This window comes from Serpula lacrymans, assembly GCF_000218685.1.
Source record: "Serpula lacrymans var. lacrymans S7.9 unplaced genomic scaffold SERLAscaffold_1, whole genome shotgun sequence".
Classification (NCBI taxonomy): domain Eukaryota; kingdom Fungi; phylum Basidiomycota; class Agaricomycetes; order Boletales; family Serpulaceae; genus Serpula; species Serpula lacrymans.
In genome coordinates, this window is record NW_006763290.1 from 1988871 (window position 1) to 2250572 (window position 261702).

The following is a 261702-nucleotide window of genomic DNA, read 5'->3' on the forward strand; positions in this document are numbered from 1 at the left end:
GTAACTAGATTATTAGAGAGTATGATAGGTATACAGGACCTTGAGTCCAATATGAGTAACTGGAGAATAGGAAGCATTGGACTCTGCAGTACTGTCAAAAGTTCTGTAAATAAAGGTAAACAAAGGAACCACAGAGGCAAAATAATAGAGAACACAATCAGTATTAAATGGTATAGGAATAAGGAAAGGAATGAAAATAGGTAGAAATATGAATGGCACTATTAGTGTAACAACCAAGAGTTTGTATACTCTGGGACACAACTCAGACAAGCAAGAGTGAGGGAAAGTAGGAGTGGATAAACCCCTTAGGTTAAGACCAAGTTAGTTGTGGGTAAACAACAGGAGAACTTGCTGGGGTTTTTATACTACTACAGGTTGGTTTGTATATATTGTACTATACAGTTGATAAGGCAGTGGCTGATGATGTCAAAGGGTGCAGCCCGTGTAACCAGCTCCACTGCATGAGAGATTTGTATCTAAGAATAAGGGAAGGCAGTGCAGCGCAAGAAAGTGGAGTTTGAACAAAAGGAAAGTACCGCATGGCACAATTGTGTGAAAACTAAAAAAGCCAGTTGTTAATAAAACTAAGTGAAACTCAGCCGCTGCCCAAGAGGCTATAGAAATAACTGAGGTATTCCTATACTAAACCCTCTACTACTTATATCCAGAGGTGCTACTTGCTACAGTATAATGACTCCTAGGAGAACGATGATGACTCCATGGCTATACTCCATGGAGAACAATGGCTGCTTTAGCAGAGACTGGGTTTATCCGGTTTTGTCACTCCCACTTGAGTGCAACCGTAGTCCCATAGCTTTAGAGAATTTCCAGTGTTTTTTGTGAGTGAGGGGTTTGGTGAGAATGTCGGCAACCATATCTCCTGTAGGAATATATCTGATTACTGTCTCTCCCTTTAATACTAAGTCATCTCGGATAAAATGATATTTCCGTTGAATGTGTTTTGTGCGAGCACAGAACTGTGGATCTCGTGTAAGAATGATAGCTGCTTGATTGTCACAGTGCAGTGTTGTAGGTCCATTTTGAGCATGTCCAATTTCTTCAAAAAATGTCTGAAGCCATGCAAGGTGTTGTCCAGCATTGCTCAATCCAATGTAGTCTGACTCCGTGGAGGATAAAGCTACCATGTTTTGTCTGTTGCTTGTCAAGGAGATTGCTCCTTGGATGGTGATAAAAACAAAGCCTGATGTTGATAGAGACGTGTCTGGGTCTCCAGACCAATCTGCATCCGAATATCCATAGAAATCCATGTCCATGGAGACATCTGTGCCGTCATATTGTAGTTCCATGTCCCTGGTTGCTTTCAGATATTGGAGGACACATTTTGCAGCTTCCCAGTGATGGCTCTTTGGAGCTGAGCTATGTCTGCTTAGTATTCCAACAATGTAGGCAATGTCTGGGCGGGTTCTGAGCATGGCATACATGAGGGAGCCTACAATTGAGAGGTATGACACTTGATGCCCTTCAATATGCATCTCGTATTGCACAATATCTTCCCCTGGAGTGTTTGTGAGGAGTTTTGATCCATGGGCCATTGGTGTCCATACTGGTTTGCAGTTTTTCATTCCAGTACGCTCCAGGACTGTGTCAATGTGTTGGTGTTGCAATAGAGATATTGTTTTGTTTGAACAATCACATTGGATTTCTATTCCGAGGATGTATTTTGCTTTTCCAAGGTCCCGCATTTTGAATATGGATTCGAGTTTGGCTTTTGTGATATCCATGAAATTTTGGGATGAAGCTCCTAGGAGGAGGTCATCTACATAGACAACAACAAAGTATATTTGTTTGTTGTCCCGGAATACATAGAGACATGTTTCTGCATTTAGTCTTGTGAAACTGAGCTCCTGGAGCTTGCGATCAAAAGTTTTGTTCCATGTACAACCAGCTTGTTTTAACCCGTAGATGGATTTCTTCATTCTCCAGCAGTATCCAGGTTGGATAGGAACACCCCCTGGAGGAAGCATGTACAGTTCTTCTTCAAGTTTTCCATTGAGATAAGCTGTGGATATGTCCATTTGATCAAGTTCTAGATCGTACTTTGCTGCCAGGGCTAGAATAATTCAGATTGACTCTAAGTTTGCAACCGGAGCAAAAACCTCCTGGTAATCAATCCCCTCCCTTTGAGTAAAACCTCATGCAACAATCCGGAGTTTGTATCTCTCAATATTTCCGTTTTGATCAAACTTGATCCGGAACACAGGTTTTGATGTGATGGGTTTTACTCCCTTTGGAAGTGGAACAGTGTCATATACTGTATTAGTATTGAGACTTAGGAGTTCCTCCTCCAAGGCAGACTTCCATAATTCTCCATCTGGACGTGATAAGGCTTCCTTTAGTGTCCTTGGAAGGTCTGTGTTAGATAGACCGGTACTTGCTATTCCAGCAAAGAATGTCTCCTCTGTATCAGATGTTTCTTCATGAACCTCAGGAGTGTTAGGTTTCTCCATGGAGTTGTCATGCTGCTCTTTTTGAGACTGTTCCTTATCTAGAGTCCTTTGATAAACTCGGTTTTTGTCTGCATGACGGGTCTGGCAACTGCTTCTGCATACTCCTAGGACTTCAGCAGGCATGACTGCTCTTTTAGGAACTTGTGCAGGTACTCCAGGGAGTAGACACATTTGTGTATTTGTTGCCCCACTCACTCCTGAAGGTGTTGAATCACTCCTTGGAGGCATTGGATAACTCCTCAGAGGTGTTGGATGACTCCTTGGAGGTGTTGTATGCCTTCCAGAAGCTGATCCAATGGACAGGCTGTCTAGCTGTATTCGGACTTTTTCCACATCAGCTGGCTGTATGTTGAGGGGCTGTCCTCCCACTGACTGTAACTCTACTTTGGCTTTCCGTTCTGAAGATGGCCAGTGTTCAGGTCTTGGTTGTAGAGACTGTTGTGGAGGGTGTCTTAGCTGATCAGGTGCTCCCACTGCTCTCGGAACATCTTCATGCTGATATGGTTCCATTGCTTGTGGAATATCTCCTTGGAGATGTGGTTCCATTTGCAATTCATTTGGATCTTGGATCCGAGGGTCAGGATCATCCTCCTCCAATGTATTTTGGTCTGGATAGTGAGCATTCTCTGGAATGAGTCCCTCCCACTGATTTGTGCTAGTGTCTGTGTTCCAGGGAGCAGTGTCGTCCTTTTGTACCTTTCCGGATTCACTGAATATGACATGCCAACTGGAAAACACAGTTTGTTTTTCAGTGTCTAGGAGTTTGTAGGCTTGCTTTCCATGTGTGTAGCCAATCATTATAGCTTTGCGCCTCTTGGAGTAAAACTTCCCTTGCCTTTTGTCTTTCGGAATCAAGGCATATGCTTGGCATCCGAAAGGGCGAAACAAAGTTGGATCAACTCTCCTTTTAAACAGTATTTCATATGGGGTCTTTCCATGGAGTCCTGATGCTGGGCTGCGTGCTGTGATATATGCAGCTGTTTGCATGGCATCTACCCAAAATGACTTTGGGAGCTTGGAATCATGGAGCATAGTGGTTGCTAATGTAGCCAATGTCTGATTCATGCGTTCTGCAATGCGATTTTGTTCCGGAGTATCTGCAGCTGTAGTTTCTTGGATGACACCATCTCCTCGGAGTTGATTTTTGAATGTATTTCCAGTATATTCTCCTCCCCCATTGCTCCGGAGGAATTCTGTGTAAAAGGTTAAAGAGGAGAATGAAAATTAAAGGTCCGAAAATGTGTTACCGTAACACTACCCCCCTCTAAGGCTCGACTTCCAGGCCCGACCAAGTACCGGAGGTAGCAGTTAGACTTTTGGGCATAGGTTGAAAAAGGGAATTGAAAAGTTTAGAATCCATGCCTCTAAGATTCCTAGGAGCTGAGGGATTTTTAGTTCTGTCCTCGTCTCCATAGCCCTTCCATAGGACTAGGAACTCTAATTTTCCACGCTTTAAGCATGCATCCACCACTTGTTTGACTTTGAACTCTTCCTCACCTTCCTGGGTGACTACAACCGGTCCGGGCCAGTCTACGCGCTGTCCCGGCAGCGGCCCTTTATAGGTTTTCACACGGCTAATATTAAGCGTGGGTACTAACCTCATTCATTTTGGGAGTTCCAGCTCCACTGCGTTGGGTTTGACTTCCTTAATCCGGTAAGGTCCAATCCACTTTTTGGTCAGTTTTCTAGACTGCCAATCTTTTAACTTTAAGTGGTCAGTGTCTAACCAGACCAGGTCGCTGACCTTGTAGTCAGGGGCCTTAGAGCATCTATGCTCTGCCCTGTCTTTCATTTGCTCTGCAGTTTTGAATGGTGCCTTGCGTGTTTTGTCTAAAACGGACTTCATATCCTTGACCATGTTCCCAGCAGCCTCGTTTTTGCTTTTGCCAGGTTCTACACCCATGATCTCATAACCCCAAATGGTGTCTTTCCTGTAGCCAACAACTGTTTAATATTATATAAGAACTGGGCTATCTTTAGCCACTTGGCCCAATTCGTCTGTCTATTGTTAATAAATATCCGGAGGTATTGCTTCAATTCCTGATTGAGCCTCTCCGTTTGTCCATCAGTCTGCGGATGGAAAGCCCTTGATACTTTAGGTTTGATGCCCAGCATCCGGCATAATTCTTTCATAAATTCACTAGCAAATTGCGGTCCTCTATCGGAGATAACCATTTCTGGTAACCCATGGAAAGACCATATAAAATCTTTGAATAAATCTGCCGTGCCAGCGGCGGTAATAGTTTTATTGGTGGGAATAAATACTACTTCTTTGGAGAAGCAATCTACTACCACCATTACTGAATCGTACCCGTTTGACTAAGGCAGATCCGTCGTGAAGTTGACCGATATATCTTGCCAGGGACCAGCTGGTATTGGATTTGGCATAAGCTTACCGGCCGGCGGTTGATGAGAGTTCTTTGCCATGGCACATCTCAGACAGGATTTTACATACTCCTGTACATCTTTGACCATGCCAGGCCACATGTAGTTTCTGGAGATGAACTCCATCATTCATTGCCACCCAGGGTGCCCAGCCACTGGAGTGTTGTGATGTCTATCTATTGGCTTGATCCTTGCAGACTCAGGCACATATATTTTGTCTTTAAAGTGGAAGAGCCCATCTTTCCATCAATAGTTTTTATTGCCGTCAAGGTGCGCCTTCTCTTCTGAGGAGATGTCTTTCTTGAAGACTTCCAGAAGATTGGAATCCTGCCCAATTCTAACATTGGCAACCCTTGATTGGTCTATCAGGGTGACACCTTTGTTGTCATCTTCGATGCCGTTGGCATGATCCTCTCTTCTGGACAAAGTGTCCACTTTCCCCATCAAAGTTCCAGGCTTATGAATTAATTTGTAATTAAACCTAGACAGGTACACCGCGTAGCAAGCCTGTCTTTGGTTCAAGCCTTGGGCCGTCATAAAATACTCCAGATTCTTATGATCAGTCCAAATTTCAAATTGGTGCCTGGCACCTTCTAAGTAGTGCCGCCAGTGCTCTAAAGCTCGAATGATGGCCAGCATCTCCTTATCGTAAATTTGATAGTTGCGCTCTGTAGGCGACAAACTATGTGATAAATAGGCATAAGGCCTCCAAAGATTGTCAAGGCATTTAATTGACAGAACAGCCCCAGTAGCAAAATCAGAAGAGTCGGTTTCTAGCCGGAACTCTTTGTCTAACTCAGGAAATGCTAATATGGGCACTGTTGTAAATGCCTGTTTAAGCTTATCAAAAGCTTCTTGTCCTTTGGCACCCCAATTCCAGACAATGTCCTTTTTAGTAAGATCGTTCAACAGTCTCATTATCTTTGCAAATTTTTCCACAAACCTTTGGTAGAAATTGCCTAAGCCAAGAAAGGCCCTAACTCCTTTGACGCAAGTAGGTCCTGGCCAATCCGATATAGCTTGAACTTTCTCAGGATCCATTCTGGTTCCATTTTGGCCAATTATCATACCAAGGAAGTCTACTTCCTTCACTTTAAAATTACATTTTTCGGGTTTGCTCAGCCTCATTGTCTGACTTCGTAAATATTAATAAATCGTCGATGTAAATGACGATACAGTTTTCCATATCCGCAAAGATCTCGTTCATCATGCTCTGGAAGGTTGCTGGTGAATTGGTCAACCCAAAGAACACGACAAGGGGCTCAAAGGATCCTCGGTGGCACGTGAACATGGCCTTCCAAGCATCTTCTTCCTTGATGCATACATTATTGTACCCCCATCTAAGATCCATCTTTGTTAAGATCTTGGTGCCAGCCAATTTGTCTACTAGCTGACTGATCAAAGGCAGCGGATATGCGTTTTTAACCATATACTCATTCAAATAATGATAGTCCATAATCATGCGCTTCTTTCCATCCTTTTTAGGAATGAAGAACACCGGGGATGTCATAGGGCGCTTGGAAGGTCTGATGTAACCTATCCTAAGCTATTCGTCTATGAAACCAAAAACCTCATCTCTTTCTGGAGCAGAGAGGGGAGTTATATGTCCCTTTCTAGGTTTGAATGTGTCCTTCAAATCTATAGCATGGTCCCAGGGCTTAGCTTCTGGAAAGCGCTCTGATTTATGTTTGGAAAAGACTTTCCAGAAGTCATGGTACTTGGGAGGTACCAGCCTCTTAATCTCTTCCTCAGGTTTCACCTCGTCATTGTCATCATTGATCTTTTCTAAAGATCTGAGCTCATAAACGTGACCAGCATTCCTCTTTTCTATACACTCATTTTGACAGACATGTTTTGGTTTACCCAAGTTTATACACTCCTGAGGGCAACATGACAATGTGACAACCCCTGTCTGCCAGTCGATCTCAGGATTGTGTTTAAATAGTGAGGTCCAGCCCAAGATTAAATTAATCTTCCCTATTTTGGTAGCTTCAGCGGTGACTCGTTCTCTGTGTCCTTGGTACTTGACAACAAAAGAACATTTGTTTGTGATACAGCCACCCGCGTTAAGTGTACTGTCAACGTTATAGACGGGAATAGATACATCTAATTCTACAAGAGGCAGTCCAACTTGCTCCGCCCAGACCTGATCTATGAAGATGCTGTTTGCGCCTGAATCAAGCAGTGCACTAGTTGGGTGTACTATGCCTCGGGCAAGGTTTTCCACGCCAATGTCTAAACAGATCTTCTTTTGGAATAAATATGTGCGCATCAACACACACCTTGGGATTTTGGGAAAGGGTGGCTCCAAAGAAGAAAAAGTATCAAAAGAAACATGTTTTTCTATTTTATTTTTACCATAATTAAGCACCCTATTGTTTGTCTCTCCGGGGCCACCCTCCAGGGGAGACACTGGTACAGTGGTGGTTTTGTAAGTATTTTTAGCATTAACTCCTTCATCATCTTGAACCTCTGAATCAGTGCTCAAAGCAGCCATATTGTCAGGTGGGTCCAAGATGAATCCACAGTCACAGCTTTGTATACAAGTACATACTTCAGATAACAAATTTAGTCATTTATTTACAAATTGGGGAGCCATCCCCTTCTTCCCATTATTGCTCGTACAACACCCCGGAGCAGGGGCCACCTTATTGTGGTTTACTTCATTGTTTTGAGGAGTGAAGGTACCCAAGTGACCTAAGCTCCGAACTCTTTTCCCTGAGCCTTCATTTTGTTGACCTGCTGGTCATAAAAGAAGGCCCGGATTTCATCATAGGACCGGCCGGCCAGAGTGTAAAGCTGATTGTCTGGTTTTTCGGTTTCTAATTGGCGCGCCTGGCGCCCTTGGTTATTTTTTTGGTGAGTGGCCCGCACTCTGTTTGTACAATCTCGGGCCATGTGCCCCTCCTGTCCACAGCTGAAGCAGGTGAATCTGCGTTTTTGTCCACCCTGGACCACGCCAATATCTATAGGAGCACCCCGTCCTGGTTGCAACCCGTGAGAGTGATTTGATTGGGAGAGGTTGTCACTCCTCATATCCTGCAGATAAAGCTGTTCTGTAATGTGGGGGTTCACATTGCGTTCCAGCAGTTCTACTGCATGCTCATTACCTAAACCCCCTTGGATGGAGAGGGCCAGGAACCAGGTTACGAAATGGTCTGTCCTCATGTTGCCTTGCTTGAAGGAACGGATTTGCTGACGTGCCCAGTCACGCTCAGCTTGCGGTTTGAAATATTTTTTGTTCTCGACTTTGAGATCGTCCCAGACAAGCCACACTCCCGCAGTGTAGCACTCCTGCATTCTAACTTGGGTGTATCAACCTGCCACAGGTCCTTTTAGCCGAGATAGCACCGCAGTAGCTACCTCAAAATTGTCGGCAAACGCATCCCAGTTTGCCTTGACCCAAATCTGGAGTTTGATCCACCACTCGGTGAATTGCTCTCTGTCTCCTTCAAAGGCGCCAGGGTCAGCGACAACTTTGACTTTCTTGTGAAACTTTTTCTCAACCGAGGGGGTTGCTGCGGCGGGGTTCACCTGCAGCTCAGCGAGTTGTGTAGTCAACGCCAAAATCTGTGCATGCATGTTGTGCAACAGAGTGTTGACGTCAGGTTGGCTTTGCAACAACATGTCGACTTGTTCTCTTTGGTAATGTAAAAAAAGGTAACTGGGGTTCCCCACTTGCTATCTGCTGATCTACCTTTTCCCAGTTGAGTATTGGATCTCAATCTCCGACCACCCACACTATAGTATTTTAAAATGTATGTAAAAATTATGTTAATTAAACCCTGGTCCAAATGGTTGTCAGGGGGTGGTCCGCTTGTTTAGCTGTCAACCCTTCTCCAGACTGGCGGAGGCAAATGCCCAGCCTGGTCAGAGGTATTTGAAGAAGAAGTTTTGTATGTAGATTCTAATCAACAATAGTTCCACACTATTGCTGAGCTAAAGTACTCCTCTTAACACTGGGGGCCGTGTATCAAAAAAAATGTGATAGTCCTTTCTCCCAGAGCACTACAGAGCCGTCGCGAAGAGCGCACCCTTTTGCTATATGGGATATCCCTAAACAATAACACTATCCCCTTAACCCTGGGGTCCGGATTTGCACAACGTGCGAGAGAGTAAAAAGAGCAAGTCCTAATGTAACAACCAAGAGTTTGTTACTCCAGCGCACAACTCAGACAAGCCAAAAGATAACAAAGAGGGAGTGGTTACCCTTTAGGCTTCAACAAGTTAGTTGTGAGGATACAACAGGAGGACTCGCTGAGGAGTCTCCTTGATCTATTGGGGTATATATACTATTACAGGTTTGTTTGTACATATGTACTATACAGTTGATAAAGGCAGTGGCTGATGATGTCAGAGGGTGCAGCCCGTGTGACCAGCTCCACTGCATGAGAGACTTGTATCTAAAATAGAAAGAAAGGTAGTGCAGCGTGAGAAAGTGGAGTTTGAACAAAAGGGAAAGTGCCACATGGCACGGAGTGTGAAAACTATAGTAAAAGGTTAAAGAGGAGAATGAAAATTAAAGGTCCGAAAATGGGTTATCGTAACACTTGAAGCACCATCCCAGCACCCGGCACAGGGTGATCCTATTGCATCATCTGTCAATTCACAACATCAGAGATGTTATTACTGGAAGCTGAACACAGCCTAAAGGAGTGCCTTGGTGAAAGTTATTGAGAAGCTGATTGGGCTGCTCCCCTCAAAGCTGTGATGGATGCAGAAGGGGACAATGACAGGATAACCCAAGCTGTTGAGAAATTTGCAATCAAAATTCCAGCAAAATCACAAAGTTCACTGTTGCAATTAACAAATCTTGAAACTCAGCTCACCAAGCCTGTCAAACTTCTTCGAGACAGAAACCATGTCTTTGGAAAGATACTGTTAGAATATACTCTGACATACCAATACTCCATAGGATAATACCTCTGATTTGTAAGCCAGCCCAGTATGCAGCAGCTATTCTGTGTAAGACGTCCATGGTTGCATGTCATGTTTAAGATCCTACATTGTATAACCTTGGCCATATAGCTCAATTGGTAGAGCAGCTGGCATGTATCCAGAAGGTTCCAGGTTCAATCCCTGGTCTGGTCAATATCCAATTTTATCAGGTTATGAGCCCTGTGCTCTAGCCATCTTCCAGACCTCATATCTCACCATCCAAGTGTCCTACTGCTTATCCATCGTAACCATCGTCTTCTGGGACTCCATGTACCAGATCTTCGAAATAATCTCCTCTCAGTCTTGTATTTAACTCGTCAAAGTGGTTTCAATGTCACTATTTCATCTCATTCCATGTCCTTTATGCGTGACAACACTCTTTTGTTCACTGCAACTATCAATGACAACAATGCAGCATTCCTTGATGGATCTACTGCTGCTTGTGTTGAATTGGGACATTTTACTGCGACTATACCACTTGATTTGATGCTCTGGCATCGCAGATTGGCTCACCACCATCATGCTGATGTCAAGAGACTGATACAGAGAGATCTGGTCACTGGGCTTACACTGGAATCCAAGGCTGCTCCTGATCCTGTCTGTGAACCGTGCTTGTCTGGCAAGATGCATGCCAATCCATTCCCCTCATCTGATACTCGCTCTGCTCATCCTTTGGACCTCATCCATTCTGATGTACACCAAGTCTCTTCCCCCACATTCTCTGGTTATCGCTACTGGGTCACCTTCATTGACGATCACAGTCAATTCCGTGTTGTTGTGCCTCTCAAGGCCAAGTCAGATGTCTTTGATGCTTTCAAGAGATTCAAGGCTTATGCTGAGACTCAATTGGAGCGTAAAATCAAGGCTCTGCGCAATGACAAAGGGGGAGAGTACATGTCCAAGGAATTTGAGCAATTCACAGATGACCATGGGATTGTCAGACAGCATACCACCAGGAATCGTCCTCAGCAGAATGGTGTGGCAGAGCGAGCAAACAGACTTCTGACTGAGCGTATCACTGCCATGTTATCAGAGTCTGCATTGCCTAACAGCTTTTGGGGTGAATGTCTGTCCGCTTTGGTGCATGTCTGGAACAGGTGTCCCACTGATGCAGTGGCCCATGCCACTCCATTTGAGTTGTGGTATGGACACAAGCCTGACATGTCTCACCTTCGCGTTTGGGGCTGCACTGCCTATGTGCATGTGCAAAAGGACAAAAGAGGCGTCTTTGGCTCTCATATGGAGAAATGTGTGTTTATTGGTTACCCTGAGGGGTACAAGGGATGGAAATTCTACAATCCTACCACCAAGCGCACTGTTATCTCTGAGAGAGCTGATTTTGATGAGTGCTACTTCCCTGGCTTGAAGAGGTCTTCTGACAATGTCCCACCTCCACCTCCCACTCCACCTTCACTATCCATGCCATTGGGCCTGATTGAGGATGTCCCTGCACCAGGTCCAGGGGGAGATATGGGCCCACCAGCTGCGCTTCAGCAGCCTCAGCCATTGCCTGACAATGGGCCTCATTTGGACCTTGATGCAAAACCACCTGTGAATCAACCTCCTGCTGAGCCTAGGTCATTTGCAGATGCAATGAAGTGTCCTGATGCAGATAAATGGAGAGAGGCAGCCATGGAAGAGCTTCAAGCTCATGAGCGCAATGGTACTTGGTCACTAGTGGAACTACCTCCTGGAGTCAAGGCTATTGGTGGCAAGTGGGTCTTCAAGATCAAGCGCAACTCAGATGGCACTGTTGAGCGCTACAAGGCCAGATATGTGGCCAAAGGTTATAACCAGCGCCCTGGCTTTGATTTCCTCGAAATATTTGCACCTACTGTCCGCATATCATCCATCAGAGTTGTCCTTGCCATTGTAGCCATCCACAACCTCCATTTGCGCTCCATTGACATTTCCCATGTATTCCTGAATGGAGTCATGGATGTCAAGGTCTACATGCATCAGCCAGAGGGATTCCATCAGGGTCCTTGCAATCTTGTTTGCCAGTTGGACAAAGCCATCTATGGGACAAAGCAGGGAGGCAGAATGTGGAACCAGAAGATGCACACTGTGCTTGAAAAACTCGGATTTAAGTGTACTTATTCAGACTCTGCCATCTATGTCTTTAACAGAGCTGATGTGCGCATTATCCTGCCTGTCTTTGTTGATGACATGACACTGGCATCCACTTCTACTTCTGCACTTGACCAAGCTGTCAAGGACCTCTCCCTGCACTTTAAGCTTCGTGATCTTGGCCCTACTTCTTACCTACTTGGCATTTCCATCACTAGAGACCTAAGTAATCGCACCATCTCCCTCTCCCAACATCAGTACACTCTGGACATTCTGGAGCGCTTTGGCATGAAGGACTGCAAGCCTGTGTCCACTCCCATGGATCCTGGTTTGCGCCTCACCAAGGACATGTCTCCCAAAACATCCAGTGATGCTGCTTTGATGAAGGACATTCCCTACCTTGCTGCTGTTGGTGCTCTGATGTATCTGGCCACTACCACTCGTCCTGACATTGCCTACATTGTTGGAGTCCTTGCCAGATATAACTCTAATCCTGGTCTTACTCACTGGAGCGCTGTCAAGCACTTGTTCCGCTACTTGCAAGGCACCCTTGATCATTCCCTTGTCCTTGGTCCTGATCCTAATTCCACTGAACTCTTCACCACTTTCTCTGATGCTGATCATGGTGGTGACAAGGACTCTGGTCGTTCTACTGGTGCCTATATTGTCAAGATGGGATCTGGTGCTATCTCCTGGAGCTCCAAGCTTCAGAACATTGTTGCTCTGTCCACCACTGAAGCAGAATACATTGCTGCTGTTGAGGCTGGCAAAGAGATTTGCTGGATGCGAAATTTGTTGAAGGAAATGGGATATCCTATCACCTCTCCTTCCACCCTTCATATTGACAACCAATCTGCCATCTCTGTATCCAAGAACCCTGAGCACCATGGTTGGATGAAACACCTTGATCTGCGATGGCATTGGTTGAGAGATGTTGTTGACTCTGGGCAGATTGCTCCTACCTTTGTTCCCACTGCTGAAATGCCTGCAGACTTGTTGACCAAGGCTCTTGCCAAGCCTAAAGTGGAAGTGTTCAGGAAGATGATGGGACTTATTAGATCAGGGGGGAGCTGATGCTTGGGAGGTGCAGCATCAGGGGGGAGTGTTAGTTTTGGTGATTCTGCACCTTTGTGCTACCTATATTTTTTCATTCCTTTCTCTATCTATTCTTCTATCATTCACTATTGATTGTGTTTTCTATTATTTCGCCTTTGTGGCTGCTTTGTTTACCTTTGTTTACAAAACTTTGGACAGTACTGCAGAGTCCAATGCTTCCTATTCTTAAGTTACTCACATTGGACTCTAGTTCCAGTCCCTGATTGCTCTCAGCAAGTGGCTAGACACTTCCTTCAAGCTTTGTTCTTAATAGATACTTTCTTTGGATAAAATCCTAGATCCTGTAGAAGATAGGAAAGTTGGTGAGAATAAGTTTGATTTTGAAGGACATGACAAAAAAATAGCTGCAAATGCTCATCATCAAGTGGACACAGAGAATGGTGAGGCTATAGAAATTGATTCAGAAGAGGAAGATGAGACTATGCTGGTGCCAAGTCGGATTGATACCATCTAGATATGCAAGAAACTGGAAGCGGCATGTATTGCATATGGTGAAGCTGATGGATGTTCACTTGAGCTGATTTGAAAGCTTCATCATTTTTGTGGTACCATGCGGCACGATGAGTTAAAGAATGCAAAGCAGGCATCATTGATGGATTTTTGGCACAAGTAGCTGTGTTTTATGGTGGTAGCATTGACATTGATAGAAGTGGAATGGTAGCCGCACCACAATAGTCACACATGTGCATAATTTGGTCACAAATTGTGACATTTGTTGTGTTGCATATATCTCATAATGTATAGGCATATGCTGGGAACAGTTATATGCATTATGAGAATGTCAACTGTAACTGAGGAATTTGTCACACCAGTGTTGGACGGATTTGTAGTCAAAGATGTTAGAGGAATTGAACCACTAGGAAGGGATGGTGCTGCATTGTTGTTATTGCCAGGAGGTGGAACAGTGGAATAAGTCATTGTGAAAATAGAAAAAATTATTGGAGAGAAGTCGAAGACAAGAATTTTCTAATGTGAATCTGAGAGGAAGAGGGAATGAGGATAAGATGATTGGTGTTTGATCTTTTATGAGGATTTGCACTGGATAACTGTACAGCTGCAAACTAAGAGCAAGAACTGTCAGCTTGTCATGTGTCACTTACAAAGCCCTAACTCCAGTCTCCTACCCACCCTCTATTTTGAGAGAGGAGGGATTTGTCCTAGTGCTTTGATGTTGAGATGATATACAAAAATAAAAATTAAATTAATTTAAATACATCACATGACTCAAAAATTTGAACGTCCCTCGCTTTTTCTCCATAATGGCTGGAACATAACATCAGTAAACAATGGTTTGCCACAGTGACGGTGATGGGGATGATGACAGCGGACTCTCAATAAAATACCTTTTCTTAAGTAACACAGATCAATATTCTAATATCATGTTTATTCTATTTCAGGCAATTAGGTTGAGCGGCTCAATGAACAATCTTGATTGAGGAGTTCTGCGTTCGGGACATGGCGTCCAAATTTCAAGACCTCGCAACAAGGTTATGGTCTCAAGTTGGTGACTTGCTCAGTTCGAATCCAAGATGTAGCTCAAGGGGGACTGAGGGTGTTACAATGGCTGAATGTAGAAGCTGATAATATAATCACTTTTTTTATATTCATATTTTATTGGGAGTCCGCTGTCAACATCCTCATCACCATCACTGTGGCAAAGCATTGTTTACTGATGTTACAGCTGATTTTATAACGATAGAACTATCCAATGAGTTAGTGTGCAGGCAGACTTCAGCGGAGTGTATATTTTCGGGAAGAACCAGAAGTGATCTGGGAGAGACTAATCAACCCTCAACCAGCATGCGGCACCATATTCCCAAGGAGCAGAAGATACTAGCGTACAAATTGTCTTGCATCCATGGCCTCTCAAACAGACATGTTAGCCGTTACCTAGGAATCAGTCAACGGACCATCAGGCGCATCCGGAAGACCTTTCGGGACACTGGTGAAGTGGGACACCAACCAGCTTGTCAAGGACAACCTTGTGCCTTTGATGGCTTAGAAGCGAGTGTAAGTTTTTTCTTTTAATCTTCTGATGTGCTGATAAAACAAGTTTTTGATTAGTTCCTTGAAGGCTGCATTGAAAAACAGCCTGATATGATCCTCTCAGAGTTACAGGAGCAACTTAAGGAGGTATGCGGCATTAAGGTATCAGCTGTGACAATTCTCAGGACCTTGAAGAGACAAGAATTCACCATGAAGAAAGTAAGTGATCTGTTCATATATTGTGCGCTTTCTGACAGATTTCTATTGTAGGTCACTCGCCCTGCCCGTGAACAAGATGAGGATGACCGTGCTTTATTCAAGATGCTTATTGGGGAGTACTACCTCCCAGAACAACTGGTTTTTGCAGACGAGACACATTTCAACCAGCTTACACTGCACCGTCAATATGCCTGGGCCCCATGTGGAGAACATGCAAGGCGTAGGGATTTTTTTGTCCGTGGTCGTCCTTACTCTATATTACCTGCCATATCATTAGATGGAGTCTTGCATTTAGAGGTACTAGACCGTCCTTTTACAGAGAAGGACTTTGCCGAGTTTGTGGAGGGAGTCCTCAATCAGATACAGCCTTGGCCTCTGCCAAATTCTGTGCTTGTAATCGACAACGCTACACTGCATAAAGTTCCTGGCATCCGCGAGCTTGTTGAGGACAGGTGAGTACATAGTTTCCTATCAGTCTACTCTATTAATGTAGCTGTCAAAGCTTGGCTTAGGAACAATTGTGATTATGTCCTTGGTGAGACAGAAGGGCCTGGTTGTGATCCATACACATTGATTTGGGAGGCAGTATATTCGGTAATCACATCTGAGAAAGCCAGAGGGTGGTTTAGAGATAGTGAGTATATCATATAAAATATTTATACTAAATTTACTGATGTTCAAGCCCTATTACTTTCTAGCTGAAAATGGTTTCGAAAAAATGAAAAGGTCAGTTCAATTATATGTTGCTGATGACGAGTCCTGGTCATCCTCACCCTCATCTTCCTCATCCACATCAATCACCTCCTTGCAGCCTAGATCAATTATCTCAATATCATCATCATCCTCATGCTTTGAATGTTTGTGGTAGCGTTGCAGAGTAGCTGCAATGTCTATCGCTGTTTCCTTACCCTTTCCTTTTAACCCAAAGACTGACAGGATGCAACATTTTGCATAGGATTGTATGATCCTAGCCCTTTCATCACCCATTTTTCCTACAGGGCTCAGCTTTTTGACGGGCATAACAACAACTTGTTCAGATGTTCGGACACCAGCTGTAAATAATGCATTTAACACCTGGTTGACTTTTAAGGTGGTGGAATTCGACATCAATCAACTTGACCAAGTCCCCAATAGGCGGATATTTGACAATAGGGCCATCTTCAGGTGTCAACTCGTGTTTGGGGGACAGCGGCAGCAAAGATAACTTCTCAAGACTAGGATGCTTTCGTCGTGGCTGTGTACTTGGAGGGGGGGTCAGTGTAGATCTATTGCTAAAGTCGGAAAAAGAGGAGCCCGAAGCACTTGGTGTAATGTTCTTGATTGTAACATGCACATTGGGTGAGTTTCCTTGCAATAGACAAGCTTTTTTTGGGGGAATGCGATCAAAGTTCAAACAATGGGGTGCGCTATAGACTGTCGCTTGCCCCAGTGACTATACTGAGTGTCAGCACCCTAGAAATAAATTACCGGACCCAAGAACTCACAATTTTCTTGGCCCACAAGGTCATTTTATCATGGCTGAGACAGCGGTGGACATCACATCCACTTGGCCTGTCAATGAAGCAGTGACCTTGGTGCAGCTTGCACCGAGTAGCCTTCTCCAGCTGCTTGAATGCCTTCAACTGTGATGACATTTTGTCACTCAAGGGTGGTGGTATATCCTCTGTCCTACTTTGTTTCTTTCCTTTTGAAACCGGTGCTGTTGGCTTAGTCTGGCACAACAACAAATTTGGTGAGTTTATCACATATGATATAAGAAACAGCTTACTATGTTCTTGATTTTCAGCATTACCACTCGTGTTCGAGCAACTCGTGCTTTGTTTACATGTCGGTCTATTGCAGCTGTAAAGTCATGGTGGTTGTTCATATGTGATGGCTTGCCTGTGTCACCCGACAACTTATATGCCAGCTGAATGTCTTGCTCAGGCCCATCAAGCAGGTTGAAGACTTGGCGCCGAAACTGAACCCAGTTCATGTCGGTAGTGGCCTCAAAGTCCCTCTTGCTATCATCATTCACAACCTCAGTTGTGAATGTATACACTATCAAGGTGAGTAAGTCCACATTTCATGTCAATAAAATAGACATGACTGACCACCTGTACGGACCTCCACATTAGGCCGAACTCATTGTGTACTGGGGGGAAGCTGATCATTTGCGGGTGGCTGGGAGGGCAGCTGCACAGCATGCGACGGTGCAGGCTGCACATAATGTTGCACAGGCAGTGGCACAGACAGTTGTAGGGGCACCCCAGGTTGTCCATACTGATGCATATTGTGCGCTGGTTGCATCAAGTGTGGGGGATAGTGCATGGCAAAATGATGAGGTTGATATTACGATAACACAATTTTCAGACCTTTCCTTCTTCTTTGTTCTCCGCCTTAACCTTGTACACTTTAGCTTTCACACATGGTGTTACGCATGAAGTGCTTAACAAAGTCTGAGGGTTCGTCGAGGTTTTATAAAGAGACTTATCCGAAGACAAGTTTGAGAACGTAGTTCTGAGTGGAGGTCTTCCAACGAGAGTTGGTCTTCTTCTGAGTAGAAGTCTGATCTTAGGAGTCTAGCTTTGTAAGCATAAACTGCGTAGAATTGTATTGGAGAATACTACTGCTATTACATGGTATTTATAATGGAAATGAATCGGTGATAGGAGTTAGGTCCTACCTAGGGCAGGTCCATCTGTTGAAGACTAAGTACTATGATAGGTACTGTGAATGTGAGAGGAACGGAAGTGTACGTGAAGGAAATGAGTCATCGGTCCGATGGTATACCCGATGAGTAAAAAGAAATGAGTAGTCCTTGAATGTCCAATAGAGATCGTAACACATGGTGCCATGCGGCACTTCCCCTTTTGTTCAAACTCCTCTTTCTCACGCCACATTGCCTTTCTTCTTATTTTAGATACAACTCTCTCACACAGTGGAGCTGGTCATGCGGGCTAGGCCCCATGACATCATCAGCCACTAAACTTTATCAACTGTACAGTACATAAGTACAAACACTCTGTATTAGTATATATACCCCAATAGATCAAGGAGACTCCTCAGCGAGTCCTCCTGTTGTAAACCAACAAACTCTCTGCAGCTTAAGGGGTAACCACTCCCTCATCATCTTCATTATAGTGTGTTTCTGTGTGCGCCAGGGTAACTAACTCTTGGTTGTTACAGTTGATATCTGATTGTCAATGCACTTGCCTGACTGTTGTACCCAGTGTAGTCTGCTGGGGAGCTTGTTGATAAGCCCTTTGGAACATGGGTGCACCATGCATTTCGTCAAGGGAAAAATGATGAGAGCTTTGTTGAGAAGACATAGGAGGTATATATTTTTTTTTTGTGTCTTCCTGACTCTTATACTAACAGCCTCTCGGCCTTAGGCAATACCTATTATCAAACGATCCTCATTTCTACCCAATTTCATTTTTTTTCTTTGGCAAGCACTCCACCAAATAGTCTACACCAATTTTTTTCAAAGACTTGGGCTATCACACTTATCGCACCAGCCACACTCGATACTGAGCCAAATATTCTAGTCTCCCTAAATTTTAGATTTACTACATTTTAAGCTCAGTTGTAGTTCCGCTCTGTACGCTAACTCATTGGATAGGTCTATCGTTATGAAATCAGTTGTATGTTCCAGCCGTTATGGAGAGAGAGCGAGGGATGTTCATGTGATGTGTTTTATTTTAATTTTATTTTTGTATATCATCAAAGCATCAAAGCACTAGGATAAATCCCTCCTCTCTCGGAATAGAGGGTGGGTAGGAGACTGCCCTAACTCAATCTTCGCAGCGATCGCAAGCTCACGTGCTTATTTTTGAGTCGCCATCACTGTGGGACCAGGAATACAGAACCACTTTTCACTGGGGTGTAGTGCTTGAAGCGGAGACTGAACGCGCATACTTTGACAAATTACTTCAAGTTTTCATAGCCACTCAGTCATTCAAGATGGATCACCACAGTCATTCTAACAGTTCATCAAGGTCATTTTCCATATACCATCAGTCCGCGACTTCTATAGAAGGCATCAAGGCCTCCTACGACGATCTTTTAGAAGAATATGCCGCGCCCCATCCTGTGAATTTACAACGTGGAGCATTCACTACTCCAGCACAAATAATAGGTTGTTTTGGGTTTACTTACAACGTCATGGGTGAGATTTGACTTATCCAATATAGGTGCTGATACGTCGCTGCACCACCAAGAGTATCCTCCTAGAGCACTGGAAAATAAAAGTGGTACCAGATTGTTGTGGGCCAAGGCTAGCTTTCCTATCCTATTAGTTTTTACGTTCTGCATATTTACCTGCTCACTTTAGATTCTACCAGATTCAGTAGCATGTCGACTATACGTTACTACAGTATTGATCCAAACAACGGTTGACCTCGCGATTGAAGGTGATCTCCTTGTTCGATTGAATGGGAGCGAGCAAAGTCCCGGATCGGCTAGAGAAAAAATGCCTGTTTACTTGAGTATCTTCGCACTTGCTCAGTGAGTATTGTTTTCTATTTCCTTATAATATTTTGATTCCAGAGGTTCAGTGTCTTTCAATTTGCAATGGCCATAGACGCCGTCTATGCACGCAACACTTTGCAGTTCATTGCTCTTACGTAAGTGGTTTGAAGCACATCCTGGATTCACGTCTATAAAATGTGTGAATAGCGTGTTCAACATATTGTTCCTCGTTTATGCCATCATACAAATCGGAGAGATTCAGGCCTCTTCCACATCGGCATCGGGTATTATCCATATTCCTGTGAATGTGCTCGCCAATATCATCCCTGTCGTTATTTCTGTTGCTGAGCTAGCATATATTGGTCTTGGCTGGAAAATCTACGACGAATTTGGCTGGAAAGTCTATAAATTTCTTGGTGCCGACAGGAGAATCAAAAGAATGTATGCCAGCTATCAAATATTCGAGTGTCTTGTCAAATTCGATGTTTTCTTTTGGGTGGGCTTTTCTGTACAGTTCATCTGGCTCGTGCTACAGCATGATGACTGGGAATACTATGTGACCTGTGCTGCTCTTCCGTTGTCGATCGTACTTCTTGTGGAAGGTCATCTAGCAGCTCGCCATGAAAACAAGTGGATGATGTTCACTTTTATGGTCGGGTGTGCGGGCGCACTGGTATATTTCATATTCAAGGTTAGGCCTGATGTAGCTTTACTATCATGATGTTGACACTGTGTCTAGCTCTTCAAAGTTCTCAAATATCGGGGCACATCTGAATACAGTGATGTGTGGAAATCGCTAACGACTTTCTGTGCGTTGTTCTATGTACTCGGGAAGACACATTACGCTGATATGCTGATATGTAGCCACTATTGCTATTTTATTGTTGCTCTTAACTTTTGTGTTTGCAGTTATCGTTTTGCGCAATTTTGGGCACGGGTTGAAAACATGTAGTATGTAGTAAATCGTTTTACCCAATCGTTTTCTCATCCCTCACGACAGTGACCAAGAGCCAGTTCCGCGGACGGCGCAGTTCCCAATATCAACCGCGCGGCCAAATGTCAATTAACCCTCATAGGATGAGTATAGAGTGAGTTGACAGTAAAGTACTATTGCGGTTATTCACTATTACCATTACTCTTACTCTATCATCTTCTGGGTCTTTCAGTTGACACAGATGTATATTAAAAACAAAAATCAGCTATCGTGTCGAAATAATCTCCAATATCACCTGAAAATAATTGGACAAATCTATGTTTGATTACAAATCAGTCTGTAAGCTGGGTTCTTCTATGGGACAAGCACACACTTTATCTAGAAGAGAATCACCTGTTGTTCCCACAGAATGCCTCTTATTAGACGTGTTATTTCCCCACTGATGCACCTTTAATAAGAGGCAATAGAGGTGTTTCCGCACCTCTTGTATTATACCTTGATTAATTTGAGGCCTTAGGAAACTGCAACAAGCTCACCCCAGTAGCATCAGTGACCAATGACTACATTCTTACATCATCACTGTCGTGTCGTCCTTGCACAATCCACTCATAATCCATCTTTATCTTGCGCTTAAGAACACTGCCTGGATGTGGGGTAGATATAGAATATAAACATATTGTAGGGATTGATTCTACTTACAAAGGCTGCTTTTACAAAATCTAGTACATTGCCGACGACTATTTGCTAGATTATCCCACTCATGCACACCTGGGAAAGTAGCAGTAGAACAGGTAGTAATAGGATAAGTGTAATCAATGAATTGATATTTACTTTGATTCTGCAAACAGGCCCACTGGAATTGCTATCTTGTCAGGGTCCCTCCCAATTATGTCTTCCCAGAAATCCATAGCATTCTCACTCCCAAACCAAGTTGCTGCCCCTGTATTGTAGACATGACCCCTTGTTAGGAAAAAAAAACTTCCATAACGACCAGTGTTACAATTGATGTACCAGTACCTACTTACACTTCACTTTTCGCACTTTTACTTTTATTTTTCCAAGTCACATGACCAGTCATGTGACCATTTACTTTACTTTACATTTTTGAACTTTTCATAGTCACATGACCAGTCATGTGACACAACACCTGACCAATGTCTAGACTCATCATGTGACCGGTCACATACTAGACATTGGGCTTTAAACTTTATTTACAACTGTACAGTACCTCATGTATTTAGTATATATACAGGAGCAATACATGGGGAAGGACTCAGCAAGTCCTCCTGTTGTCTAGCACAACTAACTTGTTGAGACCTAAGGGGTGATCCCTTCCTTCTCTCTTCTCTCTATTGCTTGTCTGAGTTGTGCGCCAGAGTAACAAACTCTTGGTCATTACAACCAGTGCGTAAAGCTAAACTGTTTAGCTATTCAAATGATTAGTCTTTCTGGTAGGATAAGCCTAGTCAATGTATTTCTTTGTTCCTTAGCTTTTTATTAGTTGAAATACCCATTTAACTCCACATTAAAAACCTCTGAGTCTTTCATCCTTGACTTACAACATTCCCTTGTATCTATTGACATCAAGAACTCATTGACCTCCTCCTCTCAACGCTTGTTGAGAGATAGGTTTTGTTTTTTGTTTTAGTTTAGCGTTACCTCACACAGAAGAGGGACATGAACTCACAGAGGTGGTGGTGGTGGTGGTGGTGGTGCCCGTTTGTGATGCTTGCTGGTTGCAACTCATGAGGGCCTGTGACAGTTGAAGTTGATACTTGCAGGGTGAGAATCTATAATGTACATCAGCAGATAATCAGTGGTAAGGCTTAGCTATATTCACCAGCTATCATGATGACTTACCTAAGAAAATCCGAGGCTCTTGCTCAGCATCATCATATGGTTAACCATTGCTGTAGGTAAGTTTCTCCTGCCAATATTCTGTCACATAGGATGGTCAGCTCCAGTAAAACACGGCCAAGAAATTGTACTGAACTGTCCACAGGAAGGGTCCAGTGCGTTGGCTCCTCTCACAAAGCAGAGCCTAGAAAGTTGCAAATGGTTACTGAAGCAAATGACAGGCGCAAAATTCACATGCAAGGTGAGTTTGTGTTAGTCAGGTGAAATGGGAGATGGTGAATGCAGAGATGACTGCTGATGAGCAACAAGCTCTCGAGGCACTGAAGAGTCTTCCTCTTAACAATGCTCATGACAACTTTGATAATGGATACAAGGGTAGTGTTAATATTGCCAATATACTTGATGGATCCAAGGGGCTGGACATAAGCCATGCAGGAGGAGAGTTTGAGGAATTGACGTGTGACTTGAATAGAGAAGTATGGAAGAAGTCAGATTATCAGCGTAGTATTGATATTCATTCAACTCACTGCATGTTTCCAGCCATTATAGATGCACAAAAAAGGCTCAATGCAACCACCTCTTGCAACATGATTGAATCCAATGCAGACATCAAGCATTTCAGAAACATCTTCCACCACTCACCAATGCATACATGGACTTGTGTTATACACATGAGACAATCACCAGTCATGGTTTTCTGGCAGGATATATGAGAAATCAAGAGAGAGAAATGTTGGAAGGGATAGGTTATGTTCAAGTGAAGGTGGTGGATCTCTACTGTGAGCATTTCAATTGTTAGCAGAGAAGGAGTACAACAGTGACAGCATTTCTGGGGAGCTTCACACAGGCGCCCAATCTTCATCAGGAAACCATGATTTTACTATGATTGGATATAGTTTGGTATGATTGGGTAATAGACCAAATATAGCATTTGTGGCAAATAGTGCACTATAGATTGATATAGATGCCACTACTGCTACATATAGAGTACTTTTATTGCAATTAAAGCCAATCAGATCAGTTCAAAGTTGTCAATAATAAAATAATAGACTTTAAGTTACTATACTCCAACAAATGAATTCTATACTACCATATTGTTTGGTATGCAAATTCGCTAGCCCAATTATTAAGTAAAAATGATCCACAAACATCCAGTACATTATCTGTCCTCCAAGTAGACGGCCAAACAATCCCAGGTCCAGTAAGAGGAACCAAATGACAAGTTTGATGTATGTTCCCCAGTAGAATAATAGCACCAGGTGCAACACCATTTGCCTGAGGGACTTACTTGGTAACAACGCACATGTGATGAAATTGCCCAGGATTTCTAGATATTTTGTACCACTCCACGTAAGCCAAAGGGCCTAAGGGCCATGAATGAGGTGCAATATTGTAAGAATAAAGGATATCTGGGAGTGAGAATATGACCCTCAATCTCCCAACCTTCATCCCTATAGTGACATAGTAAGCAAAAAAGCAGTAGAGGGACAATACAGTTTGACGTACCTTGCAGGCCTATTGCCTCTGCTTCATCACTATGTGCTACAATAACAGCATCAAATCTGCCCTCCTCTCCTCTTTTTTCAGGATTGGCCTTTATACCTTCCACATGTTGGATGCTATCTATATCATTACCCTGACTATCCACACAAATTTGAATGAGTGCCAAATATTTAGTCAATCAAATGGAAGCTGGGCCAAGGCCACTTGATTTCTAGGGATTGTGTTCCCTCTGTCCATGAATTTGTTAAGGAAAGTATGTAGGTGATATGAGAAAGATGGACATTGATGACTTGTTTGAATGCTTTTCAGTGTCTGGCCAGGGGAATGTGGTCATTTAGCCAGGAAAATAGATAGGGGTTTGGATGAAGGCAATAAACTAGCCTGTATACCTCCTTCCAACTCTACCTGCTTCTCTTCTTCTCTCTTGTAGTTGTTCAGGTAACTTTCTAACATAGCTACTTTCTCCTGCCTACTAAGCCACTGAGTCATCTGAGGAACTTTGTCATGGAAATTTGATGCCCTCCAGCCTTCCTTGGCAAAATCTATGTGGAACCTTTTGAACATTTCTGTGTTGTAATTGTCAGTGGTGCCACAATTTCTAATACACTCAGCATAGTGTAGCATGGAGTGAAACTTGGGAACATTGAGATGCTCTTGTACCCCAAGATGGACAAAAATGTGCTTGTTGGCACAATATTCCAGATATTGAATGGTGGTATTGTCATGGCTTGTATATTGTGTCATGTAGATAAAGCCCAGAAGTGCCTATAACAAGTTACGGCCTGAGAGGGGACCTTCCCTACAATGCACCCCAGTAAAATCCTCACCATATTTTTCTCTCCGTCCCAGATATCTGGGATAGCTGTGACCAACCATGCTTGAAATGCCATACACCAAAGCAAGGGGGGAGTCTACGAATGCAATTATCCAGCTCTTTGTTGGTCATCAAGCTAGAGCACCAGTGAATCAGATGTTTTACGACATCTTGATAGAGTTGATGGAGTATATCAGGGGCTATCGCAATGAGGAAACCCCTCCAAGAAAGGATGACGGACACCCCCAGACACATTTTGAGCTTTGCATCTCTCCTGGAAATTGCTGATAGAGGTTGCGTCAACTTTGGCTGTTGATATAACCTCAGCAGTCTTCTTCTGTGTCCTCCATCTCCCTGGACATCTTTCTCCCATGGTATCTTCAGAGGCATCACATTCAGGACAGGTCCCATATTTTGCACAGGTGATGAGATATTGTTCTGGATAATCAGCTATATAGCAGGCTAGGATGGGATGGATCCTCCTAACCCTTCCATCTCCCCCTGTGACTTCCATTCCATGCTTTCCAGGCTCTATCAGAGGCTCCAAGACTATGCGCATTGAGTCATGAAAGAGTTGTTGAATATGTGCTGACTTTTGCTTTTTGGATAGATTGTCTCCTACATTTTTGCTGACATAGAGATAGGCAATAAGAATATAGGCGTGTTTGGAAGGTTTACGGCGCATAAATCTGGGCAAATTTCCCTGAGTTAGATACACTAGATAAACAGACTTGTTGCCAGAGAACTGGGTGAGTTGCCCTTTTTCTGTGGCTATGATAACAGGGACTACACAGGCACCTTCAGGTAAGCGATTCTAGATGGGAATATTATCATCAAATATCTGAAATGACACATTTGGATTTATGCCACCTACCTGTACTGTGTTCCACCAATCTCCGGTCCACATCTCATTGTAAATCCTGTGAGATTTTGAAGCATTGGTGAAGATACGCTTGGGCTTGTAGACAATGTCCTTGGCATGAGCTGGATTTCCTAGCAAGGACTTGATAGCTTTGATAGGATCACAATTATAAACCATATGCTTATGCTTGGGACTATTTCTGAACCACAATTCTCTAGTTTTCCAAGTAGCACATTCTGGAACACAATCAACCAGCTTATGGAGCCCATATATATTATGGTAGGATACACCTTATTTATCCGCCACCTTGGTTGAAATAGATAAATCAGTATATGTGCTTGAAAGAGAGAAGAGGCAACATACCCCTGGTATTGCCATTAATCTATCAAATAATTTATGGCCTATTCCATCCTGTACAGCCCAGCAAGCAACCCTCCAGTCCAGCTCTGATGCAAAGGGTGCAAAAATGTTCCCTGATCCATCTGACTTATCTGAGTCCATATCCATATCACCATCCATATTCTCAGCTCCAAATTCTCTTTTCCATCTCTCATATACCGTTTTATCCATCCTAATTACCTTGCCTGCAGTAGGGTGGGGTACCTCAATACGCTCCTTATCATCTTCATCAGGAAGCTTTGAGGGTCCAGCCATATTCTCCTCAGATTCTGTGGGAGTAAAGTCATAGAGACAATTATATTAGTCATCCACCACGTCTTCTGGGTCTTCATCCATAGGTCTAAGTTTATCAGGTAACATATCAGGTACTTCCCTTATCTCCAAATCATTGCCCCTATCAAGTTCTCCTGGAATCGTCAAACTTTGTAGCTTCCATTTGTTATATTGCTTGCAGCTTTTTGTTGACGACAGATAGGATATCAGGCCCTGGGGAGTTTTAAGCTTCTTGTGATAAGCAGGACAGATTGTAAGATCCTCATCTGTAGACTGGGCAGATGTGAGCTCAACTTGAACATTTAAAGCCGGAAGTACTGATCGTAGGACAACCATAATGAGATGCTAGACATAGAGAGGGATATAAAAGCAGTAGAGGCACCTGCTGGATCAGATGGATGGGCGTTTACGTGACAAGCACAATGATGGCAAAGGTCAGTAAGGCAAAAATACAACAGTCTGAATACATATCATTGAACCTAAAGATTATATGTAAAGCTACAGACTACACTGTGACTGATAGCAATACATTCTATAGGCACAGTTCAGGATTTGTTCATAATCGTAAAATAAAAGACAAAAAAAGTACTTCCTTTTACTTTTTTTGCCTGCTACGGGTGCGTGTTGATCTCAGGCACTTGCTGACAGGCTCCTCCCCTTTATTTCCATCTGAAGTGTGTTTATTTCCACTTGAAGGCTTGCTGGGCCAAGATATGAGTGGGTCTGGGGGATTGTAATGGTCGACAGGCAAAGACAAGAGAGATGGTTTCTTCACGTCTTGGAGCTGCAGCTGGTACCTCTCTCTTCCAGCATTGATAACCTCCACAGATGCTCCCACCCTATCAGACTGAGGCTCAATACTGTTCCTCATATCTTTCACAATATCCACCATCTCCTGATATGAAATATATTTGGGGGAAGGACTATAAAGCATGTTCCCATCACCACTAAATGTTTCACTCCACATGAATGCACTAAAAAGCTTGACCATCCCTGCCCTGACAGACATATGCCTGCAGAAATAATAATCGATGCATGCCATAAAGTGTACGCATGAGAGCATAACTTTTTCCATTGCTACTGTGTTGGCATCAAGTGTGTAACACCCCCATTTGACCCAGGCAGGAATATTGTCCTGTTTGCTGTGAGAAGAGAGTTGCGACTGATGAGATGGGATATTCAGGATGCCTCCCTTAGTACTATTCCTAGGGAGATCCTCTTTGTAGACAGGGGTAATGTGACTGCGTAATGAGACATCACTGTGCTGATGAGGTGGTGATTCCAGAGGCTTCTGTTTCTGAGGGGCTAAGCGCTTTGATGACACAGGTTTCTTTCCGGCTGCAGATTGCTTCTGTTTCTGAGAGGTTGAGTGCTTTGTCAACACAGGTTTTTTGCAAGCTGTAGTTTGCTTTGCTTTCTCATCCCAGCTGATTTGCTGACAGTAGGGGCCTTTGGAGTTGACCATGATCAACTATAGCATCCAGAAAATGGACTCCATGTCATGGATGTAGTCATGTGGCACGTCAGGTTGTAGAACTCTCCCTATAGCTTGGTAAGGATATGTCCCCTAATATTCCAAAGATATAAGAAATCATCCTATTGTAATGGAGTAAAAAAACTCATGGTCAGATATTTTGTGGTCCTCTCAGTGTCACCATTTTGAACATCTTCAGCCATTGCCCAATCTCCTAAAACTCCGGGATGCTGTGGATACCAGTCATTACTGATGTTAACAGGCCAATCTGGGACAGCAAAATGGGGCAAGGCAGCTTTGACTCAAAGCCATGAATTGCCATCACTAATGTCACAATGAATGAGACCATGTCCCAAGTAACCATTCTGAAGGCCTGTGTAGCCAGATATTAGCAAGTGATGAGATGGACATAAATAATTCTTGGTTTACCAAGTAAAACACCAATAATCCCATCCAGCATTTTATGTACACAGGAAAACCACACAAGTTCTACCCCAACTGTTTTCACGGCCATGCAATGATGTGTACGGTCCTCCAAGGCAGCCAACTCTGAAACTCCTGCTCATGATAATCTTGGTTGTGTCCTGGACAAGCGTCCCAGGATGCGCAAAAATGTTGCAAATGCCAACTCCCCAGTGCAAATCCAGTGCCCGGGAACCAACCCCAGGTATGTCCCATCATCTCAAATATTACTCCACCACCATCTTGAAATACTTTTTCTTCTGATTTACCCATATGACCTAACAACCATGAATCATAAGTTCATACATTTAATTGTACTTAAAAGGTCTGATATACATTTCATCAGCAATTTCAAGTGAGTCAACTGGCTTATCAAACAATTTGCCATCCCCAAAAGGGTCCAACTCTGTCTCCCTAGTGGGCAGTTCTTGCAAGTGGGGTCATCCGCTACCCCAATATGGAAGAGGTGATTCTTTAGAGGTATGTAACCTATTTGGAGTTGGATCAGTATACTGGCTTGACAGCGGGGGAGGTCAGCAATTGGTTTAATGAAAGTCTTAGCTGGGAGACTGTTGTCGAGGCATGCTAAACGCTCAGCACGGGGCAATTGTGCCCATAATATTTTCCAGGTGAGTCTGGTGGTAGCAATGTGTTGTTGTTTAATGGTGAAGGAGCTGGCTGGTAGGGTTTTGCATAGACAGAGTGGGAGTTTTTCTCTTGGTGAAGTTTTTGAGGTTCCCTCGCTGGCTGCTTTGGCTTGTTTGTCTGCCTCTTCGTTGCCCAGTGTTCCATGACGGGTGGCTATTGAGTGAACAGTGAGGTCATGGTTGGATTTCCAATGTTTCTTGAGTGTGCACAGTTGACAGTTGAATTGGTCCAGTAGCATGTGGCCTGGTTGGCCAGACCAACTACTTTGTACCTACATGTCTCTTCCCTTCCCAGTGCAATATGGTCCGAGTCTGAGTCAAGGCGCAGCAAGTTCTTACCACAGTTTTAGTTTGTCCATGCCCCAATGTTCCAGGGAATCCCGCCCTGGCACTACTAGTTGTTACAACCAGCATTTTGTATACTCTGGCACACAACTTAGACAAAGCTTATAAGGAAATGAGGGGAGTGGCTACCCTTTAGATAGGACCAAGTTTGTTGTGGGTAAATAATAGGAGGACTCGCTGAGGAGTCTTTTGGATCTTACTGGGTATTTATACTACTACAGGTTGTTTGTACATGTGTACTATACAGTTGATGGAAACAGTGGCTGATAATGTCATAGAGCACAGCTATGTGACCAGCTCCACTGTGTGAGATACTTGTAGCTAAAAATAAAAAAAGGCCGCGCAGTGCGAGAAAGGGGAGTTTGAACAAAATGAAAAGTGCCACATGGCACAGTGTGTGAAAACTACAAACTACAGAAGAAGTTAAAGAGGAGAATCAAATTTAAAGATCCAAAAATTGTGTATTGTAACACTAGTCGCAATTGATCTGCCCAACCCCCACAAGTAACAAGTGAAAGCAAAGCTGGAACTACTGGGTGACCTGCACAGTGCCCCATGCTGTTCCTGTGGACTTTATTTGGTGTGGGAGTCATACTGCAGGTGTTGTTGGGCTGCCTCACCAGTATCAGTCACCAGCGCCTGACTGTAGCTCTTCAAGCTCAAGACACTAGTGCTGCAGAAGCACATAGTAGTCAGTGTTCGGATAGGAGTTTGGTGAATTATGAGGCATCAAGTGAGTGATAACTTGATATATCTGAGATAATCTCACTGTTAGTACAAACAGCCTCTCACACTTCATTTGTAAACTATGTTGTGGACAGTTACAGCAACACAGCGTCTACTGATCTGGAAGGTTTGTTCAGGTGTTGTTGATATATGCTCAGATCTTATTTTTTTTTCGATTTTCACAGATGCAAATGCAAGATTCCTCAATTGGCTAAAGGACATTGCACCTGTCTGGGATGCAGTCCAGCTCTCAGCAAGTATATGGAGACTTGTCTCACTTTAATCACAATGTATCCTGGCACTCAAGAGTCTTTGCAACTTGCTCCCAAGTCTCTCAACACAAGCATTTCTATTGTTTGCAGCGAACCAAATGAGTTAGCTATCAAGAGTAGTAAGTTTGACTTTATTTACTCCTTATGCCTCCCATGTTTGATTATTATGATGTAGGTGTCATGGCAAAGGCAACTGTTGCTGATCTTGCGGCATTGGTACATCAATAACTGAAATCAAGCAAGAGACTGCATGCATGACTAGTATAATAATATTAGATCTACCCTTTCATTGGCAACTGGAGGTCCGGAGTGTCCAATCCGTCTCTTGTGGATCTGACGCACACTATCACTCTGCGTGACATAAAGAAGACAAGGGATGGAATACTAGAAGCGTTGAATAAGATACTGCTTGAGAGTTATTTAAGAAAGTATCACAATGCATTGACGGAGCAGCCTGAATCCCCTATTGCAGCTGCTCTCTTGTCTGTCATACAAAGAAGGGCACCTACTGTCCACAAATTGATGTAATCTTTAATGATGTTTCTCTGGTAGAATCAACTTGAAATTAGAATGATGCTTGCCTTCATAGAACTCGCTCCAGACAGCATCTATTCAAGGACTCAGACTACTTTGCATATCACAATGCTACAAAGTCATTGATCTCTCGATGGCTTTGTCAACTTGAATCCTCAATCCTCAAAACTCTCATCCTCATAGCTAGGCAAGTCACACTTGGGTGTACCAAAACCTTCCAAAACCGCCAATTGGTATGATAAGCATGCGGCCCTTTCACGCACATCCTCTAACTCTTCCAATTTATCAGCAAGAACATTCTGAAGCTCCAAGATGCTGGAGATGACTCCATCTTAGCACTTTGTGCCCAGACTAGCATTTAAACTGAAATCCTCATCGCTCTCATGATCAGGATCATGATGTTCTGCAAGTTATCCTGATATTGGGGAAGTACTTTGACATCCAAGTAAGCCTTGAGGACTCAAACACTCACTATCGCCATGGTCAAGGGCCCTAGGAAAAGATAGTAAGTTTCCCAGCGCTGTTGAAGGACATGTGGTCACTAATTTTTCTTAACTACATCACAGCACTGCACAGAATCCCCTTGTCCATCACAGTTGCCACTTTGGAAGGGCTATACATGTGTTTTGTAATGTTCAAGGTCTTATTGAGAATGGAATCAGGCGTATGGTCTCTGACAAGCCTGAGGAAGAACTTACTGCTGTATATATTCTATGTTTTCTGTTTTCATTGCTAGGACACTGTTTTTAATTATTGATCACTGTATAGGGAATGCAGGGAATAGTTTGTATTCCTGGATTTGCTCAAACTATTGCCTGGGCTCAAGAAACATTTGATGAGAGAAGATCCTTCCGGGGAGGACATAATCCACATCACAGATTTGGTATACATATCCTTGTTTCATGTTAAGCTAACTATATTCACACCTTACACAGATTCAGAAAAGAGTCAATGGAGCCAGATCAGATGACACCAAGGGTAAGGGTATCAGGAGTGCTGTCATCGATTGGATCATGCCCAAGGAGCAGACATTTGCGCCTCATATTCCCCGCAATGTGAAGGCTGGATGCAGCTTCAACCACAAACACACAGGCACTCTCCTATGCCCTTCCGTGTTAGACTGGTCAAATACTGAGTAAGTTTCCCTTGGAATTAACTGAAGACCTGTCCCGCAATCCATAAAATTAACTAACCTTTTCAGAATCAAAAATAAGCTTGTAAATGGTCAAACTCAAGATTCCGGTGACCAGTGGCCAATAATGTTGTATGCCAACTACAAATACAATGCAGAGGATCCCTGGAACGGCCTATTAAGAAGTGGTTAATGTGTGTGGGTCAGTCTACACAGCCTTGATTCCCTTAGGCTGATCTTTTTCTATAGGCTTTTGATCACATTTTCACTTCACCCAGCTTTGTTGACCAAGAATCTAAGGCCACACGCTCTGGTAATGCCAGGATACATAGCATGCAAGTCGTGACGAAAGCTTCTGTTGCATACGTGGCCACACAAGTAAGTGAAGTTTTATAAAAGTCTGTAATACAGTGCCCTGGCGAAGATTCATGAAAAGCGGGCTGCTATGAAAAACCAGGGTTCTAATATATATTTTTATATGAATTAGTAGATTTAGGTGTTTTTCGCAGGCTTATTCAACTCAAAATCTTGTTGCATATACAATGTTGCTCTGATAATTGTCTACCAGTAGTTCTACTTACTACTAGGTACTAATATACAGATTTTACCAAACAAAATGAATCCAGAACAATGCTAGATACCGCTATCTCGAATGCATCAGAGACTCAGATGAAAGTCACAGCAAGCTGCTAGATGGAGGTCATAATAGAGCTAGCATAAGCTATATGGCAAAGATAGTCAGGATGGTGAAACAGACCGAAGAAAATACACATGCTCTTGTTTTACCAGTCACCAGACTGAAGAGCTCTATGAGATATAGCATTGCTGGCGTAAGCTATCACATACCAACATATTGATAGAACTGACCAGGTAATGTATACCGACTACAACTTTACCAGGGCTAGAAGATGTATCAGCTGCTACTTTACCAGAGTCAGAAGACTGATGGACCTTTCTGTAGAAATTATATTACATAAGCAAACTTCGGAGCTTTGCCCGAAGATTTACTCTGTGATTATAACCGGCTTTTTGTGGCCACCATTGTTTTTTCACATGATATTGGCTAGTGTGTGAGAACCATGAAAGAAAGTTAAGGTGGAGAATGAAATTTAAAGGTCCAAAAATTGTGTAATGTAATAATTGCATAGAGGTCCATAGGATGCTAGCAGAGTGCAGAGAGGGGCCAGGTTGATACTGGCCTCAATAGAGGTCAAGATTAGGCATTTGGTTGTTGAAGAAGTATTTGGGGTTGGGTTGGGAGGCCATTGTCAATGCTGAGTACCTTCCTTAGCAATGTCTCATATTTATATTCTATCTTACAGCCAATCTGCCACATCTGTGTGCTACATGCCTTGCCAATAATTATGCTTTGGCACCATCGTTCAACACAAAATATCTGTCCTCCTTACTTGTAATAGTTAGCTCGAGCGGCATCGACCAGGTTTAGGATACAGTCTCTGTATTTTTTTGGAATTCATATTTTTTGAGTCCGCCTGTATGTGATTTTTACACTGACATGTCTAATGATCTGCAATTAGCTGTAAAGTCCAGCCGCTGTGGAGAGGTTCAGAATCAAAGTTCAGCTGACTTTCAAAATTTTCTCATCACGTGCTTTCTTGCGATATCAGGATGATCAATTGTCTTTATTCTCTAAGATACACGGCCCTATGGGCATCCCTGGTACCGGGAGTTGAAGCTCAGTAAATAGTTATGTGATCACTGGTGACATTCAGTATAATGATGTGGAGAAGAATAGATGTATTGGAATTTTTGCGTTTATTGAAGACAATTTTGAATAATGGGGAAGGGAGTGTTATACCACAACAATGTCTGAAAAGTGAGTAGCTAGCGTCCTTAACAGTAGAGAGCTTAAATTTTGTAGAGAACAAGGGTTGTACTCTATTGATGGAGTGTCTCATGAGGTCTTTTGGGGACCAGGACTGTTGACACCAATGGAAATCCCAGCTGTCCTTTGTGAGTCCAGCACAGGAAAGCTGCTCACTGTGTGGCTTGAAAGACTAATTGAGGGGATTGAATTTCACAATGGCAAGTTGTTTTTGACAGTGAAACTGAGGGGACACTCCATTGCTGAAGGAGTGCATACATGACTTAGAAGGCTCTCCCATCCAAATTATGTAGATTCCAGTGGTGTAGTTGTTGCAAGAGGTGGCATGCCGACCCAAGGAGTTGAAATGGATTCAAGCTACCAAAGCATAATTTACCAGGAACAAGTGGTTGATTTTGGAAGTTTGGAAGTGGGAAATATCATGGAAGTAATAAGATTCATTCAGCGAAGGCATATGCGAGGGGATGTCTCACATCCGGAGTAGACATGGCCAACAGGGTGGCTTGCATGGCAAGCTTATTTTAATATTCAGAGTTTTTACATTTTAGAGAAGACTGCTGTGTCAAAGTAGGGCAAAAGAACCTTTTGGCTTTACAACCAGTCTGGATTGTATTCTTTACAATTGAACATTCCAAGTGGACCACATAGTAGCTTGTCTGGAATGACTGGTGTTTGACTTTGCGGCCACATTCTGCAAGGCAGACACTTTGGGTTTGTAGTGCTTGATGTGAACTTCTGTCAACACAATATTGCCTTCTTTCAGACAACAAGCAGGGTAAATATCCATCTCAGATTTGTCCTTGAAAGCAACACATACATTGTATACATTGGTGAAAGGATAAAGCTTGATGGATATTGGTGATTTGATCAAAAACAAAGAAATATGTTGTTACTTCTCTCTTAGGGTCATTGAAGTTGGTTTGAAAGTGAATGGCTTGTAAATCTCTCCAAGAAAATTGAAGTTGTGATTGGGGAGGAGGTTGGAATTGAAAATAAAGGGAAGGGATGCAAGAACCAACCAAGGGGTGGATTGTGCAAAGCACTTATCTGCGCGTGAGCATTAGCACATGTATCTTGCCCAAACAGAACCAACAAGATTCTGGCTTGCAGAAGAGGAGGACCAAGAGGGCCTGTGGCATATAAGTTAATATTGGACATTGTTCCTGCGACCCAAACTGTGAATGGATTATTGGTGCTTTTTTGCAAAGGTAATAAGTCCAATCTTTGTTACATCTTTTGGGACCCCAGGTGTCAATGTTTGGCAAAGTGTCAATGTTGTAAGTACAGATTTCTTTGTTGGCATAATTGAGGAAAAATTGAATGTGGCTGTAAGAAATTTTTAAAAAGCAGTTTGCGTTGGAAAGTGAAAAATAGAGTATACTGAATGAGAGTGACCTCAAGAGTTGTGCCCACGTCCAGATCAATAGCAACATTCACTGTCAATTCCTCTGTTGCATTGCGTGGTTTGGCATCCTCAGTGCTGAGAAAATATCAGTAAGAACTCTCCAAGTAGAGGGTGAGACATACATTAAATGGGTGTCAACCTTTTTAGAGGGAATGTTTTTACTCTCAACAAGCTCCTTATCACCCACAGATGCAACAGTAGGTGTAAGTTCCTTAGTTTTAGTCTCTAGGCTGAAGAAGGAATAAGTTGTTGTGTTCAAAGAGTGTTGTGAAGTGCTTACAACAAGCAAGTATTGGTTTCTGGTGCAACATCGTCCTTGTTGGAGTGATCACACACTTTAGAATGTAAGACGTCTAAATTGGAAACATGTTTAGAAAGTTCTGACACTTCTGACAAGGTGTTGCTGCTAAAAGGTATAATTAGAGATCATGGTGGGTAAAAATGCCTTACCTTCTTTCCTTAGGATCTTTTGTCAGTCTCGCCTTCTTTACATTAATTTTTGGAGGAGGAGTAGCGGTACATTTAGAGGCAGGCATGGTACTTTGAAAAATGGGAAGATATTGGTTGAGGAAGAAGAAGAAGAGTTAATTCCAGGTCAATTATGGCAGCCAAACTAAAAGAGTGGAAGGATTGCCGTGTTGCCATCTTATCATGAAAAAAAAACAGAGGGAAGTCCGAAAGAGTGATTAGAAAAGGCCCATGACAGGGATATCATGGAGCATCAGTATTGAAATAAGTAAATTAGAAAGCACAGCAGGCAGGATGGACTTATCAGTGACACAAGTAAGAAAAGACCCTTGTATTGCTCAAATAATTGTTCTATTTGTTAACAGTGATTGGTGAAGAAATTGAAAACATTGTAGAAAGTTTACAAATTTCATATAAAAATGTTGTGTTGTATAGTAAGATGAAACATCAGTCATGGACAACAGACTCAGTCCCTTCTCTGCATGCTTTTGCAGTCAAGGGAGGAGCCGGATTAGCAAAAATGAGACCCATCTTTGCAATGGCAGGTGAAGGTTGAGTGGGTGATTCAGGGATGACTGTGCAGTTTGTAGGGGTTATAACACCAATCTGGAGCAGGATTGAGTTTTCCACAAAAAAATTGTATGGGGACAATGACTCACTTCACAAGCTTCAGTGGCAGACATTAGCTGCCAGATATGTTTAATGTTGAGATGCGCACAGACCTTCCTTTCACCTGTGCAAAAAGTCTTGACACTAATGTTGACAACATTGCCATGAGAGAACACTGTTTGGGAACATGGTTGAACATCTCTATTTTGCCATGTTCTTCCCATCTGAAGTTTCTAAGTTATGCACTAAGCGCTATTGACAGCACAAGCCCAATTGAAAGGGTTGTCAGAAGGATGTAAAACACTTTGGACATGTACATTTAATGGTAACACCTAAAAAAAGAACATCATATTTTGCTATGAATAAGGAAGGGGTTAATGGATGCCTATGTCAAAACACAACTTTGCATGACAAGCTCCCCCTCCAGGTCAATATGATGCGTATGAATCGCCGTACATTACTAATTGTTTGTAGGGTATGTTCCCATAAGCCACTGTGGCCTCCAGACGTGAGACATAAAGTTTGTACAGCACCTGCAGCATGGGTACATGCACTATGAGACGGAAACACTGAAATTAAGTACGGAAATGATATCATGCTGAAGACTTACCTGTTCCACATTCCTAGAGAAGACAGTTGATGTCTGCCTAAGAATCCTTGCAGAGGAACTGTGACAGGATATAATGTCGTAGGATCAACGTAATGGCCTTGTACAAAATAATGTGACTGTGGGCTTGGTCTGATGAACAAGGGTTTCATTGGACACAGGCCCATTCACTGATGTCCTTGAGTGTGGCTGGTACAGTTTACCAGGAGCTTAAGGAAAGATTGATGGTGTGAGTAATGTCTTTAGCAATATTGTGAGGTCATTGTTGTATATGAAAAATCCAGTGTCATTTGTAGGAAAGACGAGCAGTGCGTAGGCCAAAGAAAAGTATATTACCTTGTAAATAGGACATGGTGAAAAGATGCATTTTTTGGGATGATGAAAAGACCAAGAAAGATTTTAAGTGGAGTGTGGCAAAACATTGAGAGGGGGGACAAAAGAAAATGGCAGCTGGTAAGGTGTTGCAAAGGTACAAGTGAATTTGCAATAATATAGGCTGATTCTTAAAAGCGGCAAAAAACACATGATAGAACATAAAGGAGACAAAACCATCATCTGGAAAATTGAAACATCTCCTGCAATGCCTTTGTTTGTTGACAAATACCCCTTTGGTTTTTTTATGTCTCAGTACTCTGTCAAAATTGTGGGTTTGGTGTTCAATAGAATGTCAGTCCCCAAGTTCATTTTCTTTGGAACAACCAGTCACAAGAACTACATGGCCGTCCAATATTATCTGATCCACCAACTCCATGACACTGTCCGTCTGTTCATCATTCATATACCTGAATTCCTTTGCATGTTGCGCCAATTCCGTAATGTGGTTTCAGGATCTGTTGTGTTGCATTATTTTGAACCAGGTGGGTGGAAGTGGGGAGATATGGATATATATGTGCCACTGAAGTGCAAAAAATAAGGTATTGAGGCATCTAGACTAGAAAGAGGGATATGTGGTTATGGTAGAGAAAAAAATGTATGCTGAAGAAAAGAGAAAGGAAATGGGGATTGCTGAGGTGTTTATTGTCTGCAATGGAGACAGGTGCATCAATGTTGTGGTTGCCAGTAGATCGGCCAGCGTTGCACCCATCTTTCACTTCCATCTGATAGTGGTGATGAACTATATATCAGGTGATGGCTTCTTTTCTGCATATCCAACTAGCACCAGCCAGCACCAAGCCATTGTGAATGTGAATTATATGGACAAATACTTTTCTGATCCTTTGGAAAATCCAAGCTTAGCAAAGTATGTCTCTTGTGGATTCAATATCCAGCAAAACACATTGGGATGGGACAGTGAATACAAAACACACTGGTGTCAGGTTGATTATGTCTGCCCACATACTATTTGCCACACATTTGACCATGGTTGTTTGTTTGCCAAATTCCAACAGGACGTATCACTAACACAGGAGGTAGTAAGGAGGTGCTATGATCAGAGCTTGGCTGTTATTTGGTATACAGGAGGCACAAAGTGCAAAGAAGGATATGAGGTCTTAAAACCTTTTGTTACCATGAAAGGAGCAGTGTCCATGTCTCAGTAGATTGTGAAAGAGTAGTGGCTTCAAATTATAAGATGTAGAGTGATCACAGTTTGATAAGATGTCAAGTGATCAATACTGTGTGGGTTAATGACAACATTCAAAGCCTATTAGAGTTTTTGCATCAAGATCAGATAACTGCTGAAATTCGGACCAGAAGTTGTGAGCAAGTTGTCCAGTCACCTTAGACTTGGGAAATACCCACAGAATCATTATTCCGGCCAATTCCTTTGCACAGGGCAACATAATATAGGTGCTTTGAAGGCTGAAACATCCTAAAAGGTCCACAATAACCTCACGCAAGGTTCTGCCTTGTAATCTGTAAAAGCATATGCGGGTAAAAGAGGTAACTGTTCTTGTACTATTGGAAACTTGATCCCAATGTCATTTACATAGGTGAACCTTGTCTTTGTTGGCAATATGGGTACCGTTTCAAATGGTAGCAAATCTTCGACCTCTTTCATCCTCTGAGTATTTTATGTTGCTCGCCATCCTTTCTGCGCCATTAACCAATTTACATTGTGTTGCAACATTTTCAGTTATTATCACAGGCATACCAACAACCATGGGACATATACCCAAGCTTTTTTTTGATACATCAAAAGGTATAGTCTTTCAAGCTATTATGTTGAGCAGTAGAAGCAGTGTAAGTTTTACATTTTGCATAATTGATTACATCTTTGACAATCTTTTTGGCAACAAGAACGGGCGCATGCCTAAATTGTTTAACTTCCTCGGGTTTGTGAGCCGCAAGTTAAGGCATGATCCTTTGTTCAAGTACTGCAAAGTCTGATATGGAGTAGTTTACACTATTTTCAGTTTGTTCAATTGTCATAGGTTGCAAATCCTCCCAAGTACGTCCTTTCCAAATCCTCTGTAACAGGTTCACAAATGCAGGGTCTGATTTTGCCTGTAAATTTTTCTTAAGTTCAACAATGTCCATCACTTGTCTCCATAAGGAAGCACCATGAAGAGTATTTTGACCAAGTTCATGCTGTGTTGTGTTCGGTGACAGGTTATGCAGCATCCTGTGGCTGAATAAAGCACTATCTTTCACAGGCTTCAACTGACCAGGGTCCCCCATGAGGGTCACATTGATCCTGCCAGGGGGTTTATCACAATTGGGACTGTCATGACTTTTTACTAACAACATGCAGTGAGAGATATTGCTCAGAAGTCGGGCAGATACCATCAAAATTTCATCTATTACAAGGTAATTCACATTTCTCCAAATATTTTCCAGCTCACTTTGGTTCAGTTTGTTTTTTTGACTAAGATAAAATTGTCAAAGCATGAATGGTGTATCTACCAATTAACACAGCAGCACAGCCTGTAGGCACACTTAATAAGATTTCATTTGACAATTTGCAACGGTTGAATAGTTCAACAATGGACTTAATAATGTGACTCTTGCCAATTACCCTTATCCCTGCAATGTAGAGCAACAATTGATCAGGTTTCCTATGTAAAATATGTTCACCAACTATGTGGAATGCACATTCCTGATCTTTGTTGCCATTCAAGCCCATATTAGTTACAACAGAATTAAGTAAATTATCTGGATATTGTATAACATCACTTTCAGGCATAGTTGAAATGGGGAGAATCATTGTCAGCCAATTCCACCACTAGCGTGGAAGGATTAAGCTGTTGTCATTTGTGTCAATGCTGTAAGGTGGGTTCTACCAAATATACATCTAGATGTACAATGGGAATATAATCTTGTACACATCAAAGATCATGGTGAACATAAAGCTGCCTTTAGGAATAATTATGGTTTGTTCAAACCACTTGTCATGTTCTTCAGACTCACCAATACACACACCACATTCCAAACAATGATAGATTACCTACTTTGAGAATTAATCACAGATAGAAAGGTCATTATATACCTGGACAATATCACAATATTCACAGAGACTCTTGAAGAATATCATCAAATTGCTACCAAAGTTTTACACATACACAGTCTACAACAGGCCCAGTTGTACCTTGAACCAGAGAAATGTGAATTTGAGAAGAAAGAGGTTAAGTACCTAGGCATGATTATCTCAAAAGATATGCATGGATCCATTAAAGGTAGCAGCAGTAGCAGAATGGCCTACATTGAAGAATAAGAGAGAACTCCAGTTATTTTTAGGATTTTCCTATGTCTACCGAAGATTCATCATCTATGGGAAGATTGCAAAACCACTCACCATGCTCACCAGAAAAGTTAATTGGAGTTGGAAGGATGAACAAGTAACGTCTTTTGAAACTTTGAAAAAAGTACTCACCACCACCCCTACCTTCACTATTCCAAACAATGATGATCCATTTAAACTAAAAGTAGATGCCTCTGACTCCACTGTAGGAGCCATCCTATCCCAAAAACAGAATGATACATTCAGACCCATTACATTCCTCTCAAAAGCCCTCACTCCCGCTAAATAAAACTATAAAATCTATGGCAAAAAAATGCTCACTGTCATGACTGCACTAGGTGAATGGCAACATCACCATGTAGAATCCAAACACCCATTCACCATTCTCTCAGACCACCAGAGCCTCCTCTATTTCCGCCAACTCCAGAAATATAATTGTTGTCAAGCAGATTACAACTTTAAAATGGACCGCGTCAAAGAAGAGCAGAACACCAAAGCGGACCTGTTAAGCAGACAGGCAGATAACCCTAAAGGCACCAATGACAACAGAAATTAGATGCTTCTCCCAGACATATATTTCAAAGTATTCACTGCCAACAAAGGATATATACTAGATATATGAAAGAGCTTCAAAAGTCAAGACAAAGTAGTGAAGAAAAACTTGAAAGAAAAGGCAGATACTTGGAAAGTAGTATTGTCTGGATCAAAAGCAAGTTGGAGACAATCAAACCAGTCACACATTCTGAAGGATCATCACAACAAAGTCCTTGCTAGACGTCCAGGAGAAAGGAGGATGTTTGACTTGATAAATTGCAAACTCTGGTGGTTGAGTCTCCATACAGATATCTGAACCCGATACCTGATTGGCCTTGGCAAATTATGTAGACCGATTTAGCAAAATGGCACATTTTGTCCCCACATTTTGTCACTCTTGACTCTACTGGTTACACTCCTCAGCTCAGGGATAATGTGATCCGAGTCAATGGGATTCCCAAAAAAATCATTTTGGACAAAGGCCCCCAGTTTATATCACAATTTACCAAAGACTTTTATGAGTTAATGGGGATAGAACCAGGCCTCTCTATGGGGTATCACCCCCAGACAGATGGACAGTCAGGATGGATCAATCAAGACCTCGTACATTATTTTTGAGTCTTCATAAATCACCGACAAGATGACTGGGTAGACTGGCTTTCTATTGTTGAATTACTATACAACAATCATCTCCACACCACGACAAATCCAAATCAGACACCCTTCTTTTTGAACTATGGACTACATCCACAAACACACACCACTATTTCCTCATCCCCAAGATCTGTGTCAGCTGCTGAGTTTGGCAAACAGATGAAACCAACTTCATTATTAGATTTAGCCATGTGACCTCACATAGCCACCTGACCACAGGATGTGTATAAAAGCAAAGTGGACCAGCTGGGGATTAAACCCAGGACCTCTGCCTACATATATATGGCAATGTTCTAACCAACTGAGCTACCAGCCCTTGTACTAATATCAACTCATGTTGTATGTTGTCTAACAAAGCTAACAGGCTTTGACCTTGACTATTCCAACATTCATGACCTTACTAAGTCCTCCCTACTGCTTGCAAACAACAATCTCAAATGCTATTATGATCCAAAAAAGTCCCCAAAACAAGAGTATCAAAAGAGAAACAAAGTCTGATGGATTGACTAATGAAAAGTCAGACAATGAATGTTTTGGTCCCTTCAAATTTGTCCAGAAGGTAGGACCTTCAGCCTACCAACTTGACATTCCAAAAAGTTGGAAGTCCATTCATCCTGTATTCAATGAAGTCATTCTATTGCTATATCACATTTCTGAATTCCCTAATTGATCTGTATCCTCAAGGCCACCACTAGAAAGTATAGAATGAGTCAATGAATATGAAGTTGAGAATATCATTGCTTCCAGACCAACCAAATTACGAGGTTCTAAATTTAACTACCTTGTCCATTGGCATGTTTATCCAGTATTAGAACAAACATGGGAATCAGATACAAATCTGACACATGTTTTTGATTTACTCACAAAGTTTTAACTTACACCCTGTCGTCCCTTGTATTATCACTACTGTGCTTGCATTCCGCCCTTATAAGAATTATATGACCACTTCTAAACCACCAATACTTTTCAACTGGATTTTTAATAAGTTTCAGAGTGACGCTTCCAGACTCATGAGGACATGAGTCTTATAAAAGGGGGGCTAATATGAGGAATTGATTTTTCTAATTGCATTCCCATCATGTCTTGGTTCTCTCAATCACTTCAACTCACTCCCCTAGCCATTGGACTAGAAGTCACTGCCAGGATCCTTTTACTTATGTACTTTTTTCTTTTATTATCCTTTCACACTCACATTCTATCATACTTACAGCATAGAGGGCTTTTTTCTCATTCATGAGAAGATATCCCAATGACATAGCTCTGATTAAGAGCTATGTGTGGGAATACTTCAGATCTTTCCCACACAATTAGTAATTATGATAGATTGTACCACTTCTTTCTCTTTTCTTATTGGTTAGTTGTCTGGTCAGGTCACTTTCTTATTCTTTTCCCTTTTCTGGTCTGGCCTTCAATATTCACTATATACTGTAAGGAGTAGATACCCAATGGATTATCTCCTTAGTTCAATATTAGTTTGGACTCATGCTTATACTGATACTCTTCAGAAACTCCACTCAGCTCCACCATCTTGTATCAAGGACTTGGCTTGGCCTGATACTAGTTATTGTTATATAGCTTTGTATTTGTTGCCTAACAAAATGCTGAAATTGATCTTCACACCTCTCAGCTCATTTGATAGGCTGCATCACAGAAGAAATTATTTATTACACCAATTTGTCATATTTCTCTCCATGAAAAAGCAGTGTATGGCTATCCCTGTGCAATGAGAATAACTATTGAGGTTTTTTTTCTTTCAACAACTGTAACTCAATTACATGACTTGTGGCAATCTCTCAGGTTTGCTGATAGTGCCACTCCAATCACTGTGGGGATCGGCTTATATGAGCTCAGCTTATATGCTGAAGATATTGGATATCTGTGTCCTGATTGGCTGAAAAAAGCTAAAATTGAATATTTTCAGCATATAAGCTGGGCTTATATAAGTTGATCCCCACAGTGAATGTGGGGAGACTAGGATTGGTTTCAGGCAAATCACCTGGCTGTGCAACATGTAATGCTGGGTCAGGAGGCTGATTCATCATGAGGAGGGGAGGGATACTACTAACACCAGAGAGAGCACTAGATGTGTCAGAGCTTGAAGAAACATTGGAAGAGCCAGAAAAAATGGTAGCAGGGCCAGAAACTGTTCCAACCAAAGTTTTTATACTCTGGTGCACAGTGAGGACAAGCAGAGAAGAGTGAGTGAAGGAGTGGATACTTCCTTAAGGTAGGACCAAGTTTGTTGTGGGTAAACAATAGGAGGACTCGCTGAGGAGTCTCCTTGATCTATTGGGGTATGTATACTGGTACAAGGTTTTTGTACATGGTGCAACCCTTGTGACCAGCTCCACCACATGAGAGAGTTGTAATTGAAAATAAGAAAAAGCTGTGCAGCACGAGAAAGTAAAGATACAAGTCAATTTTTTAAAAATAAAAGGAAAGTGCCATTTGGCACAAGTGTCCAAAAGACAAAGAAGGTTGAAGAGAGTGAAAGTTAAAAGTCCAAAAATTGTGTATTGTAACAGAAACATAACTGGAAGAGTTGGAAAGAGCATTGGAGGATCCTGTCAGAACCATGGCCTCTTCGGAGTAGCAGAGCTGTGGAGTGTGGTGTAGGAGTAACAAAGTACGGAGGGCAAGATGGGGAATTGGCTTAGCTCGTGCGCTAGGCCCTTCCACAGACCTTGGTCCCTAACTCAACGGAAAATGGACAGAGGAGAGTAGAGGATAAAAGGGGAGTAGAGTAAAGATCCTTCAGAGAAGGATTAGAAAGGACTTAGAAAAGGACTGGTAAAAAGGCAAGGGAATCTATTTGATATTTGAACTGCAGGAACAGAGTACAGGAGTTACAGCTTATATACTGTTGGGGGAGCAGGAGCTCGTAAGGAGTAAGGAGTAATGTAGGTATGGAGTTCCATGCGGACAATTATTTAGCAAGAGGAGAATGTATGTGCAAAGAGTGTATCATAAGGTCTAAACTACAAAGTCCATGAGGAATACTAGAATGTGCAAAGGGAAATGTATGGCGGACTAGAAGTCCGGTGCAGGAGTATCGGGGCAGACAACCAGAGTATCATGTGGAACTGGGGCGTAGAGTTATGCTGACCGGCAGACCACAAGGAACGTAATCTTGGGTATGCTGATGGTTCGGGAGCTTTGGACTTGGAGAGTATCTCCTTTGGAGACACCGGAGTTCTGTCTTCCGGTATGGATATGACAGATCCAGAAAGAATGGTGGAAGAACTGATAAGAGTAGCAAATCCAGGAGTAGTGGCATAACAGGAGCTAGATAATGACAGATCAGAACGTTCAGCAACACAATACTCTCTAGTAGGAGAGGGTATTGTGCTAGTTCAATATGCCAGGTCAGGTATAGTCAAGAAATAATTGAGGTGAAGAAGTGGTTAGCCAGGTATGCTGCAATAGATATATATTGTGAATATAATATAGCTACTTGTATTGTCAGAGCCATCCAGAGCCAGACACTAAACTATTCTAATAATCATTTTTTTATCAAGTTAAATTCAACAGTGGAATACCTAGATATATCAAGCATTTAGAGGGTAAAAATCACTTGATTACATCAAGTGTATATCACCATGAATGACACTCAGTAAAAAGCATGAGTCAGGAATAGTTGCCTGTAGTCATATATAGTCCGGGATTAGTCCAATCTACAAGAATTGTGTATTTTGAGGACTAAAAAATGTCAGAATCGTCCAACCTAGTCCTAATCGTACACATGCATCCCTGTGCAACAATTGATGATGATATTCATTAGGTTCTTGTGGCCTTGCAAGGGACCTTCTTCAATTTTTGCTGGAGTGAAAGTCATTAGTATACTTATTTGAAAAGTAGGACAAAAGCTTACATTAGTCATAAGTAATGCAACCTCAGTCTTTGAAGGTTGTTTTTCAGGCAGCAAGGCCAGAATCACAGTGACAAGATCTGTAGAGGTACATCATATTAATAAATAATATAAACATGTCATGCTGCTTGCCTTTTTTTGTTTGCTGCTTGAGGCTTGGAAGAGGAACCTTATGATTTTTCATCCATTCAATAAAATCATCTTTTTTGAATATCTGTGTCACAATAGAAAATGTGAGTAACTTGTAGTAATTAACCCCCCAGCGGCTCTCCAGACTTCCCAAAGATGTTCAATGGCATTCTGTAGGTAGGTGTCTGCAAGGAAAGTGGAAGAAGGAATTTTATCTTGAAAGCAGACGTGTAGTGCAACCATACATGTTTTGATTGCAGCTGCAATAAAGTGGCTTGCTACCTTACAGGCACCTATGGTTTCCCAAGATATTAGTACTGGTGAGCATGTCATAGACCCCAATGTAAATTGGTGGTGCCCCCGGCACAGACCATGGTTATCTTCATCAAATTTGGGGGAGTTTGGGTCCGCCTGCTTAATCCGCTCAATAAAACTGAACACTTGAGGGGAAGTAGGGCCTGGAGAGAAATTGGGGTCGTGCTCTATGGCGTCAAGGAGGTGGAGACCAACACTGGCAAATGGGAAATCCTTATATAAAATAGCTAGAAATATGTTAGTAGGAGACAGTGTGAGACTCTGAAAGGGAAAAAAAAACCTTTCAGGTTTTCTAAGGATGCATCAACTTGTATGAAATCGGTGTTGTGCTTCTTGTTCCTGGGCTTGGGGATGGCAATAAGAAACCATGGCGGTGGAGGAGACTTTTTTGTGGGTACTAGAAATGCTGTATTAGATAGATATTAATGAGTCAAATGAAAACTTACCACTGGATGGAGGAGGTATCAGCATTTTTGTAGCTGTAATGTTGTTGTCAATGTCCATACCCATTTCTGTTGCCTCCTTGGAGGCCTCCTTTTGTGGCCAGTGTTTCTTGGCAGCTTCTGAGACGTTGGACCTTGTGCGACATTATTTTGGCAACTCGGTCCCTGTTCCTGTCCCTGATAAAACTGCTCCGGTGAGTGTTGCTTCTTTATCAACATTGGTCTCAGCTTGTGAGTCATTGGTTGTCCCTCCGGTTGACCTCAGCAATTGGCCAAGCATGTGCTCAGCCTTCCAGTGGTTGGAGCACAGAGCTAGTAGTGGCTGCTGCTGCTCCATCTCCAATAAGGCAGCCTCCCACTGTACCGGATAGGATGACTGGGTGAAGTTCCTTGACCGCTTTTTGGCCGCCAATTGGTAAATGGAAGTAATAAATCTAAGTGAAACTCAGCCGCTGCTTAAGAGGCTATAGAAACAATTGAGGTATTCCTATACTAAACCCCCTACTACTTATAGTTGGAGGTGCTACTCGCTACAGTATAATAACTCCTAGGAGAACAATGATGACTCCATGGAGTGGTGGCTATGCTCCATGGAGAACAATGGCTGCTTTAGCAGAGACCGGGTTTATCCGGTTTTGTCAGGAAGCTGCTCCAGCTTATGCCGGGAGATACGGGCAGTTGATTTGATAGCAGCCCACTCTTGGGGAGAAATCATTGTGCCATCTTTGTGTCAGATGGCTCAGTCCATTGCTGGTCGGGATGGGTTTGTGGCAGTCAGGCCTACATCCTTGTCGGTCTTACATCCTCAAAGTCCCAGAGGACCTCAACAGGATATTCTGGCAGTCAGGCTAGGCTGGCAGTCGGGATGGGTTTAGTAATAAGAGCAGAGTGGGATGCTGAGTTGCTAGGATAGATTGTAGACACACCACGTAATAAACCTAAGTGAAACTACAATAAATGTTAGTTTAAGGTGATCTCTAATAAATGTAATGTAACATACCTCAGCCGCTGCCCGAGAGGCTATAGAAACAACTGAGGTATTCCTATACTAAACCCTCTACTACTTATAGTCGGAGGTGCTACTCGCTACAGTATAATGACTCCTAGGAGAACAATGGTTACTCCATGGAGTGGTGGCTATGCTCCATGGAGAACAATGGCTGCTTCGGCAGAGACCGGGTTTATCCGGTTTTGTCACTCCCACTTGAGTGCAACCGTAGTCCCATAGCTTTAGAGAATTTCCAGTGTTTTTCATGAGTGAGGGGTTTAGTGAGAATGTCTGTAACCATATCTCCTGTAGGAACGTATCTGATTACTGCCTCTCCCTTTGATACTAAGTCATCTCAGATAAAATGATATTTCCGTTGAATGTGTTTTGTGCGAGCACAGAACTGTGGATCTCGTGTAAGAATGATAGCTGCTTGATTGTCACGGTGCAGTGTTGTAGGTCCATTTTGAGCATGTCCAATTTCTTCAAAAAATGTCTGAAGCCATGCAAGGTGTTGTCCAGCATTGCTCAATCCAATGTAGTCTGACTCCGTGGAGGATAAAGCTACCATGCTTTGTCTTTTGCTTGTCCAGGAGATTGCTCCTCAGATGGTGATAAAGACAAACCCTGATGTTGATTGAGACGTGTCTGGGTCTCCAGACCAATCTGCATCTGAATATCCATAGAAATCCATGTCCATGGAGACATCTGTGCCATCATATCGTAGTTCTATGTCCCTGGTTGCTTCCAGATATCGGAGGACACATTTTGCAGCTTCCCAGTGATGGCTCCTTGGAGCTGAGCTATGCCTGCTTAGTATTCCAACAATGTAGGCAATGTCTGGGCAGGTTCCAAGCATGGTATACATGAGGGAGCCTACAATTGAGAGGTATGACACTTGATGCCCTTCAATATTCATCTCGTGTTGCACAATATCTTCCCCTGGAGCATTTGCAAGGAGTTTTGATCCATAGGCCATTGGTGTCCATACTGGTTTGCAGTTCTTCATTCCAGTACGCTCCAGGACTGTGTCAATGTATTGGCGTTGCAATAGGGATATTGTTTTGTTTGAACAATCACGTTGAATTTCTATTCTGAGGATGTATTTTGCTTCTCCAAGGTCCCACATCTTGAATATGGATTCGAGTTTGGCTTTTGTGATATCCATGAATTTTTGGGATGAAGCTCCTAGGAGGAGGTCATCTACATAGACAACAACAAAGTATATTTGTTTGTTGTCCCGGAATACATAGAGACATGTTTCTGCATTTAGTCTTGTGAAACTGAGCTCCTGGAGCTTGCGATCAAAAGTTTTGTTCCATGTACAACCAGCTTGTTTTAACCCGTAGATGGATTTCTTCATTCTCCAGCAGTATCCAGGTTGGATAGGAACACCCCCTGGAGGAAGCATGTACAGTTCTTCTTCAAGTTCTCCATTGAGATAAGCTGTGGATACGTCCATTTGATCAAGTTCTAGGTCGTACTTTGCTGCCAGGGCTAGAATAATTTGGATTGACTCTAAGTTTGCAACCGAAGCAAAAACCTCCTGGTAATCAATCCCCTCCCTTTGAGTAAAACCTCATGCAACAATCCAGAGTTTGTATCTCTCAATGTTTCCGTTTGTATCTCTCAATGTTTCCGTTTTGATCAAACTTGATCCGGAACACAGGTTTTGATGTGATGGGTTTCACTCCCTTCAGAAGTGGAACAGTGTCATATACTGCATTAGTATTGATACTTAGGAATTCCTCCTCCAAGGCAGACTTCCATAATTCTCCATCTGGACGTGATAAGGCTTCCTTTAGTGTCCTTAGAAGGTCTGTGTTAGATAGACCGCTACTTGCTATTCGAGCAAAGAATGTCTCCTCTGTATCAGATGTTTCTTCATGAACCTCAGAAGTGTTAGGTTTCTCCATGGAGTTGTCATGCTACTCTTGTTGAGACTGTTCCTCATCTAGAGTCCTTTGATAATCTCGGATTTTGTCTGCAGGACAGGTCTGGCGACTGCTTCTGCATACTCCTAGGACTTCAGCAGGCATGGCTGCTCTTTTAGGAACTTGTGCAGGTACTCCAGGGAGTAGATGCATTTGTGTATTTGTTGCCCCACTCACTCCTGAAGGTGTTGAATCACTCCTCAGAGGTGTTGGATGCCTTCCAGAAGCTGATCCAATGGACAGGCTGTTTAGCTGTATCCAGACTTTTTCCACATCAGCTGGCTGTATGTTGAGGGGCTGTCCTCCCACTGACTGTGACTCTACTTTGGCTTTCTGTTCTGAAGATGGCCAGTGTTCAGGTCTTGGTTGTAGAGACCGTTGTGGAGGGTGTCTTAGCTGATCAGGTGCTCCCACTGCTCTTGGAACGTCTCCACGGAGGTATTGCCCCACTGTTCTCGGAACATCTTCATGCTGATATGGTTCCATTTTCAATTCATTTGGATCTCGGATCCGAGGGTTAGGATCATCCTCCTCCAATGTATTTTGGTCTGGATAGTGAGCATTCTCTGGAATGAGTCCCTCCCACTGATATGTGCTAGGGTCTGTGTTCCAGGGAGCAGTGTCGTCCTTTTGTACCTTTCCGGATTCATTGAACATGACATGCCGACTGGAAAACACAGTTTGTTTTTCAGTGTCTAGGAGTTTGTAGGCTTGCTTTCCATATGTGTAGCCAATCATTATGGCTTAGTGCCCCTTGGAGTAAAACTTCCCTTGCCTTTTGTCTTTCAGAATCAAGGCATATGCTTGGCATCTAAAAGGGCGAAATAAAGTTGGATCAACTCTTCTTTTAAACAGTATTTCATATAGGGTCTTTCCATGGAGTCCTGATGCTGGGCTGCGTGCTGTGATATATGCAGCTGTTTGCATGGCATCTACCCAAAATGACTTTGGGAGCTTGGAATCATGGAGCATAGTGGTTGCTAATGTAGCCAATGTCTGATTCATGCGTTCTGCAATGCAATTTTGTTCCGGAGTATCTGCAGCTGTAGTTTCTTGGATGACACCATCTCCTCGGAGTTGATTTTTGAATGCATTGCCAGTATATTCTCCTCCCCCATCGCTCCGGAGGAATTCTGTGTATAGTGGAGTGAAGTTTTCTTCTCCCAAATGAGTTCGGAAGAATGTTTGGACATCTTCTTTCCATTGCTTGTATCATTCCAGTGCTTCACTTTTATGTTTTAGGAAATATATCCATGGAAATTTGGAGAAATCATCTACAATGATAATCCAGTACCGAAAACCCTCCCTGGAAGTTGGTTTGATTGGTCCTCCAACATCTGTGTGCACAATTTGTATGGGGCGCTTGGCTCGGTTTCCTCCAGTGGACTTGAAAAGTAATTTCTTCATCTTTCCTAAAGCACAAGGTTCACAAAACTCCGGGGTTCCAGTAAGGGTGTCTATGTCCTGGAGCTGTCTTTTTGTAACCATTCGTTGCAAGCGGTCCATTCTCCTGTGCAATAAATTTACATCTACTGCTGCAAAAGCTGACTCCGGGTTGATTTTGGGTTTTGCTTGGATGTGATAAAGTCCTTGCTTGTGTAAGGCAGTGAGGATAAGTTCCTCCTTTTTCCGAACTTCACAAGCATTTGACCCTGCTGGAAAAAGTGTTGATAACCCCGTTTTGGACAGTTTGTGGACAGAGACGAGTGCTAACGTGAAGTTTGGCACAAGTAAGACATTTGACAGTGCAATATTGTAGTCCTTTTTGCCAACAGTTGCTTGTAGGATTACTGTTCCAATGCCAATGGCATTTACAGAGGATTTGTCCCCAAAACTGATTGTCCTTGGAGGATGCAGAACATGGTATGTTCCTGGCTCAAACCAGGAGCGGTGAGGGACCATGTGGGATGTTGCTCCGGAGTCAATGATAATTGTTGTTTTGGTCTTATCGGGTTCCAACACAAGGTAAGCTTGAATGTGTTTAGCAAGGGGCTTGGAAATATGTACATGTTCTAATGCAATATGACTTTGTTCCTCCTTGGAGTCAGATCCAGATGATTGCTCTGCTGTATTTGCCTTTTCCTTCTCTTTTCCTTTATCCTTGTGTCTTTCCTTTCCCTTCTTCCTTTGACCTTTTTCAGCTGACTGAAGTGTTCGACACTCCGAGGTATTGTGTGATTTGGCTTTGTGGAAGTTACACCATTTCTCCTCGGATTTGAGTGCTGATCCGGAACCTCCAGGGGCCTTCCTTGACTGTCGTGCAACTTCTGCAGTGATCCAAATCTCAACTGTATCAAAGGTAAGTTTATTTTCTTCAATTGTGTTGATTACTGATGACTGAAATATTTGCCATTCAGGAGTGCATGGGAGAGATTGGAGAAGAGCGAAAGCCATGAGTTTGGTATCAACTCCTAGTTTCATTCCGGAGAGGTGTGAATCAATTGTCCGGATTTTTGCAATGTGGTCCTGGATAGGTGATGTCCCATCCCAGGACAATTTGGTGAGTTGCTGGAATGAATAGAAGGCCGAGGCAATGTTGGACATTTGATGGAGTAAGACAAGTTTATCAAACAACTCCTTGGAGCTGGTGAGGTCTCCAGTCCTCATTAGGAGGGCATCAGAGATGTGGTCCTAGATGATTCCATGTGCCTTTTCATCCTTAAGTATCCAGGTGATCTCAGGATCCTCCGAGGAGGTAGGTTTTCCTGGTGAGGGCTTAAGCTCCTCTCCAGTAACAACCCGGAGAACTTTTTCCCGACATAGCTTTGAGATGATCCGGAGTTTCCATATCTGAAAATTGTTGGGTCCAGTGAGAACTGGACATGCGGATGTATCGCGTGCTGTGGTCATGGTTCCGAGGTTTCCATTTCAAATAAGAATTATTTCCTGCGTAGCTTTTGCACACCAGGGCTCATAACCTAATAAAACTAAGTAAAACTCAGCCGCTGCCCAAGAGGCTATAGAAACGACTGAGGTATTCCTATACTAAACCCCCTACTACTTATAGTCAGATGTGCTACTCGCTACAGTATAATGATTCCTAGGAGTACAATTGTGCTCCTAGGAGAACAATGGTTACTCCATGGAGTGGTGGCTATGCTCCATGGAGAACAATGGCTGCTTCGGCAGAGACCGGGTTTATCCGGTTTTGTCACCACCTCTAAATAAGATGTATTATAGTATTTCTGAAGGAATAAAATGGAAAACTTACGCAGAACATGACTGCTTATTGAGAGCAGTTTGCAACTTTGAGACTTCTTGATGCAGGGTATGGTTCTCTTGCTGTAGTGCTTGCTTTTTACTCATTGCTCGTTGGAGCTTGTCTTCTGCTTTCCGTATCTTGTCTACTAGGAGACTTTCTTTTCCAAGGAGCCCTTCAATCCGAGCAACTAACCTGTTGTGTTGAGACTGTGCTTCCATGAATTATACGGCAGCTGACTGGTATTTTTGAACAGTTTCACTGAAATATTCATTTTTTAACAACTGATTAAATGTTGGTGATTTGATCATGAGTTGATCAAGGGGGATCGAGGAGATCAGGGGCATGGCCTGTGGGACACCAGCATTGATTGACGAGTCCTCGGCCTGAGCAACATTAAAGGGAGGTCCTATAGTAAATAATATAGTCAGCCTTTTAGGACGTGAATAACCAGTCTTATACTCACCATAGTACAGGTTGTCCTGCATGTCCTGATTAATGAATGGGTCCCAACTGACTTTGAAAGGATTTATATTGGAATAAATCCAGAGAAAGTTTCAAGGTTTTGATTGTGCATCTTCCAGTTGATTCATGTTCCTGTTCATCACAAATAGTATGGGTCCCTCCGCCCTGGCTCTCAAGCTACAGTAGAAAGGACTATTGGAGAAGTTGGGCATAAAATCCACTCAAAAAAAGCACCCTTTTCTAACTTGGCTAATATTATAAATGAGCAAGAAGTTACAAAAGCACTACTCTTCCACTACCCTAAGCTGCAGTTTGAGCCACAACCTAAAAAAATTAATCAACTATTTGCAAAAGTTCAAGTGAAACAGCAAGAACGTGAACCTCACCAAAACTTTGCCATGCAGATTGAGGCTATTTCCTTTTGGAAGCAAGCTTCCCTTGACCTGAACATTTCGGTTACAAGATGGGGGAAAATGCATGTAAACAAGAAACATGTTTTGAATACTCAACTGAGTGAAAACAAAGGAAATTCAGATCACATCATTATTTTGAAGGGAATAATGGGAATATAATTCCAATTATTGGTGAAGCAATTGCATTTTATGAAATTGAAGGGCCTGAAGGAAATACACAAAAATTTGTTGTATATCATCCCCTTATAGATATTCAGTGCACTCTGAATATATGGAGGGAAAATGGTCTGATGATATCAAAGCCCTATTTCTTATATAGTTGATATCATTGGGATTTAGTCTTACAGTGGCAGAGTATATGTGCTCCAGAAGCATCCAGGTCTTGAGTGGCTAACTGAGGAAGAACTTAAACTTGAAATGCAGCAGAAAGAGGCAGATTATATGCATTAGTAGAGGTACACCTTGTAAATGCTAAATGATTAGCTGTCAACTATACAACTAGTTGACTAGCCCTTTCCTTGTTATCTCTGATTGTCTTCAACAGGCAACTATATAAACCCATGTACTAGTACTAGTATTTCTTCAATATGATTGTATGCAGTTAACTTGTCTTCCATATAAGGTCAAACAGAAGGTAATCCCTGGAATAGAATTGAGAATCATCTGGTAGACTGTAGTAATCTGTCTTATACCTATAAAACTTGTTCTTGACTATATGTTTATTCCATTCAAGCTCTTCTACCTCCTTTGAGAGGCTTTCAGCTTCAGATATGTGTGTTGTTGTAAGCAAGCAATAGAAGTCTGTATAGGCACCAACATATGAGAATGTTAGTAAAGTCAACTTGTAAGTTGGACCAGTGCAAACTCAACAGTGCAAGTACAGTCCAGGTTCAACCTGGTTCAACCCCTTCAGATGAAGGTTCAGTTTGGGGTTCAAACAAAAATGTCCAAGGACTAAATCAAACCGAACTTAACCATCCCTAACCGGTGTAAATTCAAACTTGCAAAAACACTACAGATCATTTTATAGGTATTTATTTATCTTTGCTCCAACAAAACCTAGGTAGGTGATGCCATTGTTTTGAGCCTGTGGAGGGCAAAGATCAACATATGCCCTATTATTAACAGCTGTCCAGCCAAATAATGCGGACTTGGTAAAAATTAGATAAGAAATCAACACAGTATGACTATACTTGACTGGACATGACCTTGCTTGACTGAGCTTTTTTACTGAGAATGACACGTCAAAATCACTGCAAAATCGAGTGAAATAAACCTGTATATGTTACAAAAGGGACCGGGTGAATTTGGCCATAAAACAGCATAAAACAGTGTATTATCACCCAATTTCAGCCCCAGAAAACCAGTTGAATAACAATCTGTGAATCTCCACAAAATCGGGTGATTTTCAACGAGAAGTCGGTGTTACGTTCGAATGATTTTCACTCGATGCAAGATGCGCCGTGTCAAGTACGACCGGAAGTTCCTGTGAAGGTCCCAGAATAGCCCTGGGGACCTTCCTGGGTAGTTTTGGCGGCCCGCCGTTTTTCAGCCATCCAAGTCAAGGGAGCGCTCGATGACTTCAAATGATTCATTCAATGATACAAGCGTAGGAATTTAGAGATAGAACTCAAATTCTGTGGTTTTGATGTTACGATTTAGAGAAAAAAGACGAACTTAAATCATTGCTCACATCTCCAGGCAAGTATTGAAGACCGATTTTTGCCCCCGAATGCTTGCGGAAAGTCATCCACTGAATTGTCGCACATATAGCAACTGACAAACTAATTAGCTAGCTGGCACGTGAGGTTGAAGTGAACTGTAGATAGATTGAAAAATTTCCGACCTTTCACGGTAAACGACTAACTGTGAAGTCGCAGTGGGCACCGTAACACTGATTTCTCCAAGATGTCTTGCAGCTTAATTACGGTCAACAATCGGAACCTTCTGCACCTTCACAGTGAAAAATATTTTCATACAGACGTGGAGGATAGCCAGATAACTATAAAGACCAATGTCTATTTACATCCAGCTTGACATAGCGATGAAAACCGCAAGATAATTTTAACGAAGACGACTGTGCGACATACTGAGACTGAGACTTCTTGTTGTATTTCAAGCACGACTTACCGTGCTTCACGTTCACTTTCTAAAAGTGCCAAAATATCCTCCTCTCTCACAGGACCTTTCACGTTACGTATTATTGTCCTTGTAGTATCATCCATGAACTCCACCCGAACTTGGGTGACACCTCCACGGGAACCAGTTCGGCCAAGCACCTAATTCAAAATGCTGCTCAAGTATGACTGAATGCTAGTAATCCATTTGGTATATACCTTAATAACCTTTGCGAGTTTCACAGGAGCCTTAGAAGAATCCTTGAGAAATGTTAGCCTTCTCCTTAATCACGTTTCCGATGAGACTCACCATTGTAGCGGTTAGCAAATTTGTGTATTGGTTAGAAGAAGGTTTCGCTTGGAGAAAATGGGAGTGAACAATTATAACTCCGTCTGTGCTGCGATATGTGTTTTCCCACGACTCAGCTACAAGCGCATAACTTAAAGCGTCAAGCCAACCGTTTCTAGTACTGTTGCCGCGTGTGTGGCGCCTTGCAAATGAGCACAGCCATAACGACTTTAACAGGTCCTAGAACGTCTGGTGCAAAATGATTTGTAGAGCAAGCGGTAGATCAAGTCATGTGACCTAGTATGTGCATAGAACTTTGCACACCCCAGTGTTCCATGTCCCCTTTGATCTTGCACAGCAAATTTTTCAATGACATGATGTGCACCTACTGCTCAACTGTCCTCATTTTGATTGCAGGGTGGTTTGTACCAGCAGGAAAGGACTGTAGGAAGTTGTACACTAAGTATGAGTAATGTGCTCATGCATAGTATATTTGTGGGTCAGAACAACAGCAAGGTCCATCTCCCCAACTCAGTACATCCAGGAAGAGATAGAAGTTCATGTCTTCTGAGTGGATGGCGTCAGATAAGTCATCTTTAAAATCAGTTGGGTGACAGCATGTAACAGTTGTGACCCAACCATCATATGTAGTGCATCACATTGTCGCTTACTCACACCAGTTTCTATTATTCACTCACATCACATTCCTTATTCTCTCAAGATGAGTCATACACACATAGTCACTACTTTACATTCATTTATTGCCTTCCTGTTTAGACTTAGTTCACTCTTGTTTTCATATATAAAGGACTTGTATATTGTAGACATTGTGAAAAGGTGAGAAAAACACTAGACAAAGAAGTAAGTCTAGGAATAATCAGTATTGTATCTATAGTAGAGTAATAAGTATCTCACCTTTTGTCAGGGTATCTGCCACTTGTTGATCTGTCGGTACATAGTTGACTTTTATTTCACTGAAGAGTCTTTGGAGCCAAACAGCCCCTTTGGTTGCTTTGCAGCAGCCATGTACTCTGCTTCAGTACTGGACAATGCAGTTGATTGCTGCTTTCTTGACTACCAACTAATTGCTGCACCAGAACAGAGGTAGACATATCCAGTGGTTGAGCGACAATCATTGATATCAGATGCCCAGTCTGCATCTATGTAGCAGGTGGGCCCTTTTTCATTTTCAGCTCATTGATAACGTACATCAGGAAAAACTCTTTTGCTATGTAGTGCTATATAGCCACCACATGTATATATAGATGCTTTCATAGCAACCATAGCCCTATAAATGCAATTATAGCCTTTATGGGACAATATTTAGCTAAAAACAAAAAAAAACTAATTTGAACTTGAATTTATCATAATGTCTGATAAGCATATTTACTACTAAAATTGTTGAGATAAAATTTTGTACAAACATCCAAAACATTACTGTGAGTCCAATTAAGTGGACAAGTATCTCTATTTCCCCCAAAGACTGGAATCAAATGACAAACCTGTCTAATTGCAGAAAGGGGCATAATATCACTAGGTAGGTAGCCAGAAGCATTAGGCCCAGGTTTGGTGACAAAAGGTGTCTGGGAGAGAATTGAGTATAGTCCTGATGTTCAATCACCTATGCGTCATCAGGAAAAACCCTTTTGCTATATAGCGCTATATAGCCACCACCTATATATAAACACATTCATAGAAACTATAGTACTATCAGTGCAATCATAGCTCTTATAGCTCTTATAGCACAGTAGTAGGCAAAATTCTAACGAAGGGGAGAAGTATCTATAACTCCCTCAAACTCTGGATTAATCTAATAAACTTGTTCAATAATAGAAAGAGGCCAGAAGTGTTTGGAGTCAAGTATATTATTATAGGCAAGGTACTATAAGTGCTCTTATAGCCTATAGCAGCCTACATAGCTCCTATAGCTGTAAAGGTCATAGTTATAATATAATTCAAGGTGCTTAAAAGGGCTAATAAATCATCCGGTATTAATTAATTATGTAGCCTGTATTAGTTAAATAGTAGTTTGTATCCCTGATACTCACAAAATAAGAATAATGATTTATCCAAATATAAGTAGTGATAATGAGTAAAAAAAAAATCTAAGTCCATGGAAGGTCAATATATAACATGTGTATAATACATTTTATAAGCTCTCATGGTGTAGTGGATAAATGTGATGTGTGGCTATAGGTTGCTTAGTCACCCAAGAGCTGACTAGCTGATGATGTCACGGGGCACAGCCCGTGTGACCAGCTCCACTGTGTGAGAGAGTTGTATCTAAAAATAAGGAAAGGCAGTGTAGCGCGAGAAAGAGGAGTTTGAACAAAAGGGAAAGTGCCGCACGGCACATTGTGTGAAAACTACAGAAAAAGGTTAAAGAGGAGAATAAAAATTGAAGGTCCAAAAATTGTGTTATTGTAACACATGGGTGTAGTGGATAAGTGCTCTGGTATGTATATGCTTAGTAAGCTCAAAAAATTAGTTAACATGTGGTTGTGGGTTCAATTCCCACAGCACATTTTGTGCTGTCAGCCACAGTCTTGCTATATGAACTGTAGGAGCTATATGAACTATAGGCAGCTATCAGAGCTGGTATAATAGGGACTTGTCTACACCAACCATACCAGCTATACCAGTCATCAAAGCCCTTGTAGATCTATAAGGGCTATAATAGCTATCTGGGGTTTTCCTGATGTCAAGCATTGGCCAATGCTATTGTGCATGGGTACCGAACCCAGCCTACAGTGGAGACAACCATATGTTACCAAAAATATAAATGTTGTGGGTACAATATTCAGCTGCATTTGGAGAAGTGGGAGGAGGAGGATGGAAGAAAGGCTCATCAATGCCGTATGGATTGAAACTGTCCTCGCGTCCTATACAGCTTATTAGATGAAGGGTGCATGTTCGTGAAATTCAGACCTCACCTGAAGGACACCACTCCATTAGAGTTGGGTGTGGTGTGGTACCCCGGAGGGGAGCATTGAAAGGGAGAATACAAGATGTTGAAGCCATTCATAACATTCTGTGGAGGAAGATCTCTCTATAATAACTGATCTGTTTCATAAGATATAGTTTTATAGATTGTATGAGTATTTGTACCGAGATAGAGGATAAGTAAAGATCAGTTTGGAGAATTGTACATTTGTTGTGTTCAAGTGTCAATCTCAGCTATATTGCAAATTTGGATCTAAATTGTTCGCTGAGATGACTATCAATTTTGTTGGCAGAGAAGGATTGAAGGATGGTTGCTCCAGAAAAAGAGCAAGCACGGGATAACATGACATAGGCGCTTTGTAGCGATGCACAGATCGACAACAACTTTAGACAATGAGTGCCCTTGGACATTATAACCAGTAAAAACATAAGCTGGTCATAAAGGCAATTGAGAGCAACAAATGTTAAATTTTTTTGCCGCTGTCTATAGAATCTTTGAACTGAAAGCTAGATGTTGTGGGAAAAATGGGAACAATGTCAAGATGCCAGCCAGGTGATTGATAGTGTTACACTTGATAGCAACATTTTTGGTTACAACCACACACATTTTCAATGACAGAGGAAGACACCCTAAACTGTCATTGGACACACTGGAAGGTATCAAGCAAATTCTCTCAAGTCGAGGGGTAAGTTAACTTTGTCTTTTTTATCATGCAAGTAGTAGATGTGCCATTTGTTCTTGGTAGCATCTGCAATATATGTTTGTTATATAAGAAGCATGTGTTTACGTTATTACAGCATTCGTTTGCCAAAGGAATCCTTCTCCCGCGCCTGTTCCCGTGCCCTGAGGGACCGATTGCTACATTGCTAGCATAGGCTGTCATATACTAAACAGAATGCCAGAATTGATGATATAAAGCAAAGCTGTTGTGCTGCTATCTGAGTCGATCAGAGCCAACAAACTGAATTAGATGTTGTATATCATAAATTCACACAGAGAATATAAACCTTTGTTTTACGGTCAATCAGGATGATGCTTCATGTAGATATTTCAGGGTAGATAGTGTAGAAATTATATTATGTAAGCGAACTTCGGAGCTTTCGCCTGAAGTTTTACTCTGTGATTACAACCGGCCTTTTGTGGCTATCATTGTCTTTCACATGATATTTACATATGTTTGTTATATAAGAAGCATGTATTTACGTTGCTACGGCATTCGTTTGCCAAAGGAATCCTTCTCCTGCGCCTATTCCCGCGCCCCGAGGGACTGTATATCCCACAGATAGTGCTATGTAAGAGCATATTTAGGCTTATCGTACCTTCACCATTTTCATGATGTATGTTTGACAATGTCTGATATGGACTAACTAGATTGTTTTGCATCATATATTGAGGTCAATTGTCTGACAGTCTTATTGGGCCCAATGGGGGCAAATATGCAAGACTCGATTTTTCCGACACTTATAAAACCTTACCATAAAGTTCAGATTTCATTAATGATTACACCGGGGGGAAACTTCAGCCATTCCAGCCTGAGGTGCCTTTCAAATGACTTTTGCAAGGCTTAGTCGCTAACGAAGGATGTAAAAACAAGGCAAACTCCTCGCTCAACGAAAACACTGAACCTCACCTCAAATTTCGTCGTGCGACGTTTCGCATGGCTGACCTGGCCTGCTTGTGATTAGTGAAATGAGAAATTATTTGTAGTAAACCTCCAAGTGTTCATTGCGACAATAAAAAAAGAATAACTCCATTTAAAACGTAGTGTCAGAGAAAATAGTAGATCATGGGGTCGAAGAGATCATGAAGATATATTGCAGATGATACTACGAAATTAAGGCGGGAGGGGAAATGGGCGACGAAGAGATAGCGAGATAATATACTGGAGATATAACTGAATTGGTGGTAGTATGGATCGTACATCCATCAACGGTACGGCATACAGTAACACGACGTCTGTGGACACAGGACTGACTTTACAACGAGTGGATGATGTCAGAGAGGACCGTCGATGCTAGCTTAATAACTGCAAGATGGCAGTGTAAGTCATGCAACCAAGGTTCGTTGTAAGAGCCTGAATTGTGGCACAAACCGAGGTTGTATGTGAGAAATGGCGGGCGTGTCTACGGCACGATAAATGATAAGAGAGTTGGTTTGACGGGGCTCAAGAATTGAGTGAGGACGAGCTGAGGGCCTTTTTCTTTTGTTCCTCTTCTCTTTTTGCAGCTTTTGCCCTCGCCTTCTCTTCTGCAACTCTACGAGACTCTGTCCAAAGCCTGAGAGTATAATCATGTAAGGATTGGGAATATAATACGAAAGGGTCGGGTTCGTGGTCAGAAGAATAGGCAGAAGCAGACACGGAAGGAGCACTAGAAAGCATTGAAAGATTGAACAGAAAGGTGGATAGATAGATTTAGTCACTGACGAAGAAATAGACCATGGACAAAAAGAGAAGCGGGAAAGTTTATAAGTCTATGGGGAGGTCATTTGGGGGTCCGGATCAGTGGACCGCCGTGGTGGCTTTGCCAACTTTGCTTGACTTGGCGTAGAAACATCCTCCGGCAGCTTCACCTGGTTACCAAGCCGTGCCGCTTGTTTCATCCGTATGTTTAACATGTTGCGACTTGAAGGCCTATTCTCTATGGCACAGCCCAGCACACTGGCAGGGAAAAACATATTACAACGCACCCGCTGTTCCAGACAGTGTCCCACATACAGCATCACCAATTTCTGTCAATTCCAACTCTGATTCTGACTGTGGATATGAGGGTGGTGTCAATTGCATCTGGTATGATTCAGGTAGTGACTATGAACCTTCCGATGATGAAGGACTGTCGGTTGATGCACAGCTGCAAGTGAAGAAATTCGGCTCAACACAATACAAATCACACAGACACATTGTTAGTATTATGCATTCACATCTCTTATATCTTTCTTTCTACCTATGTTTGCAGACTTCATTCTATCTTGTCCGCTTTTCTAGCATTACCTAATACATAATTTCCCACGGTTACACCAAAAACTCGTAGATTTCCATTCTAGAGCCTCAGTCTTTTACACACAGACTGAGGTATGTTATTTCATTATAGTCACAACAACATTTACTTACATCTACCATAGCATTTAACATTATCCTTACAGGTAGATATCAATACAGTCCTTTACACACAGACTGAGCATTTAACATTATCCTTACAGAGTTTATATCAGCTATCACACATCCCAGAGACAGTCACACAGGCTTTTGACCAGCAGTATACCTGTTATGTACCAGAGCGCCAATTTGGGGGTTAGCAAATCATTATCTCCCTCAATTTAGACCTAATTAGAAAATCCTTTTGAGGTTTTGTTCCCCTCATCAAAAGGAGCATTTTCCCGAAAGGAATAAGAAAATGGGAAAAAGTTGAAGGTAGCAAAATTTGCGGCCTCTAAGTGAACCACACCATAGACGCGTTATTTCCCCACTGATGCACCTCTAATAAGAGGTGTTTCCGCGCCTCTTTTATTATACCTTGATTAATTTGAGGCCTTAGAAAACTGTGATAAGTGGGATAACAGACACACACAAAGCCAAATAGACATATACAGGTCAGACTATATGAGAAATCCAAATATAGTTTCCACAAACATGTGAGACCAAGTACTCGTGAAAATCAGCAATAGACGTAGGGATATGTGGGTTTCACCACGAAATCTGGTGGTTGTCAGGTAGGTGGTGATTGCTAGGTAATTTTCAGTCACCATCTAAATGCGTGATACTCAGCCATTTAGTCCGATTATTCCTGCCAAACCTTTGGTACACATAGCAAAAACAGGCAGTGTGTATCTACACTGGAATGGGTAACAATCACCACTTGTATCAACAATATTATACTGCGGAGAGGATCATTGAATATACACAGTATTTATTATGCTTATCACCACTTGATTGTATTTCTAGTCAATTATGACTATGAATACATCAAAAAGCCTACTCAACCCAATTATATTAGTGTGATCAACATAGCTAGTTGACAGAATTAAAGCTGTACACAGCATGAGCTAGACTTCCACTCCTGTCAATTATTGCCCACCTATTGCCCACTTGCACTCTCCCCACAGCGCATTGCAGGCATGATATTGATAAAATTGGATAATGGCCAGACCAGGGATTGAACCTGGAATCTTCTGGATACATGCCAGCTGCTCTACCAATTGAGCTATATGGCCAAGGTCATACAATACAGGATCTTAAACATGACATGCAACCACGGACGTCTTACACAGTATAGCTGCTGCATACTGGATTGGCTTACAAATCAGAGGTATTATCCTATGGGGTATTGGTATGTCAGAGTATATTCTAACAGATATATCTACCACCTCCTATGGGCCCAACTTTGAGTAGTATGGTACTTCTCTTGAATCCATTGCATGAATTATACAGCTTTTCATGACAGCCAGAATTATCTTAGTAGGATTGTTTACACCCGGGGAACAATACCACAACAATATATTGTAGTTGGCCGGAAAAAGGATTTTTTTCAAATTCTGATAAGTGGTCAGGCAAATTTTGATACTAGTATCTTAAATATCAATGTTGTGAGCTTTTTGCTCTGGATCCGCTAAATACTAAGTAGCTGATTCAAAACACTTACTGTTTGTATTTCACTACCCAGTCTGAAAAATCATACAGATAGATTTGAGGTCTTGTGTGGATAATTTAAATTGAAGACATAGATGCAACATTAGTATTGATATTTCTGGGATATTTCCTGACACCAGAATCAAAAATGCATACAGGATGAAGACTGCAGTCAGAAAAATATCATAAGCATGCACCCCAACAACCAATACAAGCATCTATATTCTTCTAAGAATTGTATCTCCGGAGGTAGATTGAAATTGTAGACTATAATTGGCCATGTAGTAGATTTCCTTTGATGAAATGGTGCAAATCCGTCTGTTGAAAGTCCCAGTGCAATATTCTGCAAGTCTGAGAAATACTCGTGTGATAGCTGTTACAACCAAGAGTTTGTATACTCTGGTGCACAACTCAGACAATCTTTGAGTGAAGTGAGTGGCCTTTCAGATAGGACTGAGTTTGTTGTGGGTAAACAACTGTAACAACCAAGAGTTAGTTACTCTGGCGCACACAGGAACACACTATAAAGGTAGTGGAAGATGGGGAGTGGGTACCCCTTGGGCTGCAGTGAGTTAGTTGGTATACAACAGGAGGACTCGCTGAGGAGTCTCCTGGATCTATTGGGGTTTATATACTACTACAGGTTGTTTGTACATGTGTACTATACAGTTGATGAAGGCAGTGGCTGATGATGTCATAGGGCCTAGCCCGTATGGCCAGCTCCACTGCGTGAGAGAGTTAAGTCTAAAAGTAAAAGAAAGGCAACGCGGCGTGAGAAAGGGAAATGCCGCGTGGCAATTTAAAGTATAAAATTAAAACGGAGAATAAAAGGAAAGGAGATGTCCGGAAATTGTGTTATCATAACAACAACAGGAGGACTCACTGAGGAGTCTCCTGGATCCATTGGGGTATTTATACTACTACAAACTATTTGTACATGTGTACTATACAGTTGATGAAGGCAGTGGCTGATGATGTCATGGGGCGCAGCCCGTGTGACCAGCTTCACTGTGTGAGAGACTTGTAGCTAAGAATAAAGGAAAGCAGTGCAGCATGAGAAAGTGGAGTTTGAACAAAATAAAAAGTGCCACATGGCACAGTATGTCAAAACTACGCAAGAAAGTTAAAGTGGAGAATAAAACTTAAAGGTCCAAAAATTGTGTATTGTAACAAGCAGTATTTATTTCCACTATCCTATCCCTTGATAGGTGCATTCTGCAGTTCCATCTGAGTGGAATAAAATTGTGGTGTGGGGGTGTGGGTGCATGTGTTCATGGAGTGTTGCAGTTGTATATAAAGTTCAATTTTGAATATAAATAGATTAATGCATGTGCATGTGCATGATTTTATGAATTTCAATATATTGTATAATGTGTAAAGTTGAGTTTTGAAGTTGGGGAAAAAGTTGTATGTCAGCACATCAGGAAAACAATGATAGTCCTATAAACGTATCTTTAGCATTCTAGCTCTTTATAAAATGTGTAAGACAGTAAAATACATATCAGTCTGACAGTACAATTGATCCACCTAGTTCTGACACGAAATCCATTGTATGCTCTATTAAGGCCTGTCTATTTTGGATTCCTCGGCAGCATTCTTCTCAGCAGGTTATTCGGACCAGAGAATGTCAGGTCTTGCCACTTTCAGCCACAGTTACAAGTCTTCCTCCAGTCAAATCATGATGATAAGCTTCTGTCATCTTAGCTCCCTAGCTATCAAGGCTTTGTGAGTGACCATCCTCGATAAAATTGCAACGCAGACATCTTGCTATATAATGCACAGTGTACATTGTTAATTTTGTAAGTGCACTAGCATCTTGCCATCTCTCTGATGACCCTCATAATACTGACGTGTATACACAGTTGAATATCTGCAACCTTGTAGTACAGCGCACCTTTGGTAAGCAATGTCAGGGTTCGTCTCCATTCTACTTTCTGACAGTATATAGCACCTGGTAGAACCCTGTCGTCAGTATGAACATTGATGATAAGACATACCCAGAACTTTGGGCCCAACATTGTCACAACAATTCATGTATTTGCTGTAATAGGACCGTAATATAAGGAATGATTGTGAGTACTGATGAAATTCTTTCCTTATTGTACGCTTGATAATGTGTTGTCTCCAACTGTAGTTCTCCTGCGCCTTCTCTGTTGTTGTAATATATGGCTGTCCCTGCAAACATCTATAGTCTGATGGCGACTGGCGAGTAATGATCACGCACTCCTTCATTAAATCCATTAACAAAATTTATCTGCAGTATGATTCTCAGATGTATCTTGCAAGGCAGAGCTCATGACAGTGACATGTTTCTGATGTCTTAGAACGATACTTGATGCACTGACATTATAACAGAAAGGCAGTATGGTAAGTAATAGTTTTGCTACACCTACACCACCTATACCACAATGAACACTGGTGGCGCTTGTAGCTTGGTAGCAGCGTAAAATAATATACCGTAAGATTATAGCTGTTACGATAACACAATTTTTGGACCTTTCCTTCTTTTTCATTCTCCGCTTTAACCTTGTACACTTTAGCTTTCACACAGGGTGCCACGCGGCACTTCCCCTTTTGTTCAAACTCCTCTTTCTCACGCCGCATTGCCTTCTTCTTATTTTAGATACAACTCTCTCACACAGTGGAGCTGGTCATGCGGGCTAGGCCCCATAACATCATCAGCCACTGACTTTATCAACTGTACAATACATAAGTACAAACACTCTGTATTAGTATATATACCCCAATAAATCCAGGAGACTTCTTAGCGAGTCCTCCTGTTGTATACCAATGAACACTCTGCAGCTTAAGGGGTAACCACTCCCTCAACATCTTCTTTATAAGTGTGTTCTTGTGTGCGCCAGAGTAACTAACTCTTGGTTGTCACAATAGCACAGGATAGTACATCAGGAAAAACTGTTTTGCTATATAGCTGGGTATGTTTCTATAGCTGCTATGATAGCTATTAAATTCCTATTATAGCCAGTAAATTTCTATGTGAAGCCTTATAGTTACTATGTCAGCTATACCAGCTATACCAGCTCATTTATGTCTATGAGAACCTTTTTCTGATAGCTGGATATGTTTCTATAGCTGCTATGATAGCTACTAAATTCCTATTATAGCCAATACATTTCTATGTGAAGCCTTATAGTTACTATGTCAGCTATACCAGCTATACCAGCTCATTTATGTCTATGAGAGCCTTTTTCTGATACTAATAATGATATTATTAATATTCACCAAATAGTTTGGTAAGCATACAAACTAGCCCAATTATTTAATAGAAATCTATCACAAACATCCAAAGCATTTGCTGCACCCCAGTGAGCAGGCACTTGACCTTTTCCAAACAAAGGCAACAAATGGCAGCCTTGTTGTATACTGCTTAATGATACTATGGAAGCTGGTGGAGTACCATCAGCTCCAAGTGCAGGTTTTGTAACCACATACATCATATGTGCTGGATCTGCACTATCTTTCAACTTGGTGTACCATCCACTGTACGCCAATGGAATTTTGGGCCAATGTTTTGGTATACCAACAGAACCACCATGAAAAATAGCAGGGAGCTTGAATATTACTTTAACTCTTCCAACACGAGTACCTATGTCATGAAATATTAATTCACAACTTGAAACTGATCATGAAATTAGAGGAAAATATTACCAGTAACACCTGTTGACTCTGCTTCTAATGAGTCTAATACAACAACATTATCAAACTGTGGAGCAATTCCTTTGGACCTAGGTCTTGCTTTGATGACTTTGTACTTTACACTTGCACTAGCATCATCTCCAAGGTGAATTGGAGTGAGTTTGAAACTAGTGAATATGTCAAGTGAATCAAATGGGAGATTTGCAATATTGACTTGATTTCTGGATATATAACCTGGCTGACCGTGCATTAGGTGATTCAGAAACTCCTTGATATCACGTATGAAGCCATGACATTGGTGGTTTTGTTGAATTGATTGAAGGGGTTGTTGTGGAAGAGGAAATACTTTGGCTATGTTAATATCTAATCCAGATGAATTCTGGAGAATATCTTGCTGACGTAGAACTGGTCTATTTTGTAAAGACAATTGATAGCATTCAAACCACACAGTTTTTTCTTGCCTTGTTAGCCAGGTGGTCATTTGTGGATGCTCATTCCTATGATTTGATGCTCTCCATGCATCCTTGGCCATGTCTATGTGGAAATGTTCAAACATTTCTGTGTTGTAGTTATTTGTAGCCCCAAACCAGCAAATAGAGTCGACATAGTGTAGTAGAGAGTGAAATTTAGGAATATTAAAATTTTCTCTAACACCCAGAGTGACAAAAATTGCTTTGTTTTGATGAAATGTTTTGAGAGCATCTGATAGATATCCAAGGGTTGTATCGCTGTGTGTGGGGTACTGAGCAATGTAAATGAAGTCCAAGAGTGATCTAATTGCGATGATTGCCTGCTTGGGGAGTTTTCCTACAAGGCATCCTAAAAGTACCTTGGCCATATTTTTTCTTTCACCTCCAGATATCTGAGAAAGAGGCGATAAACCATTTTTGAAATGCTTTGATCCATATGCAGGAGGTAAAGTGCGTATTCTTGCATCCATCAGTCCACATCTCATTAAATATATGATCATCCCTGTGGCTGTTTGTGAATATTCTTGAGGGTTTATAGACTATGTCTGTCGCATGTGCTGGATTGTCCAACAAAGAAGCAATGGCTTGTAAGGGGTCTCTATATTGTATAAGGTGTTTTTCTTCTGGACGATCATCAAAGTGTAGATATTTTGGGTGCCATTTGGCCCTTTCAGGAATTTCGGAGTTGATAATTTTTAGAAGGCTTCTGCTATTTTGATAAGAAAGGCCCAGTCTCTGGGAAACCTGGCGTAAAGGTTGGAGGTCAGTTAACATAAAACATGAATCAAAGTGTGGAGGTGTCACTCACTTCAGGAATTGCCAGTGATCTGTCAAGAGATTTCTGGCCAACCCCCTCCTGTAATGCCCAATGTGCAAATTTCCAGTCTAATTCTGTGGAAAATAGAGCCCATCTATTATATGGAAGATCAATGTCCATCTCATCATCATCTTGACAGAACTGGTGAAAACTCTCCCTCCATGGATCATGAGCATCCAGATCCACCCTTATAACCTTGCCAGCATTCTCATTTTGTTCCACTACTCTTTCATCATCATCATCCAGATTAAAGTGCAGGGAGTGGGGGTGATGTGAACTGCCAGCCTGCATCTCTGGGCCAGGGTTCAAGTTATCCTGGGTGTTGCCTTGCATTGCAGGATCATTCAGGAAATTGTTAAATGGTTTTTGTAAGCTGTTGAGGAATATATCTTCTGACCCATCTGAGTCATAGTTTTCTTGGTCGTAAACATTTTCATCCAAGTTGACTTCATCAAATACTACTTGTTCAGGGCCTAGGTTGTCTGCCTCAAGTTCTCTTCTCTTTCCTTTCTTATACCAAGCACACATTGCTGACATTAATAGATGAGCCATGACACCCTGTGGTGTTTTCAAAAGTTTTCCACATGCAGGACATGTGCAATCAACCATACTTGGTACGTGTGCCATTTTCTCCTTGAACCTATATTACACCATACACTTCCAGTCAGTTTATGAAATAATAACACCAGTTAATATAATGTTGATACCTTTGATTATCTAGGATCTGTTTGTAAATATGCTGTCAAGATGCAACACCTTAATTTCCACTGGCAATATCCCAAATTGGAAATACGTAGTGGTAAAACATAGAATTTGCTTGTTCTAATACAAATAGAAGTCATACATGTCTAAGTACAATATCATTTACAAGCGCAGAGTACAAGAACAAGAGAAGTAATACATATAATATTGTCCGTGTCCGTTTTTCACTTCCTCCTTGTGACATTGTTGCTGGAGCTACCTATACCCAATTTCTGTTGAACAAGCCAACCCACTTCTTCTTCAGAGTGAAAAGGACTCCTTCTTCTAGCTGCCTTAGCATGACTTCGGGGGGCATTATAATGATCCTGAAAACATCTATGTGCCAGATCAGCTACAGATCCTTGAAAAGCCTGAAGAAAATTGTCAAAATCCAGCTGGATATTGAAGACTGAGAGATCAATAGGAGATATCTCTTTAGGCAATACTTGGGGGTGCAAATGGGGAGTAGGTAGAGTAGTAGTGGGTGTGCGCGAATGGGTACCAGTCTGAAGAGGACAACCAGTGCAGTTTGCTATCAAATCCTGGGTAGCAACCTCTAGCGCTGCTATCTGAGCAGCTGCACTTTCAGCTTCTAGGTTAGTGACAGTCTGGAGTGCACTCCTCATAATCTTCTCCATCTCCAAAATTGACCTGGTAATCACACGATTGAAAACTTTGTTGAATTCATCTTTCTGGGCTTGAGTGGGATAGAGTTGGCCCACATCTATATTAGGTACCACCCTCTGTACATATATTATATTAGTCAAAGAAGGTTGTGATCAAGAGGGGATGCACCAGTACTACGAACGTAGGAAGATCCCGTGCATAGCCCTCCTTCCCTACAACCTTTGGGTCCTTTTCATACAGGTTCATATCCACCACAAATCTACCCGCCCATGTTATGCTGTCAGCTGTCCTCAGAGGGCCATATTTGATATTGTCGTCCTTTTGTAAGTTGTACCAATACTGCATGTTGACGGGTTCAGCGTACCCATATTGGGGCTTTGCATATTTGTGGGACTTGTAGAATTTGACCACTAGAATGCCAACAAGGTGGGGGAGCTCCTCCCAGTACTTTTTCACCTTCTGGGTGACGTCCCCAAGTGATTGGGAGTGGGAGACCTCAACAATAAACAAGTCCTGCCACTTAGTGCTAGGGTTGAGGCTTTGGAACTTGAGGGCTAAGTCGGGTACAGTGGTGATTTGACCTTGCCAGAGGAACTTGGATGTATTAGAACTCAACCTGAACTTCCTATCTGACCGTCTCATAAGACATGACAGTTCCCCCTGTAAAAGTTCACTGAGGTGCTCGATAAAAACTTCATGTACAGGAGTAGGCATATTCAGTTGCAAGATGCCTTTCACATGGTCATACATATATCTGGAAGTAAGGATATAAGTACAGTATATTCACTCATGAAAAGCATACCTTAGAGTGCTGTAGTTAGTTTCTCTGAGCTTGTCCACAAACTCGGGGAAACTTGATGGTTTAATATAGAATTGTTAGGGGGAAAAATCAGATCAGGAACGTAGCCAGACAATGATTGCTCACCTGGACATATATGTCCTGAGAATTATACTTCAAGTTCCTAACAATTTGCTCAATGATAGGTTGGACTTGATCCTCAGATGTAGCAATTGGTGCAGTATGGGTGGACGTTGAAAGAGTGGATGTTGATAGATTACTCGGGGGAGTGGCAAAAGATTGTTATTGAGTAGCTATGCATTGCCATCAGGTAATTTTTTGAAATTAAATAACTGACTTACCCTCTGGTCCAGGAGAGGACTTTGACCGAGTAATAGAGGGGATATACCAGTAGGTAGCACCATTTCCAGTGGAAGTGGAGGATATTGCGTATAGGGGGGACAGGTGCGTTTTTGCAGACTGAGAATGGGATGTTCTGCTGAAATATGTCTCAGTACTCAGCCAACCAAGTAAATAGTTTAAAAAAACCCAGTAAACTCAATTCATATCTAAATATTTGCACCAATATGTAGGTGTAAGCAGGCAGGCAAGGAAGAGAATGATTCAAAAGATGATAAGCGGAGAGCTGCCCACATCCACAGTTGGATGTGTGCAGTCGCAAAGTTCCATGCAGTGTGAGAAAGGGGACAACAGCTGATCTCTTTTCTCACACTGCATGGAATCAACAGGTTGCTATTGCGAAAAGCTGATAATCACTATGAGAAAAATAGTAAGTCTCTGTTCATTCCACCTCAGTATCAGCACTCACCACATATGATTGCAATAATGAATACCCAATGAGCCATGATCTAATCTTATCTTTGCTGGAACAACAATATTGGACCATGCAAGAATGGACAGTCTGACCGTCTATTCTTGCACGGCTCATCTAATCTTATCTTTGCTGGTACAATACTGGACCGTGTGAGAATGGACAGTCTGACTGTCCATTCTTGCATGGTCCAGCAGATTGCTGATTTGACGTTATCAGCATTGCAACACCTTATCACATCGTTGTGTAACCAAGGTCAGGCTGCCATACATTTTCCCACGTCTTTGTAGTATACCAAAGATGTACAGATTTACTATTTTGGCACTACAGGTCAAGATCCTCGCTCGGATACTGGGTCAGCAACCACTGCCAACAGAGCTGATGGATTTTCATGCCCAACTGGTGGGTATCCTAAGCACGCTCACTCCTGCTGACCTCTCTGCACTGCTAGACAAAGTGGCTCCATCCTCAATGGTTCCATTGTCACTCTCTGACAGCCCACCTTCTGTCACCATGCATCAAGGCCTAACAACATCATCACCAGCCCGATTTGGTGAAGAGGTATGTTGGCTCTCCCCTCCTAATGCCAATGTTACTAACTATTTTTTCTCCACAGCAAACCCAAGCTGACGAGTCCCAATTGCAGACCAATCAATCTCTGCAACAATCTCTGGCGGTGATACGCTCACAAAGACGCCAACCACGCCAACACCCATATGCTGCTACAGCTCCTGCTCCTACTCTTGCACGTTGATCTTGTTGATCTCCATCTCCTGCATGTTGACAACCTGCTCCTGCCCCTGCTCCAGCTTTTGCACGTTGATGGCCTTGTCCAAGGGGTAGAGTTGCTGTCCAGCAATCTCTGTGACAAGCAGTCAATGACCCTACTATTAGGATCAACTCGGCTGTCGACACTTTCATAACACAACTTGTGGCTGCACATGAAGACTCCTCAATGTTCAACTCAGGAGAGTGGGCGCACTCTGTCAACTCCCTGTTGACCTCTGTTACGTCCACCAATGACTACTTGGACGAGTCTTTGGCTTCTGTTGTGGTGCGCTGTTGGCGCATGACCAGTAAAGACATAGGTGTCAACTTTTTGCTGATGATCAGCTACATCCAGCTCGTTGCCAAGTCTCAAAGGTAAGTGAAAATTGTTACAAATAATTATCATTTCTTTCTGATGTTTATGCTTGTATGCTAGTCTTTGCTCTCAGCAAGGTATCTCCCTGGCAAACCTTTGGAGGGATCTCACTCAGCCTAAGCCATCTAAGAAACAGTTTGAGCAATGGTATGCTATGGGCTGCAAGTTTGCAGCCATAGTAGCCGGTGGTAAGATTACCTTTGTTGGCATTAAACCATACTTACAAATCTATGTAGGATCTATCTATGCCCTTGTTTTGGTTGCAGGCTTGAACTTACGGGTTCAACTTGGTGAAATGGATGGAACAACACCATGGGAGATAGCCAATATCTTTAGGTGGCCAGTTGAATGTAAGTGTACTACTTCTTACTGTGTGTATGCTAACTAAACAATGTTATGCAGCTACTGTGAGTGGACAGCTGGTAATTAGTAGAATCATCCCAACTCTTTCTAGCTGCCGCCAAAACTTGCCACTGAACATGAACTGCATGTTCACACCTGGCGTGCTCAGTTATTATGGCCTTCCTGCCAATATTGATTGCACAAATTTTGAGGCTTCTGATCAGTTTTTTAAGGCTATCTGATTCAAGTACATTACAATCATTTGATTCTAACAGTTTCTGATTTTTTTTGGTTTTTTGTAGTACTTTCCAACTCTTGGATCGTCATCTAGATTGTTGGGGAGTCTGTATGCACACTATAGGCATAGCTCATGTACCTATACATTGTCATGGTCAGGCTATCTTAGATGTAGGTACAACATCTTCAGTACGCTTCCTGACTCCCTTATCCGATCTTGATGACGTCCTGCCTTGTTCTCAACCACAATCACCATCATTACCACCAGTTGTCCTCCCTGAAATGTATGTGGTTAGCACGACATTCCAGAATATGGCTGAAGGCAATCGCCAATACTCTGCACCGTGAGATGCTGGCAATAACTACAAGTGGACCAAATCAGAAAGAGAAAGGGCAAGTAGAGCCATCAAGGTCACAGATGTGGAGGACCTGACAGCCAAGGTATGTCATTATCATGTATGTAGTGTACGCAATATCAATGCTAAATACTTGTTCTTAGATACAGAAACATTATAATGGGGGTTCGTACAAACCCCTCAGCATACTTGTATATACCATCCTCAATAGTTCCCTCCATCCCTCTTCTCTTGAAAAACAGCGATGATTTGCTCATGTTATTTTTAAACAGCTCTATGCCAGAATCAATTCACATCACTCTCCTGCCTAACTTCCAGCCCTGCCTAGGCTCCACCACATCTCTACATCATGTAGACTCAGCTGTTGAAGGTGAAGGCTTCACATTTGAAGCTCTACATTTCTCTTGGTACAACCGCCATTGTACAAAAGTGAGTTCTTTTTTTTTTCCATTTACAAACTATGCTGAATCAATGAAGGGAAATAATGCACCCAATAATATTCCCCCTTTGATGATGAAGAGAAAGTATGCCTTGAGAACAAATCATATGAGCTTATCCCCTATACGTCCAAGGAGATTCAAGACCACACTGACATTTACCAAAGACTTAAAACAGTATTTGCTGATCTCTTTGAATGGATAAATGAAATGGTGAGTGATATTGTTTCTGCTTAATTTACAGGATAATCTGCTGATACCATTGATGTAGCTTGCTATTTATCTACCTGCTGAATATTCGGTACTCAGACAACATGCTGAGTTACTCCCTGGTAACAATGCCTCTGCTGTCTGCCCATTCTTAGGTTTTATGGTCAATATCAATGTTTCAACCAAGGCTCACAGGAATGCCAAGGACAAACTCTTTTGTCTAGTCATACCACTGGGTCAGCATGAAGGGGGAGAGCTTTGCCTCGTTGAGCCTGGCCTGGTGTTGCAGATGAGAGAGGGAGATATTGTGCTCTTTTGCTGATGTGATATAACTCATTTTAACTTGCATTCCAGAGGGCAGAGGGGCTCAATTGTCTTGCAAACTGATAAGGAGATGGATAATTGGAGGAATGGGCAAAATGTATAGGCTGGTCATTCTTCTTTAGTACACTTCCCAGATATTCGTCAGGAAGCAGCTCACATGGTGGAGGCTGAGGATGATGAGGAAGAAGAAGACTTGGATAGGCCTGATGTTGATAGTGAAGATGAAGCTCTTCATAAGAGGGCCAGGAATAGCATGGAAGAGGAATTAGAAGATGAAGATGAAGATGCTCTGATGCAGACCTTTAAACGCTTGACAGGCAAGTAACTCAACATTAGCTATAAGCTTTACTAATGCAGCATCATCAGAAGAAAGCTCACAGAAAGTTACTCCCTCACCTTCATTGACCCAGGAGCTGGACAATCCTTGCTACGAACAAATAGTGTTATCATTGCATACTAATGTGAGTTTTACCTTTTTTTTTTCTAGTTCACTGATCCACATATACCGATACAGATTACTGCATCACCGGCTGAAAGTGTCCGGTTGGTTAACGATAAGCGTAAAAGGAATAGCAATAGTTCTCCTTCATTAACACCTTCCAGAGATTCCAAGGTAAGTGTGCAATATGTTTAAAAATTATAAGGCTTATATTCTACACAGGCCGTTATCACTAGCTTTAGCTCTACCAGCTCCAGGCTGGCTAAAGCAGGACATTCTCAAATGCATGTCATTCTTTCTACTGTGAAAGGCTTCCCAGGTACTAATGAACGAGATAAACTTGTTTGGAATGCGATCATCAAAGTTGCAAGTTCTTCTTCACTATTCAAGACTACCGTAGTAGATTTGGACAATGCAAGGAACAAGCAGAAAAAAAGTAGAATCATTGATTATGTGAGTGAGAACAATGCTTCTAATATTACTAATATCAAAATTTTAAACAGGTGTGGACGGCTGCAGCTCAGCTTAGAGGTGAAGTCAAACAAAAGGCTAGGATACTCATTCTCTCAGAATACGCCCTCAAAGACAAGCTGCCAAAGGAAGTACGTACTATAGTGGAGTGGTTGTTGAGTAATGGAAAAGGTGTCTTTATATTTGGTGGTTTGGATATTTCTGTAAGTGTTCATATATACTCTTCTTAAACATTTTATGACTATGTATTTCAGACTTATTCATATGATAAGCAAAAACCTTTTGGATATTGCATCATCAAGCTACTAGTTCAGGTTCAGTGGTTCCATAAAAAGGGGGAGGGCGTCCTCTATCCAAGTGATTTCAAAGACTCACCTTTGCCATTAATTGCCTTGGCTGTTACAGCTGTGAGTTTGTAATGTAATATACATGATTTTTCCTCAATCTATATTTCACAGGTTGAAAACTGTCTTCATGAACTTGCAAAAGGTGTTTGCACCACCTTGAATTTCTCTGAACAGGTCTACAGGCCCAGGTGAATTCAATATCCACTCTACGTCAACCTTTACTCACAAGTGTTTATCAGATATTTATATTATCTGTCCAGGTTAGAAGAGCTACAAAGGAAGGCTCCTAGGTGGTTTTTGCAGTTTCATAAAAACACTTACAACGATATTCTGTGAGTAGCCTACCAAATTATTTTAGAACAACACTCATAAGCATTACATTACACACAGTCAACAGTGTGACTTACAGTACTTGAATGCACAAGAGGACAACTGGGAGGATGAGGTTGATTATGCAGCGCTTGAAGATTCAGCATCCTTATAATTGTTGATACATGCATGTCATTATAAGGTATCAGAAATATACTATAATAGATTCTCTGCATATGATCTCTGGCTAGGATGCTATAATAATAGTGAATGAAACTGAGAGAGTATGGAAACTATAATAATAGTGAACAAAACTGAGAGAATTTGAAAACTATGATAAGCTTGTGGAACATATATAATATGACCATTCTGAAATAACCATTGATGGTTGTTATATCTATTATATTCTATAAGAGCAGCTATAGTAGAGATGGATTGTATATATCACTTTTGTGATACTATAGCTGGTATACCAAACATCTCAAAATAGCCCTGCTATATAGAGCTATATAATAGGGACTTGTCTAGGCGTACTATAGCTACTATGTTACAGCACTATAGACAACAATGTCATTCATAGATTCTCTTGCCGCCGTTTTAACGCTGCCCTCCTTTCTTTAATCTTGGCCAAAGCACTATCTTCTCGATGGCAAATGTTGTGCAGAGGAGTGATTCGGGAATATCTGGCTGTAAACTGAGTGTATCAGTGACCAATGCATGATAGCAAAAGACTAGCATACCAATTCCACCACACCAGTAAATTATTCACTTCCTCTCGTTCTTCTGGGTCATCCAGCAGGTTCAACACTGTGGTGTAAAATCTCTCCAAATTGGTAACAGTATCTGTTCGAGAAAATATCGGGGATGAGCGAAGCGAACCTGGTGTTGGGGGCTACTTAATAATGTGTGTTCTATGACATAGGACAATAAACCATACCTGAGTTGAGACATACACAATCAATGCGGATATAACTCTTGTCATACCGTGAATGTGTGCGTTTCCGGACCGTGTAGCTTTCAGTTCTTGCACCTCTAACAATTATTTAATTCCCTAGATTCAGAGAGGCGCATCCAGCGCCAGGTCAGATGACACGAAAAGTCTGAAAGGTGTTGTCTTAGACTGGATAACTCCAAGAGGTGAATTGCTTCATCCTTGTCTTTCTTGGAACATTAAGACTGATCATGGCTTCAATTATGAGCGGACGGGCAAATTGCTTTGTCCCGCTGGCTTGAACTGGTCAAATTCCGAGTATGCCCCTTTTCCTGGTGAAGTTTGTGGCCTTTATACTGAATGCAACCCATCAGAATCAAACACAAGTTAAGAAATGGTGAGATGCTAGTCTCAGGAGATCAGTGGCCGGTCTTTCTGTATCATGGTTATATATACAATGCAGAAGATCCTTGGCAAGAATTATTTTGGAGTTTTATACTTGTGTCGGTAATGACCCCCAACTCCTCTTGCCTTTTATATGGTTTTTTCATCGTTTATACATTTTATTGACAGGCTTACAAGCATATATTCACCTCTCCAAGCTCTGTTGAACAAGGAATCCAAGTTTGGAGGATAAAAGCAACAATAACCATTTCCGCAATAGCTACCATCTCATCTGCATCACCCTCTAATAAGCAATCCTCCAAGCCAGGAATCATACGAAGAAGAGATCAAAATACATGGAATTCCTGTTGCTCTCTAGTAAAGAACATGTGAATGATCCATGTTTTCCAATGAGGGGAAGAAACCACCAACTCAAATTTAAGGTCTTTTTCGTTTTGGTGAGTGAGTTCCCTAAGCCAAACAATCCTGTTCATAAGTAATGTTTGCACGTTACAAAGGGCGTGTATTGTTTGTCCGAAGTGCTGTCCATGGTGAACTAACGGGTTTGCATGACAACTGCAAAGGGTGTTTGTCATGTTGATAAATTGGCTTTAATGGCTGAATTCCAGTGATGTGAGAACCTACAGTTTCTTCCCAGGACCAAGAATTAGAGCACTTTCTCGCAGGCATTTCCCAGTGGTTGTAGAGCCTATTTGTGGAGTTTTAGTTGTGTTATGAAGCTCAGAAAAATCACCGTTTTTGCCTGGTGACATGGCAGTAACTTGAAGTGGATACATAGATGTGTGTAGTAGTAGTAAGGAACAAAATGTAGGATATATAGCTTCAATTTCAGAGTTGGATCTGAGAAAATAGTTATAAGCAATGCCAAGGGCATCATACTAATACCTAGAAAAACATAAAAGGGTTAATTTCATAGTGTGCTCAATATGGCTTGGATTGAATATTTCATGAAGCATATGTTAGTGGATTGTTACGGACTCGGAGGTTATATTCAATTCAGGCCAAGTCATGATGCAGTGCCTGACAATGGAGGACTTCAAGTTAAACATGGAGCTTCAAACAGCTGTAAAAACCGCAAATTACTTGTATGGTAGCTAGTGCTAGCAGCAGAGCGAACCTACTGAATTTTTGCCCCAGTTGACATGGACAGATCAATACTAAATAGGTCTTCCGGAGTGGTACATTTGGAGTAATAATGTGCTGAGGTTCAATCCCTTTGATAGTGGTGTCGGTGCTTGTACGGAGTTGGGGTGGTTTGACATTGTGAGAATATGTGACTGTAATAGTTCTAGCGTAGACTTATAACAATAAAAGATATAAAGTAGGAAAAGGCTTTACCTCATAAGACTATACAGGGGGGGGCGCTGAAATTGGCAGGAAACAAAGAAATAGGGCAAATTTTGGATTTCCTAGTATTTGCAGACTTATGTGACAGCCTTCCAATTTTGTCAGGGAGATATCTAATACGTTGGAGCAATGGAGCGATCAAATTTAACAGGAATGGAAATGCCGTTAAACAGTACTACGGGTCCTGTTTGCCTTTCGGGGGCAAGCCTGATAATAAACTGTGACATATACATATAATGGTATAAAGCTCACAAGCATTGAAATACAACTGACCAGTAGAAGTGGAACAACACTCACTATTGGAAAGATTCGAATCCTAATAGCTTCGCTCTACTTCTTCCACTCCTGCCCCATCACCATCTGTTTAACTGTCAAGCGCACCATGCCTACCATGCCTACCAATGCACCTAGAGCTCGTTCTAACACCAGAAGGCCTCGCAGTGTGGCGGCAACTAGTTCCGTGAATGTCGTGCCTAGTACCTATACTAGCAGTGAGTAGTCCGTGTATTGCTTACCAGGATTTGGATAAATGCTGGATAGAACGGTCCTGGGATCATGATAATGAATCGGGAGACGGGATTGGGCCATCTAAGACATCTAGAAGGCCTGAGCCGAGTGACAGGAAGAAAAGAAAGCATTCACACCCTCTAGCTGAAAAGAAAAATCACGATGAGTACTTCAACACAAGCTCAATGGTTGTAAATCAAATCTCATCTAATATTTCTAACAGCTCGTGAATGTATGGACCTCCCTGTCATTCCCACTCAGAGACCTCCCACAGCTCCACCCACTGAGCTCGACCTTCTACTGTAGCTGGACTTGTGGACAAGACCCGGTATTAGTGTGACTGAGTTTAAGAAGTTGTTATTAAGAACAAAGCTTGAAGGAAGTGTCTAGCCACTTGCTGAGAGCAATCAGGGACTGGAACTAGAGTCTAATGTGAGTAACTATATTATTAGAGAGTATGACAGGTATACAGTACCTAGAGTCCAATGTGAGTAACTAGAGAATAGGAAGCATTGGACTCTGCAGTACTGTCCGAAGTTTTGTAAACAAAGGTAAACAAAGCAGCCATAAAGGCAAAATAATAGAGAACACAATCAATAGTGAATGATAGAAGAATAGATAGAGAAAGGAATGAAAATATATAGGTAGCACAAAGGTGCAGAATCACCAAAACTAACAGTTGTTTGCGAGCTGTACATGTGGACTTGTTATGACACGAAAGGTTTTTCCATCACACAAATGCGCCAAAACAGTCACAGTGAGGGATAAGGAGAACATCTTCATTGATTTAACAGATTTAGCGGATAGTAGTACCGGGTTAGAAACTGTGTAAGGGGAATAAAAGCAATGCCAAAGTGTCATAGCTATTGTGTTAATAGTGTAACATTATCAATACGCTGAAACACTTGAATTACAAATAATGTTCTTACCTGTGAGAGGATAATAGCCTAAACCTCAGGCTCGAACACCAAGTCCATCCCGGGCTAGTATACATATACTAGTAACACCTATGATTAATATTTCTGTAAATGATGAACATGTCAGATGATCCTACTACAATGTATTGAGAGAAAAAGAATGAAAAAAGAGATACTAGGTATATGATTTTCTACCAATAAAAGTCCCTGTTCTTGAGCTGTAATGCATACAACCCGTACATATCATCCAACGCCAGCACTAAGTTGACATTGTCTTCAGCACCTTCAATGTTGTCAAGTTCTTTGCTAGTGTCTGACCCAGTGTTTGAAGTATTGCTTTCATTGTCTCATATTTCCTTGTCTTTGTATTGACTAGGGATCTATGCAAGTGTGAGCGCGGCAGAATGATTACTAACAAAAGTGAGCTCACCTCCAAGCGAACACTGCCAGCAGTTGAGTCCAGATCATCATCAGAGTTATTGCCAAAAGAGCGACCTCTTTCAAGCTTCAAACAATTAGTAGTGCCATAGCAATAAGTATGGCCAACGCCCATCCCCCAATAATAACGCATAACCATATCATGGTTGACAAACCTATAAAATTATTTTATTAGTAGATTGAAAGCTTCTCCTATCTAAATACCATACCAGTTCACATAATAACAATGCCAATTGGTAGAATCTGGAATACAGCTTGACAGACCTATACCATTTTCGTTGTGAATTTTGCCATCAGCGAACAATGGAATAATATGGCAGCTTCGTCAAACATCGTTTGGGTCCACAAAGCCGAAGGCTTCTTCATGGTGAATGGGGAGAAACAAGATGCAATCTAATGTGTGAGGACCCCAACTGGCTGCATCGGTATCAACTATTCTATACCATCTCACCCACAACACCTCTATCCATCAAGTGTTATAATCCACCATGTTTGATCCAACGTAGACCACATTGGCATGAAAAATACCAAGAACTTGTGCGTACCAGTAATGGTGTTGTTGACCTCCAGAGGTATAGTCATCAGGGGGAGTAGAGAGTACCATTATATTTCAGTGAGCAGTACCAGGATTCATAACATCTTGAGTTCATTGCACATTGTACGTGGTATAGTTGATGCGTAAGATCTTGTGTCTATATAGGCAATTGTTTTTGATGAGAACACATGAGCTTTTGTCTATGTCTGGGTTGTTTTCTTGAGCAAGCTCTCTACTGGTATTGATGTGTGCTGATATTTATATTCGAAGTTTTTCCTTGACGCGAGGGAGTAGATGCTGTTTAAGTTTTAGTACAACACTCTGAAAGGTTGTTCATTTCAAAATGAGGCAGGTATTATTGTTGGGATAGAATTTACCTTTATGGCGGGGTCACCTGAAAATCTTTCAAGGAATACAGGAATGTTGCAGGGATCATTCTGATTTTGACTGATATGGTGGTGTGTCTCTAGGATGTGTGCATCCGAATCCTCTCATGTTCGGTGCTTGCCTCTGCCTAACCGCTCTCAGATACGTCAAATACAATGTTCACGCTGCTCTATTTGCGTGATCTGTGGGACATACTTCTTCCTGCTTGTGCGATGATACCAAGTCTTGGGCGTGCAATGTTTGAGCTCTCCCTGGTCTGAGTCAGTACTAAATTTGATTGAGGATGAAAATGTGTACTAGTTTTGTTGTGTTCAAATCTGTTGTGCCATATCTTCTAATACACTCAACATAATCACCAAGAGCATGTATTTTGTAAGTATTCAGCAAAAATTTCCTCAATCGTCATCCTGTGTTGCTTTTGTGATGTGAGGAGACACTGGCTTTCAGTGCAGTGAATTTGAATATGGTACTTACAAATTTGACACAGCTTTGTGTTTGTCGCCTTCTGGGGCCTAATAATTTGTGATCAGCTCAACACTGGGTCAGATCAAACACAGTAAATACCTCTGTGTTGATCCAGCTAGGAGCACTTTGTGCTGCACGACGTATGCGAGCATCTGCTTCACATTTGAGCTCTCGTGTTTCAAATGCACTACACGTCTTCTCTTTGAAATTATGTAGAGCTTTCCTTAAAGAAAAAAGAAGGCCATCAAGAATATCTAAAGTTGCATCTGTATGCAAACGAAGTTTTGCGAGGGCATGCCAATTGTGAGGATAAACAACAGCTGCAAGACACATTTATCATGGGGTTTGGGAAGTAAGCCAGCAAATGCAGGAATAGCACACTGTTTGTATCATATAGTATGAGAGACTTTCTGTGCAGAGTCACAAAACCAAATACCTGTAGGAGATCCTCGAAATTATGAGCAGTCATCTACCTCATTTCTGAGCTACTGCTCGGAAAACGTCTGATTGTACTACTACAAAATGTCGGTGTCTGCCTGTATCTTTTTGGATATTATATGTTAATCCACTGTGGTAAAAAGAAGGCTCAATACCTATAATCTAAAACAGTCACTAAGTCTTGGCCACAGGCATCTAGGATTCGAATGAGGTGAGTAAATAAACTTTTCCGGACACCAAGTTTTATTTTGTACATAAGGTCGACAACAAATATATTGTACATCTTGAAGCCAAGCGGAGTTAGCTTCTCCAAGAAAGCATTCTGCAGGCCAAAATTAGGATATTAGACTGATAACAATGACATTACTTACCGCAGTTGGCACCAATGACTCTCCCTTCAAGAGATTCTCTACAGCAGCACTATTTACCATAAAATCCTTCTTGTAAATTTGTCAACGAGCGCTAGATACTTTGTTTTAATGCTGGGCATTGTCTTTACAAGCAAAAGTCATCCTTTGCGCCTTATCACAAAGTGTTCTAACCTTGTGTGCACAAAACAGTGGTAGCAAGCATCAAGGACAAGGGCAACTTCCGAGGTTTTGGATGCTGGTGAGTAGAATTCTAGATAGAGTATAATCAGTATGGTAATCAACATAAAAATAATCAGAGAGATGTTAGACCCAACTCACTTTTCAGGATAGTCGGCGTAATATGTAAAAATTCTGGGATAAAATCTACGCTGTACTCCATTGCAACAAGTTAGAACAATGCCGTGCTTATAAGCCTGGAGAAATTCTTCATCCAACAGTGTCTTCCACTGTGCGTGGAAAAATTCACGATAACAATGAGCACCAAATGCGGAGGAGTGTACCTCATTGTTGACAGATTCAGAAATGAATTCCTTGAAAGAACCAGATAGCGGAAAATGGTGAGACATCAATAATGAACTTTGAAGCAAAATTAAGTCTCTTACAGTCTGGAAATACGCAATGTGATAACAGAGATGACAGGACGGCTTACACCGCCTATATGACTCATTTCCAAACCACAGGTACAAAGGCCAGAGCTTGGCTTCTCCGAAGGATGTAAGTTGTGTAGCATCCGACCAGAACTGAAGCGCAACAATAATACATTCTAGATCACTTCCAGGCTCCCTCGGCAATTCTTGGAGTTCACGGTGAGCATCAAGGTAAAAAGACAATGTATAAAGCTCGCCATAGGTCCGGATAGGACTGTTGTCATTGCCCGGCTGCCAAAAAAGTTGATAGGGCTCATAATAAAAATATGCGTTGTTGTGGACATTAGATAACTTTTCTCAAATGATGGAGACCAGATTTTGGTGATAGAAATCAGCATGCACAAACTGCTTTGAACCAGGGTTGCTTGTTTTCTTGTGGAACGGAACAGATATTCTGACGGTTGTTTTGGTCCATCCAGCATCATCATCAAGCCATTCCTCTACATCATCACCAGCCAGACGTCGATCAACAAGATTCCAGTTGACTTCACAAATCTTCTCTGAACAAAAGTTAGGGTCGCCTACTATGTCTAAAAGCTCTTTAAACGATTCCTTCAACTTTTGCGCTCCATCCCAATACCACTCTCCAAGACGGAATGCGTTATAGTTTGGATAAGGCATAAAAAAGTCTGAGTTGGAAGATTGAGTAGGTGTGTCATTACTGAGGCAATGCAAAGTGTCATTGGAGTCTGGAGAATTGTCTGGTGTTGGATCCTCTTTGGGGTTGTGGGTGGGAAACTTGTTGCCGTGATATTGTCGGAATAGGCCAAAAATGTTATGTGACGTGCGTAAAAGGAAGCGGAGACATTTTACTATGAAATAGGCTGGTCTATCCTCGGGAGAGACTTGGGCATGAGAAGACAAACTTAAAGCGGGTGCATGAGGACTCTCAAGACCATATGTTGCATCAATTGTAGAAGGTGGGACTGCTGGTAATGGCTGGGGAAGATCATCTCTGAATCACTTTGGTAGTTGCCGGTTGAGTCTGCGGGTTTGACATTCAGCAATGGAGACAGTAGAATCATATACCACTTCAGGCATTCTGAGTTGCTCTTCTACATCTGGGTCATCATTGCAAGATGTTTCAGCTGGCGCAGTAGACTGAGTCACCATTTAGCATTGCACACATAGTATGTGATAATAAAATAAGTGGCTACCAACCTGAGAACAGCTGGCTCCAGTTTGCTGTTGCTTCCTCCGTATCCATAACTCTTTGGCTTTCTCCAATGCATCACCCAGACATTTTCTTGTCTTTGGACAATTACGTTTGTGATTGCTAAGAGCGTTGGGTTGAGAGAACAACCTGCCACATGAGCAAGACAGGGATGATGATCCACCAATGTTTGGGATCATGTCTGAATTGATTCCAGTGGGTATTAGGGTATATACAGCCTGAGCCTGACTCGGAGTGAGTGGTTGCAAGTCATATGTACGAGTCATGGCCGGCGGTGCCTACTGCCCTCAGGCTAAGGCCCAAGTACCAGCTCCCCCCGGGCCAACAACTCAGAGTCACATTGGAGCCATGATGGCAATTGTGACTAATGATCATCATGATAACACAATAGATAATGTTAAGATACCACAATACACTAAAAGCAGACCGTATAGCAACCATAATTTCCCAAGGACACTTGTTGAACCTAACCTTCCTATGTGAACCTTGATTTCCAGTGGTGATTTTCCAGTGTTTACAGTATAGATATTGTAGTGGCATGAGGCGCCAATCCCCGACTCCGGTTTTGATTACCAAGTAAAAACAGGGTGTTTCAATTCAGCAGCAGTAGTTACATCATTTCTAGCAAGTAATGATCCCAAGATAATTAAAGTGGTTACAAAAGCATCAAGAAATGGAAAGAACCCAAGGGCGACCTTATTCTACCATGTAAAAAGAATATTTGTTGGACAAACAGAAACAATATTTGTCAAATGGGATGGTGAAGGGGATTTGGAAAGAGCACATAATTGAGGAACAGACTGCGATGATAGCAAAGCACGTTGGGACAAGAGCCAAAATGGCCGCCACTTTGATAAGAAGGATATCTCCAAAGGACTATAATGTTATAGATAGATAAGATTCAATTGGTCTATATACAGTATTTACGTGACCTTGGTGGTATTTGCAGAGCAATAGACAAAGAGGCTGATTTTTGCGTCCAACAGAACCCTCCTCAACTAATGTTTGAGTCAGGGAACAAATGCAAAAGGGCAAGTATTACATATTTATATTCAAGACAGCATCAACATGATATCTGTAGTAGTACATTTGTAGCTGATAAGGGCAGAGAATATATGGGTAGCATGGAAAAAACGACGGTACTACTGTGAGATAAATTGAAAAACTTAAGAACTCAGGACCAACTGTTTTAGCACCGCACCAATGTCTAGTGGGAAGTGGGTGTTGTCTTGCCAGACCTGCTGATGGGTTTATACTGACAAATGGCGCTCATCTCTGTGTTGTCACCAACTTGGGATTGAACAGGACTTGGACTCGACCCTGTGCCAGTGAGAATGTGGTGGCGCTCATAATTTGGTGTCACACTACTGCCACTAGCCTTGGCCTGTGTCTCCACACCGTAACCAACTGCTGCTAACAAGTGGCTTGCAACTCCAGAAGAATCACCTGTACGGGGGCGGTGACTCAGTTGACCTGAACTGGTGGAGAGGGACAAACTGGTGTGTCCAGCTCCATCACCACGGCATCTAGTACTACCATGTACATGACTCGGGTCTCCGGATACACCAGTGGGAGCAGGATTGAGCTGCATGGAAATGGTGTCCATATCAAATTCTTCAATGGATCAAAAGCCAGGAGGGTAGTTGTTGTTGGAGCTGAACAAAGATCACACAGGTGCTGTAGGAACGTTGGCAAGACTAGTTCTGAAGTCAATCCTGAGTAAGTTTAGCAATAGCATATTCTTCTCACCAGTAGCACGGTCAAAAGAATCTCAAGTTGCCTTCATAAAAATAATTTGTATTGCTGGTCAGTGACCTACTGCAGCGAATTCAAAAACAAAACAACTCACTGTTTACCACGCCAACATTTGTGTTGAGCTTCATCACAAACATTTCTATTGCATGCATTTTATTCATTGTGGTGAGTTCATTGGTAATACTCCTCAACTGGAGGTGATGGACTCCATTGATGGAATCTTTGATTTTGTTCAGTGTTGCCTTCATACTACAAAATTATATTGTCATGCTCTGACATTCTTGTCTAAGCTGGTGACATTGTCCCTGACAAGACGGACCGTCTCCTTTGTAGTTGCAATCTCCTCCCTGTGTGACCAGTTAAGTCAATTACATTCGTCCACCTTACGAGTTAAACCGTGAAGTTGGTTGTTAACCGAACCAAACTGATTTGTAACTGCATTGAATTGAGCATCTAGATATTCCTCGATACCATCAAGCCTGATGACAAAAGTGAGACCCTTATATATCATTAAATAATGGTTGAAACTCTCACTTTAATTTTACATCAGTGTGGTCAAGGTGCACATTTGCAAGCATGTTGGCAACACCATTAACATCGTCATTTTTGTCAGAGGCGACCCCGATTCAGTTGAGGAGTTTGGTGGTGGAGGTTTGTGCAGACATAATGGGTACAATGTGTACAGAATAATTCAATATTTTGGTGGTGGGTAAAAATACAAGGCTCACTGGTTTTGTAGCCTAGTTTGAGGATAATAGACAGCAGCTTGCCATAAAGTCTCGGGTTTAAATGCAAGGGAGTCCAACTTTGTACCAAAGACAGTCGTGAGTAAATATGACCATATTGGAGTGAGGAATATTATTCTCAAGCACTGGCGGAGACTTCAATGCTACATCAAGTTGACGGGGAATATGTGTGGTGATACCTTCGTAGATTCAGACCAGACTGGTGTTATTTCCTGGATTAGTGCTTTTCTTGAATTATATGTACTTTTTGGACTTTTGAGTCTTATATGGGATCAAATCAGTCAAATCTCAATAATGGTGGGGCCTAACTCTAGCCAGTCATGTTTTGTGCTTATACTGGCAACTTCAAGTTGCAATCTCACAAGTTAGAGTAGCAGCCATCCGTGCGTGCTGTTGTAACTGATAAAACGACCAGCTGATTTCATGTAATCATACAAATCCATGGTAGAGTTATAGCAACATCTATTATCAATTTTGTCATTTACTGTAATGATAATCATCCATGGACAGGAAACACAAATTACACAATATATACATCTGTATTTTTTTACCACCTAGCTGGTATCTTTGATTGTTAATGGCTTTACACTGCTACTAGCTTATTTCATACATAATATTTATAATATCTAGGCAACCACTTGAAGGACCATTACCAACGTTTACTAGTACTTATTCTACTTACAAATTATATTATTTATTTAGTAAGAGAAAACATGCATTGGCCAGGGCTTGAACTGGGACTCCAGTATTTATGGTCTGGTTCTTTACAAACTGAACTACCAAGGTGTATTTGAAAACATACAAATTGGCTGTGTGCTCTAAAGGTCTGAATCACTACACATAGGTGTAGGTCTCTTTGTATATTGAGACATCCTACTATTATTACTACCAAGAGAATATTTATGTTTGGAAATTTCCAAGTCATGTCCTAACAAGGAAAACAGCAGGGTTATCAGACAATTATTTACCCTTGTAAAACAATTCTCTTAAGAAAGTATTGTATAACTGCATCAAAAGTCACTTCATGCTCTATTAGCTTTAAAATATGCAAAAACTTATTTTATTGTGTGTTTTGTTATGCTGTACCACTGCATAGTTCCCATTTTGGCTAGATATATATTTCCATCATTTTCCACACTCAAATCTCTCCTGCATTACTTATTATTATCTAATTCACTTCAGTCTATATAGTCTAGTATTTAGTCTGCACCATCTGCTTTCGGTCCGCCAGTCCACATAGTGCACGCCTGTGGGAATTATTATGCAACCTGCAAATTAAATAGTTGGCATTTGTGGTCTTGTCCCATTAAACCCCTAGCACCAGGTGAAATATGATATTTGAAGGGATTGTCCCATATCAAATAGGTCTAGTCCCTAATGGCTATAGGTAGACCATGAAAAGGGGGATCTTAGCCCCAACCTTTTGGTGAGGATGATCAAGTTAAGAGCCCCAATTTTTTGGCTGCCTAAAGTGCTAACACATGATATGGAGGGCTTATGGCCATTGGTTACTTATTCTTATTCTTCTAACCCTCTACCCATTCTCACTCAATACAATAGGCTAGCTACTATTAGTCTTTTTCCTATTTAGGTAGCATAGCCACACTTTAGCGCTATATAAACCCCATGTAGTAAAATACTATTCTCTAATCATCTAATCAGAAGCTACCTTCACATCACTTTAACTTCTCCAATAAGCTGTTAGCAAGCATGAGACTTAGCTATCAGTTAGTTGGCTGGCAGAATGCCTTTAAAACTCAACTCAAGGGAAAGATTGATGACCATGGAAGAGGTTATAACAACAAAGGTTTGATTTACGTACAGAGACTAAAATTGTATGTGACACTAATACATTGACTATCATGTGCCCCTGCTCATTACAGCTAAGCCCCAGCGGCCTATCTAAATTTGGCAGGTAGTCCATCTCAATGATGTTGATTTTCAATCATCCTTCATTAAATCAGTGGTTGCTCATCTTGCCTGGTTAAAATGAGGCTGGGGAGTTTTTGAACTGGAGAAAGTACATCCCTTTGTGTTACCTATGTTCTTTACTGTCTTATTCATTTGGGTACACTTATCTTTTATCCATCATTTTTTCTACAGCTACAGTTACCACACATTGCCTGGGACTCGTTTGTTTCAAATTGGAACTACTTCCCTTCCTCCCTTATTTAGAAAGGTGGTCCACCATAACCAGAGCCTTGGAAAGGCCATAGAACTGTCAGATTTGGACTAGGTGGTGGACTGGTGGCTCCAGTTCCTTTCTCTTAGTGGGACATTTATTTGCAGTGTAATTATCTTGATTTTTGAATCAATCTTATGGACACATATTTTTTTAGAATGCCTGACTGATGACAAGGGAGCTGTGTTAATACTGATGTTGTTCTTGCCTTGCCCTCTTTTGCAGTTTATTGCCATGACCATGCAATTTTTCCCTTGCTTTCTTTCTGCTATTGGACTATCTTTTTGGCTGTACAATCTGTAATACTTTAGATGTTTTATTTCTTGTTCTTAGTTTGTTAACAACGGTGCAGGATACATTATAAATTACTATACTCCAACTTCTACCTTTTTGACTAATCTTCGTCCATACTATTATAGTCTTTATCATACTCATTGTTTGACATGTTATTGTCAACCTTATGTATGGCCATAGTAAAATCCTCTTCATCAATGGAGAACCTTTCTTGAAGTCCAAAAAAGGGCTGGGTGGAGGGTCTCCTGTCCCTAACTGACTGAGACCACTAGTTATTGGCCCCCTATTATCACATCTGTTTCTTGAAGAGCCTGGAGCTGAGTGTGCTGGCCTTGGCAATTGATTTAATGCCTTATCACGGTTAGCCAACAAAAGCAACTTGATTTCTTTTATTGAACACTCATAATTGTAAGGAGTGTCGTTGCAATTTATGGCATTTTTCTCCCATGATATTAAGCTTGTAAGTCACTGTTTGTTGTAGCAGTTGAGTGGAAGGTTGGTGGGAGCACAGGCTTTTTTATTGACCAGATTTGTGTAAGATCTGTGATGAGCATCCTGGCCACAATGGGACCATTCCTCTATCCTTGGCTCACAACAACAGGCAATGACATTGTCCAGCTCTCATACAAGATTTTTGTTTTATCATTACTGTCAGAACTGTGGCCTCTTTAGAGTAACGGAGCTGCGGAGTACAAGGGTGGAGTAGTGGAGTACGGAGAATAAGATGGGGAATCAGCTTAGCTCGTGTGCTAGACCCTTCCATGGACCTTGGTCCCTAGCTCATTAAAAGTGGACAGAGGAGAAGTAGAGGATGAAAAGGAGCAGAGTAAAGGTCCTTTGGAGAAGGATTGGAAAGGACTTAGAAAAGGACTGGTAAAAAAGCAAGGGAATCTAGTTGATATTTGAACTGCAGGAACGGAGTACAGGAGTTATAGCTTATATACTGCGGAGTTCCATGCGGACAATTATCTAGCAAGAGGAGAACATATGTGCAAGGAGTGTATCATAAGGTCTAACTACAGAGTCCACGAGGAATACTAGAACATGCAAGGAGAATGTATGGCGGACTAGAAGTCTGGTGCAGGAGTATCAGAGTGGACAACTGGAGTACCATGTGACTGAAACCATTGGTATACTCGGGATTATATTCCTCGTGGTCTGCCGGTCAGCATAAATCTACGCTCCATTTTGGGCTTGGAGATGCTGGAGTTCTGTCTTCCGGTATGGATATGACAATTGCTCACACCTGCAGAGCCAAGTTCCTTGAGCAGTCCTTGATGATGATTGAGTTCAGGAACTCCTAGAACAATGTCAAGGTGAGCTTTATACAACTATAGAGTTTTTTTTTCAACAGATATTAAAGGAAAGGAAAAAGATGACATGCACCCGTTCTCTTCTCGCTCTCTAGCTTGCTAGCCTGAGATTATCTTGATGCTTTGCAGGAGTAAGTCCTGCAAAAGTCCTATAGCCGTCCTTCACATGTTTAAGATGAAGACTTACACTAAATTAGACATACCCTCTGGTAAGCTATTTTGTAGGTATAGGTTCCAGCTGCCTTTACCACTTCAACTTCTCAATGCAATTGATGAAGTTTTCTGCCAAGATGCTAATAGCTGCACAATTTAACATGGAGCCACAAGATTGATTTAAATCTAGACAAAAGTTATCTGCCGTGATAACTATATAACCTGGCTCTTGTTGCAGGAACTTTTGGATTTCCTCCTCAGTTAATGGGGGGGAAGGCGCTGAATATTTTCAGCATTGCAAGTAGATATTTCTTGATTTTTCTCTGAAACCACCAGACTTGAATTAGCAAAAGATCCTTAGGGGAAAGCAGAAGGGGGAGGAGATTAGACTTACTTGGAAGTCATTATGATCCGGCTCTCCACAGTATATGTTTTTTTCAATATGCTTGGTCTTCTTTGAAGGGAATTTTGTGGCCGCGTGAGTCTGTGCATTTCCAGGATGAGGAGGTCCCTTGAATTCTAATGTTGTTCATCAGCTGTTTAAGATCTGCTTGGTTCTGAGCCAGATTTTCCTGGAGCATGTTTGTCATGTGGCTAAAAAATTTTGACATGAGAGTAAGAAGTGTTCCTGCGATATAATCATCTTGACCAGATGGAGAGCTCAAATAATGACCAGTGGATGGGGGGCCTTTCAGCATTTGAGTTTGGTTGGGGGGGTCATTTAGCGCGGCTGTGATGCTTCCTGGTCCCTGCCTTTGGTCAGAAGAATCATTGCGAGTAGATGAGGGATTTTTTGGTTCTTGAGTTTGATTGGGAGAATTGATATGATGTGACATTTTGTGGCCCTTGAGTTTGGTTGGTGTCATTTCAAGTGGATGCAGTGTCTTCTGGTTGTTGAGTGCAATTGGAAGGATCATTTTGAGGTGGTGTGTGTGGCTCTTGATCCAGGTCAGGTGTACTGTTTGTGTCAAGATCCATTCTCGTCAAGTTACCATTCTTGTTTGCTCTTAAAAATGGGTCCCTGGACACAACTCTAGGCATTGGTGCTTTGTTAGAAGCCCGGGTAGCAGCACAAGAGACTTCTTGCAATGACCTTTGAGTAGATAACCTGTGCCGAGAAGATACGGCTCCAGATGGCTTCCACTTTGGAAGGACAAAACTAGTTAAAGGTTGGATCAATGGAGCTACCCCTTGCATAGGAGTTGGCAATAACAAAGTGTTCTGGGAAACAGCAGTTGATAAAGCGCATCACAGCTGCAAATCTTTCCCGGGTAAATTGCCCTTCCTTGCGTGGATTGGCAAACTCCCTGTCAATTGATTGGATATGCATACACTGTGGTGAATAATGTCAATTGAAATAGAACACACCATGCAGATGCCAAAATCTGGCTCAAAACACCAGCTGTCAGAAAATGCACCAAAAACAAATCAGCTCCAATATATCCTTTTCCTCCTGTGTCCAAGATATCAAAATTGTGATCTGAGCTACTCACCTGAGCAATAACTTCTTCTGAGTTTACATTTCCAGATAATAACAAATGTGTGTTTCTTAGTACTACCAAGCTACTTCTTGATAAAGCTGGGAGTGCGGAAGCTGGATTTAATTGGGTAGGGCATGAGATATCTTGGCTCATTCAACACTGGGGGGGCTGCATTGAAAAGTCCCTATTTCCAGATGCCACATTTGTATTATCTAACAGCACAGTTATCTCTTGATAGGGCTGAGATATCTTGACTCCCTTGGAGATATCTTGACTCCCTTGAAAATGAATGGACTGTGTGGATTGAGTAGCAGTGGCTTGAACTGTTCTGATACTTAAAGCCACAGATTGTAATCCAGGGTTGCTTGATGAGGCTTCACTCGTTGGGTTCAATCCCTAAGACAGGATTGAGCTTATAGATCAGCAACAATAGATTGTGCGTATTATTTGCTGAAGTATGTACCATATTGGGTTGGTCCTCGCACATTGACTGAGTACTGGTGCCAGGATCTTTACGTGCCAACGGCAGTGTCAAATTGGCTGCTGAGTCCCTTGATTTATTCTGAGTATTTCAAACATCTTCACCCTTTTTTATTATGCTGTTAAGAGTAAATGATTCACTATTACGGGGGCATGAAAGTATTTTCTGAGCCATGTCTTTATCACTTCCATCTGAATCCTCGCTAGCTACTTCCCAAGCAGCATTTTCCATGGCATACTATTTGCTTTGTCAAAAAGGTAAAGAGTATTAAGATATATTTTACTTACAATGGCTTCCATTGCTTCACTGGCACCATTCTGACCTGCAACTGCACCGCGTTCGTTTGAGCCATCATTGACAACTTCCTGGATACTTCTCTGGCCCTAGCAGGTGTTTTATCAAAAGGTAGAGAGATCAGATATATTTAACTCACAATGGACCCCACTGCTTCACCGGCATTATCCTGACCCACAACTGCGCCACTTCCATTTCAGCTATTGTTGGCAATTTCCAGGTTCTAGTAGGCTTTTTGTCAGAATATAGAGAGATTAGGTACGCTATACTCACACTGATTCCCGTTTCTCCGCTAGCATCATTCTGCCTCATATATGTGTTTGCAAACCTTCTATCCGGGCTCATATTGACAACTTCCAGGTCCTAGCAAACTGTTTGTCAAAAGGTAGAGAGAGAGAAAATATGTTAGACTTACATTGGTTCCTGTTGGTCCACCGATATCACTCTGACATGTACTTGTGTCCCCAGGCCTTTCATCTGGGCTCTCATTAGTAGCTGCTTCCTGAATACTTCCTAGGGCTCTCTGACCTAGCAAGCACTTTGTCAAATTTCATTAAAACACAAAATGTGATTGACTTACACTAATTACCCTTACACTGCTGGCATCATTTTGACTTGTACTTGCAACCCTGGGGTTTCCATCTAGGTCTTTGTTAACAACTTCCGGGATACTTTCCAATTTCTGTGATGCTGTTGGTCATATGGTAAATAGGAACACAATGTCTGCTTACACTGACTGCATTTCCCTCACTGGCATCACTGACCCCACGTCTCATTATACTCTACAGTCTGTGGGCTCCAGAAATTAACAGTCCCCTTGATTCAACTTGGTCAGCAACCTTTGGGCTGGCATTTTTGGTATTGGAGTCCTCTGATCCTACTTTATCAACAACATTTTGAGGAGGATTCTCAATCCCAGAGTAGGAATTGTTTTTGGGTATCTGACAATCTAAGTAAGGGCTACAACGGTGAAGAGAAAATAACTTACAGCTTCTACTTGAAGCTTAGAAGTCAACAAATATCTAGCGGACTTCACTGTATGATAGCTTGTTGGGCTGGCATCAAATAGGCTTACTTTTCTTCCAATAATGTATGGCTGACCTGCACCTGAGTTATCCATGAGCACAAAAGTAAATGAGAAGGATGAAATTGACACTACTGTCCTTGTGCTTATATGCAGAAAAAGTCATGACATTAAATGCTGTGATTGTCATGGTGAACAAAGAATATATGGCTGACTGCTAACAAAGACCCTAGGTTAAGGAAAATAAACAACGGGGCGCCGCCTCCATCAACAACAATTATCATGATGGAGATGAATGATTGAGCCACCATACCAAGGACTTCTGTGGCACAGATTTTAATATATTTTTTGTTGCTGAAGAGCTGAGCCATTACAACAGAGACTGAGCAACTTCTGCGGATTCATATTCTTATACTACTGTATCCATATCTACATGCAACTCTGTGAATCAACAAAGACAAAACTATTGTAACACTAACAGGCAAGCTTCAAATCTCTAAGCAATAATGCAATGGACCTCCCTTTTTTTAGACACTTCCTCAAATTTATGCCCTTGTGTTAAAGAAACAATGCTGCAAATTTCTGAATGTGTGTGATAAAGTAGCTGAGTGGTCAAATTGGTATTGACTTGACAAAGATTGAGCAATATGAGATTTGGACATTGAGAAACACCGGAGATCAAGTAAAGGAATTGTGTGATGACCAGGGAATAAAAATAAGGATTCGTAGGAAAGGTGAAGAGGATAGGGCTTCCAAAACCAGGAGTAATAATGGCACTAACAGCCTGAAAAACTTGAGATGTTCAGTATTGTATCATAACAGCATCAAGAGAGCTAGATACGCTGACCAGAAAACTGGAGCGCTTTGTAAACAGTACGGCTGAAATGTAGCTGCTTATGTGCCCATTGTGTTGAATAATGGCCACCCCCACAGACAACACTGGTATGGGGATGAAGCTTGAAGTGACAATGTCAGTTACGACTTGAAGTACCAGCAAACAAACCTGCTTGACCTGTCAGCAACTGTGATTCAAAGTGCCAGCTTCATACTGTCGAAGGCTGCAAAGGTGACCGCCATCCAAAGAATGCAGTGGTTCAGAGGCGCTAGTGCTATGGTCTTGATCCTGATTCAAAGAAAGCAGCCGTTCTTTGGCACTGTTGGAATTGGTCTGCAAAATCAAAGGACCAGCCCCTCAATAGCAGGTGCCGCTATTAACCTTGTATTTGAAGTGCCAATCAAAAGACAGTGCGAGAACCAGTCCAGTGTATACTCTAAATAGCAGATGCTCAATGGGCAACTCTGCTTCAAAGCTAATCTTTTGAGTTTCTAGCCGTGTTCCGCCAGTGTTGGCAGTATTGCATGTATTAGTAACAACGGCTCCTGTAACAGCCCTGCCAAAACGCTCTCATGCCCATAGTGCTAACAAATGTCTAGACCCAGCATGTGACTTCTCATATGATATAACATCAGACACTTCACTTACTCAGCAGTGATATCATATAGAATGCGGTGAAACACTATGGAATATGTACCTCTATTTATATGAACTGTACAGTACCAGATGTATTTTAGTATATATACCCTTGCAATAGATGGAGACTCCTCAGCAAGTTCTCCCATTGAACACCATCTCCCCTTCTATCATCACAACTTCCTCTCGAGTTCCTTGTTGTGTGCACCAGAGTATAACAACTTTTGGGTATTGTGACATGTATGTTTTCCTGAAGAGAATAACAACATTGGCTCTCAAATGGACTTTAGCAGACAGTCCTCCAACTAAAGCAGCTAGGCTTGAAGCCAATAATTGCTGGGACATCATAGCTGGGGCAATGTGGGGTGACTATCAGGCAGAGCTTGCATGCAGGGGTTTGAATTGAATTAAATAAGTAGTACTAAATCATACGTGTTTTTTTCTCCTGTATATCTGTCACATTATATATAAACAGTGTGGATTATACCATTTTCAAAGTACAAAATATTACAGTGAAAATAAATACAAGGTACATAAAAACAGAATATAACCTATACTTTGTTAATGAATGACTTCAACTATGGCCAACACAGTTCATCCCACTACAACATTACAAGGTAAGGTTCCACTATTGTTGAGTCAGATCTGAAAAGCTCAACCATGTGTAGAAGAACTGGCAGTGGTAAGTGATGATCATCTTTATGCCGGTGTAGAAGTGCAAGGTGTAGACATGCAGTAGATAGATCTGTAGCATCCACAATGGTATGAGTGGGAGTAGCAGGGGAAGAAATGGAGCTAGTGCCAGGGACAGATGTAGAGCAATTAATAGAGGGGATGGGGGCAGTTGAGATGTCAGCAGGCACTGAGACAGGGACAGCAGTACCCTGAGTCTCCTGAGCATGGCCATGCACCTGCTGCTCCTTCTGTACAGTGTTCTATATATCCAGGATAGTGGGGACAATGTTTGTGAGGTGACTATCTAATACCCCAGGGAGTTTATTAATGGCAAGGATGCCAGGGTTTTTAGATGTGTGACTTAAAACTGACATGGCACCAGAGGTGCCCACACCGGTACCTATACCTGTAGGACCAGAGCTTATGCTAATTGAAATGGTGTCCGGCTGATGCTCTTTGTGCTTTCACTTGCTACTTTTTGAAGAATCTGACACTCCAGAATGTGCAAATGAGGAGAAAGGGGTAAAATGGAGGAGGGTAAAGGAATATTACAAAGCCAGCCTCCAATAGCTGTGGGGAAATCAGATAGTGCATGTATAAACCCTACATTACTACTGAAAGTACTTTGTGGTATTCCAGATCCAGATACCATATGCCTGACAAAACTTGAGTTAGCAGACTTTTATGATGCATGCTGTGATATATACAGCTGTTTGCATGGCATCTACCCAGAATGACTTGGGAGCTTGGAATCATGGAGCATAGTGGTTGCTAATGTAGCCAATGTCTGATACATGCTTTCTGCAATGCCATTTTGTTCCGGAGTATCTGCAGTTGTAGTTTCTTGGAGGACACCATCTCCTTGGAGTTGATATTTGAATGCATTGCCAGTATATTCTCCTCCCACATCGCTCTGGAGGAATTCTGTGTATAATGGAGTGAAGTTCTCTTCTCCCAAATGAATTCGGAAAAATGTTTAACATATTTTTTCCATTGCTTGTATCATTCCAGTGCCTCACTTTTATGTTTTAGGAAATATATCCATGGAAATTTGGAAAAATCATCTACAATGATAATCCAGTACCAAAAACCCTCCCTGGAGGTTGGTTTGATTGGTCCTCCAACATCTGTGTGCACAATTTGTATGGGGTGCTTGGCTCGGTTTCCTCCAGTGGACTTGAAAGGTAATTTCTTCATCTTTCCTAAAGCACAAGGTTCACAGAACTCTGGGGTCCTGGTAAGGGTGTCTGTGTCCTGGAGCTGTCCTTTTGTAACCATTCATTGCAAGCGGTGCATTCCAATGTGTCCCATTCTCCTATGCAATAAATTTACATCTACTGCTGCAAAAGCTGACTCCGGGTTGATTACGGGTTTTGCTTGGATGTGATAAAGCCCTCGCTTGTGTAAGGCAGTGAGGATAATTTCTTTCTTTTTCCGAACTTCACAAGCATTTGACCCTGCTGGAAAAAGTGTTGATAACCCTGTTTTGGACAATTTGTGGACAGAGACGAGTGCTAAAGTAAAGTTTGGCACAAGTAAGACATTTGACAGTGCAATATTGTAGTCCTTTTTGCCAACAGTTGCTTGTAGGATTACTGTTCCAATGCCAATAGCATTTACAGAGGATTCATCCCCAAAAACTGATTGTCCTCAGAGGATGCAGAACATGGTATGTTCTTGGCTCAAACCAGGAGCGGTGAGGGACCATGTGGGATGTTGCTCCGGAGTCAATGATGATTGTTGTTTTGGTCTTATTGGGTTCCAACACAAGGTAAGCTTGAATGTGTTTAGCAAGGGGCTTGGAAATATGTACATGTTCCAATGCAATATGACTCTATTTCTCCTTAGAGTCAGATCCAGATGATTGCTCCGCCATATTTGCCTTTTCCTTTGCTTTTCCTTTATCCTTGTGTTTTTTTTCCTTTTCCTTCTTCTCTTGACCTTTTCCAGCTGACTGAAGTGTTCAACACTCCGAGGTGTTGTGTGATTTGACTTTGTGGAAGTCACACCACTTCTCCTCGGACTTGAGTGCTGATTTGGAACCTCCAGGGGCCTTTCCTGACTATTGTGCAACTTCTGCAGTGATCCGGATCTCAACTGTATCAAAGGTAAGTTTATTTTCTTCAATCGTGTTGATTACCAATGACTGAAATATTTGCCATTCAGGAGTGCATGGGAGAGATTGGAGAAGAGCAAAGGCCATGAGTTTGGCATCAACTCGTAGTTTCATTCTGGAGAGGTGTGAATCAATTGTCCGCATTTTCAAAATGTGGTCCTGGATAGGTGATGTCCCATCCCAGGATAATTTGGTGAGTTGCTGGAATGAATAGAAGGCCAAGGCAATGTTGGACGTCTGTCTGATGGAGTGAGTCAAGTTTATCAAATAACTCCTTGGAGCTGGTGAGGTCTCCAGTCCTCATGAGGAGGGCATCAGAGATATGATCCTGGATGATTCCATGTGCCTTTTCATCCTTAAGTATCCAGGTGATTTCAGGATCCTCCAAGGAGGTAGGCTTTCCTGGTGAGGGCTTAAGCTCCTCTCCAGTAACAACTTGGAGAACCTTTTCCCGACGTAGCTTTGAGATGATCCGGAGTTTCCATATCTGGAAATTGTTGGGTCCAGTGAGAACTGGTCATGCGGATGTATTATGTGCTGTGGTCATGGTTCCGAGGTTGCCGTTTCAAATAAGAATTATTTCCTGCGTAGCTTTCGCGCCACCAGGGCCCATAACCTAGTAAATCTAAGTGAAACTCAGCCGCTGCTTAAGAGGCTATAGAAACAACTTTATTATATACCTAAGTGAAACTACAATAAATGTTAGTTTAAGGCGATCTCTAATAAATGTAATGTAACATACCTCCGCCACTGCCTAAGAGGCTAAAGAAACGACTGAGGTATTCCTATACTAAACCCCCTACTACTTATAGTCGGAGGTGCTACTTGCTACAGTATAATGACTCCTAGGACTACAATGGTGACTCCATGGAGTGGTGGCTATTCTCCATGGAGAACAATGGCTGCTTTAGCAGAGACCGAGTTTATCCGGTTTTGTCACTATTCTCGTGGTGTGGATTCGGCAGCCGCACTCAAAAGGACCAACAACCCGGAATGCCACGTGTCTGAGTCTAGAGTCATTGCTGTACATGTCAGCACCTCCTGGCATTGCAGGAATATCACGCCCATTACGCAACACTGTGACGTTCGAAAGATTTGAGCTCGTTGTCTGACACAGCGAGCTTGAGAATGTCCTTCTTAGCATAGATTTTATATTGTTCTTGTACACTTTGCACCTTTATCCAATGAACATGGAGACAAAGACCAACTTTGAGTGATTGGAGAGAATATAGTAACATGTTCCTTGAGCCACTGAGTACTGTACTATCTACTCATACTGCCCATCCCCAAAGCTCTCAACAATCTCTCGGCTCATTGCACTTTGACCCCGCACCCCCCCATGGCCTCTTTGTGCTGGGGCAGTTCCTCTTCCACCCTGTGAGGCACCTCCTTGCTTGCACTTGGTACCAGCGTTTGAGAGCTGTTTTTGTGGTTTCCCAACAATTTCTCCAGCCTCTTGACATCTCTCTAGGTTGAGTTTATGGGCCATTTGTTGGAGTCTTGTGAGCTTCTCCCAATGGCACTCGCCAGTTCTTAGGGGGAAAAAGTAAAAGTAAAAGTACAAAAAGTGAAGCGTAAGTAGGTACTGGTACGTCAATTGTAACACTTGATACTTCATCTCTTTCTGGAGCAGAGAGTGGTATTATGTGTCCTTTCCTCGGTTTGAAGGTGTCCTATAAATCTATAGCATGGTCCCAAGGCTTAGCCTCTGGGAAGCGCTCTGATTTATGTTTGGAAAAGACTTTCCAGAAGTCATGGTACTTGGGAGGTACCAGCCTCTTAATCTCTTCCTCGGGTTTTACCTTGTCATCGTCATCGTCAATCTTTTCTAAAGATCTAAGCTTAGCATAAACGTGACCAGCATTTATCCTTTCATCAAGCTCAGTTTGACGGACATGACTCGGCTTACCCAAGTCATCACACTTTTGTGGTCAACATGACAATGTGACAACCCCTGTCTGCCAGTCAATCTCAGGATTGTGTTTAAATAGCCAGGTCCAGCCTAAGATTATATTAATCTTCCCTAGTTGGGTAGCTTCAGCGGTGACTTGTTCTCTGTGTCCTTGGTACTCGACAACAAAAGAACATTTATGTGTAATGCAGCCACCTGCGTTAAGCGTACTGTCAACGTTATAGAGGGAAGTAGATATATCTGATTTTTCAAGGGGGAGTCTAATTTGCTTCGCCCAGACCTGATTTATGAAGATGCTGTTAGCACCTGAATCAAGCAGTGCGCTAGTTGGGTGTACTATGCCCAGGGCAAGGTTTTCCACACCAACATCTAAGTGGATCTCCTTTTGGAATAAATATGTGTGCATCAACACACACTTTGGGATTTCTGTGGAAAGTGGCTCCGAAGAAGAAGAGGAAGAAGTATCAAAAGAAACATGTTTTTCTATTTTAGGATTTTCTATATTTTTATTTTTATTTTTACCAGAATCAAGCACCCTAGTGTTTGTCTCGCCGGGGCCACACTCCAAGGGAGACGCTGGTGCAGCGGTAGTATCATAAATATTACATTTGCAATGCTTCATACAAGTACATACTTCTGACAACAAATTCAAAAATCTATTTACAAATTGGGGAGCCACCCCCATCTTTCCTTTATTGCTTGTGCAACACCCCGGAGCAGGGGCCACCTTGTTGTGGTTTACTTCATTGTTCATAGGAGCGAAGGCACCCAAGTGACCTAAGCTCAAAACTCTTTTCCCTGAGCCTTCATCTCAGCAACCTGCTGGTCGTAAAAGAAGGCCCAGATTTCATCATATGAACAACCGGCCAGAGTATTGAGCTGATTGTCTGGCTTTTCAGCTTCTAATTGGCGCGGCTGGCGCCCTTGGTTATTTTTTTGTTGGGGGGCCTGCACTCTATTTGGACACTGTTGGGCCATGTGCCCCTCCTGCCCACAGTTGTCGCAGGTGAATCTGCGGGTCTGTCCGCCCTGGACCGTGCCAATATCCATTGGGGCTCCCCGCCCTAGTTGCAACCCAAATGGTTGGAACCCGTGAGAGTGATTTTTCTTTTGGTTTGATGACCCAGGGCTCCTCTGGGAATGGTTATTTTTGTTGGTGGACCCGCCACCTTGGTGCATAGCATAGAGCTCCATGGCTCTACCGACTCATTGTACTTCCTCAGCCGCCAGGGCCAGGTTGTCGCTTCTTGTATCCTGCAAGTAGATCTGTTCTGCAATGTGGGGGTTCACATTGCACTCCAGCAGTTCTACTGCATGTTCATTGCCAAGCCCTCCTTGGATGGAGAGGGCCAGGAACCGGGTAATGTAATCATCTGTCCTCATGTTTCGTTGTTTGAAGGAACAGATTTGTTGGCAAGCCCAGTCATGCTCAGCCTGTGGTTTGATATATTTTTCAATCTTAACCTTGGGATTGTCCCAGGTAGGCCACACACCCGCGGTGTAGCACTCCTGGAGTCTTACTTGGGCGTATCGACCCACCACAAGTCCCTTTAGTTGAGATAGCACCGCAGTTGCTAAATGCATCCCAGTTTGCCTTGACCCAAATTTGGAGTTTGATCCACCATTTGGCAAATTGCGCTCTGTCTCCTTCAAAGGCGCCGGGGTCAGCAACGACTTCAACTTTCTTGCTAGATTTCTTTTCAACCGAGGGGGCTGCTGCAATGGGGTTTGCCTGTAGCTCGGCGAGTTGCCTAGTTAACGCCGAAATCTGTGCACGCATGTTGTGCAACAGAGTGTTGACATTGGGTTGGTCTTGCAATGACATGTCAACTTGTTCTCTTTGTAAATGTAAAAAAATGTAACTGGGGGTCCCCGCTTGCTATTTGCAGATCTACCTCTTCCCAGCTGAGTATTGGATCTCAATCTCCGACTACCCACACTATAGTATTTGAAATATATATAAAAGTAATGTAATAAACCCTGGTCCAAACGGTTGTCAGGGGGTGGTCCGCTTGTTAAGCTGTCAACCTTTCTCCGACTGGCGGAGGCAAGTGCCCGGCCTGGTTAGGGGAAAACGAAGAAAAAGTTGTATATAATTTCTAATCAACAGTGATTCCACACCAACTGCTGAGCTAAAGTACTCCCCTTAACACTGGGGGCTGTGTGACATTTGGTTTGATTCTGTCTATTACCCCGGCCTGAGGAGCTTGCCTGCAGGATTGGGGCACGCACTTGGTTTCCGCTGGCTAGCAAATGCTCAACACCAGACTGCACCCAAAATATGGTACTTGCCCCAAATACAAACAATCTCCAGAAGAGCTTTCAGCCTCTACTGCAGGAGAGCCACATACTGATCAATGGACAGATTCAGTAATTAACTAGGCTAAGGAAGATACACATTCATTCCATCAGTTTCAAGAGAGGTGCAAGGAGCAACTAGTATCTGGATCCATCTACAAGCCTTTTTGGACTGGGTTTCCTCACTGTAGCATCTATATCTCAATCACTCCTAATATCCTCCACCAGTTATACCAGGGCATTTTTAAGCACATGATGACCTGGTGCCAGTGACTACTAGATCCTGAGGAACTTGATGCACACATTAGAGCACTTTTTCCCTGCTTTGGTGTTTGTTATTACAAAAATGGCTTTTCTGCTCTTGGTAAAATAGGGGGGGAAGGAACAGAAAGATATGGCAAAGATACTATTGGGTTGTCTTATTGGCAAACTTCTATGTCATGCTATTATCACCTATCAACCACTTTTAGATTTTATTTAGATAGCCCAATACCCAATGCATGATGATATCACCTTGGGCTACCTTGCCAAATCTCTCAATTTTTTCACCAACACAAAGATATCCTTATTTGTCTGGGAGTTAGGGACCATTTCAACATACCTAAGTTTCATTCCCTCTTACATTACCAGGCATTTATCACACAGTTTGGCACCACCAACAGCTACAATATGGAGATGTTTGAAAGATTTTATATAGACTTTGCTAAAGATGGATAGAGGGCCTCCAATAAAAGGAATGAAGCTCCTTAAATGATCACCTGGCTGTTGCGTAAGGAAAAAATATTTGCATTTGAGAGTTATCTTAAAATGACATGGAAAAGGACAATAAAGATGTTTTCTTTTGTGACAAGTCTCAGGGTCATTATATCATTATCAAAAAAAATCCAAGCAAATCCCAACAATCACTTATATCTATTATAGAGAAGCACTTCTGCCCAGGCTTTGAGGACATACTCAAACCCTGTTATAATTCAAGGTTATAGCAGCCCCATTCCAGAGCACAAACAAGGTCTTATCCTCTGCCATTTCAAAATCTTAATGTTTTCCACTCATTCAAATTCTCCCTTGAGACTCTTGGAAACAATGTGGACTTGTTTGATAACCAGATAGATGCTGTAAAAGCAAAACCCTCAAATGTTGGTGGACAACCTCCTAGGTTTGATACTATTATAGTAATGAACTCCAATGACTGTGAATCAACAGGTTTAACAGGTAAGTAATAAAACTAAGTGAAACAGCCGCTGCCCGAGAGGCTATAGAAACAACTTTATTATTTACCTAAGTGAAACTACAATAGATGTTAGTTTAAGGTGATCTCTAATAAATGTAATGTAACATACCTCAGCCGCTGCCCGAGAGGCTATAGAAACAACTGAGGTATTCCTATACTAAACCCCCTACTACTTATAGTCGAAGGTGCTACTCGCTACAGTATAATGACTCCTAGGCAGAGACCGGGTTTATCCGGTTTTGTCAGTAAGTTCTATAATATAAAGCTCTATCTACTATCTGTTTAAAATTTGTACCAGGCACAAGAATTCAACGTCCCAGAGTGATCTTCAAGTTATCTACAACTTTATGTGGCACTGGGGGGGGCCCGTGTAGGCCTCTACTACAGCCAATACTATTAAGAACAAAGCTTGAAGGAAGTGTCTAGCCACTTGCTGAGAGCAATCAGGGACTGGAACTAGAGTCCAATGTGAGTAACTAGAGAATAGGAAGCATTGGACTCTGTAGTACTGTCCGAAGTTTTGTAAACAAAGGTAAACAAAGCAGCCACAAAGGCGAAATAATAGAGAACACAATCAATAGTGAATGATAGAAGAATAGATAGAGAAAGGAATGAAAATATATAGGTAGCACAAAGGTGCAGGATCACCAAAACTAACAAATACTTGAGTATTTGCCCACACCATCCATCCCATCCATTGGACCCATGTCCCTATGGCAATAAGCCTTGCCAAAAGGTCAGGACAGCATACCAGAGTCCTGGTACACCACTGGGTTCTGCCTATAAGCATCTCCCTGAGGAAACAGAACACTGGTGCTACATCTGTCCCATGGAAAGAGGGGTAGCCACCTGTGACTACTTGGCCATAGCCATGGCCAAATACTACAAATTGAGGGGGCTCTGCATATGCGAGCAGACAAATCCAGTGACCCTGAGTAGCAGACTGTAGCTGCCTGTCTCGGAGCAAGCTGACATGAAGGTAGTTCATGCATGCGCCATCTTGAACTTGGTGAATCTCACTGTGCTCCATATAGCCATCATTATGTATGGCAGGCACAGGGAATGGATTTTCTGATGCTCGCAAAGGTGGCGGTGGGGCATTGGCGTGAACATGAGGTGAGGACATTGCATCTCTTGATGATGAACTGACTTGTTTTCCAGAAGGAGATGCTTGTCCTAAAGAGTGATTGCCTGGCATGCAATTGGGTGTTGAAAGCAATTCTCCTAAGACTTGCAAAGGGGGTGTTGGTGAGACATCAATGTGCAAGTAAATAGAAGGCATGTCATCCCTTGGTGATAAACTTGCTCACATTCTAAAAGTATGCACTTGCTCTGTTTCTGCTATGGAAAACACCTGGGATGATGGTGATATGCCAATGTGGGAGTGGGTGGAAGACAGTGTGTCCCTTGGCAATGAACTGGCTTGCTTCTCAGAAGAGTGCACTTGCCCTGCTGCTGCACAAAAGGGCACCAGAGATGATTTTGATGAGGCATTAGAAGAGAACAGCGGTGTGACATTGTTGTGGCAATCATCGGGAAGACCATAAGAGGACAGCTGTGCTATTTTGGGAGACCTTGCACGGCCCTTTGCCTTTGATACTGATTTTCCCGCCATGCGTGTCACCTTATCCTGCTGAGGACCCAACAACGGGGACGCTTCCTGGCTGCATGCCTAGATATCAAACCTTCGGCCTTATGCTTGTTGTAGAGACCCTCATTCTAATAGCTGGTGTTGGAACCTTCTGACCTATAATCCCTACATTTGTCCTCTATCTCTAGGTCATTCTTGGGTTTGCATTGGCCTTCTTGGCTTCTGAAGGGTGACATTCAATGGCTACTTTGAGTGGATCTGTTCAAGGAAGGACAATTGCACTCACCACACTTTCCAACCTCAAGCGGCTCATCACTGTCAATAGACACAGCACTTGGTTGAGGACACAGTCTACATTTCTTAGTTGCAGGTTAATCTACTTGGCTAGGTAAGCCTTCATTATTGGTATTTTGATTTGCAAACTTCCTCTGTCTAAAAGGGTGTCGGGAATCTGACAGCGGCCCAACACCTATAATAACGGGCTCTATGGATTTGAGTAGTTGAGCTGTAGAAATTATTGAATAAATAAAGGCCAGTACAACAATAGTAATATGTACCTTGCATGTGAGGCCTAGACTTGAAATATAAATGTTGAGGTCCTTCATCTTGAAGTCCTAACAAGTTTTCTCTGTTCTGATATTGTGAGGTCATCATTAATCATGCCTGTGCTACCCTTGTGAGCCTCCTAGAGACCTTGGCGGATTGAGTCTTTGTCTGGCACAGCACTGTTTGTTGGTAGTGAATCTGTTGGAGGAAGTATCAGCCATACTGTGAAAGGTTTGGGAGTGTAGTTTTGGCTGGTCGCAGTGATGGGATTGCGAGGAACTTTCTTGACTAGTTTTGTTTGCCGGCTTCTGGATTTTTGTACAACTCCTGAATCCCGCAGTGTAGCTTTGATGCTGGTTCTTAGCTGGGTGGAGGTGAGAGGTAAGTCAAGGAAACCACCACCGACTTGCTCCTGGATGTAATCTCCTTTGGACAGATTTTCATCTAGAAAGGGTGATGAGAGTGGCAACAACATTTCATGTATTAATGACCGTTATTTCAATCAATCTGATCATTTTGTAATGGCTCACCATTTTGTACCAGGTAGCAAAATAGAAGTGCAAGTTCTGGGATACAGTGATAAGTGCTAGATAGGATTAGAATCTAACTCTCATCTTACCAGTTAAGTGGCCTGGCACCTCCTCTGCTGCTACATGCACTACTTTAACATGCAGCTTCTTTTTGCTCCTTGACGCCCATTAGAGTCAGAAGTAGTAGAGATGCTGAGGAATGGTAGGCTGGCCATAGCAAGTGGGAAAAGCAGTTAGTAGGGGTAGAGGATGGGGGGGGGGAAATTGGAGTATATTGCAGTTGCAGAAACGACCTGAAATACAACTGAAGCGGACATCTTGGATGGATCCACCTGTCTGCCTTTGTGCAAGAAAGCGTAGGTGTAAAGCCATATAAAGTCAAGATACCGGTCAGCAGGGTGCCTGCATAGGAATGTCTAATAAATAAAATAATGCTCACCATACTCCTACAATCGAGCTGAGATCTAGAGGTGACCTTCAGCAAATCACCATCCTCATAGCCATCCTGCTGACAATAAAACATAGCGGAGTGAATTACATACCTGATCAAAACTGACAAGGAGTGAATAATAGCTAGCTCACTGTAGGAGGCTTGTGACTAGCAACAAATTGTTTGCAGAAGCATGTCTGCAGTATGTTCAAATTTGGTAAGTGTCACCTCTAGCCAATAGTGGCTCAAATAATAATCCTACTGATATCAAAACATACCTCAAGAGCACAGATCAGATTTCACACCAGCATCCCTAAAATAGGACCAGAGAACTCACAGCAATAGCCCCATAATTTTGATACCAAAAAGTATATGATAAATTTTACATGCTCAACTATCTAGACAAGAAGTAGTGGCAAGGTAGGAATCCTTCTCCATCTACAGAAACTCTTCCATCATTATGGGTTGTAAGGCCAAGTATTTCACCTTAGCCAACAAAAAAGCTGCCGGTGTCATACATGAAAAATGTTTCATGTATGGACATGGCATTCCACAACATATTGTACCCCGCAAAAAGTACCTCATCTTGAAGTACACATTCCAAAGTACTATGTCACAAAGTTTTATATTTTGATGACCGCTAGTTTTGGAGGTATGAGCCAAACAAGAATGCTTGTATCATGCTTACTGTCAGCCACTGGCAGCCACCCTGAAATCTGACCACATGGCTTGGTCAGTTTCTGAAAAGGGAAAGTGAATTTCCCATGACATAATCTGCCTTTTTCTCAACAACCACTTCACCAATCACTCCGGTTTTTGGGAAGTAGGTAATACTTTCATGCCCCTATTAGTCTGGATACTTTTGGAGGGCTTCCAAATAAGGAAATTCTCCAAAATTCTTGTTTTACTGTGGAGAAGGCTGAATTGGCATTTGTTTCTTATAAATAGAACACTGTGCCTGACTGAGTTATATTTTGCTCCACATTTTCAAATTACTTTTCTATTCTTAGTCTCAAAAAGATCACTCTAGAATCATCTAGGTCCCCAATAGATGATTCTGGCCTTTTGAATTTCCATTAGATATCTCGGTACTACCATTTGTAATTACCAACTAGGAAGGAGCCTCTATAGCCAAAAGGTATATAAGGAGGCCAACTTTCCACCTAATAAAAAAAAGCTTTTACTTACAAGCAGTCCCCACATAAGTGGACAACCACTCAGGAGTCAACTAGCTTTTGCCTAGGCAGCATACAAGAGGTATTGCCCACCCTAGGAAGCTTAGTTGTCAAGTCACGTCTGTCACAGATAACAGTAGTCCAAGTGTGATTACAGTCTGTGATTATTTATTATTTGCCACAAGTAGCTTTAGTATTCTATAGTCCATCTCAAACTTATATCAGTCATCTATTGATCTGGTGTAAGCTCATCTGCAGTCAGTCACTGAAGCATAGTCAAGTATTACTTCACCCTTCTATCGACCATCAGTGTACCATAGCTTGTCCTTTATCAAGTGTAAGACACTATTATCTTTATTCTATTAGTCTCTCAACAAGTGAGGACTATCATTGTCACACCTAGTGTTGGCTATATCTTAAAGCTAGTCACGCAACACTTCAAACTCACACATACCCTCACACTTCTATTCACATACTACCACTTGTCCTTTATATCACCAAGGACATATCTACCATTGTCATATTAGTCTTCCAGAGCACGAGGACTATTGACATACTCACAACAAAAGGGATAATTAACTTCCACCCCACGAACAAACTAGGTTATTACCCATTATTCAGCTTAGGTTGTAAACTTCCGGTAACCCTAGGATAAAGAAGCTTTGGTAGCTATCCCATATCAAACACTTTATCAATAAGACATCGGTCATAATTATAAGCATACATATAGCCTCTCACCAAGGTGCCCACTTGTTTTACCAGTTCAATTTCTCCACTGATATATACATAGAGGTTAGATTACACAAAAGCAACAAAACACTCGAGCCTATGCTAAAACTCATGGGCGACAAACTTCAACTATGCCTCAAGATCAGTTGTTGCTATCAAACATTACCCACCCTCCTCTACCTCCAGCACTCATTATTCTTGCTGCAAAGTCTCTCCCCGACTTTATAACCACCTTGCATCCCAAGTTGTCTCTGGGTCAGAACCCCTCAGATTTCCCAGAATTTTTGCCATGGGATATGGACCCTCCTTATGATTTACCAGATACACATACTCCAGAAGAGGTTCAAATCACTCTTTCCATTAGGGATATGCATGAGAGGCAATTGTACCGCGAGAGGGAGAAACGGGAGGCTTATATGAGCATTTACAATAGTCGAAGGTGCCTTGGCTATTGTACATTCCTAGTTGGAGATATTAGCATGCTGTTGGCGTGGTGAATGCTGTTACAAGAGGCATTAGAGGGAATGGAGAGTGGTGGAAGACACAAGGTGATGGCTGAGATCCTCTCTCACTGGAGGGCCCAAGGCATTTGTATGAGGAGAGATGAGTATGATTCATTTATTGTAGGTAAAAATCCCTACACCCAATTTCTGTCGAACAAGCCAACCCACTTCTTCTTCAGAGTGAAAAGGACTCCTTCTCCTAGCTGCTTTAGCACGACTTTGGGGGGCATTATAATAATCTTGAAAACATCCATGTGCCAGATCAGCTACAGATCCTTGAAAAGCCTGAAGAAAATCGTCAAAATCTAGCTGGATATTGAAGACTGAGAGATTGATGGAAGATATCTCTTTAGGCAATACTTGGGGGTGCAAATGGGGAGTAGATAGAGTAGTGGTGGGCGTGCATGAATGGGTACCACTTTGAAGAGGACGACCAGTGCGGTTTGTTATCAAATCCTGGGTAGCAACCTCATCAGGAAAAACCCTTTTGCTATATAGTGCTATATAGCCACTACCTATATATATAAACACATTCATAGAAACTATAGTACTATCAGTGCAATCATAGCTCTTATAGCTCTTATAGCACAGTAGCAGGCAAAAATTTAACCAAGGGGAGAAGTATCTATAATTCCCTCAAACTCTGGATTAATCCAACAAACTTGTTCAATAATAGAAAGAGGCCACAAGTGTTTGGATTCAAGTATATTATTATAGGCAAGGTACTATAAGTGCTCTTATAGCCTATAGCAGCCTACATAGCTCTTATAGCTGTGAAGGTCATAGTTATAATATAGTTCAAGGTGCTTAAAAGGGCTAATAAATCATACAGTATTAATTAATTATGTAGCCTGTATTAGTGAAATAGTAGTTTGTATCCCTGATACTCACAAAATAAAAATAATGATTTATCCAAATATAAGTAGTGGCAACGAGTAAAAAATTAGTCTAAGTCCATAAAAGGTCAATATATAACACCTGTATAATATGTTTTATAAGCCCTCATGGTGTAGTGGATAAATGTGATGTGTGGCTATAGGCTGCTTAGTCACCCAAGAGCTGACTAGCAGGTTGAAAGTTCAAATCCTGTCTGTGTTAATTTTTTTTTATCAGCCACACAACAATTTCCAACATCTATAAGAGCATTTATAGAGCTATATGAGGCTCTATAGATGGCAGAGGTTCTATAACAGGTTTGACCACTATAACAGCTTTATGAGTACTTATAGTGCTATAGAGCTCTATATAGCTACCCCCATTTTTCCTGATGCTCTATCGCTGCTATTCGAGCAGCTGCACTTTCAGCTTCTGGGTTAGCGACAGTCTGGGGCGCACTCCTCATAATTTTCTCCATCTCCAAAATTGACCTGGTGATAACACAATTGAAAATTTCGTTGAATTTGTCTTCCTGGGTTTGAGTGGGATAGAGTTGGCCCACATCTATGTTAGGTACTACCCTTTGTATGTATGCTATATTAGACAAAGAAAGTTAAGATCAAGAAGGGACACACCAGTACTACGGGCGGAGGAAGATGCTGTGCATAGCTTTCCTTTCCTACAACCTTTGGGTCCTTTTCATACAGGTACATATCCACCACAAATCTACCCACCCATGTTACACCATCAGCTGTCCTCAGAGGGCCATATTTGATATTGTCATCCTTTTGTAAGTTGTACCAATACTGCATGTTGACGGGTTCAGCGTACCCATATTGAGGCTTTGCGTATTTGTGGGACTCGTAGAATTTGACCACAAGAATGCCAACAAGGTGGGGGAGCTCCTCCCAGTACTTTTTCACCTTCTGGGTGATGTCCCAAAGTAACTGGGAGTGGCAGACCTGGGAAATGAACAAGTCCTGCCACTCAGTGCTAGGGTTAAGGCTTTGGAACTTGAGGGCTAAGTGGGGTACAGTGGTGATTTGACCTCGCTGGAGAAACTTGGATGTATTAGAACTCAACCTGAACTTCCCATCTGACCGTCTGATAAGGCATGACAGTTCCCCCTGTAAAAGTTTACTGAGGCGCTCAATGAAAACTTCATATACAGGAGTAGGCATGCTCAGTTGCAAGATGCCTTTCACATGGTCATACATATATCTGGAAGTAAGGACATAAGTACAGTATATTCACTCATGAAAAGCATACCTTAGAGTGCTGTAGTTAGTTTCTCTGAGCTTGTCCACAAACTTGGGGAAACTTGATGGTTCAATATAGAATTGCTAGGGGGAAAAATCAGATCAGGAATGTAGCCAGACAATGATTTCTCACCTGGACATATACGTCCTGAGAATTACACTTCAAATTCCTAACGATTTGCTCAATGATGGGCTGGACTTGATCTTCAGATGTAGCAATTGGTGCAGTGTGGATGGAGGTTGAAAGAGTGGATGTTGATAGATTACTCGGGAGAGTGGCAAAATATTGTTGTTGAGTAGCTGTGCATTGCCATCAGGTAATTTTGAAATTAAATAACTGATTTACTTTCTGGTCCAGGAGAGGACTTTGACCAAGTAATAGGGGGGGTGTACCAGTAGGTAGCACCGTTTCCAGTGGAAGTGGAGGATATTGTGTACATGTAGGACAGGTGCATTTTTGCAGACTAAGAATGGGATGTTCTGCTGAAATATGTCTCAGTACTCAGCCAACCAAGTAAGTAGTTTAAAAAAACCCAGGAAACTCACCTCATATCTAAATATTTGCACCAATACATAGGTGTTAGCGGGCGGGCAAGGAAGAGAATGATTCAAAAGATGATAAGCGAAGAGCTGCCCACATCCACAGTTGGATGTGTGCAGTTGCATTGTTCCATGCAGTGTGAGAAAGGGGAAAACAGCTGATCTCTTTTTTCACACTGCATGGAATCGACAGGTTGCTATTGTGAAAAGCTGATAATCACTATGAGAAAAATAGTAAGTCTCTGTTCATTCCATCTCAGTATCAGCACCCACTGCATATGATTGCAATAATGAATACCCAATGAGCCATGAGAGAATGGACAGCCTGACCATCCATTCTCTCATGGCTCATTGGGTGATCTCATCTTATCTTTGCTGGAACAACAATACTGGACCATGTGAAAATGGACAGTCTGACCGTCCATTCTTGCACGGTCCAGCAGATTGCTGATTTAACGTTATCAGCATTGCAACACCTTATTATATTGTTGTGTAACCAAGGTTAGGCTGCCATACATTTTCCCACAGTCTTTGTAGTATACTGAAAATGTACAGATTTACTGATTTGGCACTACAGGTCAAGATCCTTGCTCGGATACTGGGTCAGCAACCACTGCCAACAGAGCTAATGGATTTTCACGCCCAACTGGTGGGTATCCTAAGCACGCTCACTCCTGCTGACCTCTCTTGCACTGCTAGACAAAGTGGCTTCATCCTCAATAGTTCCATCATCACTCTCTGACAGCCCACCTTCTGTCACCATGCACCAAGACCTAACAACATCATCCCCAGCCCACTCTGGTGAAGAGGTATGTTGGCTCTCCCCTCTTAATGCCAATGCAATCTCTGACGGTGATACACTCACAAAGACGCCAACCACATCAACACCCATATGCTGCTGCAGCTCCTACTCCTACTCTTGCACATTGATCTTGTCGATCTCCATCTCCTGCATGTCGATAACCTGCTCCTGCCCCTCCTCCAGCTCTTGCACGTTGACGGCCTTGTCCAAGGGGTAGAGTTGCTGTCCAGCAATCTCTGTGGCAAGCAGTCAACGACCCTGCTATTAGGATCAACTCGGCCGTCGACGCTTTCATAGCACGACTTGCGGCTGCACATGAAGACTCCTCAATTTTCAACTCAGGAGAGTGGGCACACTCTGTCAACTCCCTGTTGACCTCTGTTACGTCCACCAATAACTACCTGGACAAGTCTGTGGCTTCTGTTGTGGTGCGCTGTTGGCGCATGACCAGTAAAGACATAGGTGTCAACTTTTTGCTGATAATCAGCTACATCCAGCTTGTTGCCGAGTCCCAAAGGTAAGTGAAAATTGTTACAAATAATTATCATTTCATTCTAATGTTTGTATGCTAGTCTTCGCTCTCAGCAAGGTATCTCCCTCAGCCCAAGCCATCTAAGAAATGGTTTAAGCAATGGCATGCTATGTGGTGCAAGTTTGCAGCCATAGCAGCCCGTGGTAAGATTACCTTTGTCTGTATTAAACCATACTTACAGATCTATGTAGGATCTATCTATGCCCTTGTTTTGGTTGCAGGCTTGAACTTACGGGTTTAACTTGGTGAAATAGATGGAACAACGCCATGGGAGATAGCCAATGTCTTTAGGTGGCCAGTTGAATGTAAGTGTACTACTTCTTACTGCGTGTATGCTAACTAAACAATGTCATGCAGCTACTGTTAGTGGACAGCTGGTGATTAGTAGAATCATCCCAACTATTTCTAGCTTACACCAAAACCTACCACTGAACGTGAACTGCATGTTTGCACCTGGTGTGCTCAGTTATTATGGCCTTCCTGCCCATATTGATTGCAGATGAGAGAGGGAGATATTGTGCTCTTTTGCTGATGTGATATAACTCATTTTAACTTGCATTCCAGAGGGCAGAGGGGCTCAATTGTCTTGCAAACTGACAAGGAGATGGATAATTGGAGTAATAGGCAAAATGGATGGGCTGGTCATTCTTATTTACATTGATAACTATGGACTTTGTACTGCATTTTGTCTTTTTGACCTTGATACTCTTAGATGTTTACCAATTGTTTCATCCAGAGTTTGTCACTAATTGTACTAGTGTATATTTGTTTGTTGTTTCACTTTTGAGAAGAAAGTTGAAAGGTGTGAGGGATGAAACATTCCACTGTTTGCTAATTCCTCATTTTCTATATCTTTTACCTCTGTCTCTGTCTACTACTTTGGTGAGGGCTGCTAGCACAAGATCTGGACAGAACAAAACTCAGGGGATTAAGTCCAAGAAGCCTTTAACTAGACATTCCAGGGCTCAAAGGACATCAAACTCTTCTGATGGGCTTACACGAGATGAAGAAATCTTATATAGCCAACTGATGAAGAAGTTGCAAGCATCTGGAAAGGATGCAAATACTGACAGGCTAGCAGGTGAGTCATTTAATATGTGTTATGTATCATGTCTATTACATAGTACACTTCCCAGAAATTTGTCAGAAAGCAGCTCACATGGTGGAGGCTGAGGATGATGAGGAAGAAGGAGACTTGGATAGGCCTGATGTTGATAGTGAAGATGAAGCTCTTCATAAGAGAGCCAGAAATAGCATGGAAGAGGAACTAGAAGATGAAGATGAAGATGCTCTGATGCAGACCTTTAAACGCTTGACAGGCAAGCCTGGTAATAAGAGGGGTTTCTGGTAATGGAGCAGTTTCTGATAAACTCGTAGGTAATGGGTTTGAGACGTATTCTGATGAAGAGGATTTTACTGATGAATACCAAGTTGCACTGTTGAAGTGTACAATTGTATTGGAGATGTTTACTACAATACAGGCATCTATATATACTGTCCTACTTTAGGGTAGGTGTTTGTGTTGAACAAATGATGACGGGTGAGAAACCGTAACAGGTAACTAGTGTGGGAATAAGAATGAGTAGTGGTACATAGCTACTCAGAGAGGAAAATAAAGTCCATAAGAGACATAGTTTGTAACATTATGTTCAGACTGCTCCAAAGTCTCCTAACTCTCCGTCTACGTTGTATTGTGCATTTTTGTCTAAGTCGTTATGCATATCATCTAATCCCCAACTATCTGGGGTGAAGGGGTATTTCCGTTGTTGGTTACATTCATTAGTGCAGTGTCCGGGGGCATCTAGTCTGCACATGGAACAAGTATGGTAACAACAATAGATGGCACAATGGCCATAAATTTGACAGGCATAACAGTGTCAAATATGAGGGCAATGTCGTCATTTGGAAGAGGATTGTGAATGAGTGGAATTGGAATAGTCCGAGATAGGCAAGGGCCTTTTGCTTCTATTGCCCAAAGATGGGGTGTCACCTTCATTGTCCCCTTAACAGCCTTCCATCTGGAGACGAGCCGTTGCTCGACATGGGGGTCTGTCTCTGATTCATGTGCTGTACGTGGGGAGTGCAACCTGAAGGGATAAGGAGTACCGGTTCTGGGCGCTGGCGGCGTAGTTGGCAGTTGTGACGAGGTTGAGGGAGTTGGGGAGGGGTGTCACTGGCTGTGTAGGAATTGATATGTCCTGTGATTGTTCGGCTGTGTTGGCTACGGGGACTGTTGGGCTGATTGTGAAGGAACGTGATGGGGATAGTGGAGCAGGCACGGGTAGAACAAGATCTGGCAGTGATGGGCGAGATGTTGGTGGAGGTGGCGGCGGCGGTGAGTGTGGAGAGTGGTGCCCTGGAAATGCATGTCCCATCATGGCTGGTAGGGACAACAAATCTGGGGGAGGGGAGGTGAGATACCCTCATTAGGCGAGGGTATTCCTTGTGTTGTCACATACTGTCTGACCTCCTAAACATAGGAAGGCTTCGACCGCTTCTCTCTCTCCATTCTTGCAGTTCTTCCTCAAGCGTTGTTCCAGGGATTCTATCTGCAAGTGTTCAATGAGCAAAGTAACTGCGTGTAGTTTGTCAGGAACAAGGAGCAATTGTTGCCAGCAATGGAAGGTATCCAAGGGGTATGTGGCATTAGGGCAAGTGATGTTAGACTGGTGGAATAGATAAAAGTAAGCGCGCCTATCTGACATCAATTCAGTGGCATCTTCAATGTCGGTTTGTTCGCGAGTGAGGGCGGGGCGGTGTGCCCATTGTGCTTCCGTGATCACCAGTGGTTCGCCAAGGTATGAGGAAATGTTACAATTAATGTACCAGTACCTACTCACACTTTACTTTTCATACTTTTACTTTTACTTTTTCCAAGTCACATGACCAGTCATGTGACCATTTACCTTACTTTTCATTTTTGGACCTTTCCTTTAATTTTCATTCTCCGCTTTAACCTTGTACTGTAGTTTTCACACTGTGCCATGTGGCACTTCCCCTTTTAGTTCAAAACTCCACCTTTCTCGCGCAGTGCTGCCCTATTCTTATTTTAGCTACAAGTATCCCATGCAGTGGAGCTGGTCACACGGGCTAGGCCCCATGACATCAGCAGCCACTGCCTCTAGCAACTGTACAGTACATATGTACAAACAAACCTGTATTAGTATATAAACCCCAATAGATCTTGGGGAAGGACTCAGCGAGTCCTCCTGTTGTCTAGCACAACAAACCCGTTGAAACCTTAGGGGGTGATCCCTTCTTCTCTTCTCTCTTATGCTTGTCTGAGTTGTGTGCCAGAGTAAGAAACTCTTGGTTGTTACAGGGAAACTGAGGGGGAAAGGTTTGTGGGTCAGTGTAGTGGGTCTGATACATAGTCGTTCTGGTGGAAGTGCATATGAGGGGAATTTGTTGCATCTGTTACAGTTTGTGTCTTTCTTTATATTCATTCAGGGTTTCCAAAGCATTCTGTAGGTTTGCTTCTTCTTCCCAGGAGTTTTTGGCCGATGGGTAGTCCTTCCATTTGATTAAATATAGGTATCCTTTTCTGTTCTTTTTGCGGCGTAGAATGGCTTCTACTTTGTATTCTTCTTGATCATTGATTATCTCCGCCAGTGGTTTTATATAGTTTTCTCTGTGGACTTTGGTTTGTTTGTATGGGGTTAGAACAGTGGCGTGGAATACGGGATGGATTTTCCATGTGTTTGGGAGTTTTAGTCGGCAGTTAACCGGCAATACTTTTTCAAGGATGATAAAGGGTCCTTCTTGTTTCCGATTGAACTTTCTGTAGGGTGTTCCTTTCTTCTTTAGGTTGGTTGCTTCTAGCCAAACATTTTGTCCAATTGTAAGCATGGGTAACGGATGTTGTGAGTATTTTTGCATGTGTGCTCTTGCTAGTTCATAGGCTTGTAAGGCTATGGTTCTTGCTTCCAGTAATCTGGATAGTCTTTTGCTTACAGCCAATATGTTGGTCATTATTGGTGTTGTGGGGAGATCCCTAGGATGGTATCCTATTATGAGGTAGAATGGTGATTCATTCTGTGCCGGATGTGGTCTATGATTGTGGCAGAATTCTGCCGTCGTGAGATATTCTGTCCAAGAGTGTGGTAAATTGTTGCAGAAAATCCGCAAATATGTTTCTATCTCTATCTCCTGGTTTACCCTTTTGGTTTCTCCATCAGATTGAAGGTGATAGGCCGTTGATAGATTAACATTAACTCTGGTTTTGAGTAATCTGGCCAGTTCCTTGGTAACTTCTGATGCAAACTGTGGTCCTCTATCGGATATGAGTTTGTCGTGTAGTCCAAATCTTTCAAACACGTGTTGGTGAAATAATTTAGCCGTTCCTAATGCGTTAATAGTTTTCCTGCAGGGTGATAGTATTACCCCCTTTGTAAGGCCATGGTCCACCATGACCATGAGACTGTCATATCCATTGCTTTTTGGTAGATCTGTGATGAAGTCAACGGAAAGGTTTTTGAATGGTTCTGTTGTTTTCAGCCCTAAATTGGTTGGATGGGTATTTTGATCAGGTTGGTAATTGCCTTGCTTTGTTGGCATGTGGCACACCCTGTGACATAATCTTTGATCATTTGTGTCATACCTGGCCAATAGTAGTATCTTGTTACTAATTGGGTTGTTTTCAGTTGTCCAGGGTGTCCGGCTGTTATCAAATTGTGCTGTTGTTGAATACATGCCCTTCTCTCAATTCCTGTGGGAAGATAACGGCGACCTTTGTAAAACACGTCATCATCTTTGATGGTCCAATCCTTGGGATCCGAATGCATTTATAATTTGTTCCCTTCACATGAACTTTGTTGTATACAGGTGAAAAATGGATCAGTGGTTGCTACTGCGGCAAAAATGGTTTTTGGGAGTAGTGGTGTGTCCTGTTCTTCATCTTTGGTGTATAGATCCGGTCTTCTGGACAGATTGTCCGGAATTGTCATTTGTGTTCCTGGTACGTGTTTCAGGGTATAATTGTACTGTGAGAGTAAAAGTTGCCAGTGTCTTTGCCGTAGTGTCAACTTTCTGGCTTCCTGCCAGTACGTGAGATTTTTGTGGTCCATTAGTATCTCCACCATGTGGGCACTGCCTAGGATATAATGTTTCCATTCTTCTAATCCTCTGATGACTGCAAGCAGTTCCTTGTTGTATATTTGGCAGTTCTTTTTGGCTGGGGATAACATTTTGGAGAAGAAAGCGCATGGATGCCATACTCCATTGTCATTTGGTTGGTTTAACACTGCTCCGGTTGCATGTTTGAATGCATCTGCCGCGATTTGTGATGGTTTGTTCAGATCAGGTATCTGAGTGACCGGCAACTTGCTAAAACAGTGTTTTAGCAGCGCAAATGTGTCTTCTTCGGCCTTTGTCCAGTTCCAAGTTTTTCCTTTTTCCAGTAGGGCATTGAGCGGTTTTGCAAGTTCAGAGTGCAGGCCAATTTTGGATTCCTGCCAGCTTTACTGAGTCCATTTGCACCTGGTTGTGACGGACAATCATGCCGAGATATTCTATTTCGGCTACATCAAACGTGCATTTTTCTAGTTTTAGGTATAGGTTGTTTTTGTGTAGGCGTTGCAATACCCGTTTTGTTCGTAGGATGTGTTCTTCTGGTTCCTTGCTGAATATGAGCATACTGTCCATGTATATGATAAACCATCCTTCGTCTATCATATCCACAAAGAGGTCATTCATCATGTGTTGGAAGGTGGCCAGGGAGCTGCACATGCCGAAGAACATGACTGTGGGTTCAAAGAGTCCTTTGCGGGTTTTGAACACCGCTTTCCATCTGTCTCCTTCCTTGATCCTGACATTGTTATATCCCCACCGTAGATCTAATTATGTGAAATTTGACGTCCCACAAAGTTTGTCTATGAGGTCAGGGACCATAAGGTAGTGGGTAGGGATCTCAGATTGTTTGTTTATTAAGCTGTTGATAGTCCTGGCATGGTCGTAAAGATCTGTCCTTTTTATCTATGTAAAAAAAGGGGGAAGCTATCGGAGATTTGCTTGGTCTGATATATCTTTTTCAAAGGTTGTTGTTAAGGAATTCCTCGAGTGCTGTGTTTTCCTTTGGCAATAAGGGGTAGATTTTACAATCTTTTGGTCTAAACTCATGTGATTTACAGTACTTGAATGTACAAGAGGATAACTGGGAGGATGAGGTTGATTTTGCAGCGCTTGAAGATTCAGCATCCTTATAATTGTTGATATATGCATGTCATTGTATGGTATCAGGAATATACTATAATAGATTCTCTGCATATGATCTCTGGCTAGGATGCTATAATAATAGTGAACAAACTGAGAGAATTTGAAAACCATGGTAAGCTTGTGGAACATATATAATATGACCATTCTGAAATAACCATTGATGGTTGTTATATCTGTTATATTCTATGAGAGCAGCCATAGTAGAGATGAATTTTATATATCACAGAAGTGATACTATAGCTGGTATAGCAAACATCTCAAAATAGCCCTGCTATATAGAGCTATATAATAGGGACTTGTCTAGACGTACTATAGCTACTATTTTCCCTATATAGCATTATGACAGCTATGATAGTTATAAAAGGAAACTAGGTTTTTCCTGATGTATCCCCTGTTTGAGACATTGCTTGAGCCAATCCCCCAGGTCATTTCACATATCCCATCTGACAGATGCTGCTTGACGATTGATTAGCCAGATATGGTGTTGCCGCTAGTTGTACATCAGTGTTTTACATAGAGCTTAGATAAAATATGAACTGAAGTTTCACGCTGAATTCCTATGAGTTTTATGAAGCAAGACCAAAGCCTTTTGGTACCGTCTCCATCGGACAGGCCCAGGCCAGAGCAAATACATGGGTTGTATACCAATTGACATGCCCATTTTTGGCTGTACACATGCATGGTGGTTGTAGAAAAATGAAGCCAGACAACAATGCTATCAGGGAGGATATTGTACTGATTTTTACATATTTGTAATTTAGGGCCACATGAGAACTGAAAAACCACTTACTTGAGCCAAGGAGCAGGCTAAAATACAACCCACATCATAGAGTGTTATAACAGTTGCATGAGCTGGTAGCAAGGAAAACAGGTATTCTAGAAGTGCTACAGCATACTTTTGTTGCTCTCCTGGGATGTCAATGTTAGCAAAAAATAATGGGATGCCATGAGACTGGTGTCATCAAAGCTTTCCATTGCCACCTTTTGCTTCTTGCCATCAGCAGTGTCATAGGACTTTTCACATTGGTCAATTGCTTGGTGAGGTACAGAAGACTTATGCACCTTTGAGGGCCTTTTACGTTGCTTCTTGATTTGGCATCTGATGGCATTGACCTGAGATTTGGGAAGAAAGTAAAGAGGGTCATAAAAGGTGGGACAGTCACCTGCAGATCTTTGGTGGCGATGATGAAAATTTCATAGCTATGTGTATATCCCCACCAATGTTTAAGGGCCTACCAAAGCAGTCACCTCTGAAACATGCAGGGCAGCATTGTACAAGAACCGCTGCACAAGAGCCGCACACAAGCTTCTCTGGTAGTATAAGGGGCACTTTGTCTTGAGGCGGATCTTGGGAGGCTGCAACGGCATCACAACACTTTTGCAGTGCTTCTTCACCTTCATCAGGAAAAACACTTTGGCTATATAGACTCTAATAGTACTATAGTTGCAAATATAGTTGCCATAGTGATGATGGCTGCAATAGAAACCCCAACATATATTCAGGAACAATGTGCTCTCATAGTACTCTTATGGATGGCTATAGCCTTTTATAGCACTTACAGCATATGGCTGACTATATGAGCTATGAGAGAGCTTGTGGCTGATTTTAAAAAACAATCACACACACAAGGTTTGAACTCTCAACCTGTTGGTCTGCTTTTTGGATGACCAATCAATCTACAGCCACATATCACACATTTATCCACTACACCATAAAGACTTACAAAATATACTATACATGTGTAATATATTGGCCTTTCATGGACTTGTCATTTTCTTACACATTGTCACAACTTATACTTGGATAAAGCATTGCTATAAATATGTACTACGGCCCCAACAGGCTATTAGAGCTATAAGAGCCATTATAATGCCTTGGCTAGCTATATAATATTATACATGTGTGCCCTAACTTATAGTACTATGAGAGCTATAATAGCATTTATAGTAATGCCTCTGCTATATTGCCAAACTGTTTTTTCTGATGCTATAGTACTATAAGAGCTATAGTAGCATCTATAGTAATGCCTCTGCTATATAACCAAAGTATTTTTTCCTGATGTTGATGCTCTATTTAAACCTGCAGAATATTATACCACTGCACAGTGTATCCAAGGCTTTGACAAAAAGGCTCATTGACAGCTTCTCCCTAGAAAGAGATCACATGTTACATACAGAAGTTTAGATACATCTTAACTTACATGTGCATTAAACATCCTGAAGCCTCTTGGAACATAGTGTGTTTGAAGGGCCGCAGCTAGCACATGGATAGCATCACATGATCTCTCAAAAAGAGTGTAGTAAAAGGAGAGAAGCTCAATTGAAATAGCCATATGAGGGCTGGAATGGTGCTGTGGGAAATAAGCCGTGATGTACTAGGACCTTTAAGAGAGAAGAGCAACTAAAGCTCAGAACATTGATATGAGCAAAGCCTGGAAATGTATGAGTGAGAAACAATGTATCACCAAAAGAAAACAGTAGACATACGGTCAAAAAAAAGGCAGATAAGTGATGATTGCTTCTGCACACAATCATGGTTTGCACAAACTGAAATTGTCTTGTTTGTAGCTGGCAGAGGTTTTCCCAGTGTCTCCGCAAAGTAGTGAAGTTGTAGGGAGATGAGTGTTGGAATGAGTGCCTTCCAATTGTTGTATAAATGGTGTGCTGAGACATCAGAAATGATTTAATGTTTTGCATGACAGTAATAAACCCTGGTCCAAACCATTGTCAGGGAGTGGTCCGCTTGTTAAGCTGTCAACCCTTCTCCAACTGGCAGAGGCAAGTGCCCAGCCTGGTCAAAGGAACACAAAGAAAAAGTGTTGTTTGTAGAGCTAATCAACAATAGTTCCACACTACTGCTAAGCTATAGCACTCCCCTTGACACTGGGGGCCATGTAATATTTAATTTGACCTTTTTAGTACCTTGTCCTGAGGAGCTTGCCTGCAGGATTGGGGCACACACCTTGTTTCTGCAGCTAGCAAAAGCTCAACACTGTCTGGCACCAAGTCTTACTATTCAAAAGATTCCACTTAACCCTGTGGTCCAGGTTTGCACAACATGTGTGAGAGTAAAAGAGCGGGTCCTAATGTAACAACCGAAGTTTGTATATTTTTGGCGCACAGTGAAAACAGGCAAAGAGGGCAGCAGCAATGACTGCTAAAAGATAGATGATGTTGATAGCAAAATATTGTGATATTAAAGAACAGCTTTATATAAGATGAAAGATAAACCAGATGTTAAAATGCACAAATAAGTAGTGTAAAATAAGCATGCTACTGCAAGCAATATATGGGTTCACTCTATAGCAGCTGTGACTCTCTACCTAATCTGATTACCCTATACAGACACTAGCCCCTTTTCTGCAAGTAAACAGTATACAGCTGCTAGTTTATCACATTTACTGGCCCTTCAAACAAAAAAGGGAATAGAGGGGGGCTCCTGTATACTAGGGCCTTGTATATAGTATTCATGCAGCACATGTTGTTATATTGTTTCATATAATACCTATCAAAATATTATGTTTTTGTTTAACAATTTGGCCCCTCACAAAATGGAAATTGCTTAGCCAGTTTTGCTTTATTATTTGTAGCTTAAAAGTGCCAAAATGTTGCCTCAACTTTAAGTTTTATACCCAATTTGCAATATTATTTTGGGAGATTAGCAGTTTTCCTCACAGTGAAATGTAGGGCATAGTTCAAAAGACACAAAGGCCATTGAGAGACTGAAAATCAATTAACTAAATAATCTGAAAACTTCAAATTGTTGAAGTAAAAGAAGAAAGCACCAAAGTAAAATGATGACACAGAATAATAACTCAAGACCATACATTCAAAAATATTTTGATATCAATTAGGATTATGCAGCTACCTGTGAAGATGGTTTTGCATATGTATGGGCAGACATAATAATAAACTCTATAAGTTGCAGTACTAGTGACACTTCAGGCAGCCAAAAAATTGGGGCTCTTAGCTTGATCATCCTTGCCAAAAGGTTGTGGCTAAGGTCCCCCTTTTCATGGTCTACCTATGGCCATTAGGGACCAGACCTATTTGACATGGGACAGTCCCACCTATTATCATAGGTCCCATCCCTATACACATAGAGATGGTCCCTTCAAATATCACATTTCACTTGGTGCCAGAGATCTAATGGGATAAAACCACAAATGCCAGCTATTTAATTTGCAGGTTACATAATAATTCCCACAGGTGTGCACTATGTGGATTGGGTGGACTGAAAGTAGATGGTGCAGGCTAAATACAGATTATATGGACTATATGGACAAATAATTGAGAAGTGAATTGGATAATAATAAGTAATACAGGAGAGATTTGAGTGTGGAAAATGATGGAAATATGTATCTAGCCAAAATAGGAACTATACAGTGGTACAGCATAGCAAAACACAGAATAAAATAAGCATTTGCATATTTTAAAGCTAATAGAGCAATAAATAACTTTTGATGCAATTATAGAATACTTTCTAGAGAGAATTGTTTTAACCTAGGTGCATATGGGACAGGACCTAATCAGATATGGGATGAGACCTAGGTGTATATGGGACAAGACCTAATGTGGGATGAGACCTATGCACATATGGGACAAAACCTAGGCATTACTTGGGAACTTGATATTTCATTCCAAGGCCTGTCAGTGATAAGGGCAGCAGTAATAGTGGATAACCTTTGAGTGTGGCACTAAAAATGATGTAACATTGTACAGATGTGGGTTCTGGCATTGTTGAAGGTCTACAGAATTATTACAGGGACTATGTTGTCTGTTTCAGTTCTTGCAAATTGTAACAATTGTTGCCAATGTTATTTCAGAAGAAGGCAATAAACAGCTTCTGGCATAACAGGGACTTAAGTCTTGATTCCTTCAATATCAATTCTCAGCATTTTTAAACATCCAACCATAAGTTCAGAAGGTCTGCTGGCATCTGTGTTCTCATACTTATTTGTTGGTTACTGGGTGCAATCATTTTATTCTGGAGATCCCCATATATGATGAAAATTTCTGATTGTTTGTCCAAGAAGTGGAGTTCCTGATGAATTACATTGAGGTTGACTTATGACTTCTATAAAGATGTAGTGTGCTCCACTTTTAGTGGGAGTAGAGAAGCCTTTTAGCATAATAGCATTGACTTATGCTCTAGTTGTTGATAAGAGATTTTGTTGGGTATTGTAGTTGTCAACCAATTCCTTCTACAAGTTGAAGCTAATACAAAATGGTGACACTATAGACCACTACGTTCAGTAATTTTGTTTTTTATACATCTGGCCTCGCTATCTTGAATTCATATATAAACATCAGTGTGAGTTTATTGTGACTGAGAATATCTGTGGAGATGAAATCAAGGGTGCTGATTTTAGTAGCATATAGGTCTTTTCTAGTTAGGCTGTCGTTTAGTCTTTTGTCATTTCTTTCTTAGACTGGGTGCATTTGCATTTAATTTTATTGTAGCTAGTGTAGTTGCACTCTGATCTTTATCTAGCTTATCTTGTACAGTGACCATAGTAGCTTATTGTCAACAATATTGAAAAATAAATATTAATGTTGTCAGATTTGGGCAGACCTAGCATTTTAAGGAGTTGTTGGCTTAGCTGCAGATACATTGTTGAGTGGTCCTCTGAATTGTTTATCAAATGAGGTTTCAGGTCCTCTAGAATTCAAAGGAATAGCTATTCTATTAGTTATTTGAAGATATTGCCTTTCTCAGATGATTATATATATATAAATACATTCCCAGATTACACTATAGTCCCAAATGTAATAGCTAGAAGAATTTTAGAAGTGGCAGTTAGGTAAGTTTGACTGGGTTTGACTGGGTTTTGTAAGGATATTCCTGGGTTGTCAGTGGAAAATTTTGTTTGAAAATATTGTTACAGTGATGTTGAGATAAAAGTAGGAGCTACACTTATATAGTTATAAGTACAAAGCATATAACACAAATATAACACACTGAATGGATAGGGTCACCAACATTTAGCAAATGTATTTTGGTAGTAAGATCCTCAACTTCTGTAATTGTGGACTTGTTCTTTGAGGATCCAAATGCTATGGTTTTGGTGTATATTTCTTGGTATTTATACATTTAAAATGATAGTTTTCTTAAAATGGTGAATTTTGTACTGTTGTTGGCTCCAGGGTATTGTTTATAGTGTTGCCACAGTTTGGTTATAGATGGGTTTTATTTAGTTATTATTAGTTAAGCCCTAATCTGGTTTATAAAATTTATAGAAACCACAGTTTCAGTTTAATATTACAGCTGATTCGCAAAACATTGGCTGCACCAACTTTTTCTCTCGTGTCTGTTTTAGTTTAGTTATATGATCTGAATTCCAAAAATGGAAATAATGTGGAATCCCAGCAGCTGCAAACATGTAACCCATCAATAACACTTTGCTATTGACTACCATGCCCTACAGACAGATCAGCAAGGATATCAAGGAGCGCGCTCTTTGGTTAATAGAGCATAACTACATCCCATCTGACATCTGCAACATTTTTGGCATCTTTGAGTGTTCCCTTTGCCACTGGCAGGCCAATCAAGAAGCATTTGGCTCTGTAGCACCTCCTATGTACCCCACTCAAGGCCGCCCATATATCCTTGATGCAAACCAAGCCAAGAGGATATATTCGCTGCTTGAAGACACCCCAGAGATGTACCTGGACAAAATTCAAGACTGGTTAGCCCTTGCACATGATGTGCACATATTGAAGACCGCTTTTTTCAAACATATTAGAGATGCAGGGCTAACTTATAAGGTTCTACAAAAAGCAGCAGCAGAAAGGGATAACAATTTGAGGGAGAAGTGGTTGAAGGACATCAATACACACTTTACAGCCAGCAGTTTGCCATGATTGACAAAACCAGCAAGGATGACCGGACAATTTATCAACACTACAAACGGGTGCCCAAAGGTCGTGCTGCGGTTCAGGCTAATTTTGCTTGGGGAGAACACTACAGTTTAGTAGCAGCACTCACACTCAACAGATATCTGGCCATGAATGTAGTCCACAGTTCTGTCAATGGTGAGGATTTTTTCGATTTTATTGTAAATGATGTGGTACATTTTTTTTGTTTATATTTATGCTCATCATTCTAACAAAATGAATGCTGTTTGTGAAGTTGTAGAAAGTGTAGGGTGTGTGTTGATCTTTTTGCTGCCATACTCCCCAGACTTGAATTCAGTTGAAGAGAGTTTTAGTTGTGGTACAATTTTCTCTTTTTAGCTTACGTTTTAGGCTAACACTTGGTTTTTTTAGTCAAAAGCTGGATCCACTGTAACTATGTTTGCATTCAAGAACATGAATATCCAAAAGTCGCTTTGCTTGAGGCTGTACATACTGTGACAGCTGACAAGGCTCAAGAGTGGTTTACACACTCCAGATATAATGTAGAAACTGTATTTTAGTGTATGTTGGCCATTTTCTGTGTAAAAATGCACAAAACAATATTGTATTGTCCGATTACGGGTGTAAATGAGTGTATGTAAGACTAAATATGGTGATCTTTCTTATATCTATGGTAGGCCTTCAAAACACGAGCCCATGCAAGAGGCTTGGATCCTGCTTCCCTATACTGTTGTTCTGTAACAGCCTCCAGATTGTCCCACCATGAAACCCAACCAATCCAAGCTACTTTTGACATCTTCACCAAGCTTTTACAGCTCACAAAACAACAAGAGGCTGCAAGATTCAATTAGCAGGGATGACAAATGGTTTGTTCCTTCAATTTCTTCTTTTTGTGGGCTGGATCTGACAAAATGCGACTCTAAACCATGCATACCCATGCCCATACTCATTCCTAGACTAACGCACATTCCCGCACTCATTCCCACACTCATTCCCACATATATTCTGACAAAACCGGATAAACCCGGTCTCTGCCGAAGCAGCCATTGTTCTCCATGGAGCATAGCCACCACTCTATGGAGTAACCATTGTTCTCCTAGGAGTCATTATACTGTAGTGAGTAGCACCTCTGACTATAAGTAGTAGGGGGTTTAGTATAAAAATACCTCAGTCGTTTCTATAGCCTCTTGGGCAGCGGCTGAAGTATGTTACATTACATTTATTAGAGATCACCTTAAACTAACATCAATTGTAGTTTCACTTAGGTAAATAATAAAGTTGTTTCTATAGCCTCTCGGGCAGCGGCTGAGTTTCACTTAGGTTTATTATATTCCACCCATTGGCATACCAAATCCCATTGGAAAAGCGGTTAAAGGGTTGTAACCAACAAATGGAGAGAATGCAAGAGGATTAGCAGATAGATTGAAGTAGGGAAAATGCATTGAGGATGGGAGTGGTGCGGTGGTGGTTTTTGCAGCAGGAGATCTGGGGGGCCTCTTTTCTGTCAAGGTATGTACCTTCAACGCTTGTTTTACTTTGAACAACAGTGATCCAGTAGGGATTTTTTCAAGTGTAGTATCACCTTTCAATATAGCAGTGGCCCAAACCATACAGTGGGGGTGTGTCAGTTCAAAATGTAGGTCACCAGCCCAATGGTGGAAGCATGCAATGCTCTTATGCATAATGCACAAGCCAGGCTTTTATTTGTTCAGTATCTTACTAGCTAAATCCTCTATTTCGACGTCTAGCTTCTGCTCAAACATTGTGATGCGTATGCTAAACTAGTACACCAGACTATAATCACTTTTTCCGTAGTCAGTCCACCCTCAACTTCCTAATCATACTTGTTCTCACCTTCAATCTGAGTGGCCTGTGCAACAGACAGGGGCTGAAGCAGGAGCAGGGGGTAGAGGGATGAGAATGGCCAGTTTGATTGGCAGAACAGCGGGTTTAATTGGTGGCCTATGCACCAGTGGATATGGTGGGTAGATGGCTTGAATATCGGCCTCATCCAGGCTATCCTCACTGTTGGGCATATCTTGGAGGATAGAGATGGGAGGGATGGTGTTAGGATCACTATTACTAGCTTGTAAGTCAATGATTCACAAAATGAGAAGGGTAAAACGGCACTTACAACCTTGGAGCAAGATCATGACATGGCGGCAGCAGGGAGCTTTATTCTTGAGTGTAAGGAATCATTTCTAAAGAGTGGCAGTGGCAGCACCTAACAATGTGACGAAATTCTCATTAGCAAACAGTAGGGACTTTATACTACAAGGAACATGATAGACTGCAGCTGCTAACAATGTGACAAGATTCTCATTAGTAAAGAGTAGAGACTTTATACTACAAGGAACATGCTAGACTGCAGGCTGCAGCACACTATAGTACATACTAGAGATTCCACCTTATTTCCTTTTTTGGAATTCAGATCATATTACTAAGCTAGAACAGACGCAAGAGACAAAGTTGGTGCAGCCAACATTTTCCAAATCAGCTGTAACTTATCACTGATTTCAAACTAGGACAGCACTTTTTTTGCTTATGCTACTTCTCTTACCAGTCAGGTTGATGAAACTATTAGTCATCTGCAAAATGTTCTCACTCAGATAAGTTCTTTCTATTTGTTCTCCACCAGTGTCTTTGTCATTGCTAAAATCCTCATTCTTCACTCACTATTAGTGCCTATTAGCTCCCAAGTGCTAAGCCATTGGACTTTACTAGATGATCAAAGCTGACAAGTAAAGGTTGGGATATTAGAATAGTCAAGGTCAAATCCTATTAGCCTTGTTAGACAACATACATCCTGAGTTGGTATTGGACAAAGGCTAGTAGCTCAGTTGGTAGAGCACCACTATATATAGGTAGAGGTCCTGGGCTCAATCCCCAGCTGGTCCACTTTGCTTTTATGCACTCCCTGTGGTCAGGTGACACTTAGAGGTTACATGCTAAAATCTAATATGGGACAGGCCATTTCAAGTTAGGCTTATTAAAGTTATCCCAAGTGGATTTAGCTGTGTGTATGGGGTAGTTATGTAGGTCACATCCCAGATATTAGTATATATTAGACTAGTTTGATACTAAGACACTAATATATACAATAAGTAACTCTCTTATTTGTCACTTATATGTGTATGGTTGTATAACTTTTGCTGAGCATATTCAGATCTTCAAAAGCCACATAGGATTTTTCTATGGTTCTCCCCAATTGAAAATATGATATTCTAACTACACAATGGTGCCCTCCATAGTCCTCAATAACAATATGAACTCTGCCTAGGTAACATGGTCTCATAATTAGTACCTCAAACATATCACCTCATAAGGCTTTATTCTAGGCCTAAATATATATAAGATGGGACTTAAGTACATACACTGTGGGGATTGACTTATATGAGCTCAGCTTATATGCTGAAGATATTGGATATCTGTGTTTTGATTGGCTGAAAAAAGCTAAAATTGAATATTTTCAGCATATAAGCTGGGCTTATATAAGTCGATCCCCACAGTGATATGGGATAAGACATTACTCTATACATGTGGGATAATGTCCAAGTGCATATAGAATGAGACCTTTATACATGTGGGAGAATATATATTTTAATACATGGTATGGCATAGGCTCTTTCTTCACTTGGGATAAAATTTAAAATAGTGTTGGATTTTAACTGATGAATTAACAAGTAGAGAGAAACAAACAAGACAATATAGGTGAACTACGTGACAAAACCAGATAAACCCGGTCTCTGCCAAAGCAGCCATTGTTCTCCATGAGCATAGCCACCACTCCATGAAGTCACCATTGTTCTCCTAGGAGCACAATTGTACTCCTAGGAGTCATTATACTATAGCAAGTAGCACCTCCAACTATAAATAGTAGGGGGTTTAGTATAAAAATACCTCAGTCGTTTCTATAGCCTCTTGGGCAGCGGCTGAGGTATGTTACATTACATTTATTGGAGATTACCTTAAACTAACATCAATTGTAGTTTCACATAGGTAAATAATACAGTTGTTTCTATAGCCTTTCGGGCAGCGGCTGAGTTTCACATAGTTTTATTACTTATTACATTGCTACTACTCAACTAGGTGTTTTATCAACTTGTATTCTCAAACTGCTCTAAATAAATATATTTGGCATCCTACAAATTTAACCTGGGCTTTGGCTTACATTGGTATGGATGTAAAATGATGGTACAATCAGTCCTGAATCGAACCACTGAGCAGTAATAATATTGCAGGCGTACTGCATGTAAAGATAGGTCTGGAACAAAAAGTGTGTGCCATGCAATCATATGGTGAGTCAGATCTAATACTCCAAGTCCTCAGAGTGCTAGTGTATACCGCACATCTTTGAAGGTGAACTAGTTGTCGAAGACCCTGGATATCTTCCTCGGCTTGATGGCATCCTTGAACGGCAGCTATGAGATCTGCTTTGTACATCTGCAGCTGCATCATATATTGCCAATATTGCTGCTCAGCAGCTACCTTTTCAGCAAAGTGTTCATCCCGAGAGGTGTAAACAAGAGCCAGCAAGCGGGTGATGTCTGTGGGTGGTTTCAGAAATTCTTCCCTCAGTGGACTACAATGAAACTGAAGTACAACATTAGCTCACAAGATTGTGGATATCAACAGTGAATATACCTGGGAAGCTGACGGTTCAGTTGTAGGTGCAGCTGGAGTCGGTGAACGAGTTGTTGATTGAAATGGACCTTTAGTAAATTATATCAGTGGATGGATCTCCTAGCACCAGCTCGTAACATTGTGATCGTAGCCTGGCCTGAATGTATTCTTGAAAATCAAGTGACTGAAATTGAGATTGGTATCTGATTATCTGATTAGGTCAGAACGGCCCCAGTTGGCCCATTGGAACAGTGCTCTTAGAGCTTGACATATTTGAAGCTTGAATGCTCCACCACTGTGACAGCTGGGGCAGTACTCGGATTTTGAATGTATTCTCTGAGATACTCCAATTCGCTCTATTTTCTGAATAAAGGGAATTATAGCAGTGATAGCCAAGCAAATTATGGAGACTTATCTATAGACTGAGCTTCACTGTCTACTTACGGTATCACCTGGCTCCCCTGTCTGAAGCTGGACAACTTTGAGAAGTTGATAATAGCAAAATTCACCACTGACACTGTATGGCTTTTTACTGGTCAAGTCAAGCTACAACTATATGACCACGCTTCAGATGCATTGGAAACAATAATATGAATTATACAATGCAAGGGACTTCTCAAAAGGCACAACATAGACGCTACTGTACACACCGTGAATGATCCACAACCAGGTCCTTCAAGTATAGGTGATGGGGTGTAAAAATGGACATAATAAAGATTCTGAGCAGAGAAAAAGTAAAATCATCAACCGCGCCTTTGATTAGTAGTACCTTGTGCTCTTGCATGCTCCATATTTTGCCTCCTAGCACTCCTTTTAATACCAACATCATTTGTCCAGCCCCTATTAATAGGAGTAGGACTGCGCCCCCTCGTCGAGTTTGAACGCCTTCCTGACGGGTTTGCACGGCCTCTGGGAGTTGAATTAGGAATAGCTCTCTCTGTCACATTCCTGCTTCTGCCAGAGTGCACACTAACAGATCTAAAACTGGTGGGGGACGGGCATCGGGGATCATAATCACTCTCACTACTATGATACCAGGAGTTGTACCTGAGAAGAGCGGTGTCTGTGATGCCGTTGGAAAGGTAAAGAAGTAGCTCTTTCCATATCCCATTCCAATCTTGGCATCATCCGTTCTGTATGAGAGAAGTTGAGTGAAAGGAAGTCAGAGGGGGAGAAGCCAAAGGGGATAAAGAAGTTAAAGGAGACAAAGTAATTGAAAGCGGAGAATTGGGGAAAGACAGGATAAGTTCTTCTTGAGGTGACTCCGGAAGACCAAACATCAGTTTATTACTGACATCCATGAACACTTCTTTGACTTTTGGGAGAAGATCGCGATCAATATCTATTTGATAATGTCGAGGGATAGATGGATCATCTAATGCAGACATAATATTGTTGATAGCACCGGTGATCTGATCAAATGCATCTTCCAAGCGTCAAATGGCAGGTCCGTTTTCCTCTGCACAAGGATATACAAGCTATGCAAAAAAAGAAGAAAAAATGAATTAGTAAACTCTCACAATGAACGAAAGTCAGCAAGCACACCGCATGAGTAGAATGATTCAGATCCACGTTGCGCGGGTAAATCACGTGAATATTGACGTCAAACTGGCCAGTAAACATCATGCTGTCATGAAACACCACACAGGGACTAAGCAGGCTAGTCTCCATGAGACCACCCATTACACTCCCGTGCAATATCTCATCATCCATCTTCGGTGGGCAACTTGGAGGCTGGTATGAATGTTCCACAAGGTTGATAATAACCCCAGCTAGTAGGTGAGGATTCCTGTGTAGCATTTTGGCAACCTTGCGCTTGATGTCTGGCAACGACTGCGAGAAGGCGACCTCAAGGCAGAGCAAGTTGAGATGAAGCAACCCTGCAACTCCGTCACGGGAACGTATATTCAGCGTTACAATACCATCCAGTACTAAGCCCTATTTTGGATCAAACTTCATCGGCCCCAGCCCGGGCCCATCTATCCTTGTTGTGCCCCAATCAATACACCCGTATACATTACATGGGAGAACAAGAGCAAAATATTGCTGAATCCAATTGATCATTGCATTGTGAACCGGGTAAGGTGCGGTCATTCCTAAGATCTTGGTGTCGTAGTCATAAGTCCATCTAATGTAGCATGAGCTCCAAGCCAGGTAAGGAAAGCCTTGTGGCTGGTGAGAGTAATTACCTGAGCATTCGGTACTCTGTGCGACCTTTGGTGAGATATTTTTGTAATCAATGGTACTATGCCCCATCTATTACAAACGACTTGATAATGAACAGAGAAAGTGACGGTCATTCAGGAGAGAACAAGTAAAAGAATACTATACTTTACTTTATAAACAGGCCTTTTGAATAGTGGAATGTTTGACCAGTCAAAAATGTCTGGTGGAATCTTGACTGATTCCCCTTCTTTCTGTGGTTGAGTCCTTGGCCTTGCCAGTGACTCCTTGTTGTCATCCGCAATATTTCTTTTGACTTGGGAGTACTTGGTATAGTCCCCGTGTTGTTTTATTCTGGATGTGCCATAACAGAAGCATATTTTGCTGACAGGCAACAGGGGTGAGGTAAGTTTCAAGTTGTTAGGACTGGGGAATGTAGGGCTAGCAGCTCTTTTCAACCCGAAAGGTTGTAATTGAGCTGTAGGTGTAGGTAAGGAAGTGTGCTGAAGTAAGCTATTAGATGAGGTGGAGAGAGAGAGAGTAGTTTTTTGCATGTTGTTGACAGTGCCACTAGTACTGACTGGCCTGGGTATAAGTGGAGGCGTAAATTTGAAAGAGGGGCCTCTCAGTCTGAACCCTTGTATGGAATGAATTTATTCCGTCCTCGCATCTTATACTGCACTTAGGCCCGGCCAGTGACACCACAGACAACATATTTTGGGTATATTTATTCGCATTTGTAAATGGGAAATGGATTCCATATATATCTGAATAGCCCCCTAGCATGCAATTTGAAATTGATTAGTACCTGAATCAAACCCAGTCACTGGGCCATACCAGCACGAGCTTTTAGACTCAAACTTGGGACTGGAACTTGAACGTACACCAAGCAACATTTATCATATAATAATATCCAGTAATTCATTCTGACAAGGGAAAGCCTGAAAGGGACCTCAGACTATACCTTGCACAAGAGTAAAGTCCGAACGGTAAAGGAATAGGAAAGAGGTGAGAGGAGGGACTGATAGATCATAGGCGTAGGCTGCTGTTTACACAAACAGGACTAAACATGTGGGCATATCAGCAAGCTGAGTACATTGTAAACTATGATGAAGCCAGGAAGTTATCCATGAACTTGTAGTGAAATTGAGCGTCTTTTAGCTTTTCTTGCAGTCTCCGTGTCAACGTGGTAATATTGACTTGGATTTCATGATCAATATCCTCATCTGTATGGTCACAAATATCAGAAAGCCCGGTGTTGAATCTGCACTGTAGTATAACCTTCGCCTAGAACAAAATCAGTAATGTGCAATGTAGGTCATACTGTTAAATACATACAATTGCAGCAATAGAAATGATGACACTAGGGTTTAGAACATTGCTTATAAAGGGATTGTAAGGATTAGCACAGTCCCTCAATGTTGTACGAGGATGGCCCCTTCCGGTATATTTCGTCAGCTTTGCTAGGATGAGTACCAAGTCTGGTGACTGAAGATAGTTATCCTAGAAGGAATATAATCATATAATTGAGGGTCATTAACAGAACATCAGATAACTGATAATGTACTCCAGTACCAAGGTAGCTGTTATCTTTGAGTTTGGCTTGAACCCGTTTTCTTATCTCTTCAGGAAGGGGGGCGCAATCATCACTGAAAGACAGATACCTGAAGGGCCTCTTCCCATCAGATTTGGTGAGATGAGCCCCATTGTTTGGTTCCATTACTTTTTCTACTTTTCTTCGCACAGTATTGCAAGATAAAAATAAAGAAGCCTCTTGATAAAGCTAGCACAATCACTATTAGTTTTGATTTATCAGTAGTATTACCTGGGAGGATTCTACAAACATTGGTCAAATGTATCTTGTTCATGCAATAATCTGACGTCAACTAGTCAGCAAATTGTGAGGATCATGTTCAGTACATACACTTTCCAAATTCAAGACCTGCTCAATCAGTATCAGAAGGTGCTTAGGTGCTTTAGGGAACTGGCAATTACCACTACCAACAAGTGTTTGAACTGCAAGATGAAATGCATGATAGGCAATGGTCACAGCAGAACTTCCGGAAGCCAGGAAGTCTTCATATGAAAGAATCAAGGGATGGTATTGGCAAGCATGCTCAAGCACTATACGGGTTATACCATGTGGCACATCCGTAAGGAGCTCTCCGGCATTGCCCTCCATGCAGTATGTACCTAAAGTGTGAGTTGAGGGAGTTAAATTCTGCCCCGGGTAAGTGATAGAACTGTAGTTGGATGTTGCTGGCATATATATTTCATCATGATCTAGTATTCCTAAGTCCTTGTTTGTGGTATGGGTGATGTGCTGCTGGTATTGAGGCAAAGTACTGTCAGAGACTGAAAAACCTGAAGTTATTTTTTGGTGTATTTTGAGATCAATGATGCAACATACTGATGGAAGAACAACATTCTTTGAAATGTGAATCTGAGGGTATGTCTGCCCACATTGCAGGAGTTAAATTATCGCATTCTGGTAGGGAGGACGGCCAGCTTTCATTGGGAGCGCCATGAGACTCACAAGAAAATGACGGAAGTGTCCCACACTCAGAGTGTGGCAGTTGTGCTACGTTAAACGGAACTTGGTTATGAGGAAGATTCAAAGATGAAGGAATGCGCAAATTGCCTGAGGCTGAATTAGAGTCAGACGAGTTAGTTAGTTGGGGAGAACTACATACAATCTCTGGGTAATAAATGATAATACATCTCTGTTCTTCAAACAAGTTAGAGGTAGCACTGCTGCTGCTTTTAGCATAAGACTTAAAAAAGTCAATTGTCATATTGTCTACTCCACGGTTTTTAGGCATGAGAAAAGAGGGTGGAGTGTGCTTAGACTCATGTTCGCATATTTGAGGAAGGGTAGTGTTGCCGCATGAATCCTGGGATCCAAATAACTGCAACTTAGTACCTTGACCTTGAAGTGTGAACAATGATGATGGTAAGTTGTCCTCCAGAGAACAATGCCTCTCTGGGATGGCCTGGGATAACCCATGATACTCGAAACCGCAATCATAATAGCCTGGTTGATATTAAGAAAGCTGTGGCTGTGAATAAGATGGGCCAGATTTCTTCTGGAGGATACTGTTGGTTATCAGAGGAGTGTGATAACAAGATGATCAACAATGAGAAGGCGGTTGTGAGCATGCATCATGCAATGGTAGGCCACTCGACACTCCTTGGGAGATGGTGTCAGTTGCATGAGCATTAATACTATGGTTGGGATAACAGTAACCCTGTTCATATAATTGAATGTGGTCCGGATCAAGAGAGGTTGGCATCAATGGTGTCTGTGGTGATTGGTAGTGATCGGGGTAATATGAGTCTAAATCTGGCATCAGCACTGGCCAGGGGTCATTGCATGAAAACTCCGGTAGCCAACTCAAAGACACAGCCTGTATCTGGGGTTCGGGATTGTTTACACAGAATCCATGATTTTCAAGAGATTGTTCAGGTCTTTGGGAGATGACATGGGGATCCAACCTGAATACATCATCAAGATTAACTTGACCTTCTCCCTCCAGTGGGTCTGTGGAAGTAGCTACCCCAACTTGCGGATGAGTGGGCCATGCAGTGCGAGGAAGGTGAAAACCAGGGTTGATACTAGTTCCACCACAGAATCATATAGTGTCGGGGAGTTTTGAATGGGAGATACTACAAGTTAGGTTTAAATTACCTAGAACACTGAGTCAATCAACTACCAGTAAACTTGATTACTATACAACCTTGCTGAAATGACTTGGATGCATTGGAACAGCCAGCTGTGGTATTTGTGTACTGCTGCGTATGGAGGGTGGACCGTTCTGCATTATAATTGCTGGAGGTAGTAATACTATCACGACCATCACAGTGAGTGCCAGTGCCACTGGACACTAAGTAGTCTGACTCAAATGATGTTGCTGGCATTGGCAACTCTGACTTGGAGTCGCCGGATGGTCTGGCATAGTAAAGGGCACGGTGGTGACACTCAGACTTGGAGTCATCACCGCGCTGCAGTGCTGAAGGTGACAAACTGCTGTGATGATAACCACTCGTAGCTGAGTCGTCTGACCCGGAGTTGGAAGGCTCAGAGACAAACGGAAACTCTGGCAACAAATGCCAGCAGCTGTTGTGCCTGTTGTGCATGATAAGGCTGATAGACGTTGGAGGGACGGTTTGAGTTTTGGGAAATATTTGACTCAAGTGCCGCCACGTCACTGATAAGCAACAATTTAAAGCTTCAAGGGATTGCATAACTGGAGAACTTGAAATGATCACGATGCAGGTGAGGTAAACACAATGTGAGCTCCTTTTCTTTTAAATTAGCTCCAACGGTGTTTCTCTTCCTGGTCCTAAAAAGCAGGGTTAGAGCCTGATAGGGTATAACAAGAAATAGAAGCCTTTAAGTGCCTGCATTACATGGAAGGACAACACTATTACAGGTGGAATAGTGATGACACATATGGGTGGTACGTACTCTCCTGAGGCTATGCCATGCACTTGCTCCAATATCATCTGAGTTAATTTGAATGCAAGGATAATTGATAACTAGGAAGTCAGGGCCGGATTTATACGCTACGGTCAGGGATTGCAATTGAGTGCACCATACATCATGATTTGGTTCAACTCAGAATTGCCTGCTTCTAGCAAGCCTCCGAGTCGGCGGTCAGTAAGTTGGATTCAAAAGTCCATCAACATCAAGTGGGATAAGACAAACTATGAACCCAGATCATACCCTGAGCTATGGTAGTAAGCCATCAACTTGATCCAGGAGATAGTATGGCTTCAAGTTCCGAATCCGAGTCATTGTGATAGCAACTTTTTGAGTTGTGTTTTTGTCGCCGCAATCCGCTTCGCAATGTTGAAAATTTTTGTTGGGGTAGGGCTGAGTACTACCACATTATTACTATATGGATAACTTGGATCAAATCCTTGGTGACTAGTACTGTATGCACAATTATCCTGGCGGCTTGGAACTCCATGAGAACATGAACAGCTTCTGACAATCTGTTAGCATAGTACTAATATGGGCAAATGACCGCGTCAGACGGGATATAATTTGGGCTGCTGTGCCACTACTATAGCTACCAGCCTGCCAGTGAGTGACCCGGAATTGTCATATTCAAATCAAGGAGTGGAGCTCTAGTAGTACCAGCTAATTCAATTCCTATCACCAGCTTCAGTTGTGATGAAATGACATTACTAGAAATCAATTGAAGAAACACTTTCCTAGTATACTAGTACAGAGACTCGACTGCCTGTCCCTGAAGAGCACCTAGTAGTAAGATTACTTTCCTTCTTGCTGTTCTCAGAGCCAATAACCTGAATTGAAAGACCACATACTTTGTACCACTTGACGTGTTTGATTCCAAGCAACTACCACAAACCTGTGCATGGAATTCTGGTGAACAATAATACCAACTTGAATGTCACCAAATGGTAAGACAAACTTTGATCTATGGAAATTCTCTATCTGATTCACCAAGCCAACATTACTCTAATGCTGCCTGTGCTATTCAGGTGGTTATTATAGTCATGATCACTACAGACAGAGCCGCAGCATAATAGTACTAATGCTAGCAGTGTGAGGAAAAGCGGATGAGGGCATCCAAGCCAGTGCTGTGGTGATTCACTATGGTTTGCAAGTGACACAGATAATGGTCTTAATAGCAGCTAGCTCTAAGTAACTATTTGGTCAATGACTCAGATATTCAACTTGAACTTCAGGGACTGTTCAAGTTCCGAGTCCGAGTTGACAAATTATGACATTTGTTTATAGTATGAGAAAACATGCATTGGCCAGGGCTTGAACCTGGGACTCCAGCTTTCATGGTCTGGTGCTTTACGAACTAAGCTACCAAGGCGTACTTGGAAAGCATACTGATTGGTTGCATGCCCAGAAGGTCCAGAATCACTGTACACGGGTGCGGATTCCATTGTGTTGTGATAGCCTCCCTCACCCGTGATAGAGTGATGATGGGTTACATAATGGTAATGGCACTAACATAGATTACATCTCATAACTATTCTCGGGCTGACAAACAGACTGTGTTTTCTAGTTGGCATGTCATATTCAATGAATCCGGAAAGGTACAAAAGGATGACACTGCTCCCTGGAACACAGACACTAGCACAGATCAGTGGGAGGGACTCATTCCAGAGAATGCTCACTATCCAGACCAAAAAACATTGGAGGAGGATGATCCTGACCCTCGGATCCGAGATCCAAATGAATTGCAAATGGAACCACATCTCCAAGAGATGTTCCACAAGCAATGGAACCATATCAGCATGAAGATGTTCCAAGAGCAGTGTGGCAATACCTCCGTGGAGACGTTCTGAGAGCAGTGGGAGCACCTGATCAGCTAAGACACCCTCCACAACAGTCTCTACAACCAAGACCTGAACACTGGCCATCTTCAGAATGGAAAGCCAAAGTAGAGTTACAGTCAGTGGGAGGACAGCCCCTCAACATACAGCCAGCTGATGTGGAAAAAGTCCGAATACAGCTAGACAGCCTGTCCATTGGATCAGCTTCTGGAAGGCATACAACACCTCCAAGGAGTCATCCAACACCTCCGAGGAGTGATTCAACACCTTCAGGAGTGAGTGGGGCAACAAATACACAAATGCATCTACTCCCTGGAGTACCTGCACAAGTTCCTAAAAGAGCAGTCATGCCTGCTGAAGTCCTAGGAGTACGCAGAAGCAGTCGCCAGACCCGTCCTGCAGACAAAAACCGAGATTATCAAAGGACTCTAGATGAGGAACAGTCTCAAAAAGAGCAGCAATGAAAACTCCATGGAGAAACCTAACACTCCTGAGGTTCATGAAGAAACATCTGATACAGAGGAGACATTCTTTGCTGGAATAGCAAGTACTGGTCCATCTAACACAGACCTTCCAAGGACACTAAAGGAAGCCTTATCACGTCCGGATGGAGAATTATGGAAGTCTGCCTTGGAGGAGGAACTCCTAAGTCTCAATACTAATGCAGTATATGACACTGTTCCACTTCCGAAGGGAGGGAAACCCATCACATCAAAACCTGTGTTCCGGATCAAGTTTGATCAAAACGGAAACATTGAGAAATACAAACTCCGGATTGTTGCACGAGGTTTTACTCAAAGGGAGGGGATAGACATCGACAGTCTGGCATGCCGCTATACATGAGGCGTCTTTTTGACTTGTCATGATTAACCTTGATAATCACTGTTAAGCTACGCTAAACTGCAGCCACTTGGATGTCCACGTGTCAACTCCGCCTGGTAATGCAAGGGTCTCCCTGTTATCCTGATGCATGTTATGTGATTTGAGGAAGGAAAGGGGACGTGCCTGTTTGATGCCTTTCATATATGCTTTGGTCAGGTATTTTTGTTCAGTTGACACTAATAATGTTTCATTAATATTTGCAACTTCAACTGATTGTACCATTCTCTTTCAACTTGTGCTTGGTATGCTAAGACTTCATCTCCATGTGGTGTTTGATGTAGCATGTGGTGTTCGAGGTATGTGAAGAATCTCATGAGGGATTTGAAGTGTTGCTGTGGGCAAGCAAATTTCTCGGCATGATTGAGGAGAGATGTGCAAACTATGGATAGGTTGTAATGCATGGACAGCATCAATGGTGGTTAAACTGAAGGAGTCTGCATTGGGGCAGGATAATGCTGTTGTGTCAGAGCATCGAGCTGGTGTGAAGTACCATAACTCTATATATTCTATATCCTCATCCTCTAATTTTTGTAAAGCATAGGTTGAAGGGCAATCAAGGATGTAGGATGGGATTGCACCATTATCATCAAAGACTTTGACTTTAATTTTCCCTTTGTTGGGAACGGGAGCTGGTTTTGGCGGTTGAGGACTTGGAGAATGATTTTGAGAGCTGGGATTTGGATTATCTAATGGTCTGGAGGCAGGTTTTTTGCTCTCCATGTAGCTGCCAGATTTTCTGTTGCTTTGTCAAATGTGAGTTGTAAGATCTGCATGAGTGAATTTCTTGCTTTATTGTATTCGGGTAATGTAAAATCTAATTGGTTCTGTAAATAGTGTGGCATAGTGTATTTGTTGTAAGGGAATGCACTTTAGACAACCACTTTGACAGGTCTCTTAGCCCTAACATATTCTACTAAGGTATGGGGCTAAATACTCAAATTCCCATGATCTATGATGGTCTATTATAGTGTTTGGAGGGAGTTTCCCGTCTCCTACTATACTGATACTTGGGATTAGACCTTGAGATATACAATGGGATATTCCCTGGTACTAGTACAAGTGGGAATATCCCACTAATTATTATATATCATAGGGTTTCAGGGGTCTTCTTTTGGTGGCCTGTTCCCTTAGTGGCTTTTTTTATCAAGGGATCTTCCCTTGGTGGTATTTTTCCAAAGTGGACTTTTCCCTTGGTTGTGTTTTCCCTCAGTGGCCTTTTACCTTGAAGGATTTCCCCTTAATTGCATTTTCCTTCAAGAAATATAGCTCAAGAAAAATAATATAGGTTTATCAGCCATTGTTTATCCTGTTTTAACACAGTAGGAAAAGTAATATATATTTATATTTATTTGCATGATATCCAACAGCTACTTTTCAGAGTTTCATTTGTATTAAAGTTGCAAAAACTAGTAGGGAAAACCTTTTCCTATAATTTAAGTGCAACTTGGGAAATTTCCTAATGTTGCAAAATTTAGTAGAGAAATTCCTAACAGTGATTATCTCTTCCTCTAATGTAAGAGCTTTTAGCCTCAATGCTATAGCAGTAATAATCAAGCTAGTAGTCCCCTAAATATGAATGACTTAAGTCAGAGCCATGTCTCCCAGTTATGTAATTGCACAAAGTCACATTAAAGGCTGTTTTGTTCAAAAGTTAAAAGGCCAACTAATATATAGCTTGGTATAATTTAGTGAAGTCACAGGAGGAGTGTTTTTTGTATTTTTATTTTCTTAGGCAAAATATCTTTGATCCATAGTCAGCCAAGCTCCAGTGCAAATTAAAGCAAAGTCTAGAAAATCAAAAGAACTTATTATTCTGCTTTGTTTGCAATAAAAATATACACTTTTCAAAAATCTTAGCTATTGTAGTAATGAATAAGGATAGAGGATGGAATAAAATATACACAATTTATTATTGGCAGCATTGATCCTGTAATAAAGATGGGAACAGCCCATTTAAAATGGCCCATTAGTATTGCATTATTTTCTCTTTCTAATAATGATTAGCCTATCACCTATTTGGAGTATTTTCTTGCTGGCATAAATTATCTTTCACTAATATGGGATGTTTCATTGAAAGTTATCTTATTCCCCTAATAAAACATGAGAATAGCCCCTGCTAATGTTCTGTTAATAGTGGTTCATTGACATGGGAACAATTTGTTGCCTATCATGCTTTGCACTCTCTTGCTAGAGGCATGTCTCACAAATTATCACAGTAGTATCTGTCATCTTTAATATCATCATATATCAGGAAAATAATTTTTGAGTATGTATTTCCCTGCCTATATTGGGGCACTCCAATCCTGGATATAATAAACAATGAAGAAACAAGAATCAACTATTACTTATATGGACTATTAATTGAGATTATCCCATGATCAAAATAAAAAACCCCACATCTAGACAGCACATAGCTCATTTCTTCTCAGGGGCACTCCTAGTAAATTGTGGAATATGTTCTTGCTTGTGTGAATTATTCCATAATTTGGGCAGAAATAGTCCACTACTTTTTTTAAAAATCTCTTTATATATTGTGATTCATTTGGGAGATTCTCAAGAAGAAATTACTAAGGGAGTATCCCTTGATAAAAAAAGCCACTAAGGGAACAGGCCACCAAAGAAGGACCCTGACACCCTGTAACATATGACAATTAGTGGGATATTCCCACTTGTACTAGTACCAGGGAATATCCCATTGTATATTTCAAGGTCTAATCCCAAGTATCAGTATAATAGGAGATGGGAATCTCCTACTTAATATGGGAAACTTGTTAGGGCTAAGAGACCTGTCAAATTGGTTGCCTGAAGCAAGGGAATGCATAATTTGTAAAAATGAAAAAGGAGTGAAAAAAAATGAAAGAATATAGCTAGTATCTTGTTATTTGTTGTAACCAGTTATTGAGGTTGCAGAAAAAGAGGTGACAACACGACCCTTATGCTGGACTAAAGGCTATATTCTATTAGTGCCACCCGTGCTGGATGATTCTCTAGAATTTCAACATAATGATGCTGACAAAGCTCTATCTTTATTTTATTATCGTTGTACTCATTTCCTTGCTGGTGAATATCTTTTTTCCTTTATAATTGTAGTTACCACATTCACAGTGATGTAACCTCATATGGGATTAGTATGTTTTTGTATGTAAGGATGAAACTGAAAGATCTAAGGTTTTTTGAGAATCAACCCAACATACACACCATATTATTAAGGGAAAACAAGATAGAATTAGGATGTTGATTATGATGTTAACTAAGTTTCTATCCTGTCTATGTCAGTATCTTCATGGTCCAATATCCTAGAGTCCAAGTCTACACCTCCATCTTCTTCAGCTTCTACATTATCTATATGGTGAAACACCTTGAACGTCTACTGCTTGATTGAACATTCCTCCTTTTTCTAGATTCCTTCTTGCATTGATTGCTCAAATACTGCTTGGCAAGCTTGATAGTGGTGCAATCATTTTGGAAGTGTGCTAACAAAGGGTGCCAATGGCAAGCCTAGGATAGTTGTAAAACAGCAACAATACATTATATAATAATTAACTCACTATTCTGAATAGATTTTCAATATCTTTTGGGGTTTGGTTATAATATTCAGCTTGAAGGTTGAGGCAAACATGGTGAACAAGATCCCAAACAGAGGACTGAATTTTGAGGTACGCAGCCTTATTGTCAATTAACCCCATGGCTCTATGTAACCTGTCCGTCCCTTCATTTATGGCTAGACCCTTTGGTTTTGAAAAAGTGTGTATTCTTGGCTTCAAAGCATATATTAGTTGCTTTTATCACCTTATCTGTATATAGAATATAAGCCAGTGAAGCCATGCAACAGTTATCAATAAATGCACCTCTCATCTTTTGTAATTTTTCTTCCAGTTTGCTGTTCTTATCTTGTAGAACTTATTTTGTTACCAGTCTTGTAGTGGTAGTAGTTTTCATACTCTTGCTCATTCCCGCTTGCTGAGAGGTTGGAACAAGTGCAGTTGTAAGGGTGGAGGCCACGTTCAACAAGGACCCTGAAAGAGAACAAGTGATTAGGAAAATTTGAACCTGGAGCAAGCATTTATATAGCCATGCATGGGTCAACACCATCTTGTTAAACTTCAATGTTAACTTGGTGACATGGTAGACTTGGTGAGTCCATTATGTCCTGAAAAGGATATGACTGAGGAAAGTCATGATGATTGATGGCCAAACACAGCCCAGAATTGACAACAGCTGAGTGATATCATGGGATATTGTCAATTTTTTGTAGGATTGGCCATGGTAATGACATTTAAAGCAAGCACTTACCAACTACATTTCCAAATCCAAATCCAAATACTGGTCCTATCCTTCTCATGCCCAAGCAAAAACCTACTGGATTACCAAGACTTTGTATGCACTGTGGGCAAGTTGTTAGTGCAAGGACAGAATTGAGGCACAGGAGATTACAAGCCCCCCATTGTATTATAGCTTCTTTTCCATACCTGCAGAAGTTAATCAATAAGGATAATGGATTACAAAAGTAATCTACACTTCAGATACAACCTGAACCTTGAATGCCAACAGAGGGCCCAGTGATGGAAGAGGAGCCAATGAATATTGCTGACAAGCTTCATAACAACGTTGAAGAGTTTAATGGGAATGGAGATGTTAAAATAGGAGGGGCAGGTAGGGAAGTAGATGTCGGATTAGACAGAGTAAGGCAACAAATAGTAAGTTATGTGATGCACAGTATTGGTCAAAACTGGAGCTACAAAGTGTGGGTGGACAACAACAATGGAGATAAGATGGAGGATGAAGAAACTTGTGAATACAAGACAGATGCTGATGCCAATAGTACAAACAGCAACTTTGAGATGACTGAAAATAGGGAGGGGGAGAATGGGGATACATGTTCTGAATCACTGGTATGGATCAAACTGGCAGAGTCAATAGAGCAGCATTTATTAGTACTTGGCAAGTAGTGCTAAAGTTGGGTTATCATGGCACTTTAAGGACTTAGATTGGTGTCAATTTTCCAAGCGACAACTTGAGCAAAAGTAACAAACTCATCCTATGTGCTTGAGCAATGAAATATGGTTGCACTTGACTGAGAATGTTTTCAAAAGTCTGCCATATGTTTTCAAGACAGAGCCTTTGCCAAGCTGGAAGACAGTGAAGTCCCGTGTTGCCTTTCTTGCAGGCCTGGATCTAGTGTTGTACGACTATTGTTCACAGTTTTGCTGCTGCTTTGTGGGTCCAAATGTGTCTCTGCAAAGATATCTATACTGCAAAACTTTGTGATATAATGGTAATGGACAACCTAAACAAAAATACATCTACATATTATTAATTCCCTGGCCGGCTGGTGGGTCTGTACAGAGATAAGGACCTAGCTCAGATGCAGTCACATATATTATGGACAAGACTGTATATTGGTGGCTTCTGGGCAAATCTGTTGTGGTACATGGTAAGTAGCTATCGTTACAATACACAATTTTTGGACCTTTAAATTTCATTCTCCACTTTAACTTTCTTTCGTAACATTCACACACTGTGCCATGCAGCACTTTCCATTTTGTTCAAACTCCACTTTCTCACACTGCACTGCTTTCCTTTATTCTTAGCTATAAGTCTTTCATGCAGTGGTGCTGGTCACACGGGCTGTGCCCTATGACATCATCAGCCACTGCCTTCATTAACTGTATAGTACACATGTACAAATAGTCTGTAGTAGTATAAATACCCCAATAGATCCAGACAACAAACTTGGTCCTACCATAAGGGAGATTATCCTCTCCTCCACTCACCACTCTCTGCCTGTCTTGTTGTGCGCCAGAGTATACAAACTTTGGTTATCACATTAGGACTTGCTCTTATAACTCTCTTGCACTTTGTGCAAACCTGGACCACAGGGTTAAGTGGAAGTCTTTCAGTTCCTCAGTGAGTCCTCCCATTGAATACCATCAACCAACTCCCTCCTATCTTTGAGTCTACTAACCTACTACTTCATCTTTACTTCTTCTTGAGTATCTGGCTGTGTGCACGGTGCACCAGAGTCTATCAACTTTGGGGTATTGTCACACCAGCCAGGTCAGTAAAGACGCAAATACTGCAGTCACCAAAGACAAAAGTTTGTCCTGGAAGCAGTTCCACAAAGCCACTCTTAGGATGGTTGCTTCTATGCAATAGCACAGGTGGCCACACAACCACAATGATATGCATGTCAGATTCTGGTCAGGTCTCTTTTGATACACTAGCACAAAAAGTGCTACTTATATACTAATTGCAGCAATGCAGTAGATGATACTGTCATATTTGTGCCATAGGCCAGGAAATTGAAACCTCCAAACAGTCAGAAACTCCCACATCTGAACTCCCAAATCTTTAATCTTCCTGGAATTATGCTCCTCATATTCTGCAAAATTCAGAATGAAGGGCATATATTTACAGTACAGATGGCTGATCATGAAATTACATAGATGAGAAGAAAAATGAGCATATGTGTATGATGAGTGATATACAAAACCATGGCCATAGTAAGATGAATTTAGACAGTCACATGTACAGCATCAGAATGAATAATGATAACAACAATGTTCCAGATGCCTGGAGGAAGCAAGGAAACCATCCAAGCCAAGCCAACCACCATTAGAGACAGCCACTGTTTGTAACGACTTTTCCTCATTGTATCTGGGCTGTATAGCTGCCAAAACAGACACTGGTTGAGGCTTAATCACTGTGGCTGATTGGGATACATCAGCATCAACATCAGCATCACTGGGGTGTGTGGTACTATTGATCAACTGGGGTATATTGGTGGTTTGTGTTTGGGTGGGCATGTTTGGGGTTTGCGGATGTAAGTACTGGTGAGAACCTGGTAAAGGGACTTAAGAAGGGTATTCTTGGTCATCCAAACTATGAACAACATCAATTATCTACCCATTCATATTCAGAGACACTCATCTTGTTTTGTTGCAGATTTTCCATTCAGAGGTCAGTGCAAGGATTGTTAAATGTAGGATTGTTGGCAGCAATTTCTTTGACAAACTGTAAGGCACAATGGAAAAAAACTTAGAGGGTACCGTGTTCCGGAGGCACAACAGTCAAAGGCATGGCAGAGCTGTAACAAACACAGTCAGCATGTAAAAAATGAGAGTCATTTGGAATGCACTTACAATAGTGAGAATGTATGCATACACAGCTAGCAGAATACATCTGGCAGACCTCAAATCCAGTAGACTAAATACTTAATCTGCTCATCCATTAACAAGGATTATCCAAATGGCCTCCTCAAAAGTCGGATGCTGCAGTAAAGCAACTATATTGCCCTAAAAGTAGTAATGAGTCGATGAACTACGGAGATTTTCAAGGAGACATACCTCCTCATCTAATACGTGAGCAAAGCTGAAACCTTGTAAGCCAGTGCAAAGATGCCAAACCATTGCCATGATCTCCAATACACCACGACACCTGGAGTTTTCAGACTAGAAGAGGTCATACAAAGCCTGACCAACATGTACATTGTTGTTTGCCCTTTTTTTCCCTTTGTCTTTTGTATGTGCAACCTCTTCCACAATAGGGGCCAGGCGTGTTTGGTCACCTGTTCTCAGGCTTTGAGGTTTGCCCTTGAAGATAGTATGCATATGACATGGCATCTGATCTTTCCAATCAACGTCCTGCATTCTCCGATGCTCTACTGAAATCCCTACATCCAATTTCTCTGCGTATTTATTGCTCGTTTGCTGCGGAAGTTGCTGAAATCAGAGAACGCATATGCGGGAACCAAAGGAAGCTGCAAGCGGTTCACTTATAGCTGGTTCCCTATATCTTGAGTTTGGTATAGCAAATGTGAAGTTGACGGTAATATAAGCTTGGTGAGTATTTCAGCAATTGTAATGTTCCTTGAGAGCTGTTGACAATGTTTGCACCTATAGCAACATTTTCCAAAGTGTCATTTGATTGTGACGATGAGATCTTCCACATGAGTCTGGTAGATTGCCTTTTTAATGATGGAATCAAGGGGAGAGACGCTTGTTGCACTAAGATGTGTAAGTCTAAGTTGCTTTCCAATTAGCCAAAATGCATGACTTATATTGTACTCCAGATGAGTGATTTCATCCAAGTGGTTAATATGTGAGTACTCATTTCAAAACTCCCCTGAGAGTCATTTGTTCACTTTATCGGGATTGAACCAGCGTATGATGGCCACACTTGCAAGTGATTTGGCCCTTGACAACATTACATACACGCTCAGAAGAGTTCTGCAGGTAGCGAGGTCAACAATAACTTTGGTGAGTGATCGACCCTGTACTTTGTAATCGGTAAAAGTGTATGCAGGCAGAAGGGGCAATTGGGCGCGAGAGACATTGAGTTGTACATCAAATTTCTCGTTGTGCTAGCTGAAACGAGAAGTAGATGGGAGCACAGGAACAAGGTCAGGTGGTAGGGAAGGAGCATGGAGGTTGGAACCCGGTACGTGAATGTATGCGCATTCTGCAATTCTGTAGCCTTCATCAGATGTTGAAAATTTGACGGAGTGCAGAATGCCTTCAGCTCCATTGACTACATGAGCATCTATCGCAATGTTTTCCATGATGGTGACTTTCATGCCTGGCACAAGTGGTAGAAGACCAAGACAATCCTTGGTTGTATTTAAAGGTACTCGCCATGTCTCACGTTGAAGACGTCGAGGTAGAGGCAAGCGGCCTACTCAATCTTTGGAGTGTTACAACATGAACGGTTGGCCAGAATCACTTGCAAATCTTTGTGCAAGTTTGTAATTGAAGGCATCCCTTGTTTTTTTTTCAGATACTACTATAGGCGCATCCTTGAAATCAGCTAAAGATTGAACATCCATATCACGAATCAAACGCAATAGAAGGGCGTTGTAGTCAGATTGATCGTAATTACCACCTGTGCCATACTGTTGAGCACTCATTGGGTCATTCCCATTCCAAGCCAGACCACTCCGTATTCTTGCTAAAAGGTTCACAAATTCAGGGTCGGTTGCCGCTCTCCAGTTTTTGCGGAGAATGACGACTTGTTTGACTTGCCTCCATAACAACGCCCCATGCAGGGCACTCTGACCGTCGATGGTTTGTGCAGTATTGGGAGTTATCTGGTTGACAAGGCTGTGACAAAACAAGGATTTCTCTTTGACAGGTCACAGTTGTCCAAAGTCGCCAGTGAATATCATGTTAACGCCTCCAAAAGGTTTACAAGCATTCAGGTGGTCCCATGCCTTTGCTTGGCTCATCCGGTGAGATATTTGGCTCAAAAGTTTGGCGGATATCATTGAAATCTCATCAATGACTAGGTATTTAATGTTCCTCCAGATGTCCTCAAAGACTTGTCTCTTTGATTGCCACTTGGTCTGGGGCAGAAATGTCAAGGCATGAATTGTATACCCTTCAATGAGAACCGCCGTGCATCCTGTGGGGGCACTGAGCAGCAAGCTCTCTCATCATGGCCTGTACGGCGGAAAAACTCCACAATTGCTTTGATAATATGGCTTTTCCCAGCACCGCCCACACCCGCAATGTAGAGTAGTAATTGTTTGGGAGACTCTGATATGCTGTGCTGGCATACAATGGACAATGCACGCTCTTGTTCTTCATTGCCTGTGATCCCCATATCATTCATAACGTTGTTCAGGTGTGTAGAGCCTGATATATGTGGGTCTCTATCAAAATTGTTGACATATTCAATGTTCACTTGCTCGCCAAGTGTGTCAAAGGACACATGAGGAGGCAGGTCAACACGTTGTCTGCGAAAGGGACATTGAACATTATCAGGTTCCAAGCGATTGCAGGTGGGACACTTCCGTTTGCGGTGCACAGTCATTAAATCACCATGCATCCAGATTTCTGCAAAGTCTGCGCCAGCAACCTGGGAGCTCTTGCCATGTGGAGGTGCAAGAAATCCCGGTATGTTGTCAAGTAAGCCTACTCTCTGTGCAGCTAAAATTGCATCATTCACGTTTGCGTTTACGATGTCAGGTTCAAAAAGATCATCCTCTGCTTGTGCTTTGTCATCAGAGCTATCTGGTCCGTCAACGTCATCTGACATTCCAATGGCAAGTGCCTGAAGATCAGTTGATGTGTGCCCGGAGACATCACCATGTAACAATGAATTAGTTGGTTTTGCACATTTTTCCAACTCAAAATGATCACGAGCATCTCTGCATTCATTTTCAATGTCCATGTTGCGGATAAGCAGTCTGTCTTCTGCCCCAAAAGGATACACTTTGTATGCTTCACACCATGTTTGATTCTCATTTTTAAGATCTGTGGCCAGCCTCCAAGGTTTAAACAAACAGAGCATAACCTGGTAATATACAGTATTACTTTCTTCATCACTAACTGAATAGCGGGGAAGTCTGGGACCAAGTAGCAAGGGCACCAAAGGTACGTCGCAAACCCTTAACATATGAGTTGTCAGTTGTGGATGTGATGGATGCCAAGCACCTCTGTCATTTGCAGGGCGACCTCATCGCACTCGTTCACTGTTTTCAGCACCATCTTGTCCATCATCCGCGTCAAGCCCTATTCTGCAATTTTCACTGTTGATTGTAACTTTGCTTGTAATCTCAGTAAAGTGCTACAGTGACATAGACGCAAAAGGTTTGTCAATAGGCCACAAAGTATAATCCAAAAAATCACTGGCAATTGAAGGAAGACCATCTACAAAAGTTAATTGCAGGTTATCATTGCTTTCGTACGTATTTGCATGGAAATCTGTTTCAGGAAGTTAGTCAACATTGTTATCAACATCCAGCTCATTTTCAGGTTCAGTCAGATTGCCATCATCTTCAAGTTGGACGGAATGAGAGCTGATATCATCCTGCACCGAAGCATTAAAGTGATTCACTATATATTTATCGGATTGTTGCCATTTGATCATTTTGAATTTATGACTCGTGTAGTGGTCACTGCCGCCCACCAAGTAACCCATCACTTGTTGGTGGGACAATTCCTGTCTAGCCATAATGGTGTTAACTGTTTTGGTAAACAAACTCTTGTTGACTGTGCTAGCAGCGGGCTGTAGACCCTGAAATTTTTTATTGTTTTGTTGAATGGCATACAACACAGCCGCCAAACCAACGTGAGTGGCCAAAGAGCTTTTCATTATGTAGTCAGTCACATAATAGACGAGAGCTTTAGCAGCTTCTCTAGAGCCAATGAACTTAATGTCCATATTGCAACAAAACAAGAATAACATAAGATCAGTGAAATTGTTGATACGGGGATGCAAGCATCTAAGCAAAATGGACTGAGTTTCTTCGTCTAAGTCAGTTAGAGCTCGCGTACTGCCATCAATCCACATACGGCAATGTTGATCATCACGAGGTTCACCAGGTTTCAAGTGTTTCCAACATGTATCAGTATGTTCATGCCAATTGCACTCAATTGCTAGATCTCGGACGGTTTGGCGGAAAGCAAGTGCAAAGTCCTCATTTGTCATGTTTACAGATTTCGGTTCGTCATTCAGGCAAGGGTCTGCAACGTGAGCATCACGAGGAGGTCTATGCAGAGCCTCACCTGGGGTCTCGGTATGAAGAACCTCCTCTCCAGGGAGATGACTATGGATGATAGATTCCAACCAGGTAAACATCAAAGTCTTGAACCCATCACCTGCTGACATATGGTCACGCAAGTCTTGGGGAGCTGGATTTCCTTTCAACCACAGCAACATGTGGCAATGAAGGGAACCACGGCCTTGCGCCTCAACCACCCCATAGTGAGCGAGACATGTACCAAAAAGGCCAGCACCACGACCATATCTTATGACAATGGACAAGAACACTTTAATGAGTGTGTCAAAAAAGATCGCAGCAGGGCCGGGGTTATTGGCCACAAAAATTCCACGCTCAAAAGCAGTCATGTCTGCCCATTGTTCAGGAGTCAGGCCAGCTACAACACCAAGCAAAGGATTAAAGATATCAGCCGGGTTTGACATCAGAAACAAGGCTGGGGTGCAAAAATGCTTTATCAATGAATGTATTTCATTACGACGACACAATTTGTACCCAAAACTACCCTTCAGGTCTTTAGCTGCATGTTTCAAACACTGGAGCAACTTCAAGGCTTGTTTCTGTTGCCAGTTAGAGGGCTGTGTGTTTGGATTACGCTCCCAGGCAGCAATCATGTTAGTGAGCAGTGGCCCGACAGATTGCATTTTGTCCAAGATGGAATTGCGCTCACGTTGGGTGATAGTGAATGAAGTGTTCTTGTTCACTTCAGCCTTTTGTATAATGTTCCAGCAAACATATGCAAAATGTGGATCTTTTTGGAAAGGAGATTCATGCTGTCTCAACAAATTTCTCACTTGCCTCTCGAAAGATATCCGTTGGTTAGGTCTGCGGTTTGGCTCATTGAAACCACCAATGCCCCATGGGTCCAAATTTGAAAACAAGTAAGTGAGCAGCCCAGGATCTTGGTTGTTTATGAAGTGGGAACCACTTTGCATTTTCAGAAACTGCCCACCATCAATAACACGGGCCAAAGCTTTGGCTTTCATAACTTTCAAATTACGAGGGGTGTAGTCACCAGATGTATAACCAATAGCGTCCATCACGAGAGGATCCATGGCAGGATTTGTAGTCAAGGTAAGTTCAGTCCCATCCATGATGTCAGGGTGCATGTCTCGTTGAGCAGTATAATTGGCTGTCGTGGCATCTGCACCTTGGTCAGAATCCAACTGACAGATCTCCACAGCAATGGGAACAGCTTCTACAACACTGTTCTCGACTTCAGGGTACAGATCGTCAAGGTTACCTTCACTAAAAGACACGCCTGCAATTTTATACCAAACATTGTTTGCCACTAAAAACTCAATCAAACGATGAACCCGCCTTTTTGAAACAAAAACAGGCCAAAGAACAGCAACATTTTCACGAGTTGGTTTAACATTCCATCCTACAAACAAAGCGCACATTGTGTTGGCAATCTCTGCACCATCAGGGGGTAAAACAGTTCGCAAATGAACAGAGTCTTGAGGCATTACAGCAACATTGCCTCGGATATATTTTTGCGACAAACACATATTCGAGCCATACAGGGGGCTATCTTTCTTGTGGGCAAAAAGGTGTGACAACTTGGTGGCGGAAGCACGAGAGACCAATGAAGTATCATAAAGAGTCGCATTATCCCAATCTGCCGATACAAGCAGCGGTAACTCAGGAATAGCATAATACTGGAAATTCGCAATGGCATCCAAAGGCTGCTTCTGATAATTCACCAGGGAATGATGACATGAATGACAAAGTTCGAGATGACCAAGATGTGTAACATCTTTGAGGGCTCTGATATCAAGAAAGGCACGGTGATACAATTGAAAGTCATAAGTGGTGGGATGTGTTGCACGTGGCAGACAAGGATTTTGTAGCAACTCGAGATATATAGAGGAGGCATGTACCCTCAAGAGAGAAGCTCGTACATTGCTGTGCGAACATACTGCACAAGGAAAATGTTCCTGCTGCTCGAATCCCATCTGATCTTGCCACTCTTCGATAATAAGCTTACGCAAATCATCGGAAGCGAGCTGTGGAAAAGAGTCGTCTTCAGCTGTTTGAGGTATGTGGCGCTGGTGACGTCTGGATTCTCGCAAGGAACAAAGTTGTGAGGCACGCTCATTTGCAGGATCAACAGGATCCGCAGGTAGTTCATGTTAAATGGACGGTGGATATAGAGTTCGATCTCTCCGTAACGCTTCAAAAAGAAATTGCCAAGGTAAACACTGCAAATGGCAAACATGATTTTGTAAATCCCAAAATATCCATTGTTTCTTGTCACTGGACCGGAAAGTAATGCCATGTGTTGCAGCAATAGTACGAAGGTCTGCAACCCTTAAAAATTCATGGAATGATTCATAAAATGTATTCCAATCAGGGAAAATGACAGCAACTAATCGGCCATCGGGCCAAAGGTCACGAGAGTGAATGATTTGTTGTGCAAGAAGCACATCATGGAACTTGAACATTTGTCTCAATCAATAGGCACTCATATAGGAGCAGCCATCATCCGTGAAGGACACAGGATCATCACTTACCAACACAGGAAGGACAACCGTTGGGGCAGGTTGGGAAACCAAGGGGGGAGACATCAGTGATAAGAACGAGAGCTGGAAACAAATATATACTGGCAGGTGGTGCTGGTTCATCACCTATTACAGACTGAGTTGCTCCCATTGCAGAGGGTGGAAGAAAAGCGAGAGGGAAAAGATAAAAGATGAGAGCGACAAGATGGAAGATCAAATTAGCAATGCTACAAGGAATGATACGGATTAGTAATGATGTCGCAGTCAGACCGACATCCGCCCAAAACGCTCGCGACAATTGAATTCTGGAAACCTGGATCCTACGGGTCCAGGAAAAAGGGCTAATAAATCATTCAGTATTAATTAATTATGTAGCCTGTATTAGTAAAATAGTAGTCTGTGTCCCTGATACTCACAAAATAAGAATAATGATTTATGTAGTGGATAAATGTGATGTGTGGCTATAGGTTGCTTAGTCACCCAAGAGCTGACTAGCAGGTTGAGAGTTCAAATCCTGTCTGTGTTGATTTTTTTTAATCAGCCACACAATTTCCAACATCTATAAGAGCATTTACAGAGCTATATGAGGCTCTATAGATGACAGAGGTTTCATAACAGGTTTGACCACTATAACAGCTTTATGAGTACTTATAGTGCTATAGAGCTCTATATAGCTACCCCCATTTTTCCTGATGGATACGATATCAAAGCCATTGGAAAGGACAACGTAACACTAGAACTCCAAATGATAAAATGTTCACAAAAGTCACTCTAAAGAACGCATTATATGTACCCAAAATGACTCAAACCCTTGTTGCCGCTGGACAAATTGACAAGTCAGGAATGTTAATCCTGCTGGATGATGGTGTCTGCACCATCACAGAACACAACAAAAGGACAATAGTGAAAATTCCCATTCTCAGAGGCTTCATCAGGAAAAATGGGGGTAGCTATATAGAACTCTATAGCACTATAAGTACTCATAAAGCTGTTATAGTGGTCAAACCTGTTATAGAACCTCTGCCATCTATAGAGCCTCATATAGCTCTATAAATGCTCTTATAGATGTTGGAAATTGTTGTGTGGCTGATAAAAAAAATTAACACAGACAGGATTTAAACTCTCAACCTGCAAGGCAAGCTAGTTGCAAATGGAAGTTAGAAAGGCTTTTTGTGTTAGTAAGAACATGGTGCTTTTTGAGCCTTTTGTTTGCCTGTATGCAATAATGTGGTGGTCGGAGGATGGGTTGTTGATTATTATGTGATTGGTCCAGGTGAACTGGGGTTCTTCACTAGGTCCATTGATGATACATCTTCTCCTTCTGGCGCTGATTTGGTTCTGGGTAGTTTGAAGATGGTTAATGTAAGTCCGTTATGGTCTGTCTCACTGCAAACAAGTGCTATGGATGGGTGAGTAGTAGGGCTGTAAGACAATAGTGATGTGGTTGTGAATTTGCCCTGACGGGAGGCTGCATAAAAGGTGGTGGTTAAGCATGCAAAAACAGCAGCTGAGAGTGGGTTGGAGAGGTCAAGGCATTCACGTATCAATACTATCATGTAGATGGTTAATGGTAGACAGGGTGGTTTTTTCAAACATGCCGGGGTTAGATTTGTTGCTGTTGCCATCAGTGCTGTAAGTCTATCCTCATTGATACTCCAAGGTAGGTTATTGAGTAGGTGCCAGGCTCAAATGCCATCTATATAATTGTTTATTGTTTTGTAGGAGTGGGTTCCAGCCATGTTTGCAATGAATATATTTCAAGGAGATTAACACTGGCAGGTGCTCTGTCAGTTTTGGATATTGAATGTAAGTTACAGAAGGTGTGGAATATCAGAAGGCCTGATCCATAGACCTCCTATGTTAATGGTGCCCATGCATTTATCATGACTTGATGAGTTCATCCAAGATCATTGGCGGGTAAGTTGAGGGTATTGATTATTGGTTCTGTCAATGTTGATGGTTTCCACAAGAAGAAACATTTCTTGGCTTGACATCGGGGATGTAGTGAGGAGGGGGGGGTTGATGAGGTTTGAGAACAAATGTGTGTGGAAATGGTGACAGGGGATATTTGTTGTATGAAGGTAGGGTCTTTGCAAGTAGGGGAAGCTGAGGAAGTTGATGGATTGGAATTATGGCGTATAGATGGGTGAGAAGTTGACTTGCTGTTGAACATATTTTTGATTTGGTGAGGGAATATGAGTGGGCTGTTGAGTTGGGGTAGTTATGAATGAGTCTTTGTATTTCGATTGGGATTTTAACATTGGGAAGTAGTGTTTTATGAATGCCAGGAATTTTCCTCAGCTTGGTGTGTCTGCTGGATTGCAATCAGTTGGGCCATATTTGATGTGGATTGTACATCTTGTCTCCAATGTGATAGGGATAATGCAGTGGAAATTTTCATTGACCTTTGAATTTCTGCTGCATCCTTTGGGTCAGGCTTTAAATACTCCTAGGTTGTCTCCATGAATCCATATGTTAGTTCTGTAACAACCAAGAATTTGTATACTCTGGTGCACAACTAAGACAGGCTACAATTGAAGTGATTGGCAGTGATTACCTCTTATGATAGGACTAAGTTAGTTGTGGATAACCAACAGGAGGACTCACTGAGGAGTCTCCTTGATCTATTGGGGTTTATATACATCTACAGACTATTTGTACATGTGTACTATACTGAGCAACAATGGTAAGTCAGTTCTTGTACATGATTTTAGTGACTACATTACCTTGGCAATTGCGGTACTTCCAAAGACATTTTTCATGTCCATTACACCGTCAGGAAACAGAACAGGTGGGAACATATCATACTTTATTTGCTCTCCGACCAGTTTGGCTCCTTGTAATATTTTCAGCTCCAGAACTGAGGTCCTGTCAAACAGGACTTCAAAATAATGCTGTGGGAGACCAAATATTTTGCTGGCTTTGCCACGAATTTTGAAAATGACATCTGAACAGCCACTGCATAGCCTTTTTTGAAACTTAGATTATAAAAAAACAATTTATTACTTTTACATATGAAATGAATGGTGTAAAACAGACATACCAGGTTGCCGAGATGCTGGCTATCCTTTGTTAAACAATGGAAGTGGATGGGAATGAATTCATGCAGTTCTCTAATTTGCGTCTGCTCTTCCGCAAGTGCTGATGCATAGCATTTTGGAGAGTCCACTATCGGCACATCGGATCCAGCTGGCCATTCTGCTCAAAACCACAGTAAATTTACCGACATATCAACCATAATCCCATATTTCTTTGCAAGCTTCCCAATCTCCTCATCGTGAGCAATGACCTCCTTTGGGATAGCTGATGCCCAAGCTTGTGTAGGCTGCTTTGCCTTAAGCAATGCATTGTCCCTTTTCAGCCGCCTGTTGTCATTGCGGATCTCATATAAGTGCAGTTGCGTAGCCTGAAGTGCCTGTAATGATGTTTGATTTTTATGATCCGCAGAAGGCAACACATTTACTTACTTTTCTGAGCTCTGCAATGGATGCACCATCTCCCGGCATTGCAAGTGCCACGAGATCCCCATGAGATCCTGTATATGGCTGTTATTAGATGACTGGCCCTCAGATGTGTGCTTCTTGTGGCCAGGTTCGTCACAGCTCTCCTCCAAATCATTGCAGTCATCAGTTGTTTCTGAAAAAAAGACACAATTAAAGTTCTCTTGTTTTTCTGAGTCTGAATTGCCGTCATGTCATCTTGCACCATGTTGAGGCATCTGGCTGAGGAATGTTGGGTCATATCAATGCTGGGAGGGCAAACATAAATAGCAAGATTTTAAAGCAGTTGCAGCCGACTTACATAAAATGAAACACGAGGATGCTGCATTTCTATTATGTATACGTTGTAACATGAGGATGCAGCAAGCCTTTGGTGTGTTGGCTGTATGACATTCATATTACATCAAACACCTTTTTTCCTGTTGTTTCCACTACCGATGATGTTACCATTACAGATAATCTTTTTCAATTTTGCGGTAGGAATGATGATACTCTCGGCGTAGGACGAGTAATGAGCAAAATTCGGAGTCTAATATAGATTTAATAATCAAACAAATGCGGATAATCATCCTGTCAGTCTACTCACCTACTTATCCTGACCCAAAATCAGCCTGGCAGGCCAAATAGCAGCAGCAGCTATCAATGATGGAGGTGCAGCCAACAATCTCCACTCTAGGCATTGAATCTCAAGGAAGTACTTGGCAATTGTGCAAGCCTTCACGTCATATTTGTGTGCCTTGCTAATCCGCCTCAAGAAGTGCATTGGGCTGGGATAACTCAAATTCTAGTTGATCGTCTTCAAGACATAGCGCTCTGCTTGGAGGATCTCAGTTTTGAGTGAGATAGGTCCAAGAGTATTCACTTCCCTGAGAGATATAAGATAATCCCAGAAAGCAAGCAGAGCTGGGTGTGTCCAAGTGATCTGAGAATTGTTCGCTACCCCTGATACTGGGCCACTGGGAAGCAGAATGTCCTCTCCCGGTAGTGGATCCCAATATGACTGCAACGGTCGCGTCATCCCAGGGTGGTATTCCACGTACAGGAATAAGAAAAGCTCCCCTAGCATAAGGAGTATCCAGATATTCCAGGACTGATTTGGAATCATATGGTGAAAATGGTACTTTGTCTGTTGTGGCATAGGGCTTAATGTTCAACGCAGTTTTAGGCAGGCAATCTGTAAAACGGGCAGAGTAAAAGTGGGGCTATTGTGTGATCCATTTGGGACAATTAATGTTGAAAGTTGCTCTAAGCCAAAAGACCACAAACCTGAGGTATCACTGTGAAAAGTGGAGAGATGTCATAACGGGTCCTTTTAGATGGCCTTACCAAATCATTTGGAGACGGTTCTTGTGAGAGAGATCGAGCTCTACGTTGAGAAGTCCTAGCCTTGTCTGTGAGCGGTTCAGGATCTTGTATTCCGGACTTGTGTCTGTTTATTTTCCCCTGGCGTTTTTGGTCATAACTATGAAAATAAACAGACAAATATTCAAAGTCTGTGCTTTCAAAGCTAGATAAATCATCTAGCGTGAAGTAGTCCCAGTCTGTAACGCCCGGGCTTGCCCCTAGTCCTTGAGATCCTGGGCCCACGAGCCAAGCCTTCCTTGTTCCTCTGACGCTAAAGTAGGAGGATCTAAAGCAAACTTGAATAGTTTCCTATCAGAAAGGTCTAAGAATGAATTCGGTTTATTGACAATACCCAAACAAGGACAGATAGTGCGCACCAAAGTCGTATTCGCCAAAACTCGCACTGGTGTTCATCCAACTATTTGAATAACATGCAGCATTTACGAGAGCCCTCCTGTGTTCAACAAGAGACGTTGGCAAAGATAAGTGTACAATGAATTGGCACAGTACAAGAAGTGCACAACAGATAGAGCCACAATTTCTTCAACCTTTTCCGCGACAAAAAGGCAAGTGATACCGACTAGTTGCAACTTTGCAAGGGAGACAACATGTGCAGAAAGGAATTGATTGATAAGGCTAACGCACAAGAACAGTGTTTCTGGCAAAAGACGAAAACGGATGTGGACTTGGACCAGCCAGTCAGTGAAGATTCCACACATCTTCCACGCGAGCTCTTTCTGGCTTTCCATGTAGTTCGGGTTGGGCATAGTGGTAAGCTGCACATTATGAATCATCAGTGATATAGTTGATGAGTATGTCAAAACAATACGCACCTCAATCTCTTTTATGTAGTTAAAGATCTCGATCACATACTCGCTAACCATCAAAGGGTTGTGTATCCTCGGTGTCGAGGTTATCCCATTGGTCACCGTATAGATCTGCCTCTGGTTCACTATCTGCATAAGCTTCAAGAGCAGCAGCAACTTCTTTGGCTTCCTGTTGTAACTGTTCTTGTTCGAAGAATTTCCCTTTGTCAGGGATGTCTGAGGACGTGCGCCGCCTCTTGAAGACACAATTGTCCTCAACATCATCCTCGTGCTTTGCGGGGGGCCGAGTTGGCAGGCGAGTTGGAACCTCTGATGGACAAGTCCCATCTACAATGGTTTGCAAAGCTAAACCCAAATATCTCGTCGAGACCCGGTGTGGCTGAGGTTCTGCTGAGGGAGCTGCATTGGTAGCTGGATGGTCATTGATTGCCATGGCATCTTCATCTGCAACCTTTCTGGACTCCTCCTTCACCTTGTCCAGATTCTGCCCTTGAGGTGCCACAACTGTACTTCTTGTGGCACAATGTGTTGTAGAACCTGAGACAGTGTGCAACGGTTGCCTTGTTGCAGCAACCAGGGATGGTTTTGACTTAATCACAATGCCATCAAATTTCTCCTTAACCTCCTTGACGGGAGCAGCTTCTTTCCCCTTCCCTTTGACTTCCTTAGCTGGAACGTTAGTGGTTTTGTTCTTGTTCATGAATTTTGTGACTTCTCCCAGAGCCTCACGCTTTCCCTTCCCTTGAGCGGCAAGATCAACCTTGTTCTCATCATTACCGTTCACTTTTGCTCGAGATGCAGCGGTTGCAGCAGTAGCTCAGGTCAGACCACCAGTTGTAGCAGTGCCAGAGCCATTCAATAATGGGGGTTTCACTCGAGCAGTAAGAGGTGATGGACGAGCATCGGCATTCTTGTTATCTTTCAGAGTTGTTGTACAAGTCGTCTGCATTACACACCGTGTCTATTAAATGAGCATGCAATGAGCAATGAAGTCACAGCAATGAGGGAGTAAAAGATAGAGAAAGCTCACAGGAATATTTGAAACCATGAACAAGAAATGTCCGTTGAACAATAACTAGGATATGATAGACATCAGAAATGAAAAATGAAAGGTAAGCACGTTGCAGACTGAAGCTGAAGGTGGAGAACGACGGAATATCCATACTAGGGACTGTTTGTCTGTTCCCAGTTGTCCTTAGGTATGCTTCGCTGGCAATTTGGACCACATCTTCTTTGTGCGCAAGAACCAATCAGAATCAACCGTGTCAATGAGAAAGAAGTTGCCAGAAACTTTGTAGTCTGGGGCCATAGCTGCACCACAAACTATTGAACGAAGAGGGACAAACTCAGCATCTGAGCATGACTTTGCCCAAATTCGCCAGAGACCAAGGTCCTTGTCTTTGTGTTGCCGCCGACCTACTGGAGCATCATATGGTTGAACCAGCGCAAACAGATAATCAACCTGATCAATGGTACAAATAAATAGCATGATAAGGCGAGCAAAAATCCTGGAGTCCACTGTTTGCAGTAGGACACAATCATATCATGGATGATTGTGAAACCGAGGGTTAGATTGAAGGTAATTGGTATATTGTCACCAACCGACTATAGATTCATAGTCAACTTTCATGAAACAACATTCTGTAATCTTGTCTTCAGCCCCCAATTTGATGTGTTTCCCACCAGGGAATGCTATATTTATTTGCACTGAAAAATATGTTAAGGTAATTTGAGAGCCTTATACGAAAGCTTGTGAATGCTGCATTATCCTTGCGTGATTCTTCCAGGCCTTGAAATGATGTTGCAGGACACTTTAAGCCTAGCAACACATGACTCATTTTGGTGATCTTCAAGTCAACTTCATCCCCTTTGAGATCACCCATTAACTGGCTATCAAAAGCTGCTATATCCTGGCGGATAAAGCATGACACCAGACACCAATGGTCAGCCTGAAGGATCTAAATGATAATATCAGATACAGGTTGTCCTTATAAATTAGACAGACAAACCTGTTCAGCAACGTGTTTGAAGTTTGTCCGGAATCGATAAGAATCCTTGAGTGGGCCATGTAACTGCTCGTTTGGTTTTGTTGTAGTTCCAGGTTATGCCTTTTGCTTTGATGTCTTCAAATGCATCTTTATTCATGTGTATCTCCGGAAAGTTCCAACTTTTGTCTCTAAGTACATCTGCCGCCTTTAAATATTCATGCACAAGTCTTTAATAATTAATAAAAAATAATGATGGCGACCTACATCCATATCTTGTGAAAATAGCTTCAAAGCTTGTCTACCAGCTGCAATAGTCTCTGTCGTGTGAACTGTTAGTCCTGTATACATATCAACATCAAGGAAGAGGTGAATGCTCTTCAAAAGAAGATGTGCTGGCTTGTGTAATTGAACATCAAATACATTGTGCAAAGCAAAGATAACCATCTAAAATAAATATCTAAAAAACAACAAAGGACGAACCATACTGATTATACCTTGGATATACCTTCATGCTTTGTTGCATCCAAAATTTCTATGCTAGCCACTCTGCCAAAATGGTTCAGATTGTACTGATCATCAAGCTGATGGGATGCTGCTTGGCCCTCTGCTTCTATCCAGAATAGAAACTCCTTCCAGAGATGATGGCCTCATAGGCCACTATTATGTGCATGTAGCCAGTCCCAAGATAATGCTTGATGCACATCAGAGTAATGGAACCTCCAAAAGACATTCTTATCCCATATGAGCATAATATAGCAGTATTAAAGATATTTCACCTTAACAGGACAAAGTCCACAGTTTTTGAGGACAATTTCCTTGTTTGCTGCTGTTTGCTGCTGCTTTGCTTCTAGTAATATAGATTCTGAATGAGCACTGGTCCGACGAGTAAATGTCTGTGTTGTATCTGAAAGTTTGTCCCTCGGTACAAGGCATATTGGGCATGGAAAATTACAATTTGTCCCATGTGATGAAGGCATTGCACATCTATGAAGGATAAATAACTAGTTGATGGATACAAGGAATTTACTTACTGTTCCTCGTAGTCAGCAGAAAGTATCAAAATAATAGGGAAAAGATAAAGAACATCACCCTCAGTGCGCTGATAATAATAGCCAGTCTTGGCGTGAAGTTCTAAAGATTCAACAACTTTTAAAAATAATTCATGCCATACAACATTCTTGAAGTTAGCAAAACTCTTTTTACCCTTATGTTCCTCATCTTCCGGCACCTGTAATGAATAACCATTATGCTCTGTATAATAGTGTGGATTGAATAATATATACCACCGGAAGCCACCCTACAACTCTTCCACCTCCAATACCTGTACCATTTTGGATATCAGTGGGCAACTTTGCACATCGTGTAATTATGGGATAGCCCTTTACAGTCCCAAAAGAAGACAATTGTTTTATCAGCATATAAAATAAAATATAGAGGCTTTCCGCCATCTGGAAGCCTTGACTGCAACATGTACATTCATTGTATACAATAGCAAATAAGTTCAATATCACGTACTTGAATATCCCAGAAATCCCCAGCTGTCCATGGTTTATCAATGAATTGTACAAAATTGTCACCATTACATTTGAAAAGCCGTTTGGCATCAAATACAAAGTGCTCTGAGAGGTGCGGGTCCGTAATAAGTCCAATGCCCAATCCCACAGCGAACAAAAATGAACATCAAAAGAATGGTCTTTGCCTTGATATGGTACATTGATTATAGTCTTTTCAAACTGGACTTATTTGGTGTCAGTTCTCATACACAATAAATGTGTACAATATCACAAACCGGAGTTAGGGCATGAGAAGCAATCTTCCATATCTTGTAAAGGTCAGATTGATCTTTCAGAGTGAATGAGCCAGGTTCTCGTATACTCTGGTGAATGACCTTGACTAATCTATTTATCTGGTCTTTATTTGATGCTGCTTCAAGAGCGACCTCCGCAAATTCAAAGTCAACCCGGGATTTGAATAGCTGCCACAGACATGAGTTTTTGATGCGTGCTTTGCCAGAAAATCCACATTTGAAATCAGAGAAATGGTCCACTTTTGCAGTGCGGCCACGTGTAGGGTGGTACTCAGTTTTGATATCATCTATTTGAAGACTTTCCCCCATGAAGTTCAGCCCGACAGAGGGTGCGTCATGAAAACAAGATGATCCTGTAAAGATAAAATAGTAACAACCGACAAGCACCAGACTGATATATACCTACCATAGTTATCTTCTACATCAACATTGGTGTTGGTGTTTTCCCATACATGTTTTGACAAAGATCCCACTGCAAATTGCTTCTCTAGTTTTTTCGCTAAGCAGAAATGTTAATGAGTGCTCAGTTTCCATGTCAGACTGATTTGCCTACCTTCTTTTTTTTCTTTCCAAAGCTGCTTGTCTAATTGAAGGTCTTGCGCCAAATCTGCCATCCGCTTTATACATGTTGCTTTGTGTCTGGGGAGGCCCATAGGCTTGAAATGTCCCCCGCAGGAAGGGCAAGCTTTGAGGCCATCATCTTGATTGTCGAGAGCAATAGATTCTGTGTGGAGATACACATTGGGAACCTTTTGCTTGTCCTTTGGCATTTTTATCAAGGAGTTGTTGATACAGAGTTGTTGAGGATAGAGCTTGAAGCCAGTACAGATATACAGTTATGGGCAAAGCTGACTATGTACAGACAGATTGAAGGACATCATCATTGGTGAGAGCAAATTGATGCGGACACAATGCGGTTGCCATCTGGTTGCAACCAAACCGGCTGACTGTTAGTAAGCTACACTGCTTGCACGCTGCTCATCACACCAACCCAATCACGTGCTCTTGCAACCAGTATAGGAAATCTCCGGCAGCTATAGCTGTCATAGAAGACATAGAAATGTGCTTGGCTATATAGCAAATGGGTTTTCCTTGATTCTAATCCATCAACATTCAGAAAACCACCTATTTAAAGAAGCATAATCTTTTCATGAACTAGTGCTACATTACAAGCCCATACTTTCATGAAATTCCTGATGTGAGGTAGCATGCTCACATGTCAACAAATTATGCATTACAAATATCTCTGTAGACCTCTGATAGAGGTGGCGCATTTTCTCCCTTCCGCAGAGGTTGAGCCAGTTTAGCTGTGTAGACTACTAAACTACTAATTAGACGCGTTGCGCGGGAGCCACAGGTGTGCGAAACGAACTACGCGACGCGTCTGATCACGTGTGTAGGCTTTAAGAGTTTTCCGGCCGAAAAGCCTGAGCAACGGTTGACAGGATGTAGCCTATGATATGACCGATACGAGCCATAATTCCATATGTGACCCTATACCGCTCATATCTCACATCGTCCTTGAGGATCATCGTATGCGGTTGGCAGATTTTTCATCTTAATGATCTACCTTTTGATTGACACGTCTTTTAGCATATATTTCTATAGATCACATTTCCTTGAGACCGTCCACACTCTTCCACAGCATCTCAAAATTAATTTTTTCCTCGTCAGCACAGTTCAAGGCCATGACCTTTTCGAAATTTGGTCGACGGTAATGCGTTGTTATTGTTCCGATCAAGGTTTCACTCACATTGCCGCCTTTACGCTCTTTATCGTGCTGCCGAAGTACTAGCCTTGATGGATGTCAACCGTTCCCAAATTGACCTTCTTACGTGGGCAGTTTCTCTGCAAGCTTTACGTTGACATGTCCAGACCAGCATATCAGTTCCTTTCCGTCCATCCCCCATGAGCATTCGAGACTTATGCATTAACTGCTAGGTTTCCGCCATGCACACTTGGGCTAGAGCTTTTTTACTCATCTTCCTGTCAAGCCGCTCACCACATTTCCACTATTTAATCCGCAATCCTTTTAAGCTACTCTCTCATTAGATCACGCCTTAATCAGTATCTCAGTTTTGTAAATGACTGCGAAGTATCCCATCCCTCATAGTGACCAGTTCCTTGCCCTCTCCTGCACAAATGTTGGAGTTGGTCCCGGTGGCACCACTGCAATGTTAGCGTCAGTAACATCAATCCACTCTCCTTTTGTGCCCTCTCATTTTAAGCCAAGCCGGCTCATGTACTCTTTTTTCAGGCGCGTGTCTATAGTCAACTACAAAGGTGATGTTGAACTCGACGTATATGTTATCCCGACGATGCCAGTCAGCGATTATCGTACCTCGACGACTGGTATTGAATCTGTACATCTTCTTCCTCGTATGTCATAAAGCTATATATATTCTTTGCCAACGACACTCAACATGGATCAAATTGCTGTATCTTGGGTCTACCAGCATGTGCGAGTAGATTTGATATTGTTCAGCAGCATGTTGCGAACCTCATCAAAGGCAAAGTGCTGGTTGGTCATAGCCTTTGGAACGACCTTGCTGGTACAGGACTATTGTTCCTAAGAGTACCACGATCTAATTTTTTTTGCCGTAGTTCTCGGTATTCCTCACCCTGCTGTAACAACACGTGATGTTGCTCTTTATCAGCCTTTTCGCAGCGCTCTTCGTTCTCCCAACCAGATAATAGGCCTGCAAACTCTTATGTGGCACCTCATGTGCCGTCGTTGCCAGGATGGGCAACTACATCCTGTGAGTAATCTTGACCATTCTGTCTTCTTCATTGCTTCAGAGAATGGCTAATCAACGTATCGCGCGGATGCCTTTGCGCCATGGGTTCGTCTTGCTAAATAATCAAAACTTATCACCTATTTCGCTTTAAGGTGGAGAATGCACGTGCTTCACTCGACTTGTACCGTTCTGTCGCAACGGATTGGGAAGGTGCGATTTCCAAAGGGAACTGGCCTTCTATGCTTCCTCCTAGCACATTTTCGAGGTGCTATCTATAGCCTGAACATAGTTATGTCACTGTCGCTGCACTTGAAAGCGTGACGATCTTTCACTTATTATGTGTATATCACTTCGGTTTGTTTTTAATTTACATATCCTTTACTTCGAAGCTTCCCGGTCTATCTTTGCTCTCCAACCCCAACATTCTAGTACCTACATCATTGGTGGACTCCAGCTCTATCCACCACCATGATGACTGTGTTTCCTTCATGGTCAGATAATTTTATGTCATATAATATATCCCTGGAAAGTCCAATTTCTTCACATTCTGTACGAACTAGGAATAATCAGGCCTACATTATGAAAATTTTAGTTTAAACAATAACAGGAGGAAAGAATAAGTAAAATGTACCCTCAGTCATATACACCAACTGAGGGAATTGAATGAACAAGAATAGAAGCTATATATGAGAAGGAATAAATCATGTGTGGTTGGAATGTCTTCTGTATCGCAAACCTAAAATGTACACTCCAACAAACTCCTCCTGGACACAGAGATCATTTCAGTCCCATGTGATTTTATAAGGATGCAAAGGTTTTTGCTGGTAAGGCTTTTGTGAAAGCATCTGTTAAACTATGCTTTGTATTTATATACTGGATGGTGACTTGTTTTGAATGCTGTTTGTGGATATAATGGAAATAAATATCTATTTGTTTGGTTTGTGTGTGGAATGAGGGTCATTGCTAAGAACACATCAGGAAAAAAATGACATCACTATGTACCACTCTGTAGTCCATGTAGCCAAGGTAACACAGTTCTCTTTGTAATAATCCACAGTGGACTCAGAGAGTACAGAAAAGCAAATTGGACCAGCCAGGGATTGAACCCAGGACCTCCTGCCTATGTATGGCGGTGCTCTAACCAACTGAGCTACCAGCCCTTGGATATCACCACTCAGTTGCACAATGTTGTCTAACAAGGCCCAGGCTTTGACATTGACAATTCCAACACTTCCCCCCCCCCTTTTGTAGCACAATGTAATACCTACCCAAAAGAGTACCACTACAAATCACTACAGTGCTCAATGTAATCCCACTGAAATACATAGAGCTACCAGTCTGTAGCGCAGTAGCATTACATGTTTCTATATATTGGTTGTACCACCAGCCCTCAGAGCCAACCTAATACACAGTAACCGGGTATTTGGAATTGTACAAATGCGGGGTCATAAATATATTCAAGCAACCACAAAAGAACACAGCATGTTATCTACTCCAGAACCTGATCATCCTCCCTGCTGACAGTGAAGCCCTCTTCATCATCCACATCACCCTCTTCCCCCTCCTCCTCTATAGCACTATTGGCCAGATACTCTTGTAATGCCGCTTTGAAATGACATGCCTGCAAGGCCAGGCCCTTGTGATGTCCAATGGATTTGGCACCTGCATGAAAGCTGAAGTGAACAAAGTTAGTGCAACCAATGACTGTCGCAAAAAGAAGGAAGTGTTACTGTGCGGCATCATGCCAGCTTTGGTGCATCCTCCCAAGCATATTATACTCAGCTGTTTGTTTACTGAACTCTTTCAAACAGACCAAATGACTATAATAAAATTTGCCATAAGCAGCGGCAGTGAAAGTAACTTCTTCCCAAATTCCTGTTGCCCACTCATCTATAGCACATTCAAATCTGTAAGGTCATGAAGAAAACAGTAGTTATACATTAGGATATACTGCAACATTATGATAAGCACTCACCGTGGTAAGAATCAAAGCCACTATCTCCAATGAGACAGGGTTGGAATACTTGTGGTAGGCCACACCCTTGTCATTGCAGTTGGCGAACCACATGTCATCTAATATAATTTGAATTATTCCAGCCTTATACAGGCCCTTTTGGGCCTTCAGATCCTGCTCAATAGTCAGTAAAATGTTGAACCATAGGTAGATAAACTCACTTTGTAAACAAACAATACATTTTCCTTCATGTCCATCGCCAGTTGGCAATTCTGTGCGATAACCTTTGGAGATGAGCTTGCACGGAATCCATAATAAGTGCCAGCTCGACCATGGACTTTTGTCTTGAGTTCCATCTGGACATGTGATGTCCTCTTTATGATCTGAGTATTGATGGAGCAATGTCAGCAATCCAACAACACATGAATAATTCACATACCAATTTTAAGATGTCCGGGGTTAGAGCCAGGTTTAAGCTGGCTCTAACCAGGCACCTGAAAACTGCAATGGTAAATTGTAGGACTTCTTTTGGTGTCTGGTGCATAATTGCAAACCTGACTACAGCTGGGCTGTGAAGGAGTCTCTATGCTGGGGGCCTTGGTGGCCTGGGTATCTGCTTCATTGTCAGTGTTGTTGTCTGACGGACTCACAAACAGTTGGCACTTGTGGCCAATGCTGACGGATGCAGTTTCTTCTTGGTCTGAAGCCCTGTGAAAATCTTCAGACAGGGCCTGACAAAGTTTGGGGAGGGGGAAAAAGCTGAGAGAGTGCAGGCAAAGAACCATGGGAGCCATTTGCTGATCAAGAAAAGTGGGAATTAGCAGAATGGTTAATGAAAAATCTGGGACAAGGACATACCAACACATTTTTGAACCTGCCAATTGTATGTTTTCACTGTCTCTTCAATCGGATTTGGATAACCAACAGTGATTTACTGCTAGACAAAAAATAGATCATGCTTATTGTTTCATAATACTTGGTCTTTCTTGCAGCGAGTAGATAGTCTACCAAGTGGTCCTGGATGGACCTGCAAAAATGTGTTAGTGATGGGTGATCTACAGGACAATAATGGCCATATCAGGTCAGAAGAGTATGAATTGTGGATGAGAGACCCTGTGGAGATCATCAAAGACTTGATAGGAATCGTCTCTTCAAGGACTCAATGATGTATGCTCCAAAGTGTGCATATACAGATGAGAGTGCTCAGGGGCATATATTTGATGACATGTGGACAGCAGATTGGTGGCGGGAGAAACAAGTAAGTTGTCATATGGTACAATGTCTAGAGAACAATACTTAGCAGGTAATAGAGCATCATTGTAACAACCAAAGTTTGTATACTCTGGTGCACAGTGAAGACAAGAAAAGAGGGGTGAGTGAAGGAGAGGGTAATCTCCCTTAGGGTAGGACCAAGTTTGTTATGGGTAAATAACAGGAGGACTTGCTGAGGAGTCTCCTTGATCTATTGGGGTATTTATACTACTACAGACTATTTGTACATGTGTGCTATACAGTTGATAAAGGCAGTGGCTGATGATGTCATAGGGTGCAGCCTGTGTGACCAGCTCCACTGCGTGAGAGACTTGTAGCTAAGAATAAAAAATACAGTGCAGCGTGAGAAAGTGGAGTTTGAACAAAATTGAAAGTGCCACATGGCACAGTGTGTGAAAACTACAAAATAAAGTTAAAGTGGAGAATGAAATTCAAAGGTCCAAAAATTGTGTATCGTAACAATCATACCCAACAGAGGAGTTGTGTCTCCAGTAATCTTGGCGTCGGATAAGACAATGTTGAAGGACTTTCAAGGGGACAAGTCTGCGTGGCCCGTCTACCTGGCAATTGGGGACATTGCTAAAGATGTGAGACGTGAGCCATTAAAATAGGCTATGGTCCTGCTGGGTTACTTACCTGTGGCCAAGCTGGATTATTTCAAAGAGAACACACGGTCACTTGCTGCTGGCTATCAGATGTTCCACCACTGCATGTCAATAATGTTGAGGCCACTTGTGGCTGCTTGCAAGGACAGATTGAACATGATCTGTGCAGATGGATTGATACATCGCATCCATCCTATTCTGGCAGCATATGTGGGCAATTTTCCTGAGCAGTGTTTGATCGCTTGTTGCAAGGAAAGTTGGTGCCCTGAATGTGTTGTTTCATATGACAAACAAGGAGATATGGTTAGCTCATTATTGCGGGACCCAGTGAGAAGTTACCAGACTCTCCAACTACAAAAGCAAGGATGCAGACCTGGAGCAAACTTCCCTATACCAATATATTCAAGGGATTCACCCCTGATATTCTTCATCAGTTACACAAGGGGGCGTTCCAATATCACCTAGTCTGATGATGTTCAAGCATGATGGGTGAGGAAGAGATGGATTTGCAATTGAAAGCAATGGCCAGCTATCCAAGATTACAACATTTCAAGAAAGGCATCTCGCGGATCAGTCAATGGACAGGAAGTGAACACAAAGAGACAGAGAGGGTTTTTGTGGGCTTACTGGCAGGTGGCTTTGATGCTCAAGTGTGTTACGCTTAGAATGTGCAAGCCTGGTAACATTGAGTTTCTGGATGTACAAGTGGTTTCTGATAAGCCTGTTTGTGAACGGGTTTGAGACATATTTTGATGATGAAGTTTTAACTGATGAATACCAAGTTACACTGTTGAAGCGTACAATTGTATTGGAGATGGTAACTACAATACAGACATATATATGTAGTCCCTACTTGAGGGTAGGCATTTGTGTTCAACAAACAGAGATGGGTGGTACCATAATAAGTAATTGTATGTGGGAATAGTTTGGTAAATAGCGGTATGTAGCTACTCAAGAAAAGAAATAAAGTCCATAGAGAATACAGTTCATAACATGAGTGCTGGCTGTGGCTGCCTCATTATTGGACTTTATTTACTATGCTCAGTTCCAAATTCACATGACAAAGACACTTACCAAATTGAATGAATGCCTCGAGGTCTTCTATGCAAGCAAGGACGTGTTCAAGGACCTTGATATAAGGTCTGACTTCAACATACCCAAGTTACACACATTGCTCCACTATGTCAAGTTGATCAAACTGTTTGGTGCAGCCAATGGGTTCAATGCAGAGCTACCCAAGTGCCCGTATATTGACTATGCCAAGGAGGCCTATCAATCAAGGGCCATCTGGTTGCAACATCAAGATGCAATCAACTTGCAAGGCTTTTTTCTCCTGTGGCAAATTGCAAATTCTGCACTCCTTGGCTCTGAAGGTCTCAAGACAGTGGGGGTAGAGTCTGATATGACAGATTCAGAAGTAGAGGAATTGGGTTTGAACTGCACACCTGTGGGACGGGTGAGTGATGAGGCCTACAAATCTCTAAACCGTACCAGTAGAGTAATAGCTAAGCGTTGCCTGTTGCCTGGAATAAGCGTGAACAATCTGGAGGCCCTACATGGGGCCAAGAAATTCCTCCCAAATCTCACAAGCTATCTATGGATGACCTTCCCCACTTGTCAGCTCACACCCTCTGCCATAGACCACTTTGATGTCTACAAACAAGTAGCATTTGTGGTGCCGCCAAACTTGCAAACTTCCAAAATGGGCCAATGTTTACAATTGCATTGCAGCCCCGGGTCAATAGTTTCACAAACAAGCAGGAAGGGGGCCTCACCCACCTATTTCAACATGGCTTTGGTGATCAAGAATCGCGAGGAATTTGAAGGTGGATTGAGTCTTGCTCTAGGTGGGTGCTACCGCGTGAGTTATTTTTCCTGATGCAATAGTGCCATCATTATCACATGGTCAAGGAGTGGGCACTTTTCTTTTTGTGTTCTTGGTATTGTGTTAAGTAGCAATTGTGGCCATACTACCTCTTTCACATGAGTAATTTCATGAAGGTATGGTCAGACCTTATAATACATTAAACATATGTAGTATATATAATGGGAGTCAGCCTGATGAGCAACTTTATATGGTATTATATGGCTAGATTAACCTGGCACATTTCAGCAACACTGTAAGACTGATATTTGCTTATTGCCATTATAAGTCTGTTTGCGGCTTGTAGTGCATATATGGCTAGTTAGTGTTGATACTTATGGGCATGGACATAGGAGTTACATCAGGTTACAATATGAACAACGCTTGGAAATGCTTATATGTCCAGGTAAGCTGGTAATGTAATGCTGCTTCGTGAAAAGACTATAATTCTGTTAAGAAGTGGTAATTTTACCAAAGGCTGGTGGGCTGCAATCAATAAATATTGCCATCCCAAGTCTTCATTTTGTTAAAGTAACTATCATGATGTGAGACAAAGTTGCTTTCTATAAGTGTTATGTGAAGTTATAATGTCTTATCTGGCTAGAGTCTCATAGATGTGCTGTTATACATACAATATCATTTTGACAAACATCATGTTTTCCATTGACAGATATTATAGCATCAGGATAGTACTTGATGGTTTCCAATTAACCAATAGTGAATATACCTAGTACAAAATGGAACCTTCACTTGCAGCAAACTATGTATTTAATTAAGCCTCAGGCCTCAGGGGTTGAATCACTGGCATTGGCTTAGCATTTGAGAGCGGCACATTTTTTCCCAGATTTTAGCAAGCGCACTACCTCTTGCTGACATTTTTTGTGAATACAAAGATGAAGGAACAATTATTCTATTCTTTGGTGTGCGTCAGCACAAAATCAGCCTTAGCATGGGTACAGCAACTTCTGTTACAATATACAGTTTTCGGACCTTTAAAATTCATTCTCCTCTTTAACTTTCTTCTGTAGTTTTTACACACTGTGCCATGCGGCACTTTCCATTTTGTTCAAACTCCACCTTCTTGTGCTGTGCTGCCTTGCTTTATTTTGAGCTACAAAGTATCTCACACAGTGGAACTGGTCACATGGGCTGCGCCCTACGAGATCATCAGCCACTGCCCCCATCAACTGTATAGTACACATGTACAAAAAACCTGTAGTAGTATAAATACCCAATAGATTCAGGAGACTCCTCAGCGAGTCCTCCTGTTGTTTACCCACAACAAACTTGGTCCTATCTACAGGGTAACCACTCCCCTCACTTCCTTATAGCTTTGTCTGAGTTGTGTGCCAGAGTATACAAACTTTTGGTTGTAACAACTTCTTACTTGTTCCACCAAGACAACAGCTTGTTTACCTCCTCAATTTTGTTGGCATCTTCAAGTAAATCCATCACACTATTGAAAAAGCCCCCAGAGTCTGTAGTGGTGTCAGTGCAGCTCATACAAAGGGCAACTTTGATCTAGTAATACATTAACAAGCAAGAAACACAATTTTATAACACATATTTGGCATACAACAATGTAGGCATAAATATCTAAGTAGGATCTAAAACTACAACAAGACAACTCTGCGGGCAATTTTGTCACTGCACTCAAAGAATTTAGTGGATCTCCTGTTCATAACTATACTGTTTGTCCATGTCTTTGCAGCACGCAAATCAGCAGTATTGTTGGTGATGTGATCTAAGTGTACACAAAACCATTTCTCGGCAGAGGACAACCAAAAGCCATGATTGAGACCTCCACCCATAAAAGTTAAATTCTTCAGCCACCATGAAGATTGCGATGTCTGGGGGCCATTTCCTGTGTATACATTATATATCCCTGAAATAAAATCCAGCTCATCCTGGGATAGACAATCATTGATGAAAAAGCGGCTGTCTGAAGTCTGAAAAACTTGCTTTGGTTCCCTGGGATCGCTTGAGGGTCCTGATAGGACTGCTTCCGGGGCTAAGACATCAATTGTGAAATGCCATGCAAGTCCACTTTGTAGCAAAGCAACACATCCACAACTACCAAGCAGAAGCTTGTTGTGGACATTCTCATAGCAGGTGTAATCAATGATATCTGGTCTATAACCTCCCTTACAATATCCTAGAGTGACACAACCAGGCGGTACGGCAGCGGGAGGTGTTTTGACTTGTAAAAAAGTGTTGAATAGTATCCCTCTTGCTACGAGCTGTAATGCAATATCTTCCAAACTGGGCCCAAAGCTGCGCCTTACACACTCCATGACAGCTGTAGAGTTACTTACACAAATCTTCCATCCTGGAGATGTTTTTGTGTTGTGAGGACCAAGTAAGTCACTATCTTTGAAATTGCCTTTGAAACAAATGGGAGTGATTGTGAAAGGGAATTCATGGTCTCGGATGTGGTCAGGGGAACAAGTATCCATGTTCCAGATAGGTGGCAAGATATCCTTATGTTCAATTGAGAACTTTTGGGAAGTGTCTAGCCACTTGCTGAGAGCTAACAGGGACAGAACTAGAGTCCAATATGAGTAACTAAAGAATAGGAATATTGGACTCTGCAATACTAGTCCGACATTTTGTAAACAAAGGTAAACAAATCAGCCACAAAGGCAAAATTATAGAATGCTCAGTGAATACTGAACAATAGAGAAAAAAGAATAAAGAGGAAAGTGATTTAGAAAGAAGGGAAAATAGATAGCACAACTAGGTGCATAATCACTAAAACTACACTCTCCCCTGATGCTGCTGACAAAACCAGATAAACCCGGTCTCTGCCAAAGCAGCCATTGTTCTCCATGGAGCATAGCCACCACTCCATGGAGTCACCATTGTTCTCCTAGGAGTCATTATACTGTAGCAAGTAGCACCTCCGACTATAAGTAGTAGGGGGTTTAGTATAGGAATACCTCAGTCGTTTCTATAGCCTCTTGGGCAGCGGCTGAGGTATGTTACATTACATTTATTAGAGATCACCTTAAACTAACATCTATTGTAGTTTCACTTAGTTTTATTAAGTTATGAGCCCTGGTGCGCAAAAGCTACACAGGAAATAATTCTTATTTGAAACAGCAACCTCGGAACCATGACCACAGCACACAATACATCCGCATGTCCAGTTCTCACTGGACCCAACAATTTTCAGATATGGAAACTCCGGATCATCTCAAAGCTACATCGGGAAAAGGTTCTCCAAGTTGTTACTGGAGAGGAGCTTAAGCCCTCACCAGGAAAGCCTACCTCCTTGGAGGATCCTGAAATCACCTGGATACTTAAGGATGAAAAGGCACATGGAATCATCCAGGATCATATCTCTGATGCCCTCCTCATGAGGACTGGAGACCTCACCAGCTCCAAGGAGTTATTTGATAAACTTGTCTCACTCCATCAAATGTCCAACATTGCCTCGGCCTTCTATTCATTCCAGCAACTCACCAAATTGTCCTGGGATGGGATATCACCTATCCAGGACCACATTGCAAAAATCCGGACAATTGATTCACACCTCTCCGGAATGAAACTAGGAGTTGATACCAAACTCATGGCTTTCGCTCTTCTCCAATCTCTCCCATGCACTCCTGAATGGCAAATATTTCAGTCATCAGTAATCAACACGATTGAAGAAAATAAACTTACCTTTGATGCAGTTGAGATCCGGATCACTGCAGAAGTTGCACGACAGTCAGGGAAGGCCCCTGGAGGTTCCGAATCAGCACTTAAATCCGAGGAGAAATGGTGTAACTTCCACAAAGCCAAATCACACAACACCTCGGAGTGTCAAATACTTCAGTCAGCTGAAAAAGGTCAAAGGAAGAAGAAAAAGGAAAGACACAAGGATAAAGGAAAAGAGAAGGAAAAGGTAAATACAGCAGAGCAATCATCTGGATCTGACTCCAAGGAGGAACAAAGTTATATTGCATTGGAACATGTACATATTTCCAAGCCCCTTGCTAAACATATTCAAGCTTACCTTGTGTCTGAACCCGATAAGACCAAAACAACAATCATCATTGACTCCGGAGCAACATCCCACATGGTCCCTCACCACTCCTGGTTTGAGCCAGGAACATACCATGTTCTGCATCCTCCAAGGACAATCAGTTTTGGGGATGAATCCTCTGTAAATGCTATTGGCATTGGAACAGTAATCCTACAAGCAACTGTTGGCAAAAAGGACTACAATATTGCACTGTCAAATGTCTTACTTGTGCCAAACTTCACTTTAGCACTCGTTTCTGCCCACAAATTGTCCAAAACGGGGTTAGCAACACTTTTTCCAGCAGGGTCAAACACTTGTGAAGTTCGGCAAAAGGAGGAACTTATCCTCACTGCCTTACACAAGTGAGGACTTTATCACATCCAAGCAAAACCCGAAATCAACCCGGAGTCAGCTTTTGCAGCAGTAGATGTAGTTTTATTGCACAGGAGAATGGGACACATTGGAATGGACTGCTTGCAACGAATGGTTACAAAAAGACAGCTCCAAGACATAGACACCCTTACCGGAACCCCGGAGTTTTGTGAACCTTGTGCTTTAGGAAAGATGAAGAAATTACTTTTCAAGTCCACTGGAGGAAACCGAGCCAAGCACCCCATACAAATTGCGCACACAGATGTTGGAGGACCAATCAAACCAACTTCCAGGGAGGGTTTTTGGTACTGCATTATCATTGTAGATGATTTCTCCAAATTTCCATGGATATATTTCCTAAAACATAAAAGTGAAGCACTGAAACGATACAAGTAATGGAAAGAAGATGTCCCAACATTCTTCCGGACTCATTTGGGAGAGGAAAACTTCACTCCACTATACACAGAATTCCTCCAGAGCGATGGGGGAGGAGAATATACTGGCAATGCATTCAAAAATCAACTCCGAGGAGATGGTGTCATCCAAGAAACTACAGCTGCAGATACTCCGGAACAAAATCGCATTGCAGAACGCATGAATCAGACATTGGCTACATTAGCAACCACTATGCTCCATGATTCCAAGCTCCCAAAGTCATTTTGGGTAGATGCCATGCAAACAGCTGCATATATCACAGCACGCAGCCCAGCATCAGGACTCCATGGAAAGACCCTATGTGAAATACTGTTTAAAAGAAGAGTTGATCCAACTTTCGCCCTTTCAGATGCCAAGCATATGCCTTGATTCTGAAAGACAAAAGGCAAGGGAAGTTTTACTCCAAGGGGCACAAAGCCATAATGATTGGCTACACACATGGAAAGCAAGCCTACAAACTCCTAGACACTGAAAAACGAACTGTGTTTTCCAGTCGGCATGTCATGTTCAATGAATCCGGAAAGGTACAAAAGGACGACACTGCTCCCTGGAACACAGACCCTAGCACATATCAGTGGGAGGGACTCATTCCAGAGAATGCTCACTATCCAGACCAAAATACATTGGAGGAGGATGATCCTAACCCTCGGATCCGAGATCCAAATGAATTGAAAATGGAACCACATCTCCAAGGAGATGTTCCACAAGCAATGGAACCATATCAGCATGAAGATGTTCTGAGAGCAGTGGGGCAATACCTCCGTGGAGACATTCCAAGAGCAGTGGGAGCACCTGATCAGCTAAGACACCCTCCACAACGGTCTCTACAACCAAGACCTGAACACTGGCCATCTTCAGAACAGAAAGCCAAAGTAGAGTCACAGTCAGTGGGAGGACAGCCCCTCAACATACAGCCAGCTGATGTGGAAAAAGTCTGGATACAGCTAAACAGCCTGTTCATTGGATCAGCTTCTGGAAGGCATCCAACACCTCTGAGGAGTGATTCAACACCTTCAGGAGTGAGTGGGGCAACAAATACACAAATGCATCTACTCCCTGGAGTACCTGCACAAGTTCCTAAAAGAGCAGCCATGCCTGCTGAAGTCCTAGGAGTACGCAGAAGCAGTCGCCAGACCCGTCCTGCAGACAAAAACCGAGATTATCAAAGGACTCTAAATAAGGAACAGTCTCAAAAAGAGCAGCATGACAACTCCATGGAGAAACCTAACACTCCTGAGGTTCATGAAGAAACATCTGATACAAAGGAGACATTCTTTGCTGGAATAGCAAGTATGAGTCCATCTAACACAGACCTTCCAAGGACACTAGAGGAAGCCTTATCATGTCCGGATGGAGAATTATGGAAGTCTGCCTTGGAGGAGGAACTCCTAAGTCTCAATACTAATGCAGTATATGACACTGTTCCACATCCGAAGGGAGGGAAACCCATCACATCAAAACCTGTGTTCCGCATCAAGTTTGATCAAAATGGAAACATTGAGAGATACAAACTCCGGATTGTTGCACGAGGCTTTACTCAAAGGGAGGGGATTGATTACCAGGAAGTTTTTGCTCTGGTTGCAAACTTAGAGTCAATTCAAATTATTCTAGCCCTGGCAGCAAAGTACGACCTAGAACTTGATCAAATGGACGTATCCACAGCTTATCTCAATGGAGAACTTGAAGAAGAACTGTACATGCTTCCTCCAGGGGGTGTTCCTATCCAACCTGGATACTGCTGGAGGTTAAATAAATCTATCTATGGATTAAAACAAGCTGGTCGTACATGGAACAAAACCTTTAATCGCAAGCTCCAGGAGTTTGGTTTCACAAGGCTAAATGCAGAAACATGTCTCTATGTATTCCGGGACAACAAACAAATATGCTTTGTTGTTGTCTATGTAGATAACCTCCTCCTAGGAGCTTCATCCCAAAAATTCATGGATATCACAAAAGCCAAACTCGAATCCATATTCAAGATGCGGGATCTTAGAGAAGCAAAATACATCCTCAGAATAGAAATTCAACGTGATTGTTCAAACAAAACAATATCCCTATTGCAACGCCAATACATTGACACAGTCCTGGAGCGTACTGGAATGAAGAACTGCAAACCAGTGTGAACATCAATAGCCTATGGATCAAAACTCCTCGCAAATGCTCCAGGGGAAGATATTGTGCAACACGAGATGCATATTGAAGGGTGTCAAGTGTCATACCTCTCAATTGTAGGCATCCTCATGTATGCCATGCTTGGAACCCGCCCAGACATTGCCTATGTTGTTGAAATACTAAGCAGACATAGCTCAGCTCCAAGGAGCCATCACTGGGAAGCTGCAAAATGTGTCCTCTGATATCTGAAAGCAACCAGGGAAATGGAACTACAATATGATGGCATAGATGTCTCCATGGACATGGATTTCTATGGATATTTGGATGCAGATTGGTCTGGAGACCCAGACACGTCTCGATCAACATCAGGATTTGTTTTTATCACCATCTGAGGAGCAATCTCCTGGACAAGCAAAAGACAAAGCATGGTAGCTTTATCCTCCACAGAGTCAGAGTACATTGGATTGAGCAATGCTGGACAACACCTTGCATGGCTTTGGACATTTTTTGAAGAAATTGGACATGCTCAAAATGGACCTACAACATTGCACTGTGACAATCAAGCAGCTATCATTCTTACACAAGATCCACAGTTCCATGCTTGCACAAAACACATTCAATGGAAATATCATTTTATCCAAGATGACTTAGTATCAAAGGGAGAGGCAGTAATCAGATATGTTCCTACAGGAGATATGGTTGCCGACATTCTCACTAAGACCCTCACTCACGAAAAACACTGGAAATTCTCTAAAGCTATGGGACTACGGTTGCACTCGAGTGGGAGTGACAAAACCGGATAAACCCGGTCTCTGCCAAAGCAGCCATTGTTCTCCATGGAGCATAGCCACCACTCTATGGAGTCATTATACTGTAGCGAGTAGCACCTCCGACTATAAGACTATAAGTAGTAGGGGGTTTAGTATAGGAATACCTCAGTCGTTTCTATAGCCTCTCGGGCAGCGGCTGAGGTATGTTACATTACATTTATTAGAGATCACCTTAAACTAACATCTATTGTAGTTTCACTTAGGTAAATAATAAAGTTATTTCCATAGCCTCTCAGGCAGCGGCTGAGTTTCACTTAGTTTTATTAGCTGCACCTCCCAAGCATCAGCTCCCCCCTGATCTAACAAGTCCCATCATCTGTCTGAACATTTCAACTTTAGGCTTTAGCCAGAGCCTTGGTCAACAAATCAGCAGGCATTTCAGCAGTGGGCAAAAAAGTGGGAGCAATTTGGCCAGAGTCAACAATATCTCTCAACCAATGCCAACATAAATCAAGGTGCTTCATTTGACCATGGTGTTCAGGATCCTTGGACACAGAGATGGCAGACTGGTTGTCAATGTGAAGGGTGGAAGGAGAAGTGATAGGATAGCCCATTGCCTTCAGCAGATTTTGAATCCAGCAATTCTCCTTGCCAGCTTCAACAGCAGCAATATATTCTGCTTCAGTGGTGGAAAGAGCAACAATGCTTTGAAGTTTGGAACTCCAAGAGACAGCACCAGATCCAATCTTGACAAGGTAAGCACCAGTAGAGCGTTCAAAATCCTTGTCACCACCACCATGATCAGCATCAGAGAAAGTGGTGAAGAGTTCAGTGGAATTAGGATCAGGGCCAAGGACAAGTGGGTGATTGAGGGTGCCTTGCAAGTAGCGGAATAAGTGTTTGACAGCACTCCAGTGAGTGGGCCCAGGATTAGAATTGAATCTGGCAAGAACTCCAACAGTATGGGTAATGTCAGGACGAGTGGTGGTGGCCAAATACATCAGAGCACCAACAGCAGCAAGATAGGGAATGTCCTTCATCAGTTGCACTTCTTCTGGTGTCTTGGGAGACATATCCCTGGTGAGGCGTGAACCAGGGTCCATGGGAGTGGACACAGGCTTGCAGTCCTTCATGCCAAAACGCTCCAGAATGTCCAGAGTGTACTGATGTTGGGAGAGGGAGATGGTGCAATTGCTGAGGTCTCTGGTGATGGAAATGCCAAGTAGGTAGGAAGTAGGGCCAAAATCACAAAGTTTGAAGTGCTGAGAGAGGTCCTTGACAGCTTGTGCAGAATTGGATGTGGATGCCAGTGTCATGTCATCAACAAAGACAGGTAGAATGATGTGCACTTTACCTCTATTAAACACATAGATGGCAGAGTCAGAGTAAGTGCGATTAAATCCGAGTTTTTCAAGCACAATGTTCATCTTCTGGTTCCACATCCTGCCTCCTTGCTTGGTCCCATAAATGGCCTTGTTGAGTTGGCAGACCAGATTATGACCATCTTAATGAAACCCCTCTGGTTGCTGCATGTAGACCTTTACATCCATGACACCATTGAGAAATGCATGAGAGATGTCAATGAAGTGCAAATGGAGGTTGTGGATGGCAGCAATTGCAAGGATAACTCTGATAGATGAGATGCAAACAGTGGGTGCTTCAAGGAAGTTAAAGCCAGGGCACTGGTTGTAACCTTTAGCCACATATCTGGCCTTGTAGCGCTCAATGGAGCCATCAGAGTTGCGCTTGATCTTGAAGACCCACTTGCCACCAATTTCCTTTTCTCCAGGAGGTAATTCCACAAGTGACCAAATTCCATTGTGTTCATGAGCTTGGAGCTCCTCCATGGCTGCTTCTCTCTATTTATCTGCATCAGGACGCTTTATTGCATCTGCAAATGACCTAGGCTCAGCAGAGTCTCCAAAGTGTGCCACTTCATCATCAACTGCCTCAGAATCACTACTATCACTGTCATCACTCTCAATGGCAGGAGTAGGTTGTCTGTGTTGAAGCTATCATGGTCTAAGTGGTCTCCTAGCCCTTGCAGGGCGTCTCAGTGCAATAGGCAAGTCAGGAGAAGGTGAGCAATGAGGAGGGTGATCTGGAAGCTCAGGAGGTTGATTCACAGGTGGTTTTGCATCAAGGTCCAAATCAGGCCCATTATCAGGCAAGTGCTGAGGTTGCTGAAGTACAGCTGGTGGGTCAATATCTCCTCCTGGACCTGGTGCAGGGACATCCTCATCCAGGCCCAAAGGCATGGGAAGCAAAGATGGAAAAGGTGGAGTAGGAATGGCAGTGGTAGAAGTCTTTTTCAAGCCAGGGAAGTAGCGCTCATCAAAGTCAGCTCTTTCAGAGATAATGGTTCGTTTGGTGGTAGGATTATAGAATTTCCATCCCTTGTACCCAGCAAGGTAACCAATGAACACACATTTCTCCATGTGAGAGCCAAAGACACCTCTTTTATCCTTTTGCACATGCACATAAACAGTGCACCCCCAAACACGAAGGTGTGACATGTCTGGTTTATGTCTATGCCACAATTGATAAGGAGTAGCATTGACCACTGCATCAGTGGGACACCTATTCCAGACATGCACCAAGGCACCTAGGCATTCACCCCAGAATATATTAGGCAATCCAGACTCTGAAAGCATGGTAGTGATTCTTTCAGAGAGAAGCCTGTTTGCTCTTTCTGCAACTCCATTCTGCTGAGGCCTATTCCGGGTGGTATACTATCTGACAATGCCATGATCATCTGTGAATTGCTCAAACTCCTTGGAGATGTACTCTCCCCCTTTGTCATCATGCAAAGCCTAGTAAATATCCATATCAATCTTTATGGTAGTTTTAATTTTATAGTGTTTCAAATTTTGCTACCATAGGACTATAGTTGCTCTGAGAAATCAGGAAAAACACTTTGGCTATATAGACTTTAATAGTGGATTATACTAGAACCTTTGAAGAGAGCAGGTATTGAAGGAATTAATGTCACTGGGGGAGATGGTGCTATAATGAGAGTCCATCCTACCTTGGCTTGCTATATTGCAGATTATCCAGAACAATGTCTTGTGACATGTACAAAGTACGGCACATGTCCCAAATGCAAAAGACCTGCTTCTGAGCTCTCAGAATCTACTGCTGGGGAGCCACATACACAGACCTGGACTGAGGAAGTTATTTATGATGCTAAAGTCAATGTAAACTCCTTCAATCAATTTTAGGAGAGGTGCAAGGAAAAAGAGGTCTCTGGTGGTGTTTACGAGCCATTCTGGCTTAACTTCCCTTATTGCGACATTCATTTATCTGTTTCCCCCGACATTCTCCATCAATTATACCAAGGTGTCTTTAAGCATATGATGAACTGGTGCAAGAACCTTATGGATCCCAAGAAGCTTGACCAGCACATTTCCTCCCTTCCTACTTGTTATGGTGTTTGTCATTTCAAAAATGGAATCTCTGCATTAGGCCAGATTGGAGGAAAAGAGAGAAAATATATGGCCCGCATATTACTAGGATGTTTGATTGGAAAAATACCCAGGAGCACTACATTTGCATACTGATCCCTCTTGGACTTCATCCAGATAGCACAGTATCCCACTCATGACGACACCACTCTGGGCTACCTTTCGGATGTTTTCAACACTTTCCACAAACATAAAAATATATTGGTATGACTCAGCATAAGAGAACACCTGAATATCCCTAAATTCCACTCTCTCCTCCACTACTGCCAGTTCATCACATGGTTTGGAACCACCGACAACTACAATACTGAGATGTTTGAGTGCTTTCATATCAACTTTGCTAAAGAAGGTTAGAGGGCCTCTAATAAAAGGAATAAGGCACCACAAATGGTGACATGGCTTCTGCGTCGTGAAAAGGTGGTCGCTTTCCAAAGCTATCTGAAAATGACCATGGATAATGAAGAAGATGAATTCCCTCACTCCAAATTCCAAGACCAAAGATATGACGTTGCCAAGTATCCTAATAAATGTCAGCAAAGCATTTTGGACATCATGGAGAAGCATCAGTGTCCTGGATATGAATCAGCACTCAAAGTCTTCCTTAACAGTAAACTAACTCACCCAAATACACATTGTGAAACCAGACTACTACCCCTTCCATTTCAAAACCTTGATATCTTCCATGGCTTCAAATTCTGTTTAGATAGCCTAGGCAATGATGTCGACCTGGAGAATGACCAGGTAGATTCTGTTCAAGCTAGGTCAAGTGGAAAAAACAATCTATTGCCGCAGTTTGACACAGTGGTTGTGATGAGTTCTCCTGATTGTGAGGCTACAGGCATAAAAGGTAATGTTTCTCTTACCCTATGACCACAAGCACACCTAATACTAATGACTGTATTCAAGGAACAAGAATTGGGAGATTGAGAGTAATATTTAAACTATCTGAAACACTACACAGTTCCCACGCATCCCCCAATAATTGGCCAAAACATCATTTGGCATATGTAGAGTGGTATAGCAACCTCAAATCCACAGTTGAAAAGGACCACTTAATGTACTCTGTTGATAAAGAACCTCTAAACACGGAAGGTTTTCCTCCAGGAAAAATCATCCCTTTATCCAGTATCAGACAGGTTTGTCAACTTATCCCTGCTTTTGGTGGTTTGCACAATATATGTCTATGAGTCTGGATGTTTGTCACAAATTTTATCTTAATAACTTTAGTAGCAAATATGCATATCAAACATTATGGTAGTCATATATAGCATTTTAATTTTGCGTCTATAATACTCTTATTGCTTTTGTTGCTCCTGTTGCTCTTATTGCTCGTATAACACTATGGTCGCTATTATACTATAGTTGCTCTTAAAATACTATAGGGACTTTGATTATACTATAGTTGCTCTTATAGTGCTATAAGTGCTATAGGTGCTATAATAGGCTTTATTTGCACATATGTACAAACCCCTCTGCTATATAGCAAAAGGCTTTTTCCTGATGACCCAGCAGAAGCTGAACTAGGTTTTAGGTATTCTGGGGATCATGTTGGTGATGCTCATCATATGCTGTTAACTGATAAAAAGCTTCAGACTACTATTATGCATGTTAAAGGGCTGGTCCGCAGGGCCCGCACACAAAAAATTGAAGTATTTATTCACAATATAGTTTGTAGATTAAATTGTATTATTTTGCAAAGCTGACTTAAGTGACTACAGAAACCAGCTATGCAAACTGCCACTTCCATCAAGGAGTGCAAGGCTCCATTTGACAAGTCAGAGCAGTTATCAACCTCAGTAGACTTTACTAATGAGCTGTGAAGGCTCAAAGAGCATCCCTCCTGTGCAAAGCATTATCAAGTATAATCACCGAGTTTTTCTGCAGAAATGGGCTCATACTATCAAGAAGTCCCTCAATAAAGCAGTAAAATGTTACTGCTCTCCAGGATTTATTGATGACATTGAGGTGTAGTTCACCATCTAGTGAGGTGGTGGGCAATATAGAATATCTAAACAACAAGCCAAATCAGAGCAAAAAACAATAGGAAGCAAAATAATCACTGCATACCATGGACAAAGAAATCATGCTGTCTAACACAAGAACCAATTGGTGCCCATGCTGTGTTTTGTTTGGTGGCATACCTGTCAACAAACTCAAGCTGTTGAGGGCAAAAATTTTCACCAACAAACACCTGGTATGCAGTTTGTTTGTTCTCATCTCGCTCTGCTGCAGCATAACTCATTTGTTTCCACACAAAGCCTTATCAGTGCAATGCTCTTGAGATAGTAATCTCTGAAGCAAGGATCCCGCATTCTTGATATAATATGGCTTGCAGCTCAGCCAATTGGATATCTGGTGTTTGGTCAATGCAGCCTGTAAGATACTGAAAACCGTCAAATACAGAAAATTATGCCAAAACTTTGCCTTACCACAATATCAAGTGCATTTAGAAGCCGGTGTCTCCATTGTTTGTCTGGAATCTGTTGTACTGTGCCTGTTTCCTGCCAAAGTTCCCAGATTTGTCGAACTGTTTGTGCACTGACACCAGTGACACAAGCAATTGCAGTACATGTTAGCTGAGCAGACATTGTTGCAATCAGTTCCTTTGCAGGAATATGTTGTTGGTTGCCATATGACATGGTGAGTGTTGTGTCAAATGAGAATACCCGATGTGGCGGTGGCTGGTGTCAACAGTCTTGCTACTGTGTCTGATTTCAATAGAGCCTGGGTGGAGCTGATGTTTGTATCACTCCACATTTAAACAAACACTGTGAGTAGAGCTGAGTGGAGAACAGTCTAACAATTTGTTACCAGCTGTAAACAGAGATAGCTTATTCTAGCTGCCAGCTGATATTCTCATGCCGGTATACCAAATGCATTTATCAATCTCATGTTCTAATTTTTGGTTTGGAAGGTTTTCTGAACAAACAAAGGTGAGCAGTGGAATTGCACTCAGTCTTTAACACTGTCTGGGTGGATTAAAAAATGATGCCTTGGGCAATGATTCAGATATTGACCTGTTCATAAAGAAATTTTCATGAGTGATACAAGATACTCAGCTGTAAAATAAAAACTACAAACTATCATTTAAGTGTATCTTCAGGCCTCAAAACATGGCCCTAATATCCTCACCAAAGCTCATGTGTTATGCTAAAGAACACTTTGTACTGTCTAAATATGGCCTCTATACTGATTTCAGCAAGCCAAATAGACAAGGCTGGCTATTTATTGCTTATCCAAGGAATCATCTGCAAATTTCACACTCCTAGTCCTATCTGTCACGTCATAGCCCAAATCCCGGAGACTAAAGGACTCTATCATATACCGTCAGCAAACGGTACTATGAATCCAAGGGCATACCTTACAACAACTCCCACAATCAACAGGTTAAATTGTTATATTATTGTATCGGACACATATCACATAATTCCCTACAACACCTCATAAATTATGACTCACCCGAAGGCATAAACCTTGACATATCCAAAAAAGCGGTCTTCTGTGAACCATGCATACATGCTAAGGCTACCTGGATACTATTTTCTAGAGCCAGTTAGACCCAAGCCAAAATCAACGATGAAAGAATTCACTTGGATGTTTGGGGCCTAGCTGCAGTTCAAGATATCAAGGGAACATGTTACATGTTAACATTTACCAACAATTATACCAGAGAAACACACCTTTGCTTACATATGACAAAGCAGAAGAGGTCATCTCCATGTACAAAAAATTCAAAGCCTGTCTGAACATTCAAAAGAACCAAGCTAAGATTGGAATCTTGAGATCTGATTGAGGTGGTGAATACACCAGCACAGATTTTGACAAATATCTGCAAAAACAAGGAACAGTCAGAGAGTTAATAAGCCACAACTCAGCTTAGCAGAATAGTGTATATGAATAATTAAACCACACACTCATTGAACCAGCCCGAGCAATGCTATTAGGCACAAGTCTACCTAAATATATATGGGGAGAAGCATTAAAACATACAGTATAGATAAAAAATCGAGCAGCTACTAGCAAAATGTCCTATGAGATGGTTTATGGGGCAAAGCCAAACCTTCAAGACATCCACAAGTTTGGATGCACCACCTACATGAAGGTTATTGGTGTGGCACAACTCAAACCGCGTGCCAGAGCTAGCAGATGGGTCATATTTGATATTGAGTCCAAAGCGACTGAACCGGACACCCAACTCAACAGTTACATACCCACTATGGCTGAAGCACTACAAGGCCCTCATAGAGACCAATGGCTAGAGGCTATTGGTGATAAACTAAACAAAATAAAGAATTTTCACACCTGGACTTTTGTCAAAGCGTCACCAAATGCAAACATCATAAAATGCCACTATGTCCCTCAAATAAAATGCAGTTCTGAAGACAAGGTCCTAAAGTTCATAGTTTGGTTAGTTGAAAATGGCAACAATCAACAGCATGATAACAACTCCAATAGAACTTACTCAGCCATATCATGCCTAATAACTATCTGACTTGTTCTTGCCCACGCTGCTGCCCAAGACTGGGAACTGTGTCAAATAGACATTAAAATTGCATATTTGAATGCTATCATTGACAAGAACATATACATGTACCCACCATCAAATTATATAAAACCAGAACAAAAAGGATTAGTGTGCAAGCTCAATAAAGGATTATATGGACTGAAACAAGCTGAAAAACAGTGGTATGCAAAGCTGTCCACAACCTTTGCTCACCTTGGCTTCATCAAATCCCAACACAACCACGCACTGTTTGTATGCCATACAAAATAGGACAGCATTATAGTGGCTGTTTCTATTAATGATATGTAATTTCTGGTGGTACCATCTTGTCTGTCAAAGGCTTCAAAAAAAGCATAAGAGAAGAATATGAGATAACAAATCTAGGAGAAGTAAAATGGCTGTTAGATATTGAAATACAATGAGATAGAAAGTCATGCAATATCTCTCTTGGCCAACAAGCCTTTATTGACTCTATACTCACTCATTTCAATTTATCCGAGTCCAAACCAATATCAGCACCCATAAAGCCAGGTATGCTGCTGGATAAGGGACAATCACCTACCAGTGCAAACAACAGTCAAGAAATAACAATCATACACATACCTTACAAACAGGGCAATTAGATCACTCATGTATTCATCCCAATGCACTTGTCCTGACATCTCTTTTTTAATCTCATTCTTTTCTTGTTTCCTTGAAAATGCTGCACAAGCCCACTGGTCAGCCGCAAAACAAGTACTCAAGTATCTCAAAACAACGACAAAATTACACTTAGTAATAGGTTTGACCAGCAAGAACTTTGTAGGATACACTGATGCATATTTCGCCTCTCACCTCCACAGACACTCCATCTCCAGCTATTTTTTCAGAGTCAACAGAGGTGCAGTATCATGGAACTCAAAAATGAAACCACTGGTTGCACTGCCTACTACTGAAGCTGAGTACATACCAATCTCATGTGTAACCAAAGAAGCAAAACATATGAACCAAAATCAAGACCGCATCAAAACCATCAAAAATAATTCTTTACCACTTTGTACAAGAAACTATTGAACAAAATAAGATCAACCTACTATACTGTCCTACAAATGACAAGCTTGTCTGAGTTGTGCGCCAGAGTATACAAACTCTTGGTTGTAACAAGGACACAGAGAACAAGTCACCATAAGAAGCTACCCAACTAGGGAAAATTTCATCTCAGACTACATCTTGCTATTTAAGTACAATCCTGAGATCATCTGGCAGACAGGGGTTGCCACATTGTCATATTGTCCTCAGGAGTGCAACAACTTGGGTAAGCTGAGTCATACCTGTCACACCAAGACTGAGAAAATGGTAAAGACTGGTCACATTTATGCGAAACTCAGGTCATTAGTGAAGGTTGATGATAATAATGATGACATAAAACCCAAAAAAGAGATTAAGAAGATGGTACCTCCAGAGTGTTAAAATAAACTCTGACATACCAATACTCCATAGGACAATACCTCTGATTTGTAAGCCAGCCCAGTATGCAGCAGCTATTCTGTGTAAGACATCCGTGGTTGCATGTTATGTTTAAGATCCTACATTGTATAACCTTGGCCATATAGCTCAATTGGTAGAGCAGCTGGCATGTATCCAGAAGGTTCCAGGTTCAATCCCTGGTCTAGTAAATATCCAATTTTATCACAGAGTACCATAACTTCTGAAAAGTCTTTTCTAAGTATAAATTAGAATGCTTCCCAGAGGCTAAGCTTTGTGACCATACTATAAATTTGAAGCACATCTTCAAACAGAAAAAGGGACACATAACTCCCCTTTCTGCTCCGGAAAGAGAGGAGATTTCCAGTTTCATAGATGAGCAACTTAGGGAGGGTTATATTAGACCTTCCAAAAGCCTTATGATGTCCCCAGTGTTCTTTGTTCCTAAAAAAGATGGTAAGAAGCATATGATTATGGACTATTTTTACCTATCTAAGTACACGGTTAAAAATGCATTATTTGCTGCCTTTGATCAGTCAGCTAATAGACAAATTGGCTAGCCCCAAAATCCTGACAAAGAAGGATCTCAGATGGGGGTACAATAATGTACAAATCAAAGAGGAAGATGCACGGAAGGCCATATTCAAGTGTCACCAAGGATTCTTTTAAACCCCTTGTTATGTTCTTTGGGTTGACCCATTCACCAGCGTCCTTCCAGAGTGTGAAATCTTTACAGATATGGAAAACTGTGTTATCATTTACATTGACAATTTATTAATATTTATAAAGTTGGACAATAAGGCTGAGCATGACAGGATTGTGCAAGAAGTCCTTCAACACTTATAGGAACGGAACCTATTTGTCAAACCCAAAAAAATAATTTTAAAGTGAAGAAAATAGACTTCCTTGGTATGATAATAGACCAAAACTGAATCAGGATGGATCCTGAGAAAGTTCAAGCTATTTTGGAATAGCCAGGATCTACTCATATTAAAGGAATTAGGGCCTTCCTTGGCTTAGACAATTTCTATTGAAGATTTGTCAAAAACTTTGCAAAACTCATGAGACTGTTCAATAATCTCACTAAAAAGAATGTTCCATGGCATTGGGGCCCCTAGGAACAGGAAGCTTTGATAAGCTTAAAAAAGAGTATCAGTTAGAAACCAACTTTTCTGACTTTGCTACAGGGGCTATTCCATGAATCAAATGCCCTGGAGATTCTTGGAGGCCTTGTGTCTATCCATCACATAGTTTGCCACTCATGGAGCTAGCTTACTGCCTACAGAGCACAACTATCAAATTTATGATGAAGAAATGCTAGCCTTCATTAGAGCATTAGGGCCCTGTGCCCACTTTTTCCTGGATAGTAGTTTTTAGTATGCTTGTTCCTAGCCTATACACTTTAGGGATTGACTTATATGAGCCTAGCTTATATGCTGAACATAATAAATTTTAGTTTTTTTCAGCTAGTCAGAACACACATATCCAATATCTTCAGTATATAAGCTTGGCTCATATAAGTCAATCCCCACAGTGTGTGCTGGCCATTCATTGGCAATTGGAGGGTAAATAAAGGCAGCATACAATAAAGACAAGACCCAGGATAAGCTAGGCTTACTCATTGCTCTTTTGGGGGGTGAGATTTTCCCCATGTGATTATGTCCTTCTACTATTATTGGGCACCAGATGCAACCAGCAGTAGATATACTATTGGGCCTCCACAGGCTCAACTATTGCTGTGCAGGTATCTTGTAATTTGTCAAAGGTAGAATAAAGAGTCACAAATATGATTATAAAAGAATTTTGTAAATAACTTGCCTGCAGCAAAAATGGCAGACCTGTACTAAGTGTCCATGTGGGAATTCTGTTTGTGGGTGTTTTAGAGAAAAATACCATTTTCTCAAATTCCATGCTGTTGTGCTGCAGCACCACCCATTGGTACACAGATCAATACCACCACCTACTCACCATGCCACAGATCCATCTCATGAAGAGGAACCTAATTTCACTATTAGCAGCCCAGGATCACTATCCAAAACACAAATGCCTCAGATATTTGCTCAGAATGAATCATACGCCCTCCCGTCTTAACTTTAAAGGAACTGGCAATAGACAGCCTCTTATCAATAACCCCCATCTGCAAGCAAGGATGCATCTGATAACTCATTAAACAAGACTATCTGGCCTCACAAGGATCAAGCCCTACTTGTGACTTATATTATGGAGCACTGGTCAGAAGTTTGTAATAGCCAGACTTTCCAGAAAGAGCTCTGGGACAAGGTAGTTGCACATCTAGTGCCACACCACACAATAGCTGCACCCAAAACAAGGAAGCAATGCAGTGAGAAATGGGCAAGGGTAAGTCTAATACATAGTCTACACACATTAAAGGTAATGTCCCCATCTCAACATTTGTTGTGTAGATTTAAAACACATAAAAGCCTTGAAGCACTGATCAATCATAGATTTGGTTATGCATTATGGCTCAGCAAGGGGTCTCACCATTGCAGAGGAGAGTAAAATACAGTGGGAAGATTTTGTGAAGGTATGCAGACAACATAATCATTACCTGGGTAAGTTGATTTACATAGACACTAGCAATATCTGCTGGTTGCCCCCTTTAAAACAAAGGGGCAGATGCTATATGATACCCTCGCTCCATACTTGGCTTATACTGGCACTCAAGGTGCACATGCTTTTTGTATGCCTCAAGTCAAGTCATCACAGTAAGAACAGCTACTTCTGCTTCCTCCTCAGCTCATGCTTGGATGATAATTATTGCAAACCTCTCATAAAAGTCTGCTAACTCAAGTTTTGTCAGGCATATGGTATCTGGATTTGGAACACCACAAAGTACTTTCAGTAGTAATGTAGGGTTTATACATGCACTATCTGATTTCCCCACAGCTATTGGAGGCTGGCTTTGTAATATTCCTTTACCCTCCTCCATTTTACCCCTTTCTCCTCATTTGCACATTCTGGAGTGTCAGATTCTTCAAAAAGGAGCAAGTGAAAGCACAAAGAGCATCAGCCGGACACCATTTCAATTAGCATAAGCTCTGGTCCTACAGGTATAGGTACCGGTGTGGGCACCTCTGGTGCCATGTTGGTTTTAAGTCACACATCTAAAAACCCTGGCATCCTTGCCATTAATAAACTCCCTGGGGTATTAGATAGTCACCTCACAAACATTGTCCCCACTATCCTGGATATATAGAACACTGTACAGAAGGAGCAGCAGGTGCATGTCCATGCTCAGGAGACTCAGGGCACTGCTGTCCCTGTCTCAGTGCCTGCTGACATCCCAACTGCCCCCATCCCCTCTATTAATTGCTCTACATCTGTCTCTGGCACTAGCTCCATTTCTTCCCCTGCTACTCCCACTCATACCATTGTGGATGCTACAGATCTATCTACTGCATGTCTACACCTTGCACTTCTACACCGGCATAAAGATGATCATCACTTACCACTGCCAGTTCTTCTACACATGGTTGAACTTTTCGGATCTGACTCAACAATAGTGGAACCTTACCTTGTAATGTTGTAGTGGGATGAACTGTGTTGGCCATAGTTGAAGTCATTCATTAACAAAGTATAGGTTATATTCTGTTTTTATGTACCTTGTATTTATTTTCACTGTAATGTTTTGTACTTTGAAAATGGTATAATCCACACTGTTTATATATAATGTGACAGATATACAGGAGAAAAACACACGTATGATTTAGTACTACTTATTTAATTCAATTCAAACCCCTGCATGCAAGCTCTGCCTGATAGTCACCCCACATTGCCCCAGCTATGATGTCCCAGCAATTATTGGCTTCAAGCCTAGCTGCTTTAGTTGGAGGACTGTCTGCTAAAGTCCATTTGAGAGCCAATGTTGTTATTCTCTTCAGGAAAACATACATGTCACAATACCCAAAAGTTGTTATACTCTGGTGCACACAACAAGGAACTCGAGAGGAAGTTGTGATGATAGAAGGGGAGATGGTGTTCAATGGGAGAACTTGCTGAGGAGTCTCCATCTATTGCAAGGGTATATATACTAAAATACATCTGGTACTGTACAGTTCATATAAATAGAGGTACATATTCCATAGTGTTCCACCGCATTCTATATGATATCACTGCTGAGTAAGTGAAGTGTCTGATGTTATATCATATGAGAAGTCACATGCTGGGTCTAGACATTTGTTAGCACTATGGGCATGAGAGCGTTTTGGCAGGGCTGTTACAGGAGCCGTTGTTACTAATACATGCAATACTGCCAACACTGGCGGAACACGGCTAGAAACTCAAAAGATTAGCTTTGAAGCAGAGTTGCCCATTGAGCATCTGCTATTTAGAGTATACACTGGACTGGTTCTCGCACTGTCTTTTGATTGGCACTTCAAATACAAGGTTAATAGCGGCACCTGCTATTGAGGGGCTGGTCCTTTGATTTTGCAGACCAATTCCAACAGTGCCAAAGAACGGCTGCTTTCTTTGAATCAGGATCAAGACCATAGCACTAGCGCCTCTGAACCACTGCATTCTTTGGATGGCGGTCACCTTTGCAGCCTTCGACAGTATGAAGCTGGCACTTTGAATCACAGTTGCTGACAGGTCAAGCAGGTTTGTTTGCTGGTACTTCAAGTCGTAACTGACATTGTCACTTCAGGCTTCATCCCCATACCAGTGTTGTCTGTGGGGGTGGCCATTATTCAACACAATGGCCACATAAGCAGCTACATTTCAGCCGTACTGTTACAAAGCGCTCCAGTTTTCTGGTCAGCGTATCTAGCTCTCTTGATGCTGTTATGATACAATACTGAACATCTCAAGTTTTTCAGGCTGTTAGTGCCATTATTACTCCTGGTTTTGGAAGCCCTATCCTCTTCACCTTTCCTACGAATCCTTATTTTTATTCCCTGGTCATCACACAATTCCTTTACTTGATCTACGGTGTTTCTCAATGTCCAAATCTCATATTGCTCAATCTTAAGGAACATGTTACTATATTCTCTCCAATCACTCAAAGTTGGTCTTTGTCTCCATGTTCATTGGATAAAGGTGCAAAGTGTACAAGAACAATATAAAATCTATGCTAAGAAGGACATTCTCAAGCTCGCTGTGTCAGACAACGAGCTCAAATCTTTCGAACGTCACAGTGTTGCGTAATGGGCGTGATATTCCTGCAATGCCAGGAGGTGCTGACATGTACAGCAATGACTCTAGACTCAGACACGTGGCATTCCGGGTTGTTGGTCCTTTTGAGTGCGGCTGCCGAATCCACACCACGAGAATAGTGACAAAACCGGATAAACCCAGTCTCTGCTAAAGCAGCCATTGTTCTCCATGGAGAATAGCCACCACTCCATGGAGTCACCATTGTAGTCCTAGGAGTCATTATACTGTAGCAAGTAGCACCTCCGACTATAAGTAGTAGGGGGTTTAGTATAGGAATACCTCAGTCGTTTATATAGCCTCTTAGGCAGTGGCGGAGGTATGTTACATTACATTTATTAGAGATCACCTTAAACTAACATTTATTGTAGTTTCACTTAGGTATATAATAAAGTTGTTTCTATAGCCTCTTAAGCAGCGGCTGAGTTTCACTTAGATTTACTAGGTTATGGGCCCTGGTGGCGCGAAAGCTACGCAGGAAATAATTCTTATTTGAAACGGCAACCTCGGAACCATGACCACAGCACACAATACATCCGCATGTCCAGTTCTCACTGGACCCAACAATTTCCAGATATGGAAACTCCAGATCATCTCAAAGCTACGTCGGGAAAAGGTTCTCCAAGTTGTTACTGGAGAGGAGCTTAAGCCCTCACCAGGAAAGCCTACCTCCTTGGAGGATCCTGAAATCACCTGGATACTTAAGGATGAAAAGGCACATGGAATCATCCAGGATCATATCTCTGATGCCCTCCTCATGAGGACTGGAGACCTCACCAGCTCCAAGGAGTTATTTGATAAACTTGACTCACTCCATCAGACAGACGTCCAACATTGCCTTAGCCTTCTATTCATTCCAGCAACTCACCAAATTATCCTGGGATGGGACATCACCTATCCAGGACCACATTTTGAAAATGCGGACAATTGATTCACACCTCTCCAGAATGAAACTACGAGTTGATGCCAAACTCATGGCCTTTTCTCTTCTCCAATCTCTCCCATGCACTCCTGAATGGCAAATATTTCAGTCATTGGTAATCAACACGATTGAAGAAAATAAACTTACCTTTGATACAGTTGAGATCCGGATCACTGCAGAAGTTGCACAATAGTCAGGAAAGGCCCCTGGAGGTTCCAAATCAGCACTCAAGTCCGAGGAGAAGTGGTGTGACTTCCACAAAGTCAAATCACACAACACCTCGGAGTGTTGAACACTTCAGTCAGCTGGAAAAGGTCAAAAGAAGAAGGAAAAGGAAAAAAAACACAAGGATAAAAGAAAAGCAAAGGAAAAGGCAAATATGGCGGAGCAATCATCTGGATCTGACTCTAAGGAGAAATAGAGTCATATTGCATTGGAACATGTACATATTTCCAAGCCCCTTGCTAAACACATTCAAGCTTACCTTGTGTCGGAACCCAATAAGACCAAAACAACAATCATCATTGACTCCGGAGCAACATCCCACATGGTCCCTCACCGCTCCTGGTTTGAGCCAAGAACATACCATGTTCTGCATCCTCCAAGGACAATCAGTTTTGGGGATGAATCCTCTGTAAATGCTATTGGCATTGGAACAGTAATCCTACAAGCAACTGTTGGCAAAAAGGACTACAATATTGCACTGTCAAATGTCTTACTTGTGCCAAACTTTACTTTAGCACTCGTCTCTGTCCACAAATTGTCCAAAACAGGGTTATCAACACTTTTTCCAGCAGGGTCAAATGCTTGTGAAGTTCGGAAAAAGAAAGGAATTATCCTCACTGCCTTACACAAGCGAGGGCTTTATCACATCCAAGCAAAACCTGTAATCAACCCGGAGTCAGCTTTTGCAGCAGTAGATGTAAATTTATTGCATAGGAGAATGGGACACATTGGAATGCACCGCTTGCAATGAATGGTTACAAAAGGACAGCTCCAGGACATAGACACCCTTACCAGGACCCCAGAGTTCTGTGAACCTTGTGCTTTAGGAAAGATGAAGAAATTACCTTTCAAGTCCACTGGAGGAAACCGAGCCAAGCACCCCATACAAATTGTGCACACAGATGTTGGAGGACCAATCAAACCAACCTCCAGGGAGGGTTTTTGGTACTGGATTATCATTGTAGATGATTTTTCCAAATTTCCATGGATATATTTCCTAAAACATAAAAGTGAGGCACTGGAATGATACAAGCAATGGAAAAAATATGTTAAACATTTTTCCGAATTCATTTGGGAGAAGAGAACTTCACTCCATTGTACACAGAATTCCTCCAGAGCGATGGGGGAGGAGAATATACTGGCAATGCATTCAAATATCAACTCCAAGGAGATGGTGTCCTCCAAGAAACTACAACTGCAGATACTCCGGAACAAAATGGCATTGCAGAAAGCATGTATCAGACATTGGCTACATTAGCAACCACTATGCTCCATGATTCCAAGCTCCCAAGTCATTCTGGGTAGATGCCATGCAAACAGCTGTATATATCACAGCATGCAGCCCAGCATCAGGACTCCATGGAAAGACCCCATATGAATTACTGTTTAAAAGGAGAGTTGATCCAACTTTATTTTGCCCTTTCAGATGCCAAGCATATGCCTTGATTCTGAAAGACAAAAGGCAAGGGAAGTTTTACTCCAAGGGGCGCAAAGCCATAATGATTGGCTACACACATGGAAAGCAAGCCTACAAACTCCTAGACACTGAAAAACGAACTGTGTTTTCCAGTCGGCATGTTATGTTCAATGAATCCGGAAAGGTACAAAAGGACGACACTGCTCCCTGGAACACAGACCCTAGCACATATCAGTGGGAGGGACTCATTCCAGAGAATGCTCACTATCCAGACCAAAATACATTGGAGGAGGATGATTCTGACCCTCGGATCCGAGATCCAAATGAATTGCAAATGGAACCACATCTCCAAGGAGATGTTCCACAAGCAATGGAACCATATCAGCATGAAGATGTTCTGAGAGCAGTGGGGAAATACCTCCGTGGAGACATTCCAAGAGCAGTGGGAGCACCTGATCAGCTAAGACACCCTCCACAACAGTCTCTACAACCAAGACCTGAACACTGGCAATCAGCCAGAGGTAGCAAGGCTAATGCGTGGGAATCACAGGTGGAACAGGAAGGCACATGATCCCGGCGCTTATTGCGGAGTCTCTGACAGAGAGAATGCCCGCTCCACAGTTCAGAGTCGGGGATACTAGTGTAGCTCCGCTTTGGCACTACCGCAACCCACTGATTCTCTAAATTAGTAGACTCCCTGACAATGCTCAGAATCGTGAACCATACAACTATACGTGTAGTTGCGCTTTCGAGGGCACGGAGGTTTATTTCCGTTCAGGTATTGGTTTAGACCTTCTTTGATCAAGCTGTTGACCTACTTCTTAAATAAAATTCGAACAGTCAATACTGCACGGTTCTCCCGAGGCCAAGGAAGCAGGAGAGGTCGACATACAGCAACATTCTAGGTTAGTTGCCCGGGGAAAATATGTGCATGGCTTCGAAGGTTTGTAAGGAGAGAACTATGTCTTCGCTATATTTTGCTGATAGGTGTAGAATCACAGTTCACAGAGTGAAGCCAGACGCGGTTGAAGTTTATAAACATGCAGCGTGCGTTTTCTCGTCGTGACCACCAACAATATACAGACTAAAGCAACCCTCCACAGTGCCAAATACTATGCCGGAATTAAGAATGATCCAGAACTTCATGTGAAGTTGACAGGCAGCTGGGAAACTATTGTTGGAGACCAAGATGCTTTTGGTGCTCTTTTCTTTTAACGAATTTATACTATCGCTCATTCTTGTTAAGTTCATATTCTCGAGTACGAGAATTATGCTGGCTATGATAAGACCACCGCTTTAATTAAGAAGACTCATGTGAGTACTGATGCAATGGACTCGAGGCTTTCGTACCCTGACTGTTATCTCCAGCATGCAAATGCCTATAGAGAACTTCTTCCTTCTGTAACATCTCGTACATCCCAGCTAACTCAAGAATTCGCATTTTTCCCCACGTCGCCTCCACATGCACAGGGTGGTATCTTCGAACTTCGAACTTACCAATTAAAACCGGGTACTCTTCTTGAATGGGAGAATGCATGGTGCGTCCCTAATGCCGCTTGTGATTTCATGCCTGATCTTGCGACTTACTCATGTTCAGGCGGAAGGGCATCGAAGCACGTCGAAAATTTGTCGCTCCGGTCGGTGCGTGGTTCTCGCAAATAGGAAGGTTGCATCAAGTTCACCACATGTGGCAATACCCGTAGGTCTTTGGTATTTTGAGGCCCTATTTAATAGTGCATGACCTAACGTATGGCACAGGAGCCTCGAAGCCAGGAAAGAAATGCGTGAAAAGGCTTGGCAAATTGACGGATGGGCAGAAACAGTGTCCAAGGTAGAACAGATCCTATCTTGTACATCTGCATGATTGACCAAAGACTTCCGGAAACAGACTTCGCAACTTGCCAAATTCATGGATTCTTTCGTTCTCCTTCCACTTCCTTACAGCCCCCTGAAATAGCGTTGTCATGTTTAGACAGGGAGTTTCATTTCACTTTTCACTTACGCCATGTTGTCTTGTGGTGCTCTCGTACTTAAAAAAATTTACCGCACTGAATATGATAACCCACACGCCTTTGTCAGGCGACGCCGTGGGTTGATTCGATCTACGAAGCGAGCCTCCGTCATGTCATTGTCATCCAGTTCCTCGTGACAAGCTTGTGCTATAATAAGCAGTATAATCATAGTAGCTTAACTAAATAAAGCACGGCGACTAGCGTTCTGTTACAGAGTTGACCCCAGCTCAGGTTTGCGCTGATATATCCAAGTGAAAACCGGATCTACGGAAATCGAGGGCAATCGGGTGGCATCTGATGTGCCGTTTTGACTCGATTTCAGTAGAAAAGTGAGTTTTGTAGAATAAATCTAAATAAATCAAGTGGAATAGAAATTTTCACTTGGAATAGATTTCAAAAGATTTCAGTAGATTGTATAGTCATCCATCTCAAATCTTATATGCAGCTCAAATAGTGTTATCAAATACATATTCTCATTACAAAAACATGGCTACCGAAAGAAACAAAGGGATTAGAACATTAGAGGGAAGCCCAGAGATTGAGGTGGAGCAGTATTGACTGTTGGGATAGAAAACATAGGGTTTGTGATACAACAATATATTCAAACTTACACGTGGCTTTTTTCTACTTTCTGACAAAACCGGATAAACCCGGTCTCTGCCAAAGCAGCCATTGTTCTCCATGGAGTAACCATTGTTCTCCTAGGAGTCATTATACTGTAGCAAGTAGCACCTCCGACTATAAGTAGTAGGGGGTTTAGTATAGGAATACCTCAGTCGTTTCTATAGCCTCTCAGGCAGCGGCTGAGGTATGTTACATTACATTTATTAGAGATCACCTTAAACTAACATCTATTGTAGTTTCACTTAGTTTTATCACTTTCTTCATATATATTTGTTCTCATTCTACTTTTCCCCTCAGTTGGTCTGGCTAAAACTGAGGGTACATTACCGGTTTTCTATTCATTGTTATCCTTACGCTGATATGCTATTATCAAAGTGGTAATTGTTCCTAGGTACAGATAACATCAGTTGGTCTGGCTACAACTGAGGTGATAGTTTCTACATTGACTCGGAGCAGACACCCAAGCTTAGTCTACAGTTTTGTTTTCAGGCAAGTTTGCAGCAGCAGCTTTCTTTACAAATGATATCATTGTGAGCTAGACACAGCATAGTGTAAATCATATTGCACACCTGCTCTTTGGTGGCCTGTGCCGCACATCCTTCATGGGGCTATGTAATGTTATTTAGCATAATTGATGGCTTTGTCTTTCAATAAATTAAACAATGTAAATACCTTTTTCACTTGCATATCAAGACTGCTGTACTATATTTTGTACTCCTCTGTAGTTCTATTAGGAAATTCCACCCTTGGCAGCACATTCCGGGGGTTCCCACACATTGTCAGATGGGGTTTCCTTGGAGAGCTGATTGCATCTAAGAGACAGGCTCTTGGAAGAGGATTACACTCAGGATCGTGGTTATTTGAGCATTATGTAGACAGAACCTTTTCAAATTGATATGTAGAGGATTGTGACTTCCTACTTGGAGAGGCTCAACCTTTGAGAAGATGTGTTCATTTTTGGCACCTTTCCAAAGATGTCAGTGGGGGTACTGTTTGAATTTTTATCCAAAACACACAGCCGGAGCAACTGTAATCTTTTGGGCCCCCATTTGTCAAAGCCATATGTTTTTTTTTGCTTCTTGTAAGACATGATATTTTACAAGGCTCTGCAGATGAGCCTCAACATGAGCCTCAAGCCAGAGCTACTGATCCTTCAAGCACAAGGGACAAAGAACTCAAACATACCAATTTATCAACTAATATACAAAACATGGTATATGTTACAATACACAACTTTGGGACCTTTAAATTTCATTCTCCACTTTAACTTACTTTTGTAGTTTTCACATGCTGTGCCATGTGGCACTTTCCATTTTGTTCAAACTCCACTTTCTCATACTGCACTGCTTTCCTTTATTTTTAGCTACAAAGTTTTTCACGCAGTGGAGCTGGTCACACAGGTTGCGCACTATGACATCATCAGCCACTGCCTGTATCAACTGTATAGTATACATCTACAAATAGTCTGTAGATACCCCAATAGATCAAGGAGGCTTCTCAGCGAGTCCTCCTGTTATTTACCCATAACAAAATTGGTCCTACCCTAAGGGAGATGATCCTCTCCTCCACTCACCACTCTCTGCCTGTCATGTTGTGCGCCAGAGTATACAAACTTTGGTTGTTACAGTATACAGTGTAACACCGGTCCTTGACACAGTGTGATTTAACTTGTGTCATCCATCTTATAGCATGTAAGTCAGTATGTAATCTCTTATTTCCCAAGCAATAGAGTGCTCCAGGTGATCTGATCAAACTGTATGAAGTATTTTTGAGCAAAAAAGGGGCATATATAGTACACATTAAGTATTGTATTAAATTTATTATAGAGTAGACTTCTGGCCCACTGAAGGTGGTGTTGTAACATATGCAGCACATGAGAATACTTGCCAGTGCAATCAGCTGTTTGAGCGTGACAAGACTGAGATACTGTGAGAATTTAGTTTACCATATCTGGATCATTTCATGCACTGTTTCTGTGCTTCTAAAATCACACTGTCTTCGTTTATCTAAACATAGAGCCCATTCAAGCTCAAATGGTCAACTACACAAAGTCTATTACATCAAAGAAGAAGACCAAACATGAAGAAAGTGATGTGAAAATGGCACAAACTCTTCATGCATATTGTCTTGAGAAGATAAAACCAAATGGAGAGGGTTATGGTGTTTGGCCAATTGAAAAGCAATGTGGAGTAGGTGTTGGAATAGTCAAGGTCAAAGCCTGTTAGCCTTGTTAGACAACATACATCATGAGTTGACATTAGTATAAGAGCTGGGTAGCTCAGTTGGTTAGAGCACCACCATATAAAGGCAGAGTCCTGGAGTACATCCCTGGCTGGTCCACTTTGCTTTTATGCACTCCCTGTGATCAGGTGGCTATGTGAGCTCACATGGCTAAATCCAATAATAGGATGGAGGACTCTATCAAGACTTTACGACAGAGGAACAGCTATGTCTGACTTTAATATTACCAAGCAAAAGCTGACCTCAGTAGAGGAGGATGTTCTTGTGGGGGCAGGCAATGTTACGATAACACAATTTTCGGACCTTTCCTTTAATTTTCATTCTCCGCTTTAACCTTTTACTATAGCTCACACTCCGTGCCATGCGGCACTTTCCTTTTTGTTCTAACTCCACTTTCTCACATGACACTGCCTTTATTCTTCTTTTAGACACAAAGTCTCTCATGCAGTGGAGCTGATTACACGGGCTGTGCCCTCTGACATCATCAGCCACTGCTTTTATCAACTGTACAGTACATAGCCCTTGAGATCAGCTCCACCATGTGAGAGAGTTGTTACTAAAAATAAAAGGAAGCTGCGTAGCACGAGAAAATGAAAGTCCTAAATAGAGTTTGAAACAAAAAGAAAGTGCCGCATGGCACAAAATGCCCAAAAGAGAAAGAAAGTTGAAGTGGAAACTGAAACTTGTTATGATAACACAATTTTTGGACCTTTCCTTCTTTTCATTCTCCGCTTTAACCTTGTATACTGTAGCTTTCATACATGGTGCCACGCGGCACTTCCCCTTTTGATCAAACTTCTCTTTCTCGCGCCGCGTTGCCTTCTTCTTATTTTAAATACAACTCTCTCACATAGTGGAGCTGGTCATGCGGGCTAGGCCCCATGACATCATCAGCCACTGACTTTATCAACTGTACAGTACATAAGTACAAACACTCTGTATTAGTATATATACCCCAATAGATCCAGGAGACTCCTCAGCAAGTCCTCCTGTTGTTAAACAACAAACTCTCTGCAGCCTAAGGGGTAACCACTCCCCATTCACTACCTTTATAGTGTGTGCTTGTGTGTGCCAGAGTAACTAACTCTTGGTTGTTACATTAGGACTCGCTCTTCTACTCTCTTGCACGTTGTGCAAAAAGTCCCACTGGGCACCTGGACTCCAGGGTGAAGGAGAGTTGGTTATTGTTTGGGAATATCCCGTATAGCAGATAGGTGCGCTCTTCACGACGGCCTTGTAGTGCTTTGGGAGAAGAAACAATACCTTTAATACGCGGACCCCAGCGTGAAGGGGAGTACTGTAGATCAACAATAGTGTGCACACTATTGTTGATTAAATTTAGAAATACAAAACTTCTTCTTCAAATACCTCTGACCAGGCCGGGCACTTGGCTCCGCCAGTCTGGAGAAGGGTTGACAGCTTAACAAGCGGACCACCCCTGACAACTGTTTGGACCAGGGTTTATTACGAATACTTTTTATATACTTTTTCAAATACTATAGTGTGGGTAGTCGGAGATTGAGATCCAATACTCAGCTGGGAAGAGGTTGATCCGCAGATAGCAAGCAGGAACCCCCAGTTACCTTTTTTTTACATTACCAAAGAGAACAAGTCAACATGTTGTCGCAACCAGATATAAACAGTCTGCTGCACAACATGCGTACACAGATTCAGGCGTTAACAAATCAGCTCACCGAGATTCAGGCTGCCCCAGCAGCAAAATCTATGGTTGAGCGAAAGTTCAACAAGAAAGTCGAGATTGTCGCTGACCCCAGCGCTTTCCAAGGAGATAGGGCGCGATTTGCCGAATGGTGGATCAAGCTCCAGATTTGGATCAAAGCGAAGGATGTGTTTGCTGATGATTTTGAAATAGCGACGGCTGTGCTGTCAAGACTGAAAGGACCTGTGGCGGGTCGATACGCCCAAGTAAGAATGCAGGAGTGCTGTACAGCGGGAGTGTGGCCTACTTGGGATGATCTCAAAGTCGAGATCAAAAAATACTTCAAACCCCAAGCTGAGCATGACTTGGTGCGTCAGCAAATCCGTACCTTCAAACAAGGAAACATGAGGATGGATGACTTTGTTACCCGGTTCCTGGCCTTCTCCATCCAAGGGGGTCTAGGCAATGAACATGCAGTAGAGTTGTTGGAGCGCAATGCATCACCGGTTATTGCCCGACAGCTCTACATACAAGATATGCGGAGTGAGAACCTTGCAGCAGCTGCTGAGGAGGTTCAAAAAATTGGTAGGGCCATAGAGCTCTACGATATGCTATTTGGTGGCGGGTCCACCACCAAAAACAATGTTCCCCAGAGGCACCCTGGGTCATCAAACCACCATAAACACTCTCACAGGTTCAAACTGTTCCGGCTGCAGCCAGGACAGGGTGCTCCTATGGATATTGGTGCAGTCCAAGGCGGACAGATGCGCAGATTCAAGGGCAACTGTTACAACTGTGGCCAAGAGGGACACATGTCCCAAGATTGCAGAAAAGGGGCGCAGGCCGCCCAACAAAAAAAATAACCAAGGGCGACAGGCGCGCCAATTAGAAACAGAAAAACCGGACGATTGGCTCCAGACTCTGGCCGGTCGTTCATACAACGAGATCCGGGCCTTCTTTTACGACCAGCAGGTCACTGAAATAAAGACCCAGGGAAAAGAGTTTGGAGCTTAGGTCACTTGGGTGCCTTCGCTCCACAAAACAATGCAGTAAACCACAACAAAGTGGCCCCTGCTCCGGGGTGTTGCACAAGCAATAATGGAAAGAAAGGGGTGGCTCCCCAATTTGTAAATAGATTTCTAAATTTGTTATCTGAAATATGTACTTGTATGAAGCATTGTGACTGTAATACTTACAATGCCACCACTGTACCAGCGTCTCCTTTGGAGCGCGGCCCCGGCGAGACAAACAATAGGGTGCTTGATTCTGGTAAAAATAAAATAGAAAAACATGTAGCTTTTGATACCTCTTCTTCTTCATTGCAGCCACCCTTTCCCAAAATCCCAAAGTGTGTGTTGATGCGCACATATTTATTCCAAAAAGAGATCCATTTAGACGTTGGTGTGGAAAACCTTGCCCGGGGCATAGAACACCCAACCAGCGCACTGCTTGATTCAGGCACTAACGGAATCTTCATAGATCAGGTCTGGGCGGAGCAAATTGGGCCCCCCTTGTAAAATTAGATGTATCTATTCCCGTCTATAACGTTGACGGTACGCTTAACGCAGGTGGCTGTATCACACACAAATGTTCCTTTGTTGTCGAGTACCAAGGACACAGGGAACACGTCACTGCCAAAGCTACCCAACTAGGGAAGATTAATTTAATCTTGGGCTGGACCTGGCTATTCAAACACAATCCTGAGATTGACTGGCAGACAGGGGTTATCACATTGTCACGTTGCCCTCGGGAGTGTGTGAACTTGGGTAAACCAAATCATGTCCGTCACAATGAGCGTCTTGAGAAGATAAACGCTGGTCACATTTATGAGCTCAGATTTTTAGAAAAGATTGACGATGACGATGATGAGGTAAAACCCGAAGAAGAGATTAAGAGGCTGATACCTCCCGAGTACCATGATTTCTGGAAAGTCTTTTCAAAACATAAATCAGAGCGCTTCCCAGAGGCTAAGCCTTGGGACCATGCTATAGATTTATAGGACACCTTCAAACCGAGAAAAGGACACATGATACCACTCTCTGCTCCAGAAAGAGATGAGGTGTCAAGTTTCATAGACGAACAGCTTAGGAAGGGTTACATCAGACCTTCCAAAAGCCCTATGACGTCCCCGGTGTTCTTCATTCCTAAAAAGGATGGTAAGAAGCGTATGATTATGGACTATCATTACGTGAATGAGCACACGGTTAAAAATGTGTATCCGCTGCCTTTAATCAGTCAGCTAGTAGACAAATTGGCTGGTGCCAAAATCTTAACAAAGATGGATCTCAGATGGGGGTACAATAATGTACAAATTAAAGAAGAAGATGCTTGGAAGGCCGCGTTCACGTGCCACCGAGGATCCTCCAAACCCCTCATTATGTTCTTTGGGTTGACCAACTCACCGGCAACCTTCCAGAGCATGATGAAGGAGATCTTTGCAGATATGGAAAACTGTGTCGTCATTTACATTGACAATTTGTTGATATTTACGAAGTTAGATGATGAGGCTGAGCATGACAGGATTGTGCAAGAAGTCCTTTGACGCTTACAGGAACGGGACCTATTTGTCAAACCCAAAAAATGTAATTTTAAGGTAAAGGAAGTAGACTTCCTCGGTATGATCATAGGCCAGAACAGAATCAGGATGGATCCTGAGAAATTTCAAGCTATATTGGACTGGCCAGAACCTACTCGCATCAAAGGAGTTAGGGCCTTCCTTGGCTTAGGAAATTTCTACCGAAGGTTTATCAAAAACTTCACAAAAATCACGAGACTGTTGAACGATCTCACTAAAAAGGATATCGTTTGGCACTGGGGCGCCAAAGAACAAGAAGCTTTTGATAAGCTTAAACAGGCATTTACAACAGCGCCCATATTAGTATTTCCAGAATTAGACAAAGAGTTCCGGCTAGAAACCAACTCTTCTGATTTTGCTACTGGGGCTGTTTTGTCAATTAAATGCCCTGACAATCTTTGGAGGCCTTGTGCCTATTTATCACATAGTTTGTTGCCTACAAAGCACAACTATCAAATTTACGACAAAGAGATGCTAGCCGTCATTAGAGCCTTAGAGCACTGGCGGCACTACTTAGAAGGTGCTAGACACCAATTTGAAATTTGGACTGATCATAAGAATCTGGAGTATTTTATGATAGCCGGAGACTTGAACCGAAGACAGGCCCACTACGCGGTATACTTGTCAAGGTTTCATTATAAATTAATTCATAAGCCTGGAAGCTCTATGGGGAAAGCGGACACTTTGTCCAGAAGAGAGGATCATGCCAACGGCATCGAAGATGACAACAAAGGTGTTACCCTGATAAACCAATCAAGGGTTGCCAATGTTAGAATCAGGCAGGATTCCAATCTTTTGGAAGTCTTCAAGAAAGACATCTCCTCACAAGAGAAGGCACGCCTTGATGGCAATGAAAACTATTTATGGGAAGACAGGCTCTTCCATTTTAAAAACAACATATATGTGCCTGAGTCCGCAAGGATCAAGGCAATAGATAGACATTATGACACTCCGGTGGCTGGGCACCCTGGGTGGCAATGAACAATGGAGTTGATCTCCAGAAACTATATGTGGCCTGGCATGGTCAAAGACGTACAGGAATACGTAAAATCCTGTCTGTGTGCCATGGCTAAGAATTCTCATCAACCGCCGGCCGGTAAACTTATGCTGAATCCGATACCAGCTGGTCCCTGGCAGGATATATCGGTTGATTTCACAACGGATCTGCCCGAGTCAAATGGGTATGATTCAGTAATGGTGGTAGTAGATCGCTTCTCCAAAGAAGTGGTATTCATACCCACCAACAAAACTATTACTGCCACTGGTACAGCTGATTTATTTAATGATTTTGTATGGTCTATCCATGGATTACCAGAAACAGTTATCTCCGATAGAGGGCCACAATTCGCTAGCGAATTTACGAAAGAATTATGCCAGATGCTGGGCATCAAACCTAAATTATCAACGGTGTTCCATCCGCAGACTGATGGACAAATGGAGAGACTGAACCAGGAGTTGAAACAATATCTCCGGATATTTATTAATGACAGGCAGACAGATTGGGCCAAGTGGCTAAAGATAGCCCAGTTCTCTTATAACATGAAACAGTCATCGGCTACGGGAAAGGCACCATTTGAGGTTACTAGATTGTACCTCCCCAGAATGGGTGTAGAACCTGGCAAAAGCAAGAACAAGGCGGCTGAGAACATGGCCAAGGACATGAAATCTGTCTTGGACGAAACATGCAAGGCGCTATGCAAAACTGCAGAGCAGATGAAGAACAGGGCAAAGCGTAGACACTCTAAGGCCCCTGATTACAAGGTCGGCGACCTAGTCTGGTTAGATACCAACCACTTAAAGTTAAAAGATCGGCAGTCTAGAAAACTGACCAAAAAGTGGATTGGTTCATACCGGAATAAGGAAGTCAAACCTAATGTGATGGAGCTGGAACTCCCAAAACGAATGAAGGTAGTACCCACGGTCAATATTAGTCATGTGAAACCTTACAAAGGGCCGCTGCTGGGACAGCGCCTAGACCGGCCCGGACCGGTTGTAGTCACCCAGGAAGGTGAAGAAGAGTTTGAAGTTGAACGGGTGATAGACGCACACTTGAAGCGTGGAAAACTAGAATTCCTAGTCCTATGGAAGGGATATGGAGATGAGGACAGAATGTGGGAACCAGAAGCCCATCTAGACAATTCCCGCAACGCGGTTCGCAAATTTTATTCTAAGAATCCCTCAGCTCCTAGGAAGCTTAGAGGCATGGATTCAAAACTTTATAATTCTCTTTTTCAAACTATGCCTGAAATTTTGACTACCACCTCCGGTATTTGGTCTTGCCTGGAAGTTGAGCCTTAGAAGGGGGTAGTGTTACGATAACACAATTTTTGGACCATTCCTTTAATTTTCATTCTTTGCCTTAACCTTTTACTATAGCTCACACTCCGCGCCATGCGGCACTTTCCTTTTTGTTCTAACTCTACTTTCTCGCATGACACTGCCTTTATTCTTCTTTTAGACACAAATTCTCTCATGCAGTGGAGCTGATCACACGGGCTGCACCCTCTGACATTGTCAGCCACTGCTTTTATCAACTATACAGTACATAGGTACAAACACTCTGTATTAGTATAAATACCCCAATAGATCAAGGAGATTCCTCAGCAAGTCCTCCTGTTGTTAACCAACAAACTCTCTGCAGCCTAAGGGGTAACCGCTCCCCATTCACTACCTTTATAGTGTGTGCTTGTGTGCGCCAGAGTAACTAACTCTTGGTTGTTACAGGCGATGCAGACCCGGCTGTTCAAACGCTCACGGTCTACCACTTTAGGACATATACAGCATTTAGCCACATTGCATTCACAGCCGGCTGTAATTAATTCAGTGATATGGTTTCTAGAGACTATCTCATTGCATTTCAAAAAAATTGCCACCATCAAAAGTTGAACCAAAGGCCTTGCGGTCAGTCAATAATTTGAGTAGACAACTAAACCACTGAGCCACAAGATGAATAGAAATGATATTCAAGATATTTAAATAAATGTATAAAAGTACCTGTATAGTGTGTATAAACTATACAAGTAGATTATTATGGTTTAGAGAAACTATACCTACTTGTTGGTTAGGATATGGTTTTATACCACTATATTACTTTTTACCAATATGGTTTGTAGAAACTATATCTGAAACAGTATCTGACAACTATACAATAATATGGTTTTAGGTCACTATATTGTGTGAAATGGTTTTTGTGCACTATTCTATTATTACAGTTTTGAGAAACCATATAAGTAGTATGGTGCTATAATACTGTTTGGATATGGTGTGGGGAAACTATATTGCTGCACTTTTTCATAAAATTATTCTAAGTCCATTAAAACTAGACAACTTTATAGGCTTATAGCATATAATATTTAGACAATATATATAATGGTAATAGTGTAGTGGTTAAATCTGGTTGTCTTGCTCTTGCAATACTATGAGGTCTTAAGTTCAAATCCTGTGTTTGTATTTTTATACATGTTTATTTTAGTTTAGTTTTCTGCAACCATATTGATATAGTATTATATAACCATAACATTTGCAATGGTATATCAAAACCATACTAAAAAAAAACATGTATAGTGTTTATAAACTGTTTATCATAGTATAGTTTTATGCAACCATATTACCCAAATTCAATATAGTTTCTATATTCTATTTATTGAAGTATGGTCTTGTGAAACCATATAATCTAAATATGATATGGTTCTGATACACTGTCTACTAAAGTATGGTCCTATGAAACTATAGTGTGTATTATAGTATAGTTTTAATATACTGTTAACTGAAGTATGGTCCGATATAACCATATTACTATGCTACAGTACAGTTCTGAAATACTGTTTCCTAAGGTATAGTCTTATATGATCATAGTAGTAATCTTACAGTATAGTTTTAATATACTATATACTAAAATATGGTCTTGTACTATGGTATAGTTCTGATACACTGTTTACTAAGGTATGGTCTTATATGACCATAGTAGGTAGTATGTTATAGTATGGTTTCAATATACTGTTTACTGAAGTACAGTCCCATACACCCATATTACTATACTGTAGTATAGTTTTGATACACTGTTTACCCAGATACAGTCTTATGCAACTATAGCAGTGTATTACAGTATGGTTTTACCACACCATTTATCAAAGTATAGTTGTATATATTCATATCACTATGGTATGGTTTTAATACCCTGTTTCCATGGTATAGTCTTGGAAAACCAAATTGTTGCATTACAGTATAGTTCTAGTAAAAAGTTTATCTAAGTACAGGTTTATGCAACTATATTATTACTTTTGGATATAGTTTTCACAGCCCATATCAGGTAGCATTCATATGGTGTGTATAAGCCAAAGTATATAATTTGGTTTGTCTGAACCATATGAATTAATTCCAGCGGGCTGTGAACAATATCTGGCTTTAGTCTGTATACCATTTACAGTATGGGAACGTGAGCGTTTGAACGGAATGCCATGTGTAGGCTATCTGTTCTTGTGAATTACCTTCTTGAATCTGCTGCTCAAGGATTCCCACTGACTCTGGGAGAACTATGCCAGAAGGCCAACATGGTTTTGAAATCCAAATATGGAGATGACTATGAACTAGTCAGGGAGCACTGGGCATCAAGATTTCTTACACAAGTACACATTCACTGGTCCTGACCACTCAACTCAATGATCAACCCACCCAATGTTGAGTGTTGGTTTGATCTAGTGGAAGCTCACCTAGTCCTCCAGCCAGATGGAGAGAAGATCAACCCTAAAAACTGTTAGAATATACTCTGACATACCAATATTCCATAGGATAATACCTCTGATTTGTAAGCCAGCCCAGTATGCAGCAGCTATTCTGTGTAAGACGTCTGTGGTTGCATGTCATGTTTAAGATCCTACATTGCATAACCTTGGCCATATAGCTCAATTGGTAGAGCAGCTGGCATGTATCCAGAAGGTTCCAGGTTCAATCCCTGGTCTGGTCATTATCCAATTTTATCAAAAACATCTATGGTATGGATGAAACAGGCAATATGCCATCTGATCATGGCACTCGCCAAGTAGTTGGGATAAAGGGAGCAAAATGGCAATGTCAGCAGGGCAGTGGAGATCATGGGAATGTCACTGCAATCATAACTGTGTGTGCATGGCACAACAGTGTAGCCCACACTCATTTTCAAGGGCAAGAATATTATGAAAAAGTGGGGGAATAACAATATAGCAAATAGATCTTAAGTCAAATGTGCCAGAAATTAGCCACATCAACTCACCGACACTAGGATTGCTGCATCACCAAATGGCTGGACTGATGGCCAGCTTGGACTGTATTGGGTTCAAGACTTTAACATAAAGACAAGAGAAAAAGCAAATGGCCAGGCTTGGATACTCTTCCTTGACGGACACTCCTCTCATCACATATCAGCACTGCTTTGTTATGCTCACGGAAACAAGGTTGAAATACTTGCCTACCCGCCTCACACAACCCATGCTCTACAGGGTCTAGATGTTATCTGCTTCGCCATCTACAATACTGCCTGGAAAGATGAGGTGAAAATTTTTGAAAGCAAGAAAAGCATAAAGTTACCACTGCTGACTTCACAGGAGTGTTTGGCAGAACCTTCTTACATGCTTTCACTCCTGAGGTTGTCTGCTCCTCATTTGCAGCTACTGGCATCTTTTTATTCAACCGGAGTGTCATATCTACTTCACAGATGAAGCCAAGTGAAGCTACATATGTGAAAGGATCATCCCCTATGCAACAAGCAAGTCCTGTACGGGCCATCATGGCAGTGTACCAATATCATCAGCCAACATCATTAGAAACCTCACTAGGCACTTACAGGCCTATCATATCCTCCGGAAATCCAGACTCCCACCCGACATCACCCAAAATGCACCACTTGATGATAGCATTGATCCAGCACTTTTTTCTCCCTCAAAACGAGTTCGGATCATGACTGCTAGCCTGGCAAAAACAGCATCTGGGAGCTGTTTTGTGTCAAAGGCTCTAGTTACCTCTTCCAGTCTGATTACAAAACCTGTTCTCAAAGGCCCACCAGATATACCAATTTCCAAGTGGTCCCTCGTAGCTCCTACAGCCTCTGTATCTAAGATGTTGCACAATGACCTGAAATTATATGCTTCAAAACCTCGGGACAGTCTAATGCTTGCTAAACAACATGTACAAGGCCGGGATACAATCATTGAGGGAGCCCATGCTCAGCTCGTAATCCAAGATGTTTTCACAATAAAACAAGGTTAGGCCCTCTATGCAAAAGAGAATTGGAAGGAGAATGAATGCACCAAGCTGTTTTCTCAGGGCAAGGGGCCAACATTTGACTAGTGATGAATTTATTCTTGAGGTTGAGCAGACAGAACAACAAAAGAGGGATAAAAAGACTGCAAGGAAACCAGGAGAGCCAAGAAAGAAGCCCAACATTTGGAGAAGGGAGCCATGGAGAAGGAGTGGCAGAGACAACTTGCAAAACACACTGGTGCTATGGCAAGATGGGAGTTAGAGTGTGAAAAGTTGACTGAAGAGGGCTTACCAAAAAAATAGATGCCAGAGAAGCCCACAAGGCCACGGAGGAAGAATATTGTCCAGCAGCAAATAGAGAGCATTCCAGCACAAGGAGACAGTGACAGTGATAGCAGTGACTCGGAAGATTGCTAGTACAGCAAAGCACAACTCTCAGCAGACAACAGAAGTGGTTGTGTTTGTCACATGACCAAAAAAGGAATTTATTGTGTCCGTCACACTGTGTCAAGGACTTGTTTGAAGTGACAATGATACCTTCATATTTCTTTGCATCCTGATGAGGCTTATGAATGCATAACTTATGATTTCTAGTCCATAATGTAATATATTTCAGTCTGATTTCACACACCATGCATAACTGGCTTTTGTCACAAAAATTGATGAAAAAGCTTGAAAGTAGTTAAAATATTTGATTGTATTTTGGACCTACAAGATTTTGTCAGAATACTGTATTTTTGTTCACATATTTCCATTGATATTATGTGTTGTGTGGAAATGTAGAATTATGTCAACAAAAATACAGTATTCTGACAAAATCTTATAGGTCCAAAATACAATTAAATACTCTAACTACTTTCAGGCTTTTTCATCAATTTTGGGTGTGACAAAAGTTGGTTATGCTTGGTGTGTCAAAGCCTAGCTCACTTGAAGTACAGCAATCAAAGTGGTATTACTTTTATCCACACATTTACATCTTGTGTGTCAAGGACCAGAGTTACACTGTACATAGTTGTAGCAATAACATAACATGGCTATGAGGGTTAGATGTGAGACAAAATAATAACAAAATGATACCTAAAGGGTGGTTGGTCAACAGCAAGCTGGTTACCAAGGGCAGAGTGTCTGTCATTTGTGGATTCCAGCATGTCACCAGTAGTTCTATGCTCCCGAGAATGTGCAGGCCACTCTGCATGTTCAAACTCAAGTATATGGCCAGTAAGGGACCCTTGATAATCAGAGGGATATGGAAGTACCCACTCCATGCTTTCATGGTAAGGACAGCCACCATTTGACCCTCAAATAAACTGGGGGGGCTCATGTCCTCTACTACCAATACTTGAGTATTTACCCACACCATCCATCCTATTCATTGGACCCATGTCCCTACCATGATAAGCCTCACCAAAAGGTCAAGACAACATACCAGAGTCCTGGTACACCACTGGGTTCTGCCTATAAGCATCTCCCTAAGGGAACAGAGCGCTGGCGCTATGATAAGAGCCATCCATCCCATAGGCAGAGGGGTAGCCATAGCGCCATCTTGAGCTCAGTGAAAATTGTTATATATAGCAGGTGCAGAGAATGGGTTTTCTGATGCTCACAAAGGTGGCGGTGGGGCATCGACATGAATATGAACCAAGGACATTGCATCTCTTGATGATGAACTGACTTGTCTTCCAGAAGGAGATGCTTGATTGCTTGGCATGCAATTGGGTGTTGAAAACAATTCTTTTCAGGCTCACAAAGGGGGTGTTGGTGAGACATCAATGTGCAAGCGGATAGAAAACATGGTATTCCTTTGCAATGAACTCGCTTGCATTCCAGAAGTGTGCACTTGCTGTGTTTCTGCAAGGGAGGACACCTGAGATGATAGTAATATGCCAATGTGGGGGTGAGTGGAAGACACTGTGTCCCTTAGCAATGAACTGGCTTGCTTTTCAGAAGAGCGCACTTGCCCTGCTGATGCATGAGAGGACACCAGAGATGATTTTAATGAGGTATCAGAAGAGGGTGAGTGTAACATTGTTATAGCGGTCAACAGGGAGACCATGAGAGGAAAGTTGGGCAACTCTGGGAGATTTTGCACGGCCTTTTGCCTTTGATACTGACCTTATTGCCATGCATGCCACCTTTTCCAGCTGAGGTCTCAAAAAACGGGGACACTTCCCAGCTGCATGCCTAGATGTCAAGCCTTTGGCCTTGTGCTTGTTGTAGGGACCCTCATTCTCATAGCTGGCGTTGGAACCTTCTGACTTGTAATCCCTACATTTATCCTCCATCTCCAGGCCGTTCATGGGTTCATATTTGCGTTTGTTGGCCTTCTTGGCTTCTGAAGGGCAATATTCAATGACTATTTCAACTTTCAGTCCCTTCAGACAAGTGGATCTGTTTAAAGAAGGACAATTGCACTCACCACCCTTTTGTCAGAACCATGGCCTCTTCAGAGTAACAGAGCTGCAGAGTACAGAGGGCAGAGTAACAGAGTACAGAGGACAAGTTGGGGAATTGGCTTAGCTCGTGCGCTAGACCCTTCCATGGATGTTGGTCCCTAGCTCATTGGGAGTGGACAGAGGAGAAGTAGAGGATGAAAAAGGAGCAGAGTAAAGATTCTTTGGAGAAGGATCGGAAAGGACTTAGAAAAAAACTGATAAGAAAGCAAGGGAATCTAGTTGATATTCAAACTGCAGGAACGGAGTACAGGAGTTACAGCTTATATACTGTCAGGGGAGCAGGAGCTTGTAAGGAGTAACTCCTGGAGGTGCTTAATTTGAGACTCCATGTCTCCAGTGGGGTCGTGAGGCCCAAAATTGGAGTGGGGTTTGGAGAGGAACTTGGAGTGTTCATCCATCCAGATGAAAATAGTACAATGAACAATGCTATGCCAGACAAAGATTCAATCAGCCAAGGTCTCCAGGAGGCTCATAAGGGTAGCACAGGTGTGGTTATTGATGACCTCAGCCTAATTTAAATGCTTACAAGCTTAGTAAGTATTGTATGACTGTGTGAGGAACTGGTCACTCACCCATCCCATACGCTAGAGGATCTTGGCCACCACTTTGCATCAGGCAAGTTTTTCCCTTGGAAATGGATGGCTGGTGAGCTTGTAGAGTGCAGGTTGGTTTGTTACAACTGGCCGCATAATGTTCTACTCCCTGGCACAAAACATGCTACCACTGCCAAGCCAAAGGGACTATCTGACCTCATTATATCAGAACAGAGAAAACTTGTCAGGAGCCTTCAAGGTGAAGGACCTCAATGTTTATATTTCAAGTCTAAGCCTTGCATGCAAGGTATGTATTACTATTGTTGTACTGGCCTTTATTTATCTAATAATCCTTACAGCTCAGCTACTCAAATCCATAAAGCCCATTATTATAGGTGTTGGGCCGCCATCAGATTCCCAACACCCATTTAGACAGAGGAAGTTTGCAAATCGAAATACTAACAATAAAAGCTTACCTCACCAAGTAGATTGACCTGCAACTAAGAAACATAGACTGTGTTGCCAACCAAGTGCCATTTCACCAATAGTGACAAGCTGCTTGAGGTTGGAAAGGTGTCATATCCGTTCCGGAAGACAGAACTCCGGCATCTCCGAGCCCAAAACCCCCAAACTATTGGTATACTCGGGATTATGTTCCGGTTGTCCGCTCTGATACTCCTGCACCGAACTTCTAGTCCGCCATACATTCTCCTTGCATCTTCTAGTATTCCTCGTAGACTCTGTAGTTAGACCTTATGATACACTCCTCACACATATATTTTCCTCTTGCTAGATAATTGTCCGCATGGAACTCCATACCTACATTACATTTGCAAGAACCAATGTGTAAAGAAGTACATGGTTGAATTCAACCATCTCGCCTCCCAAATCCAAGGTTGGGGCAAAGGTGCACTCTCACCAGTTCTACAAAGGGCTCCCTTTGAGGATCAAGGACAAAATCTCCCACATTGGAAAACCAGACTTGGAAAACCAGACTCTCTTGCAAAATTATGAATCACTGCCCAAACCATTGATTCTCGTTATTGGGAATGACAAAGCAAAGTCAGCAGGAAAACTACTACCCAGCCCAAGTCCTCGCCCAACACCAATACTACGTCCTCCTTCTCCAAGCAGTCCTCTTCATCTTCTATAAAACCCATACCCCGTGGAAACTTCTCTTTCCATTTTCACTCTCACCACTCACCCGCTCCAAAAACTCCAGACTTAACCAAGGCAAGGACAGAAAACTCACCCCAGAGGAATGCAAACATTGTTTTGACAATAATCTTAATCTCTGTCTGTTCTGCAGACAAGCCAGCCACAACACAGAGTTGTGCCCTAAGTCCTCCTCCAGTGCCATGAAAGCTTGTGCCGCTGCAGCAGTTCTTGAAAACAAACCGGATGCCACCAAGGCAAAAAATAGTCAGCAGTCCTCCACACTGCGCACGGGTTGAGGACTGTTGATCCTAACCGTGCATTAATAGAGATATGTCTCAATGTGTCCGCTTTTTCTGATACCAATTCTCTCTACATATCCCTTACCTCTGAATCTCTTCCAAACCCTTCCTTTACAATTTTAGTAGAATCTAGATTATCACATTGTTTTGTAGACACCACCTTTGTGAATGCTAGTCAACTTTCTCCCTATACTATTGCTCCAGTCTGACTCTGCTTATTTGATGGAACATTGAACTCTGTTATTACCAAGGCAGTAGACTTATCTGTCCATTTTCCCTGTGGAAAAGTCACTCCAATAACTTTCTATGTTACCTTGTTGGATTCATCCTGGGACACAATTAGCTCACCTGCTACAATCCATCAATTAACTGGGTACAGGACAATATCTCATTCCGTACTCCGAAGACCTTGAATGCCCAACCAATGTCAACTCTGATCTCCAACCCGTTGTCTTCAAATGTGTCCCTCATAAACGCGGTTGCCTTTCACTAGGCTTGCAAACTTGAAGGATCCACCCATTTTACTATGCACTTATCCGAACTCCGAGCCTCCTCCACTACCCCAGAAGTTGTGGATCTATCCTCAGTCCCCGCCAGATACCATGATTTTGAAAGTGTTTTCAGCAAGGCCAAAGTAGACAAGCTCCCGCTGCATCTTTTAATGGTTCCCACAGGCTCTGTGTAGACTTCCAAGGGCTGAAAAAGATCACAAAAGAGGATTGCTATCCACTTCCCCGCATCTCCAATCTCCTAGATACTCCAAGTTGCACCAAAATCTATACGAAGCTCGATCTCCAACACACCTATTATCTAGTCTGGATTTATCAACACAATATTCACTAATCTCCTTCATGTCTGCGTTATTGTCTATCTCAACAATGTCCTCATATTCTCCAATAACTCTGAGCAGCACATAGCACATGTCCAGAAGGTACACTGGCAGCTCTATGCCAACGGGTTGTATGCACACCCTGACAAATGCTTTTTTTATACCAATTCTGTTGAATACCTTAGATTCCTCCTCTCTCTGAAAGGCCTCAAAATATCCAATAACAAAGTCCAAACCATCCGAGACTGGCCTAAACCACGTAAAATTAAGGACATACAGTCTTTCCTGGGGCTCACCAACTTCTACCATTGTTTCATTGATAACTACACTGGTATTGTTGTTCCGCTCACCCGCCTTACATGGAAAGACATCCCTTGGAATTTCTCCGATGACTGTTGAAAATCTTTTGAAGCATTGAAAACACCTTACAATTGTTCTGGTTCTCTTGCACTGGGTTCCGTATGCCCAACTGATTGTGGAAACTGATGCTTCAGACTACGCCATTGCTGCCGTCCTTTCCATCTTGACTCTGGAGTGGCGACACTACATAGAACTATGCTAAAGTTAACCCACAGAATTTCCGACAGATCTTCACCACTGAGCAACTGGTTTTGTTCTCATCTCTGACCAAGCCATTGCCATCTCCATAATAGGCTCTGAGCTGCTCCACCAAGACATACTCGCCTCATTGACTATTGACCCGGTTTCTGCTGCACTCCTCGCAAACCCTCCTCCACACAACCCTTGCTGGTCTAATGACCTCAATGGTTTCCTTCGGTGTGACAATCACCTCTATGTCCCAGATGCTAACAATCTTCAACTCCGAGTCCTCAGGGACAAACACTATCACCTTCTTTCTGGACACTTTGGTCAGAATAAAACCCTGGAGCTCATCCGTCAAGAATATACCTGGCCTGGACTCCGGACCTTTGTAAAAGACTATGTGAAGTCCTATACCACTTGTGCCAGAGCTAAGGGACCTCATCACAAACCCCACAGAACATTGAAGTAACTGGAAAAACTGTGGAACTCTATTTTCCATGGAATTTGTCAAGCAACTTCCGGCCTCCAATGGTTTCACACCCATCCTGGTAGTTGTAGACAGGCTCACCAAGCAATCCTTGTTTATTCCCACCTATGGTACCATCATGTCTCCAGAGCTAGCTAAGCTTTTCCTCCTACATGTGTTCTCCAAGCAAGAAGTTCCCACCCATGTCACCTCCAATTGCGGCTCCAAGTTTGTCTCCTACTGTTTCTGTTCCCTCAAAAAAAATTCAATATCCACCTCCATTTTACCTCCAGATACCACCCAGAGGGCAACAGACAGACAGAACCAACTATCCAGATGCTCAAACGGTACCTACAGATCTACTGCATGTTACAATTGACATACCAGTACCTACTTATGCTTCACTTTTTGTACTTTTTACTTTTACTTTTTCCAAGTCACATGACCAGTCATGTGACCATTTACTTTACTTTACATTTTTTGGACTTTTCATAGTCACATGACCAGTGTCTACGCTCACCATGTGATTGGTCACATGCTAGACATTGGACTTTAAACTTTATTTACAACTGTACAGTACCTCATGTATTTTAGTATATATACAGGAGCAATACATGGGGAAGGACTCAGCAAGTCCTCCTGTTGTCTACCAACAACTAACTCGGTAGCACCTTGAGGGGAAATCCCTCCTTCTCATTACTCTTTTGAGTGTTGTTTTTGTTGTGCTCCAGTGCCCCAAGGCTGTGTCTTGTTGGTGTTGTCACACTGCAACTACCAGCAAGACAACTAGTCCGAACTCCTCCTATTAACAGAGTTTGTTAGAATATACTCTGACATACCAGTACTCCATAGGATAATACCTCTGATTTGTAAGCCAGCCCAGTATGCAGCAGCTATTCTGTGTAAGACGTCTGTGGTTGCATGTCATGTTTAAGATCCTGTATTGTATAACCTTGTCCAATATAGCTCAATTGGTAGAGCAGCTGGCATATATCCAGAAGGTTCCAGGTTCAATCCCTGGTCCGGTCAATATCCAATTTTATCATGTTAGTTTTGATGATTCTGCACCTAGTTGCGCTATATATTTTCCCTTCTTTCTAAATCACTTTTCTCTTTATTCTTTTTGCTCTATTGTTCAGTATTTACTGAGCATTCTATAAATTCGCCTTTGTGGCTGATTTGTTTACCTTTGTTTACAAAACTTCGGACTAGTATTGCAGAGTCCAGTATTTCTATTCTTTAGTTACTCATACTGGACCCTAGCTACTGTACACATTCTGTACTCTCTGATAATATAGTTACTCATACTGGACTCTAGTCCCATCCCTGTTAGCTCTCAGCAAATGGCTAGACACTTCCCAGAAGTTCTCAATTGAACAGAGTGTGCATACAACAACGCTCTGGGCGCTGCTACAGGGATATCACCCTTTTTTGCAAATAAAGGCTACCACCCCAATATCTCCATGCATCCAGAGTGTGACCTCACTTCCACTAGAGCTCAGAAATATGCTATAGACCTAGATGATCTTCACCAATTTCTCCAAGGTGAGATTTCCCATGCACAGAAGCAGTACCAAGGCCCCGCAGACACTTGTCGCATGCCAGCCCCAGATTTCCGGATTGGTGGACAAGCATATGTTCTGGCCAAGTATTTCCGCTCCATGCGCCCTTCTAAGAAACTCTTGGAAAAGTATCTTGGCCCCCATACGGTCATAGCTCAGGCAGGTACCAGATCCTTCACTCTAAAACTCCTGGACAGTATGAAAGCCATACACCCCATTTTCCATGTATCCCAGCCCAAATCAGCAACTCCAAGCTCCATTCCCAACTGTGAGCAGCCTCTGCCTCACCCTGTCCTTGTTGACAGAGAGCCGGAATACAAAATCTCCAAAATCCTTCACTCCAAGGTTGATTGCCGCAGGAAGCCCTACTCATTATTTTATCTTGTTAGAAGGTCTGGCTATGAAGGTACGGATGATGAGACCTCATAGATACTGGCAACAGAACTCAAGAATGTCTCTGAACTAGTTTCAAATTTCCACGCAGTGTGCCCGGTCCATATGTACAAAATCATTCCTCTGGAACTCACCTCTTACCTCTGCACAGACTTATAGCTCTCTCGGACTTACACTCACTCAGACTTACTCAGTACTCACTCCATTCATTCATCCACTCAGACTTACTCACACGGGATTTTTGGGCCAGAACAAAGGAAATGATTTCAGAAACAAGAGAAAAAGAGAACTATATTACATCTATTCTATAGTACAGTAAGTGTTGGAGGGGGGGAGTTTTATACTCCTCACCCTGCCCCTTCAACTCTGGATACTCGCCCCTCCACTTCTTCCTCTTCCTCTTTATCCTCCTGCTCTTTCCACTCATGCACATTGAAGTGCCTGATTTTGTCCAAGCACTCCTGCCCAGCCGCCTCCACAAGCTCCTCCTCTCCCACCTTCAACTCCTCATTGGAGTCTGACCACACCAGATCCACCAGGGGGTTGAGGGTCTCCTCCCCCAGGTCAGCTAGGAGCTGCCTGGTGGCCCTCTGCTCCTCCAACAACACCCACGGCAGGCCCACAATCTGGGCCTTCCATCCCTCCTCCAACTTCTCTGTTGCGGGTGCCGCCGCCCTCCTCCTCTTCATCGCGCGCTCTGCAACCTCCAACGCCTCCAACTCCACTGGAACCCTCCTCTTCTCCTTGCTGGGACCCACAACCGTGTTCCCGTCCTCCTCACACTGGTGGTTGGCTGCCCTGCAGTTTGTGCAGGCGCTCACCCGTCATCCTTTGCCGCTTTATTTGCACTCCAAGCCCTGGGACACGCAGACGGAGCAGGGATGCCTGGACTGTGTCTCCCCTGACTCCGCCGCCTGCACCTCCTCTGCTTTCTCCGCTTTCTCCTTCTCGAGCCTTTGCCTCTCCTCCTCTGCTTTGTGGGCCTCTACTGCCCACTGTGCTTCCTCCTCTGCCCTTTTTTGCTCCTCCTTGAGCTGGTGCTCAGCCTCCGCCATCTCTGTGCAGAGGTGGGCCATTTTCACTATGGCATTCTCAGGGGCATTGGGCATGATGATGATGGTGGTGGTGGTGGTGGTAGTCGTAGGCACAGATCTTTGGACGTGATTGTCCAGTTGAAGGAATTTCCAAGTTGACCCCCCCATAATATATATCCTCATTCAAACTCAGCCCAGATTCTGCACACCACTTGCTACCAAGAAATTAGTCCACCGGAGAAATTCTACCCTGACCCCATTCAAGCACATCCACCAGAGTCCAGTCCTACAAGGGCTATTTTGGGTCTCAAGGGTTCAACCCTAAAAGGGAATACTGTCATATCCAAACCACAAGCCATAGTTCTGGAATTCTGAAGAGGACAGACAGTAGGACAGGCAATATTTGAGCTGGAAGCAATCACTCTACTGTCTACACTTTCATCGGCTTAGTAGTCAATGTCAACTTTGGAACTAAAGCTCACTACGATGCAAAGGACAAAAAAGTATGCCTTGTGCTCACACTAGATAAGCACAAAGAGGGAGATTTAAGCCTTGTGGAACCTGTTAATATTATACATTCACTCTCATTATATTTTTTTTCTGAATATCTATGTCCACATATTTCATCTCATTCTCTCCACTTTTACAAGCATTACCTAAGAGATATTATTCCCATGATTGGATTGGTGTTGCAACTGAATAAGAGAGATTTTGTGGTATGTTCTTTATGTGACATTACTCACATGCATTTGTACTTCAAGGGTAAGAGATGGAAAGTTGGGCTGAAGGACATAGTGGTTGAGAAAGTAATGTTAAGTTCAATTAGGTTTAATTTTATCACACAATTGAGTAGTCGCAATATTTACAGTATATGCTGGCCCCTACCGCCAATTTAAGTGTAATTTACAACATCATTGAATGTTTGTATTTGTAGATATTTGTAAGGTGAAAGCTTTGAAATGTGAGAGGTTCTATCCAGTAAGATATTGTCTGCTGGTTGTCAATTCTTGCATTTTAGCTCTATTTATACCTTACTTGTGACAACACCAACAAGACACAGTCTTGGGGCACTGGAGCATAACAAAAACAACACTCAAAAGAGTAATGAGAAGGAGGGATTTCCCCTCAAGGTGCTACCGAGTTAGTTGTTGGTAGACAACAGGAGGACTTGCTGAGTCCTTCCCCATGTATTGCTCCTGTATATATACTAAAATACATGAGGTACTGTACAGTTGTAAATAAAGTTTAAAGTCCAATGTCTAGCATGTGACCAATCACATGGTGAGCGTAGACACTGGTCATGTGACTATGAAAAGTCCAAAAAATGTAAAGTAAAGTAAATGGTCACATGACTGGTCATGTGACTTGGAAAAAGTAAAAGTAAAAAGTACAAAAAGTGAAGCATAAGTAGGTGCTGGTATGTCAATTGTAACATTACTCTATTATGTGGCTCCTGGAACCAGGTCTGGACAGACTCAAAAAAGCAAGGTCCTGTTACTTCAGCAGGGAACAGAAAAAACAAGGCCAAAATAGCTAACACACTATTGTCTACTTCCTCCAAGTGTAGAGATGAAGGTTTGACTACAAAAGAAAGACAAATGTCAGAGAACCTTTCAAAAGAAGCTCAAGGCTGCCAAAGTACAAGCTAATGAGGAGAAATTAATAGGTGTGCTTTTGTTTATTTATGTATTTATAATTTATATTAACACTGTCCTTTAAAATACAGGTATATATAGGAAGACTGCTAACATGCTTGAGGCTGAAGTTGATGATATTGATAGGAGCAGTAACAAAGGGGATATAGAAGAGGATGGAGAGCCTGTTTGTAAAAAGCCAAGGAGAATAGCTGAAGATGATATTCATGATGAACTTGACAATGAGGCAGAAGAGTTAATAAATTCAATGCGGCCAAATGGTATATCAAATCAATTACTGTGGTATAACATGCTGACCTTAATATAACCACAGATAATTATACCCCTCTTGCTATGCCTACATGTAGTAGATTTCCTGTGTACAATATTAGCAATTCTGAATATGAGCCAGCAGAGTGATCTATGGTTAATGAAGTAAACAACATCCTTTGCTACTAAAAGCAAACATTATATATTGTTGAAACTTCATCAAAAGACTCAAAGGTAAACTTTTATTTTCTGAAAGAAGAAATATATCCCATTGATGTAGCAAGAACAGTTTGTATACTCTGGTGCACAACAAAAACAAACAGGGATGGTGATTGGAGGAATAGATAAACTCCTTATGATAGGACCAAGTTAGTTATGAGTAAACAACAGAAGGACTCACTGAGGAGTCTCCTTGATCTATTGGGGTATATATATGTACTACTAAAGGTTCGTGTTACATATATACTATACAGTTGCTAAGTGTGGCTGATGATGTCATAGAGCACAGCCCTCGTGACTAGCTCCACCACATGAGAGAGAGTTTGTAGCTATAAATAAAAAAAGGCAGTGCAGCACAAGAAAGTAACAAAATAAGTGGAGTTTAAAATCAAAGGAAAGTGCCACATGGTGCAAGTATCCAAAAGTAATAACGAAAAGTTAAAAAGGAGAATGAAAGTCTGAAAGTCCAAAAATTGTGTATTATTACACACGTCCTAGAGCTGTAGCTGTCAATTCTCCCTTCTAGTGATAATCTCCACAGACACTTCCACACTATCAGACTCAGGCTCAATATTGTTCCTCATATCTCTCACAATATCCACCATCTCCTGGTGTGAAATATGGTTGGGGGGAGGACTATAAAGCACGTTGCCATCATCACTCAATATTTCACTCCATGTAAACACACTGAAAGCTTGCACATCCCTGCCCTGACAGAGACATGGCTGCAGAAATAAGGATTGATATATGCTATAAAGTGAAGGCATGAGAGCAAAACTTTTTTCATTGCTACTATGTAGGCATTAAGCATTTGACACCCTTATTTGACCCAGGCAGGGATATTGTCCTGTTTGCTGTGAGAAAAGAGTTGCAACTGATAAGATGGGATATTCAGGATGCCTTCCTTAGTAACATTACTGGAGAGATCCTTTTTGTAGTTAAAGGTAATGTGACTGTGTAATGGGACATCACTGTGCTGATGAGGTGATGCTTCTGGAGGCTTCTATTCCTGAGGGGCTGAGCACTTTAATGACATAGGTTTCTTGCCAACTGCAGTTTGCTTTGCTTGCTCATCCCAGTCAATTTGCTAATAGTAGGGTCCTTTGCAGTTGACCATGATCAACCTTAACATCCACAAAACGGACTCCAAGTCATCAATATAGTCATGCGGCAGGTCAGGTTGCAGAATTCTCCCTATAGCTTGAGAAGGATATGTCCCTTGATATTCCAAAGATATAAGTAATAATTCTATCATAACTGAATAAGAAAACTCATTGTCAGATATTTTGTGGTCCTGTCAGCGTCACTATTTTGAACATCTTTAGCTATTGCTCAATCTCCTAAAACTCCAGGATGCTGTGGATGCCAGTCATTTTTGACATTAACAGGCCAATCTGGGATGGCCAAGGCAGCCTTGACTTGAAGCCATGAATTGCTATCACTAACATCACAATGAATAAGACCACATCTCAAGTAACTATTCTGAAAGCTTGTGTAGCCAGATACTAGCAAGTGATGAGATGAATGTAAACAATTCTTGGTTTACCAAGTAAAACACCAATAATCCCACCCAGCATTTCACGTACACAGGAAAACCACCCAAGTTCTACCCCAACTGTTTTCATGGCCATACAATGATGTGTATGGTCCTCCAAGGCAGCAAACTCTGAAACTCCAGCAATGCTCATGATAACCTTGGTTGTGTCCTGAATAAGCGTCCCAGGATGTGCAATAGGTGGCACAAGGGTTGATGATGGGGAAAGGCAATGGTCTCTGATTGGAATTTCTGGTGGGGGGTGTGTGTCATCCCAGCCGGTGTTTGCCCTATCATATAAGGCATCCACTTCTGGATTTCCAGATCTGATGATGTCGTCAAAAGATGCAGGAGGAGGTTGGTGATTGTCAGGATAATGGAAGATAGGTGAGGAGCTTTCATTGTAACTTGCAAAGAATGGATCTTTTGTCAAATCTTCTAGCTTATCATGAATGTTGCTGTTGGAAGGAGTGCCAGTGGTAAGCCAAAAATCTTTGATAATGACACGATCAGGATCTTCAGGTGCACAAGGCCCATTATCAGAAACCTCTGCCACCATAACCCTTGTGGCTCTTCCCAGCAGGCCCATCAGCTTAAAGAAGATTGCAACGACTTTATAGAGTAGAGTAGCTTCACCTTGCATGACATGCAAAACTGCCACACCCTCATTGTTGTAATCCATAGCATGTAGCATAGTTGTAGCCTAGCCATCTAGTCTGCAAGTAACGAAGGAAGATCAAGATCCTGATGAATAGCTCAGTGTATCTATTAATGTCAAATAGTGAAGTGGTAGTGTTGCCTTCTCTGGTAAATAGTGATATCCTTAGCATGGGCCCGCAGAGAGACAATCTAATGTAAAATCTCCTAGCAACTTGCTCATAAAGGACAAATAATGCACTGCTAACTGGCCTATGGCAAGGCTGAAAAGGTGGGGAAGTTCTATATATTTGACCTTGCACATAGAGATTAGATGAAGCCAAGTATAGCCCCCATCCACGACATCATCAACAAGCATTAGGTCTGGTTTGCATCTATCAGACACCAGCCTTTCTGCAGATGACACCTATTGGCATGACTTTCTCATTGAAGCATCTATTAAAACTGATTGAAAGTAATTGTCAATAACCTATCTCACATTAAGCTGTCTAGTAAGTGTTCTCTATAGGATAACAACTCAACTTATTAAAAAATGATGCTATTTTGTCCTCCTGCCTTTTTCTGTATTCTGTGCAGAAATCTAGGGAATACGCCTGACACTAACCACGCATAATATATCCACCAGGTCCAGGGCCTTTGGTACCTAAAAAATTACAAAGTTCCTCCACACTAGACACCATAGTCCCCTCTGAAATGTCCTTAAGGTGAAGCAGAACCTGCTAAAACTTTGGGTAAGCATGATATATCAGTCTACGCTACTTTTGTGTGTCCTTCTATCACCAATAACATGAATAGTACATTTATTCTCATGCTTGATCCATTTTTGGGAGATGAATTGAATTATAACAGGTGTGTGGCATGAGGTGCCAGTATAGAGAATGCATTGTAGCCTCAAAGGTAAGCAGGCAGGACTGTGAAAAATCCTGCTCACCATTTGATGGCACAAGTGTCCTGCCAGGACACTCACACCTCAAACCCTCCGCCACACAATGTCAAGGCTGTGGGAACATTCCACCACCCATGCACAATAACCTCCCTATTTACCACTGTTCCTTTATTTTAAAACTCCACTTGTATCTTTACTTTCTTGTGCTGCACTGCTTTATCTTATTTTTTGATACAACTGTCTCACATGGTGGACCTGGTCACAAGGACTGCACCCTATGATATCATCACCACCACTTTCATCAACTGTATAATACACATGTGCAAATAGCCTGTAGTTGTATATATACCCCAATAGATCAAGGAGACTCCTCAGCAAGTCCTCTTGTTGATTACCCTCAACTGTAATGACCAAGAGTTTCTTACTCTGGCGCACAACTAGAACAAACTATAAAGGTAGTGATGAGGGAGTGGTTACCCCTTAGGTAGGACCGAGTTAGTTGTGGGTAAACAACAGGACTCGCTGAGGAGTCTCCTTGATCTATTGGGGTATATATACTATTACAGGTTTGTTTTTACATATGTACTATACAGTTGATAAAGGCAGTGGCTGATGATGTCAAGGGCACAGCCTGTGTGACCAGCTCTACTGCGTGAGATACTTGTAGCTAAAATAAGGAAAAGGCAGTGCAGCGTTAGAAGGTGGAGTTTGAACAAAAGGGAAAGTGCCGCATGGCACAGTGTGTGAAAACTGCAGAAGAAAGTTAAAGGGGAGAATGAAATTTAAAGGTCCGAAAATGTGTTATGTAATGGTTGTTTAGCAGAGACTAGGTTTATCCAGTTTTGTCATTCAATACATGCCAATATAAGTGGTGCTTTCCTTGAGACTGGTAATTACACTATGGTTAGGCTCATTTAAGCCTGTGCCTTAATATTAGCTTGTTGACTGCACATAAATATTAAATAGCAATTAAATGGGAATAAAATAAGTATTTGTAATAAATCTGAATTAACAGAAATATGGAGAAAAACTTAAACTCTGGGCTTTTTTGAGTGCAACTGAATGAATAGGACTGGAGAAAAAAGCTTATGCTCTTAACTGGTAGCAAAAAATTTGAATCTTTTGTCATCAAATGGAAATGGGAAAGTAGATGGGGTTTAAAAAACAAGAAAAGGTATAGCAAGAAAATACTTCACTGTTTAATATTTATCAGCACATATAAAGCAAAGGATATGATAACTCCATGTACTGGTTTTACCAGGCCATCAAAATGATTACTTTGTTACTTTCTTGTGGATCTTCCAGTAATTCCAGAATGCTATTATAGAAATGCTGTGAGTCAGTAATAAGATTTGTCCACTGACTTCAGCCTCAATGTTCTCATAGGAAGTGAACCTAGCAGAAATAATCTATGAAATATTAGTTCTTCTATATTGAAGATATTAGAACTTAGTCCACTTACTTGAGTAGCTACATAGGTGATAGAGGCTCTGGTGACCAGAGTGTGTAGCCTTGGGCTTTTGGTCGACAAAACTCAATCATGTTAAAATATGCTTGAAGGCCTGTTGTATGAATGGATTAGCATAGAACTACATCAAAGACTGCCAGATTACATTGAAAAGAGAATACAAATACTCCTCAATAAACCATTCCAGGAGACCTTCAAGTCATAATGATAGTTTGCGTACAGCATCACTGGCCACTGATCACCTGCAACTTGAATCTGGCCATTTATGAGCTTTTTTTTTGTCCTTCCAAGAGACAATCAACACCATGTTAGAGGGAGACCAAATAAATTGTGACTTACTCTGGATCTGACCAGTCCAGCCCTATAGAGAATAGCAGAGCACTGGTATAATTATGGTTAAAGCCACAGCCAGTCCTTATATTGCAATGAAGATGGGGTAACAGGGTCTGCCCCTTAGGCATAATCCAATCAATCACTGTGGTCTTGATACCCTTGGTATTATCTGATCTGGCCCCATTGGCTCCTTTTTGGATCTGCCAAATAAAGCATTGTTAAGAGTGAATTGTGGTAAGATGAACATATATACCAAGTCTGCAATATGTATCACTTTCTCTTCAGTTGATGCCTTGCCCATTAAGCATCTTTCAAGCCCTGGAACGCGTTTTAGTAGATCTACAAATATATGTTGCTCTCTGTGTCCCCTGTAAGGTGGTTGTTAGTGGGGATACTAGTAATGATAGGTAGGATATCATACTAAACAGTATAACTTTTTTTGACTTCATCTGATACCATATGCTTGATACCACTTTCTATAAGATTCTGGATGTTGCAGAAGGTATGTATGGCCCTCACAAAATGGTGTCTATGGTGAACAAGAGGGTCTTGGGCAACACTACTTTCTGGACAATTATTATAGAGAGAAGTAAGTGCTACACTTAGTACCAATGGAAATTTCAGATGTACTGTCTTTTCTTGGGCCCCAACTCCAGAGCAGAGCTTTTCCCACATTTGTTTGCTATGTGTCAGAACCGTGACCTTTGGAGTTGCTGGAGCTTGGAGGATGCAGGTACACTTGTGAGAGTAGCTTAGCTTGTGCGCTAAACCCTTTTGTGGACCTTGATCCCTAACTCAATGGAGTGAATAAGGGGAGAGTAGAGGATAAAATAGGAGGGGAGTAAAGGCCTTTTGGAGAAGGACCTGGAAGACTTAGAAAGAACTTGGTAAAAAAATGTGATGAACTTACTGGATGGTAGACCATTAGCAAACCTTTAAAGGTATCCCCCCACCAGTAAACCAATATTATGACCACTAGGTTATAAGGGGATACCTGGTGGTATTACAGCTGAGCCTACAGTCATCAGCAAGTGCGGAGAGCCACAATTGGCAAACATAATATATGCAAGTTGTGACAGAAGTCTTGGCATACTCTGGTTGTCCTTATAGAGAAGTCATGGGTAACAAGGAGCTGGAAATTCTAATTTGCAGGAGGAGACAGTACAAGTTTCTTGTTGCCTTGGATATCTCCCTGGAGCAGATTGCTTGTTACTTCATCATGAGTGGGGCAACTATTCAAGGCACAGATAATGCTCGGCTTTTTGCTGATAACTGGCTAGTCCAAGAAATCGCAGATCTAGGTGATAAGCCTGAAGTTCTCAAGCTGAAGCAAAATCTGGACAAAGCAAGGATGCTAACTCCTGCTCCTGGCTTCATGCTAAAGGCCAGACTACCTCTATGGAGGATATCAAAATGGGAAAACTGCTACCCTTGCCCTCTCTGCCTCATGCCTGTGTCATCTGCTTTTGGCTGTCTGCCATGCTTTTGTCATTGTTCTCTGTTACCATCACACTATTGTGTTCCATTCCATTTGTAATTTCTGCCCTATGCCTATATTTTGTTGCTTGGACAAAAAATCCAACTTTTATGTTCTTTCTTTACTTTTTTATGTTTGTTTCTTTTTTCTTTTATAATTTACTACACAAATATATACTACATCTACTACATATACATTATACCTACATTCTACTATACATTCTTCTCTCTTTTATGTACATATAAATATAAAATCTGATACTCTCCTACTTCTCTTCTTTGTCCTCCTACTCCTTTTCCTTTTCTTTGTCCCCTTCCTCAAGATCTTTGTTCTCAGTGACCCCTTCTGCTTCATCATTTTCAATAAGAGACTCTTAATGATCCTTGCTAGAACCAGAACTCACACTTGCTGCAATAACATCAATATACAGAGGAGCTTTGCTGGTGCTCTTTCCCATTCCCATGTTAGTGCTTTGACCTGATAGCATAGTTCCAGACAACCCATACTCCTTGATCTATCAGGGTATTTATACTACTACAGACTATTTGTACATGTATACTATACAGTTGATGAAGGTCAGTGGCTGATGATGTCATAGGGCACAGCCCGTGTGACTGGCTCCACTGCATGAGAGACTTATAGCTAGAAATAAAAAAAGACAGTGCAGCATGAGAAAATGGAGTTTGAACAAAATAGAAAGTGCCACATGGCACAGTGTGCAAAAACTATGAAAGAAAGTTAAAGTAGAGAATAAAATTTAAAGGTTCAAAAATTGTGTACTGTAACAGTGTGCCTGTGTGTATGTCTATAAAATATGCTAACAAGGCATATATGGTTGAGCTCCTAAGAACATCTCCTAAGTGGGCTTCTGTTTAATATGGTTCTGAACTTGCATTGATATCAAACCTCCTAGCATGGCCATTAACAAAAGCATCCAGAAGTTTCTCTATAAGAGAAAAGGATACTTTGCACTGAATAGTATAGTTTTATCAAGTAAGTAAGGATTAGTTAAGGAACAAATAACAGCTCACCACTCTGGACTATATCAACAACAAGAAGGCAGAAGCCATGGAGGCAGACTGCTAGAAAAATTCTGGTATCATCAAAAACCCCCCACATCTTCTTTGTGATGTTTTCTTTTGTGTTCTTCCTACAGCCAGTACAGGGATTTCCCTCCACATCATCTTATAGACAACATTTGATCTGAAATAAGTAGATATATTTAGAATACAGTGAAACCTTGAAGCACTTCCTGAACTTACTTGTCAATATAGGCTCTTAACAGGTAATAATCACTATAGATCTCCTCAGGAGGCTTGTTGGGTCTGTTGTTGTCATGGTTGGCTGCTGTGTATAGAATTTTGGATTTTAGAGGGCCTCATCCTTTAGTTTGTATATACATGCTAGCAAGGATGATTGAGTTGCCAGTAAATTATAATGGAGGGCCTTCAGAAAACAGATGTTTTTTGCATGGAGCCTATATAAAATAGTTAGTAAACCAGAAGAAACTGATAGTAAGTAGATCATGTACCTCATGAAGATTTGCAAGTATTTTCACAAAGGCCTGTATAGAAAAATGTGAATTCCAGAAATATGTGCAATGGTATATCTTGAGGGCATCAATGGTGATTCCTACATTTGGAGCTATTGGAAAGCATGGCATGACACCTTGACATATCATTGCAAACACAACAAAATGATTCTTTGTGAATATCTTCAGTTGGAAGTTGTGTAAAACTGTAAAACATGATAGTGTTATTGCCTGCAAGGAAAAAATAGAAATAACACATACCATAGAAGTCAACAACCTTGATATTAATACAGTCTATCAGTGTGGATTCAGTTGCCCATGACTTGTTATCCCTTCAGTAATCTGCCAAAACCCATGGCCAATAAATTCCTCCTACATATAACTCCATCCCATGTATGAATCCATCAGTGCCAGTAGCTGCTTTCCTAAAGCATCAACTTGACATAATACATAGTTACATTAATTTTGGTAATCATGTTACCATAGTTTATGGGATTGATTGCAGCTGAAACACTGGTGAGTTTTCGGAATGCATATAATCAAAAGATATGTTCACCTATTCTATATACCATCTTTGAGCCATAGGGCCGATACCTTCAATTCCCCACCTGCATGACTTGTATACAATGCCTTAAAATCATCAAGTATCTGCCTCATATTAATGTCACCATTACCATCACCATTGTTGTTTACAAATAGTGCTTTGGCTACAGCACCAGGAGTCTGTTGCGATCTAATGATCACTCTTTATGCGAGCAGTTCTTCAAGCATCAAGCTCAAGTTCTGAGATGAAAACATTACACCCTGAGGCCATTTTCAGGAGCATAAGCACGCAGCTAGTGGACTCAGAAACTGAATCAGATGACAAAAGATAATGCTCGCCTGTTTTGCCAACATGCTCAACATAGAGCATGCTAGCAAAAAGTGGAGCCTTTTCTGCCACATCTGTTAGCAGTCCGGAAAGTGCATATGGGGCTGTGGATGTTTTGCCAGCTCTGTAGCAATACTTCAACAAAAAACAAATGCTAACCCAATCTTGCACACCTGATCACACCTATCAAGATTGCTTTGATGTCTACAAGGACTTCACCCTGAAGCTGTGAGCAAATTGTTTTGGTGCTGAACAAGGTGTAATATTCCGGGTGCATGTAATTGCCGCAATTAATGCATCTTTGAATGGACACAAATCACAAAACCATATTTCTTGCATGGTCCGACACAGTATCAGTGAGACTAAAGAATGAGGTGCTGAGTCATGGAGAAATTATGACACCATGACTAGCAGGTATTTCTTGTCTGTGAATCTTTCAAATTTTACACTAACAATCTTACATGTGGATATGTACACTGGGTAGGCCTACAAGTTGCACAAGTACACACAATTTTTCAATTGCCCTAAGAACTTTGGCGCTGCTCAGGTTCCCTCCCTTTTACTTATATAGAGTGGTTCACTCTACTTTACCTGCCCTACACACACACTTGAAAGTACACGTGGTTTCAAGGTCAACTCAAAACTGCCAACAAAACAGTGTAGTGCCCCTGAGCAACATTATGCGGCCATATCACCTGATTCCAAAAATGGGTCTGAAAGTCAACATGGCTTGGTTAAGCAATGACATCCTGGAACAAGCAAATACTTATTTTTTGAATCATTTTATTGACACTGATTTATTTTGTAGATCTGAAAGACTATTTAACTACAATTTAGCTTTATGTAGTCTACAGTAAATACTGCAAATTCAATGGAGGTACTACATAATGTTTTGTTGGACATTCAGACCTTCAGGGTGTGGGAGAAGGATATGTGGGAAAACAAATGCCATAAAACATAGATACAAAGCTTCTTGTATACCAAACAAATTTAAATACCATGTGAAAATTAATAGCCACAAAAGGCTGGTTATAATCACAAAATAAATCTTTGGGCAAAGCTCTGAAGTTTGCTTATGTAATATAATTTCTACATGTTTAGGACACTACTTATCTTGATGCAACTGAAATCCTCAACATAGGGACATGTGGCTATAGGTAATTGCATGACTGGCTACATTGTCTATATGGCACAACAAAGCTTTCCTGATGAATATGCATTGAACTTGTGTAAGGCTGCCATGAGAGCAGGTTGTCTATTTGATATGGTTTTTCAGGTTTGTTGGTGGAGTTTTGTGCCTACAGCCTAGAGTGAATATCAGATAAAAAGAGTATCAGATAAAAAGAACAAAGCAAATGAGGCATTACTAGAAGGGATGGTAAGAGGATGTTGTCTATTTTTAGAATAAGGAGGTGCAGATTGTTGGTTTTTGAGACTAATTTCCCTCAACAAAAGAACCATCTGAGGTTGTAATAACCAAAGTTCATATACTCTGGTACATACAACAACAAGCAAAGAGGATAGGTGGAGGAGTGGGTAAACCTCTTAAAGTTGGACCAAGTTAGTTGTGAGTAAACAACAGGAGGACCCGCTGAGGAGTCTCCTGAATCTATTGGGGTTTTATATACTAATACAGGGTGTTTTTACTTATGTACTATACAGTTGATGGAAGCAGTGGCTTAATAATGTCGTAAGGCACAGCATGCGTGACCAGCTCTACTGTGTGAGAGACTTGTATCTAAAAATAAAGAAAAGCAGTACAGTGCAAAAAAGTTGACAGTCTGAACAAAAGAAAAGTATGTGAGAACTTTAAGAAAGAAGATTGTAAGTCCAAAAATTGTGTATCGTAACAGTCAGAAAAATCTGTTTTCCTATGTAAGGCCTCAAAAGGCCAGTTTATACAGTCAGGCTTTTGATCCTATGATAACAGTCAAAATGTTGCAGCAAGGCCTTGTAAGCCATTATCAGATCACACCTGAGTATTATTGTCCACAGTCATATGGCGCTATATCACTTTTGAGGATATATATGCCTAACTAGCATGGACAGCCTGATCAGTCAGACCAGCCCAACCAGTTTGATCTGCACAATGTGACCTCTCAGACGTATCAGATCCTATAGCATCACTGTCAATACATGTCAGTCACTCTGGCCATTTTACACCAACCATTGTAGTTTGACTTCAATCATGCAGTTACTTAAACTCGGAACAGGATGGGGGAATAGAATAAATTTTGTTAACTACTAGTCATAGTGATATTACATTATATGTGCTATGGGACGGAATGAGCAAAAACCAATGTAATATAACATGATAGCACCTATGTGTTGTTGAGATCATGATTAGTACAAGTACAATGACAATCAACAGTATTACTCACTATTTCAGAACGACTTAGATTCTACAAAGAAAGTCTGAGGATATCTGAGTCAGCGGCTATTTGAGCATGAGGAGGATGATTTAAGACTTACTAGATGGATATTCAGAAAGCCTCAAATTACAGTGATGCTACAGTGGTTGGGTTTTTGCTAGGCTCATTTGGACATCTCTGTCAGGGAGGAAACAGACATGATGGTGCAGAGGATGAAAATGCACAGCAATGTGCCATTATATGTATGATGTAGCACCTTGTGGAGTACCCCACAATGTCACATAGAAGACTTGGGTCTGGATCTAGGCTTGGACTGTCTAAAAAGAGAATCAAGTCACATGGTTTGAATATCATTTGGCTAATCATCCATCAAACCTTGAAGTCATTATCTGACATCTGCCAAATCTATGATTATTCTGTTTGACATTGTGTATCACATTTCAGACTTTCCCCTCCCTTTGGCTCCCTCCTACACCAAACTCAAAATCATTGTTGCCATATTGCCAAACTGGTACATCTTCCCCATTGATCCCTCTGTCATCTTGCTCTTCATTATCCAGAGGCAGCTTTTCAGTGTTTTCTTTTAAAGCACCCATTACTTCCTGCATTTCTTCAGACCGGTCTTCATTATCTAATTGGCCTCCAAGACCACTTTTGGTGTTTGGGAACGGCACCTTATCCCATGGAAAATTGTGAGCATGCATGCTGGCTTTTATTTTATTTTTATTAAGCCACTTTGAACATACTGTAAGTAACTGTCAAAATCTTTGTGCCAATGTATTCCAGATTGGGCTCCTTGTTCCTTCAAAAGTTTGTCGGGGAAAATACCCATCAAGCCTACCAACAATTAAATAGCAGCCCAATATTTATTTAGCATTCAACTTACCAAAACAGCAGCAGACGCTATCATTCCTGGAGTTGTATGCTGGAGGCCCCATTGAACATTCAATGTCTCAGTGCTTTGTGCTCCATCATAAGGTGTCCCCTTTCTTGTTGAAAATATTGAACCAGGTCCTTGGACGATGCAGGATATTACCTGGACACATTTTAGCTATAATAATGTTAATCTACAGGTTACGGCTTATTCACCACCTTCAAGAGTGGATTCAGGAATACCTTATTGATGTCAAACTTTCCGCAATAATTCACATGGAGAATCTCAACATCCCACAAGCTAAAATATAAGTTCCCTTTTTTATTCATCCGCCAACCAATCTTCTCAATAAATTGTTTTTGCCTTGCTGCCAATGTCTTCAGGTCAGTCAGCCTGTGAGCAATCAAAGATTGCACCACCACAAGCCCGGAGACAACTGGCACTATCTGATTGTTGTGCTTGCATCCCATCACGGAACTGAGTAAGTGTTGTTGAGTCCTGGTTCTGTTTTGAGCACCAGAATAATGAAATTACATACTGCAGAGATGAACCAGTCCTGGCTTATGATTTCTCGCAATTCACGAGGTATGATCTCATGTATCCCATGTAGCTGACCTTGAACCTTTTTATCAGTATTCTCAAACCTGAAAAGTGGATCATATTCGTCGTCAAGGGGTGTTTTGAATGTAGTGATAGGATCATGCATCCACAGCAGTGATGTTAAAAGGTACTTCTGTCCAAGCTGTTTGACAAGCTTGATATTTCTTTGAAGTTGACTACTAGTGCCCATCAGCTCCTGCTTTTTTGACGGGCTTTGCTGTTCATTTTCACTTTCAGGGTTTTTGTTCTCGTTCAGCAAGTCATTGAGTTTGCGGCGCAAGGCCCTGGTTTCTTCTCTGGCTGGGTTGACCTCTATCTGAGCTGTTTGAGCAACATGATACCAGTACATCAGTATATTTAACAAATTTATCTAGTATCTTACAGTAACTACATACCTGGTAAAGTGCTCGTGGTGATATTGCTCAGTCAACCATCAACTCAAGCTCCCAATTAGGTGATTTTGCTTCATGATTTATGCCACAGTCACCACTGACTGTGTTTTTTCCCCATACTGGGTCTCACTTGCACACTCTCTTGACTGCATAATGTTCCTCAGCTTAGAAACAATCTCTTGACCCTGGGTCTGACCCCTGTCTCTGTTCATAGGAGCTTGTTGTCAATCCTTTTTCCGGTTTCTTGCCATTCTATTGCATGTACAAGAAACAAGTGTGGTGATGGAAAAGTGGTTGTTTGAGATGGCTGTACACACTGAGCAACTCCACTGGCAAGGTTGTTGGATTTCAAGTCCAACATGGATCACTGACGTTGGATGCCATTAAGTGTATACTAGCCACTGCTCAGTTACAACCCAATTGTCTGAATCCAATCTGTGACAACATCATAACCAAACCACGTTAAAATGAGTTCATTTAGCAGGACAAAGAGAATCTCCAATAACCCTTGGTGCCAATACTGCAAGACTTTTAGGAGCTTGCACCAATTTGACAGGCACTTAGAACCTTGTAAACACCATCACAACAAGCTTGCAGAGGCTTCATCCTCTCAAGGCAATGGCTTATGCTTTAAGGATGATTGTATGAGAAATGTCTATCACTCTCACCACAGAAGTCCCTCCTCTTCATGACAGAAGCCATCTTTGCTAGAGCCAGAGTTGGGTGTGACGGGATCAGGCCTGATCTCACCAAATGAACAGTGGTTACTAATTGGTCTCAATTACAAAAACTACACAATCTTAGATCACTCATAGTAAACTATGCTAGAGTTGCAGCCCCCCTTACTGATCTTCAATGTACTCTATGCACTTCACCTGAAGACAATGGCATAGGAAAAAGAAAATACCAACAATTTCTCAAAACAAGAACACTTTCAAATCACTGGACAGACCGACATACAAAAGCCTTCCTCGAGCTGAAAAGGCTTCTTGTATTGTCCTCAAAGGGCCCCGATTCAATGGCACACCCTTTTTAGTAACAACAGATGGGTCAAAGGATGGATTGGGGGCAGTACTAGCTCAACAAAATACTACAACCTCACCCACAGGCAAGGTCATGATGTATATTCACAGTACACATGGGGATTCAAACTTAAGATGCATGGGATGGCTAAATCAACAATAGCAAACCTTGACCACGTCAAGCACTTGTTCATACCACCAGAAATGTTTATGACTGATGGCGGACAACACTTCAACAACAAAAACATTAAAAAATGGTGCGACAAACTCAGTGTCAAACACCACATTGTCACAGTGTACTCACCATGGATCAATGGCCTTGTGGAAGGTACCAACAGCAAGTTGGTTGGCCGACTACAAAGGATGTGTGCACCTGAGCTGGGGGAAACCACGAGCACAGAAACAAAACTAGATGAGCTCACAAAGCATGGCCGGACATTTTCGACCAAGCCATTGAGCACCTCAATGATCAAATCCTAATGGCATTTTAGTTCTCACCAAAAGAATTGCTTCTAGGATTGGTGGTAAACACCCCCAGAACCCTGTTGTCCATCTCTACAACAGAACCCCTCACTGACAATCAAATATCTTTACAGATGGCCTATGTCAAGCAACAGTGACTCAACGGGTTAGCGCATAATGTTGAACACACCATCAAACACAAAGAAGTGTTTGACTGTAAAGTCCTCGTGTCAGCACCTAGGGAAGTTGTCTTTCAACCAGGACAACTAGCACAGGTGTACACTAACAAGTTTGAGGAAACTCACACCAAAATGGTCCACACCATGTAGGATCCTCAGCAAGAGATCCAACTCGTACAAGCTAGAAATGTTAGAAGGGTTCCCAATGCCAGGGGAGGTCCATGCCAGGCTCTTGCACCAATTCATACCAAGAACCGGATCAGCTTTAGCTGAACTCAAGCTCAAAATCACACAATTAGACAGAGCACAAACCAAAGAGACGTGATACATAATTTACATTACATATCACATATTACAATAGGCATAGAGAGGTTGACAGCTCAGGCAGGGTCTTTTTTTTTTTGGGGGGGACATGTAGTAGGAGGAGAGGGACCCCAAGCAGAAGTGGCCAGGACCCTGCCACGAGCGGCACAAGGATGCATTGCAACCTCATGTACACCCCAGACTATACATATACACAGTCTCAAGACTTCCTGGCTTTCCCATGTCTTGGTGCAGTCGCTCAGGCAGTCGGCACTCACTTTCAGGCTCAGTTAGGTTGTCACCACTCCAACACACACCCAAAATAATAGCCAATGTGCACGCCATGGCATTGTACTGCATGATCAATCAACACAAGGGTCATATCTTCAACTCTTTACATTGGAGGTCATACTATATTCTATGCTCCTGGTGATTGATTCAATGTTCCCTCTCATTTTCTTGAAAAATCCAGCTCAATCCAGAGTGTATCAACATCAGTCACCATCAGATATAGTCCATCCAAATAACGGCCAGTAAGTGTTACATCCTAATGAGCGAGCTAGCACAGCTTTTCTCTCAATTGCAAAACACTTGTGCAAAATCTGGAAAACAATTCAAGATTTTAACCACTCAGAAAATGTGAAAGCGCTGATGGATCACCTTGATGTGGAGCTGTATTGGTTCAGTAAGGAGAAGTAGATTCAGTGGTTTCACCAGCGGATTTGCAATGACCACCTCCATGCTATTGTTGTCAACATTGGTGTGTATTCATTTATTTTATTCCCTGTAGCCTGCTCACTCATTTCTAAAGAAATCTACTTTCCTTGCCAAGGATCTCAGAATCATACCGTCAAGGCTGCGTCTCTCTTATCCGCTATATTAGAAAATATATTTTCCGTGCTGTGATGAGCTTTATGCGTCCAGCTCACGGGTTTGCAAGACCTACTTTGAATACACAATGTATCCAACAAGATCCTCAACCTCATCCTGAGGGATCCAATTTCCCTGTCAGTTTAACTCCATCTCTGTCCCACCATGCACACCTACCTGTTATGCCCCCAATGTTTCTCTCTGTATCCCTACCACTCATATAACAGCCCCACAAAAATCACTCACTATGTAACAACCAAAATTTGTATACTTTGGTGCACAACAAGATAGGCAGAGAGTGGGGAGTAGCTGGTTCTGCCACGGCTCACTACTTTTGCTCCATCTGTGATCTCAATTATGACAATATTGAGGTATTGGATAGGGAAGAATGGCCTGCAAAAGATCAAGATCACCATCGTTGCTGTACTGAAAGATGGAGGGATGCACAAAGCAAGGAAGAGCAAAAACAATTACTCACAACATACAGTGTACAATGGACGGCTCTTCTAGACCTCCCTTATTGGAACCCAGCTCTGTGGGTAGTTATTGTATCATTGCATGCATTGGACCTGAGTCTCCTACAGAATCATTGCCGTAATTTGTTTCAGACCGACACTACTCGTAATAATGGAGACAGATCAGTCCAAGTTACTATACAGGCCAGAGAGAAACGAGTTACCAGCAACACAAATAAGAAGACTCTTAGGAGCTGCCTCACCATTATACTCAAAAACCGGCCCACTTTGCTGGAAACCCTGCTAGATGCGCCACAGAAGGTTTTGTATACAATCTGTGTTGAGCATTTGATACTCGGCTCAGGACACAAAGTTGTTTCTGGGACTAAGTGGATATTGGCAAATCATATCTGTGTTTGGGTGAGTTAGTCAAACATTTAGATTCCCTGATCTAATCTTCCTTTATAATTAGTGATGTCATGGCAATTTTGTATCTGAAGGTACAAATTCTCTTGAGAGGGTCAGAACTATGTATAGTGTGTCTTCCAAAACATCTAAAACCAGCGCGGTGGAATCGTAGTCTGCTGAATCAGCTGATGAAGTGTTTGAGGGCGCCTTTAGCAATTTGGATGATGTGTCTACCAACACAAAAGTTGTCCTTGAGGATTACATGGAGACTGACAATAATGCAAGCAGTCATTTTGTTGCAACAATGGGCATCAACCCCCTTGAAGATGTAGGAGTTCTTCCTTTGCAACCTCACAATGATAACCGCGTGAAACACTGTCTTCCACCAGCTGCAGCAAGATGCATTCATTATTTTACTGGAAATAGTCAACTCAGATGCAAAATGGTTTACAGGCAGGCAACCACGAAAACTCTGATTTATCTTTCGGATGTGATTGCTAGAATACCTCGCAATGACCAGATCACCTCCAAGGGGGATTTGTTTTGTGCTATTGAGCTTTGGGTATGTGTTATAGTGAATAACAATGTGATATGTCTCTGATGATTTATGCACAGATAAACACATCAAGTGATAACAAGAGCCAAATGGGTTCTTATGTACAGTCTATGCCTTACCGCCATGTGCTTGGGAAGGATGTCATGTTTGCTGTATGGGGAAGATATGGAAAATACGGTACTACCCTCCTGGTCAGTCCTGCTCTTACCGACTGGGGCACCACCCTGCAAGGCAAGCTCAAAGCTGACAACTGGCACATTATTTGCACTATCCATCTCCTCATCACACTAATCCGTTTATGATGTAATGACACTGGCCAACAACAGATGTTACTGGAGAACATGATGGATTTAGTTACTGCAGTGTGGATTGCCAATATGTGAGTGATGTCACCTAAACAGATACAAGCATCTTCTGCTATGTTGAAGGTATCAAAACACTTTATCCCGACCAACAGCTTAAGCCCGTTTATCACACAGCCCTTCATATTGGTGACATCATGGATTGTTTTGGGCCTGTCCATTCACACAACACACCATTCTATCAGTGTTACATTCATGTTCTACAGCGTCTGAACACAAACAGAATTTTTGGTATGTTCTATGGAGCTACTTTATGTAGCAATCTTATATGAACATATATTGATAATGTATTCTAGGTGAAATGGAAAAGATGTTTATGGAGACCATGTGTCAATCTGCCAATATCCGTGCAATACTCACTGATGACCTGGAAGTGCGCAAGTTAATTTCAGGAGCTGTACAAACTTTGGAGGCCATGGAAGGAAGACGTGTGCCGTATACACGTGGCTTATCTGCTTGATCCAGATCAGCCTGGGTACAATACTAGCACTCTATTGGCACCCTGTTTTCTAGGAGATGAAGAATACCAATTGCTTACTGACTTTTTGTTTTTTTCAGGTTCCACTGAACACAATGTAACACAATATACACTGACCTTACCCAAAATATCTGTGCAAGGGCTACGCTATGCAACCGAGAGCTCTTGAGCGCCGCATTATCTTCTGCAAGGGATCACTTGGAGATGTCTCCCAGCCAGAGAAAGCTGGGACTCTTCAGAATATTTTCAAACTCAACCACTCTTTCCTGCAATCAGGACAACAGGACGAGACAAAATTCTATGCCATTATTGCTAAATACTCTCCAATTGAGCCCACTAATGATCCCTATAGGGAGTTCAGTTTTGTGGCAGAGTTTATTTGCTATGCAAAGCCAGCAAGATGTCGTGTAATTGAACTTTTGCAAATCGGATCTCAAGAACTCATCCACATCATGCCTTTGGACCGGGTACATGTATTTTCATTTTCAGATCACAATACATGGTTGTTAAATATGATTCTAGCTAATGCAGTCTTTCCATACCAGCAAATTACTGCCAAACACACGTATGGGTGATGGGAACTTATACAGAAACTCTATGGTTATCTGAATTGTACTCTGTCACACCATATGCAACAGGATTGGAAGAATTGAATTGAATTGGAAGATTTATATATTTCATGTGATAAGATGTGCGAAGCATTGCTGATACATGTGGCAGAGGGGGGAAAAATTACTAAGCTCAGATTTCACATTGACCAATCAATACATTTTGCGGTCAATTTATGATTGACACACCTGGCCTCCTTTGGGACCAGGAAAATCTTCTTCCTCTTTGGTTAATAGCCTCGTTCAAGATGCGTTTTGTAAGGGACCGCTTAAGCCTGAAGTTCGGGAACTCTGGCTTTAAGCTGGCCATGTCATCAGTTATGGAACGCGGGGCAAGTAACCGAAGGCTCATACCTGGAAATCACCAAATAATATTTTTTGAGAAATCCAAGATAAATCGAGAAATAAACTACACGGCAAGTCTTCCGATAGAATTCGGTGCTTCAACCTTACTTCCTGCAAACACGGCCGTTTGCCATGCCTTGGCCTGCCTCCCCCCCCCCCTCCTAAGCTACGCGTAGTCCAATGGCCTCACAAAAATCTGACGACGATACCTCCTCTGACAATCCCTCAGCTGACAGTCCGAGCCGTTACATTCCGACCGATACAAGTTGTCAAACGGCATCACTACGGACTCTTCAAAACCAAGGTAATATTCCCAAACCTGCGCAGATTAATTGGTCCAATCCAAGAACAGATCGATTGGTAGACTGGCTTGAGAAACATCCTAGACGTAGATATGTTTTATTTTCAGATTCTACTGCAGTCGCCAAAGAAGAGAATCGGGATGCCTCAAGATCTACTAAACATACAAAGGCCTCTTTACATAGAAGGATCGCTAGACACGTTTTCAAGAATGATTCCAATGTGAACTTGCGTATCGCGGTTGATCACCATCGCCAACGATTTGGTGAGTCAGTGCAGCATCGTCTTGCCAGGTATTTATTTCACTGTTTATTTATTATTTATTGACACTACATCAACGCTATCAGCCTCAGCAAGGCATATCGAAGCCATCTGCGGGATTTAGGATCCACTGGTAGTGGCCTTGTGGCGGGGGATCCGTCCGATGCCCTGTACAACAGTCCGATCGGTGAGTTTTTTATTTTATTTTATTTTATACTTAGATTTGATTGCTGATTTTAAAAGAACGAGTTCGTGCTAAATTCCCGTGGTGGGACCGCCTCAGCACCTTCTGGCGTGCATTGCCGAAGTATAATGCAAAGCCGGCAACATCAGCTCATGGTCAGGATCTCTCAGGGAAGGCTATGGCGGTTCTGTTTCCAATGAGGGGTGATGATGAAGCTTTCCAGCGCGGCATGAACTCACATTTCCAGGGCGGCGGGTGGGATTTGGTCGAACACGAGCAGGATGACGGTGACGGCAGCAGCTATCAGCAGCAGCCATCCCAGCACCAGGCACTGTACCAGCCGTCTCAGCACCAGGCGCCGTACCAGCCATCTCAGCAGCAGCAGCAGCAGCAGCTGTACCAGCCGTACCAGCACCAGCACCAGCAGCAGCACCAGCAGCAGCCGCCGTATCAGCAGCAGCAGGCGGCTGTGTATGCGCAATACGGCAATCCCTCCCAGCAAATTCTATCTAGGTCGAATCCTTCGCTCTCCAGCTTGCCCTCCGCTACTCTGCAGCCCCAGCAGCACTACGGGCAAATCACCAGCACAACCCCGTATATGGCTTCCCTGGACTTCAACCCATCTGACCCCTCACTATCCAGCCTGTCCATCAACAGTAACGGCTCGGACACCTCCGTCCCTGCGGTTCGGTCTGTCGCCCCCATTCCTCCCGCTTCTATCACCCGTCCCCCCATCTCGGTTACTGGCCATCAGCGCCAGCTCAGTGGGGGGGGTTCTTTGGGTCGGGGGCAGTCGCCTGCTTGCAGACGTTCACCTGCTCGACCCATTCACCTGCCTCGTCCCACTACTCCCACTTCAACCCGGGCAAAATGTAGCCGCAACGTCATCAAATTAGAGGATCCGGAGCCCAAGAAGAAGGCTGAGCCGAAGCAAACGAAGGGCAAGAAGTGCGAATCCGAGGGCGACCGCTTGAAGGCGTTGATGGAGCCTGTTCTCCAGGCAGAGAGTGATGGAATCAAGGCTGAAGCTGACCTGAAGCGGGCGAAATACGCACATTCAACAACACTTGCACAGGGCAAGAATTTGAAGACGGCCAAGGATGCCAGGGCCGAACTTACAGCCGCGCTCTTTGAGCTAGCGAAGCTGCAGATGGTGCACAAACAAAACACCCAAGGGAGTAATGAGAGGGTCGAGGAGATGCGATTGAAGCGGGCGGTTCACGAACAACGCACAATGGAACTCCGCTACCGGATGAACCTGACTGGAGGACCTCCCCCCCCCCCATTTGTCCGCACCTGGCCCTTCTTTCAACGCCAGCTCCAGCTCCAGCTCCATCGCCGCTCCAGGTCCCACCTCCAACGCACTCGGAACATCCGACTTCACTGTCGGCCTATCCCAAATGCTAAGCGAAGGAGGTGAAGACTTCATGTCTACCATGACATCTGTCCTCCAATCTACTGACTTCGCCAATCCCACAATGCCCCCCCACAACTCGTTTGACGAAGACGGCGATTTATACGGTGACAGGAATGAAGACGGCGATAGAATTGTGGAGGACGAGGATGGGGCCTGATCGTACTGTGATCTGAAGTACATTTTGTTTTTGTTGTTTATTACTGCCTTGATTCATGTACTATCTGCTGTCTGTGTTTTCGTATGCCTGTATATGATTTTTTCCCTGCCGTTTCATTTTTTCTGCCGTTTCATTTTTTCCACTTTTATGTTTTTTTTCTGCCGTTTTAGACGCTGTTGTGATGTTACTTCCGTTTGAATATGTTGTTATGCTGTTACGTTGTTATGTACTGATGAACAATGCATACTGTAATATTGTCTGAGTGTATCATACATGAAATAAGATCAGTATAAGTCGCTACTAAAGAGGGAATCAAAAAGCCTTTCACGAAGTGTCTGAGTTGGATTCTGGGGTAAAGGACCTTGTTGATTTGAATCATCCACATCTGCATCAATTTCCTCCCCATTATCATCCACTTCTCCTTCAATTGCCTGTTGCCATTCTCTAGGAATGATAACCCCTGATTCCTTGCCTTCATGTTCAATAATGAGGTTGTGCAGAATGATACAACAACAGATCCAGATAATAACAGAGTCTATCTTGTTTACTGAGTCAATCTGGATGCGTACTTCTTTGAGAGACTGGAATCGAATCTTGAGAAGTCCAATGGCATGTTCACATCGTATACGGATGCGTGACAATTGGTAGTTGAACTGAGACTGCCTCACAGTGAGGCCACGACCTGGTGCCTGTTTGAATGGTGCAACACACCATGGTGTAATAGGATATGCAGAGTCGGCCCACATCCATTCATCTTTTTCCAGAAAGGCTTCATGGTCATGCGAAATCAGAGTATCTTGGAAGGCAGAAGAGTCATGAGTGCTGCCCGTGTGCCCTAATCCATAGTCCACAATCTTGAGATTATGAGGGAGGATGGTAATCTAGGGAAACCATCAGGTTATTCATATAATTCCAAAATAATGTTACTTACCTGAGAATTCAGAGAGTAGTTTGATTTCCTGTCAAAGAATGTCTCCCCATAGTGGCTTGGCTTTTGGAAGAGGCGAAAATTGGTGCCATCAACTGCTAAACATCCATTTCTCCACTCCGCACAAACCTGGTGCTCTACCCATGCTTTTGAGTGTACGACAGATAACGGAGTAACTCGCAAGTGACGCGTCACGTGATGCGTCGCCCTCTGAATTTTGGCTTTCGATCTGCGCCACCGGAGAAGTGCGGCGGATGAGGCGTTGAAGGAGGTAGATGAGCGAGTCGTCGAGGTCGTCGAGACGCTGCTGGCGAGCAGTGGGTTGATGACGAGGCATGGTGGATGAGGTGTCAAGGTATGCTTTCCAAGCTTTTATATAACTTGAAGCATGCTTGATTCAATCTCAACCTCTAGGTTTCCTGACGTTTTTCATATAGGTTTATTATTGATTTACAGTCTCGGCTCAAGCGTAAGTTTACTGCCGTCGCTTCGTCATGCTATTTCCACGCTGACGACACCTTTTCTCTCTCCTCAATTTCCTTACGAAACGCACCTTGAACGAGGCTAATGGTTTTGTCTCTTATAGAGATATTTTTCACGTCTAGTACTGCAATAAAAATGCTTTTCTGTTGGACTTGAGTGTCTAGCCTCAACCTCCAAACTAGGAACTCGAGGCAATCAAAAGAAGTGTATGTTGTATCTAAGGTGAAGGGGCATATACCCTACGAAAATCGATCTCAGCCTGAGCTCAAAGATCCCATCAAAGAAATCTCTACACCACTTAAAAGATAGCGAGCGATGTCCATCTAGTCATGCGTCATTTAGCTATGCGCGAAAATGTGAAGATAGCCAAGATCACCACAGCCAATGCACCAACACTAGTTGGCAAGATAAGATCTTTTGGCATACCCATTATGGTATCTTCTTCGGGAGATATCTGGGATAATGCTGCCTCCTTCACTAATGCCGCCCCCTTCACTATTTCCGCTTCCTTGCCAATGGCCACCTCCTTTGATGGAGTAGTACTCACTTCTCCTTCCCATCCAGCACTCACCCAACTCCTGCCGCCTTGAGCAAATAGGACAACACGATCCGATCCTGCAGAACGAGCGTTCTTTACCGCATCTACAATATCGCTGTCGCTGGTGATTAACACCGCATCACCATCCGCATCTGTGTACGATAGATCGAAATCGCACGGATCGGGTCGCGTCTCCACCATACCGGTGTACTCGGTGAAGAACGGATCTGCTGCTAACTTCCCTCGCACTATCTCCTCAAGAGTTTCCATACTATCATGGCGGGCTTGAAAACGGTGTGTACGTCCACTAGGCATACGGAGCTTGAAGACGTAAGTTCCATCATCGGCCAGAGTGTTTAATGTACCAGTGATCGAAGGGGCGGCAATTCTACCTTTTTCATGAGGTAATGGCTCCAGCGCAGATGTCAACTCATCGCCTATGAAAGAAGCAGAATCGCTAGGATGCACTTCGGAATATGAAGACTGTTGTTGCTGCCCAATGACACCCTCTTCTGGGATATGAGAACCAGATACTACAGAATCATTGTCATCTTGGCCACCTAAGGACTCGAAGAATTTGCCCCACATAGGCCCGCCTTGACTATCCCAGGTTCCCTCCGCAGTGTCTGCGGTCATGGCATTCATCTGGAAATCCATCATAGTTGAGATTATTCAAGATTTCTGTCCTGTCGTAAACCACTGACCTGCTCTAGCGTTGCGTATGTGAGCTTTAAGACGTCAACGATAGCCATCAATTGACCGTCAAAATCAACCACTGGCAGGTTGAGATAGTGCCCGTCTGAGACTTTTTAGCATGCTGCAGTAGTACAGTATTTTCCACTCACTATGCATTCTTTTCAGCGCATCATGAACGCTCATGCTGGGTTGTGCCGTATCAGGGTGCGGGGTCATTACTCTGATGACACTGCACATGCCCGCATCTAGCCCAGCAGCTATAACCCTTAACACGATGTCCTTACTGGTGAAGATGCCCACAACTTTGGGAAACATATCTGAGACTGCGGCCGGAAATTCCATGACGCAAACTGCGGTTGTTCGCCTCTCTCTCATGAGCCTGGCAACTTCACGCACCGTCGTCTTCGGCGTCACGGTCGCGGGCTGTACACAGCGATCAATGACCGTAGTGAGATCAGGCAGAGCCGTTTTCTCCCTTAGAGCGTCTACATAGGCGAGCATTGCTGCAGCCTGAGGGTTTGACGTCATTCCCGGTCCTAGCTCCGACTGCACACCTGCAAGAGCATTGTAAAGCTTTTCGGAAGCAGACGAGCTACGCTCCACTTTGTTCAATGCCTCATGAAATACCTTGGTGATATCAAGTAGGCCAACAACATTACCCTCCTCATTGCAGACCGGCTGGAAATTATATTAATTCATCGTTGCTAAATTATAAGTTTCTGACACACCAAGTGCCTAAAGTGCCGCTGCACCATCAATTGAAGAGCATCAGTAGCACTAGTCGTATCACGGGTCACCATGGGACTTCGCGTCATGATCTGGCTCACTGGAGTAGTGTGAGGGTCGAGGCCATCTGCTGTTACCTGGCTCAAACAGCTATGAGCTTGGTACGGTAATTCTGGATATACACATGACAAACCCGGTATGCTAAGTCTTTAGCCGTGAAAATGCCGCTCAAGCCCTCTTCCTCATCCACGACAAGAACGCAATCAGTTCGTTTGGCGGCACAGAGCTGACTGGCTTCTGCGACCGTGATATTCTCCGGGACGGTTAAAGCCAGACTTGGCCTTAACGCTGCGACGGTACCTCTGGTAACCGCTGACCTGCTAGAACGCTTGCTTCGTCCACTGATATTCTGAGTCAGGGGTATAACTCGCTTCCGCGATAGTTCTGACTCGATCCTTTTGCGAATTGCCTGTAGAAAAATATGAGTAATAAACTTCACGGAAACTTTCCCAATACAAAAACCAAAAAAATCGAACGGATAACTGGGCTAGTCAGGACAAGACTGACCTCATCCCTTTTGGTTTGCTTTCTCCTGGTCTCTGACACAGACAGACTAGACATGGACGTCGAGGTTAATTGTGGGTGACGGATCTGTTGAGAAAGAGGCGAAGAAGATCGATCCATCGTCGAGAAATTGGCTGCGGATTTATGAGGTGAAGGGGCTTGCGAGGGAACAGGGATTCTAGACATTGCTACACCACGTCACAGGAAAACTCCCTCAAGTTTTACATAGGACACTTGATCTCGGAACTATCCGAGCTGAAGTTAAATATTTTTGAGAATTTTCACCACGGGCAGGATCGGACAATGGACAAGCTTGCTGGAGCACAATTCACACAAAAACACTAAAATTCCAGCCACTGAGGTGACCTGGCTGGATTACTTCAGATATTATTAAAATACAATTTGTGACAGCTCAACTAATTTGTTTACTATTTTTTGAGTAATGGCTGAGATGATTTGGTCCTGGCTCAGGGCTTCACATGACTGGTTTTTGATAAAAATCAGCAGTACAAACATATTTTTTAAAGAACCAGTCACATGAAGCCCCAAATTAGAACCAAATCATCTCAGCTATTACTCAAAAAAATAGTATACAAGTTAGTTGAGCTATCACAAATTGTTTAATAATATCTGAAGTAATCCATCCAGGTCACCTCAGTGGCTGGAATTTTAGAGCCTGTTCGGGTGCGCGTCTTTTTGCAAAAGTACCTCTAGGTCTTGAGATTTTTTGAAGCGCCAATACATGCTGAGCTGCCAAAATTTGTGACTATGTGTGACATGAACCATGATGGTCCTGGCCCAGGGACGTCGTCGTAGGCCATAGTGGTCAAGGGCTGCTAGAGATCATTATCAATCAATATCTTTCTATAACTGCAACTTCCTGCGGTTAAACATCGTTTGCGCTACTTCCACCAGGTCGAAGAAATCCTCTCCATACCCCCTCCATAGCCGCCTCAAGAAAATGCCACCATCAGACAAGATCGCAACATCAAAAAAACCTGCAGTTCCAGGGAAACAAAGAGCCATTCCTCGACCCAAATGTGTATGGATGAACAAGGATAAAAAGGTGTTGGTAAAATTGGCGCTTGCCAAGAGGGGAGAGGGTGAAAAGGGCTCTTTCAAGCCCCCGTTTTTCCGTATTAGAATTGGAGAAGACAAAGACGAGGGGGAGGGCAAAAGATGTCGAGGCTGTTAGGTCCAAATGGAATGCCGTAAGTTGACTGCCATACACAGCTAATGGATTACTTGCTCACCTTCTATTAGCTTAAGTCTGAGTTTCATGATGTCAATTGCCTCGTGCAACATTGTTCAGGCCTTGGGTATAACCCTGATAAGGCCCACAACATGAATGATGCAAACCGCTCTGTGTGGACCGCTATAATTGAGGTGGGTGTTGCTGCCCCCCTGTTTTCCTCCTAGAATATTAAACCTTTTTACAGAGTTGTCCCAACAAGAAAAAAGCCTACAAGCACTTCATGAATGAAGGCTGGCCCTGGTATGATGACATGCTGATGATCATGACTGGAGTTCTTAAGGGTTGCATGTTTTCTGCGCTTCAGAAGCTGTCACAGCCACTGGCAAGGCTGGCGATGTGCTTGATCTTGCAGAGGACGCAGTGGGCGGAGAGGATGTTATGGAAGTCAATGTTAATGAGGACGTCAATGAGGATGAAACAAATGAAGACAAAATAGTTGAAGGTGATGAAGACTGAGCCGCTACACCTCTAGCCTCCACCATGTTTGCACCCACCAGCCTTCCTTCGTCTTCACCTATGAGACCACCTTCCAGCACCATTACCATGAGCCCCATCAAATCTGCTTCCTATAGTGATTGCAAATCCAGCACCCTCATTACTCCGACTACAAAACTGAAGTATCTATCAGGACACTCGGCTCCTGCTTCTGTCTTAGCGATGTCTTTGTCATCGGCACTCTCCTGCAAGACTGTGCGCTCATCCAGCGCAATCGTTATCAACAGAGTCAAAGATCAGCAACTTCCCAGGATACTTTCAACAATCGTCTCCTCGCCAGTTTGGAAAGCATTGGAACCTCCGCGGGCGCACTCCCTGCCCCGTCGGCCAGGAATATTGCCATCAAGACCATTGGAGAGCTGGAGGGTCATCTTGGCAACGAACAGCAAGTTGCGCTGATTAATCTTCTTTGTGATAATGAGCGCATGATGAACAATTACCTGGCTATTGTTGAGACCGGGTGGGAAAACCTGCTTAAAATATGGGTGGATAAGAGGTTGGCCCAGCTTGCTGCATACCCATCAAGCTATACTGCTAACAACTGAAGTTTCTCTCTCTTATTTTATGTAGCCCTTTTCTTACGTTGTATCTCTTTTGCTGTTGTTGTATCTGTATCTTTTGCTAGCCCCACTCAATAAAGTATTGCATCAGAACTTGCTCGTGTAATTTGTCAGAGAATAGACATCAGGGTACTACCTGATCTTCCACGCTACTCATTGTCAGCTGCTAACATGGCTAAGGCCTCCTCATCCAAGACGGCTGGATCCCCTCTCGCCCTCAACTCATGATGGTAATCAACCCACATTTGTCTCACCACCTCTGCACAAATGGAGTTGCCGCAAAATCTTGCAGCTTTGTTGGGAGCTACTTTTCATAATGTCCCAAAGTTATTGATAGGCGCACTCTTGTTGGGCGACAGGAGATCATGGAGCTTGTTCGGATTGTAGATACAAATGGCATTGTGGATAGCACAAAGGGCTGATGGAATACGAGCCTGTAGTGAGATGTTGTATTCTGGCGCACATGAGAGGATCCTGAATCAACATTTCAAGACCCCAAAGATCTGTTTGACACAGTTCCGGGCCTGAGCACGGTGCAAATTGAATAGTTCCCGCTCATTCTTCAGCCTGACAGCTGCACGACCCCACTTGGCCAGATGATACCGTTCACCACGGTAGGGAACCATCAGCTGGTCACACAATGCAAAACCAGCGTTGGCAAGGTAAAATTCTCCCTTGGGAACACACAAATTGTGCTTTTGAGCATCTAGATAAATGGATGCATCGGCTGCAGAGCCCTCCCAGCTAGTCAGAACGTAGAGAAACTGTAAGTCAAACGAACAGCATGCCAGAACGTTCTGGGACACACTGCCTTTGCGGTTTCGAGACATGTGGTGTTCAGAAGCGGGGGGACTGCATGGTATGTGGGTTCCGTCAATTGCACCGAGTGCATCTGCAAAGTAGGGAAAGAATTTGGGGTTGGTGGCAATCTCTGGTGGTGTTGGATCTGTCGCTAATGGTAGATGGATGAATGTTGTGTAAATGGGCTTTGACGAGAAGACGGTTAACATTTTGCGAAAATATCTATAATAGATGTTAGTAGATATAGATAAAATATAGGGAGATAATTACCTAGATATTGTATCATTGGAGCGTTGGAAACGCTCACCGAGATGTCAAATTGTGAGGCCGGTAACGCATCCATATAGAAAGATGGCAAGCTTCTCCTCGAGGTTAACGTGCTTGGAGTCTGTATACCCCGCTTTTTGTAGGATCCGAACGAGAAACTCGAATACTTCTACATGTACCCCCAATGCACAACGGATACACTCCAGATGTCCATCTATGAGCTCCTTCACCCATTGTTGTCCGGTCAGTGAGGAGGTATGATAAGGGTGTTTATTGTAGAGGCCCTCGCTGTAAGACACTACTGCAAGGCCGGCTACATTGGCAGCAAAAACAATGTCATCGTCATCCTGTTGTTGGCACTGTAAGATTAGTTGGAGTACAACAAGATGTCGTTTTAAACGGGCCCAGCAATCTTCACAATCTTCACTTCTAGTGTTCATTGACTCAGCAATGAAGTGTTACTTCCTAATTGGGGACGTGATCTTTCCGACTCTTTGTAATTGAACTCCGACTCAATTCTGGAGCTGTAAGACGCCCAAGCTTGCGAAAAGATGCACACCCGAACGGGCTCTTAGCGTTTTTGTGCAAATTGTGCTCTAGCCAGCGTGTCCATTATCCGGTCCTGCCCGTGGTGTTTTGTAACGACCAAATCCGGATCCAGCAGCCGTTAGAATTACTATACTATTGTCAACTGTCAGTTCAGATGGGGGGGCTATTTGGACATCACAAAAGTAACATACTGTCACAGAGAGGGCACAGAAGCCATGTTAAAATCCCGCTCGGCACTATCAAGAGCAGAAAATTCGCCCAAGTCCCCAGCTCAATAATAGTAGGAATTGTAGTAGAAAATTTTAGTAGAATATATCAACTTTTTATCACACAAAATTTGAGAAAAGCACATGTATTGATGGAGAACTATATACAAATTTATAACCACATATAGCCATAAGGACCATCTGGACTGCAATAAATGGTACCAGGCTTGTCATTTGGACCTGGCAGAGTGTAAGAACACAAGGGGGGTGCATGGGAGGACATGTATGAGGAGGGGTATTGCTGAGTAATTTGGGGGAGGAGCTGGGGGGTGTATGCATGCAAGTACACTGCAGATTGTGCAGAGGGGAAAGCGGGAGAGTGGGGTGAAGGCAAAGAGATGGCTGAAGAAGAGCCAGACCCACTTGCAGAGGAAGACATGTTTGGGGTGTGATGGCCAAATAATCCAGCAAAGTGAGGCTGGCCGGCCAGCTCCCCGTGCTCATCCAGGTATATCTTGATCCTAGTGATGAGTTCCTTGACCGTCCCAGTGGTTGACAGTTGCAGCGCCCCAGCGGCTGTGATGAGGTCGTCCTTGCATTTGTAGGACAACAGGGGCTTCTCGCACGGCATGGACAGCCTCATCCATGGCCTTCTGTGCATCCTTCGCTGCCCTCCCCTTCACCTTCTTGCTGCGCTCAGCCTCTTCCTGATTGAAATGTGCCTTTAAAGCTGGGTGAGTAACAAACTAAGCCTTGATTTTTCCTGTCCCATGCTGCTTCTTCTTAGTCACCACTCCCAGCTGCTTGCGTGTTTCCTCAACCACACGGGAGATGATAGTGCAATGGGCATTTGCGGTGTCCTTTCTGCCTGCACCCAACCTAAATCCTCCTCTAGCTTCTGGCTACATGCCAGAAGATGTGCTCAGTCTTGCTCAATGAGATTGAGCTGTGTTTGGGTTGAAACAAGCTCAGTGAGAAGCTTTGGGTGAGTTCTTCTTTGATCTTGTTCAATGCTAACCATTGCCAATCTGTAAGCACCACGTTCAATGACCGCGGAGAGGAGGAAGAGGAGTGCATATAATATTGGTGCTGATGTCCTCTGCCGGACAGAGAGAGTGTGTGTGGATGAATGACCTCAGAAGGCGTTAGAGAGGGGAGGAGGTCCTGCCCAAGTTGAGAGGGAGATGGAGATGGAGCTGTCTCTGGACCAGGTCGGTAGATTTAACCAACATTTCCTGGGAGATTGAGGCCAGCAATGCGTGAAAGTGAGAGGGAAGTGTAACAACCAAGAGTTAGTTACTCTGGCGCACAACTAGAACCAACTATAGAGAGGATGATGAGGGAGTGGTTACCCTTTAGACTTCAACAACTTAGTTGTGAGGATACAACAGGAGGACTCGCTCAGGAGTCTCCTGGATCTATTGAGGTATATATACTACTACAGGTTGTTTGTGCATGTTGTACTATGCAGTTGATAAAGCAGTGGCTGATGATGTCAGAGGGCGCAGCCTGTGTGACCAGCTTCACTGCGTGAGAGACTTGTAGCTAAAATAAGAAGAAGGGCAAGGCAGCGCGAGGAAGAGGAGTTTGAACAAAAGGGAAAGTGCCGCATGGCACGGAGTGTGAAAACTACAGTAAAAAGGTTAAAGAGGAGAATGAAAATTAAAGGTCCAAAAATGTGTTATCGTAACAGGAAGTGGGGAAAGGGAGCAACCTGGAGATGGACAAGGAGATGGCTCTAGAGAGCATGCAGGTGATTCTGACAGGCAGGGCCAATTAATCAGCTCGGGAGAGAGGTCAGATTGAGTGGAGGAGCTGAGGGAGGGAGAGGGGAAGAGGATACCATCCTCTTTTTCATCTTCTCCATTGTCTTCTTCATGCTCATCCTTCTTTTCTTCATCTCCCTCCTTGTCCTTGTCCTCATCATCAATCTCATCCTCAACCTCACTAATTCTACCCACTGACTCATCCATCTTGCTGCTGCTGTTGGAGGGATGATCGGATTTGTTGCTTGACATGGCGACATCAGGGTAGGACCGGGGGAAGTGTGCAGAGGATGAGGTGGCATGGCTCAGGGCAAAGTTGTCATCAGTAAATATATTTGGATTGAAAGGTTAAGTCCCCATCTGTTTGAAGGCCGTGCGGATGAGTTCTGGCATGACAACAGCGTGAACTCTCATGTACTCATGTACAATGTTATACCTGTCAATAAGGATCCAATCAAGAGCAAGTTGGCTGGTGTGAGTGGCCCACTTCCTTTGAACTGGCGAGAAGACAATGACGTCAAGAGGCTGCAATTTATGCATGGTTTTTGATGTTACAATTGATGTACCATTACCTACTTACGCTTCACTTTTCGCACTTTTACTTTTATTTTTCTAAGTCACATGACCAGTCATGTGACCATTTACTTTACTTTACATTTTTGACTTTTCATAGTCACATGACCAAGTCATGTGACACAACACCTGACCAATGTCTAGACTCATCATGTGACTGGTCACATGCTAAACATCGGACTTTAAACTTTATTTACAACTGTACAGTACCTCATGTATTTTAGTATATATACAGGAGCAATACATAGGGGAGCAATACATAGGGAAGGACTCAGTAAGTCCTCTTGTTGTCTAGTACAACAAACCCATTGAAACCTGGGGGGTGATCCCTTTTTCTCTCTCTCTCTTTGCTTGTCCAAGTTGTGCGCTAGAGTAACAAACTCTTGATTGTTACATTTGAGGGGAAACAAAAAATAATGATATGGTTGTTGTAGGCAATTCTCTGGATGGCGGATTGTTCATGCAAGCTATGGCCGTCAAGGGTCAGTATACTAGGTTTGTTATTGACACGGTGAGAGCTGGCTTCAGGAATAAACACATCACTGAACCATCTCTCACATATGTCATGGTCCGTCCAGCCATTCAGTGTGTGTGAAATGCTGAAAAAAAAAGAGACAGACAGAGAGAATCAGTAAAATAAAACTAGCATAACATAGATAGTGTACCTCCCAACGCCTTTAAGGCCTCATACATCAGGAAATGGCCCATCTTTCAAAATAAAAAAAGGGCTTCATACAAATGCCAGCAGCCAAAATATACTCGATCACAGTGATGAGCTCAAGGTTGTTGCTTGAAACTTGATAGATGTCCTTCTTTGTCCTGTCAAAGTAAAATGTACTCCCACTACTCTTTCAACCACCTCCTATCTGCATTCCCTTCTTGTCCATGCTCCAATCATGCTCTGGGGGTATCTGCATGCTTCAAGAAAAAAGTCATCCAGAGTGCAGAGACTATTTCATGAGTTGATGAAGATTATTTTGGACCCATTATAAAAAGTTGGGAGGGCAATTATCCAGAGCAGTGTCTGGTGAGGTGCTCAAGATATGGTACCTGCCCCAAATGCAAGCAACCTCCAAAAGAGCTTTCAGCCTCTACTGCAGGAGAGCCACATACTGATCAATGGACAGAATCAGTAATCAACAAGGCTAAGGAAGATACACATTCATTCCATCAGTTTCAAGAGAGGTGCAAGGAGCAACTAGTATCTGGATCCGTCTACAAGCCCTCTTGAACTGGGTTTCCTCACTGTAACATCCATATTGCAATCACTTCTGATGTCCTCCATCACTTATACCAGGGCATTTTGAAGCACATGGTGCATTGGTGCCAGCAACTACTAGATCCTAAGGAACTTGATGCACGCATCAGAGCACTTCATCCCTGCTTTGGTGTTTGTTATTTCAAGAATGGCTTTTTTGCTCTTGATTGGATAGGGGGGAATGAAAAGAAAGATATGGCAAAGATACTATTGGGACGCCTCATTGGCAAACTTCCATGTCATACTACCATCACCTATCAATCACTTTTAGACTTTATTCAGATAGCACAATACCCAACACATGGTGATACAACCTTGGGCTACATTGCTCAATCTCTCAATATTTTTCACCAACACAAAGATATCCTTATCCGTCTGGGAGTCAGGGACCATTTCAATATACCTAAATTTTTTTCCCTCTTACACTACCAGGGGTTTATCACATGGCTTGGCACCACCAACAACTATAATACAGAGATGTTTGAAAGATTTCATATAGACTTTGCTAAAGATGGATGGAGGGCCTCCAATAAGAGGAATGAAGCTCCTCAAATGATCACCTGGCTGTTGTGTAGGGAAAAAATATTTACTTTTGAGAGTTATCTTAAAACGAGCATGGAAAAAGACGATGAAGATGTTTTCCTTTGTGCCAAGTCTCAGGATAGCATATCATTATCGCAAAGAATCCAAGCAAATCCCAGCAATCACTTATATCTATCATGGAGAAGCACTCTTGCCCAGGCTTTGAGGACGTACTCAAAATCTACCTTAATTCAAAATTACAGTAGCCCCATTCCAGAGCACAAACAAGATCTTATCCTCTTCTATTTCAAAACCTTGATGTTTTCCACTCATTCAAATTCTCCCTTGAGACTCTTGGAAAAGATGTGGACTTGTTTGATAACCAAATGGATGCTGTAAAGGCAAAACCCTCAAGCGTTAGTGAACAGCATCCTAGGTTTGATACTATTATAGTATTGAACTCCAATAACTGTGAATCAACAGGTTTGACAGGCAAGTTCCATAATATATAATAAAACTAAGTAAAACTCAGCCGCTGCCCGAGAGGCTATAGAAACGACTTTATTATTTACCTAAGTGAAACTATAATAGATGTTAGTTTAAGGTGATCTCTAATAAATTTAATGTAACATACCTCAGCCGCTGCCCGAGAGGCTATAGAAACGACTGAGGTATTCCTATACTAAACCCCCTACTACTTATAATCGGAGGTGCTACTCGCTACAGTATAATGACTCCTAGGAGTACAATTGTGCTCCTAGGAGAACAATGGTGACTCCATGGAGAACAATGGCTGCTTTGGAGAGACCGGGTTTATCCGGTTTTGTCAATATAAAGCTCTATCTACTATCTGTTTAAAATTTGTACCAGGCACAAGAGTTGGACGTCTCAGAGTGATCTTCAAGTTACCTACAACTTTATATGGCACACATAGTGCCCCTTCTAACTGGCCCACTGGCCCAAAGATCATTTGGCTTATGTTGAATGGTTCAATTATCTAAGGCAAACAGCTGAAAACAACTATATGATATACTATGTCACCAAACCTGGGCCTAATGCTTCTGGCTACCTGCCTGGTGATATTATACCTTTTTCTGCAATTAGACAGGTTTGTCATTTGATTCCAGTCTTTGGGGGAAATAGAGATACTTGTCCACTTAATTGGACTCACAGTAATGTTTTGGATGTTTGTGCAAAAATTTATCTCAACAATTTTAATAGTAAATACGCTTATCAAACATTATGGTAAATTTAAATTATGAATATTATGGTTTTGTTTTTAGCTAAATTTTGTGCTATAAAGGCTATAATTGCATTGATAGAGCTATAGTGACTATAAAAATACCAGTATAGTGCTATAATTCCATTGATAGGGCTATAATTACTATAACAACCTTGTCAAAAGAGGCTTTATTTTCCTCTCGGTCCTTGAGCTCGCCAAGACTGTTGGCATTTCTCATACTTGCGGGAGGGAGCTTATAGGGATAAGACATGTCACTGGAGGATATGAGTACAAGAGATCAAGGCGGCGCCTTCCACCAGCATCACTGACTGCTTGGACAGCATATGCAGAAGTCCACCATTTGGACCTCTTGAAGGTGCCAGAATCCACAAGCTGATCAACTTTGTGAACCAGATAGTTCAGAAAATCTGCGACCTCTTCTTCTGAGCCAGGGCTCCATGGTTTAGTCAAATCCGGGCAGGAACTTGCAGCAGTCCACTTCCCTGACTCAGATGAGTAAAGCCCTTCATGTCAAAGGCATTTGAAGGCAGTGAACAAGGGGTTTTCTTGAGGAAGAGCACCCAGTGTAGATGGGAAGAGTTTAGATAGGGGAAATAGGATGTGGAGCATGTCTTCAAGGGTGCAGTAACTCTTTAAGGTAGCTGCCTCTGCCTTGATAAGGGGGTCCATAAAGGTGTGATAATATTGCTTAGGTCCTTTAAATAGGAAAGTGTTGAACTGGAACGGGATAAGTGAGAGAGAAATCAATAAAATAATGGGATAGATGTACTTTGGGTTTGGTTGGTGGGGTACTGTGGCGTCTGATGGGAAAACCTTCCAAAGAATTTGGGTGCTATTGGAGTATAAAGTTAAAAACTATGGTGCAAACCAACAATCTACTTACATTGAGTGTGGCCATGGCAAGATTCCTAGGAGAAATTTCAATGATGGGTGAGCAACACAATTTTGATACTTAGCAGCAAGCTGGCCCTGACAGAGGCCTGTGGAAGCCATACTTCCTTGAGCTGGAACCTGCAGGCATAGGTGAGCAAGGCAAGATAAAATAGCTGTGTGTCCAAAAGCAGGAAGTGCTCAGCAAGGTGAGCACTTGCTGCTTTTGGAGGGGACATGTGATTGCACATTTTCCTAAAGTGGAGGTTACTCAGACGTTTGCACACCTTCCTAAAGAGGATGTTGCTTGAATGCTTGCACAACATGCACTGAGCATGCATAGGAATGACCTCATGCATCTGGTGGAAATACTCAATGGTATCCAAGACTTACCTGAAGGCCTGGTCAACTTTCAGAGCAACTTATCAATGTTTCCATTGTACCCATCAAATTTGTCTGCATTGCCAGGTGAGCTTTCAAGTTTGATTTCTGATCTGGCTATCCTCAGCTGATATAATATATTTGTCAGTTCTATCTGAATCCAAGTTATTGTTAGTTGAAACCTCACTAGGTATGTTTACATTTTTCTTTCTGGTTCCTCTTTGGAGAGCCAACAGCACCATCTAATACTGCAACTAATTTAATAACCTGCCTAAAGAGCAATCAGCACTACCAAACATGCTTCCCTGGTTGGACGAGTCTCATCTTCCTACTGGCACTGATACACTCCAAGATTTTGGTTCCGAATCAATCAACCTATCCAATACAAGCATACAAAGCAATTGAGGGAAATCCAGAGCAACAAGACAACAAACTCAACAACCTCAAGACCTGGCACCAGCTTCAGAGCCCCATTGCCCTTGTCCTAGGGGTGGTATTACTTTTGCACTGCAGCATCAGGGTGGCAAAGGTACATGGCGATAACGGAGTAGTCCCTGTGTTACAATACACAATTTTCAGACCTTTAATTTTTATTCTCCTCTTCGACTTTCTTTTGTAGTTTTCACACACTGTGCCATGCGGCACTTTCCATCTTTGTTCAAACTCCACCTTCTTGCACTGCGCTGCCTTTTTCTTATGTTTAGCTACAAGTCTCTCATGCATTGGAGCTGGTCACACGGGCTATGCCCCATGACATCATCAGCCACTGCCTCCATGAACTGTATAGTATATATGTACAAACAACACTGTAGTAGTGTATAAACCTCAATAGATCCAGGAGACTCCTCAGTGAGTTCTCTTGTTGTTTACCCACAACTAACTTGGTCGCATCTTAAGGGGTAACCACTCCCTCTCATTACTCTTCTTGCTTGTCTGAGTTGTGTTCCAGAGTAACTAACTCTTGGTTGTAACACCCTGGATTAACACAAGCAAGAATGTCAATGTTATCATTGCCACTCTTTCATCCGCTCGTTGGGGCTCTGACACGCACAACCCAGAAGCTTGGCTCCTGAATGTCAAGTCTGCAATCCAGGAGGGAGCATATCTTGGTGAATCCCTTATGTCAGTTGTTTCTTGTTGCAAGAGACTTAGTGGCAAGAACATAGCCCTCAACTTTCTTCTGATGATCAACCTTATGCAGCTTGTCACAAAATGTCAAAGATAAGTACACTTGTCTTTCTCTCATATTCAATAAACTGCGCATCTGTCCAACAAACCCAGCAAAAGGACGTTCCAAGCCTGGCACTTGACTGAAAGCAAGTTATCAGCCCTTGCTGGTGGAGGCTCCATATATTTATTAGTACTTATTGCTGGTCTGGGTCTTTGTGTTTTAGTTGCTGCCATGGAGGGCACTTCACCATAGGACCTTGCAAATTTGCTCAGAATGCCAAAGAAAGGTAAGAATTGAAGATAGTCACCTCTTGTATACCTCTTACAAGCTTTAAAAAGGAACTGTCAAGGGAAATTTAATTATTGACCACATCATTCCTACTATCAGTCGCATGCACCTCTCTTTGCCCATTAGCATGGCATCAATGTTCTCCCTGGCTATACTTGCAGAGCATCAGCTAGCCAATGAATTTGATGCACAAAT

The 261702-nt window shown here is 42.2% G+C and overlaps 49 protein-coding genes across 49 annotated transcripts; 18 read left to right on the forward strand and 31 right to left on the reverse strand.

Annotated features, from left to right (window-relative positions):
* Positions 1 to 7550: 7550 nt before the first annotated feature.
* SERLADRAFT_432011 (uncharacterized protein) lies at positions 7551 to 8480 on the reverse strand (the record flags this gene model as incomplete). The annotated part of the gene is made up of 2 exons (XM_007312275.1): positions 7551 to 8147; positions 8217 to 8480. 2 exons carry the CDS (start codon positions 8478 to 8480, stop codon positions 7551 to 7553), a joined length of 861 nt encoding a protein of 286 aa, XP_007312337.1.
* Positions 8481 to 10091: 1611 nt separating this feature from the next.
* SERLADRAFT_342876 (uncharacterized protein) lies at positions 10092 to 10547 on the forward strand (the record flags this gene model as incomplete). The annotated part of the gene is made up of 1 exon (XM_007312276.1): positions 10092 to 10547. A coding segment is annotated over one exon (456 nt), but the record flags the coding sequence as incomplete, so codon positions are not given.
* A 4214-nt stretch (positions 10548 to 14761) lies between these two features.
* On the forward strand, positions 14762 to 18695 carry SERLADRAFT_375698 (uncharacterized protein; the record flags this gene model as incomplete). The annotated part of the gene is made up of 5 exons (XM_007312277.1): positions 14762 to 14981; positions 15042 to 15092; positions 15995 to 16000; positions 16024 to 16027; positions 18601 to 18695. 5 exons carry the CDS (start codon positions 14778 to 14780, stop codon positions 18630 to 18632), a joined length of 297 nt encoding a protein of 98 aa, XP_007312339.1.
* Positions 18696 to 19063: 368 nt separating this feature from the next.
* Positions 19064 to 20896, forward strand: SERLADRAFT_454794 (uncharacterized protein; the record flags this gene model as incomplete). The annotated part of the gene is made up of 8 exons (XM_007312278.1): positions 19064 to 19302; positions 19358 to 19440; positions 19498 to 19670; positions 19721 to 19789; positions 19842 to 20325; positions 20374 to 20443; positions 20499 to 20585; positions 20635 to 20896. The coding sequence occupies 8 exons, from the start codon at positions 19128 to 19130 to the stop codon at positions 20724 to 20726; spliced, it is 1233 nt and encodes a 410-aa protein (XP_007312340.1).
* A 4999-nt stretch (positions 20897 to 25895) lies between these two features.
* On the reverse strand, positions 25896 to 26258 carry SERLADRAFT_432016 (uncharacterized protein; the record flags this gene model as incomplete). The annotated part of the gene is made up of 2 exons (XM_007312279.1): positions 25896 to 25910; positions 25968 to 26258. 2 exons carry the CDS (start codon positions 26256 to 26258, stop codon positions 25896 to 25898), a joined length of 306 nt encoding a protein of 101 aa, XP_007312341.1.
* A 45-nt stretch (positions 26259 to 26303) lies between these two features.
* SERLADRAFT_432017 (uncharacterized protein) lies at positions 26304 to 27741 on the reverse strand (the record flags this gene model as incomplete). The annotated part of the gene is made up of 2 exons (XM_007312280.1): positions 26304 to 26549; positions 26923 to 27741. 2 exons carry the CDS (start codon positions 27739 to 27741, stop codon positions 26304 to 26306), a joined length of 1065 nt encoding a protein of 354 aa, XP_007312342.1.
* A 2018-nt stretch (positions 27742 to 29759) lies between these two features.
* On the forward strand, positions 29760 to 32422 carry SERLADRAFT_404619 (uncharacterized protein; the record flags this gene model as incomplete). Its single annotated transcript, XM_007312281.1, has 15 exons — positions 29760 to 29937; positions 29980 to 30057; positions 30116 to 30187; positions 30238 to 30321; positions 30378 to 30418; positions 30479 to 30684; positions 30792 to 30969; positions 31128 to 31181; positions 31225 to 31241; positions 31333 to 31438; positions 31521 to 31619; positions 31672 to 31871; positions 32027 to 32062; positions 32147 to 32246; positions 32378 to 32422. The coding sequence occupies 15 exons, from the start codon at positions 29760 to 29762 to the stop codon at positions 32420 to 32422; spliced, it is 1494 nt and encodes a 497-aa protein (XP_007312343.1).
* A 1908-nt stretch (positions 32423 to 34330) lies between these two features.
* Positions 34331 to 35655, reverse strand: SERLADRAFT_404620 (uncharacterized protein; the record flags this gene model as incomplete). Its single annotated transcript, XM_007312282.1, has 5 exons — positions 34331 to 34558; positions 35110 to 35194; positions 35242 to 35349; positions 35400 to 35522; positions 35570 to 35655. The coding sequence occupies 5 exons, from the start codon at positions 35653 to 35655 to the stop codon at positions 34331 to 34333; spliced, it is 630 nt and encodes a 209-aa protein (XP_007312344.1).
* Positions 35656 to 45447: 9792 nt separating this feature from the next.
* Positions 45448 to 46492, reverse strand: SERLADRAFT_404621 (uncharacterized protein; the record flags this gene model as incomplete). The annotated part of the gene is made up of 5 exons (XM_007312283.1): positions 45448 to 45489; positions 45542 to 45618; positions 46039 to 46209; positions 46263 to 46379; positions 46429 to 46492. The coding sequence occupies 5 exons, from the start codon at positions 46490 to 46492 to the stop codon at positions 45448 to 45450; spliced, it is 471 nt and encodes a 156-aa protein (XP_007312345.1).
* Positions 46493 to 51978: 5486 nt separating this feature from the next.
* On the reverse strand, positions 51979 to 52262 carry SERLADRAFT_432021 (uncharacterized protein; the record flags this gene model as incomplete). The annotated part of the gene is made up of 2 exons (XM_007312284.1): positions 51979 to 52187; positions 52253 to 52262. 2 exons carry the CDS (start codon positions 52260 to 52262, stop codon positions 51979 to 51981), a joined length of 219 nt encoding a protein of 72 aa, XP_007312346.1.
* Positions 52263 to 52485: 223 nt separating this feature from the next.
* On the reverse strand, positions 52486 to 53034 carry SERLADRAFT_432022 (uncharacterized protein; the record flags this gene model as incomplete). Its single annotated transcript, XM_007312285.1, has 4 exons — positions 52486 to 52507; positions 52559 to 52741; positions 52787 to 52955; positions 53013 to 53034. The coding sequence occupies 4 exons, from the start codon at positions 53032 to 53034 to the stop codon at positions 52486 to 52488; spliced, it is 396 nt and encodes a 131-aa protein (XP_007312347.1).
* A 2516-nt stretch (positions 53035 to 55550) lies between these two features.
* On the reverse strand, positions 55551 to 55854 carry SERLADRAFT_364493 (uncharacterized protein; the record flags this gene model as incomplete). Its single annotated transcript, XM_007312286.1, has 3 exons — positions 55551 to 55703; positions 55761 to 55802; positions 55852 to 55854. 3 exons carry the CDS (start codon positions 55852 to 55854, stop codon positions 55551 to 55553), a joined length of 198 nt encoding a protein of 65 aa, XP_007312348.1.
* Positions 55855 to 60501: 4647 nt separating this feature from the next.
* Positions 60502 to 61665, reverse strand: SERLADRAFT_454804 (uncharacterized protein; the record flags this gene model as incomplete). Its single annotated transcript, XM_007312287.1, has 4 exons — positions 60502 to 60800; positions 60867 to 61143; positions 61200 to 61529; positions 61589 to 61665. The coding sequence occupies one exon, from the start codon at positions 61493 to 61495 to the stop codon at positions 61247 to 61249; it is 249 nt and encodes an 82-aa protein (XP_007312349.1).
* Positions 61666 to 67903: 6238 nt separating this feature from the next.
* On the reverse strand, positions 67904 to 68870 carry SERLADRAFT_432024 (uncharacterized protein; the record flags this gene model as incomplete). The annotated part of the gene is made up of 2 exons (XM_007312288.1): positions 67904 to 68269; positions 68334 to 68870. 2 exons carry the CDS (start codon positions 68868 to 68870, stop codon positions 67904 to 67906), a joined length of 903 nt encoding a protein of 300 aa, XP_007312350.1.
* A 398-nt stretch (positions 68871 to 69268) lies between these two features.
* Positions 69269 to 70424, reverse strand: SERLADRAFT_432025 (uncharacterized protein; the record flags this gene model as incomplete). The annotated part of the gene is made up of 2 exons (XM_007312289.1): positions 69269 to 69826; positions 69879 to 70424. 2 exons carry the CDS (start codon positions 70422 to 70424, stop codon positions 69269 to 69271), a joined length of 1104 nt encoding a protein of 367 aa, XP_007312351.1.
* Positions 70425 to 71620: 1196 nt separating this feature from the next.
* On the forward strand, positions 71621 to 72074 carry SERLADRAFT_432026 (uncharacterized protein; the record flags this gene model as incomplete). The annotated part of the gene is made up of 2 exons (XM_007312290.1): positions 71621 to 71881; positions 71937 to 72074. 2 exons carry the CDS (start codon positions 71621 to 71623, stop codon positions 72072 to 72074), a joined length of 399 nt encoding a protein of 132 aa, XP_007312352.1.
* Positions 72075 to 72275: 201 nt separating this feature from the next.
* SERLADRAFT_432027 (uncharacterized protein) lies at positions 72276 to 76111 on the forward strand (the record flags this gene model as incomplete). Its single annotated transcript, XM_007312291.1, has 20 exons — positions 72276 to 72374; positions 72444 to 72463; positions 72525 to 72652; positions 72701 to 72814; positions 72867 to 72886; positions 73203 to 73327; positions 73672 to 73828; positions 73877 to 73923; positions 74004 to 74049; positions 74108 to 74328; positions 74401 to 74467; positions 74516 to 74691; positions 74744 to 74831; positions 74885 to 74983; positions 75032 to 75262; positions 75313 to 75483; positions 75535 to 75687; positions 75739 to 75815; positions 75888 to 75959; positions 76018 to 76111. The coding sequence occupies 20 exons, from the start codon at positions 72276 to 72278 to the stop codon at positions 76109 to 76111; spliced, it is 2205 nt and encodes a 734-aa protein (XP_007312353.1).
* A 7510-nt stretch (positions 76112 to 83621) lies between these two features.
* On the reverse strand, positions 83622 to 84764 carry SERLADRAFT_432028 (uncharacterized protein; the record flags this gene model as incomplete). The annotated part of the gene is made up of 3 exons (XM_007312292.1): positions 83622 to 84263; positions 84354 to 84425; positions 84486 to 84764. The coding sequence occupies 3 exons, from the start codon at positions 84762 to 84764 to the stop codon at positions 83622 to 83624; spliced, it is 993 nt and encodes a 330-aa protein (XP_007312354.1).
* Positions 84765 to 86617: 1853 nt separating this feature from the next.
* Positions 86618 to 86831, reverse strand: SERLADRAFT_432029 (uncharacterized protein; the record flags this gene model as incomplete). The annotated part of the gene is made up of 2 exons (XM_007312293.1): positions 86618 to 86732; positions 86788 to 86831. The coding sequence occupies 2 exons, from the start codon at positions 86829 to 86831 to the stop codon at positions 86618 to 86620; spliced, it is 159 nt and encodes a 52-aa protein (XP_007312355.1).
* Positions 86832 to 91378: 4547 nt separating this feature from the next.
* On the reverse strand, positions 91379 to 91858 carry SERLADRAFT_432030 (uncharacterized protein; the record flags this gene model as incomplete). Its single annotated transcript, XM_007312294.1, has 1 exon — positions 91379 to 91858. The coding sequence occupies one exon, from the start codon at positions 91856 to 91858 to the stop codon at positions 91379 to 91381; it is 480 nt and encodes a 159-aa protein (XP_007312356.1).
* Positions 91859 to 92993: 1135 nt separating this feature from the next.
* Positions 92994 to 94317, reverse strand: SERLADRAFT_404626 (uncharacterized protein; the record flags this gene model as incomplete). Its single annotated transcript, XM_007312295.1, has 9 exons — positions 92994 to 93140; positions 93191 to 93286; positions 93337 to 93366; positions 93471 to 93560; positions 93613 to 93720; positions 93778 to 93879; positions 94037 to 94138; positions 94186 to 94200; positions 94273 to 94317. The coding sequence occupies 9 exons, from the start codon at positions 94315 to 94317 to the stop codon at positions 92994 to 92996; spliced, it is 735 nt and encodes a 244-aa protein (XP_007312357.1).
* Positions 94318 to 101178: 6861 nt separating this feature from the next.
* Positions 101179 to 102220, reverse strand: SERLADRAFT_432034 (uncharacterized protein; the record flags this gene model as incomplete). The annotated part of the gene is made up of 3 exons (XM_007312296.1): positions 101179 to 101529; positions 101611 to 101943; positions 101996 to 102220. 3 exons carry the CDS (start codon positions 102218 to 102220, stop codon positions 101179 to 101181), a joined length of 909 nt encoding a protein of 302 aa, XP_007312358.1.
* A 3980-nt stretch (positions 102221 to 106200) lies between these two features.
* On the reverse strand, positions 106201 to 106536 carry SERLADRAFT_432035 (uncharacterized protein; the record flags this gene model as incomplete). The annotated part of the gene is made up of 1 exon (XM_007312297.1): positions 106201 to 106536. The coding sequence occupies one exon, from the start codon at positions 106534 to 106536 to the stop codon at positions 106201 to 106203; it is 336 nt and encodes a 111-aa protein (XP_007312359.1).
* A 2520-nt stretch (positions 106537 to 109056) lies between these two features.
* SERLADRAFT_432036 (uncharacterized protein) lies at positions 109057 to 109422 on the forward strand (the record flags this gene model as incomplete). The annotated part of the gene is made up of 1 exon (XM_007312298.1): positions 109057 to 109422. One exon carries the CDS (start codon positions 109057 to 109059, stop codon positions 109420 to 109422), a length of 366 nt encoding a protein of 121 aa, XP_007312360.1.
* A 1255-nt stretch (positions 109423 to 110677) lies between these two features.
* Positions 110678 to 112003, reverse strand: SERLADRAFT_432037 (uncharacterized protein; the record flags this gene model as incomplete). The annotated part of the gene is made up of 5 exons (XM_007312299.1): positions 110678 to 110836; positions 110940 to 111525; positions 111574 to 111647; positions 111697 to 111863; positions 111910 to 112003. The coding sequence occupies 5 exons, from the start codon at positions 112001 to 112003 to the stop codon at positions 110678 to 110680; spliced, it is 1080 nt and encodes a 359-aa protein (XP_007312361.1).
* A 322-nt stretch (positions 112004 to 112325) lies between these two features.
* On the forward strand, positions 112326 to 114788 carry SERLADRAFT_404628 (uncharacterized protein; the record flags this gene model as incomplete). The annotated part of the gene is made up of 12 exons (XM_007312300.1): positions 112326 to 112337; positions 112681 to 112752; positions 112896 to 112912; positions 113117 to 113333; positions 113393 to 113422; positions 113478 to 113580; positions 113692 to 113742; positions 113795 to 113893; positions 114002 to 114078; positions 114196 to 114239; positions 114460 to 114518; positions 114562 to 114788. The coding sequence occupies 12 exons, from the start codon at positions 112326 to 112328 to the stop codon at positions 114786 to 114788; spliced, it is 1008 nt and encodes a 335-aa protein (XP_007312362.1).
* Positions 114789 to 126067: 11279 nt separating this feature from the next.
* On the forward strand, positions 126068 to 126514 carry SERLADRAFT_364495 (uncharacterized protein; the record flags this gene model as incomplete). Its single annotated transcript, XM_007312301.1, has 1 exon — positions 126068 to 126514. The coding sequence occupies one exon, from the start codon at positions 126068 to 126070 to the stop codon at positions 126512 to 126514; it is 447 nt and encodes a 148-aa protein (XP_007312363.1).
* A 5460-nt stretch (positions 126515 to 131974) lies between these two features.
* Positions 131975 to 132519, reverse strand: SERLADRAFT_432041 (uncharacterized protein; the record flags this gene model as incomplete). Its single annotated transcript, XM_007312302.1, has 3 exons — positions 131975 to 132040; positions 132102 to 132264; positions 132338 to 132519. The coding sequence occupies 3 exons, from the start codon at positions 132517 to 132519 to the stop codon at positions 131975 to 131977; spliced, it is 411 nt and encodes a 136-aa protein (XP_007312364.1).
* A 17332-nt stretch (positions 132520 to 149851) lies between these two features.
* On the reverse strand, positions 149852 to 150787 carry SERLADRAFT_432043 (uncharacterized protein; the record flags this gene model as incomplete). The annotated part of the gene is made up of 1 exon (XM_007312303.1): positions 149852 to 150787. The coding sequence occupies one exon, from the start codon at positions 150785 to 150787 to the stop codon at positions 149852 to 149854; it is 936 nt and encodes a 311-aa protein (XP_007312365.1).
* A 426-nt stretch (positions 150788 to 151213) lies between these two features.
* On the reverse strand, positions 151214 to 158007 carry SERLADRAFT_432044 (uncharacterized protein; the record flags this gene model as incomplete). The annotated part of the gene is made up of 3 exons (XM_007312304.1): positions 151214 to 154006; positions 157725 to 157916; positions 157969 to 158007. The coding sequence occupies 3 exons, from the start codon at positions 158005 to 158007 to the stop codon at positions 151214 to 151216; spliced, it is 3024 nt and encodes a 1007-aa protein (XP_007312366.1).
* A 580-nt stretch (positions 158008 to 158587) lies between these two features.
* Positions 158588 to 160229, reverse strand: SERLADRAFT_344925 (uncharacterized protein; the record flags this gene model as incomplete). Its single annotated transcript, XM_007312305.1, has 3 exons — positions 158588 to 158777; positions 159790 to 160121; positions 160179 to 160229. The coding sequence occupies 3 exons, from the start codon at positions 160227 to 160229 to the stop codon at positions 158588 to 158590; spliced, it is 573 nt and encodes a 190-aa protein (XP_007312367.1).
* Positions 160230 to 165417: 5188 nt separating this feature from the next.
* SERLADRAFT_454805 (uncharacterized protein) lies at positions 165418 to 167242 on the forward strand (the record flags this gene model as incomplete). Its single annotated transcript, XM_007312306.1, has 6 exons — positions 165418 to 165507; positions 165561 to 166149; positions 166225 to 166346; positions 166424 to 166519; positions 166572 to 166726; positions 166858 to 167242. The coding sequence occupies 5 exons, from the start codon at positions 166052 to 166054 to the stop codon at positions 166981 to 166983; spliced, it is 597 nt and encodes a 198-aa protein (XP_007312368.1).
* Positions 167243 to 168194: 952 nt separating this feature from the next.
* Positions 168195 to 169203, reverse strand: SERLADRAFT_432046 (uncharacterized protein; the record flags this gene model as incomplete). The annotated part of the gene is made up of 4 exons (XM_007312307.1): positions 168195 to 168367; positions 168677 to 168833; positions 168881 to 169042; positions 169099 to 169203. 4 exons carry the CDS (start codon positions 169201 to 169203, stop codon positions 168195 to 168197), a joined length of 597 nt encoding a protein of 198 aa, XP_007312369.1.
* A 1815-nt stretch (positions 169204 to 171018) lies between these two features.
* Positions 171019 to 172866, forward strand: SERLADRAFT_404633 (uncharacterized protein; the record flags this gene model as incomplete). Its single annotated transcript, XM_007312308.1, has 5 exons — positions 171019 to 171186; positions 171582 to 171992; positions 172158 to 172383; positions 172708 to 172806; positions 172841 to 172866. 5 exons carry the CDS (start codon positions 171019 to 171021, stop codon positions 172864 to 172866), a joined length of 930 nt encoding a protein of 309 aa, XP_007312370.1.
* A 12520-nt stretch (positions 172867 to 185386) lies between these two features.
* SERLADRAFT_344994 (uncharacterized protein) lies at positions 185387 to 185822 on the reverse strand (the record flags this gene model as incomplete). The annotated part of the gene is made up of 2 exons (XM_007312309.1): positions 185387 to 185570; positions 185623 to 185822. Coding segments are annotated over 2 exons (384 nt in total), but the record flags the coding sequence as incomplete, so codon positions are not given.
* Positions 185823 to 185825: 3 nt separating this feature from the next.
* Positions 185826 to 186201, reverse strand: SERLADRAFT_432052 (uncharacterized protein; the record flags this gene model as incomplete). Its single annotated transcript, XM_007312310.1, has 2 exons — positions 185826 to 185945; positions 185992 to 186201. 2 exons carry the CDS (start codon positions 186199 to 186201, stop codon positions 185826 to 185828), a joined length of 330 nt encoding a protein of 109 aa, XP_007312372.1.
* An 11665-nt stretch (positions 186202 to 197866) lies between these two features.
* On the forward strand, positions 197867 to 199485 carry SERLADRAFT_454807 (uncharacterized protein; the record flags this gene model as incomplete). Its single annotated transcript, XM_007312311.1, has 9 exons — positions 197867 to 198044; positions 198107 to 198209; positions 198268 to 198313; positions 198370 to 198464; positions 198513 to 198580; positions 198635 to 198804; positions 198864 to 198965; positions 199025 to 199097; positions 199155 to 199485. 9 exons carry the CDS (start codon positions 197970 to 197972, stop codon positions 199221 to 199223), a joined length of 801 nt encoding a protein of 266 aa, XP_007312373.1.
* Positions 199486 to 203760: 4275 nt separating this feature from the next.
* SERLADRAFT_432055 (uncharacterized protein) lies at positions 203761 to 204817 on the forward strand (the record flags this gene model as incomplete). Its single annotated transcript, XM_007312312.1, has 2 exons — positions 203761 to 204467; positions 204520 to 204817. The coding sequence occupies 2 exons, from the start codon at positions 203761 to 203763 to the stop codon at positions 204815 to 204817; spliced, it is 1005 nt and encodes a 334-aa protein (XP_007312374.1).
* Positions 204818 to 205322: 505 nt separating this feature from the next.
* Positions 205323 to 205541, forward strand: SERLADRAFT_340672 (uncharacterized protein; the record flags this gene model as incomplete). Its single annotated transcript, XM_007312313.1, has 1 exon — positions 205323 to 205541. A coding segment is annotated over one exon (219 nt), but the record flags the coding sequence as incomplete, so codon positions are not given.
* A 6598-nt stretch (positions 205542 to 212139) lies between these two features.
* On the forward strand, positions 212140 to 212618 carry SERLADRAFT_432059 (uncharacterized protein; the record flags this gene model as incomplete). The annotated part of the gene is made up of 2 exons (XM_007312314.1): positions 212140 to 212145; positions 212199 to 212618. The coding sequence occupies 2 exons, from the start codon at positions 212140 to 212142 to the stop codon at positions 212616 to 212618; spliced, it is 426 nt and encodes a 141-aa protein (XP_007312376.1).
* An 8577-nt stretch (positions 212619 to 221195) lies between these two features.
* On the reverse strand, positions 221196 to 221957 carry SERLADRAFT_432061 (uncharacterized protein; the record flags this gene model as incomplete). The annotated part of the gene is made up of 2 exons (XM_007312315.1): positions 221196 to 221646; positions 221698 to 221957. The coding sequence occupies 2 exons, from the start codon at positions 221955 to 221957 to the stop codon at positions 221196 to 221198; spliced, it is 711 nt and encodes a 236-aa protein (XP_007312377.1).
* A 3380-nt stretch (positions 221958 to 225337) lies between these two features.
* On the reverse strand, positions 225338 to 226233 carry SERLADRAFT_432062 (uncharacterized protein; the record flags this gene model as incomplete). The annotated part of the gene is made up of 2 exons (XM_007312316.1): positions 225338 to 225510; positions 225564 to 226233. The coding sequence occupies 2 exons, from the start codon at positions 226231 to 226233 to the stop codon at positions 225338 to 225340; spliced, it is 843 nt and encodes a 280-aa protein (XP_007312378.1).
* Positions 226234 to 235574: 9341 nt separating this feature from the next.
* SERLADRAFT_404637 (uncharacterized protein) lies at positions 235575 to 236957 on the reverse strand (the record flags this gene model as incomplete). The annotated part of the gene is made up of 3 exons (XM_007312317.1): positions 235575 to 235808; positions 236021 to 236170; positions 236547 to 236957. 3 exons carry the CDS (start codon positions 236955 to 236957, stop codon positions 235575 to 235577), a joined length of 795 nt encoding a protein of 264 aa, XP_007312379.1.
* A 6186-nt stretch (positions 236958 to 243143) lies between these two features.
* Positions 243144 to 244273, forward strand: SERLADRAFT_454814 (uncharacterized protein; the record flags this gene model as incomplete). Its single annotated transcript, XM_007312318.1, has 4 exons — positions 243144 to 243613; positions 243734 to 243796; positions 243853 to 244214; positions 244248 to 244273. Coding segments are annotated over 4 exons (834 nt in total), but the record flags the coding sequence as incomplete, so codon positions are not given.
* Positions 244274 to 244668: 395 nt separating this feature from the next.
* Positions 244669 to 245209, forward strand: SERLADRAFT_454815 (uncharacterized protein; the record flags this gene model as incomplete). The annotated part of the gene is made up of 2 exons (XM_007312319.1): positions 244669 to 245009; positions 245062 to 245209. Coding segments are annotated over 2 exons (381 nt in total), but the record flags the coding sequence as incomplete, so codon positions are not given.
* A 1903-nt stretch (positions 245210 to 247112) lies between these two features.
* On the reverse strand, positions 247113 to 249488 carry SERLADRAFT_432066 (uncharacterized protein; the record flags this gene model as incomplete). Its single annotated transcript, XM_007312320.1, has 6 exons — positions 247113 to 247961; positions 248021 to 248115; positions 248162 to 248690; positions 248741 to 248875; positions 248932 to 249207; positions 249306 to 249488. The coding sequence occupies 6 exons, from the start codon at positions 249486 to 249488 to the stop codon at positions 247113 to 247115; spliced, it is 2067 nt and encodes a 688-aa protein (XP_007312382.1).
* A 775-nt stretch (positions 249489 to 250263) lies between these two features.
* On the forward strand, positions 250264 to 251597 carry SERLADRAFT_404641 (uncharacterized protein; the record flags this gene model as incomplete). The annotated part of the gene is made up of 6 exons (XM_007312321.1): positions 250264 to 250405; positions 250446 to 250513; positions 250566 to 250688; positions 250742 to 250838; positions 250862 to 250999; positions 251176 to 251597. 6 exons carry the CDS (start codon positions 250264 to 250266, stop codon positions 251595 to 251597), a joined length of 990 nt encoding a protein of 329 aa, XP_007312383.1.
* Positions 251598 to 253956: 2359 nt separating this feature from the next.
* On the reverse strand, positions 253957 to 255453 carry SERLADRAFT_404642 (uncharacterized protein; the record flags this gene model as incomplete). The annotated part of the gene is made up of 5 exons (XM_007312322.1): positions 253957 to 254157; positions 254227 to 254337; positions 254454 to 254534; positions 254570 to 254637; positions 255279 to 255453. The coding sequence occupies 5 exons, from the start codon at positions 255451 to 255453 to the stop codon at positions 253957 to 253959; spliced, it is 636 nt and encodes a 211-aa protein (XP_007312384.1).
* A 231-nt stretch (positions 255454 to 255684) lies between these two features.
* On the reverse strand, positions 255685 to 256357 carry SERLADRAFT_342563 (uncharacterized protein; the record flags this gene model as incomplete). Its single annotated transcript, XM_007312323.1, has 2 exons — positions 255685 to 255773; positions 256183 to 256357. Coding segments are annotated over 2 exons (264 nt in total), but the record flags the coding sequence as incomplete, so codon positions are not given.
* Between the last annotated feature and the right edge of the window lie 5345 nt (positions 256358 to 261702).